Source organism: Bubalus bubalis, chromosome 9, assembly GCF_019923935.1.
Source record: "Bubalus bubalis isolate 160015118507 breed Murrah chromosome 9, NDDB_SH_1, whole genome shotgun sequence".
In the NCBI taxonomy this organism is placed as follows: Eukaryota; Metazoa; Chordata; class Mammalia; order Artiodactyla; family Bovidae; genus Bubalus; species Bubalus bubalis.
In genome coordinates this window covers 82,029,628-82,317,985 of record NC_059165.1, presented here as the reverse complement: position 1 = coordinate 82,317,985, position 288,358 = coordinate 82,029,628, and the positions used below count along the sequence as shown (strand labels likewise).

General features: G+C 40.8%; 1 protein-coding gene and 2 long non-coding RNA genes across 8 annotated transcripts; 1 reads left to right on the top strand and 2 right to left on the bottom strand.

Annotated features, from left to right (window-relative positions):
- Positions 1 to 90,011: 90,011 nt before the first annotated feature.
- Positions 90,012 to 128,617, bottom strand: LOC123335113. Of its 2 annotated transcripts, XR_006553452.1 has the most exons (3): positions 128,483 to 128,587; positions 90,701 to 90,992; positions 90,012 to 90,451 (listed from the first exon to the last, which is right to left on the bottom strand). It is a non-coding gene; the product is annotated as an uncharacterized LOC123335113 (long non-coding RNA). The 2 variants fall into 2 exon arrangements; XR_006553451.1 differs by lacking the exons at positions 90,012 to 90,451; positions 90,701 to 90,992 and adding an exon at positions 124,673 to 124,929 and having other exon boundaries at positions 128,483 to 128,617.
- Positions 126,251 to 235,175, top strand: ZNF608 (zinc finger protein 608). Of its 5 annotated transcripts, none has more exons than XM_025293029.3 (10): positions 126,251 to 126,518; positions 129,895 to 130,996; positions 174,888 to 175,143; positions 224,332 to 224,419; positions 224,926 to 227,368; positions 229,006 to 229,423; positions 229,995 to 230,167; positions 231,523 to 231,676; positions 233,539 to 233,620; positions 234,185 to 235,175. In XM_025293029.3, the coding sequence occupies exons 2-10, from the start codon at positions 130,085 to 130,087 to the stop codon at positions 234,189 to 234,191; spliced, it is 4,533 nt and encodes a 1,510-aa protein (XP_025148814.2). In that variant the 5' UTR covers positions 126,251 to 126,518; positions 129,895 to 130,084; the 3' UTR covers positions 234,192 to 235,175. The 5 variants fall into 5 exon arrangements, with proteins under 5 accessions (XP_025148814.2, XP_006062002.3, XP_006062000.3 ...); XM_006061938.4 differs by lacking the exon at positions 126,251 to 126,518 and adding an exon at positions 128,581 to 128,883; XM_006061940.4 differs by lacking the exon at positions 129,895 to 130,996 and having other exon boundaries at positions 126,253 to 126,518.
- LOC123335112 lies at positions 177,742 to 182,743 on the bottom strand. Its single transcript, XR_006553450.1, has 3 exons — positions 182,611 to 182,743; positions 179,099 to 179,163; positions 177,742 to 177,877 (listed from the first exon to the last, which is right to left on the bottom strand). It is a non-coding gene; the product is annotated as an uncharacterized LOC123335112 (long non-coding RNA).
- Positions 235,176 to 288,358: the final 53,183 nt, after the last annotated feature.

Here is a 288,358-nt window from a genome sequence, read left to right as displayed (position 1 = left end):
ACCAAGCCAGTTGTCTACCAAGAGATTATCAATTAAGTAAAATCTACCATCAACATTCTATGACTAAAACCAAAAATTGCTTAAACCATACTATCCAGACATACCTTGTTTTCTTCTGCTTCACTTTATTGCATTTCGTGGATATATTGCATTTCTTATCAATTAAAGGTTTGTGGAGATCCCACATTGAGCAAGTTTGTCAGTGCCATTTTTCCAACACCATTTGCTCACTTTGTGTCTTTTACCTTTTGGTAATTCTCAATATTTCAAACTTTTTCATTATTATTATGTTTGCTATAATGATCAGTGATCTTTGATGTTACTTTTGTAATTGTTTTAGGGCAAAATGTACCACACCCATGTAAGACAGCTCATGTAATCCATAAATGCTGCATGTGTTCTGATTGTTCCACTGTCCAGCTGTTCCCCTGTCTCTCTCCCTCTCCTTGGGTCTTCCTATTCCCTGAGACACAATAATATTGAAATTGTACAGATTAATAACCCTAAAATGGGCTCTAAGTGCTAAAGTGAGAGGAAGAGTTGTATGTCTCTCCCTTTATTTATTTTATTTATTTTTATTTTTGGCTGTGCTAAGTCTTTGTTGCTGTGAGAAGGCTTTCTCTAGTTGCAGCAAGCAGGGGCTGCTCTCTACTTGCGGTGATTAGACTTCCCATTGCCATGGCTTCTCATGGGGTAGAACACAGGCTCTAGGCATATGGGCTTCAGTAGCTGCAGCTCACGAGAAGGCAATGGCACCCCACTCCAGTGTTCTTGCCTGGCAAATCCCATGGACGGAGGAGCTTGGTAGGCTGCAGTCCATGGGGTCACTAGCAGTCGGACACGACTGAGTGACTTCACTTTCACTTTTCACTTTCACGCATTGGAGAAGGAAATGGCAACCCACTCCAGTGTTCTTGCCTGGAGAATCCCAGGGCCAGGGGGAGCCTGGCGGGCTGTTGTCTATGGGGTCGCACAGAGTCGGACACTGACTGAAGTGACTTAGCAGCAGCAGCTGCAGCTCACAAGCCCTAGAACATAGGCTCAGTAGTTGTGGTGTACAGGCTTAGTTGCTCCATAACATGTGTGATCTTCCCGGACCAGGGATCATACCCATGTCCCCTGCATTGGCAGACAGATTCTTAAATCACTGGACCACCAGGGAAGGCCACGTCTCTCACTTTAGATCAAAAGTTAGAAATAATTAAGCTTAGTGAGGAGGGCAGATCTAAATCTGAGACAAGTTGAAAGCTAGGCCTCTTGTGCCAAATAGTTAGCCAAGTTGTAAATGCAAAGGAAAAAGCCTGGAAGGAAAATAAAAGTGCAACTCCAGTGAATATGCAAATACTAAGAAAGGAAAACACCTTTATTGTTGAGATGAAGAAACTTTTAATGGTCTGGATAGACCATCACCCATGACATTCCCTAAGTCAAACCAGTACAAAACAAAGCCCTAGCTCTCTTCAATTCTGGGAAGGCTGAGAGACATGAAGAAGATGTGGGGAAAATGTGTGAAGCTAGCAGAGATTGGTTCATTAGGTTTAAGGAAAGGAGTTGTCTCCATGATATCAAAGTATGAAGTGAAGCAACAAGGGCTGATATAGAAGCTGTAATAAAGTTATCTGGAATATCTAGCTAAGATGATGAATGAAGGTGGCAGCTGAACAACAGAGTTTCAATGTAGACAAAATAGCCTTATCTGCAAATAAGATGCCATCTAAGACTTCCATAGCTAAAGAGGAGAAGTCAATGCCTGGCTCCAAATGTTCAAAGGACAAGCTGACTCTCTTATAAGGAGGTAATGCAGCTGGTGATTTCAAGTTGAAGCTAGTGTTCCTTTACTATTCTTCCTGGGCCCTTAAGAATTATGCTAAATCACTCCATCTGTGTTTTCTAAATGGAACAACAAAACTTGGATGACAGTACTGTTGACAACATGACTTGCTGAATATTTTTAGTTCATTGTTGAGACCTATGGCTCAGACAACAAATCCTTTCAAAATATTGCTGCTCATTGATAATCACATGGTCACCAAGGGGCTCTGATGGGGGTGTACAATGAGATTCATGTTGTTTTCATGCCTTCTGACACAGTATCCGAAGATCAAGGAGTTGTTTCAACTTTTTAAGTCTCATTCTTTAAGAAACACACTTCAAAAGCCTGTAACTACCACAGATGGTAAATCCTCTGATGAATCTGTCAAAATAAATTGAAAACCTTATGGAAAAGATTTACCATTCTAAATGCCATTAAGAACATTAGTGGTTTATGGGAAGAAATGCAAATATCAAGCTTAACAGGAGTTTGGAAGAGAAATTGATTCCAACCTTCATGGATGATGTTGAGGGGTTAAAGATGTCAGTGGAGGAAGTCACTACAGATGTGGTGGAAATAGCAAGAGAACTAGAATTAAAAGTGGAGCCTAAAGATGTGACTGAAGTGCTTCAATGATGATAAAAACTTTAATAGATGAGCAGTTGTTTCTCATGGATGAGCAAAGAAAGTGATTTCTTGAGATGGAATTTACTGCTGGTGAAGATACTATGAAGATTATTGAAATGACAACAAAGGATTTAGAATAACACATAAACTTAGTTGATAAAGCAGCAGCAGGATTTGAGAGGAAGGAAATGGCAACCCACTCCAGTGTTCTTGCCTGGAGAATCCCAGAGACAGGGGAGCCTGGTGGGCTGCCGTATATGGGGTCGCACAGAGTCGGACATGACCGAAGCGACTTAGCAGCATGGATAAAATGTCATCAAAGACCATGGCATGCTGTAGAGAAATCATCTGTGAAAGGAGGAGTCCTTTGATTTGGCAAACTTCATTGTTGATTTATTTAAGAAATTGCCAGTCCCACCTTTAGCAACTACCACCTAATCAGTCAACAGCCATCAACATCAACTAATTTTTCCTAGTATATTCTGTTCATCAGGGTTCTCCAGAGAAACAAAACCAATAGGAAATATATATGTAATATATACATATATGTAGAGAGAGATTTGTTCTAGGAATTGGCTCATGTCATTATGGAGGATGAGAAAGCCCACAGTTTGCCATGTACAAACTGGAGACCCAGGAGAGCCAGTGGAATAATTCAGTTCAAGTCCAAAACCCTGAAACAAGGAGTGTGCTGTCAGAGAGCAGGTTGAAGATAGATATCTCAGCTAGGGCAGAGAATGAATCCATACTTCCTCTGATTTTTTTTCCCACTATTGTTTTTGTTCTATTCAGGCCCTTAATTGGTTGGATGATGCCCACCCAAATGGGTGAGGGCTGTCTTCCTTCTTCTTCTACTGATTCAAATGCTAATCTCATCCAGACACTCTCATAGACACACCCAGAAATAACCAGTTATCTGGGCATGGCTTAGCCTACTTGGGGCTTCCCTGATGGCTCACCTGGTAAAGAATCCACCTGCAATGCAAGAGACCTGGGTTCAATCCCTGGGTTGGGAAGATTCCCCTAGAGAAGGGAAAGGCTACTCACTCCAGTATTTTGGCCTGGGTTGCAAAGAGTTGGACACTACTGAGTGACTTTCACTTAGCCTAGTTGAGTTGACACACAAAAGTAATCGTTCCTCACATGACTGTTTTATGTCAGCGCTCAGTAGTCACTGAATGCAGCAAACCACTGAGCCCCATGATTCATGTTTGCCGCATGGTCTTCCTCTTGGCTAAGTTCATTCTGAACTTCATGTAAGGTTCTTTGAACTTGGTTCTTTTTCAGTCTTTGTATATGTTTCCTTATCGTTGTAATTTAGCAACCTTGGGTCTTCCTTGTACCCTCTTCCGTAGTCTCCTTTTTTTTTTTTTTAAGATAAAATCCTATATTTGCTAATGTATTTATTTATTAGGAATCTGGAATGCATTTTTAAGTGCCTTAGTATTTTAGGATTATTGTTGTGTTCTTGGTACTCTGGTTACAAAGTTGCATAATGATCTGACCCAACTCTATTTAGTCAAAGAATCCTATTATTTTAGTGCATGATTTTTTAGAAAACAAAATCTTTCAGGAACACATGCTTTGCAAAATAGCAAAAAAGCTTATATATGGCATCTCAAGTCTGTGCTTCTGAGTAACCAGCAGCAAAGATTCAACAACTAATAAATTATATTTCAGCAACTAATGAATTTATATTTCTGGACATCAGAATCATGATTGCAGTATTCATCTGAGTCCAACTCACTCAAATAGAGTTAGTTCCTTTAATATGCCCATGAGATTATTCCTTACAAATATCTTTTAAAGGGCAGCAAAACTTAGAAGTTGGAAAATATTGATTTCATTATATGAAATAAACTAAACGTAGTTGACTCAACTGTTAGTTTACACTAGGTGGTTTTAGTGTTAATTTCAGTGTTTCACTTGTACAATGATGAAATCCCTAACCACCTATGGTTTAGGGGGTAGATAATCTTGTTCGTAGGTTGCCCCATGATCCCTCTGCGTTCAGATCCAGGCCCCACAGTGATTCATGCTAGGCTGTGGACTTTGTTGTACCATGCTGATTGCAGAGAATTTTTCTTATTTTTTATTCACTTTAAAGTTAATTTTTAGAAGTCAAAGTTTTCATTGACAATATTATATTAACAAACTCGTATTATTTCAGTTTATATTTGTAAAGGACTGTAAGTGAGCCACTGATCTGATCTGATCTGATAAAGATGTGGCCTCAAATTTGGACAGGCTTAAATTTCCATCTGTATCATTAAAATAGTGGTACTAAAAGTACAACACACAAGAAGCTCATGGCAGACAAAGGCCCATTTAAGTGTGATGTTTCGTAATCGAAATCATTTAATAATTTAGTGAGATTTTTCAATAATGATTGAATTCAGATTTTCACACAAAAATGGTATAGAGAGGCTCATTTGTGCATGCACAAAATATATTTGACTTGATCATAACTGAGTATTTGGTGCTAGCAGAATAAAATATGACCATTTAAATGGCCTGCGTGACCATATAGGCCTGACAAAACAGTCCTCAGCCAAAACCAATCACTGTCCCAATACTCATGCATTGTGGACTCAGTCAGAGAAATGTGTATTCAGACTTGATGGCCTTTGTGTTTACTGGGACTTTTCTCCTTCCTCTGGGCCCTGCCAAGCTGACCCTAGCCCCCTTTGAAGTCTGTGCTAACCCTAAGATCAGAACAGATGCATTGGAGTGGGTTGGGAAGGAGAGGAGAAGAGAGCTCATTAAGTGCTCACATTTTTAAAACATTCTCAGTGGATGACAATGATTGTTGAAAGAGTTCTAGCTCTCCATTCATAGGTTTAAAAGTTAACATTCTAAGATACCAACTTATTGTTATGGTAACATGAATGCTAGTGTCCGTGAAAAGAACAAAAGGTTTTTTAATAACAAAAGTAATTAATATTGTATCACTGAATTTAAAAAATAGAAGTATTCAAAATATGTTTAATACATCCCTTTCTCCTTTTTGAGATTTTTTTTTTTTTTTTACTTACTATCTTGAGTACATGGTTGTATATTTTTATTCATCCTGTACTTACCACAAAATAGGGTGTTGCACAGGGTTTTTTTTTGTATTTTTTTTTTCATTTAAACAACATTTTTTAATGATTTCTGCATGCCAGATTTAGTGCGCTAGGAAGTTGAAATGTAGCAATGCCTTGGACAGTTTGCACTATGATGGAAGAGACAGAACAAATAGGAAAATAAATGAGCAATCGAGATTGCACTCAGGGCTATGAAAAAAGGAAAGAAGGCAATAGGATGGAAAGAGAAAGAGGGAAATTTACTTTACACAGAGTTGTCATGAAGGCTTCTCTGGGTGGGTACCATCTGGGCAGAGGCTGGAAGAAGCCAGCAAAGCAGAGGTCCAGGCACCAGGAACAGCAAGTGCAAAGGTCCTGAGGAAAGCGTAAATGTAACCTGTTAATTATTAGTTTATGTGTTTCCTTATCATATTACCAGCAGAGGTATCATGTCATCTGGGCAATAGCCATTATGTGTTTTTTGGTTTTAATTACTTATGTATTTATTTATTTGACTGTCCTGGGTCTTAGTTGCAGCATGTGGGATCTAGTTCCCTGACCAGGGATAGAACCTGTGCCCCCTCCATTGGGAGCATGGAGCCTTAGCCACTGGACCACCAGGGAAGTCCTGCCATCATGTGTTTATAATCAAATAAGTGAGTGAGTGTGTGTGTGTGTGTGTGTGTGTGCGCGCGCACGTGCACACGCTCAGTCATGTCTGACTCTTTGTGATCCATAGATTGTAACCTGCCAGGCTCTTCTGTCCATGAATTTTCCAGGCAAGAATACTGGAGTGGATTGACATTTCCTTCTCCAGCGGATCTTCCAAGCCCAGAGGTTGAGCCTTCATCTCCTGCACTGGCAGATTCTTTACCACTGAGCCACCAGGAAAGCCTCAATATCATCATTACTAATAGTTAACATCTTTTGCTCTTAGTATACTCCAGAATCTACACACTTTGCTTATGTTACCTAATTTAATGCTCACAACAGCCTTACAAAGTAAATGAGGGAGCTGAGGTTTAAGGTGGGTGAGTAAGTTGCCCTGTGTTACACAGTTAATGTATTAAACTGCTGATCTAGAATCCAAGCCCAGGCTTCCTGAAGCTAACAACCCTCATAGTTAACCACCTGTTGTGGACTGACGTGTTTCTCCCAAAACTCGTGTGTTGAGGCTCTAACCACCAGTATTTGAGAATCTAACTGTATTGGGAGATAGAGATTTTAAAGAGGTGATTATATGAAAATGAAGGCATTGTGTGGGCCCTAGTCCAATATGACTGTTGTCCTTATACAAAAGAGGAAATTCAGACACAGAAGCCTTCACATACACAGAGGGAAGACCTTGTGTAGATATAGAGAGATGACAACCGTCTACAAGCCAAGGAGAAAAACCTCAGAAGAAACCAATCCTGCTGACGCCTTGATCTTAGACTTCTAGAGAACTTCCACAAATGGTGAGGAAAGAAATCTCCGGTATCCCTAGCAACCTAATATGCCATTCTCTGAGGCTAACAGACAAGAAATGAAGAACATTTTTTTAGCAGCAACATTCAGTTCAGTTTAGTTCAGTTCAATTCTTAAAGTGATGGGAATACCAGACCACCTGACCTGCCTTTTGAGAAACCTGTATGCAGGTCAGGAAGCAACAGTTAGAACAGGACATGGAACAACAGACTTGTTCCAAATAGGAAAAAGAGTACATCAAGGCTGTATATTGTCACCCTGCTTATTTAACTTATCTGCAGAGTACATCATGAGAAACGCTGGACTGGAAGAAGCACACCAGGCCTCCCTGTGCATCACCAACTCCCAGAGTCCACTCAAACTCATGTCCACTGAGTTGGTAATGCCATCCAGCCATCTCATCCTCTCTTGTCCCCTTCTCCTCCCACCGTCAATCTTTCCCAGCATCAGAGTCTTTTCAAACGAGTCAGCTCTTCGCATGAGGTGGCCAAAGTATTGGAGTTTCAGCTTCAGCATCAGTCCTTCCAATGAACACCCAGGACTGATCTCCTTTAGAATAGACTGGTTGGATCTCCTTGCAGTCCAAGGGACTCTCAAGAGTCTTCTCCAACACCACAGTTCAAAAGCATCAATTCTTCGGCACTCAGCTTTCTTTATAGTGCAACTCTCACATCCAAACACAACTGCTGGAAAAACCATAGCCTTGACTAGATGGACCTTTGTTGGCAAAGTAATGTCTCTGCTTTTGAATATGCTATCTAGGTTGGTCATACCTTTCCTTCCAAGGAGTGAGCGTCTTTTAATTTCATGGCTGCAATCACCATCTGCAAAGATTTTGGAGCCCAAAAAACAAAGTCTGTCACTATTTCCACTGTTTCCTCATCTATTTGCCATGAAGTGATGGGACCAGATGCCATGATGTTAGTTTTCTGAATGTTGAGCTGTAAGCCAACTTTTTCACTCTCCTCTTTCACTTTCATCAAGAGGCTCTTTAGTTCTTCACTTTCTGCCATAAGGGTGGTGTCATCTGCATATCTGAGGTTATTGATATTTCTCCCAGCAATCTTGATTCCAGCTTGTGCTTCATCCAATCCAGCGTTTTTCATGATGTACTCTGCATATAAGTTAAATAAGCAGGGTTACAATATACAGCCTTGATGTACTTCTTTTCCTATTTGGAACCAGTCTGCTGTTCCATGTCCAGTTCTAACTGTTGATTCCTGACCTGCATATAGGTTTCTCAAGAGGCAGGTCAGGTGGTCTGGTATTCCCATCTCTTTTAGAATTTTCCACAGTTTGTGGTGATCCACACAGTCAAAGGCTTTGGCACAGTAAATAAAGCAGAAATAGATGTCTTTCTAGAACTCCCTTGCTTTTTCGATAATACAACGGGTGTCGGCAGTTTTATCTCTGGTTCCTCTGCCTTTTCTAAGTCAAGCTTGAACATCTGGAAGTTCATGGTTCACGTACTGTTGAAGCCTGGCTTGGAGAATTTTGAGCATTACTTTACTAGCGTGTGAGATGAGTGCAATTGTGCAGTAGTTTGAGCATTCTTTGGCATTGCCTTTCTTTGGGCTTGGAATGAAAACTGACCTTTTCCAGTCCTGTGGCCACTGCTGAGTTTTCCAAATTTGCTGGCATATTGAGTGCAGCACTTTCACAGCATCATCTTTTAGGATTTGAAAAAGCTCCACTGGAATTTCATCACCTCCACTAGCTTTGTTTGTAGTGATGCTTCCTAAGGCCCACTTGACTTCGCATTCCAGGATATCTGGCTCTAGGTGAATGATAACTCACCATAGGGCTTCCCTGGTGGCTCAGGAGGTAGAGAGTCTGCCTGTAATGCAGGAGACCTGGGTTCGACCCCTAGTTTTGGAAAATCCCCTGGAGAAAGAAATGGCAACCCACTCCAGTATTCTTACCTGGAAAATCCCATGGATGGTCAACCTGGGGGCTATAGTCCATGGGGTCACAAAGAGTTTTACATGACTAAGCGACTCACACACACAGACACACACATACATGTTAGTTTAAAAATGCTGGGTTTGCGTCCCCTGTATTGAAACAGCAACATTACAAAAAGAAAAAAGAACTGACCTGAGCCCAATTCATTTATTTGTGTATTTAGCTCTGCAATATATAAGGATTTCAAAAAGAAGCATCAATAATTCTCTATTATGTCATTATCTGTAGTCAAAATATGATGTTAATGATGTAGGAGGACTGATTTAGACTTTTGTAAGTCAGGTGATTTATTCTGCCTACACAGCTTATTTTTGTGCTATTCATCTCATGAAGATGTAAAAGAGAACAAAAAGTAACTCATGATATAAGAATCACCTCACTGGTACTTCCCTGGCGACCCAGTAGTTAAGACTCTGTGCTTCCTTGCAGAGGGCAAAGGTTCAGTCTCTGGTTGGTGAACTAAGATTCCCACATGTCATGCTGCTAAGCTGCTAAGTCACATATTGACTCCTGCTGCTGCTGCTGCTGCTAAGTCGCTTCAGTCGTGTCCGACTCTGTGCGACCCCATAGACGGCAGCCCACCAGGCTCCCCCATCCCTGGGATTCTTCAGGCAAGAACACTGGAATGGGTTGCCATTTCCTTCTCCAATGCGTGAAAGTGAAAAGTGAAAGTGAAGTCGCTCAGTCGTATCCGACTCTTAGTGACCCCATGGACTGCAGCCCACCAGGCTCCTCCGTCCATGGGATTTTCCAGGCAAGAGTCCTGGAGTGGGGTGCCATTGCCTTCTCTAACATGTCATGAAGCATGGTCAAAAAGTATGCATTCAGAATTATCTTAGTCCTTGAGATTAAAAATCTGAACACGTTGAGGGTCTTTGTATAGTGAGATGATCTTTTTTTTGGACCATGAACATGTCATGAGACATGGTCAAAAAAAAAAGATCATCTCACTATACAAAGACCCTCAACGTGTTCAGATTTTCAATCTCAAGGACTAAGATAATTCTGAATGCATACTTGTGCCAGTTATAGTTTACTGCTTCTCAGTTCCAAATTCAACCTTTTTGCCTGCTCTTTGAAAATGGATCTGGGCCCTTTATCTATGTTCTCTTTGGTGACATGTGTTATATTAAACTTTGTCAGTAGAGAGTACTGGAGAAACACTGCAGGAAGAGAAGGGTTTGCTTCCTTGTTCAGCTATTTTTGTTCCTCACACTCCTGAGCACAGACATCTTCTCCAGCTATATTCTCAGTGTCTAGCAACCGCAGCGCAGGTGGAGCCTCCAGGCCAGCGCCTGCAGCACTGCTCCTTCAGTGCGCACCCCCCGCAGCAACGCTGGCTTTTCCAGCACCGGACTGCTGATACACTCACTGATTCTCCAGAGCACAGTCTTCACAGCCTTCCCCAGCATCTGCCTAGAGGTTCTGCAGCAGGGGACGTGCTGTTAGACCCTTTCCTATGAATGACTTTTCCTAGCCTCCTAGAGGGTGAATTTCCAGAAAATTTCACTAGCAACTTCTCTTCCATCTAGCAAGTGAGCCATGGCCATGCCCACTCCAACAAGTTATAAATCTTGGATCTGGGGGGGCTCTTCCTTGATTTTTCTGTCTCCGCCATAGAGATAGTAACATATTATGTTCTATGTTTTATATTATATTGGAGAAGGCAATGGCACCCCACTCCAGTATTCTTGCCTGGAAAATCCCATGGACAGAGGAGCCTGGTGGGCTGCAGTCCATGGGGTCACTAGGAGTCGGACACGACTGAGCAACTCACTTTCACTTTTCATTTTCATGCATTGGAGAAGGCAATGGCAACCCACTCCAGTGCTCTTGCCTGGAGAATCCCTGGGACGGGGGAGCCTGGTGGGTTGCCGTCTATGGGGTCGCACAGAGTCGGACACGACTGAAGTGACTTAGCAGCAGTTATATATTATTACTATATATTATATATACATATATTACTACATATTATATATAATATATTACTGCATATTATACATATATCACCACTTATTATATACATATAATATATTAATAGTTTTTACATTAAACTTTCCCTGTTCAGATTTTTAAGTGATTTCTCTCTCCTGATTGGACCCTGACTGATACAGTACATAAGGATTTGTTTGATGCTCTGAGTTAGATTGTCATAAGAGCAAGAATCAAATTTATAACATCACTTTTTACTTCAAGGGCAATAAAAATCATCCTCCCTCTCATATGGGTAATCCTGGAGATGATTAGCACAGGCCCAGAGCTCCTTGCCTGGCTTGTTTTGTGTACTCTGCAGCACACAGCTGGTATCCAGGGTGGACCACAGCTCACAGTGTTCATGAAGTTGCTGCTCATTAACACTGAGACGAGATCCCAGTCCTAATGGTTCATTCATACCATTTCTCCACCTCCCCACTTACCCCAGCTCCCCCATCCCTGTCCCTACTCTCAGCCAGGAGAACCTTTTATTTCATGATTAAAACTTGAAAAGACTGTTGTCTCCTGAACTGCATTCATTTCTGTGATTATCTTCACTATACAGAAAGGAATTTTTTCCTCTTCAGTTTTATTTGTGGCCTCCACTCTTTGTTAATTATGAGTCCCTGCATCATATTCTAGGACTGTAAAATTATACATGTACACATATAAATACAGACAGACAGGCTGAGAGATATTGTAGGTTTGGTTCCAGACCACAATGATAAAGAAAATGAAGTAAGTCACACAAAATTTTTGCTTTCCCAATGCTTATGAACATTCTATTTATACTATACTGTATTCTATTAATGTGCAATAGCAAGTGCACCCTACAATTGTAAAAACATGGGAAAAGACAATGTACGTATCTTAATTAAAACGTACTTTATTGCTGAAAAATACTAACCGTTATCTGAACCTTCAGCGAGTTGTAACCTTTTTGCTATAGTAACATCAAAGATCACTGATCACAGGTCACCATTAACAAATAATAATGAGAAGATTTGAAATACTGGAAGAATTACCAATATGTGAGACAGAGACACAAAGTGAGCAAATGCTATTAGAAAAATGGAACCAATAGACTTGCTCCATCCAGGGTTGCCACAAACCTTCAATTTATAGAAAAAAATAAAAGCAGTATGTGCAGTTAAACAAGGTATGTGTGTATATGACTCTTTCAATTGCTTTCTTTTCCTGCTAATTTTATATTGGTCATCCTTTTCTATTTCTTATGTCTGTCCACATTTAACGTTCTTCCTAACTGTAGTTGTTCACAATTGCAAGTTGCTTTAAACACAAATCCATTATCTGAATCTACAGTCTGTTGGTAGTTTACTGTGATACCAGCCCAAGGTTAATCTGAAAATGCTGTGTCTCAATGCCAAAAGCCGCTGGTTACTACTGTATTTATATGAGGATTTTGATGTGGAAAAGCTTAGGTCAGAAAAGGTACATTTAAGTAATGTCGGTCTATACCTCACTTGATCAAGCTCCTGTTTACTGTCAAGAATTGGGTGTGTTTAATACTGAATACATCGATCTCTTCCACCTTTCAGTGTAAATTTATTCCACTGAGTCTAGGAAAAAAATGATATAAATTTTCATTAAGGAAAACACTATATTATGACAGCAGTAAATTAATCATCTACAATCGCTTTTAAAAGGCTTGATTTATTCCCTGCACTTGGGAGGCACTATGTTGTAAAAATACTTCCACTAACAAGTATGAAATATTGCAAAATATATTTTTATACATACTACGTGTGGCTGTATAATATGTTTCATTTTTCTACATATCTGTACACACGTGCATGTCTATAGTGGGCCCTCTGGGTAATTTTTTGGTCACATTTACTTCTTTAATAAAAGAAGGAAAACATATTGGCCAAGCAGCCCAGACACACATCAAATTCATCATAGCTGAAGATAATATTTTTCTGAAGTGATTCATACTCTCACCTTCCTGCAGGAGTTTTCTCCACCCAGTGACATAGTGACAAAGTGAAATGTCACTGAAGCGAAGGCTATTTCGTTTAGCCTTGAGCAAACACAGAAGCTGAACCGTGGATACTCAGAATTCCTTCTCCTTCTCAAAGATGTGGTTTTTATGCATGTGCAACTGGATCTAAGCTGAATCCAGAGAGCTGCTATATGATAAGAGCTTGGTTTGAAAACATGTGCAACAGAATGACTTGAATAACAAAATCCTCAGGCAGAGTGCTTCTGAGCTAACTGCATTTGCACTCTGCAAGGAGATCAATGCTTCCCCTCATTGATTTTCCTCTGTCCAGAGCCAGGATTATGCACATTGTGAAACAGTGTTCCCAGATTCATCCAATCTGATTTCCTAGCCAGCCCTAAAAAGGCATAGTGCTCAACTATAAACTGGAGGCTATAAAAGTATAACCAGATCAAATCTGTCCCTCTACTAAGCCTGCATATGAAACAGAAGCATGCTGATGTATTCCTAGTGTGATGCAAGGGCTGCCTAGGATAGGACGAATTCTGTTTGTGTGCAGCTTCTAAATAAATGGCAGAGATGCTGAAGATGAATCTGCGATGCCTTGCATACCTTTGCATAACTAACTCCCAAGATATTTTCAGATGTGCCTGAGCCGCCTTTCTGGAAGACTTGAAATGCAAAGTAACCATGTAAAGACATTATTCTCTTCCTAAATTCACAGATTGACTTAGTCCGTCTGATTTTGAAATTGCCTTAACATTTATAATTGGAAAAGGTGGATGGTTGGAAGGCTATAGAAATCAAAGGTCTATTAAAAAATTGAGGGTCCTTTTCACAGTCACCAATCTAATGGTTGGTTTATTCCACAGTTAACACAATTCTTATCTTCGTTAACTTCGTGGACTTTTACTGCAACTCAGTTTGGCACTGACAGCTATTTGTAAAATGAAAATATCCCAAAAGAGGTGATTTCAGCTTTCCCCAAATTTTAGCATGCTATTACTAAAAGAGGAAGGGCAAAACTGACTCCCATATTAAATTTTCCTTTCCTCACTTCACTTTGAGGATAGACATGGTGTCACATTACAATTAGAACTTCAAATTTGCTTTTGAAAACATGATGTAAAATAAGCCATTCCCTCCCAAGACTAGATAAATGATTACACAGCTGCTTGCCTTTCAAACAGAATTTGCTCAGGATCTAGGCATGCCTGGGTGCTCATTTCACTATTAAAGGGTGCTGAAATAGTTGACTGTGTTACTGGGGAGCAGGGCACTAGCTCACATAGCCGCCCCAGCCATTGCTTCCTCTAGGAAAACCATGTCTGGGGGCAAAAGGTGGAGGGCAGGACACCAAAGACCTTCTGATAGTCCGATATCCAGGATCAACTTCTACTTCCCAGACTTAACATGTAAATGGACCTGGCAGATCTATCCTCCTAGCTAAGAAATATGAGCATGTTTCCAAATTACCTAATCAGTGGACATTTTCCTAGTAAAAGATTAACCAAGTCAATCAGTTTTCAGTGACTGTAAGTGAAAAGTGAATTCTGTGTTCTGAACCCCCAGATCACCCCACAGATCACCCATCCTCCTTTGAATCACTCACAAAGACCTTTTAAAAAGTTAAATGAATGTTGCTTCCCAATATAAATGTAAAAGAGACCAGCTCAGTCTTCCCCACTAAAAACTGACACACCTTGGTTTGCTTATGTATTTCTAAACTGCCATGTGCAAAATATGCATTTTACTTGCTGCCTTTGGCTGTAAAAGTGTATTGTTACATTTGCTATTTAAAAGTGTCAGAGATTTTCAACTATGATGCAGCATTAATTATATTAATATTTATTCTAAATATTACTGGTTTTTATTAAAGTAACTTATATGTCACATATTGCAATTTTGAAATAGTTGAAACTTAATGTTGGAATTGTTTTCCTTGAGTGCAAAGGAACGCATTTCCTGTGTTCCTACCCAGAGACCTTTCCTGATGGAGTGTTGCCTTTAATGAAGTCTTCTCAGAAAGTCATGTTTTTATAACTGGTGCCGTTGATTCAGTGATAGTAGTCTAAATAAACACTGTGAAGTAATTTGATAATGAATTTAAGTAGGAGGAGATACCACTGTTTAACCTCCAAACTATGCTAATAAGTAGGGTGATAGACTTGCCAGGCTGAATAATGGAACTGTTATTCTAGCAGAGTGGAACTGTCTCCAGGGCCTCCTGGGAGGATTTGCCTACCAAGCTGTGTGTTGTTCCTTAGTGCCCTTTGAGTAGCCCCTAGGATCTAGTTACAGCACATTTATCAAAGGAAATCACAATTTGGAAGAAAACCACATTCTTTAGACTTTCAAATAAGAAACATCCCTCTGTGTTACTTTCCCTTGATATCTTTTACCTAGGTAAAGCAGAAGACTAATCTGGAAAAATAATTGTTAATACAAAACACTACAACCTGGAGAGAATTTCCTGCCTTTGAAATCTACATTTTAAAGAGGCCATTTTAATACTGTCAGAAAAAGAAGTCTATTTTCTTTATAAAGCCTGAACAGGATAATATATTATTATACACAGCATAAAGTTAAGGGTGTTTGAACAGTGGAAATAGAAGCATTTGTAGTTATTCAACCCTGAATACTTAGGACATTTCATTTCTTTTTACAGCAACCATATTCAGTCAATAAAAGATCAAATGCTTTTGGTTACTGGACTGAAAAAAATCAAATCCTCCGAACTTTAAGCACTTGATGTTCCCTGAGTACTTGCTCTCAGCTATAGCTCATTAAATGAGCTGATTCACCACTGAGGCTATAAATTGAAACAAAAGCAAAGAGCTCTTATTTTTAAAATAGATGGCACCAAACTGAAACACACTTAAGTCTGGATTGTTTACACATTTTCCTTGCTTGTAGTGGGTATACTGCAGAATAAGTATATGTCCATCTGGCAATTTTTCAGTAACTATCTAATTAGGACTTCTCTGGGTTGCTGTTTTACAGTTGCTAAGTCATTTTCAACTCTTTCTGACTCCATGGAGTACAGCACACCAGGCTTCTCTGTCTGTCACTATTCTCCTGGAGTTTGCTCAAACTCATGTCCATCAAGTCGGTGATGCCATCCAACTATCTCATCCTCTCTCATCCCCTTCTCCTACCTTCAGTCTTTCCCAGCATCAGAATCTTTTCCAATGAGTCTGTTCTTCCCATCAGGTGGCTGAAGTATTGGAACTTAAGCATGAGTCCTTCCAATGAATGTTCAGGACTGATTTCCTTTGGAACTGACTGGTTTGATCTTGTCCAAGAGACTCTCATGAGTCTTCTCCAGCACCACAGTTCGAAAGCATCAGTGCTTCAGTGTTCAGCCTTCCTTTTGTTCCAACTCTCACATCCACGCATGACTGCTGGAAAACCATAGCTTTGACTATAGGGACCTTTGTCAGCAAAGTGATATCTCTGCTTTTTAATATGCTCTCTAGGTTTGTCATCTAGGTTTGCTTTTCTTCCAAGGAGCAAACATCTTTTAGTTTCATGGCTGCAGTCACCATCTGCAGTGATTTTGGAGCCCAAGAAAATAAAGTCTGTCACTGTTTCCATTCTTTCCCCACCTATTTGCCATAAAGTGATGGGACCAGATGCATTATCTTCATTTTTTTAATGTGAAGTTTTTAACCCAGCTCTTTCACTCTCATCTTTCACTTTCATCAAGAGGCTCTTTAGTTTCTGTTCACTTTCTGCCATTAGGGTGGTATCATCTGCATATTTGAGATTGTTGATATTTCTCCCAGCAATCTTGATTCTAGTTTTTGCTTCATCCAGCCCAGCATTTCCCATGATGTACTCTGCATAGAAGTTAAATAATCAGGGTGACAGTATACAGCCTTGATATACTCCTTTCCTGATTTGGAACCAGTCTATTGTTCCATGTCCAGTTCTAACTGTTGCTTCTTGACCTGCATACAGGTTTCTTAGGAGGCAGGTCAAGTGGTCTGGTATTCCCATCACTTTAAGAATTTTTCACAGTTTCTTGTGATCCACACAGTCAAAGGTTTTAGTTTAGTCAATGAAACAGAAGTAGATGTTTTTCTAGAATTCTCTTGCTTTCTCTATGATCCAACACATGTTGGCAATTTGATCTCTGGTTCTTCTGACTTTTCTAAATCCAGCTTGTACATCTGTAAGTTCTTGATTCACGTGCTGTTAAAGCCTAGTTTGAGGGTTTTGAGCATTATCTTGCTAACATGTGAAATCAGCACAATTGTATGGTAGTTGGAACATTCTTTTGTGTGGTAAAACCATGATTATTGATTGATAACAGGCTGAGATTAAAGAGAGATGATGCAAAGTGTAAAGAAAGCTTTGTCCGTGCATTTACTTTACAGTTTTTAGTGAATTTTATTTCATTTAATACAAAAATATAGCATCAGACACTATTCTAGGCAGTTTATAAATACAGCAAACAAACAGCTCTATGAAATAGGTAGTATCACTTACCCTTAAAAGGGATAAACAGGGCCATAAAACTTATAGAACTAATAAGAAACGGAGTTAGGACTTGAACTCAGGAAATATTAGCCTTAGAATTTATCCTCTTAACTAGTATACTATACCACCTCTTGGGCTTCCTTCTTGGCTCAGTGGTAAGGAATCCACCTGCAGTGCAGGAGACGTGGATTCGATCCTTATGTAGGGAAAATCCCATGGACTGAGGAGCCTGGCAGGCTACAGTTCATAGAGGCACAAAGAGTCGAATACAACTGAAGTGACTTAGCATGAACATACCACTCCTTGCCTCTTTCTTAAGGGATGTCAAGTAAGGAGCTTTTTTTCCTTATGGGATGTTAAATAAGGAGTTCCAAAGAATTTGAACTGGATTGACCAATATCTACTGTAGACAAGACATTCACAATCTTATTAGAAGAGATGTAAATCTAAAATCCCATGCTTTCTGGTACACATGTGTGTTGATTCATTCATTTCTAACTGAAATTTACCTTGAGAGGTAATACTGATAATATGACTGATTCTCTATTTTAACCATTATTTTTCCTTGAGTTTGTATCCTAAACCAAAGTAAAGGTTTGCAACAGTTTTAAAGTGTTAGCCAAGCCAAAATGGTATTTTAATGTAATCTCGATAATACTCTCCAAACAGGGTGATCGGGGCTGGTGCACTGGGATGACCCAGAGGGATGAGATGGGGAGGGATGTGGGAGGGGGGTTCAGGATGGGGAACACATGTACACCTGTGGCAGATTCATGTCAGTGTATGGCAAAACCACTACAATATTGTAAAGTAATTAACCTCCAATTAAAATAAATTTATATTAAAAAACAGAATTGAAAACCTAAAAAAAAAATAATAAAAATATATACAGCTAATGATGTTTAAAAAAAAAAATACTCTCCAAACAATCTCAAAACAATTTTGAGAAAGAGCAATGTTGGAAGACACACTTCTTGATGTCAAAACGTAACTACAAACCTACAGTTAACAAGAGTGGAACTGGCATAAGGATAGGCATATATATACAGCAATGGAACAGACTTGAGATATAGAAAGGTACCCTCATAATTACAGTCAATTGATTTTCAAGAGGGTACCAAGACAATTCACTGAAGAAAGAATGGTCTTTTCAAAAATTGGTGCCAGGATAACTGGATACCCACATGTGAAAGAATGAAGTTGGACCCTACTTCATACTTTATACCACATATAAAAATTAACCCAAAATAGATTATAGATCTAGTATAAAGGCTAAACTATGAAACTCTAGGTTGAAAACAGAGATGTAAACTTCATGACCTTGAATTGGTCAATGATTTTCTTAGATAAGACAACAAAAGCTTAGGTAACAATAGAAAAAATAATCTTGATATCATCAAAATTAAAACTTTTGTGGTTCAAATGACAGCATCAAGAATGTGTAAAGACAGTTCACCAAATGGAAGAAGATATTTGAAAATCATATTTCTGATAAAAGATTTGTATCTAGAATATAAATATAAGAAACTCTTACAACTCACTAAAAAAAGACAACCCAGTTAAGTAAGCGATCTGAATAGACATTCCTCTGAAAAAGACACTTAAGTGGTGGATAAGCTCATGAAAAAAATGCTCAACATGATTACCCATCAAGGATATGCAAATCAAAACCACAGTGATTGACCATTGCACACTTATTAGTATGGTGAGAATTTTTAAAAATATGTTGGCAAGGATGAGAAGAAACCAGAACTCTTCTACAGTTCTGCTGGAAATGTAAAATGCTGCCGCTGCTTTGGAAAACAGTCTAACAGTTTCTCAAATGATTAAGTATAGAGTTGCCATATGATCCAGCAATTTGACTCCTAGATATATACCTATAAGAATTAAAAGCAATGTCTATACAAAAATGTACAGGAATGTTCATAGCAGCACTATTCAAAATAGCAAAAAAAAAAGGGGGGGGGTGGGGGGAAACAACCAAATTTTAATCAGCTGATGAATAAACATAATATGGTATATGCTTACAGTGGAATATTGTTTGGCAGACATACAACAAGAATGATGTACTGATACATGCTGTGACATAGATGAAATTTGAAAACACTATGTGAAGTCAAAGAAGCTAGTCTCCAAGAGCCATATATGATTCCATTTACAAGAAATATGCTCCATAGGCAGATCTATAGAGATAGAGAGTGGAGTGGTTGCCTCAGGCTGGAGGAAACAGGAAGAATGGGGATATTAGCCAGGATCAATGAGATTTCTTTGAGGTGCAATGGTAGGGATCTAAATTTGTGATGAGGGGTGCACAGCTCTATTACTATACTAAAAGTCTTTGAACTGTGCACTTTAAATGAGTGAATAAAATTATATGTGAATTATATCTCAATAAAGCTGGTTTTAATACTAACTTCATGGCAAATGTTGTTCAGTCACTTAGCCATGTCTGACTCTGCGACCCCATGAACTATAGCACACCAGGCTTCCCTGTCCTTCATCATCTCCCAGGGCTTGCTCAAATTCATGTCCATTGAGTCAGTGATGCCATCCAACCATCTCATCCTCTGTCATTCCCTTCTCCTCCTGCCTTTAATCTTTCCCAGCGTCATGGCAAACAGATGGGTAAAAAGTGAAAACAATGACAGATTTCACTTTCTTGAGCTCTAAAATCACTGCAGACAGTGACTGCAGCCATGAAATTAAAAGATTCTTGCTCTTTAGAAGAAAAGCTATAACAAACCTAGATAGCATATTAAAAAGCAGAGACATCACTTTGCCAACAAAGGTCCATATGTTCAAATAACAGTTATGGTATCTCCAGTAGTCGTGTACAGATGTGAGAACTGGACCATAAAAAAGGCTGAGTGCTGAAGAATTGATGCTCTTGAATTTTGGTGCTGGAGAAGACTCTTGAGAGTCCCTTGGACTGCAAGATCAAACCAGTCAATCCTAAAGGAAATCAACCTGAATATTCATTGGAAGTACTGATGCTGAAGCTGATGCTCCAATACACTGGCCACCTGATGTAAAGAGCTGACTCATTGGAAAAGATCCTGATGCTGGGAAAAATTGAAGGCAGGAGGAGAAGGGGGCAACAGAGGATGAGATGGTTAGATGGCATCACCGACTCAATGGACATCAGTTTGAACAAACTCCGGGAGATGGTGAAGGACAGGGAAGCCTGGTGTGCTGCAACCCATGGGGTCGCAGAGAGTCAATTACAATTTAGTGATTGAACAGCAAAGGCTGATTTTTAATGTAGTAAGCTATACAGGTAAAATCCTTGCCTTCTTGATACTTACTTTCTAGCAGGGATAATGATATGTCAGGTGGTGATAAGTGCCAAAAAAGAAAAATATGAAGTTAGAGAATGATAGGGCAAGATCATGGTAAGGTATAATTTCATAAAGGGCAGTCACTAAAGGCCTTTCTAATGAGCTGAATTGGAGGACTATCTATATTGTGTGTAGAACACTGTAAGGACTTTGTGTTTTATTTTAGATGAGATTAGAAATCATTAGAGGGGTCAGACAAAGAACTGACAGGACATGATTTTTGTTTAAAAGGGTCATGCCATCTGTTATATTGACAATAGGTTATAGGTGGGTAAGAGAATAAACAGTGAGACCAATTGAGAAGCTATTTCAATAATTAAGGCAAAAATAATGGCAACCTGGATCCAAATGGTAGTAGTAGAGGTGATAAAAAGAGTTGGGATATATCTTGAGAGAGAAATAGAGAAATTTTGGAGATTGGGCTGACATAATTTTGGATGTGAAAGGAAAGAAAAGGAGTTAAGAATGACTAAAATTTTTTGACCTAAATTATCCAAAATATGTTTACATTTACTGAGATGTTTTATTTGATTGGGATGGGGGTGGGGAGAGTGAAGGAAAAAGTCAAATTGAAATGATAAATTATAGCTAGAACATTATGTCATAATCAAAGTGACTAATCAAATGAAACCAATCTAAGTACACAGCACATGAAAAAATTCTGTACCAAAGAAAACTCAATGACTAAAAGACTTAACAATACCACTATATTAGAGCATTAATTTTTTTAATATTTATAATTCATCTTTTATAAATTACAAAAGTAATCTATTTTAAAAACTTCAAGTTATATGAAAGCTATAAAGCAAAATACTGAATTTCCCTCTCCTCCCCAACAGGGGTAACTATCTTTTAGTGTTTTGTTCTTATTGATCTTTTTATGAGCATGTATTCAAGTGTTGCTGCTGCTAAGTCACTTCAGTCGTCTCCGACTCTGTGCGACCCCATAGACGGCAGCCCACCAGGCTCCCCCGTCCCTGGGATTCTCCAGGCAAGAACATTGGAGTGGGTTGCCATTTCCTTCTCCAATGCAGGAAAGTGAAAAGTGAAAGTGAAGTCGCTCAGTCATGTCTGACTCTTAGCGACCCCATGGACTGCAGCCTACTAGGCTCCTCCATCCATGGGATTTTCCAGGCAAGAGTACCGGAGTGGGGTGCCATTGACTTCTCTGATTCAAGTGTTACATGAGATATAAAGGGATATTTTACAATGCAATAAAAATGTTTGAAGTATTGTTTCACAAATGTAAGAAAAATAGAGTATTTGCAAATATTCAATAGTCACATAACTTATTGGAAAATGTCTATTTAATAGAATCAGGTTATATAACAAAATATATAAGAATATATTCCAGTGTTCAAGACCACGTCATAAATTTAAAATTATAGAGGTAAAGTTAACTTTTTAAAAATTCATATAATTTTAAATTTAATGATAAATTAAGTTCTTCATGGTATTTTATGGTGAGTTATTTGTCTCTCTTTTTTAATAGACTTTATTTTTGGGAGCACTCCTAGGTCCACAGTAAAATTGAGTGGAAAATACAGAGTTCCCATATACTGCCTGTCCACTCACACACACAATCTCTCCCATTACTGACACCTCACACCAGAGTGGTACATTTGTTACAATTGGTTAAACTACATTGACACATCATTAGCATTCAAAGTCCACAATTTGCATTATTTTTCCTTCTTGGTTTTGTATATTCATGAGTTCTGACAAATATATTGACATGTATCCACCATTATAGTATCATATAGGATAGTTTCACTGCCTTAAAAATCCTCTGTGCTCTCCTTATTTATCTATCCCTCTCCCCTAATCCCTGGAAAACAGTTATCTTTTTACTGCCTCCATAATTTTGCCTTTTCCAGAATGTGATATGGTTGTAATCGTGTAGTGTGTAGCCTTCTCAGCTTAACTTCTTTCACTTTAGTAAAATGCTCTCAAGCTTCCTCCATGTCTTTTCATGGCTTGATAGCTTATTTCTTTTGAATGCTGAGTAATATTCTATTGTCTGAATGTACCATAGTTTATCCATTCACCTACTGAGGGATGTTTTGGTTGCTTCTAAGCTTTGGTAGTTTTCAATAAATCTGCTATATAAACATCTGTGTGCCAGTTTCTGTGTGGACATACATTTTTAGTTCCTTTGGGGAAATACCAAGGAGTGCTATAGAGCAGGAAAATTTTTCTCAGTGCTCTTAGGGTCCCTCAGTTCAGTTCAATCGCTCAGTCATGTCTGACTCTTTGTGACCCCACGGACTGCAGCATGCCAGGCCTCCCTGTCCATCACCAACTCCCGGAGTTTACTCAAACTCATGTCCATCAAGTCAGTGATGCCATCCAGCCATCTCATCCTCTGTCGTCCCCTTCTCCTCCTACCCCCAATCCCTCCCAGCATCAGGGTCTTTTCCAATGAGTCAACTCTTCGCATGAGGTGGCCAAAGTATTGGAGTTTCAGCTTCAACATCAGTCCTTCCAATGAACGCCCAGGACTGATCTCCTTTAGGATGGACTGGTTGGATCTCCTTGCAGTCCAAGGGACTCTCAAGAGTCTTCTCCAGCACCACAGTTCAAAAGCATCAATTCTTCAGTGCTCAGCTTTCTTCACAGTCCAACTCTTACATCCATACATGACCACTGAGAAACCATAGCCTTGACTAGACGGATCTTTGTTGGCAGAGTAATGTCTCTGCTTTTGAATATGCTATCTAGGTTGATCATAACTTTCCTTCCAAGAAGTAAGCGTCTTTTGGGCCTAAAATTAAGTGTCATAAGACAGATTAACAGGAGAAAAGCTTACAAATTTCTCCAAGATAAAATTTTATGTGGCACAGGAGCCTTCATAAGGAAATGAAGACCCCCCAAAAATGGTTAAACTTGAGTGTTTGTATGTTAGTTTTGAGGAAGAATGGAAACTTGTAGAAAGATATAATAGGTCAAGTGTAGTAAACTGGGGAAATTTACATGGCCTATTCCTTCAGATTCTCCTCTGTGTCCTTCCATCTTTAGTGATAAGGATGCTCCTTTCTTCCCAATATAGGGAGGACACCTCTCACGAGAGGGTTTTATGACCTGCCTCAGGGGAAAATCAGAAAGTCCTTCCTACACTTGCTTTTTCTCAAATTCCTTCAGCTTGAAATATTGATTATGCCAAGGTGCTATACTTTGAGATAGCATGTACCAAATCACATCAGCATTATTACTGGATTGTGTGGTAAGATTATGTTTAAGTTTGTAAGAAACCGCCAAACTCAGTCATGGACAAAATGATTGTATCCTCCCCAAATTCACACATTGAAACCCTATCTGTACCCTGTTCCCCTCTGTGATGGCATTGTAGGGGGTAGGGGGCAGGGGCGGGGTTGGGGGGCGGGAGGCCTCTGGGAGTAATAAGGACTAGATGTCTATAGATGGAATTCTCAAGAATGGGATTAGTGCTCTCATAAGAACTGTTTATGAGAGAGCTTACTTCCCCTCTCTGTTCTTTGCATTTGAGGATATACTAAGTTGACAGTTTGCAGTCCAGAAGAGGGTTCTCACCAGAACCTAACCAAGCTGGCACCCTGTTATGGGACTTCCAACCTCTAGAACTGTGAGAAATAAATTTCTGTTTATAAACCATCCAGTCTATTACACCTTGTTATACCAGCCCACATTGACTAGGACACTATCTTTCAAAGTAGCTGTGCCGTTTTGTTTTCCTGGTAGCAATAAATGAGAGTTCCTGTTGCTCCCATTCTCATCGGCATTTTGGTATTGTCGGTGTTTTGTATTCTGCTCATTCTAATAGTGTGTAGTGGATCCCATTGTTTTAATTTGTAATTTCCTGATAGCATATGATGTTGCACATCACTTCATATGTTTATTTGCCATCTGTATACTTGCTTTGGTGAGGTATTTGTTCAGGCCTTTGGCCCTTTTTTTAAATTGGATTATTCATTTTCTTATTTCTGAGTTTTAAGTGTTTATTTGGTGTGTTTTGGAGATAACAGTCATTTATTAGATATCTCTTCTGCAGATATTTTCACCCAGTCTCTAGCTTGTCTTCTCATTCTCTTAACCAGTTTATTTTTTAGGTTTAAGGAATTTGGTTCACTTAAGTGACAAATCAATTGGAAAAATTTTTAATTTCTACCATAAGATCCCATTTTCTCCTTTACATATTAACTAGAGTTTGCTATTCCCATTCTCATTCCTTCTCTCTACCTTAAGGCCTTAAATTTTCTAGAGTCATCTTATACTTACTTCTCTAAAAGTCTGGGCAACCAGATTTCCCACGTAAGAACAGATCTCATATATGTTGCCCTTTGAGCCTTGGATGTGTGATATAAACATGGAAGATGCCTGATATAAACATTCTTCAGTGATACCCAACCTATAGTCTCTGTTTAATTTCCTTTTCTTGCTTCCTATTTGCTTCAATAGTTCTCCTATTTCTGCAGAGCCATAAAATAAAAATGTACCTTCATTTCACAATCAAAGGGGACAAAAAAATTGAACATGGTTGTTTTCATGTAGAAAACAGTGCTAGGGCCAGCAGCAAAGCAAATTCATTTGCATGTTTGTGTCATCGTTTTCCAGCATTAGCACCGTACTTATTAATAAATGATGTAAGGAAATGGATGGAACGTCCTGCATAAGGACATCTATTTAGATTTTCAAGTAGCTTGAACAACTGAAGCCTAGGTTTAAAGCACAGTATCAAAGTTCTGTGTTTTTGAGGTTGTTTGTAGATCAGACATTTAGAGTTATTTGCAGGAACTCCTGCTCATTTAGGGTGACAGTGGAAATCACAGAACAGTGAAAACCACTATTGTCCTGGTAAGTGTTGCCTTTGAAAACTTCATCTCCCAGAGACCTGTCTCTCTGAAATAGAAAAAGCCAACCTGGTCATTGTGGTGAAGCTTAAATGTCTCCTATGCTCAGCACAGACATGGAGAATTTGATGAAGTGAAAATGACTAAAACAGACTAACCAGGTTTGTTTTCATGTATTAGGAGTAATTTGTTCATTGGACAGATATCTATACATTCCCTACTCTGTGTAACTCAGTTCATATGGCAAGAAAGACATATTCAGATGAAAATGTAAGACACCAAGAGCTAAATGATACAAGAGGAACAAAAGTTGTTCTGTAGTTTGAAAGGAGCGAGTACTCTCCATTCAGCAGATGTGATCAGACAGGCTTTAAGAAGGAGATGTGACATGAACTACATCTTAATGAACATGAGGAGGACATCAGCAAGTGGAGATAGCAGGGAAGGGTAGTTTGGCTGGAAGAGCATCTTGAGAATAAGCTGTGGATGTAAAAGTCTGTATTATCTGGTTCTGTTTGGGGAGAGAAGATCTGTTCAGTTTGCCTGGAGCTTAATATATAAGAAGGTATAAGGGGAATAGGAAAAGAGATGGAAAAGAGCATCTGGACTACTTAGTATCAGTTATCTTTTGTTGCATAACAAATTACCCAAAATTTAAGAGCTTCAGGCAAAAAATAATCGCTACATCACAGTTTCTATAGGTCAGGAATTCCCATGCAGCTAAGCTGGGTGATTCAGGCTCAGAGTTTCGAATGAGGCTGCAGTTACTGTGTCCATGAGTCTGGGCTGTATTCACCTAAGACTTATCTGGGGCCAGAGGTTCCATTTCTCAGCTCACGTGGCTGTCAGCCTCGCTCCACCTCCATGGGGGCCTCTCCATGGCAGCTGGTTTCCCCAAGAATAATGAGAGGCACAGATCAGAAGCTCTGGTGCCTTTTGTACCTTAATCTTGGAAATGACTATCATCACTTCCACCATATTCTATTGGCCACACAGCCCAACCCTCCTGCCATGTGAGTAGGACTACACAGGGCTGTGGATATCAGAAATTGGGGATCATCCAGGGCCATTTTAGAGCCTACACAACCACTATTACAGTTGTGCGGATGGGGCCCTCCCCATCACAAAGGTGTTTCATTCATATTGTAAACATGACGGAGGAATTTTTGAGCAATGGAGTGTATAAGCAAATAAACAGAACTTTAGGCCTCCCACGATGTATTTAGTGACATCTAAACTCATGCAATAGATAAACGGTAGGATGAGTAAAATGGCAGGGTGAGCAGCTGGAAGGATTCTGCACCTCCAGATGAGATCTCATAAAGCCTCAGCTGGGATGGAGGCAGTGGGAGGGGGAAGAAAGGCTGATGCCTGAGTCAATAGCACAAAGGCTGAATCAGCAGAACATGGTACCTTCTCCAAAATAATTCAAGCAGAGAGCTAACACTGTCTAATGTGCTTGCTCTATTGCATCTGAATATGTAAAAGACACTAAATATTTTAAATGTAAGGGACTGGCAAACAGAGAAACAATCACTTTATAAAGATCTACACAAAAAGAACATGGTTTCAAGGACTAGCTGCTCTGAAGTCATTTCCTTTGTTGATTTCCTAGGAGGTCACCTAGTTTTGAGAATGCAAAGAAGGGAAGGAATAGAATACTATACACTCTTTCCAACTCCATCACTCATCACCAGCACATTTCACTCCTCACCTGCTCAGAAAGCCAATAAGCCAGCAAACCTCTGGGCCAAGGCCCAGAACTGGCATTCACTCTAGCCCTTGGATGTGAGTCAGACCAATTACTGGTTGTGAAGATACTGCAGGTTGTTTGAAAATATTAAGTAGGTCAAATCATCCCATGAAATGTAGGCTGCCAACTTCTTTATTAGTAAGAAGACCATTTATTCAATTATTCATATATTTGACATCTGTTTCTGGAGCTCAAGGCAGTTTGATAGAGATTTTTAGTCTTACCAAAATGAGTCAGAGGCCCTATTCTCTGAGGACCAACTCCCTATAAGGGAAATAGACTTGAAAGGCTAATACAGGGCAGCAGTGTGATGTGCCATACAACACAAATTTCATAATAACAGAGTTTAAACAGCCGGTTGACTTTTTTTTGGATTTCTCACTGGCAGCAAAGTTCAGGAATGGTGAAAAAAGTGCAGTAAGATATGGCTGTGAGCTGAGAACCAGTTTTTCCGGGCCAGCATCCAATTGCTAAGCTGGCCCATGACACTCAATATAGTTTAGGTGTTCTGAAACTGTGCTCCAAGAATTTGAAATATCACACCCTACTCCCACCAACCCCCCACCCCCAACTTTTTTTATCATGTTCAGAAAAATTGGTTAAAATCACAGCAGCTCCTTGGATGAAGAGAGCATTAAGACTGTCTTAACTGGGATCAGTGAAAGTCATCCACTAATCCAGAGGTAGGCAAAAATATCAATGTGTCAAGAGGCAGGCGGAAAGACGGGACATCACAAGGGGACTTTAGAGGTCAGGGGCAGGTCAACGCCATTCCGCAACCTGCCTGAGCAGAGCTTTGATGATCAAGCTAATGAGGATGGGCAGCTTCTTTCTGAATAAACTGAGCTGCCACAGGGCCGCTGAAAAGTAGAGGCCCAGATAGTGGAGAAGGTTGTGAGTAGGAAAATGATTCCCTCCACAGAGCCACAAGAGAGGACTAGGGCTGAGTTCCTTCCATTCTGCTGGAGCATGCTCAGGGCAGATTCTGAAGGTAACTTACAAGATGGAAAAGCTGAGGGTCCTAGTGAACATCCAGTCCTAAATAGTGCTGTGGCATATGGAAGAGGCAGTTTAGAAGAGGCATATAGGAGAGGATAGTGTCGTCGATGAGCAGAAGCAGCACAAAGGCACAAGCAGGACCGCTTGTCCTGACTTGGTCTTCACTGAAGGAAGAAATCACTACAACTAGCCGATGATTTTTTTCCCTCCAGAATAATTTCTCCTGCATGGACGATCCCAAAGCATCTTGAGTTTATCTGTCTCACAACATAACATTGTCACTGCCTGTTTACCCTGCCTGGACTATGTAATCTCTTTGAAATAACTACTGTTTCTCTCTTTTCATTACCCAGCATAGTGCTGAGCATATAGGTATCATCAAATGCTTGCTAAATGAGACAGTGATTAGATGATTTGTTGTTTGGTTTTGTTGGAGTGTAGGATATAGGAGTATTAGTAGCAGAATCGATTGGGAAGACAGGGGAAACCTGTAGTGAATAGTTATCCTTTACCCAGAATCTAACCCCAACTCCTTTTCTTTTGAGGATTCCTCAGTTTCCTTTATGAAATCCACCACTTTTGAATCACAGAAGGAGGCAGATCCACCTACCATTAAAGATGGCCAGTTTGCCAACTCTTCTTTCCCAGCATGCCTTGCAGCTAGGGCATGGGCCTGTGACCTGAGTTCCACCCACCCCGCTGTTTTTTTAATAGGTAGGTTGTAATATACGGAGAAGGCAATGGCACCCCACTCCAGTACTCTTGCCTGGAAAATCCCATGAACGGAGGAGCCTGGTAGGCTGCAGTCCATGGGGTCACTAGGAGTCGGACACGACTGAGCGACTTCACTTTCACTTTTCACTTTCATGCACTGGAGTAGGAAATGGCAACCCACTCCAGTGTTCTTGCCTGGAGAATTCCAGGGGTGCGGGAGCCTGGTGGGCTGCCGTCTATGGGGTCACACAGAGTCAGACACAACTGAAGTGACTTAGCAGCAGCAGCAGGTTGTAATATAAGTAGCAGAAACAGGAAAAAATCTACAGTAGCATTGGTGAGAGCTGCACAATTTTGTGTTTGGGGCAACAGTAGGGTGATGGGTATAGCAGAAGCTAGTGCCCATGGTAGTATCAGTGGTGGGAACCGCTCTTCTAGCTTTTGGTAGCAACAGCAGTGATGTCCTTATCCAAACTGTTCCTCAGCATGATTTTGAGAATATGCTCTTGCAGTATGAACGTCTGAGTCTGGTTCTCTAGCCCTAACAGCGATTCTGTGAGCTGCCCAGTGTCCTTTTTTAGAAATTCCTTTTTTGGTTAAATCAACCAGAGTCCGTTTCTATAACCTACAATGCGGAACCCTGACTGATAGAGAACTAAATCCTGGGGACTGGGTTAGAACTTTCCAATTTTATCTGCAGGCAGCAGGAAACCTTTTATAAGTTTTAAGGGGATTGCGGCAATGACAAAAGTGCTCTAAGAAGATCAAGCTGTCAGCTGTGTATAGCACAAACTGGAGAAAGAAAAGTCTGGAAGAGAGGAGACAAGGTAAGAAGTTTTTGCATCTATACAGGTGAAAAGTACTGCAGCAATGTGGGGCTGAACTAGGAGATTTATAACTGCTCAGATGGTAGGCAAACAGAAGTCTGTTTCTGATTTCCTTCTTGGTTTTTCACAGAGAGTTTAGTAAGGGAAAAAGTATATCTCAATGGAAAATGCATTCTCTAGATCACACCTTCCAGGTTATCTGCTTCTAGTCTTTCATTGTCTTTGAGCTCTTTTACAACTCTCATTTGTACACAGCTGATAGCCCTGCAAAATAATACTTGCCTGCAGATGAATAAATTCTGCCCTGTGGAAGTTCAACTGACTTTCTTCCCTATGTGAACGAGGCCAGTTTTGCCTGATTTGTGTATTCATGTCAACGTTTCTGATCTTAAAAATGTAGCCTTAAAAAAAAAAAATTCTTCCTTGAACTGATTGAAATAGCTCATTTACTTCCTCATTAATGAAGTAAATAAAGTCTTTAACTGTGTTTCTATTTATATCTGTATTAAGACTGAGATTTAATTTTTTCAAGACCAATTTTAACAGCCATCATTTCTTTTTCTGTAAATGGAATCTTGAAACTAAAGCTCCAAAGGTAGATGAATGACAGTTATTTCTATTATCCTAGGTTGGTGCTTAACACTAGAGGTAAATTTCTAGTAGATGATAGAATTTACTTTAAAGGGGCCACTTGCCAAGTACAAAGGTCAATGTTTGGAAAGTTAAGTACAAACAAAATAACAAAGGCCTTGTGCAATCTCTTGCAATTTCTTGGAAAAAAAGCCACATCGTGTCAGGTGGCAGCAAGAGAGTCCCAGTTGTTTCCATTTTATCAGGAGTTACCACACACACACACACACACACACAAAAGAATATCTACTTTATATGAAATGGAAATAGGCAAATAATTCCTTTTCATAAAGCTTGCCTATTCAGACGTAGAATATTTGTTCCCCATGTCTTAAGTGCATAGAAGACACAGTAGAAGTGGATAAAGGGTTAAAACCACTGTAGATACATATCAGTATAAATGGAGGGCTGTTTACAGTGCCAATATTATGGCAGCATGCCAAATCCCTTTCAGTGAACTCCAAGAAAATGACCCCATTCTATGGTTATGTTCGAATTTTGTTGTATGGAATATTGCTCAAAGTAAGTGGGCTGTCAGGTGAAAGTAAGAAATCTTCGAATCTATTCCATTGGAATGGAATTTGATTTGTACTACAATCATAAAATGTAGTCTAGCAGAGCAAGATACCCTTCTATGGGTTCATGAATACTGATCTATTTTTTACATAGATCTATCTCAGAAGCTAACATTCGGAAATGTGCTCATGCAATATGTCACAATATGTTGTTTAACAAAAATATAGAAAAAAAAGTCATATCTGCCACAAATGAAAAGTGTCCCTAGTGCATCAGCTGCAAGCTGTTCACAGGCTTCTGACTTGGCAGTTGGCTGAAGAGAACCACTTACTTAAGCAATTCCTCACGATTAGATTCTGCTTGTTGCTTTTGGCTCCAGTGCAAAGCTGCTTTCAAAAGCAGGTGACAAAATGAGTTCTAGAAAGGCTCAAGTCTATGACCTTATTTCAGGTCATTTGTAACTTTACAGATTGTTGCTAAAAAACATAAGGGCATTCATAGGCTGGTGGAGTTTTCTTAACCCACCTGTACATGGTAGTTCTCAGAAAGACCCTTGGGATACGTAAAGCTAGACTGCCTGGGTACAAATCATGGCTCTATCGTCTCCAAGCTGTTTGACCCTGAGCAAATTACTTAAAGCTTGCCATGTCTTGGTTACTCATCAGAAAATCCTCGAGTCCTTGTGAGTTGTGAATATGTAAAGGGCTCGAAATGAAGTCTGGCATCCAGAAATGCTGTATAACAGTTGGCTGGTGTTATTAAGATTTATTTAGAGGTTGAGAGAGTGTTCCTAAAAACTACAGTGGTTCTAGCTGCCTTCCAACATGTGGAAGAGAAGGAGCATTCCTTGATGTTGCCAACAGCTGGGGAAGACCAAGATGATGGACTACTCATTTCTCTATTCTCATATTTCCTCTCTCCCCTCCACATTTCCCACATTTCTGGGAAAAGCGCCCAATGGGGAGAACAATTTGTTTGCAGGAGCCTCCCACGAGATGTCTAAGAGATGGTGCCTGGTCTGAATCTCATTCTTCAAGGGAAATGCCTTGAGTCTTCCTCAACTCAGTGGGAATGATCAAAATTTCTTTTGATCATTTTTCTGGAAATTTCAGCAAATCTCATCCCAGATTGTAAGCATAATAAATGCGAATACCATCTTCTTTTATCTCTCTTGTGAAATAGTTAAGGAGCCTGAGACTGGTTGGTCCTTACATCTCTAGGCTTGTCTTCAAAAGTCGGTCCTAAAGGAGGTAGAGACGGCCTTCCTGCTCCAGGAACAGGCTGTATTCTGTTAGCATTCCAAGAAGAGGTTAGCATTCCACTGATAACCCCACAAGGGCTCTCTGTAGGGGACTGGGCAATGCTTCGTGGATTCCTTCACCCCAAGCAGGACGGTCTGGGGAGGCTTGGGGAGCATTCACCCAGAGCGTGAATGGGTTATATCACTGTATAACTTGCCACACAGGCTTTGTTTAACATTCAAGTAAAATTACAGGGATGGCGGGGCAGGGGGTCGGTGGAGGATGGGAAGAGAGAAAGAAACTTAAGTAAGCTATGGTGAGGACAGCATAAAGGTCAAAATTGTAATATTAAATAAATCTTACAAGATTTTATAAACCCTAATTTATTGTCTATGTGCAACTGACATTTTAGCTCTTGGTTTAATACCAGACACTTCAAAGTATTCTTGTAGAAGAATGGTTGATAACCCTCTTACACAGTATAATTGGAATTCTGCATGTTAGAACATTTGGTTTCTGAAAGATTTTTGTAAATGTTAATAGCTGTCTTTTAAAATGGTGTAAGTGTGAAATGCTATGAAAAGCAAAGGTTTAAATGTCACTCTGTCTATAATTTTCATATTGTAAAAACTAAATAAGTTTTTAAAAATGGAAGACCTAAAAGCCTGCTACAAGTTTGAAGACATCAATGCATTCATTCTTCCTTTTTGACACGGATATGACACTTAGCCAAAATGAGCCAATTTTAGAATTAAATGTAATCTGTTTTTTCTAAAATTTACTATTGAACATTTATCCTAAACTGAAAAGCAATTATATTTACAAAGTTCCCCACTTTTTTTCCCCCCATGATGCACAAGATTATGGCTAAAGATCTGTCTTTAAAGCATGTACCTGACAAGCTATCCTGGTCTATGTGGTAATTGCCATCTGTGTTTTTGTTCTGGAGTCCAGGCAGTCCGGCCAAGGCTTTAAGGGCAGTACTGCAGCCAGGTCACTTTCCCCAGTGTGACCAAATGATTGCACCATTGCAAAAATTGAAAATCTCCCCCCTTCCTTTTTTCTCTTCTCTTCTTTTTTTTTCTGGTTAGCTTTCTCTTCCTTTTAAATATTTACTTCACAGGAGAAAAAAATGTTCATTTTCCTTCCGTAACTCTACTTGGGAATCTGAATTCTAAATCACCTCCAGTGATGCAGTCTGAGTATGCAGTTCAAGAACGAGCAGCCTATTTAAAAAAAAAAAACTTAATAAGCCTGGTTCGCTCAGAATTGGGTCTGAATGTTACTGCTCAGAGTACATTTTGCCCACATACTGCTTAATGCACGTACAGTTCTAAATAGTCAGATTGGTTATGTGGGTGCCATGAGAAATTTGTTACTCTTTGTAAAGTACCAAAGGTTACAGAGGAAGCAATTAATAAAAATGGAAATGAGATGGCATTTATGAATTTTCCCATACCTCATCACACCCATCACTGCATTTCAATATGTTTTGCTTATTAAAAGAGAAAGGAGCCCAGTTACAGCTCAAACGCCAGAAGTACATACAACTCATCCTCTAACTTCCCTCTGCTCCTATGAGCACATACTCTGTATCTCGGCATTGTTTGCCTTATGCAACAGAAGAAAGTCATTTAGTAGTACTGGTTTAATGTACAATGCCTAGAGAATCCCAGGGACGGGGGAGCCTGGTGGGCTGCCGTCTATGGGGTCGCACAGAGTCGGACACGACTGAAGCAACTTAGCAGCAGCAGCAGCAGCAAGGCTCTTTTCATAGCATCATTTGTAACATTCATTGATTGTCCCACAGCCTTTAACTCTGTGAATAGAAACTAGTTCTAGGCTAAGCCACTTTTAGAGTCAGGAGGTACAGTGTTGGTCAAATTTAAACTTTCCCATTGGGTTAAATTAGAGATGAATATAGTTCAATCCCCTTTCATATTGACTTTGACCTTAATAATATACTTTAATATGATGTCACATAAACCATAAAATGGATGTTCTACTTCCTCCTTCTCCGTAGACAAGAAAAAATAGGCATCCTTCTATATGAAAATGTTTGTTTTTTTTTGAGGTGGAGCAGGCATATCCTGGGAAGGGCCTTAATAGATGATTCGCCCTCTTATTTAATTACGACACACATACAGTGATTCTCAAACTTGAGCCAGCATCAGAATCACCTTCAGGGCTTGTTAAAACACAGATTGCAGGGTCCCACTCCCAGAGTTTCTGATTTAGTAGCTGAGGCTTAGGGCTGAGAATTCACATTTCCAACAAGTGCCCAGATGGTGCCGATGCTGCAGGTTGCAATTCCACACTTTGAGAGTCACTGAAACTGTGTGCTTTTCCTGCACCCAAGTTGGAAGATAACTGGGGTCATAGCTAACAACCCTACAAAGCAAACCTACTAAGTCACTTAGGGACATACTTTATATCCTGCTTTTCCTGGTTTACGAGAAAGATAAATTACGTAAAACCAGACATTCACTAGATGACTTACAAAGGTCATTTCTAATGGCATGGGTCTAAAACTGCTTTAAAAGTTTTCCAGCTATGTTATTGTGGACATTCCCTATTTGGAACCTTGATTATCCATTCATTCCTTTTTGTTTCCTGAAAAACAAAAATGCTAACAACCTCCATTTGTTCACATCTTCTTACATTATTACTGGCTCTGCAGTGCGTCGATCCCATCAGTTTACCTCATTCAACCTTGACTGCAATCAGCGAGGAAACTTTATAATTCCCATCTGACAGATCTGAGGATATGGCTGAGAGAGATAAAAAGAGGACATTTGGAAATACTGCTTTAGATACTCTACAAGTTAACCTTGGAATAAACCAGGCCACCGAGGGCATTGTCACCAGCTGACTGATCTCTTTTTATCCCCTGTGTTCGGCATAAGGCGGTCAGCCACGTTGAGAGGCCTTATGAGAAACAACCCTGTAGCTCATTTGCTGCTTTCCTGTAAGGATGTGTCAAGGACATTATTTACTTCACTACACGCTACAAAGTGTCTTCTTTGTGAGGACCTACTGGAGAAACTTCTCTTGGCTCTCCACTCCAGAACAAGTTGTTCCTCCTTACCCCTGGGTTTGAGCTACAGACCGTGTCAATCATGTATCCAAGCGTGTCCTCTTTTGGCTTTACTTTTTCTTCTTTCAACATCTACATAATAATATTTACTTTCTGAAATGCTCTCATGCTCTCCACAATGAATATGACTAAGACAATTTGAGGAAACTGATAAACTTTGTGTCAGCTTAGTTGAGTTTATTTCCTGCAGGAAGATGCTGCTGTTCCCACTGAAATGGTGAACAAAGACAGGAAGTTGGAATAACTGTGAGGGGAGAAACAAATGCCTTAGGACCCGTACATGTTCAAAGGGCCAAAGAGGGTCTGTGCACATGCGATGTATTGAGAAGGCTTTGTAAACTGTCATTATCGTGCTTTCAGAATGTATGTGCTCTCCGCGTCCTTCTCTCATGCCTCTTCCCCATGAAGGTAATAGTTCTTTATGTCCCTGTCACCCTTCCCTCACAGAAATGGTGGGCAGGGAGTTCCTAGATTATTTTGTCAACAAATAATAGCCTTGAGTAAGTTGGTAGAAAGGAAGGGCACTGCTTGATTATATGCAAGATTATATACCACAGAGTAAGGAAAAAAAAAAAAAATCCAAATATGTTTAGTTTAAACCATTTAAGAAATCTTATCTAGCTTCCTTTTAAAATATGTGAGAATAGCTTCTAGCAGCTTGCCATTCAACTGTGTCTATCTTAGGGCAAAGCCAACAAAGAAAGGGAGACTCTCCCCAAAATTTGCTAAAAAATTGTAAAAGGAAAAATAGCAGTTTAACAGTGGAGAACTTTGGTGGGTGCCACACATATCCAACTTAGCATCAGCAACAGTGAGATTAGCAGCATCATTGAAAAAGTACACAAGGGCACAGGACCGCTTATCATTTGCCTTGTATTTCCTGCCACCACCACCAGCCTGCCACCCCCGCCAAAGATAGATGGATGGATAGACATCCTGAATCTGTGATGGAGCATCAAATCAAACTGAGTGATATTCAACAAAATAAATGAACTATACTCTTCAAAACAACAGCATACAGAGGAAGAAAAGTTAAGGACACATTCCAGAATAGGGTAGAATAAAAGTCATAAAAGCTAAATGAAATGCAAGATCCTACATTGGATTCTGAACCAGAGACAAAATTACTCTAAAGGACATCTTTAGGACCATTGGCAATATTTGAGTAAAGATCTGTAGATTAGATAATAGTACTGTATCAGTGTTTAACTTCCTCTTTTGATCATTGTACCATTGTTATGTGAATGAATATCCCTCTTAGGAAATACACACTGAACTATTTAGGAATAAAGAGACACTGTGTCTGCAAATTACTCTCAAAAGGTTCAGAAAAATCATATAATCATTATATATATATATGTATGTATTATGTGTCATTTTAACCCATATTCATTTTGCCGCAAATATATATATATATCTTTATCTATATAAAGTTAATATCTATCTATCTGAAGATATATATAGAGAGAGAGAATATTAAAGTAAATGAGATAAAAATGTTTTATCAGAGAGAAACTCCTGAATCTGGATGAAGGGTATATTTTGTACTATTACTTGTTCTTTGAACTATTATTGCAGCTTTTCTGTGTATTTGAAATCATTACACAATATAAAGTTTGTTGTTGTTGTTGTTTTTAGGAGAAGAGCCATAACAGTCTCCTAAGCAATAGTGAATGAAGTGTTGTTTGTGATATGGCAAAGCACATAGCTGTAAAGTAAGGTCATTCCCATAACAAACATCATCAACTCTAAGGACACCTAGTGAAAACCACTCTTTTGCATGCATAGACTTGGCTAAGTCCTTTTTAGAATTTTTTGAATCCTTTTTAAATTTTTTGAGTTTAATATTTACACAACAAGCGTTCTCAGGTGATAGCAATGTTATGCATGCCATCTTTAAAACATGCTTAGACCTCAAAAAGCCCTTCCCCCATCCTCTAAAAACATCAGAACATACCAGAGCTTAGGCGTTACCAGCTGGAGTCATATATCTGTTTTCTCTGACAGGGGTAGTGCCATTAAAATCCAATAGGCCCATGTGAATGTGAGACAAACATTAGCTTCAATTTTTATTGTGGAGCTTAATAGAAAAGAACATTTGTTCCTTTTCATTCCTGAATGTTTTCATGGTGACATTTCTCAATCCATGGGTTTAGGAGTGGCTGTGTGTGTGTGTGTGTGTGTTTACTGCTTTCTTTTCCCTCAAAGAGATCATCCAGTGACCTTGAAATCTGTACTGGCATTTTGCTGGCAGGAAGGGGAACTCTCTCTTCTCGTTTGCAAAATGAATAACAATTTGATCATCCTTAAACTTCTAAAAGGTTAATTATGCTCTCTCCATGAGTACTGAATAAAAACCTGTTTTATCTCTGCCCAAATGAAACCCACAGGGCTCACCCTACCTCTAACTCTGCCAGGAGACCAAGTCCTTCTGGCTGTCAATTAACCACTATCAACTCCTAGATCTGCGTGAACTGCAGTAGATTTTCTCATCCAAAAACTATGACAGCCCTCATTTGCTAGAGCTGTGCAGTGACTTTAAAAATGTCTCAGCAGGAAAGTGTTATCTGGCTGCAGGCATGATGGAAAGAAAAGAGAAGCAGGAGCGGTGAGCCAGAGAGAAAGAAAGAAGATAGATAAAAAGGTGTTGGATTACTAAAACTTCATTTCACATAAGAACAAAGCAGCAAAATAAAAATGCGTGCACAAATAAAAATAACCACCATTAAAATGAAAAGCAGATTTTAAGTGTTTGAGCTCTTTTGCTAGCAGAAGCATTAGGTTTTTGCTGATTGGACAATCCTCAAAGGGGGTACACGTTCCTGTTCTCAACTGTAAAAGCGCCTATGGGGTAGTGGACAAGCCTTGTCCAGAAAAGGTTCAGCCTCTCCCCTTCCACCATTTAAAATGTCTAAGCTACTACTGCTTCTTAACCATAAACAGCCTCTTTAGTTACAAGTTAGAACCCATATCTTTAAAAAGAAGTCTAAGAGAGTTACATTTCATGTTTATAAAACCTCATTTTTCAAAGGACAGTAATGGCAGAAAATGTGGGAGAGGGGCAGAAATCCCTACTTTCTGCCTGATACTCATGGCTCCTTGTTTTAATAACTTAAAGTTTGTAACTTGAATAATTTCATGTAAGGCAACCAAACCTTATTAAGTGGGAAACCAAGGAAAAAAAAAAAATAAGAAGAAAGAGAACAAGCAATATACTTTTTCCTAAAGGAAGCTTGTTACAATATACAACAGTTGAGATATTTTAACAGTGATGTAATTACCAAGATGCCATGTAGGGCCTGCTGTTTTCACCAGACTGAAGAGGGTTACTGTATGCACATAAAAAGGTCTCTATGTAGCTTTACACCCACCTTCAGTAGGCAGCAGAGTAAATACTGGTGGGGATGGGGCACCATCTCTCTGATCGCTGTAGCAACTCCTCTGTAAGATCTAGTGGAGACTACTACTTTCCAATGATTTCATGAAAACCGAAATTATTTTCACCAAGAAGCTCTCATGCCAAGTATACAGTGCTTATTGTTCTTCTTCCTGGATTTGTGTGTATATATGTATGTGATAAAATACACATAACACAAACGGGACAGTCTAACCATTTGTATAATCCGGTGGCGCTGAGTACATTTATAATGTCGTGTTGCCTTTACCACCGTCCATCTCCAGCACCACTTCATTACTGTCTAAGGTCTCTCTGTGTGTTTCTTTACCCGTGGACCCTTTCGTCAAGTTGACTAGAGTACATTTCTGTTCTTGCTGTTTAACAAGCCTGACCGAAAATCTCTTCCGTTTCTTTCTCTTCTATATCCACCTCCTTCCAATGTCTCTTTTTGTCCTTCTAAACCCCTTTCCTTCTTGTTTCCTCTTTCCTTCCCCACCATCTATGCCGTAGACATACTGCTACAACCCATCCCAAAGAAGATCCTAGAGAATTGAAGAGAAATAATACAGGAAGTTTTTTTTTTTTTTTAATAGCAGTTTTATGGAGGTATACTTTACATATCATAAAATTTAATATTTCCAAGTGTAAAATTAATGATTATAAGTATTTTTGCAGAGTTGTAAAATCAACACCCCTGTCCAATTTTGGAGTATTTTTATAGCCCCCAAAACACCATTAACAGTCTTCTCCCTTTCCCTTCTCCCTCTAGTCCTAATTCTACCAATCTGCTTTCTGTCTCTCTTGATTTGCCTATTCTGGATTTCATGTAAATACATGTTCAAAATACAACAAATACAATATGTGACTAGCTTTTTTCACTTACCATAATGTTTCCAAGATTCATGCCTATTGTTGTATTACTTCATCCCATTTTAACATTAAGTAGTATCCATTGTATGTATATACCATGTTTGTTTATGCATTCATCAGTTAATGGACATTTGAATTATTTCCAGTTAGGGATAAACACTGTCTACAGGTATTTGTGTAGACATGTTTTCTTGGACACATTATGTTTTCAGTTCTCTTGGGCACATATGAAGGAGTGGAATTGCTAGATCATAGCAATATGATAGCGGTATGATACCGCTGGACTGCAAGGATATCCAACCTATCCATCCTAAAGGGGATCAGCCCTGGGATTTCTTTGGAAGGAATGATGCTGAAACTGAAACTCCAGTACTTTGGTCACCTCATACGAAGAGTTGACTCATTGGAAAAGACTCTGATGCTGGGAGGGATTGGGGGCAGGAGGAGAAGAGGACGACAGAGGATGAGATGGCTGGATGGCATCACTGACTCGATGGACGTGAGTCTGAGTGAACTCCGGGAGTTAATGATGGACAGGGAGGCCTGGTGTCCTGCGCTTCATGGGGTCGCAAAGAGTCAGACACGACTGAGCAACTGAACTGAACTGAACTGATGGTATAATACAGTGCGTGTAATTGCCTCTTGGGATCATTTAATTGCTCCTTTTTCCTTTTGGTGATAGTTTAAGATCTTCAGGTTTTGCTTCTATCATTCTCTATTCTTCCTTTTATTTTTGTTACATGTTACTGCTTTCAGTACGCCTTTCCATTTTTCTCTTCTCCCTGTTTTTACTTTTACTAATTGAGTTCATTTTTTTTTTTTTAATTTACCCTTAAATCCCTTTACTATATTCCTTTTATCATTATTTCCTTCTCTCTCCCTATCACTGATAGTGTTTGAGGAAAACCTGCTTCACCTAGAGGAAAGTGAGATTCATGTGAAACATAATCTCATGAAGGAGTTCTTACAGTAAAAATTTCAGAAACAGTAACAGAAGGGCATATTCAGGGGTGTATAGATATAAGATTATTAAAGCTTGTATTTAAATGACATATTTTTAGTCCTGTGTTTGACAAGTCTGACCGGGAAACTTGATGTTGACCTGCAGTCTCTCCCATCCATCCATCCAAGCAAACTGCAACTATAATGTGGCTCCCAGGTAACTGCTGCAGCCGCTGCTGTCGGGTATTTCATCACCAGCAGCACTAACCCTGCGCCTCGGGCACCATGTGGACAGTGACAGGCAAATCACCCTGATGAGACGAAGAGCCGAAAGTGGGTTGAGGAGGCCTTTGACTTGTCCCAGCCACACCACTTCCCGGCAGGACGTGCCTCTGTCTTCTTCTCACAGTAAACTCAAGTTTGAAGCGGAGAAGCACCAATTTTTGCTCAGGGAGATGATTCAGTATTCTCCAGGTTTTTGACAGCTGACCAATTAAAAACGAGATGACACCGTTAACAAGCTCTAAATAAGCCAAGATGTAGAGCAATAGAAGGCACCAAAGCACCTACTATACAGACATTTGCAATGTGAGCTTGAGAGAAATTCAATGATAATGACGTTGATGAAGAGGATGCTGATGACTTCAGGGATGCTGGGCAAGATTCAAATCATTAACTGGAAGGCAGCAAATTCTGTTTCTTTTAAACATTTCCGGTGAGTCTTCCATTTCCTCCATTTTTTGTCTTCAAAATTCTGAAGTTTCTTCTAATTCCAGTTAACAATTTGACTCCTACCTAGCAAAGCTAAAGGATTCATCATTACCTTCACCAGCATAACCATCACACTCGCACCAAGCATGGCCATATATTAGATGTGACCGGTTTCATAGGTACCTTTATTTATTATTTTTTTTTTTTGACCATGTCACGCATCTTGCAGGATCTTAGTTACTAGGCCAGGGATCAAACTTGGGGATCTGACAGTGAGATCTCCGAGTCCTAACCACTGAAGTGCCAGAGAATCCCCCATGTTTAACTTTAAAAGCATAGTGTCATCCATTTTTAGTCAAACCACAGAGTTTATAGCATTACTGAGATGTTTGTTTACAAGCCCATTGTTGAGCCTTTCAGACTGTGAAAGGAAAAGCCACACAAAGTCATATTCCTGAAATTCATTAAGGTTACTATTTTGTTCAAGCCTCTGGAAATTTTTCAGGACTAAGAATGACAGAGAGGGACCTGAATCTGAAATTGATTGGCATTGCCCTTTACTTACAGTTCTGATAAATATCCAGGATTTGTGCCTGTAGTAGATGTGAGCAGTAATGCTTTTTATTTTTACTTTCCTATTCTTTATTAGCCAATATACCAAACTCCCTTTCAAACAAAGAGGTGGAGCCAGTAACAATCAGAATTGTTTGCTCTATGAGTGCAGCCTTCTCTGCATGATCAGACTTGGGCATGAGAGGTCTGAGACAAGCACAGGGTTGCTGGACTTTCTGACTGAGTTGTTATAGAAAGTGCACCTTCAAAAAGTTTTGGATAGCACAGCATGATGTGAATTGCTACCATACACATCACTGCCTGGGACTAAGCCAATCAACACTAAGACTTGGACTCCCCTTGGGGAAACGGCTGATGGACCAGCGATGGTGGTTAGCAACACACAGAGGCCCAGCAGTGACACCTGATGAGACTGATCAGGAATCAGTTTTAGATGTTCTTAGTTTCATTTTTCAAATTTTTTAGCTAGCCCACATAAAAAAATTCATAAGAGAAACTTGGGACATTTTGAGGCAATGATGGGAAGTAGCAGTATAAGAGACCTTTTATTTTGTTCTTATCAGGGAAGAAATTATAGAAATGAAATCTTCCCTGGTATCGGTGTTAACAGCTAACCATTCTGGTCTCCAGTTCTGATGTACAGGTTTTTCCCCACATCAGGCAGTTCTCAGACACCAGCTGGGTATCCTACAATTCAACACAGTTTGGACGCTGTCTGCCTGGAGATACTTAATAGATCCCACAGGTTAAGGGCTCACTCCTAGAAGCCTGCCCCCTTCCCCCCAATTCAGTGGCCAGTCACAAGTCCAGGTTGTCACCTGTGCTTCTGACCAACTGGTTATAGATCAGAGATTCTAGCCACACCCTCCTTGGGTTTGATTAATTCCCTAGAGCAGCTCACAGAACTCAAAGAAACACTTTACTTACTAGATTATGAATTTTATATAAGAGATAACTCAAAAGGAAGAGATGCATCGTGCAGTGTATGAGAAAACTGTGCAGCATTTTCATCCTCTCTGAGTTAGCCAGCTTCTCCCCCCAATCACCACATGTTCAGCAACATGGAAGCTCCCTGAATTTTTGGCGGGGAGAGGCTTCATTATATAGATATGATTGATTAAGCCACTGGCCATTGGTGATAAAATTAATTCCCAGTCCCTCTCCCCTCCCTGCAGTCCTATGGCGTAGGTGCTTACAGTTTTTTCCCACTAATGTGCACATTCATGAAAACAGGGAGCTAATGGGGCAAACACTATGAGGAAAAGCCATAGGGAACAGCAGAGGCAACAGCATTTGGGAACTCTTGAGACAGAAGAGAGCTGGATGTGCTGAGCAGCTGACAGCAATGTGGCATTAGGATTTGTCTAGAACCACAGAAGCCTCCACCTCAGAAAACTGAAGCAAGGAGTTGAACAAAAGAATGAAGACATCATTAGGAAAAGAGTCCCTACTGTGCAAAAAGCCCAGATATACAGAGGAAGGGTACGCACTCAGAAGCAAGAAATTGACTTTCATTGCTCTGCAAGACACCCAAAGAAACATGTTCTCATTAAGTTCCATGATTATTTTTTACTCTCCATTTTCTTGAGAAGATCAAATGAAAAAACACCTACCTCTACAAAATTCACTGAGAGAGAGTTGTAAGAGAAGTTGTTTTAGCATGAATCAGCAAAGTCTGCATCAACACCTTCACAGTTTTTGCTGTTGTTAGGCACCTGTTAAGCTTAAAATGTCATTCTTTGTGATTAAAAAAAAAAGAACAAAAACATGTCACAAATGAATTATAATCCTTTTACTTAACACATTTTTCTCTGGATGCACTGTTTGTTGAACCAGTATTATTGAGAATATCAGTTAAAACAAGAAATCACCAAAAACTGTACATGTTAATCTCAAATGTTTTAACACTCATTTGCCATTTTTTTCTAATATAAAGCTAAGATCAGGGGCCTGAACATTGGTTTCTTTCTGAAATTTTTCCATAGGAGAAACTTAAAATGTTTATGGAAAAATATGAATGTAAATCACTTCTAGATTCCTCGGATCAGGATTCCCCCCAACAATGTTCATAGCTGTCTCTTCCATACCTGTGCATGCATTCTAAGTCGCTTCAGTCGTGTCTGACTCTGCTACCCTATGGACTAAATAGCCCACCAGGCTCCTCTCTCCACGGGATTCTCCAGGCAAGAATTCTGGAGTGGGTTGCTGTGCCATCCTCCAGGGGATCTTCCCGACCCAGAGATTGAACCCCCATCTCTTGCATCACCCGCATTGGCAGGCGCATCCTTTACTACTAGTTCCACCTGTGAGCTTTGCGGTGAGGGGGTGGTGACTCCTGGAGACTGATGGACAGGGCTGGCCCCCAGAATAGCTGTGAGACCTGGCTCGAGTGGCTGCCAGGCACTAGTGGGTAGAGTCATCACCCAACATATTGTGAGGCCGGGCCGAGGTGCAGGGGTGCACAGGGTTCTCAGCAAGCCTCACCAGCTGGTGCTAACAAGGTAGATGGAGATTTCCAAAATGTTGCCCACCAGTGCTGGTATTAGCAAGGTAGACTGCAATCATGAAAAATGACTTCCTCCAGTGTCTCGGTGTCCAGGAGCATCCCTGCTAGAGAGGTTTCTGCCTCTCTAGCAGATGTTTCAGTATTAGTAAGTAGATCCCCTTCACCTATGGTCCATGCACTTTCAATATGATGTTTTTGTGCTGTTTTTCAGGTCAAATGAGTTTACACATGAGCCCTTTAAGAGTGGGTTTTTGGTTCCCTGTGGGCCTGTAGTTTTCTTGTGTGTGTTTCCCATTGACTTTCAAAGCCAGATATTGGAGGGACTCATCTCTCTTGTACAAGAGCTATGAGTTGGGCTGCCTGATATAGAGCTCAAATCCCTTGCTCCTTAGGGAAATTAACCATATCTTGCTGGTTGTTCCCAACTGCGGACTGCCGTGGCTATCATTTTTTCCCTTGATGTGGCCATATCTCTGATTCTCCTGCCCATGTCATTGCTGTCTTCTTACCCTTTGTTGTGGAGACTCTGTTCATCCAGTTTTCAGATGTTTTTCAGAGAGAATGTTCTGTATGTAGCTGTAGATTACCTGCGTCCATGGGAGCAGGCATATTCAGGATCTTCCTATGCCACCATCTCACCACATGACACCTATTTTAGTAGTTCTTCTTTTCTCAATTGTCTTAGAGAAGTGGGTAGAATAATGAAAAAAGAGGATGAACAAAGCTAAATAGTAAGTGACCGTTGTGACCTACTTCTAAGACATCATTAATTTAATGCCCAGATTCCTTTAACAATGATGGAAAATGTCATCTGCTGCATTTATACGTTCATAATAGATAAATAATGCAGCTTCATTATAAATAATTCCAACAGTGCAGAAAAGTGTAAGAGAGAAAATAAAAGCACTAAAATCTCCTAAACTATTGACAACTACCATTAACATTAATTTATATATGATATTCTGCACGTATAAATAAGATTTTGATCGTGTACTGACTTCTTTCTCTGTAAATAACTCTATACTCAAATTTTCACCTTTGCAAAGGAATATGATGTACGTAAGGTAGGCCATCAGGTGCAATCTTTTGATGGTCTTTCGGGGACTCCTTTCCACAAATCCAACTGAAAATAAATACTATGATACAGATACAATGATGTCCTATTACAAACACTCTGGCATTGAGACGTGTGTGTGAAAGTGTTCATCACTCAGCTATGTCCGACTTTTTGCAACCACACGGACTGTAGCCCACCTGGCTCCTCAGTCTGTGGAACTGTCTAGGCAAGAATACAGGAGTGGATAGCCATTCCTTTCTCCAGGGGATCTTCTCAACCCAGAGATCAAACCCAAGTCTCCTGCTTTGCAGGCAGATTCTTGACCATCCGAGCCACCAGGAAAGCCCAGCCTTAAATACTTTTCAGTTCTATGGAGAGAATAAAAAGATACTATTTTATTTAGGGCATACATGTATATGCACCAAGAGAAAAAATATGAGACAGGACAGGACGTTGAGATGTACCCATTGAGATGTACCCATTGAGATGTACCCTGCCTCATATATTTTCTCTTGGTGCATATACATGTATGTCCTAAACAAAATGGTACTTTTTTACCCCCTCCATAGAATTGATAAGTATTTAACTAAATTGAATTTCACTGATTTATTGCAGTGAACTGCATTGAATTGAATTAAAGAGAGCCATATAGAAATTGCTGAGCAGTTGTTTAAACATGTCTCTACTCTTGTGGCAACATGGTGCCCTCAATCTCATGGATTTAACAACAAAATACAAAGACTGCTAATCTTTTAAGGTAGCAAAATCTCTTAAAGTCCCATTCTAATGAAAAATGTGCTGTTTTATCAAAAATGTCCAAAAGCAAATAAATTATGCAACCATGACTCTCTCAGTGGTTGAATGAATCAGAGAAAAAGAAATTTTTAAAAGCTGTCTTGATAGGTATACATATTGACTCTCAGAATTATCACTCCTTCAAATCTTAATCTTTTCTTAAAATCCTATTCCTTCTAGAAATAGAATCACTGCTAAAAAGTATTTTAATACCAAAATCTACAGTTAGAAGTCAGGAAATGTAGAATTAAACAGTCCAATTGTTTAGCCTATTATGACTTCTCACTGATGGACCACTGTGAATCGCTGGCTAAGGAAGTACTCTAGAATTCTGGCTCTTGGAGAATGAACAAAGAGGATGTCACCACTCCTTCTGAAATAAGAGGGTCACCTATGCCTAAAAATTGCTACTGATAATCCCTAAGGTGTATTCTTTCTCCAGCTAGGAGATATTACACATTTTTACTACTTTTCACTGGCTTGGCTTTTTTTTTCCCTTCTCTAGTTAAAAGCCAGAGCTCTTTAGAACATGTCATGATCGAGCTACTGGAATCGAGCTACTCCCACAAAGGAATCTATACTGGAAGAGCACCCTAATAATCTTCAGAAATAAGCAGGCATCCAATGTGACAGCGGATGAAGATGTGTATTCTATCTGAAAAGCAATTCCACTAAATGGAATGGGGCCTGGGAGGAAAAAAAAAAAAAAAAGATAAATTAGAGCTCTTTGATCTACAGAATCAAGATAAACAAAAGCAGTGGAGAAAACTTAAATCCCTATTGCTCGTAACTGGCCACCATCTGGCTTCCATAAATCCCCTGGAAGTGGAGAAAGCATTTCAGGTGCTAAATGGGACAAGGGTTACAAGCCCATATGTTGAAATCAGTGCATTTACAAATAGCCATACCATTAGTTTCAATTATTTGCAACGGTGGCAACAACAGCTATCGCTTCCCAGTAATCATTCTCCTATTATTTAGTAACAAAATCCTGACTTTATCTGAGTGCCTTTATAAATGCAGATAGAGAACTGTTCTTCAGCCACCCTTTCAGTTAGATGTGACCATGTAATGAAGTTCTGGCCAGTGATACAAAATCAAAATCTTATATAATATTTACAGAAAGTTTCCTTACAAGGGAGGGACTGAGCCTTTTTTTTTCAGTCTTTCCTTGTCTTGCTATACAGAATATAAAAATAAAAACCCTCGTAAGGAAATGGACCAGAAAACTAGAAGGAACTATGCCAGTTCTTGACTCACTACTTCCAGATTTACTTTACTTAAAATCGGACACGACTGAGCGACTGAACTGAACTGAACTGAAAAGAGAATTAAACTTTTGTATTGTTTAAGCCACTGCTGTTTGAGGCCTTACTATTGTTTACTGCTGAAACTAATCCCAGCTAATACAGATTGGAAATATATACAGATTTATAGAATGCCCAAATGTGCTGGCAATGCAGAAGAACTCGTCAAGGTTGTTTACACAGGCTAATGGGAATGACTTCAACCAAACTGCCCTCATAAGCAAAAGGGTAAGTAAGGGGGTGCCCGTGGACATGGGGTGCCATTCCCAAAGGCCAGGAAGACAATCATTCAATTCCCACCCCATCACTAGGCTGAACACAGCCTCATGAAACTTCTCAATTCAGCCAAGATTCAGGCCAATACTGCCAACTTTTAAACAGGACATAAGCTGAGAAAGAGATTAAATGAAGCCTCTATAGTCGTTTTTCTCAACTTTTAATTTGATACCATTTCTAGTAAAAATAAAACCTCACTCTTGAGGTAATGATGCACCCCTAAAGGGTTATTACCACCACCACCACCCCCCCACATACACACACACACACACACACACACACACACACACACACACCATGCCTATGGAGAATAACTAGAACAGAGCTCCCATCGGCTGCCTGGGTGCTGCCAAAGGTACTCACTGGGGGAGGGAGGGTTGTTCTATGTGTATAAAACAGTTCTCAACATTTTTTTTTCCTTCTTTAAGAAATAGAACGGATGATATTCACAGTGTGAAAACACCCATGGGCATGCCTAGAGTGAAAAGAAATTCCCAGCTTGCTCATTGTAACTCCATCATTTTCTGTCCCACTCAAGAAAGTATATATGAATTGGGATAAGAATTATATTATTACAAACCATATAATAATGTGACAACTTTGAATTCCTTTAATATAAAAAGATACTAAGTCATATCAAGTTTTCATAAATAGCTAGTCTCAGTTAAAGATCATTTGGAATAACTCTCATGAAAACAGCTTCAATGTGCTGTGGCACCTCCAAGAAAGTCACTCATTTATAAAACTCATGCTGTAATTGTTCTGAAGACTGTAGACACTCCTCAGTGATTTCTAAGCTGGTAAGAGGCTTCCAATATGGAAAACCATTCACCAGGTAAATAGCTGAGCAAGCTTCCCATGCAAATGAGTTCTGAATAAAAATCTCTTTAATGGTAATAATGAGGATGCTGATCAGAGCCAATTATTTGAAGCTTCATAATTTGTATATTAACTAAACATCCTCATGATTAAGCAAGTTCGCCTAGGGAAATACCATTCACTAAAGGCTCTAGTGTATTTTGTTTTTGAATTTTCTGCTCTAAAATATTCCCATGAATAGGAAGTAAGCTTGTCTGTAAGTAACAGGAAGCTGAAAGGAGAGACCTTAAACAAATTGGCAGCGTGATTATCATTACTGTCGTTATTTTAATATAACCGGAAGTCTGGAAGTAAGCAGTCCTGAGCTGATATTGTGGTCCCAGTCTGCTAATAGGGATCCAGGGTCTTTTCCATTTCTATTCAGCACATCCTCAGGGGGAGCCCTCAAAGTGTGCAAAGATGGCTACTCCACCCCAACTTCATAGCCCGTTTCCAACAAGAATGGGAAGGCCAAGGGCAGCCACCAGCTGAGTTAAGTTCATCTCTAAGGTGTCTGCCTAGAAGCTCTACCCAGCAACTCCCACTTACATATTGGTGGCCCAAACCACCGCATGGCCACCTCTAACTACAAAGTGGGGTTGGATGGAAAGTAGTGAGAGTGATGGTGAGGAGGGTGTGATAAAGTCTGATGAGAACATTTTTCAACAGGACAATTTTCCCCCAAACAAAATCAGAGTTCTATTAGGAAGGAAGGTGAGAAAATTGGACTCCACTAAGTAACCAGCATTGCCAGTTACCATGAAGTGTTCAGAAAGGTAAAGGAAGGTCGTAACTAAAGAACCCCAAAAGCCTCTTTTAAAGAAAAACATGTCTGAGTGTATCTATGCTGCTGCTGCTGCTAAGTCGCTTCAGTCGTGTCCGACTCTGTGCGACCCCATAGACGGCAGTCCACTAGGCTCCTCTGTCCCTGGGATTCTCCAGGCAAGAATACTGGAGTGGGTTGCCATTTCCTTCTCCAATGCACGAAAGTGAAAAGTGAAAGTGAAGTCGCTCAGTTGTGCCCGACTCTTAGCGACCCCATGGACTGCAGCCTACCAGGCTCCTCTGTCCATGGGATTTTCCAGGGGTGGGTTGCCATTGCCTTCTCTGGAGTGTATCTATAGAAGCCATCAAAATCAGACACAGAAGACAACCCATAACATTGGGATACAGACTTACCTTTCTTTGGAACCAAAGCCAAGAGTTGGAATCTATGCCTGTCTGGAAATGCCCACAGACCCAGAGAAAATGACCCTGTAGAAGTCCAGCTGTCTATAGCAACATAACAAATGTGAGGATATTGTGTTTCTTTCAGTAAAAGATGAAGGAAGGCTGAAATGTAACTCTTACTAATTAAACCTTTCTTCGTTTTTCATTTACCCTTAAAGCATCCTTTTTGTTTTTATTTAGACATCTGTTTTCTCCTTTGTACGATTAAAAATATTCTGAAAAGGTGCCATAATCATTTTCTTAAAAATATTTTTTCCTGACCTTCTGTGTCCTGATCAGTTTGCCCTTCTTTACAAGTGAAACAGTGAAGGTTTCCATTTGTCAGTAGTGGAAACTGGCTTGACATCTGACAATCAGTCTCAGTCCTTTCCACTCTACATGTCAGTAACAACTGGAACAATTCTGGAATTAGCACTTCGCTGTCAGTTTTTTTTACTGATGTTTGAAGCACCTCCTCTTCTGGGGATATGATATATTGACTCTGCAGAGCTGACAAAAGTAAAACGTTGGTTTTATGCCAAATTCACCTCCAGATATGTTAAAGTATAGATCTAAGCATCTGAAGAAAGAATAATAGAGCTTAACCTTGTATTAGAAAATTGTGAAAAGCTGAATTTAAAAGTTCACTTAAGAAGACATTTTTTAAAATTATTATTAATCATCAGAAATCTCCATTCCAGGCAAAATACTGAAATGAACAATAGAAATACTTTATCTTCATGTAATATTTCCCCAACCAAAATAAAAACGACAATTAGCTAATATTTACAATGACCCTTGAAATAAGCTTAAACAAAGATTACATCATTTTTCCAGTAAATTGACAAAATAGTTGAACATGTTCACTAAAAGTTACATTTGTGATCATCTCTTCTTATTCTGTGGGTCCCTTGTTAAAGCAATACACACAGTGTATTATTTTCTTACCATGAGGGCATAGATGTAAGAAGTCTCCAGCTTTCTTGTTAGAATTTCTTACCTGCTGATTTGCCAGTGGAAAAACTCAGGATAAACTATGTTATTCCTTGAATCTTTGTTCAACAGTACGTTTACCACCTTTGTTCACAATGTACGCAAACACAATTAAAGTGCAAGCACCAACTCTGTCCTCATATTCTGAAACCTCTATGCTCTCTGTTCACTGAAACAAATGCTCTCCTAATCTTCCCCCCTTAATTAAATAGATTTAATATATCTACAATGTACATGCTGAAGTGGGTCAAGAACATATTCACTTTTTATTTATAGGTCAGTTTGCTATGCTTAAAGTATTATTTTCATGAAAATATTACATTGAAAAGTTTACAAGGCATAATTTTTAAGAGACTGAAACAGTGACACAATTATAAGAGCCTTGTCAATCTTTTCACATAGATCACAGATTACTTTTTCCCATGTAATTTGGGTTTTTTCAATTAATTATTTTTAATTGTGATGAAGTACCCTTAACATAAAATTTATCATCTTAACCATTTTTAAGGGCTTCCTTAGTAGCTCAGTTGGTAAAGAATCTGCCTGAAATGCCGGAGACCCAGGTTCAATCCCTGGGTCAGGAAGATTCCTTAGAGAAGGAAATGGCAACCCACTCCAGCATTCTTGCCTGGAGAATTCCAAGAGCCTGGTAGGCTACAGTCCATGGGATTGCAAAAAGCCGGACATGACTGTGTAACTAACATTCACTTATTTCAGCCATTTTTAAGTATACAGTTCAGTAGTATTAAGTATATCCCCATTGTTTACAGCTATCACCATGATGGTGGCTCAGACAATAAAAAATCTGCCTGTAATTCAGGAGACCCAGGTTTGATCCCCATCTCGGGAAGATCCCCTGGAGAAGGAAATGGCTACCCACTCCATATTCTTGCCTGGAGAAGTCCATGGACAGAGGAGCCCAGTGGGCTACAGATCATGGGGTCACAAAGAGTGGCACAATACTGAGTGGAAAAAAAAATCACCATCATGCATCTTCAGTACTTTTTCATCTCCTCCAACTGAAACTTTATACCCATTTAACATTCCTTTCTCCTGTGCAGAACCTGCAAAAAAACACCATTCTATTAATATTGTCTGTCTCTATGACTTTGACTCCTCTAGTTAAGTTCAGTGGCTCAGTTGTGTCCGACTCTTTGCAACCCCATAGACTGCAGCATGCTAGGCTTCCCTGTCCACCAACTCCCAGAAATTGATCAAACTCATGTCCGTTGAGTCGATGATGACATCCAACCATCTCATCCTGTGTCATCCCCTTCTCCTGCCTTTAATCTTTCCCAGCATCAGGGTCTTTTCCAATGAGTCAATGCTTCCCATCAGGTGGCCAAAGTATCAGAGCTTCAGCTTCAGCATCAGTCCTTCCAATAAATATTCAGGACTGATTTCCTTTAGGATTGACTGGTTTCATCTCCATCTTCTCCAACATCACAGTTCAAAAGCATTAATTCTTCAGCATTCATCTTTATGTTCCAACTCTCAAATCCATACATGACTACTGGAAAAACTATAGCTTTGACTAGGCGCACCTTTGTAGGCAATATAATGTCTCTGCTATTTAATACGCTGTCTAGGTTTGTCATAGCTTTTGACTCCTTCCAATCCCAAAGAAAGGCAATGCCAAAGAATACTCAAACTACCGCACAATTGCACTCATCTCACACGCTAGTAAACTAATGCTTAAAATTCTCCAAGCCAGTCTTCAGCAATACGTGAACCGTGAACTTCCAGATGTTCAAGCTGGTTTTAGAAAAGGCAGAGGAACCAGAGATCAAATTGCCAACATCTGCTGGATCATCGAAAAAGCAAGAGAGTTCCAGAAAAACATCTATTTCTGCTTTATTGACTATGCCAAAGCCTTTGACTGTGTGGATCACAGTAAACTGTGGAAAATTCGGAAAGAGATGGGAATCCCAGACCACCTGACCTGCCTCTTGAGAAACCTGTATGCAGGTCAGGAAGCAACAGTTAGAACTGGACGTGGAACGACAGACTGGTTCCAAATAGTAAAAGGAGTACATCAAGGCTGTATATTGTCACCCTACTTATTTGACTTGTATGCAGAGTACATCATGAGAAACGCTGGGCTGGAGGAAGCACAAGCTAGAATCAAGATTGCCAGGAGAAATATCAATAACCTCAGATATGCAGATGACACCACCCTTAAGGCAGAAAATGAAGAGGAACTAAAAAGCCTCTTGATGAAAGTGAAAGAGGAGAGTGAAATAGTTGGCTTAAAGTTCAACATTCAGAAAACGAAGATCATGGCATCTGGTCCCATCATTTCATGGCAAATAGATGGGGAAACAGTGGAAACAGTGGCTGACTTTATTTTTGGGGGCTCCAAAATCACTGATTGCAGCCATGAAATTAAAAGTCACTTACTCCTTGGAAGGAAAGTTATGACCAACCTGGACAGCATACTAAAAAGCAGAGACATTACTTTACCAACAAAGGTCCATCTAGTCAAGGCTATGGTTTTTCCAGTGTCATGTGAAAGTTGGACTGTGAAGAAAGCTGAGCCCTGAAGAATTGATGGTTTTGAAGTGTGGTGTTTGAGAAGACTCTTGAGAGTCCCTTGGACTGCAAGGAGATCCAACCAGTCCATCCTAAAGGAGATCAGTCCTGGATGTTCACTGGAAGGACTGATGTTGAAGCTGAAACTCTAATACTTTGGCCACCTGATGTGAAGAGCTGACTCATTTGAAAAGACCCTGATGCTGGGAAAGATTGAGAGTGGGAGGAGAAGGGGACAACAGAGGATGAGATAGCTGGATGGCATCACAGAGGCAATGGACATGGGTTTGGGTGAACTCCGGGAGTTGGTGATGGACAGGGAGGCCTGGCGTGCTGTGATTCATGGGGTCACAAAGAGTCGGACACAACTTAGCGACTGAACTGAACTGAACTGAAGGAACTCATATAATTAGAATCATACAGTATGTGTGTTTTTGTGAATAGCTATTTCATTTAATACACATCCTCAAATTTCATCCATGTTATAGGAGGCATTAGGATTTCCTTCCTTTTTAAGGCTGAATAATATTCCATTTCCCATATATACCACATTTTTTAATCTATTATTTGTCTCTGAACACTTGGGCTGTTTCCAACTTGGGTTATTGTGAGTAATGCTGCTGTGAACATGGGCATACAAATCTTTGATTTTGATTCTTTTGTTTCCCATGCATTTTTAAATAGGAAAGGTGAGTATTGGTAGTTATTTCATATGTAGGAGAAAAACACTTCATAAATATTTACAAAAATAATTCAGTCTTGTGGATAGTGAAGTAAGGGTAAATGATAGTGGAAAGAATAGACTCATCTCAGTGAGTAGACTCATCCCAGCTTCATGAGTAAATTATCTTATGAGAGATATTTGAGCTATAGTTTTCTTATCCGTAACCTCTAATTATGTGACTGTCTCCATTTCCATCCTATAATTCCTTGGTTTAATGGCTCTAATCAACTCAAGACTTCTCACCAAAACTTATGTGACAGTTCATGACACTCCAGGGCCTGATCCCAAGTTCAAGGGACTTGTTGTTTTCTAAGTTTTCTTTTTAAGCTCTGAGTTTTCTTTTCTCACTTGTAAGGAAGGGAAAACAAGATATTCATATGAAAGGCAATTGGCATTTTTCAGAAGTAGTAGTTAATAGAAAAATAGAGTGTTCCAGGGCATAATCCTTGTGGGTTATATTCTTTCTGAAAAAAAAAAAAAAAAAAGTCTTCACTTGTAATATCACTGCAAGTGCTGTGAAAATTTGCAGAGTATCATAGTGTTATTTTTCAAAATTGTCCACTGATGAGCTCTTCTTAAAACACAGTTTAGCTAAAAGAATCTCAGTGACTCTGTTATCCAAGTGAAGGTTTTCCAATTACAGTTTACTCAAGCAGAGTTGTGTGCTTGTGTGCCAGGGTGGATGTTTCCTCTATATTGTGCAGTGAACATCTTCAGCTCTTTCCCCCCGTTGGATTCGTGGCTAAGCGTCAAATTACCAGTTTGGATGATTCCTTGGTTCAAATAAGCTACATAATTGCAAACTTTCCACTTCATTTTCTGTTGAATAAACACAGAGCTTGTGTTAAGGCTGTGGTTTTGCAATCTGACCAAGCCCACTCTCTCGTCCTGGCACAGAGGCCACTGACCCCCTGCCTCCCGGGCCTGGCAGAGCATCAGAGCTGATAGAGGAGGCTGGCGGTGGTAAAACAGATTCAGGCAACTGCTTTTCTCAGGCTTGCAAGATGTGGCAAATTGCTGGGTTGTTTGCCTTTCCAATCTGTGATTGGTTAGCACCCTGATGGGAGGGTAGGTGTAGGAGGCATCTGATTGGAACAGAAAGTTAACCTTTATGTTGTGTGCTTTATTTCTGATTTGTAGTTATAATTCTGCCTCTTGCTCCTCTTTCATTCCTGTGAAATTCAAGCATATAGACAGCTTGCCTCCATGCCTAGCCTTTGAGCCACTGCCCAGTGATGTCTTTGAGTGCCTCAGTTTCTCCATCTATAAAATGGGTGTTACAAACCCATTACCCCTAAGGTGAGTTGCCAAGATTGAATGAATTAATATAGTCCAGATGCTAAGATCTGCCCCTGGGACATGGTGAGCTCTGGACATATGTGAATGAGTATTATTATTATCTACCTTGGGCTCTGGTCTTTGACGACCTCCACAGTTTATCTCACTGCTTTGATTTTTCTGTGGAACCCGCATATATGTTCTGATTCTGGGTCTCTTCTGTGGCTCGGGCCCTTGCAGCTTGCCTCATTCTTTGAGGGAACTTATGCTCAGTCTGACCCATTCCAAACCTTTCTTATCACATTCTCCCAGGCCTCTACCCTGTTTCCATGACCAGCTGTCCCACGCAGTTCTAACACTAACAATATTCAAGGTTTGGCCTTGATGAAAAGTTCTCTTTCTTACTGCCTGACCTGCGGGGTGATTGGCAGGGGCACATGTGGTTTGGATGTTATCTACTGGATAACCTCCTAATCTGATGAAAAACAAGAGTGGGAGAGCCCTGCACCAACCCTTACACCCGTCTCCCCTCAGGTCCTCCTGGATAATGAATGTGGGGTTTAAGCTGTGTCTCTTGTCCTGAATCACACAGGATGTCAGTAACAGAGCCAGGAATCGAGGCCAGCTCTCGGCTTTCCCATGGTTATATTCTACCCACTCAACTATAATGCCAAAAAAAGAAAAGATACCACAGACATTTCATCAACCTGTCTCTTCTGTCAAATTGCATTATTCTCAAATTGTGTAAGCCTTATGTAAACAATATCGCTTCACACATGGAGTTCCATAAGTACATTTTCTGCGTGTTTCTCACACAGCAGGTTTTCTATGGATGGGTCTATAAAAAGTGCCAAGATTTCAAACTTAAGAAAACACTTAAAGGGCAGCCGTCCAGCAGCATTAGAGTCATTTCTTGCCCTGAGGCACAGGAGCATAAGTTCTCTGCAGCTGGGCTGTCGTAGGTGGTACTCATTACCCGGCGCTTAGAGCCAGATCAGGTCCTGAGTCACAGGGACCCAACCGCTGATGGATTTGACTGACTTTTGAGGCATATTCTTTTATGCTTTCTGGCTGCATTTTTCTTCTTTTTTGTCACTCTTCTGCTCCCTCGATTGCTCATTCACCACTCAGAATAGCCATTAGCTCTCCCCTCTTCAGCCTCTCCCTGACCCCTGGTCTCTCTTGAATATCCTATAATACTGCAAGTTCACACATGTTTATTTGAGGTTATTATGTCTAGGGAAGGAGAGTCTCTTTTAAAACTCCCTTAAAACACCCAAATTCATTGCATAAAAATGGTCCTCCTATCTGTCTGATTTGTGTTTATAAGGTTGCTGAATTTTTATTGTATTTTGTGTAAAAGATGGAGTTTCCTCCTACCAGTTACTAGCTACAAGTCATTAAATTAGCTTTTACGATAATAAAATGGAAGCATTTAATTGATTGTTAAATAATTTAAAGCGGGCTCAGTAAGGTATACTGCCACAATGTAATATGTTGGTGCCATAAAATGAAGATGCTAAAACTCTGACAAAGAACAGCTTTGGAATTCAGCAGTAGCTATTATAATTTATGTATATTATGCTGATTAAAACATTATGCTTAAAAAAAATAGACTTTCCTGCCTCCAATCCTTTCTCTGTCCAATCTATCTCACCCACAGTTGCCAGCTTAATCTTCAGAAACACCACGTTATAAGCATTTCATTGCTTTCGGAAACCTTCCGTGGCTCCTTGTAATTTAGAGCGTTGGTTCTCTACCTCGAAAGGGGGTACTTGTTAAAGCAGATTGCTGGGCCCCATCCCAGAGTTCCAGATCTGAGGGGACTGGTGTGGAGCCTGAGAGCTTACATATGTGAGCATTCTGGGCTGAAGCTGAAACCACTGGTCTAAAGCCCACGCTTTGACAACCATTGACATTAAAACTCAGATTTTAGTGTGAATTTCTCAGCCTTTTCTTACAATAATGTAGCCTTTCTTTAACTCTTCAAATGGTCATCCATGAGTCCCTTCACAGGAACCTGCTATTTTAATGAAACTTTTCTACTGGTTAGAATAGAACATTGATGTTCCTATCTGTAATGAAATGGTTTCTGCTGCTTATAACGGATGCCCACCCTTGCTATGAAACTGTTCTACCATTTCTGTGACATCTCTGCATCCCATAGGATTTAAGGTTTTCTTTCATCTTTGATTATAGTAAGTGTTGGTTTTTCTCTTCTTTGCCTACAGTACAGATTAACTTGTATTATTACTTATTTGTCCATAAATGTGATCAAATAAAGTAGTTTGTTCTGTGATAAAACCAAAAAGTTTGAAGATCTTAGATGATGATCACATAACAGAATGAAAATTAACAGCTGTTTAATTTTTTTATATTTTTTAAAAAATAAAGATGATAGTGGTCAGTCACAAAGAAGTCCTCTTGGTAAATATAAGCACATCAGTTATGTGGTGATCCCACAAAGCTCTCTACCATATGCTTAACAAAGGTCTTTTACCAGTCCACTAATATGGATATATGATTTTTTTCTCATCACAGGACTGAAAAGTAAAACTTACTTCCACAAGCCTTACATGAATCAATCACATTGTACTTTTTTTTTTTTTCGTATTTATTTATTTTTGTTTGTACTTGGTCTCAGTTGCGGCATGTGAGATCTAGTTCCCTGACCAGGGATCAAACCTAGTCCGCCTACATCGGGAGCACAGAGTCTTAGCCACTGGATCACCAGGGATGTCCCCATATTGTACTTTTGATGTCCTGGTTCTGCTGTGTACGTAAGTCCAGAGGTGGACTTACTGTGAAGAGAATGAAGCTTAAACTTCAAACTCATCACTTGCATGATGGAATGGGCCCCTTCCACAGCTTGTGAGGAGCCCTAAATTTGTGTTATTGAGATCATCTATTTCTGTAAATTTTGAAAAAGTAGAATATTTCTTAGACATTTTTCCTAAAAAAGTCCCCCAGCTTGTATAAGCATCAGACCCTGGGGTTAGCCCTGGAGATGGCTCATGTTTACAAGTTTAAAATGAGTAAGTCAACAAATCAGAAGGAAAATTAAAGCCCTCAGAAATAAATGATTCCTTCCCTTGGTTTTCTACTTTGTTTTCAATCCATAAATAGAACTCTAGAACTCTTTAATCAAATGAAGATACATGTTTTGCTATTTGAAAATTGGCAGCCATCTTACTCATTTTTGAAAATGGAAAATATTAATTTGTATTCTCATTGATTTTGTGTGATCATATTATAAATAACATTACTTGAAATGCAGGCAATTATAATTTTAACAGCAGTTATCTTTGTTAAATCAATGTGGAGCCCAGGGAAGTAAAAATCATATTTTTATTACCAGTGGGAAGAACTAAAAAGCTTAAACCAATCAACAAAGTTGGAGAAGGAAATGGCAACCCACTCCAATATTCTTGCCTGGAGAATCCTATGGACAGGGAAGCCTGGCAGGCTACAGTCCATGGGGTTGCAAAAAGTCAGACAAGACTTAGCTACTACACAACAACAATCAACAAAGCATTCCATGTTTACATAATAAAAGTATGTGAAGGAGTGATGTTTCAGTAACAGAAATAATACATGACTCTGAATGTCCCTGTCTGTCTAGTGGTTAAGACTCCCAGGTCCCAACGCAGGGAATACAGGTTCAATTTTTGGGGAATTAAGATCCCGCGTGCCACATATTACAGCCTAAAAAAATTAAAAATGTAATAATATATGACTCAACTCTTTGCTGCCACAAAGAACATAGGTAGAAAATTTAGAAAGATCTGAAAAGCGTAAACTAGAAAAGTGAATTTTTTTTTAAGTTTATGATCAGAGAAGATGACTTACAGATACTGGACTATGTCTAATACTTACACAAACTTGTTTCAAAGCAAAAAACTGGTACTTAGTGTTTTCTTTCAAAACAATTTGTGAGCACTTTGTCATCGCAAACAACTCTGGCACTTGACCAGTTCTATTCAGACTTGCTTTAAAACAAATGCCATTAAAATCTTACAGTGTCACAATAGAAAATTCTTATTATGATTCATTCTTAATGCAAAATTTGCTTAAATTACTGTATTCATTGAGAGATGACCAAACTTCATTTCATAAAGCGGTCATTTTCATAAACAATATAAATCGTAATTTAGATTTCTCTTTACTTTCATCAGTTTACATTTTTGGTTTTCCTTGTAGAAGTTCCTAATTTTTTTTTCCCCCAAACAATAAATAATTGCTAAAAACAAAGATTTTCATTTTTAACCCTTACTTCTTAAAGAAATGATGGCAATGAAGGGAAATTTACTTTACTTACTATATTGAAAATTAGGCTTACATTTTTAAAGCCAAGAGACACAAAATGTTAAAGTTGATGGTCATAAGAAGTATTTAGTGAGACCTGTTATAATTTAGATTTAATAGGCACTATTAAATAATCACTGTGTGCACAAAGACACAGAGAAGCTGCTTCATAAATGCTGTCTGAAGGAATGGCAGAAGGATGTGTAAATTATCAAGGATGAAACTAAGAAAATTTTGTTGACCATATACCACTGAAAAGGCTTTAACACATTAATAATTGAAAGATAGCTATTCGCAGTGTATTTAAATGAAAAATTTCTGACTCTTAACATGGCAAACAATTTGAATACGCATAACAAATCTTACAGAACAATCCTTATCTACCATACATTCCTAGTCACCTTCCCCAAATTTACTGCCCCTAGAAGCAAAAAGCAAGCGAGTTCCAGAAAAACATCTATTTCTGCTTTATTGACTATGCCAAAGCCTTTGACTGTGTGGATAACAATAAACTGTGGAAAATTCTGAAAGAGATGGGAATACCAGACCACCTGACCTGCCTCTTGAGAAATTTGTATGCAGGTCAGGAAGCAACAGTTAGAACTGGACGTGGAACAACAGACTGGTTCCAAATAGGAAAAGGAGTACGTCAAGGCTGTATATTGTCACCCTGCTTATTTAACTTCTATGCAGAGTACATCATGAGAAACGCTGGGCTGGAAGAAGCACAAGCTGGAATCAAGATTGCCAGGAGAAATATCAATAACCTCAGCTATGCAGATGGCACCACCCTTATGGCAGAAGGTGAAGAGGAACTAAAAAGCCTCTTGATGAAAGTGAAAGTGGAGAGTGAAAAAGTTGGCTTAAAGCTCAACATTCAGAAAATGAAGATCATAGCATCCGGTCCCATTACTTCATGGGAAATAGATGGGGAAACAGTGGAAACAGTGTCAGACTTTATTTCTGGGGGCTCCAAAATCACTGCAGATGGTGATTGCAGCCATGAAATTAAAAGACTCTTACTCCTTGGAAGGAAAGTTATGACCAACCTAGATAGCATATTCAAAAGCAGAGACATTACTTTGCCAACAAAGGTTCATCTAGTCAAGGCTATGGTTTTTCCAGTGGTCATGTATGGATGTGAAAGTTGGACTGTGAAGAAAGCTGAGCGGCGAAGAATTGATGCTTTTGAACTGTGGTGTTGGAGAAGACTCTTGAGAGTCCCTTGGACTGCAAGCAGATCCAACCAGTTTATTCTGAAGGAGATCAGCCCTGGGATTTCTTTGGAAGGAATGATGCTAAAGCTGAAACTCCAGTAATTTGGCCGCCTCATGCGATGAGTTGACTCATTGGAAAAGACTTTGATGCTGGGAGGGATTGGGGGCAGGAGGAGAAAGGGACGACAGAGGATGAGATGGCTGGATGGCATCACTGACTCGATGAACGTAAGTCTGAGTGAACTCCGGGAGTTGGTGATGGACAGGGAGGCCTGGGGTGCTGCGATTCATGGGGTCGCAAAGAGTTGGACACGACTGAGCAACTGAACTGAACTGAACTGAGAAGCCCAAACTTCATCCCTCTTATCCTTTGTCTATCATTCTCCAAAATTTATTGTCCTTTGTTAAAATGATACATAAGTCACTAAAAAAAAAAAAAAAAGTCACTGAGTCTGACCACCTCCTTGGGTTTTTATTTCTTTTTTGTGAAGTCCTCATACAAGTAAAATGTTGGCAAAATTTTTATGCTTTTTCTCCTGTTAACCTGTCATTCTTAGTTTAATTCACAAGACCCATTTAAAGAATCTTAAGAGAGTGGGAGAAAAGTTTTTCCTTTCCTATATTGCTTTGGGGAATGAGTTTGTGTCTTAGAAAAGGGGTTAATGACTTTTAGGTTTGTCTGTTAAGTGCTTTAGACCTGTGCCACTTAGGAGACAAAAAAAAAGTTTGTTTTTGATTCACTGCACCATTGTTTACTATTTACTATAAAATTTCTTCCCACATTGGAATATAGTGAAGATTTCAGCTGAATGTATCCACTTAGCTTTCAAGCAGACTGAGACTAGGTGCAGGTATCCGCAAAAATGGTAGTTTTTGAACAGAACGCATCTCTGAATTTAGAACAGAGGCTGCTGTCTTTCTACTATTTCAGGCTTCCTGCTGGTATAGAGCATCCCTCGGTCTAGAGATATTGATTATAGCCAGAAATAAATCAGAGACTTCTGTGCCTCCTTGTGTTAAGAGAAATCAGGCTCCACACCCTTGGCAGCTCTGCGCCTAACCAGCACGAATCATTTATAAAGAGAAACGAGAAGGTGCTCGTGCAGCATTGCCACAGTCATCGAAAGCATTAAGCCAGAGCAGTGGCTCAGTCCCCAAATTAGCAGCATCTGCATCATCTAGCCACACCAAGACCCTTGGAATCAGAAACTAAGGGGGTTGGGGCCTGGTAATCAGAGTCTTAACAAATCCTCCAGGTAGTTATGATACAAGTAAAATGTTGATATAAAGGAACACTCTTCCCATGTATGCTGAGAGCTTCTTATGTACTATGCACATTTCCAAGACTATTAACTCATTCATTCTTCACCCAATGCTATATGGTGGACGCTGTTTTTATCCCATTCTACAGATATCAAAAGTGAGGCTCAGAGCCCTGTTTTACTCTCTTTAAAAAAACTGAAGCTGGCCCAGTGCCTGTGCTGTGCTGTACTGGCTCCTTTTACATAATAAGGATCAAACACAAGTATGTCTCTATTTTAATGGAACCCATAATCTAGAGCTAAGGGCATACAGAAGTGAGCAGTACGAGGCAAAGAGATAGATGAAGCAAAAATATGGTTCCAGGATGACTCTCTGACTTGGGCAGCAAGTTGGCTCTGACCAGTGGTAGGAGGCCTCATTTTCTCTTCACATGGGCCCACAGGCTGCTTAAGATGCTCATGAGATGAACAATCCTAGAGAAAAAGATGGAAGATAAAATGCACCCCAGAGAAGGGCTGCCAGACTCAGCAAATAAAGATACAGGATACCCAGTTAAATTTCTATTTCAGATAAGCAATAGATAATTGTATAGTGTTAATATGGTACATGCAATATTAGGGAGAAACTTACATAATTTTTTGTTGGTTTCTGAAATTCATAGTTAACTGGACATACAGTATTTCATCTGGCAACCCCTCTTGCATGACTTAGGTTCAGAAATCACACACCGTCACTTGTACAGTTCTTCTTGGCCATGCAGAGCAGATCTGATTCAGAGTGGGAGGAGACTGCAGAAAGATGTATGTTAATGCCAGAAGGTAAACATCATTGGAAGCCATCCCGGAGGGTAGCTAAGACACCAGATCTGCAAACTTGTCACCAAATGTTTTCTCCAAGGATTCATTCCATTTTCTCACATTTTCCCCAAAGGAAGAGTGATCTTTCAGCATCTATTATCAGAATTGTGTAGTATCAAGCACAAAATAAGAATAATAAGAGTAATTTCCCTTGAAGGAAGGTGGTGAACAATATAAGCCTTATTTTGAAGCAGTGAGATCGATGAATGTTTGCATATGTGTCTTACTTCAACATTTATTCAAAATTTCGTCTGTACCCACATATGCAGAAGGCTTTCAAACAACAGTAATGCTTTACTTACATTCCATTTATAGTTGTAAATTCCCACGGTGGGTATTTTAATCAGCCTCTCTGTGGAGTTCTTCATCTCCCTAGAGCAAAACGTTATATTTCTTTCCTTTTCAAGATCTTTATTTCGAACCTTTGTTTTCTGGCCTAATAACATCATTACCTGAGAGGCTTTCACATTTTAACAATATCAAGAATATACTCAATGCTTAACATGTTATTGGCTACTTAGACTTTGGAAAACAATTGAGCAGAGGTGGAAATATGATTTAGCATTTCTTGAGTATCTACTAATGTTTGGGAACTTTTCATACCTTTTAAGCCTCCCTGAAAATCTGCAGTGTAGGTATTATACCTTCCTTTTTCCCAGTGAACTTTATTCTACCAATATGCAAGTTGAACACACCATTTTATTGACGGTTTTCAGAGACCGGAATTTAAATACCTGCTTTACTCTGAGGGGTGCAGACATTAAAGGACAGCAGGCCCTGAGCCAGTTAGCCTGGAGGTGTGAAGGAGGAGCCTGGTTTCCATGCTAAGGTTGGAGAGGATCTGAAAATCAGTATGTCAGATTCTGGAAAATGATGGAGCAGCATCAGCAGGCAGGATACTGTTTGATAATGGGGTAAGCATAGTTTGTATTCTAAGGGTCAAAATCAGACACTGCTTTTCATCTTACCATTCTAAAACCTTCCATTAGAGCTTACAATTATATCTCAACTCCTACAAAAAAAGTTCTTTACCTTTTTATTCTGCATTTTATTATGAATAGTAACAACAGAAAACCTCTTGCTGAGCTTATTACACATGTGAGAAGTCTTCCGAAGTGCCTACATATATGGGCACACTCCTATATGGGGTACCCATATGACTCTAATATTCATACCAGTCTTGAAAATAGGCTTTCTTTTCCCTATATGAGGGAAAACTGAGGCTCAGAGAGAGAAAGTATGTAGACTAAGCTTTTAAAACCATTAAGTGTCACAGTTTAACATCAAATGTTTTGATTTGTCCAGGGCAAAATCACTTCCTGGGGGGCAGAATGTTTCCTGGCATGCAGGACTTTCGATGCTCAAACCAGTAGTTGCGGGAAAGCCCTGAGTTGAGTCATTCTACATAGCTGGGTTTGGGCTCCAGGTCCTTTTGAATCCAAAGCACATGTTCGTTCCATTATGAAGCATTTCTATGTTGAGTTGTGTAACATATATCTGCTTCCATACAGCAGTGTTTAGCACAGTGCTTTGTATATAACAGCACTAAGTAAATATGTATTGAATGAATGAATGAAGGGATGGGCAGATCATTTCTGTGTGGTTGTGTAATGATAATGCCTGTGTTATGGTGGGAGAGGTTGAAGTCATGGGGCTTTTTTTTTCCTGCTCCAATTAACTTTAAATATAAAGCTGCTCAATGTGTTTATAAATGCTCAACAACTCTTAGGGTCAGGAAAGGATGAGTGTATGGGGGAGGGAATGGGTAGGTAGCTGCTAAATTATAATTTTATTGATTCCAGTGGTGGCCAATTTTAAGCTGGCCAGGCAATGTCCCTGAACATGGAGTTGAGAAGATGAAATAGCACATCATTATATTTCCATCCTACAGACATATCGTTCGTAAATAACCTCAAAAAGATAATTAATAGGAGATAATTCAGAAGTGGTGTTTTGATGTATTACCTCTTTTCCATTATAATTCATTGAATTGTAAATTTACATAACAATTTTTAAGAATGACTAACAATCAACTCACCAAAACCCTAAAAACTAAAGAATTAGTACTTAGAAACAATCGGTTCCACTGGTTGGAATGCTCCCAGCCTGCGTGGTGGCCGTGATATCTCCCTATGGAGAAGTTACCAATAAATGAGTTGGCTTAAGCCAACACCATCATCATGCTGGGACTAAAAACAGAGAAAATTCAGAGCAAATATCTCTCTCTGATATATAAAAAGAGCAGGACATATTTTCCAGAGATAAAGTGCCAAAATCATTGAGGTGAGACTTTAGAGGATTTTAGAAATTTGGTGGGCAATTAACATTTATGAAAGTATTTCTAAGGTTGGCTAAATTTCATAGAGGAAAGCGATATTCCCACATAATTTTAGTTGACCTATGAAAACAGACTTCAGCCAATTTCCTGGACTGATATAGCTTAACTGATAGTATTTATGTACATAGGTGCAAGGATTTAGTTATAATATTGCTACATCTACATACTGAAATATAAATAGCTAGAGAAATCCTTAATGTTTGTGATAGTCTTAGTTTTATACAGCTGTTTCTTCAAATGACTTTCACATAGTAATATAAATGCATAACTAGGAATAGAAATAATTAAGAAGGAGGCACTATAAATACTTCTCTAATTGAAAGGAGACTTATCTATTTTTGTCAAAATCTTGACTTCAGGTATAGTAAGATTTTTTCATTGTTTTTAAGACCTGGAGCTTTATTTTGAGGAATAATTAACTGTAAAGTTATATCTCTGCAAGTAAAACAAAATGAACCCCCCCAAAACAAAAACAAAAAATGAACCCCCAAAGCAATTATTCATCACTATCTAAACAGGAGGAACAATGATGGAATAAACATGTTTTTCAAGGTAGATCAACTTTGCTCCTCATTTTTTCAGGCTAGGCTCAGGGTACACATGATTTGTATTTGGTGAAATGTATGATCCAGTTCTCAGATGGCATCTAGAACATTTCCATGACTACCCTTAGGATGAAAGAGGATCTAAACTGACAGGAAGATCCCTGGAAGTACATGAGGACACAGCCCCAGGTGGCCCCAAGCAATATATGACCAGTGCCACCAATACCTGAAAGATATTTAGGACCCTGAGAGGCATCCAGGTTTGTAGAGTGCTTTTGGTTCAAGAAGACCTGGAGCTCCAGGGCCACCAGGGCCTGTGCCCTCCTGGAGCAGCAGGGATGTTCAAGTATTTCATCAGTTAGCAAAAATGAGGCCACACGGGCACATGCCTGATCCTCTACTAGGCACTGGGTTTCTATCCCAAATCAGCCAGATGAGTCCTCCTACTCTTTGCATTTCAGAAAAACAATCAGACCCTGCCTGGATTTCACATTCTTCAAAGGAATCAAACATAAGCTTTTAGCAATATCTTCAAATATGGTTATACAGTCACGGGAATACACTGACAAGATGGCAGCCCTTTTAAAAGTCAAGACTATTAAGACGGTTTTTATATTTTTTAAAAAATCACTGTTTTTAAGCGTTCATTTAGTGAATTTTGACAAATGCATGCAGTCATGTGACTGTTACCATCACATTACTTTAAGCATACGTCATATTACTAGAGCACACCACCTGTGACTAAAAATATTTTTTATCCTGGTGAGTTGCATAAATAGGATATGCATTTAATATTTTGAAGGCAGAAGCACTAAATGTGAACATTAAAAGCATTAAATATAAGTCTCTAAATACCCTTTAAGGTTTTTAAGCCTGTTTTGGCCCTTCTTCATCTTTAAAATTATACCAGGGCCATCAAATAAGTGAGGCCCTCCTAGTCTCTTTCCTCTGCTGAGAGGACTGGGCCTAATTATGTGGTAGCCTTTGTGGACAGCTAAGAAGCTGAAAATGAAGCATGTCCCCGCAACACTTCTTACAGAAAGTTGAATTGGATTTTTCTTGCACTGTCCTTGTTTTATCCCTCTTCTCTTACCATCACCTTCAAGTGTATCAGTGGCAAGTTAACTTTCATAAAGTAGTATTTGAAAGCTAGTGGTGTTATCCAGTCCAAGCCCATATTGCTCACCATATAACAGTCCACTAAATCAAGAGATGAGGTGCTGGGGCAAGGAACAGCGACTTCATTCAGAAAGCCAGCAGACCAAGAAGATGGTAGACCAGTGTCCCAAAGAACCTTCTTACCCAGGTTGCAATTCAGGCTTCTAAATTTATACTAAAAAAGGAAGGGATGTGACTGTTTGTTATAAAGTTCTTGGTGCAGGAATCCTTTGTTCCTGTAGCTGTCTTGGTAGATCTGGTCATAATGTTCCTATAAACCTCCAAGAAGACAATTGCTATTTTGTGTTCTGCAACTTTTTAATCTCGATAAAAATGGAAAAGTGTTATACCTTTGAAGGTGAGAGCCTTGAGAATGGACTATCCCTGTCCATTTCAGGGTGTAGGCAACAGTCTTTTACAAAAAGTACAGAGTCAGCATGACTAAGCACAGATAGCAGCACACAAAGGTTAGCGCTAAGGGCCTAGATCCAATATGGAGTCAGGTTTGTTCTTCTCTGTTAGAATGAGTCCTAATGTTACAATGCATTCTAAATAAATGCAACACTGGGGAGGGCTTAGCAGTTTTTCCTCCCCCTGCCTGCCCAATCCCACTTCCCCCTTCTTGAAACTGTGTAGGTATTATTGAGGGTTTTCATGCCTATTCCAAGTCTACATCGTAGCAATATTCCACCTCAAAGAAACTGGCCCCAACATAGAGGGGGGAAAAAAATCAATCACTTGGGCACATGACCAGGCAGAAATTATGCAAAACATTTGAAAAAGAGTTGTAGGTATGAATATAGTAGAAAGATATGACCTTTCGGTGAATCTTTTCCTGATTCAGTTCCCAGTGACTCACTCTGTGAACAAGTGCTGTGAACTTTCTCTCTCCATGCTTAGATGTGCTAATCTGTAAGATGTAAAGAGGACAAAGCTGTGGGGTTGTTGCGAAAATTCAATGAGAATAACCTGTTTACCAAGCAGGGCCTCTAGCACATAGGTGATGCCCAATGATTTTTGTTCTTCCTTCCATCCTTCTTAAAAATAATGAAACTCACTTGAAATATTCAAGGCCATTTATAGGCTCCAAAATCCATATTTAAAGTAAAGTATACTTAGTAAGAAGATTCTTGGTAATGCTGACCCTTAGCAAAATTATGAGACCATTTTGAAAGTACAGATCCCCTCTGGGTGGATTTTATGTCTCATAGCTTCTTATTTGAAGTAAACAAGAGCCTTTTGTGGTAATCTCTCCCACGTGAGCAATGGGAACAGATTGTCTTCGATATAAGGCAAACGAGAAATTGCTTAAGTAGAGGTAGTGACTGTATGAGTCATAAACCACTTTCTCAGATAACAGCCATTAAGTACGTCTGTGTACATATTTGACAATTTTTATTTCACTGCCTTTTGACAGCCCTTTAGAAGGGTTTAAGAGAACAAGATCTGACTACAGCTTTCAAAAATTCATCGCTGAATATTTGTTAACCTTGCTCCCTGTGATAGCTGAAGAACTAAGATAATGCCCTTCAAATGGAGATAAATTACAATCTTTCAGAAGATTATCACGGTCTTAATCGAGTTTGCTCCAGCAGCTGAACAGCCTGTGACCTTGTTAGTTATACACCAAACATATCTGTTACTTTATGTTTCTATAGGTACTAGGGTAGAACCTTTAATCTAAATGTTTTCTGTATACAAAAGGATGGATTTACTTCAGTTACTCCCTTTGGAGATAAAACAGAAGATTCAGCTTATTTAAAAAGAGTGTGTCAAGCTAGTTCAGATATAGTTCCAGTTTTTTGGTTTTTTTTTTTTACTATTTCACGGACATAATTTCAGAATTACAGGAGAGTTGAGAGAGAATATTACAGAGATTACCTGGATACCTCTTACTCAAATTTCCCAAATGTTACCATTTTCTAGATGTGTAGTGTGATTTAAAGGAAGAGGAAGATAATTCCAAGTTCAGAAACAGGCATTGTCTTATATAATTCTGTGTACTGTGCTCTTATATGCATGAAAAAAGCATAGAGATTTCACAATTGAAATATTCAGGAGGATGTCAGAGAATCTACATCCTTAATTTCTTTGAAGGAAATCAGTTGCCAATTTTTATATATAAGTATTACAAACTGCGGGTTTGTGAACAGAATCCAACATACGGTCTGGTTTATGAAAACTACAATTATTACATCTTGGGAAATTAAAGTACTTTTATCCTGAATATAATGTTACAATAACATGGAAATCAGTGGGCATGGTGTCCCAGGATGTCAGCACATCAGCAGTTATGCCCTAGTGCCAACTTTCAACAGAAGGGACAGAGTTTGAATGGTATTAATTATTAAATGGTAACATTTAATCCTAGATCCTTATTATCTGTGCCAAGAGAAAACATCTGCGGGTGCTTAGAACAGGCAGATTTTGAAGTATCCATACAGATTCTGTTGGGTTTTGATGAAGTCTCCCAGAGAACAAGGTAATTTGGGATGCTCAGCATTTATTCTCCCACTCACATTCTTAACCTCTCTGCAGACAGATGACTGTGGTACTGAGAAGGGCTCTATGTCTTATCACATGTGGCAGAGGAAAAAAGGAGAGGTACTTCTTTTCCGCTTCTGCCCTGTTGGGGCTATTTGAAATGAGTTCGATATCCGTCATTGAATGAGAGAAAGCTCAGTACCACTCTATCAGCCTCTGGAGCAGTGGCCGCAATCTATATGACAACATCCATGCATTCTGTTTCCTGACGCCCTTTGCCTCTCTGTTTCAGTGTTCTTTTGTAAGTGTTCCTGACGTTTTGTTTATCTTTCTTTTAAACATGATGGCAAGATTATGTCTAAAAATGAGAGAAAAAAAAAAAAAACCTCCATTCTTCACTTGTTAAATCTGTTGCAAGGAAAACAATTCAGCACCATTTTCAAAACACTAAGAGCATTTCAAGACGCTCAGAAATCTCCAGCAAGGGCTGGGCACAGTCAGAGACAGGGTACAAAAAGGACAAAATGAATTCTCATACTTCATGCTACTTAGATGAACTCAGACTTTCAATTGATAATCTAGTTTCTTCTTTGTCGAAGTAACGAACAATCTTAAGGAAAAACATATTTTCCCTCTTAGCTTCACAAGTAGACATATCCATGAGGCCCTCATCCTCCTCTTTTGAAATAAGTGTATTAATGTTCATTTTGTTTGATTTCAATGACCTGCCTAGTAGTGGATGCCCCAAATGGAGCACTTAACCATTCTATAATAAAAATGTTGCAGCTTATCAAGAGAAGGAAATGTATGAGGAAGTCAAAGAAAAATCTGTTTACCAAGAGAGTCTAAAGACTGCTTTTGAAGTTTAGATTTAATTCACCCACCACTGTAAATCTGATTTCCAAGTTATTAGATTTCTTGTCTGCACTTTTCATTCACTAGATTACTAGGGTGCCCAAACTCTCCCCTATTTCTGACTTTTCCTTGATCTTTTTACCTCCTAATATTCAAATCATGTCCATCAAGTCGGCATTGCTGACTCAATGGACATGAGTTTGAGCAAGCTCCCAGAGTTGCTGATGGACAGGGAAGCCTGGCGTGCTGCAGTCCATGGGGTCGCAAAGAGTCAGGCACTACTGAGCGACTGAACTGAACTGAACTGATTCAAATCATGCTTCCTCCTCTCCCCTGCCTCAAGAATTGTATCGTATGTAAAAGATATAAAACTTCCAACATGATGTTCAGAATTTTTTACTAATTTATCTTTGGGTCTTCCCTGGTGGCTCAGGGGTAAAGAACCCACCTGCCCATCTTAGGAGACACAGGTTGGATCCCTCAGTTGGGAAGATCCCGTGGAGAAAGAAATGGCAAACCACACCAGTATTCTTGCCTGGGATAATTCCACAGACAGAAGAGCCTGGCAGACTACAGTCCATGGGGTCTCAAAGAGTCAGATACACCTTGGTGACTAAACACGCACCATTTAATCTTTATATCATGTTTATAAACCCATGACCAGACTTAGACCACTTTTTCAGATGTATCTCAACTAAAGAAGCACACCCAAAAAAGTAATTGCTAATCTTTATTGTTATACTTTTCAAGCACTTAAGAACATCCAAGAATGTAGTTTTAATTAATTCATTAAAAAATCTCCTACTCTCACTTAAAAAGCCTGTAAACTCGTAGGCGCTTTTCTTTTTGTTGTCTGAACGTTAAGTTCTCTGTCATCAGAGAACTTGTCACTGTCATCTTTGTTCTGTCTTGTCATTCTTCACACCACGTGTCAGTCCATGTGACATGCTCTCACTTTATCAAGTCTTGTCCAGCAGAGCCCTTAAGATAGGATTCTTCTGTTCTAGCTGGTCACCAAAAATGTTCATGTGGCTTTTGTAATTTCTACACCACCACACCTATTAGGCAGGGGACCTCACACAGAGCCAAATTCAGTGTAATAAACTGTTTCTCCTGCTTTCCTTCCTACCTGCTATTACAAGCCCTTGACCCCCTCACAAAGTCCACCACTTAACTATGTGAACCCCTAAAGGTTGCCTCTAAACTTCTTATAAACAAGACTTGGTATTAAATAAGTATAGTTGGTAACTAGATCTTAAGCCCATAGAGCTGTGTGATTTTCTTTTTTAATATTAATTTCTTTGGCTGTGCCAGATCTTAATTGCAGCATGCAGGATTTTTTTTTTAGTTTGTAGCATGTGAGATTTAATTCCCTGACCAGGGATCAAACCTGGGCCCTCTGCACTGGAAGCATGAAGTCTTAACCACTGGACCACCAGGAAAGTCCCATTGTGTGATCTTAAGCATACTATTTCCTGACCTGCTATAATGGATTAAGTAGTGTCCCTCAAAAATGCATGTCCACCCAGAACCTCAGAATGTGGTATTTGGAAATAAAGTCCTTGCAGAAATAGTTAAGGGAAGAATCAAAATGAGATTCTAGTGGATTAGGGTAGGCCCTAAATGCAATGAAAGAGTCCTTAAAAGGATAGAAAAATACACAGAGAGACACGGGGAAGACAGCCATAGGAAAACAGAGGCAGAGATTAGAGTTACGCTACCACCAGCTGAGAAACACCAGGAACCACCAGGAGCTAGAAGAGGAAAGGAAGGATTCTCCCCCGGAGCCTTTGAAAGGAACATGACCCTGCTGACACCTTGGTTTGACAGTCTGGCCTCTGGAACTGTTAGAGAATGGTACATACTTCGTACAAATGCTGTGTGGATTAAATGGTAAAGAAACTGCTACAAGAGCAAGTTCAGATCTCCACTTAGTCACTCGCTAGTGATGATGGAGAATGTGACTGAAATTGTCTAAACCTCAGTTACCTATAAAAAAAAAAAAAAGAGATAATAATTTCCATCTACCCTCACTGAAGAGGTTTTGTGGTGAACAATTGAAGTTTAAATATGAAAATTCCTGACAGACAAGAAACAATCATGAAATGTGGGAATCTGTTTTTCCTTCCTCCTTTCCCCTCAAATTACAGGAGGTGGTGGGTTGGGAGGAGAGACCAGGCCATTAGGATTCTCTTCAGTTAGTTGCTTCAGTAAGAAGAATGACCATCAGCACACCAGAGAAGAACTCTGGCAGTGTCTTTGGGTTGATTTCTGATCTTCTTAAGCTATTCTCCTCTAAATATAGTTTTTAGAAGTGTTGATATCAACATTACCAAGACACAGCAATCTCTACGCAGATAGAATTTGTACAAATCTTATCAGCATTTCCATCAGTGCAGCGGGTCCAGCTCTTCCTCTTTCCCTGTCTCTTTTTTTTTTTTCTTTCCTTCTTGCAGTATTTCTTCCCGTCCATTCTCTCTCCATTGTATCACGCTGCTCTGACATAATGATTGGGGATAATGCTGGAAAAGGGGCAGTCCCAGTCTGCTCAAGGTGTTCTCATACTCTAAGCCTGATGTTGAAGCTGAAGCTCCAATACTCTGGCCACCTGATGCGAAGAGCTGACTCATTTGAAAAGACCCTGATGTTGGGAAAGATTGAAGGCAGGAGGGGAAGGGCAAGACAGAGGATGAGATGGTTGGATGGCATCACCGACTCAATGGACATGAGTTTGGGTAAACTCCGGGAGTTGGTGATGAACAGGGAGGCCTGGCGTGCTGCGGTTCATGGGGTCACAAAGAGTCAGATATGACTAAGCGACTGAACTGAACTGAACTATAAACGTAGGTACCCGGGTGCTATGGCAGGCTTCACAAAGAGCTGGGACAGATTGCTTCAGAGAACACATGCAGAATAGAAACAGCATAGTAGGTATCTGTAAATGGCTCAGGAAATAGCAGAGATCCACAAGACCAGTTGATGGCTACAGCTGGGGCTCTTATTTCACATATGATGACCACGAGACCACCAAAGTGTCACAGAGGAATCAAGCCAGGGAAATATGTGACAGGAGCACAGCCTCATTATCAGCCATTTATTCAGTGACCTTGAATTTACCACAGTCACCTGGGAGAAGGGCAGCCAGACACAAGGGGCCTGAGGAGGAGCACAGAAAGTATCCAGGGAAGGAAGCCCAGAGAACCCAATGCCAGAAGGCTGCCCAGATGATGCCCATCACCAGCTCAGCAAAGAAATGGTCTGAGGAGATTCCAAAAGTCCAGAAACCTTTCTGGGGGGTAGATAAGGGGCTAAAAATGTTTAAGGTATAGAAATTTTCAGGTAACAGAAAACTCAGGTCAAAATTGCTTAAACTATTGGTTCATATATCAGGAAGTCTGGATAGAGGATAGTCTGGCTTTAGCATTGTTGGATTCTGTGGTTCAGTGTATTGACCTGGATCTATGTTTTCTAGCCTTTCTACTCTGCTGACTAAGTTATCATTTCATCACCAGGGCTCACTCCACAGAATGGTCATAGTAGCCATCAGAAATATGTTCACGGTTAGGGGAAAGAGGAAGAGGCTATTATCCAATGCAAGTCCTTGTGCCTGATGCACAGTAAGGCCAAACAAACTGGAATTTGGAGCAGAGAAAGGTTTATTGCAGGGCCATACAAGGGGATAGTGGCTCAGTAGCTTGTCCCCCCCCAAACCCTGAACTCCCCCAAAGAGTTTCAGCAAAGCATATTGAAAAACAAGATGAGAGAGGGGCATGGTTAGTTCTTGCAAACTTCTTGGTGTTGGAATCCTTTGTTCTTGCAGTTAATCACATAGGTCACAATGTTCCTGTAAACTTCCAACAAAACAAACGTTATTCTCTGCTCTGCAAATTTTTGCCTCTGAATGAATGGATTCTTAAAGGTTGGAGCCTTAAGAACAGGCTGTCCTGTATATTTCAGGCTATAGACATTCTTTTAGGAAAGGTGCAGAGCCAACATGACTGAGCACAGATCGCAGAGCGCAGGTTAAAGTAAAACAAACAGATCCAGCATGGAGTCAGGCTTGCTCCTACCTATTAAAAGGCTTCTTACCTTTCAGAAACCTCTCATCAGTCTGTCTTCACTTTAGATTAACTGGATTTGGGTCACATACTCATTCCTGAAGAGGGAAGGACCAGCCGGGTTTTGCCCTGTGCTCCGTGGGAGTTGGCTTTTGTCGAGGGCTTAGATACTTAAACAAAAACTAAAATTGATCAAGAAGAAAGTCCAGGCTAGGCCACCAACCTATAAATAATTAGAAGGGTGAAATGTACAAATTTCTAAGAGCCAGTCACACAGGGAGTTACTGGCAAAGTCAGATCTGGACTTTAAAAAAAAAAACAACATTTATTTTTGGTTGTGCTGGGTCTTCACTGCTTTGAGAGGGCTTTCTCTAGTTGCAGCAAGTAGGGGCTATTCTTCATTGCAGTGCCTTCTGTTGTCACGAAGCATGGCTCTAGGTGCATGGACTTCAGTAGTCGGAACATGTGGGCTCAGTAATTGTGGCACACGGGCTTAGTTGCCCCACGGTACGTGGAATCTTTCTGGACCAGGGATTGAACCCATGTCCCCTGCATTGGCAGGTAGATTCTTATCCACTGTACCACCAGCGAAGTCCTGGATTTTTTCCTTAAGTCCCAGGCAGAAGGTTTACTTTATTGTTGTTTTGTTTGAACTGTACTATACTGCCTCCTAAACAAATAGTGCAAAACCTCCTCTCCCTGACAAGTGCATGCAAGATTCTGATGTCCTCTGCTCTCAATTGATTTCTAAGACCGTGCATCATATCATGTACCACTGCAGCAGGAGATCCTCAAAGTGTTATCACTCTGTCAAGGTCAGTGTTTCTTACCCTGACTGAGCAACAAGATCATCTGGGCAGTGTATTAAACATATACCTGCCTGAGATACTGATTCAGGACTGGATATCTGTATATTTTTGAATCCCAGATGAAAGAGAATTGGAGCTTGGAACACTGAAGACTGAGTTGGGAGAGAACATTATTTCACTGTGCACTTTTTTGCCTGGTTTGCATTTTTTCGTCACATGTATACTATTCTCTTCCTTTCTCTTCTTTCTCTTTTTCTTTTATATGGCCCCTGATGTTTCTGAGGTGCAGAGTGGGGCTGAGAAATTTTCATTTCAATATGGTCCAGTATCAGGCTTTGGATTGGCTACTGCAGAAGCCAAAACTGTTTAGAAGCTTTTATTCAGAGTCCCAGTGGAGCATTGTCCTGTGGAGTCATTGTCTCAATAATGAAAACCCTAAGGCCCAGAGGGGATCATGCTGGTGCCTGACTCACATTCTCGGACTCATTTCTTTTCTGGTTTCTCCAAAAACCACAAAGTCTCAAATGTGTCCCATTTCTTGAAATGAAGAACTGCAGATGACCAGAGAGTTTTGTTGACACAGAAAAGGAGAATTCAACAGAAAATTGCTCAGTTCCCTTTAGAAGTCAGCTTCATGCTGTTCTCATCAGTCAGTCCACTGACAGATGTGTCTCAATATCAGACAGAGACCACAGTAAAAAGATGCTGTTTATTTTTAAATCGTATTGTAGGTGTTTTTTCCAAAGTCTCTTCTGAGTGATCAGAGGCACTACTACTCTTTGAATTACAACCCAAGAAGTAAGAATCACTAACTGGATGTGCTAAAGACCTTCGCACTAGCAATTTAAAGAGATTAAAATGTTGGTGGAGAAAGATGTGTTTAGAAATCATTGAAATGATAGATTTTTTTTTTCCAGAGAGGGATATCCTTTATTCACTCTTTTGTAGTTAGTTATGGTCTGATGGCAAAAAGTGAAGAGGAACTAAGGAGCCTCTTGATGAGGGTAAGAAAGGAGAGTGGAAAAAGCTTGCTTAAAATTCAACATTGAAAAAGATAAGATTATGGCATCCGGTCCCATCACTTCATGGCAAATTGAAAGGGAAAAAGTGGAAGCAGTAACAGATTTTATTTTCTTGGGCTCCAAAATCACTGCGGACAGTGACTGCAGCCATAAAATTAAAAGTCGATTTCTCCTTGGAAGGGAAGCTATGATAAACCTAGATGGTGTATTAAAAAAGCAGAGACATCACTTTGCCAACAAAGGTCCATATAATCAAAGCTATGGTTTTTCCTGTAGTTATGTACAGATGTGAGAAAAGTGAAGTGAAGTCACTCAGTCGTGTCCGACTCTTTGTGACCCCATGGACTGTAGCCTACTAGGCTCCTCAGTCCATGCAGTTTTCCAGGCAAGAGTACTGGAGTGGGTTGCCATTTCCTTCTCCAAGGGATCTTCCCAACCCAGGAATTGAACCTGGTCTCCCGCATTGCAGGAAGATGCTTTACCGTCTGAGCCACCAGGGAAGCCCAGATGTGAGAATTGGATCATAAAGAAGACTGAGCACCAAAGAATTGATGCTTTCAAACTGTGGTGTTGGAGAACACTCTTGAGAGTCCCTTAGACTGCAAGGGTATCAAACTGGTCAATCCTAAAGGAAACCAACTCTGAATATTCACTGGAAGTACTGATAATGAAGCTGAAGCTCCAATACTTTGGCCAGCTGATGTGAAGAGCTGACTCTTTTCCTCATCAGGAAAAGACCCTGATGCTGGGAAAGACTGAAGGCAAAAGGAGAAGGGGGCCACAGAGGAAGACATGGTTAGATAGCATCGCTGACACAATGGACCTGAATTTAAGCAAACTCTAGGAAATAGTGGAAAACAAAGGAGCCTGAAGTGCTGCAGTCCATGGGGTCACAAAGAGTTAAACACAACTTAGCGAGTGAATGACAGTAAATGGTCTGATGGAAATCAACCGCAGAGGCAGTTCAGTGTAGCCTAATGGTCATTTTCACAAGAATAAACCAGACCACTTGTGGACATAGGAATTACTCTCTTTCACCTTTGCTTCATACAGGATATTTTTTAACCAGCATAAATTGTCTGGCAAATCTTGATTTATACTATATATGGGAAATTGTTCTTCCTAGAAGGCCAAAGTCATAGCTTGTCCTTAACAACTGGCTGAAAACCTTTTCAGTGCACAGGGCCCATCCCTCCCTCCATCTATACTGTACTTTCGTCCACAAAGCTTTCCTCTCCATTTAACACCTGTGAAGCTATTCCTCAGCAGCCCAGCTTTTGAGCAAAGAGCTTGTCTGTTTGCAAGACGCAAATGCCAGGTAATTCTGGGGTAGGAGAGTCCAGAAGATGTCTCACCCACAGGATTTGTGCAGAACAATGGGTGACTCAGTCTGAGGAAATATTGATCTGAACTACTGGCTCCAAATTTCCTGCAATTCCTTTAGAGTGACCTAGACTTAATCTGCACTTGGGGCCTAAGGGTTCATCCAAGATGGACAAAAGATCCAAATTAGTTCCAGGAACTGATAAGAGATTGCACGAAAATGGAGACCATCAGTTTGCTAAGGCCATTTTCCTCATGAAGCACCGTTAGGAAGGAAGCCAAACTTTGTTTCTCAGTGTTTTCTGTTCCCATCCATCCACATGGGCCTTAAATTTCTAAATATGCAAAATATGGTTATTTTTATGAGCTAAACAAGTTCTAAAGAGTACATATGTCTTATTAAGTGAAAATCAATATTTAGTATTCTACACTGGTTTAAAAATTAAAGAATATTTTTTCTTTAGTCCCAAGAAGGGGGTAGAGAATTAACTGTTGAGTTCCTATTGTGATTTAAAAACATATTAGATTTTTATGTTATCTCATTTAATTCTTGTAACTATTCTGCAAATTGATTACATTGTGTTATTTAATATTAAACCCCAGATAGTATCTACTGTATGTCTTCTCTATTGGAGGGAACCTGTTGTAGGTGCTGGGGACTTTGTGATCCCACCAGGAATAGTCTGGTGGCAAGACAACATGAGTGACTCATTGCAATTTAAACAGAAAGATGCCATAACAGATATATACAGAAGGCTGCAGGAACATGCATTTTAAAATTTAAATTTCTTTAAAGTATGCACAATGAAACTGGTAGACCTACACCCAAAAACAAATTCCAAAGTAGCTGCAAAAAACTCTGATAGTTTGGTACAATCCATTTACTAAAAACACAGGTAATTAACTGGGAATATATGCTGCTCTTTTTTTCTTTTAGGGAACAAATGAGAAGGTTTCTGAATCTTAAAATGTTCTAAAGAGACTTCACTTATTTATTCGTACTCCCACATTCTTTTAAAAATAATTTAACATCGTTTACAAAAGTGCATGCAATAGCACAGGGTAAATTAAAATACTCAGTACCAAAAATGACTCTATGTCATTTTTTCCTCTTAATATACATTTCCTGTTTCCCACAAACAACTGTTTCCTTTTTTTCTGGTTTCAATTCTGTTTCAAGTCACTGCGGCTAACCTGGGAGACAGGGTTTCCTTTGGAACTTTCGATGCCTTGCACAGGCCTGAGACTGCTTGACTTGTCTCCACGTGGGGTCTGTGTCACCTCTTCTGTGAGTACAAGTCTCTAAACTACTTAGGCAGGAACTTCTCTCCCAGACAAATGTGTTTATCAGAGAGCAGTTGGATTGCATGTACGGAAGCCTCAACAAAGAGGATGTTCCATCTCAAATTTATGGCCTCTTGGCAACCCAAGTATGCGTATGACTCTCAAGATGCCACAGCGTGTCAGCCACCACAGTCGCTGATGGGAACAGGCTGGGCATCCACTTATTGGTACTTCCTGGTTGAAGTATGACAATCAGTGCCTTTTTTGAATTTGTGCAGCTTTTGGATTATTAATTTCAGGATGGGAAATCATTCATAGTCTTAATTTAAAGAGGAAACCATTCGACTAGAGGCTGCAGCTATAAATCAATACTAAAGATTTTTCTCTGAAATATGATGTTTCTACCTGACTCTGAGATTGGATTTTTGCCCCCCTTTCGTTCTTGAGCTTTTGCATTTGACTTAACATACTGACTCTGTCAGGTTCTTGTGGTGAATTGATAATGAAATTAGGGGAGACAGGGTCCATTGACTTAGAAGACCTGTGCCATTCGTTAAGTCTTCTCTCTGTTTCTGCAACTGGCTTGACACCTGCTTAGTCACCTTGGTTTTAGCCCTTGTCTCTGACACTGACACTTGAGAGAGCAGAGCACAGAATGGAGATGAGGTAGCATGGTAAATAGATGTTATAAAAGAGACAGGGGTGAAAATCAATACTTCCGTTAACATCTAAAAGAGGCTTTTCAAAGAACATTTATATATGTAGCTGATGTTCCTTTAAGGACTACAAATTATGAGACTACCACTGTGGTGTGATTTCATTTTCCTTTTATTCTGACAAGAAATTTCACCAGTAGACTTTAAAACTAAAACAAACAACAAGCAAAAAAGAAACCTCTGCCTAGGAAAAAATTGAAATAAAGGTTACCTTTTTCAAGAAAGTGGATATAATAAAAATTCAAGTTACATCTGTCAAAATTATTACTGATGTGCAACAAAGCAGATATTTTTCATGAAGTTTACTGTAGTAGACATTGATTTGTACATGTATCTCCTTTATAAGGATATTCCTTTTTAATATATATAGGCAATAAATGGTTAATTTTCTGTTTTTAGTTTTGTTGTATTATCCTCTCATCCTCAGATCTAGGTTTAATTCCTGGCTTCTGCATTCCCTGCCTTATGACTTAGAGAAGACAGTCAACTTTTTTGAATGTGTTTCATTTTCCACGTGTATAAATGTACTGGGAGGAATAAGTGAGAAGTGTCTGTAAGTGCCTAGCACAGTGGAGTTTCAGTGGCTGTTACTCCCCCCCTCCCCAACTCTACTCCGTTTTCCATTTCCCCCACGTGAGCTCCCTTACCACTTCTGCTTTACCATCTACACTCCGTACCTGCAGAGGCACACCTCTGAGTAAAGGGTGATCAAGTTCAATGGCTTCAGATGAGGGATTGATCTGGTGACTTCCCCTCCTGTGAAGGAGGCTGCTACCACTCCTGCTCCTCTGTCATTCTTTCCCAGAGCCTGTGCACAGGAGCCAAAGCTTGCTAGGATCACTCACCATCATCAGGCAGGGTGGGATTTGGGGAGTTTCTCTGCTTCTGGGAATAGAGGTCTTCGACTCAGGGGGTCAAGAGATGTAGATTGTCAGCTTGGATTGGAAGGACGCACAGTTCCTCTAAACTTGGTTCTGATCTTCAAGATAGGGCAGATTTAGCATGAAGTGTTGCGAACCTTTAGAGAAAATGAGAGCTTCTCAGAATTCAAATGAGCAAAGCCAGGAATGTTCATCATGTCTGACAGGCATCCAAGACTATGGAAAAGCAAATTTCAAAAAGTTCAAAGAGCATATTTGCTTGGTCTCATGGCCAGAGGGTTTTCTAAAAGGGTGTAGATAGGTCCAGAAGGAGGAGAAAATAAAATTATAACTATAATCTAACTATAATAAAAAAATAAGTCGAATATGGAAGAAAAACTATAGAAATCAATTATGGTGGCACAGAGCTCAGATTTTTAAAAGCCTGTTTGAAAGATCAAAGAACTTGTAGCCAGGAACAAAAGCAATGCAGTATCACAAACCTAGAAGAAAAGTGTCATAAAGAATAAAGTAAAAAATAAGGTCAATTTCACTAGGGGGAAAAAAAGATAACAAAAAAGTACTTTCCGCAATGTGTAAGGAGCAAATGAGAACATGGAACTGTTAGTCACATTTCTAAGAGATTATGATGTAATGTTAACAAGACAAAAAGAAAAGAGAATTACTCAGCTCCTATTTTGCTCTGTCTTCTCTACCAGAAGAATGACCTTCAGACCGAAAATGTAAAGATGCCTGGCAGATGTGCCTGAGGACTGAAAACAAAATATGTTAAATGCCAAGCAGGGAGCCCCTGAATGATTTTCCACAGGAAATGCAGCCACGTGAAGGGTCCCAGAGATGCGGGCAGCCAGAAGCTGGGCCACTGCCGCAACAGCCCCTCCCAGGGATGCTGAGCTGAAGGGAGGCCGTGCAGAGGGTCAGACAAGGGAGGTCTAGTGATGGAATAACCCACTGCGGATGCTCTAGAAAAGATGTGGATAGCTGCTTGGGATTTCACAGATTTTCTGTGAAAACAGAAAACAGAACGAGGAGAGTGGAGAATGTGGGCGGAGAGCAATCACAAGAACCTAGTCCTAGACGCAGAAAGTTGGGGTATGTTTAATACAGGGAGAAGGAAGATTTTCCAGAATCATACACTGAAATAGCTGGATGTGAAGTAGACGTGGAAGAAAGGATTAAGTCCAAAGGGTTTATTCAGTTCAGTTCAGTCACTCAGTCGTGTCCAACTCTTTGCGACCCCATGAATCACAGCACGCCAGGCCTCCCTATCCATCACCAACTCCCAGAGTTCACTCAAACTCACGTCCATCGAGTCAGTGATGCCATCCAGCCATCTTATCCTCTGTCGTCCCCTTCTCCTCCTGCCCCCAATCCCTCCCAGCATCAGAGTCTTTTCCAATGAGTCAACACTTCGCATGAGGTGGCCAAAGTACTGGAGTTTCAGCTTTAGCATCATTCCTTCCAAAGAAATCCCAGGGCCGATCTCCTTTAGAATGGACTGTTTGGATCTCCTTGCAGTCCAAGGGACTCTCAAGAGTCTTCTCCAACACCACACTTCAAAAGCATCAATTCTTTGGCGCTCAGCTTTCTTCACAGTCCAACTCTCACATCCATACATGACCACTGAAAAAACCATAGCCTTGACTAGACGGACCTTTGTTTATTACTCCTCAGAAAACCCAGAATGAGGGCTCTGCATCTGTTGCATAGCTGGAGAGGAATTGAAAAAAAAAAAAAAGTATTGGAGTCATTCATGTATTTCGCCCCATGGAAACCATGTAATTGGGATATACAGCTCAAACCTAACTGAATCAGGGGTTTTTGTGAATTTCTTTGTGCTTTTGTGTGGGATTGAACAGTTAATTGCTTTATTGACTATGCCAAAGCCTTCGACTGTGTGGATCACAATAAACTGTGGAAAATTCTGAAAGAGATGGGAATACCAGACCACCTGACCTGCCTCTTGAGAAATCTATATGCAGGTCAAGAAGCAACAGTTAGAACTGGACATGGAACAACAGACTGGTTCCAAATAGGAAAAGGAGTTCGTCAAGGCTATATATTGTAAGCCTGCTTATTTAACTTATATGCAGAGTACATCATGAGAATGCTGGGCTGAAAGAAGCACAAGCTGGAATCAAGATTGCCGGGAGAAATATCAGTAACTTCAGATATGCAGATGACACCACCCTTATGGCAGAAAGTGAAGAGGAACTAAAAAGCCTCTTGATGAAAGTGAAAGAGGAGAGTGAAAAAGTTGGCTTAAAGCTCAACATTCAGAAAATGAAGATCATGGCATCCGGTCCCATCACTTCATGGGAAATAGATGGGGAAACAGTGGAAACAGTGGCTGACTTTATTTTGGGGGGCTCCAAAATCACTGCAGATGGTGATTGCAGCCATAAAATTAAAAGACACTTACTCCTTGGAAGAAAGTTATGACCAACCTAGATAGCATATTGAAAAGCAGAGACATTACTTTGCTAACAAAGGTCCATCTAGTCAAGGCTATGGTTTTTCCAGTGGTCATGTATGGATGTGAGAGTTGGACTGTGAAGAAAGCTGAGTGCCGAAGAATTGATCTTTTGAAGCGTGGTGTTGGAGAAGACTCTTGAGAGTCCCTTGGACTGCAAGGAGATCCAACCAGTCCATTCTAAAGGAGATCAGCCTTGTGTGTTCTTTGGAAGGAATGATGCTAAAGCTGAAACTCCAGTAGTTTGGCCACCTCATGTGAAGAGTTGACTCATTGGAATAGACTCTGATGCTGGGAGGGATTGGGGGCAGGAGGAGAAGGGGACGACAGAGGATGAGATGGCTGGATGGCATCACTGACTCGATGGACGTAAGTTTGAGTGAACTCCGGGAGTTGGTGATTGACAGGAAGGCCTGGCGTGCTGTGATTCATGGGGTCGCAAAGAGTCAGACATGACTGAGCAACCGAACTGAACTGAACAGTTAATAGTAAAACTATTGAAAATGGACAGTACCACTCCTCCTTGCATTATTAAAGGCAAAGTTATGGATTATTTTTTTAATATTTTAATGTATTTTATAGTTGATTTACAAGTATAGTTGATTTACAATATTATGTCAGTTTGGGGCTATTAATTATTGAATTGGAGAGTGTTAATTCTAAGAAAGAAAGCTTCGTGGTCTCACCAGAGCCTCATAATAAGGCTTCCTAAGGCAGACAAGGGATCAAGGAAAGCTTCCCCAAGGACATGACATATGGGCTGAAAGCTTGCAGACAGTATATCTTAGCCTGAGAAGTATTGCATGCACTGGGAGTGTTAAGACTTCATTTAGATTGGGCTATCTCACTTTAAAGAGGAATATTGCCAAACTGAAGCTCTGTCATATGAGGAACCAGAGGCAGCAAGCCAGGAGCCACCAACTTAGGAGGAAAGCTGTTTTATCAATTCTGTGTGGCCTCAGAGGAAGAATTTACTCCATTTCTGAATTAATCTAGCATCAAGGTCAAGCTTAGAGGCTCCGGACATAAATATCTGGATTTGAGTCCTGGCTCTGCCATGGATAACAGCAACAATAACATATATTGCATAGGACTGTTGAGAGGATTGAATGAATAAACACATGTCAAGGGTCTAAAACAGTGCCTAGAACATAGCAGTCACTCAATACATATCGGCTACTAGTATCACTAAACAGGTAGTGTTGTGAGTTGCTCAGACATGTCCAACTCTTTGCGACCCCATGGACTGCAGCATGCCAGGCTTCCCTGTCCTTCACCATCTCCTGGAGCTTGTTCAAACTCACGTCCATTGAGTCAGTGATGCCATCCAACCATCTCATTCTCTGTCACCACCTTCTCATGCCTTCAATCTTTCCCAGCATCAGGGTCTTTTCTAATGAGTTAGCTCTTCTCATCAGGTGGCCAAAGTACTGGAGCTTCAGCATCAGTGCTTCCAATGAATATTCAGGACTGATTTCCTTTAGGACTGACAGGTTTGATCTCTTTGCAGTCCAAGGGACTCTCAAGAGTCTTCTCTAGAACCACAGTTCAAAAGCATCAACTCTTAAGTGTTCAACCTTCTTCATGGTCCAACTCTCACATCCATAGATGACTACTGGAAAAACTATAGCTTTGACTGAATGGACCTTTGTTGGCAAAGTAATGTCTCTGCTTTTTAATATACTGTCTAGATTTGTCATTTTCTTCCAAGGAGCAAGCATCTTTTAATTTCATGGCCACAGTTGCCATCTCCAGTGATTTTGGAGCCCAAGAAATTAAAGTCTGTCACTTTATTTTATATTATATAGTTCTTATTTATATTAGATAATGACATGTAGGTATATATCATTATATAATAGAATGGTGTAGCAATCCAAGTTGTTGAGCAAAGTCAACTGCATTATTTGGGGGAAAAAAATAACCTAAAGTGTTTAGCCAGAGATTAGATGATCATCCGGAAGAAACCAGGAAGAGCTGATACCAGCCGTGAGTAGGCAGATACATTGTACGACATCTGGTCTTTCTGACTTTCAGATTCCACAATTTCATGTGTAGAAACTGGATATCCCAAGAGTTCTTCATTTCAAGTAATAGATGCGTTCCTGGTAGCAAGTGATCAAATGTCCTGTGGCACTTTCCTTGTCGGGAGAAAATATCTCTCTTTAGGTTCATAAGACTATAGATCCTCAATTAGGACATAGCTGTGTGTTTCAATCTGTGTTGAGTCAAATCTCATGGAAAACTCTGTTTTCAGTTTAATAAGATGGAAACAAAGACCACAGCATTTTTAATAGGCGTTCATTCTAAAATGTAAAATGAGGGAATTTTTAACCGCCACAACCATCTTTTAAACGCTTCCTGTTAGTAAAGTGACTGTATTTTAATCGACTCAGCAAAGAGCAATAAAGTTAAAAAGTACAGATTTTTTTTTTCCTTTCAAGGCCTTTCTTCAAAATCCTTGATCTCCGTGAGACCACTAGTAATCTGTGAATTATCTAGGTTCTCAAAATGTAGAAAAGAAAGAAAAAATTTAGAGGAAAACATTGGCCCATTTTCCTGAGAATTCAGCCAGGCTGATTTGCTCAATGGCTGAGGAGTAGCAGCAACTACACTAAATACCAGAATGGTCAGTGCAATTAATGCAATTAAAGTAATTAGTCCTGGCAGCTGTAAGGTCAAATAGAGGTGGCTTCGTAACAGCAATCTGCCACTGCAAAATTACTGACATTTCCAACTAAATTATATTCTCTAAATTGTTGCCTTAATGCTAAATAAATAAAGTTATGCTAATGTAGAGACTGATTACAGATTGAAATTAGCACAATTGCTTGTTATACAGTCTGCTAGGGTTAACATTTTTTAAAAACATAATTAATGGCCTTTGCTTACTGTCTCTGGTTATAGATCCTGCAGCTCATTTGCATTCTTTTGCAATATGCTGACAGTACTAAATGTCTAAGAAGAAAGATCTCATCTGGAGGCAGAAAATGTGTTTTGCACATCATGAAGCGAAAACTTGTTATGGTTTTAGGCCAGCACTAATAACAAAGATGACCAGAAAGAGAATGGATCAGAATGAAGCAAGAATCCGTTTTGCTTTTCAGTCTTGTGATCCGAGCCTTTTCTGGAGTCAATGTGAAATGTAATTGCTCTTTTGACCTCTATCTTCTCTCTCCCCAGGTCTGAGGAAGAGCTACACTGGTTGATTATTGCAGGAATGAAAGGCACTCTGACCTTGTCGACCAAGCGCCTTGCGGCTTTCAATGTTGCCCATTATACTGAAGGCAGGCAACTCCTGGAGAGAGGCGGAATCGACAGGAGAGCTGCTCCCTGGGCAACCTGCCAGAAAAGGCTTCAGCAGCCGCAGTTCAGACACGGCCAAACAGCTCAAGCAGCAAAGGAAACGGTTGGGGGAGGTGGGGGAGATGATGAAGGAAAGACAGAGTATATAAAAATATTGTCAGCACACAGTTTAAAGAGCTCTCAGGCATCTATGCTATAGGGCACCTTTTGCTAACACCGCCCCTCATCATCTGCCTGAACTGAAAACCAGCCTGGGAAGAAAGAAGCGACCAATGTAAGTGCAGCTATTCATTTCCTAAAATAGGCTGTCCCTCACTCCAAAGGGTTTCTGATAATACTCCTATGTAAATCAGAATGTACAGTGTGTTTCCAGCAAAAAGTGGGTCAGGGTATTTAGTTACAATAATTGTTCTAGAGTATAAATTATTCTCTACCAACCTAGTTGGGTTATTTTTAGAATGCATGGTTCACAGAAGGATTAGGGTACAACAGGCTGGCTCCTTCCAGCTCTCTAGTTAAAGCCTGCGTGTCCTTTGCATCTCTGCTAGTTCTACTCCAATCAGTTCTATTCAACAAAATTTTATCAAGCATTTATTATGTGCTTCAGCACAGTGGGAGGATAAATGACATGCAGAGTGTGCCTATGAATTAAGGCGACTGGTTGACCAATCAAATGCAGAAGTGGTGCCATTTCTTTTGTCACTTCATTTCATTCATTGAGGGAAAGCACAGAGGCCCTGCTGTGAGTGACAGAGACATTGGTGTTAGGTTTTCTAGATTCTGACATTCATTTAAGTCTTACAGTAAGCTTTAGATTCATATTGTCAGCCCCACTTTAGGAAGAGAAGATTTACTATAGTAATAAGGTCTTTGGAGCCTGGAATTAGCCAGACTTGGGTTCAAAATCAATTTTGTTACTACTCAAAATCTGTGCAATGTTGGAGGAAAAAAAAAATCAACCTATTTCTGGGCTTTGGTTGGCCTAATTCCTATCGTGAGGGAGAGACTAGATGGTACTAAGACCCTTTCCAGCTGTGTGGTTCTATAAGAAAGAGTGTTCAGCAAGCACACATCCCAGATTTTCTGGGAGACCCCACCACAAAATATTATGGCTCATTTTGCCTATAAAATTATTTATGCCCATCAATTGCTGAATCGCCATCACCTGATTTTTACATTGAAAGAACCGTCAGAGGTAGGAAAAGAATCATGCAAAAAGACTGAGAAGAGTGGTGTTAAAAGATAAATTTCAAAGAGAGGTAAAATCATGACCCTCATACAGATATAAAAATGAGTACATATTAAAGATTTGGTTCTACTCATTAGTCAAAGACCTATGTTGTAACAGCTTCAAGAGAATCTGAAGAGACACATTTCAAGATCAGGAATATTGAAATGAGAATGCAAATAGAACAAAACTGGTTATTTTCCAGGGGGAGTGGAGAGAAATCAATTGAATCTCTACCAGACCGGGAAGCATTTGCATGTCTGTCAGTTACCTATAACACACAAGTTGTAAAATAGCTCAAGGACGATGAAGGCTAGAATCAGGTAACAGGAAGGGTGTGCTGGGTACAGACAATGCAGTTTCCCATGAAGCACACTTTTTTTCCTACAGTGGAAACAGCTTCATGTGAACTGTGGCATTTCATTGTGATTTCTGGTTCTTTGATGGCTGTCAGGGGAAGGGTCTCAGTCGGGGCTTGGGTGTGAACAAGAGTCACCTGGGAAATTCCAGATCAGAATCACACCTCCAAACTGCATCCAGGGTTCTAACAAATGTTTAAACAATTAGATGGCTTCTTCAGCTGCTTTTTGAGATTGAAGTTATAACTGAAGGAGACCTTGAAATTCAGTTATGTGCAGTATTTATAGATGTGGTATTTCTTCTTGCTCCTTTGAGGAGCCTTTTGGACTTTTCTTGATGTGGTTTAAGGATCATGAAACTGTTAAATGTTTAGTTAAGGGCTAAGGACCAATGTGAGGCAAAGGCAAGGCAAAGTCAAAAGGAGAAAAATAGGCATTAAAGAAATAAAAAGAGAGAAGAAAGCTTTTTCACAGTGGGTTTGGTGCCAGAACACAGATGTCATGAAAACCACCACTAAACCTAAGCCAGAATGGGAAAAGAATAGACTTATAACAACATGATCATCATTGAATACATAGATTTGGGGAAGTCTACTATCTGATCTATAAATGAGTAGGGTTGACAAAAAAACTATCAGAAAATTTGAGGATTCTGATGAGAAGGGAAAGGGCTCCTTGAAGGAAGTCTGGGTCTTCTGTTGCAGGTACAGTCGTGTCCAACTCTGTGCGACCCCAAAGACGGCAGCCCACCAGGCTTGCTGTCCCTGGGATTCTCCAGGCAAGAACACTGGAGTGGGTTGCCATTTCCCTCTCCAATGCATGAAAGTGAAAAGTGAAAGTGAAGTTGCCCAGTCGTGTCTGACTCTAGTGACCCCATGGACTGCAGCCTACCAGGCTCCTCCATCCATGGGATTTTCTAGGCAAAAGTACTGGAGTGGGGTGCCATTGCCTTCTCCAAGTCTGGGTCTTAGATAAGACTAAAATCAGTTTTTTCACCTAAAAACTGAAGATGAGCTTGGTATCATCATTGATAACTTCCTATGGAAATTAAAACCCAAGATGTATTTTGTGACCATCACTGATGCCCCAAGACACAGAGACTTTATCAAAAACATGATTTGGGGCAACCTCTGTCTGACTGTGCTGTCCTGATTGTTGCTGCTGGTGTTGGTGAATTTGTAGCAGGGATCTCCAAGAACAGGCAGACCTGTGAGTCTGCCTTTCTGGCTCCCACACTAGGTATAAAACAACAAATTGTCAATGTTAACAAAATGGATCCCACTGAGCTACTCTATGGCCTGAAGTGAAACAAGGACATTATAAAGGAAGAGTCAGAACCACATTAAGAAAACCTGGCTCAACACCAACACAGTAGCAGTTATGCCAGTTTCCTTTGGGATAGTGACAACATGCTGGAACAAAATGCTAACATGCCTGTGAAGTCACCTGTGAAGATGGCAGTGCCAGTGGAACCACACTGCTTGAGGCTTGGCATTAAGACTTCCCTGGTGGCTCAGATGCAAAAGCGTCTGTTTACAATGCGGGAGACCGGGGTTCGATCCCTGGGTCGGGAAGATCCTCTCCTGGAGAAGGAAATGGCAATCCACTCCAGTACTATTGCCTGGAAAATCTCATGGACAGAGGAGCCTGGTAGGCTACAGTCCATGGGGTCTCAGTCGGACACGACTGAGCGACTTCACTTACTTACTTACTTACCAACTCATCCAAGTGACAAGCCCTTGCCTCTGCCCCTCTAGGACAGCTACAAAATTGGGAATATTGGCATTGTCCCTGTAGGCTGAGTGGAAGTGACTGATGTTCTCAACCCTAGCATGGTAGTCACCTTTGCTCCAATCAACTGAAGTCAGATCTGTTGAAATGCACCACGAAGCTTTGAGTGAAGCTCTTCCTGGGGATGGTGTGTGCTTCAATGTCAAGAATGTGTCTGGCAAAGATATTTGTCGAGGCGATTTGTCTGGTGGGACAGCAGAAGTCATCCACCAGTGGAAGCAGCTGTCTTCATGGCTTGGGGGATTATCCTTGACCATCCAGGCCAAATCAAGGCTAGCTACACACTGGTACTGAATTGTCACACATCTCACATTACTTGCAAGTCTTTTTCCATTTTAATCTATTTTTAAAAACCCAATACTGTATTGTAAGCATATTGAAATAAGAGAGATATAGTTATTTCTAGTTCTGAAAGGAAAATTGGTGAAAATGCCATTCAGGCTTTTAGTTCAGCAACTAAAATGAAATGTGAAAGAGAAAGAAAAACATGAAATGTGGAGAACTTCATGGTGGTTCTAGGATGACTGTGCAAATCACTAACGATTGAGAGCTTGGCACCAAAATCTCAGCCTCTGTACGCTAGAGCCAAATCAAATCTCAGAGACAGAATTTGGGGTGAAGTAGAAAAAAATAGCTTTTATTGCTTTGCCAGGCAAAGGAAACACAGAGAGATCCTGCCCTTGAGATCTTTGTGTCCCAACTTGATGAGGACATGAAGGACTTGATGGGGAGTTTTATAGCATGGTTTAAGGGTGGGGTTGCCTCAGGTGGTTTCAAGGCTGTTCTTCCCTTGATGAGAAACTTCTAATCTGCTCTTTTGAACTCGGGGAAGGTCATGGAGGCTAGAGTCTTACCTGCAAGAAACGGGGGACCCCAAAAAAAGTTTCAGAAAAACTTTTTTTGGGGTCCCCCCAAAAACCTGTCTGTGTCCAGGAGCCCGTATGGCACCCCTCTTCACCATCTGTTTCAAGCTAAAATGGAGGAAAGATGGGTTAGGGTCAGGGCACACTAGACCTTCTGTTTAGTAAAGCTTTATAACCTCCCAAGATACTATCCCAGAGTCACTCTTGAAATAAAATTTGAAGAAACTAGGTAACCCTCACACTCAAAGAAGTTAACTCAAAATGGGAGACAGCATTATCTTGACCAAATCCAAAACTGTGGAATGTCTCAAACCAGGAAGGAGGGCCTGTGGATTTTTGACGTGACAGTGCAGCTGGGCCAGCAAACTCCCGGGTGGCAGGGTGATCAGTGCGCTTGGATGAGGCAGAAAGGGTTAAAGCAACCAGCACCATGGAACAAATGAAAGAATGCTGCTTAAGCCTCTCTGCAGTCAAAGTTGCCCATAAATTGCTTGGTCCTACAGAAGAGTTTCTTTCTTTTCATTGTTTTAACCTAGGGGATGAAGAAAAATAAATCAATGTCAGATTTAAAAAAAAAAAAGTTTCTGGTAGCTCCACACAATATATTAAAAATGAAAATACCCTTTTGCTTGTAGGGAGGAGAGAAAGCCAATGATAAAACTTAGTGAGGCTTCCTTCTAATAGTACACATTGTTTAAAAGGAACTTTAGAGCTATTATTCCTCCTGTGATCTTCCCCCAAAGCTACAAAGTGTACAAAATCTACCCATATTGCATTGCTTTCTAAGCTGTCATGTTTTTAATAGTATCATACACACTGTTCCAAATTTTGAAAAGCCCATTCAGTGTTTTATACAAAAGCAAGTTACCAGAAATGGGCACAGAGCACACTACTAAATATAGCAACACGATTACTGTCATGTAAATTATCTCCTCTACATAGCACTAGAACAATGAGATAAAAGGTTTATCTTGACAAAGTTTGAACAAAGTAGAGGTGGAATTGATTCAGACTCTCCATAACTTCTCCATCCGCAGACAGTGGTGGGGGGAGGGAGAAAGAGCTCCTCTAATTTCAGTATCAGCACGTCCTTCCTGTTCATTTGCATTTGGGGAGTTTTTCCACAGTGTATTCATTTGCTAGTGAGATAATGTGTCTCTGCGTGATCAGATAAGAGACGGATAGAATTACTAATGATGAAAGGCAGCACAAGGGCAAGAAAGCAGAGCAGCCCTTCCTTTTCTCTCCTAATCTGGATGGATCTGAATTTCATCCATCTCATTTTTTTTTTTTTTTTCTCATGATGCTGGTGGGGCCGTTTTCCAAAGCTGGGTTAAGACACTGCAGATTGAGTCCTTTTTTTTTTTTTTTTTTTTTTAAGTGCTATTCAAAGAAGGAATGTGATGTCATTGTGCTGACTGGCTATTCTATTCCACTGTTTGTATGTACTTGTCAGTTAATAAATTGAGGGCAGTTTAAATCAACTGTCACTCAATAAGCATCAGCTGTTTTCCAGGTACTATAGAAATAACAACACAGAGGTCTTGTCCTTTAAAAAAGAATTTTAAATAGAAAGAAAGCTTTAATTCACAGAAATGTTTAATGATGAGAGTAGTGGGATGTTACTAGTAGCAAAGTCATCAGGCGAACAAAGATAGAAATGTAAGTTAAATGAAAGATGTGGAGCTGATGTCTTATCGGGTACTGTCTTTGGGTAAATGTAGGGTTTACCCAATGCGCTCATTGGACAGCAGCTCAGTGGTCAGAAAGCCAGCAGTGGGCATTGGAGGTGGAAAACAGAAGAGTAACTTTTGAGTTTGAGAGTCCCTGGCCTGAAAACCAGACTATTACCCTGGCGCTTGTTTTTCTTTACTGCAAACTTCAAAAAGTCTCTAGAAAAGGAAAATTGTGTCCTTTTAGGAAAAATGTGAGAAAGCAACAGTATGATGATCAGCACTTTAGTGATACAGGTAAAACAGAGACAAGTTCAAACATTTTTACATAATGAAGAGACCTGGGACACTTTTTAGAAGTAGCTTGTAAGTATGAAGTACCTAGTTGGCTGGCCCGACTTGGGGAGGCTTAGCTCCCTTTCATCTATTGCCTGCTGTCCTTTGGGGCAAGTACTTCCCTAGAATAAATGAGGTCTCTGGCGTGAGTAAAAACATGCCAAATTTGAAGTTACTCTGCTCTAGGTCACCCAGAAACAGCACAGCTCTGAGCCGGCTCCTAACCCACTCTTGCTTCCCCATGCCAGCCAACAGAGATTAAGCTCGTTTGTTACTGAAACCCACTGAGCTGACAGTGACACCCTGGGCCTTGTCACCCACCGAAAGCAAAAGGGACTATGAAATAGCCACAGTCTCATAAAGAAAATAACGTTTCTTTAGTGGAACATTGCTGTCCACAAAGGAAATGTAGTTCCTAAATGGGAGAATACTTTCCAGGATTATTTGTCTGGAAGGTGACAATGTTATAGCAATAATCCTAAAAATGAGAATGCAATTATGAAGGAATGTTTTGCAACTCTGCAACCCCATGTTCTAAATGTATTCATTTCCCAAAACTGTCAGAACATATCCCAAATTAGACTAACGGACAAACCAAAGCAACCCTGACCACTGTTTTTCAACCCCAGATCCCCATTGCACTGATGGAATGAGTTAGAGCGATGGCAGAGGAGAAGAAGAAGGGAACGGAGGGAAAATTGGCAAAGGTGGACCGGATATGGACAGGAGGGACAGTGATGGAAAATTATATATCAGAACTAATTCCTAAATTTCTGGATGGAATGACGGTGTTTTTATTGAAATAGAAATTCTGCAGGATGACTGTATTTGGAGGAGAAAGACCATCATGGAGAAGAACCAGAGAAGAGAAACATCCTAAAAACGAGAAACAGGAACAACAGACAGAACCAGGACCCAGAGGAGATAGTTAGGAACCAATTCAGCATAGGAGTCGGAAGGATTAACTTTAGAAAGAAAAGAGAGAGATACTCTTCCTCTAAACTAGGAAACATCTTGCTCTAAGTTGGGAAACTCCTTCCTTTAAACTCAAAAACTAACATATACTGATGGCTTTGCCGGAACCTAGCATGAGGCTTCAGCACTTTCTCATGTGTTCAGAGGCTGTTAAACAGAGCAGGCTAAAATCCTATAACAGCCTTTATTCTCTCGTGTCTACAGGACAAGGTTACTGGCTATGATTTTTTTTTTTAAGTTGTGATCAGATTAAAAAAGATGGATACCTTTGAGGGTGTATATTGAGGAAGATGAAAGGAAAATGACTAAGGAAAAAAAGGAATGCCGGGTAGTATTGAGAGCTGGATGTGCATAGGTCAAGATCTTAATTTTTTTAGACAAACTAAATGCCATGTAACATAATCCAGTGAATATATCAATTAGAATGGGGAAAAAAATGTTTTCTTCATTTTTAAAATGGTTATATTCTTTAAAGCTAGGCTGAAAAAGAACAGAGAAAAACAAAGTCACTAGCATATTTTCGCACCAGTGCTTGAAAGAATGGAGGGTTCTTAAATCTATGCCCTTCCAAGGTCAATAGGTTAAACACAAGTCTGTGTTACATGGGCTCAGAGTCCCTGCAGTGTTCCCAAGGGTTTAATCCTACAAATTGGCAACACTGGGAGACAGAATTCTTGCCTAACTCCATGCACTCTTTTCACAGGTGTTTTATGAATCTCTGAAAGGTATAGTACACAGGAATAAAAGAAATCTAGTCAAATTTCCTGAAAATGTTCCATATTCTATCAAAAATAGCTATAGTAAACTCTCATAACCCCAAGTTGAATAAATTGGCTCCTTGAATTTAACAAACATCTACTCCCCACCCCCACCATGTGAAGCACAGTACTGGGTCCTGGGGGGTGGATACTATGATGATGATGATAATTTACAGGGGAGGGGGGACTGATGATTATAAGGTTTCCTCATGGGGAACTTTCTACACACCAAATACTGTTCTAAGCTCCCTGCATGCATCCATCTCAGTCAGTGCTTAGTTATAACAATCTTGCCATGTGGGTCTAATCCCTGCAGTACAGAAGTGGAAACTAAGGTATGTTGGTCTCTGTGTCTGCCTGAGGCTCAAGGTAGCAAAAGTCAAACCTTGAGGAAAGGCCACTTGTCTTTCCCTTGCTTCTCCCACTCTTACTTTTAAAGTGGTAGCAGTGAAGTTGAACTCAGAAGTTAACAGGGAAATAAAGTGGACTTTTACATCAAGATTAGATATTGAGACAATAGACCAATTCTTTATTATCATATTAAATCCTATCAGATGAAATTATCTTGTCATAAAAATATATCTAGAAGTGTAACAAGCAGTCTTGAAAAAAATTATCTTTTGATGGTTGATTATATTGGTTGATGGGTAACTGCTGAAGTCAGTTGGAAGCAGCCATATACACAAGACAAATCTTTTTTTCTTTTTTTAACTTTAAAATATGACAGAAGTGTGAGTGCGTCTGATGAGAACTTGGAAGCGTGTAAAAAAAAAAAAGTAGGTTTGCAAGCATTCTATTAGGATAATTTGTATTTCGAGCCTCTTTTAATTTAAAAAAGAGGAAATTATGTCTACTGGAAATATCCAGAAACATTGTATACTTATGTCCTATGATAGTTTTAGGAGATTTTCTGTTATCAACATTTTTAAGAATCATTTCCATATTGGAACCATTCCTTCATTAAACCATCCATTGATCATTCCATTTAATTTCTTATAACCCCACCAAAAACATGTCAGTTACCACTTGCACCTCAAGGATATATGCAAATTCATTATACCATCTTTAGAGGAAAGCTTGTAGATTTTTTAAGTGTTTATGATAAGTTTATTAACATTATTTAAATAATGACATAACCAGTGTTGATCTGCTACCACTACATTGGAAACATTTAAACTTTACTATAACTTAGCTCCACATTCCAGTTTTATCTCCAAAATTAATGCTTTTAAGCTCAATTTATGCCTGTCAACAAGTAATGATCAGAGATGTAAGCTGGCTCATAATCCAGAGGTACTAGGTTACAATGTGTTACCATGGAAACTGTGTTTTATTGCATTTTCTCTTCTTGATTTAAGGCATTTGACAATCACAGCAACTGTTTGCCAGTCTTCTCACATCATAAAAAATTCAAAAACCCAAACAACCAATATGGAAAAGAAAAGAAGTTGGCGGGGAGATGTCAGGGATCCTCCACTGTTCTTGGACCTCACTAGAAACAAAAAGGGAATGACAGCCTTATGTTTAACATGGACCTTTTGTGAATAGTTTATCTCTCAGAAAGTCCAGGAGTGTTGGAAAATTCAATCAGTGGTTAGTCATAGAAGGGACCTGTCTGCCTGGGGTTCATTTTGTTTATTGCATCATATATCTTTTATGATCACTGGGACTTTAGACTGAAACAGCATTTTCTTTAACAAGAGCCATGTTTCCGTTAACGCTGTTTATTGTATCTGAAACATTACTCTTTGAATCACAGTACGTTTTCTATTGAGCAAAGGTCTGCAACCGAATCTTGCATGAATGTGTTTATTCAGAATCTAGAGTTTAAAAAAGAGAGAGAGAAAAGAAAGAAAGATACTGGTCCAGTTCATGTAACATTAATCACTTTGCAGTGCTCAGCTGAGGTCATTGCCCCATTCCTAGCAGTATTAAGGCAAGTCAAGATTAATCACGTACGTTAAACCTTGGAAGGAGAGCACATGAAAGGGATCTCAAATTAGACATTTCTTGAAAAAGAAGCAACTGTGGCAAAATGGGCTAACTGCAGCTTGACTTTACAACGCATTTGCTTTTGCTACATGGGGTCAATACCATCTCTGTGAATCGGTAGTCATCCTTCTTCCTATTTCTGGAAGTTTATAGGTCAAATTTAAGTTCCTTCAGAGCATTCCAAATGAAGACTCATTCACTAAACAATTTTTTAGTACATGCTAACCAGCAGGGAGTTCCAACCAGCTCAGAACTGTCCATGCAAAGTCAAACCAGACATGGTCCTCCCTCTTCTGCTCCCTCCAAGAACTACACGACCCACCCAGGGAGATGAGTACCAGATGGGCACAGTGTGAGCAGAGTTTTGTGGGAGTACAGAGGAAGGAATCATTCACTGTGGTGGGAAGTCAGAAGAGACTTTACTGACGTTAACTCTACAAGGGGAGAAAGGTGAGCAAAGAAGTCCAGGCGGGAGACCTGGTGAGCGCTCCCAGACTAATTAGTTATCTGATGGGACTGGAGCAGAAGCCTTGTGTGGAATAGATGAAGGGAGCAGCACAAGAAGAGATCGTACAATAAGTCAGAGCCAGACTGCAAAATCTCCAAATATGTACTTCATTCTGAAAGCAATAAGTCTTTGAAGAATTTTAAGTAGGAAAATGTAAAGAACCAGATTAAGTTAGAAACTGAATACAGTTTGGGGTGAGGGCAAGTTGGATGGCAGGTTCATTAGTAAGAAATTAGAATCACTGTCCTCACAAAGGAGAATTCAGTCATCCATGAAAGTGATAACAGCTTATGTTTGGCCATAGAATGGAAAGAGACATATCTTATGAAACTAGATGTGACAGGAAGAGTCACCTGAGCTCCTGAAGGGAGCCAAGGATGGATGATGGAGAAAAAAGAATCCAAGATGGTGCCAAGGGATCTATCTGGGTTGAATATGCAGATGGTAATGTCATTAGCCAAAGCATCCAAGGTCATGAAAACATTTAAATGGTGATTTTTATTAGGATGCTGTACATACTACATAGCATTGATGAATGATATTGGGACTGGATATGCTGATTTGGGGACCATTGACTTACACCAGGTTAAGTCATAAGGGAAGATGAGAATGTCTAAGGGGAGAAAGTAGGAAAAGAAGGAAAGACAGTCTAAGAAAGAGTTTCTGGAAGAGAAAGTATTTCTCAGTTCTGTAATAGTTCTCACATTGAGAAAAAAAAATGAGAGGCTTGAGGAATTTTTATGTTTTGCTCTATCTAAATAAATAATAAACTTGGCATACAGCATAATGTCTAAGAAAATTTAAAAACAAATATTTGGTTAAAAATATTTTACCCCTGGTTGCATATGTGTGTGTATATATATACATATATATATATATATATTGCAATCTGTATTTAAGATGCTAGTGGGCTCATATTTAGCAAGAAATGTTTCCTAAAAGAGCCTAATATTATTTTGGACCGTTGCAACTTTAAATGTTTATAATATGCATATTTAAACATGTTCTTATATTGTATGTGACAGATTCACATACTTCCCACATCACCATTGTACACTTTCATTAAAGATTTATTTTTTAAAATGTTTTATATTCCCATAAAAAGGAGAAATTAAATCATAAAAATACACACAAAATTAGTATTTATAGTCTAACCACTACTCTCACAAAAAACCATTAGAGTTGGTGGCTGTCTTTACCATGTTGAATAAGGAGAGAAGTTTCAGGTAAGAGCTTAGTTTTTGCTCATGGAGTTTCATATTTCAAGGACTAAATTTTTCTAATAACACGGATACAACAAATGTGAAATACAGACAAGTTGCCTTCTGGTAGAAGAGAGGGTTGAAACTGTATTCATCTATGTTCAGCCTCACCTTTATTAATATTGAAAATTCAAGAATTGGTTATCATCCAGTATCAAGAAATCATTGAAAAAATTATTACTATGCATAGAACTCAGAAACACCATTTGGGAATTTACTGAAATGTTTGGCATGAGGTGATCCTCCAGAAACCTACTGAGGGATAGAAAGTGTCATCCAAAGACTCAGACCTTCTGTGTCCAAGGCAAGGTTCACTGTACACCCAGCACACACATACACAGCTTCCCGTTTGTCTGAATGCCTGCTGTGCTTTGCACATGCTAACCCCTCCGTACACTTGCACTGAACACGTGGTACCCTGGGCTTCTCAGAGAGGATCCAGGCTCCATCAGACATGAGTCCTGATGCCTCCAGACTGTTCTTCAACAACTTATAGGACCAGACCAACTTTTAGGGCCACAGAGAGTTAATCTCTGCCTCTTTTGCCTAATATGGTCCTCCTCCTCCTTCCTCCTCTTCTTGCCATGCCACATGGCTTATGGGATTATAGTTCTCTGACCAGGGATTAAACCCGGGCCAAAACAGTGAGAACATAGAGTCCTACCCACTTTACACCAGGGAATTCCCAAGTCTCCTCTTCTTATTTTAATCCCTATCAAAAATAAATAAATGCACGATTATCTGTGATCATGATTCCAGAGCTCATCATTCTTCCTGCCCCTCTGTGTTACCATTCTAGCTACTGCAGAGGAATCCTGCCCAGCAGTCCAAGAGCAGAAGGGCTGGGACTACTACTCTTCAGCCTAAGTCTTACGTGATTGTCTGGAGGTGTCTTTAAAAGGGTGGAAACAGACTTCTGAAAAAAGGTATTGTATTTTCTAGAAACTGAAAAAAGTGGGTCAAAGGCTTTTTCCAAATCTAGGGCAAACCTATTTTTTGGCTAAGGACTTTATAAGACATTGCTCCATTTAACAAGCAAACCGCCTTGCCACATATCTGGTTCCTCTGAGAGAACTGTTCTCCCTAAGTTTGGATTGTTGCTAAGTGTGTGATCATACATTTTTCACTCACATATAGTTTAACCTTGCCAATAGTTCTCTTGGGACACTTTGGGAGAATTAGTGTACATACTGGCAAGTGAATAGATGGTGCAGTTAGCAGACCTGAGTTGGAACCCCAGCTCCAACACTACTTCCTGTGAGGTGTTGAGCAATCCTCTGAACCTCTCTCTAGCAATCATTTATTTATTGCTGTGTAACAAAGCAGTCCAAAATTTAGTAGGCTAGAAGTAATAGCACTTTGGGGTTTTTTTGGCTTATTATTGGATGAGTCAGAAATTTGGACCAGGTTCCACTGGGGAGTTCTTTTTGGTCTCTCTTGGGGGACACCCATTCAGTAAGTCAGACAGTGGCTCAAATGGGGCTGCCTACTCTCAGATGGTCTCATTTACACATTCGTCTGGGGCACCTCCTTTCCCAGCCCCATTGCCATTCTAGCAGGCTAGCTTACACTTGTCCACGCAGTGGACTCAGGGTTGTAACCACCACCCAGAGAAAGCAAGGTTATGTACAAGCACTTTCAAAACTCTGCTCCTGTTTCTCATGTTCCATTTGCCAAAGAAAGTCTCATGGCCAAGCCCAAATTCAAAGAGTAGAAAAATGAACCCTACCTCCTGTTAGGAAGAAAGGCAAAGTCATTATGCAGAAAAGCATGAGTATGTGCATGGGAGGAATTATTATGGCCACCTTGCAAACAAACCCCATTTTTTTCACTGTGAAATGGAAATAATAATATATGGAATATAACATTATTATGAAAACTAAATTTATTTCCTCCTCTTTGTTAGTTAGATCATTAGGGTATAGAAATGGAAAAGTATGGGATAAAGTAAATTCAAATCCCATTATGGAGGGTTCTAAATGGTTGATTGAGGCCTTGGTTGATATTTATCTCATATAACAATGGAGTCTTTCTGATACATCATGCAAAAATTGAATGACATGTCTGAATTTCTTTAGGGAATGATTACTATTTAATATTATCTGCTTCATTTGTTCATTTTCTTGTTTTATGATCTGATTATGCATTCCATCTGACTCCATGGACTTTACCACACCAGACTTCCCTATCCTTCACTATCTCCCACAGTGTGCTCAAACTCATTTCCATTGAGTCAGTGATAACTTCCAACCATCTCATCCTCTGTTGCCCCCTTCTCTTACTGCCCTCAGTCTTTCATAGCATCAGGGTCTTTTCCCAGTCGGCTCTTCACATCAGGTGGCCAAAGTATTGGAGCTTTAGCTTCGGCATCAGACCTTCCAATGAATATTCAAGGGTGATTTCCTTTGGGATTGACTGGTTTGATCTCCTTGCTGTCCAAGGGACTCTCAAGAGTTTTCTCCAGAACCGCAGTTTGAAAGCCTCAATTCTTCAGCACTTAGCCTTCTTTATGGTCCAAATCTCACATTTATATGTAAATACTGGAAAAACCTTCTTGGCCAGAAAAAAGCTTCTTAGTAGAAAAGCTATGACAAACCTAGATTGTGTTGAAGAGCAGAGACATTACTCTGCCAATAAAGGTCCGTATAGTCAAGGCTATGGTCTTCCCAGTGGTCATGTATGGATGTGAGCCCTGGACTGTAAAGAAAGCAAAATGCCAAAGAATTGATGCCTTCGAACTGTGATGCTGGAGAAGACTCCTGAGAGTTTGTTGGACAACAAAGACATCAAAGCAGTCAATCTTGAGGGAAATCAACCCTGAATACTTACTTGTTGGAAGGACTGATACTGAAGCTGAAACTCCAATGTTTTGGTCATCTGATACAAATAACTGACTCATTGGAAAAGTCCCTAATGCTGGGAAAGATTGAGGGCAGAAGGAGAAGAGGGCATCAGAGGATGAAATGGTTGGATGGCATCACCCATGCAATGGACAAGAACTTGGGCAAACTTTGGGAGATGGTGAGGGATGGGGAAATCTGCCATGCTGCAGTTCATGGGGTCACAAAGAGTTGGACATAACTGGGCAACTGAACCCCAACAACAGGTGTAAAAAACATAGCTTTGACTGTATGGACCTTTGTTGGCAAAGTGATATCTCTGTTCTTTAATATGTTGTCTAGGTTTGTCATAAGTTTCCTTCCAAGGAGCAAGTGTCTTAATTTCATGACTGCAGTCACTGTCCACAATGATTTTGGAGCCCAAGAAAATAAAATCTGCCACTGTTTCCATTTTATCCCCATCTATTTGCTGTAAAGTGATAGGACCAGATACCCTGATCTTAGTTTTTTGACTGTTGGATTTTAAGCTGGCTTTTCACTCTCTTCTTTCACCTTCATCAAGAGGTTCTTTAGTTCCTTTTCACTTTCTGCCATTAGGGTGGTATCGTCTGCATATCTGAGATTGTTGATATTTCTCCCAGCAAATCCCATGGGCGGAGGAGCCTGGTAGGTTGCAGTCCATGGGGTCGCTAAGAGTCAGACACCACTGAGCGACTTCACTTTCACTTTTCACTTTCATGCATTGGAGAAGGAAATGGCAACCCACTCCAGTGTTCTTGCCTGGAGAATCCCAGGGACGGGGGAGCCTGGTGGGCTGCCGTCTATGGGGTCACACAGAGTCGGACACGACTGAAGCGACTTAGCAGTAGCAGCAGCTCCCAGCATGAACAGTATAATGTACTCTGCATAGAAGTTAAACAAGCAGGGTGACAAAATATAGCCTTTTGTTGTTGTTCATTCGCCAAGTCACATCCGACCATTTGTGACCCCATGGACTGCAGCTTGCAAGGCTTTCCTGTCCCTCATGATCTCCTGGAGTTTGCCCAAGTCGATGTCCATTGATTTGGTGATGCCATCCAACCATCTCATCCTCTGACATCCCCTTCTCCTTCTGCCTTCAATTTTCCCCAGCATCAGGGTCTTTCCAGTGAGTTGGCTCTTTGCATCAGGTGGCCAAAGTGTTGGAGCTTCAGCATCAGTCCTTCCAGTGAGTGTTCAGGGTTGATTTATTTTAAGATTGACTTGTTTGATCTCCTTGCTATCCAAGGGGATTCTTAAAAGTCTTCTCCAGCACCACAGTTGAAAGCGTCAACTCTTTGGCATTCTGCCTTCTCTATGGTCCAGCTCTCACATCCCTAAATGAGTACTGGAAAGAGCATATGCCTTGACTATATAGACCTTTGTCAGCAAAGGGATGTCTTTGCTTTTTAGCCTTGATGTACTCCTTTCCTAGTTTTGAACCAGTTCCATGTCCAGTTCTAACTGTTGCTTCTTGACCTACATACAGGTTTCTCCAGAGGCAGGTAAGGGGGTCTGGTATTTCCATCTCTTTAAGAATTTTCCACAGTTAGTTATGATCCACACAATCAAAGGCTTTGGCATAGTCAATGAAGCAGAAATAGATGTTTTTCTGGAACTCTCTTGCTTTTTCAATGATCCAGCGGATGTTAGCAATTTGATCTCTAGTTCCTCTGCCTATTCTAAATCCAGCTTGTATATCTGGAAATTCTTGGTTCACGTTCTGCTGAATCCAGGCTTGAAGGATTTTGAGCATTACCTTGCTAGCATGTGAAATGAGCACAGTTGCATGGTAGTTTGAACATTCTTTGGCATTGCCCTTCTTTGGCATTGGAATGAAAACTGGCCATTGCTCAGTTTTCCAAATTTGCTGGCATATTGAGTGCAGTACTTTCACAGCATCATCCTTTAGGATTTGAAATAGCTCAACTGGAATCCCATCACCTCCACTAGCTTTGTTCATAGAAATGCTTCCTAAGGCCCACTTGACTTCACACTCCAGGATGTCTGGGTCTAGGTGAGGGATCGCACAGTTACTCAGGTCATTAAGATCTTTTCTGTACAGTTCTTCTGTGTATTCTTGCCACCTCTTCTTAATCTCTTCTGCTTATGTTAACTCCTTGCCATTTCTGTCCTTTATTGTGCCCATCTTTACATGAAATGTTTCCTTGGTATCTCTAATTTTCTTGAAGAGATCCTGAGTCTTTCCCATTTTTTTATTTTCCTCTATTTCTTTGCATTGTTCTCTTAAGAAGGCTTTCTTATCTCTCTTTGCTATTCTCTGGAACTCGGCATTCAACTGGGTACATCTTTCCCTTTCTCCTTTTCCTTTCACTTCTTTTTTTTCCCCTCAGTTATCTGTAAGGCCTCCTCAGACAACCATTTTGCCTTCTTGCATTTGTTTTTCTTTAGGATGGTTTTGATCACTACCTCTTGTACAATGTTATGAACTTGCGTCCATGGTTCCTGGGGCACTCTATCAGATCTAATCCCTTGAATCTATTTGACACCTCCATTGTATAATCATAAGGGATTTGATTTAGGTCATATCTGAATGGCATAGTGGTTTTCCCCACTTTCTTTAGTTTAAGCCTGAATTTTGCTATAAGAAGCTGATGATCTGAGCCACAGTCAGTTCCAGGTCTTGTTTTTGCTGACTGTATGGTGCTTCTCCATCTTCAGCTGCAAAGAATATAATCAATCTGATTTGGGTATCAACTATCTGGTGATGTAGAGTCATCTCTTGGTAACAACCACCAATTTGCTGTGTTTATGAAATTATCTATCCTGTATATTTCATATAAATGAAGTCATATATTATGTCACCTTTTGTGTCTAACTCCTTCCACTTAGTATGTTTTCAAGGCTCATTCACACTGTAACATATATCAGTCTTTTGTTCTATATTATACCTGAGTAATACTCCTGTGTGTGAGTGTGTGTCTGTGTATCTGTTTGCCCATTCATCTGCTGAAGGGTATTTGGGTTTGTTCCACCTTTTGGCTATTGCGAATAGCGCTGCAATGAACATTTGTGCACATTTGTTTTCAATAGGTCTCAAATCCCATTTTGGAATTTGGAATGTAGGCAGTAATTTCTAGAGCATAAGCCTCATTTAGTTCTTGCCTGTTTGTGATTTTCTCCATATTTCTTATGCCCCAGGATTTCTGAGAGTCATTGAGAGTAGCTTAATGATCATACCTACTTAATTATCATATAATTATTAATTGAATTGTTTATTCTATGGATTAATACAGCAGGTTCCAAATTTAATAGGACTTGAGACAGAACAGAGAGTAGGCTGGAAGAGATTAAGGAGAAGAGGGGTAGGTGTAGTTAAAATGATGACTTTTTAAAAACATGCACATTATAAGATAATCGATATACTCACCCAGTGATACACTTTACGTTTCCCTCAGAAATGTTAGTAGCTACAAATGCTTTCTGAATTAGGTACTTGGAACCCCGTGGTAGTATGCTCAGTGCCATCTCCAGTGTTAAAAAGTTTTAATTTGCAATTAGATATATATTAAGCCATTAAAATATCATTGCATTTTAATGATTTGAATCTATAAAAATATGTAAATTAGTAATGGCTTATTAAACTTTACAGTTTCGGGTTATACAAAAAAGGTCTGTACGTATAAAATGTTGGAGAGAAAAATGTCTTTTGTGTATTTTATTACATCATCTTTAACAGGGATGACAACAGTGGAAATGCTCATGCAATTCATAATTTAAAAGAATAAATGTATTCATATTATGAATAGAAACTATTTCCATGAAAGCCAAGTTCACACAGTTGTTTGGGTCTGAGCATGTTATCTTGATCCCTGGCACTCTGTTTTGTGCTTTGGAAGGCTCTGCTCAATTCAAAACATAAATTTGGAAAATACATCCTCACGGGAACCCTCTGAGAGCCTGTAGTTAGGGTGGTTACTTAAATATTATTTCCATAGCTACGCTGGCTTCTAGCCACAGCTGAAATGCATATCAACAAGCATAGTGTGAAAATGGGCAGGGAGGGGATAAAAAGAGGAGACAGAGGACACTAATTTTCCTTCTTCGGAGTAGGAGGTATAATGTCTTTATAAAGTAATAATTAAAAGAAAAACAATTACTGAAGCCTTATCTGGACCATGCAGCTGTACTTCCTCCTTTGGCATTAGCAGTGTTTCTAAGGTTATGACAAACCATGAAAATTGCATCTTTAGAGGAGTTTTATTCCTTTTCCTATGATTTGATTGAAACAGACAGCTACATTTTGTGTATATATAATTAGGCAGTAAAATAGGCTTTGAAGGCAGGTTTCCATTTAGTATGTGAGTCACACGCACAACAGCCTTTCATTCACCAGCCAAAGACTGATCTTTTTAATGCTTCAGCTCGCTCAACATGTTTTCTGAATGCTACATCTTGCACTGAGGGGGGAAGAAAAGGGAAAGAAAAAAAAAAACCAGCCTTTCACCCATATTTCTTTCTTTTTTCATCTTCTTTCCGAAGGGAAACAATCTGAAAAGCCAATCTAGGAAGTCTTTGGCAATTTAACCTTAGGACAAACTGATTTTTATCGTCCTTCTTCCAGATTGTCGCCGGGCACCAATGAATGCCGCGCCAGCTCCTGGCGTGTCTAATCCCTCTCATAAAAGGCCATTGTGGCAGTAAAACTGAGACCAATGGCTTTTTCATTCTCCACCTCTCAGCTCTCCAAAGTAATGGCACTGGGTCTCCTCCTCGTGTTTTTCTTTTCAGATGCATACTTTCTCCCTTTAACAAGGTTTTTTTGTTTTTTTTTTTTGTTTTTTTTTTTAAAGGAGAGGGAATGAATGAGGGGGGAAGAAGGAATCCAATCCCATTTTCTTAGTCCCTTCTGTGTAAGTGGTAGAAGTGAAATTTTTTTTTCCCTGAACTTGAATTAGGAAGAGCATTTGAGATACAGCCTATTTTTATTAAAGTGATTTTCCTCTGAGATTTGGAGCACAACGAGAACAACCCTGGGTGTGTTTTTTCTCATAATAGAAATCAGGCTATCAACTGTGCATCCTCTTGCCTTATCTGATTGAAAAGCAGTCCCCTGTTAATCTCCACCCTTTCATCTCACCGTGTGCCTTTTGCTATCTCCTGTGCTGTTCTGGCAAACCCAAAAATGGAGAGAAATAATATCAAGCTACTCGGCCGATTTAGGCAAGTGATAGTTTGTGTTTGTAGAATGCCTTTCATCTGAGGACCTCAAAGAGCTTGACGAACATTATCACATTGACGGGGCCCAGCTCCAACATAAAGGGCAGGGAACAGCCATAGTCATGTAAATCTAAGTTTCTAGAGTGATTAGTACCCTGGTAACCAAGAGAGATAAACTAGGTCCTCATTTTTGATGTGAAATTCGATGTCCATGCAGGAATTTCAATTTTCAATTCAGGCTTCACCACAAGATAAACCACTCAGTATTCAATTTACCTCCTGGGATGTCCCCCTGGGGAGTCTACTCCCCAAGATGAAGGGCTTTACATGACAGGCAGGTGTATATATTTCTTCAATTGGCCTAATCTAATAAAGCTGGACATGATTTATATGTGCAAAATGTTGCCATGTTAAATAATTCAGAATGAAACTGCCTTTTCTAGTTGCGCTACAAATAGATGTCAATCTGCATTTGATGGTGCCTGTATGCCGCAGGGACTCCGGACCGGCTGAAAGGGAATACATTCCTTCTGCTGGTTCTGGGAGAAAACACTGGGGACAGCGCCCCTGACTGAGCTGATGTGATTTGGGCCCAAACCAAATGAAATCTTTCAAAGTGGACTTTTTTTTGCTGGTTCTGTTTTTGTGATTAGAAGGAGCAGCTTCCTTTGAAGATGGTGGTGCCCATCAGGATTTCCATGTGAATCTGATACAGCGACTTTTTAAAAAAATTTATTCTACTGAAGTATAGTTGATTTACAATGTTGTGCTGTTTTCCATTATGGTTTATCACAGGATATTATGCTATATGGTAGGACCTTATTGTTTATCCATCCTATATATAATAGTTTGCATCTGCTAATTCCAAACTCCCAATCCATCCCTCCCCCTTGGCAACCACAAGTTGATACAGAGGCTTCTTATTGTAAGAGATGTATGTGTATATGGTCAAGACCCAGGTTGGAACAATCAGCATCTCTTCTTAACAGTCCCCTCTTTTTGCTGACTTTCTCCTTCCTCTTCACAATTCTCGCTTCGTTCTACTTCACAATCTCTCTTCCTTGCACTACCTGATTCCCCTAAAGTGTGGATTTTTGAAAAATTTTTTCATGAAAACTGTATCTTGAGCCACATTTTTATTGCAGCTTATCTCAAAGTCATAAACTTTGCATTCATCATTTCCGTGTTATCCATTGAGACACGTGGATCTATCTGATTAGAGCTCTACATTTCCCTAGCTTTAGGCTTCTGAACTTCTGATGGTTTGCATTTACATGATAAAGTATTAATAGAGCAAGCACTGTTTCCCAGTTGGAGCCTTTTTGCTTATGACAGTGAAATGGCTACATTATGAAAATGATCTTGCCAGTGTTGAGAGTTTTTTGATAACTTCTGGATGCCAGCTTGTATTATCAACTTAGCCTGACTTTATCAGTGGTTATCATCAAACAAAGGAAAGTGATGTCCCGAGCCTTTATTTGTAAAGTAGGGAGACCACAGCAGTTAGTTATTTCATCAAGTCTTATTGATGATTCCGTCAAATCATCAAATTCCAACTGATTGGCGTCTCAGCTCTGTGCCCTGAAAGAGGCTGCAGCAAATGGTCAAGAGGAAGTGGAAGATGCCCAGGGAGCCCTCCTCCTGTGCATCCTTCGGTCACACAGAACCAGGACATGATTTTTCTGGGGCTGGCCCTATTTTTAGATGGACAGTGCTTAGTTAATATTCCCTTAAAGGCATTTTTGGTGCTTATTTTAAACCCAATTCAGAGGAGTATTCTACATTTAGGAAAGGAGATCGTCACTGATTCTTTAAGGAAGGATTAGGGGCAGTAACCAGAGAAGGCCATGGCACCCCACTCCAGTACTCTTGCCTGGAAAATCCCATGGACGGAGGAGCCTGGTAGGCTGCAGTCCATGGGGTCGCTAAGAGTTGGACACGACTACGCGACTTCACTTTCACTTTTCACTTTCATGCATTGGAGAAGGAAATGGCAACCCACTCCAGTGTTCTTGCCTGGAGAATCCCAGGGATGGAGGAGCCTGGTGGGCTGCCGTCTATGGGGTGGCACAGAGTTGGACACGACTGAAGTGACTTAGCAGCAGCAGTAGCAGTAGGGGCAGTAAAAGAATTAAATTTCCTCCTGCCTCAATCGTGATTCCTCATGTCGTGCCCTTGTATTTCCTTTGTAGCATTTCTTAATATCTGAAATTATCATTTTTTTACCTGTTTACTTATTATTTCTCAATTTCACTAGAATATAAGCTCCACTGACAGCAGGGACTTTGGTATTTACGACACATACACTGGTGCCTTTAAGAGAGCTTGGCTCACAGTGGATGTTCAAGTAATATTTGTTGAATGAATGAACGTTGGTAATATGGTGACTAGAAATAGTTCCTTGTAAAACCAATATTTGATAGATTTCTGACTCTATAATTCTATAAATATTTAGTGTAGAAATAACCTGATGACTTTGATTTTTGTTTGGTGTAAACATCAATCTGCTAGAATTAATTGCAAGCCAGTGTCAACTTTCTACATCTATTGATCCTTTATCATATCTACACTAAAATGAAAAATCACATGCAAATGAGTGACACAGAATTGGTACAAGATGCTAATGTGAAGTTATAATTTTGAAACGAAGCTTGGATATAGGTTTTAGGTGGTTTATTGTATTCACATTCATGGGTAGTTGGTGAATTCATACACTGCAACCCTACCAACCAGTCTATGAAGCAAGGACAGGCGTTGATAAATCCAGTCTTCGTACTCTTCCTGCCTCCTTTGGAAGTCATGGAACATAGCAGTTAAGCATGTAGACTTTAGACTTGTGCAGGACAAGCTCCACCTCTCCCTCTATACCTTTCCTCTTCCCCAAAATGGGAGAATAGTTTCCATCTGAATTTCATGTGGGTGAGTGAGATTTTAAAGAAAGTTATATAAAACACCTAGCACCATGCCTGGCACATAGCACTCTATAAAAGTTAGCTATAAGCACTGAGAATGAGAAGCATTATTATTCTCTTCTTACTATTATTTCCAAGTCCAGTCTGGTTAGCCAGCCTTAACTTCTGAAATATATTCCTTATGTCTACCTTGTCTCCAATTCAAGGTCTCCCTCCATTAGCCTTTACAATTTGTTTGACCTACAATTCTGCTCTTTTGTTGGAATGGATCATTCAACAAATCTGCCTTTATTCATGACTGTTGGTGAGTTTCATTTAGTCTCCTAACCTAGCAACACCAGCATTATCCATTTTACTCATCTCTAGAATCCCAGATTCATAATTCAGCCACCACCGTCAGCCAATCTCTCACTTTGGACTTAAAAAATAGTTTCAAAGATGGCTCTGAGTATAATCTTGCTACCACTTCAAACTGTGGTCTTGGGCAAAACATGGAGGCTGAGTTTTCCTGTTTTCAGCCACAAAATGAAAGCGAATCAGGGTAGAATATTCTATATGATCTTTTCTAGCTAAAATCATTTGGTTCTAATTATGTAATACTTTCTTTACTTTCATACCTGTTAAGGTTAGATTTTTAAAGAATTCCCACTATAATGAAATATTTAGCCTCACTATTATTTTATCAAATATTGAACTAACTGATCTAGAATGCACATTTCTATTATGTCTTTATCTCAATGTCCGCCCCCCTTCCCCAACAGCTATCAGTTTTTAACATACTCTTAGGTTCATATGTATAGAACTGATTTGACTCTTCTGTCAATTCGTATTGGAGATGTAATTTCAGTATATAATATTAGTAGATTTATTCTTCCTGTTTGTATGATCCATAGCAACCAAGATGGAGTATCATTGAACTACAGGCTTATTTGATAGTTTCATTACTCAATATCTAAAATGAAAATGCATTGCATTTACAGGTGACTTTATGTTTTCAAAATACACTCATACACGCTCACTCCCCTGACCCTCACAAACTAATGAGGTAAGTAGAGCAAGCCTTACTGTCCCAGTTTATAACAAGAAAAACTAGGGCACAGCAGAAATTTTAAGTGGCTTGCCCTAGGCACCACAGTTGATTAGTGACATCTAGGACAAGAACTCAGGAGTCTGACTCTGAATTCAAGGTTCTTTCCATGGTGTCTGCCCCTGTTTGCAGCCAGCTTGCTCATACCCCCAAGTGAAAATCACCAGATCCTCTCTGTTGCTGTAAGAGATCCCTCCTATTCTAAGCACATTGTTTCACTTGTGCAGAGTTAGTCAAGCAATTATTACATAAAAGTAAAAAAACATATACACACATATACATACACACATGTGAAAAGCTGATATAAGTACTTCCAACTTTCAGCTCTAGATGTGATATGTTGCTGGAGATAATAAATATCTTGGCTGTGCGTGGCTTTATTGGCCCATTATCTCCTCTGGTATGGATCTTAGTGTGGATGTCATCTATTAAACAGCTAAAAATAATAAGCTATAATATTCTTGTGAAGAATGGGTAGCATTGCTGCTTATGAGAAGCAGAGAAAAATGCTTACCACTTGAACTGCGAAGTGCATCTGTTTACAGCTCTGAATGAACTGTGAGGTTAGCTGCTTACTCTTGCTGACTCCCACTCACCTTCACAGTTTTACTACTGTAACTCCAAGGACATTGGTACTAATTTCTTTCAACTTCAGAAAGCCTCTGTGTTTTAAAATTTTGCCCCTTCTTCACTCTCTCTTCACTTACCTCTTTCTCTAGTGAAGCCACGTATCATAGTAGTTGTCCTTCCATTTCTTTGGATTTGCAAATTGTGTAAAATCAGATTTCATTTGTACATTGCACAATTGACCACATGTCTAGTCACAGCTTACATTTTATAAAAGAAACATAAAAGGAGTAGAGAGTACCATGTGTCCTCCTGAAGTCTCAAAACACAAGGTATATTTAAGAAGGAACTGGAGAAAAAAATATATGACAACCTATGGAGAACTAAATAAGGTAGTGCACAATGCAAAAAAAAATAATGAAATCACAGAAGTAAAAAATTATTTGGACTAGAAGCGATGGTGGATTTAGACTTACTTTTTAACCTTGGAAGCATTGTGTGACTTGGATTACAGAAACCAGTGAAAAGAGTAGCAGATCACAGGTATAGTCAGACCATGTTGCTTTTAGGAAGATAGCATGGAATCACAAAAACAGGAGGGGAGGAGTATTTTGAACTCATACAGATTTGGGTCAAGCTTGGTGTTTTTCTAGCTACAATAAAAGGAGTTATGATCTGTCTTTTCCTTTTTTTAAAAAATTTTTTGGCCGCAGCATGTGGCATGTGGGATCTTAGTTTCCCGGCCAGGGATTGAACGCATATCCCCTGCTTGGAAGCTCAGAGTCTTAACCACTGGACCACAAGGGAAGTCCTTAGAATTACCATCTGAATGTCTATTTTATATCAAGTAGTATGTTATACTCATTATTTCATTTAATCCTGAAAATAACTTTGCCTGAGTTAGGATGCCTGGCTCATAGTAAGAGCACAAATAGATGTGTGTTAAATCACTTAATACTAGAATATGGTCCTTATTTTATTTATAAGGAAACCAAAGCTCAAAATTATATTACTTGCACAAGATCACACAGCTAACAAAGTCATTTTTCTGGGTTGGTTATGTGTTAAATGAAATACTCTGGTTAAATACTCTGGCATTTAGAACAATGCCTGGCACACAGAGAGCCCTTAAATAAATGTTAGGATAAAACAGAAGTAAACTGATATGGGATGAATAAGGAACAATAAGTAGAGAGCAGTATCACAACTATTTTTGAATTTTCAGCAGTTTAAGGCAATGTGTTCAGAGCTGACAGAACTTCAAATGACCCATGTAAAGCAAATATTTGATGAGCTGCTTGCTTTCATGCTCAGCCATGGCCACTGTTACTTAGTTTCTTCTGTCTCATAATTTAAAAATCCTAAGCATAAAAGAGACAACTAAATGACTTTTTCTGGCTTAGCCTCCATTTTCCATATTTAGTAGTGGTTTAAGAATATTTTCTATAGGGATATAAAATGTTACTTGATACTCCTAACTTGTATAATAACTTTTTGAGGTGTTGATATCAAACCATAAGCTTTTTGATAACAATAAATATCCATTTAGTCTGCTCTGGCTTCTATAGCAAAATACCGTAGGCTGGGCAGCTTTTAAACAAGAGAAATTTATATTCCGTACTTCTGGAGACTAGTAGTCCAAGATCAAGTGGTCACCAGTGGTGAGAGTCCACTTCCTCAATGAAAGACTTCCTCGATGATGGCCATCTTCTTAATGTTATCTCACACAGTTGAAGGAGAAAGTTGGCTCTTTGGGGTCTCTTTTATAAGGGCACCAATCCCATTCATGAGGGCTTCCTCCTCCTGACCTAAGCACCTCCCAAAGAGTCCATCTCCAAATACCACCAACTAACCATCAGGACGTCAACATGTAAATTTGGGTTGGAGAGGACATAAATATTCAGTCCATGCGATTCATCAGTTGGAGAACTGACATAATAAATGGTAGTATTTCCATCCTAAAGATACTATGCAGCCATAAAAAGAATGAGATCATTTATATGTACTGACCAGAAAAGTTGTTTATCATTCATTCTTTAAAAAAAAAAACCACCTTTTATTTAGTATTGGGGTATAGCCAGCCAACAGTGTTGTGATTATTTCAGGTGAAGAGTGAAGGGACTCAGCCACATATACATGTATCCACTCTCATCCGAACTCCTCTCCTATCCAAGGTGCCACATAACACTGAGCAGAGTTTCATGTGCTATACAGTCAGTCCTTGTTTTTAGTCATTGTAAAATAAATATAGCAGTGTGTACTTGTCCATCCCAAACTCTCTAACTAACCTTCCCCCCCATTTTCCCCGCTGGCAACCGTAAGTTGCAACCATAACCATTCTCTAAATGTATGAGTCTCTTTCTGTTTTGTAAGTAACTTCATTTTGTATCTTTGTTTCTTTTAGATTCTACACATAAGGGATGTCATACAGTATTTCCCTTTCTCTGTCTAGAGAAATAGCATTAAGACATCTGTGATAATGTGGAATCCATCATTTATTCTTAAGTGAAAAAGTAATTGCAGGAAAGCTGTAATAGTGTAATTACAGATTTAGTAAGAAAAAAACTGTACTTATCAGTAAAAAAGCTTCTGCCTTTTTACTTTATATATATTTATAATTTATTCTTCTTTGCTTTTTGGGTTTTTTTTTTTTTTTTAGGTTTTTAAGATATGCATGATTGCTTTTATTTCTTCAGTTGAAAACTCATCAGAGATTATATCAAGATAATGGCCTAAACATACTATGTAACTCCCCTTACACCTTAAACTTGATTGAAATAGTAGAAAATCAGGCCAGGCAGCTATCACCTCATTCACTCGGGCACATTCTTAGAGCCCTGAGGAGTCATGTAAGGAGTCTGACTACCAGGTAGGAACGGTCCTGTGTAGATATATCGATTGACAGTTACAGCTGAACTCAGCCCTTCACCCAAGGTGCCAGAAATGTGAGGAAGCTATCTTGGCCCCTCTAGAACAGCCCATGCTCCATCCAAGTATCACCAAGTGGCCTCTTCATCACCATACAGAACAGAAAGATTCATCATCAAGGCCTGGCCTTATTACTAACCCTCAAAATCATGAAGTATATAAAATTGGTTTTTATTTTAAGCCACTAAGTTTGGGGGTTGCTTGCTACATAGCTGTAGATAATTAGAACAGTAGCTGAAATTATCTATAGATTCTCATGTCGCTTTAGTTCTGGCCCGGTGTTTGGTCTACCACAATTTAGCATTGTGATTTTTTTTTCTTTTTCCTTTCAAACTTACTATAGATTCTCTTCCTAAATCCAGTCATAGCTTTCTAGATATTAGATACAGTTATTGGTCTGTAGTAAGTGGATGTGAAAATAAACTCTCTTTTGATAAAGGAATGGTTATAAAGATTTTTTAGAAAGCAGATATTTGTGGCTCACGGTGTATCTTTATATCACTCTGCATCTATCAAGGAGAGAAATCAATAATAATTTGAACAAGGAAAGTTTAATATAAATAATTATTAAGTATAACGGGGGACTGTAGTAATGAGGGACTGGCTAGCAAGAAATTCAGAGAACTTTAAAAAATGTAAAAATAAAAGATATATAATATCAGAAATAGTACTATAGAGTATAACCACTATCCCTACTGCTGAGATAAAACACCTGAGGAAGAGTTCTCTGCTCTGTCACACCTAGAACTGAAATCCAGACCTTTTGAAGACAACAGGGCCTTGGCTCATTGGATGAAGTCTTTGGGGGCCATGCCAGCAGAACTTGCAGGAAATCTGTGCCCTAGAGTATTGGAGAAAGCTGGACACAGGGAGGTAACTCGCAAGAGGCAGCCACGGGGCTGCCAAGGGAGGTTGCAGGTAACCATGTTCCGCAGGAGTAGCAGTCATGCTGCAGGAGTCTGGTAAGTGAATATGCCTGAACTGGGATGCAAAACCCTTCCCTTCTAGCGCCTTCTACCAACAAAGTTTAACATTGTGCCCGCTGTCTAGGAAAACTGTTCAAAAGGCTCAGACCCATTTTTACCAAGTGGACAAAAAGGATGAATTCAGAGCTGAATGGCTCTAAAAAGATAACTGTGATAATTATTATGAAATATATTGATACATCAAGATCTTACTTCATCATGTCTTAAACTTACTATCAAGTTCTAGAAAGGATTATCGAGATTTTTTAAAATGTGCATATTTTAAATGGTGATGAAATATCACCATCTAAAATTAGATGAAATATCAAGTTCATTTTTCAATCACAACTTTTATGTGAATACCATTTTGTAGAGTACCAAAGCATTAAATGTTGTTTCCAAAATTATGATTAAAAACTCCATTAGTGATGGTATATAGGCAGAGGTTTCTTTTTAGGCTAATGGGGATATTCTAAAATTAGATGTGATGGATGGTTGCAGTTTTATAAATATACTAAAGTTCATTGACTTCTACACTTAAAATGGGTGGATCTTATAGTATATAAATTATATATCCATAAAATTGTTTTTTAAAAGTCAGGCACTAATTATATGCTAAAGTTTTCAAATGGAAAAATAGACAATGTATATTTAAAGGTCTGAGAAGTGCTAGGTAACCTGTTTTTCCACTTCTAATTCATTTAATAGTTTTAAGATTTATCAGATATCACATGCATATCTGGTGCCTACATGTTTGCCTTTTTATAATATTTTTTCAGAGCTCCACTATTTCATGACTTCCATAAATCTTTTCTGATTCCATTTTCAATTATTTTTTCCAGTAGAACATCTTTGAATGTTTTAGGAAATATTTTTAGAATATTTTGCATAATCATTTTTAGTATACAGTTTGATTCTGTTGGCAGTAAAATAATATTTATCATCCTAAGGACTTTCCTCTTTCTTAGTATTTGTTCTATTGATGCAAATAAATTTTCTGAGATGTCTGCTGAGGTTGCAGATTTGAGACAGTCTTGTCTTGGAGTTTTGTTTATGTTCTGGTGTTACCTGTGGTTTTGACAACCTTGCTACTAGAACTGGACATCCTCGTACTGGTACTAACCTATGCCTCGGCTAAGGGATGCAGGGAGTTCATTAATTAGTTTCTTGTTTCTAGAGTGCAAAGGTTAATGACTCTGTAGAATTAGGTTCATCCCTAAGTGACCAACCAATTTTTTGTAAAAAAATGAATATAAAAGATAGGTCCTTTTCAAGAATGAACCAATAAAGTTCTTTTTTGTATCAAGTCTAGCACAGTGTCTGGAATATAGTTGGTGTTTGATAAATGATATTTAAATAAATGAGTAAAATAATGATGCAAAATAAACCAGTGAGATTTTAATGAGGTCAGTTACATTTTATATTGAGGCAAGTACTTCAAATGTGGATTAATGACAAACCTTCACTTTGGGTTCACAACTAGCTCTAAGTACAGAAGCCTTTTACCGTAGACACGGTGACCCAAAGGTATATAAAGTTGGAATGTAAAGAAGGTCTTAAAGTTCCTTCTTATTTTTATCCTCTAAACAGTTAAGAAAGTGAGACACTAACTTAGAATAATACCCTCATTAAATTTTTTATACTTTGACAAGATCAATCTGTTTTAATATCCCAAATTTCTTTTCCCTTAACTCATAGGTGTCCCAGGAAATTACTGGATATGCTGAGTTATTAAGAGTTCTAGGTGTCTAAATAAAAAAATTCTAATTTGGGGATCTCTATTCATATGAGCGATTTCCCTTCTATTGCCCGCTAAGACTGCTCTGGGTTCCACTGAGGTCCTTATACTCCCACTGCACGAGGGGCACTTTCCTCATTCAAGCAGCTCCCTGAGTCTCTACTACTCCCTCCACTTTGGGTTTTCTGTGCTAGAAATTCTTGTTCATGATGGAATGGTCTTGCTGCAGATGCAGCTGAGCGGTCTCCTTCCCTGTCCCTCCTTTTTCAGCTCAGATCTGTGTTCACCAATTAACCTCTAAAACTTTAACTCCTTTCTGTACCACTTCCTTTCTCTCAAAATGGATGTTGAAGCCTGTTTCATATTAACAATAAAAGTCTCCTCCCAGACTCTCTGCAAACTACTCGGCTCTATTCTCTTTCAACAGCAAGCTTCCAAAAAGTAGGCTTCATTTGATCTCTTGATTTGCTGCCCTCTATTTCAGTCCTGAACCAATTGGTTTTGCTACTATTTTACTTATATTGCTCTTTCTGCAATCACTAAGCCTTTCTCCCAAGTAAAGCCAATGGAGGCTTTTTCAGTCTTACATTTACTTGATTTTCCTGATGTATTTTGAATTGTTGATCAGTCTGTCCTTCTCAGAGGTATCTCTTCCCTGATGGTGTTTTGCTTTTATTTTTAATTCTCTCTGCTCACTCATTCATGACTCAAGCAGTTATATTTCCTGCCCTAAATTTAAATGTTGATGTTCCCCAGGGGGACTATTTTTGACCCTATGTTCTATTTGTTGACATTAACTTTTGATTCGATTAACATATTTTTACTCATAAAGACCTTTTTTTCAACAGGTTTTCATTCATAAAGACCTCTCTTTGTTCTGGTTAGTTTATTTAATTTGGCTGTAGGATATGCTTGTAGGAATTATACTTTCTAAGTTGAGAGTTTCTAAGTTCAGAGTTGGTTTACTACATGTTTATTGTTATCATTTGTCCACTGAGTATACTTGTTGGCTTGAATATTATCTCAATACACCTTGAGCTGCTTATTAACCATTATGATCCCCTGCATTTGGGGGGAATCCTTTCTACTCTTCTCACTTTTAGAAGATTGGTATAGGTTCATTAATTTAACAAACAATTTTTTGAACATTGTGATTCCTAAGAACTCTGCCAGAATGATATAATTCATTTATTACCTTCTGAACCTGACTACCTTCTCTTTATAAATATATATATATATTTATAAAAGTCTGGCATGACCTTCCTCCCAGCTCCATACACACACACACACACACATATTGTATGGTGACTTTTACAGAGTAAGTGGTATACAGGTGTTTGTTAAGTAAAATGAAAGGTTGACAGGACATGAGTTTGGATCTGAGATGACTGTTATTATTATAATTAATGATAATTTTGTCCATCATTTATTAATAGATTCAAAAATACTTTCCTCTTTTGTCACTAGACTTTTAGTAATGTGGAACCACAGATAGAAGCGTTGCTCTCTTTTTATATTCTATTCCTTTTTCTAATTACATATCATTTCTCTCACAGTGATGGTTAAATTTCATTATATTTAATGATTTCTCCATTTCCTGCTGTAACAGTTTTATCAGTGACTCCTTGTGTTATAATCTCATTGTTTCACAAAATTATATCGTATTGGTTAAGAATAGTAGCTGTTACCATGATTTCATCTTCTTCAATGCTCTTTTTAATCTCAATGTCAGTTTTCTTTGTGCAAAGATTAAACATTTTTCTCTTCATTTAGTCTAATTCTGTTCAATGTTTCTTATATAGTGGCTTTCACTGTATGTTATTATTTTGTTTAAAGAATTTAATTCTGTGTCTGAACTGTTGATTTCATTTCTACAACTCTATTTCTTTGAATAAGACAGAAAACATGCACTGAAGAAATCTAAACACCAAATAAGATTTTTCTTTCTCCCAGTGTATAGTATACCTGTAATAAAATATTGAATCTTCATTTCTTAATTTCTATTGAGTATATTTCTATGTGGGATTGATTTTTTTTCCCTTCTTGATTGAAATATAGTTTATATAGAAAGTCATTAAGTATTTACATAGCACATGTTGAAAATATAAATAGAACATTACAGATTTTTAGTGTATATAGCCCAGCACGTGAGTTTGACCTAAAACAAACAAACAAAAACTGGAGTAAACAAATGGTAGGAAGCAAGTATAATCTGTTACTGCTTGTTTGTGTACACAGCATTGTCATTTGAGACAATTTTACCCTATTTAGGTTAATGCCAAAAATGTTCCATAGCCAAGGAATAAATTGTGTTTCTGATAGCTCTTCCTCCTTGCAGATGTAGTAGCTTTTTTCTTTCACTTTTAATATAAAAATTTCCAAATATATATGTGTATATTACATTAATAATAATATTATGATCCCAATGTTTACATTACCAGTCTCAAAAATGACCAGTCATGTCATTTTTAACCTCACTCTGCTACCCATTGTAATTTTTCTTTTTAATGTTTAGAACATTTCAGTTGTGTAATAACAAGAAACTGATTTTCTTTTTTTTAATCCTGAGTTTTAGGTGCCATGACTTCTGCTTGGCACAGTCTTGGAAAAATGACACAATGACTTTTCTTTGATTGAAAAGCGGTTGAATCCATTATTCTTTCAGGAAGAGAAGTTGCCAGTCACCTGCTAATGTTTCTATTATATTCCACAAAATGGGTGGAACTGTTGTCCGGAACCATGTTTTGGTGGCAGTCGAGTGCAGTGGTTAAGCACTCAGATCCAGGTGAGGCCTCCTACATTAAATCTTGTTTCCACCAAGATTTAGCTTCAGTATTTGAAAAAGTTCCTTATCTTTTCTCTGTCTCAGTTTCCTCATTTGATGATTATGTCTCATGAGGCTGCTATGCAGATGAGATGAATCAACACCTATGAAGATTTTAAGAAGAATTTCTGGAACATGGTAGGTCACATGTATATTTCCCATTATTAGTATTCACTATCATGAATTACAAACCTGTTTTAAATTTGAAAAAGTTGTGCATCCTTAAGACATTGTGGGTTTGGAGGGATAATAAGGCAAAATTTTAAACCTTTAAAAAATTATAGATAAGATGCCTTAGTTATGAAGAAAAATACATTGTCTTTTTGCTCCTAAAAATATTTTTTTAATAATTTATTTATGTATTTTATTTGATTTACTTATTTTTGTCTGTGCTGGGTCTCCATTGCTGCTCGGGCTTTTCTCTAGTTGCAGTAAGCAAGGGCTCCTCTCTAGTTGTGGTGCAGGCTTCTCATTGCCGAGCATGGACTCCAAGCACGTGGGCTTCAGTAGCTGCCACACATGGACTCAGTAGTTGTGGAGCAGGGGCTTAGTTGTTCTATGGCATATGAGATCTTCCCAGATAAGGGATTGAACCTGTGTCTCCTGCATTGGCAGACAGATTCTCTACCAATGAGCCACCAGGGAAGCCCCCTAAAAATGGTTTGATATGATTACTTTTCAGTATTAATTTAAAAGGGTTTTAATTTCATGTTTTAAATTTTAAAAACCTTAGAGAAAAAAATTTTAGTTGGGACAGATAATGTTTAAGATAAAGAAATTAAGGCATACATTAGAATGATTCGTTCTTTTAACTTGTGTGGGAATTCCTCTAAAATCCAAGGAAACACCATGAGAACCCAAGTAAACAGAAAACATTAAAATATGGTTAGAAGAAATGTCCCTGGCCATTAAATTCTATTCTTAGCAGATCCCCAGTATGGTCATTATGTTTTAAAAAAACACAAAGTTCTTCCCTGGATAATTTTAAGAATCTTGAAAAAAGACAGAAGGAAAGAAAAGAAAGGCGATTAAAATATTTTTGGAAGAACAGGGTCCACAGAGCAGGCTGGCATGCAGTGCACATTGAGCTGAAGAAACCGTAACATACTGGCCCAGGAATCAGCCAATCAGCAGGCTGAGAACCATATTTCCATAATGATGATTGGCTGGTGGACTGGAGGCTCAGCTGAGCTGAGGATGGGACAGAAATGCTCTGCTGAGAAAATAGCAAAACAACTTTCTGGCTTTCTGTTGTTTATTGCATATTCTCCAAATGATTGTAGTGATTCATCCTTTAGGAAAGCTTGTTTTGAAAACAAAAGAGGCACAGTTGCTCACAACAAAAGTGATACTCGGCAGCCAAGGAGCTGAGTATAATCATACTCTTATTTTTCTTTAAAATAAACCTAAGGCTCCTGATTTTTTTCTAACCAAGTATTAAGACTTCCTAGGTGATTCATATGGGTTCAATTTAAATTAGACAGGGGCTATAATTTCTGATAGGCAATCATCCTTGCTTTATTAATCTGTCAGCTTTGTGAAATACGGACAAATACAATGTAGTTTGTAAAGTGTCAAAAAATCCCTAAGTTCTAGCACCAAAAGGATATGAAACACTCTCACAATTAAGGGAATTTTGCTACTCTTCAAAAAGAAGCTATATTAGGAATTCTTTTTCTTGTAGTCATGTATGTATGAAAGCAAGAGATATTATACCTTTATCAATGCATTTGGTGTTACTCTCGCAAATGTTTACACATATGTAAAAATCCACTGTCATTAAATCATAAAGATTTTTGAAAACAACCAAAGCGGCGGTGGAGTGGGGGCTCAGAAAAAGGGAAGCTAGGAGGAAAGATGGAGTAGAACATGGCTGTATCCTGCTGCCTTTTGGCCCTCTCCTGCCTCGTGGGTTTGTATTTTGTTGTAGTTGTTTTAGATTCAAATAGAGCAGTGACATTTCACCTCCATGTTTTTAAACTTGATTTTACAATCATTTTTTCCACAAACCATCTTTCTGGAAATGAGAATAATTCTATAATGCAGATTAAGCAGAAGCATTTTTCAGTCTCTCCCAGTGACCATTCCTTGGCTAGCTAACAGACCAGCCATTCAGAAGCAATTTTCTTCAGGCTGAAATTATGTGCTGACCGTAGCAGATCACTTCCCATAATAACCCTTCCCCCACCCAACGCTAAATACAATCTGTCTCCTACTCACTGTAATAACGTGCAAATGACTGTAATTTTGCAGACAAGAAACAGCCCAAAGTGAAACGTGTCTAAACAGAGGTCGATTTGAAAAATCAGGGTTATTACCTAAATCTGTAAAATACATATTGTAATAAAACCAGCAACAGCAATCTCCAATAAGTAGTTTAAAAAATGTAGCTTGTGTTTTGATCTTCTTTATGCACCCAGTCTCCACTGGCATAAAAGAAAAATCCTTTTCCAGAAATGGTTTCATTACATGAGATGTAAATTGCCTTCCTTTGCTAACCGATCTGTAGACCTTACTTGGGCACCAGTTCAGATATAGTAGCACACACCACACACCAGAAAGGCCAGCCAAACAGAGGTAAGATTTCAGATACTTAACATTGACCTACATCGCAGTTCTCTGAATGTGAGCAGTATACAAATGTTTTCCTTTAGAAGAATGTGCTGCTTTGCAATATTTTGCTGGGTTCCCCAGGACTCTGCGGCATTAAAGGGACAAGATTTGCTGCTTAATTCTTTTCAGGTTGAGAATTGGGAGAAGGAATGGGGAAATACCTACCCATATAGAAAGAAATTCCTCCTTTAACTTGACATTTCTTTACTGTTAAAATTCATTGTAGTTGTAAATCAGAGCATGGAAATTTTCCTTTATATCATTTCAGTTTGTTTAAACAGAACCATGTTATAAAGATTTTGGAAGGTAGACATTATTCTCCTTCCCTTGGAAGTAGAGTTCCTTTGTTTTATTCTAAAGAGCTTAAATTGAAGGTGAACTAATAGGACATAGAAATGACTTGAAAAGTTAACACAGCTGTGTTATACAGTGTGTGTAAATGTCTATATTCACCAAATGTCTATCAATACGTCCATGAGTCTCTCATGAGGAGTATCCCATGGCAATGTGAAAACCATCCGTGTCTTTCTTCCTTCCATACTCCCATCCCCCATAGGGAAGGATGGGAAATACTTCTATGCCAGACCCTCTCTCTCCACTAGACATTTGCTGCTTGGCACTTTCTCCTGGTCCAGTGGTGTTTCAGGATATTGCAAAAACATTAAATGTTTGATCAAGAACAGTGCTCATCTCTTTTGGGGAACAGTAGTCTAGAGCTGGTTATTGTTGAAAATACAGAAACTTGAATTAGATTTAGGAAGCATGTGTGAAAAGACAGAATTTTCTCTAAAAAAATCTTTCCTAGGCCCCTGATAACTCAGTTGGTAAAGAATCCACCTGCAATGCAGGGGACCCCAGTTTGATTCCTGGGTTGGGAAGATCCGCTGGAGAAGGGATAGGCTACCCACTCCAGTATTCTTGGGCTTCCTTTGTGGCTCAGCTGATAAAGAATCCGCATGAAATGCAGGACACCTGAGTTTGATCCCTGGGTTGGGAAGATGAAGGGAAAGGCTACCCACTCCAGTATTCTGGACTGGAGAATTCCATGGATTGTATGGGCCATGGGGTTGCAAAGGGTCGGATAGACTGAGTGACTTTCACTTTCCCTTTCAGGTAGGAAATTAGGATGTCACCCATATGTATAGTGAAGAATGCCTAGTGTTTGTGTGGGTGTCTCAATGAATCACATACTCCCTAGAAACCAGGTCGACTCCCCACAGCCTTGAGGCAGGTCTGTTCATATATAAGCCCAGACAGATAAGACTCTATCCCCATAATCTTCCTGGGCAGCCAGAGAGTTTCTCATTATGTCTAAATTAAGTTTCTTTTCTCATAATACAAGTCAATTTCCAGGTAGTGTTTTTTCTTTTTTCTTTCAAATAGCTTTGCTTTCTATCTCCCCCCCTTGGTCTGGAGTACCTTCGTAGTGTCAAGGTTAGCATAGATTGAGAAAAGTTAGACTCATATTTAGATTCCCTTCTAAATAAATAAAAATCCAAGGAATTATTTCTGATCCTTAGTGATATAGCATAAATCTGAGGAAATAGGCACCAGAGAAAGATCACTGTGTTTTCTTGTGCTCCTGCCTGAAGCCCCTGGCCTCCTCAGCATTGAGCTCTCTGTTCTTAAAAAGGAGGAAAAGTGTTTTGCCAGGATCTTCTGATCACCTAGGAATGGAAGCAGTAACTTTGCAGGGGCAGAGTTGGTGATGGGGGTTGCTGGAGATGGGATAGGACTCTTTAACTTCTCCTTTTACACTATCCTTCTGCTCTTCCCTTGTGGTCATTTCTCCTGGACTCCTTTCCAGACAGCTCCTCCCCTCTACCAGGCAGGCACTAAAATGTAAAATTACAAAGTGTACATGTTATACAACAGTGTACTGGTATTATTAAGTGTATGGCTATCAGTATACAAACTGGTGTGTTCCCTGTTATCTTGATAAGAGATAAAGATAAAATTTTCTTTTCCAGAATATGGTAGAACTTCCCAATTTGTGTGAGGAGTAGCTCTTATTTTCTAAGCAGTAGTTAATTATCTTAGTTTCATTCATCAATTAGCTGATAGCCCTCTGATGTCTCTTGATTGGCCCCTTTGTCAAACAAAACAAAACAAACACGCACAAAGCCAGCAGAACAACTCTGGTTGATTCAAGCCTCTTGGCAGAACTCGGAGGGCAGGAGGTGGGGGTGGGGTATGAATGGAGTGTGGAAATGTTGGAATGGAAGAAAAATGCTTGAGTTTATCAAAAATGGTTTGGGTTAAATATGTGATTGAATTTGGCATGAGCCTTTATCTTTAACCAAGTGGGGTTTATTAGAGAGGATTTAAGAATTAGGGTTAGGTATTGTTTGAAGTTAGGGTTAGATCAGATCATTTGAGTATTAGGAAGCCTAAACTTTGGTTTTAGTTACACTAATTCTACACGGCAGACCCTATGATTTGCTTTTACCAACCAAGTGTGTTGGAGAAGTGCTTCTACCCTTTTTGAACTTCATCAGGTCTTAATTCTGTGCCTTTTTGAGTCTTGTTGTTTTAAAAGCTAATTATTGATTTTTTCCAAGCTAATACAATATACAGGGTAGCCATGGACTTTAAAAGGCTGAAATGTAGATGATCCTTCAGGGATACAGGAAGTGCCTGAGTGATCTGGTCCTTTGAGGAACCACTCTTCTAAAAGAAGAAGAGTTCAAAATCAGTATGTATGCTCTATTAGCAATGGGACACACACAAATTGTAAACCTGTCCATTCAAAAATATACAACAAATATAAAAGTTAAAATAGGGGGTAAGTGGGTATCAGATTATCTCATTTGCCCTATTTATCAATGTATAGCTTTGCTTTGAAAGTAAATCTTTTTAGGCAGATCTAAGGACTATTATAGATTCATTCCTCTGGTTTATGTACCTCAGCAAGGGATGGAAACTGCTGTTTATTACTATTTGCAGCTTTGAATAAAGTTCATCTTGGGTAGTGAAACAACTAATTGGCATTTAAAAGAATGAACTAAAGATATTGAAAGTTCAAACACGAGTCATAGACATTACCTAAAACATGTGACATATTTTTATTGATCCACAAGGTCATCACTGAATATTTACATCATAAGCAATCTTCTGCTAGCTCTAATTCACTTTATGTGTCCAGTTTGACTCAGTTAAGACACATTCTTAAATTGTAACTGTCATGCAGAAATTACAAACCCAGTAGTGCTGAATCTTTAAAACTAGGAGGATCATGACGCTTTCAATTTGAAAAGTCACCCTTGACTTTAAAATTTCCATATTACAGCTCCTAAAAGTGATAGAAAATAAAAATGAAAAATTAAAACTAAAAGTGCTTTAAAAGCTTAATATATATAAATACATTCGTTTAAGTATATTCACTGTTACAGTACAATACTGAACTTGTTATTTCATATTAACCTCTTTTGTCCTGTGACCTCAGAGTTCCATTAACTTGGTTGTTGGCATTTGTCCTACAATACATTCTAAAATATTTTCGTGTTCTCAGTGAATCGCATTGTGTTGCCTTCTGAGGACTTTGACACCGGCTTTCCCCAAGAGGGGGTTAAATATTTGGAGTAAGGGGAACTCTGACAATCCCTCGGCTTAAAAATGGCACAGGGACTGTTTAAAGGGGTTAATCTTCCTAGTATATTTATCTCCCACAAATCGATTTTTTAAAAAATGAGGCTGGCCCGAGGTGTTAATATGGTTGGCTGGGACCTTATTTATTTTTAATTTTTTTGGAGCTGCCTAGGACCAGGTGGGAAAGCTTTGTTACTATTCCAGGGAAGAACCATTCACGTAGTGGTGGTTAAATGGTTGCTAGCGTTCACACTTCATTGCTTGTGGACCAGAAGCCTGGGAACAAAAGGGTTACTTGTTTCCCCACCACCGCCTTCACCCCCAGATCGATTTTTCTTATTTAATCAGCGAGTAAAATGAGAGACACAGGGAAAGAAAAAAAAAAAAAAATTGGAAGAAGGGCAAAGTGGTGGGGGAGGGTTGAAAGCCAGAAGCTGCAATACAGAAAATCAGTCTTGGGAGTTCGCGCTGCCGAGTCCTCGCAACACGGAAGGGAAGCCAGCAAAATGCTCGCAATCATTTCCACCCAGCCAGCCTCCCTTTTCTCCTCGCTAGGCGCTAGTGGCTCATTTGGCTTCCCTGTGCCACCGAGCGATCACATACATTATTTCCCTCAAGATAACACAATCAAACTTGTATTTACCGACATCCTCTCCTCGCAGCCTGTTTGAGATTTGTTTTAATAAATAAGTGTTTTATGTGAATGATGTAGTAATTGAAACGGGCGTACCATTTTTTTTTTCTTCATCTTACTGCAGGAGGTTCCTCAACCCCAATCTGGTTGGAAAATAAAACGCTTTGTCTCCACAACCACCCCCCACCGCACCCCCACCCGTTCTCTGTGTGTGTTTTATACGTGTGTATATCTCAACCCCCTACAGTAGCCAAGAGAAAGCAGCTAACCAATGAGAGAGCCTAGTTTCATAAAAGCTGCTCTCTGATTGGCCCGATGAGAAAGGGCAATGGGAACAAAGAAAAGTCCCTTTCAGGTATAGAGGCTGAGAGCTCCTTTTGCTCCACTCCCCCTGTGTGTGTGTTGTGTTTCAGTCCTGATTTCAGTGTTGCAGAACAAGCTTGTGTGTGTGCACCAGGGGGATTTTTCTTTTCCTTTTTTTTTCTTTTAATTTTTGCTTTTATAAAAAAAAATACACAGGACAGTCTGTGACATTTGATGGTCCATCTTCTTTAATAATAAATTTGTTGAAGAGATTATAATTTCCAAAATAAAGCGGCTGCAACCAAACACATTCAATGCAGTTAGAAGGAAAAGGTCAACTCGATCCAATACAGACCGTAAGTACGGTTGCGTGGTGTGTCTCTCTATAGCACTTAGCGGGGACTTCATGCAGGGGAATGTGCGAGTTTTATGCATTGAAATGAGGAACTAGTTACAGGGTTTGGCTTTTGCATTGAGAACAACCCAAGAAGGGTGAATTTTTATTCAGTGGAGGGTGAAGCATTTGTAACTTCTTCACACAAATTAAGCTTGACTGGGCACTCGGGGTAACTTAAGAGTAAATTACCTTTGGGGATCTCACCCAAGGAGAATAAAAGTGACACAGTTACAAATCCTGATCTGCAGTGTCCATTCTCTAGCGCACCTCACCTCTCCCTCTCCTGTCCTAGCTGGGCAGGACCCTCTTCAAAACCGAGCCAGGAAAATGGGGGCAAGGGCAGAACAAGCCGATTTCTGTCTCTTGTCACATCCAGTGCCCAATAATTTAATATTAAACAAGGGAATAGTCACCCACTACATGTAATGGTTATAATTACCATTTTCCACCTCCTTAAAAAGCAAGCTGCGAAAACACCATTAAGGGGGAAAAAAATGCCCCACCCAACCCAAACAAACCCACAAATAGTAACAATGGTGTGTTTATTACAGGACCTGGCTTGGAGCTAGTAAAATGTTTTTCTTTGTTTAAGACATGAGTGGGGGGGTTCCCTAAAATCCAAGTAGCGTGGAGGTGCCCTACCAGCTCTACTAGTCTTCTCCATCCCTGGCCCCTTGGCAAAGCCGACAAATTGGAGATAAGTTGAGGAAAGGTTTATAAGGTGTTTCTTTAAAACATCTGCTTTGCTCTTGTGCTCATTACATTTCACTCCTTCCGAACTTCCGAGAGCCTAGATCTGCGAGAAATGTTTCACATTCATAACTTGTAGCTGCTCCCACTGCAAGGGCGGGGGTTGGGGGGGAGGCGGCGGGGAGGGGGGGGCGAGTGTATGTAGGGGGAGGGGAGAGACCTTTAGGTTTTTTTTAAAGACCAGATCAGTATTTTCTTGATACGCTTGTCACCATTTTTGTTCTCACGACAACCAATTGAGCCCTTGATCCTCACGTGATGTGAAAGGCTTGCACTGTAACAAAATCGCTCCTTTCAGATGGTTGGTTGTTGCTAACTCGCCCATCCCCCTCTCCCAGCCCCGACATTTCCAGCAAAGCGACTCTCCACTTCCAATCCATCAACAATTCATTACTGCTTTTAGCTTCCAAACGCCAGCTAATTAAAAATACTAAGCCAAGCTCCGGGGCCATCTGACTAAACACAGGAGGTGGTGGGTGAGGGAGGAGGAGGAGAGAAAAATAAAAAGGAGACGCACGGTTTGCTGCGACTATAAATGGGAAAAACTGTCCTGAAAAAGGTCGCCTTAAAAAAAAATTTTTTTTTTACTCTAATTATCGAATTACCACATGACTGATTGGCTTGAGCGACAGCGGATTTTTTCCCCCCCCTCGGGGACTATACTAGGAACTCGGTTCCTTTTTCTTAAAACAACATAAAACAGGAAAACATCACATCCTTTCAGGTTTCGAAGACTGAACCAATTTTAAACGCCGTTATTTTCCCCACCCCGCCGCCCGCCGCCCCCCGCCCCCCGCCCCGAGCGAATGCTGTTCTAACTGGTTTATCAGCTCACTGAATCATCTGCTCCCCTCCCCCTCCACACCTTTCTTTTTCTCCTCTTGTTCAGCTTCTCATCCCACCCTTTCCTCCTCCTCTTCCTCCTTCCCCTCGGTCCCTTCTCTCTCCCCCACCCCTTCCCCCCCTCCTTTCCTCTTAAGTTAGTTCAAGAAATCAAATCTGTCAGGACGGGCGGAAAAATGCCACTTCCCGACTAACAGGCGGAATCCAGCCCAGATTTTCAGTCCTTTCTTCTTATTCTTTCTTCCCTTTCACTAATTTATCCCGATGTTAGCACATTCTGTCTTGTACTAGCGGACGCCTGTAGGTTTGCTACATGGGATCATTACTTACTGATCACGGTGACTCTGAAGTCTGGAACTGAAGGCGGAATGAGAAGTTGGGAAAACTTTTTTCTCTAAGCGCTCTCTTTTTTAAAACTATTATTCTCGATGCTTGTTAAGAGGGGAAAAAACCCTTTGGTGCTTCTGTTGTGAATGTGAAACATTATCTTCCAGCTGTACAGTGACACATTTTTTTGAGAAAAGGACTGATCCGTTTGCCAAAAGGGGGGGTGGGGTGGGGAGGTGGAATAATGTTATCGAGTGATTATTCTGGCTGAGATGTGTTATTTGGTTCGTTCCTTCTTGATCATTTGGTGTTTAAGTAAAATGAGGCACAGGCTTGTTTGCCGAGTGGAGTGGGAAAGGCATTTTGATTTGCTGGCCTAATTAAAAAATGATAAAGGATTAAAGGTAAGCAATGTCTGTGTGTGTGTGTATGTATATTTATTTTTTTTTCCTTGACAATCAACTGTTAAAAAGGGGCTGATCCCTTTAAAAACCGTTTTAACTGATCTTTGTCAAACACACACTCATTTGCGGTCATTGAGGCCACCTTGGCGCAGATCACTTAAAGTGTATGTCTTAATCAGTTTCCCGTACAGTCAGTAGCACCATATTTAACAGATTGAGCCAGTCTGTGACCTAGGAGTATGGTAGAATTGTTTAGATGTAATTTTTTTTCCTCAAAAGGCAGATATTTAGCCTTTTATTTAGCACTGTCTTTTTTAAAATAGAGAAATGATCTTAAAGATATGTGTGTATAAAATGGTATAAACTATTGGGGAAGAGAGGATAGGAGATGGGGGCATGTGTATGGGGTGTGGGGGGTTATTGGTTGTTTTTTCTGTTCCTTACTGGGAACAAAAAACAGATTGCCCAGACAATTTGTAAAAAGAAGTAATAAAATTAGAAATGAGGAAAATTTAGCAACATCATTCTGAAACTAGCCTCAGAGAACTTCCAGGGTCTGGTCTTTTAAATTCTAAGATCTAGGACATGCTTAAGGGTGTTTAAAACGTGTTCCTTCCTCTTGTCTGAGTGTTCAGCCTGTGTTTCTGGGATTGTTATCATGTGTATTTGCTAGGGGAAAAAAAAGCTAAACTCTTTTTTTTTTTTTTTTCCTTAAACCTTTCTGGACTTCACTCAGATCCTTAAGATATTTTAATGCCTTTTAAAAGTGATTATCTTTGTGTCGTTGATAAAGGGCTTTTCTTTTTTAGCTACTGTAAGATGCTTACTGTCATGGGTATGTTTTTTGGGTTTGGTTATTTTTCTTTAAACCTGATATTGGACTGTGGAGACAATACATGAGCCACCTTCCTCACCATCCTTCCCTGTACCCCTTACTGACTCCCCAATATTAATCGTTTTTTATTCTGGTAACACCCAGACAAGAAATATTCGACTTTTCCCCCTTCACAGGAAAAAGTGGACCTGGACTGAAGGGTGTAAAATCCCTGGACCCATTCCTGGGGCAGGAAAAAGAAGAGGAAGATTAGAAGACTTTTTTTTTTTTTTTTTTTAAGAGAAAGCCCAGCGGAGCTAAACGAATGTCCCCTCATCTCCAAAGGAAAGTTCATCGGATTTTTATTCTAGAGATCTCATCTTCAGGATGTCAGTGAACATTTCTACGGCAGGAAAAGGTGTGGATCCAAATACGGTTGATACTTATGACAGTGGCGATGATTGGGAAATCGGGGTTGGAAATTTAATAATTGATTTGGACGCTGATTTGGAGAAGGACAGACAGAAATTTGAAATGAATAATTCCACCAACACTACTAGCAGCAGCAACTCTAAGGATTGTGGAGGTCTGGCCTCCAGTGGGGCCGGCGCTCCCGCAGCCTTAGCTGATGGCCTAAAATTTGCTTCTGTTCAGCCCTCTGCTCCCCAGGGGAATTCGCACAAAGAGACCAGCAAATCAAAAGTGAAAAGGAGTAAAACTTCTAAGGATGCTAATAAATCTCTGCCTTCTGCTGCCTTGTATGGGATTCCCGAGATCAGCGGCACTGGCAAGAGGCAGGAAGTCCAAGGGCGCCCTGGAGAGGCAACTGGCATGAATTCAGCGCTGGGTCAAAGTGTGAGCGGCGGCGGCGGCGGCGGCGGCAACCCGAACAGCAATAGTACCAGCACCGGCACCTCCGCTGCTACCGCGGGGGCAGCCTCCTGCGGGAAAAGCAAAGAGGAGAAGCCAGGTAAAAGCCAGAGCAGCCGAGGAGCCAAGCGGGATAAGGATGCGGGGAAATCCAGGAAGGACAAGCACGACCTGCTTCAGGGCCACCAGAATGGCAGTGGCAGCCAGGCCCCTTCCGGGGGGCACCTCTATGGCTTTGGGGCCAAGAGCAATGGAGGTGGCGCGAGCCCCTTCCACTGCGGGGGCACTGGGAGTGGCAGCGTCACGGCTGCTGGGGAAGTTAGCAAAAGTGCCCCGGATTCAGGGCTCATGGGAAACTCTATGTTGGTAAAGAAGGAAGAGGAGGAGGAGGAGAGCCACAGGCGAATCAAGAAACTGAAAACTGAGAAGGTAGGATAAAGTCGCCTTCTTAGATCTCCTACTTTTCTCTTTGTGTGCATTTGTGTGGGAGTCGGGGGTTGGGGGGTGTGCCTCTATGTGCCTTGCACTTCTTCGTGCTTTCTGGTTCGTTGTGAGATTTCTCTTCTGTGCATCTTTTCTGTAAACGTTTGGTCTGGGGTAGCTTACTTGGGTGCAGTGTTGAGCTCTTGCTTCTGCTGCTACTGCTGCTTCTGGTGCTAGTGTTTGGGTGCTCAGGTGGGAGGGTCTGAGTGCTCTAAGTACCTTTTGCCTTACCCAAGGGCTCTTGGCCAGTCAGCCAGTTGCGATGTGCTTTTAATAGAAAACCTGCTCCTGGACCCATGTACCTCTTGTCCTGGTTTCTCCCCTAAGGAGAACCGTCTTCTGTTTTAATGTGCATGTCCTAGTATTTTTGGTAATGTGTCCTTAGGTGCAGGGTTCACGTTCCCTCACCATAGAAGTATGTCTAGGATTTTAACTTACACTCCACCCTCCACACATTTATTTTCTCATGATGTTCTCCAAAATAACCCTGTTAAAGGATATCATCCTGTTATTGTTCTTGAATGAAACCTTGGTATCCTAGGGTCACTGGTTTCATAACTGTGTAGCAAGAATGGAATGGTTTTGGTGGCTGCCAGGGCTCTTTCCTTGTTCCCTTGCCCAGTTCTTAGCTAGAGATTTAAAGAGTGTTATCGCTTGGGTTTCTAGCTTGACCAGGGAGCTGAAAGGTTGGTAAGAAAAGTGAAATAGACTTGGTGGATTGGTGTGCTGAAATGTGAAAACAGAGCGGAAAGATACTCTAAGTATGTGTTGCATCTGAGCAGTGGGGAGGGTTGATGCAGGTAATTTGGACCCTTCTACCCATCTTTTGTCATTGTCTGGAAGTCTGGTGAGATACTGCCTTTGAAAAATTTCCCCCACTGTTGTGCTGCTTAGTGCTGGAGGCCTAGGACTTAATGCTCTGGCAATTACTGTGCATTAAGTAATGTCCCAGAGCTGAAGGCACTCAGTCCACTGAACAGGTTGCGAGTGAGCTGGGGGAGAAGTGCTGACTCTATCAAGTTAACTCTTAATACTGTAGATTGTGCCTTGCGGAAGCAGAATGCACATCATGTGGTTTGTGGCATGATTGTTTGGATATATATGCTTATTCAATAATTTAATTTTTGCTATTTCTCATATCAGAAATGTGAAATGTTTTAGGGTGACAATTTCTGTGTCCAATTACTCACCGCTGTCTGTTTAAATGTTTTTGTTTTCCTCTGTTAAAGATTTAAATGGGAGTACAGGAATGAAGTTTTGGTTTTATAATTTTAGAAGTTGATGAAGGTACATTAAGGTGTAGATGATGCCAAAATAAAAAAAAAACCTTCTGCATGCCTGCTTCTTTAATCCATAAGCCCTTGGTCAGACAGCATTTTGAACTGATGAATTTAAATACATTTTTTAAAAAATCCAGGTTTTGTTTCTTATGCTGAAATGTAGAGTTTCCCACAATTTCTGCTAAAGGGCATTCTGAAGTCTTATTAGTACAGTAGTGCATTTACTTTTGTTGCCAATAGTCTTCAAATTGCAGTTCTAATCTGCTCTAACTATCTAGATGAATTGCCCTAATCCAGTGCTCACAATGGCTGTGGTTAAGGAGTCAGAGCCATTTGATTGGATTCACTGCTGCCTGGAATGTGGGAGGTACTGCCCTTTTGCATTCCCCTTAGCCTTTTAATCTTCCAGCCAAATGTTCACATTCAACAATTTTGTTTAGCTGGCAATCGGGACATTTTAGTATCTCAAAGGCTGCTGTCATGGCAACGGAGATTAAGCATGGTGTTGGTTCTCCAGTTTTTTGTGTTCTTTTCACTTTCCAGTCACAGAGCAAACTGGATGAAAAATGAAAGAATTAAATTATTCATATACATGCAACTCATCTTCAGTCAGAGCAGTATACATGTAATAATATGAATGGCCTAAATGAAGAGCAAACAAGTCATGGCAGATCTGGGGTGGAGGAGGGGAGCAAGCATAGTGTATTTCGATTCATACCACTGCCAGCCGCAGCTGCTGGTGTGGGCACAGCGGCCCTTCAGGGGTGGCGCTCAGGGCCTTGAATCCCGTAGTGGTGGCCCAGGGTCTGGAAGCTGGTTCCAGCCTTCCTGTCTACCTCCACCCCACCCCAGGAGGACTCTTCTTAAGAATGTTTCCTCCTTGGCACACGGGAATGGCACTGCCTTGTACAGATGCCTCCCAGGGAAGTAACTCCAGTGCCACTAACTCTTGGTTGTTTAAAACTCGACTTCAGTTTAGAAAATAATTTCTAATGATGGGAGGAGACCTCTTGAGGGAAAGATTTAGTAGGACACGCTTTACCTGACCAGATAATTCGGACACTGAGGCATCCTTTGAGAAAGGCTTTTTGACGTTTTTGTACAATGTTTTAATTTCAAAGCCTTGTTTGATTATCTGGGTTGTGAAGAGTAAGTGTCTCAAAAGTGAAGATGATTAATTTTCAGCAGTCGGATGTGGCTCATGAAGGGGCCAAATGTGAAAACCAGAGGGGGGTGCAGTGTGGTGTATGTGCTTTTTTTTTTCCTCCCTGGTTGGATGGTTCACAGGAGATTCATAAGACTTGCTGTCACTGGTTAATTTTCACAGCATGCTTAAATGTCTATTTTTGGTCTGTTTATTCTGTTTCTTCACTACAGAAAGTCATGTAAAACATGATAAATTGGACCTTATGAAACCTAATTAAATCAATGAGCATTCTACTCCTTTATGTGGAAACCACAAGTATGTTGTAAAAGTCGCCACTCCCTTAATACGTGAACAAAATCAAAACATGCCATAATTCTAAGATGTTTGAGCTGTATTTCTATAGCCCATTTTGTGGTTAAGCCACCAGTGACGTGTCTGAATAAGTAGATTTGACAGGTTGGCTTTTGGTTGTTAAAACCTGCTTCTCCACCTGCCCCCTCCTTTTCTTTTGAAGCATAATAGCCTGCATTGAGGCTCTTCTGCATGTGTCCTCCTTAACTGTCTTATAGTTTTGACTTATCAGACACAGGCAATCAGCCGGGCTAAAGTTCAGTATGGGATATGGGTTTATTTGATCACTGACAAGTTAAAAAATACATAGATGAATTCTTAAAAACAGCTGAGACTTCAGATACACATTAGAAGCACAGGGAATCTTATGTTTGGGTCTGGGGTTCTAACTATTCAGTGCACATTTATTTAGCAAAGAGAATGATTTTAGTAATATTGTGCTGCTTTCATTAAGCTGGTCCTTAACAGCCTACATGTGGTATCTACAAATGGACCTGTCTATAAAGGATATCATTCATTTTATTCTCTTGTAGAAGCCTTTTTACACTTCACTAGGGAATTCTCGCACGTTGTCTAAGTGAGCATGAGTAGTTGAAGAACATATTTTGATTAATGAGTTTTGTGAATGATAGGGTTCCCCCCAAATACAGTGCCCCCTACAAATTCTAGTTAGAGAGCACAGTTTATCTACTGTGAAATAAAAGGGCAGAAAGGTCACTTGCTATAATTAAAGAACAAAGTCCATTGTTGTTGGACAGCAAACTGTTTGGAAAGCTACATAAGGGACTTAGCTGTTAAAAAGGTTGGTAACTAAGGGCAGCTCCCAATCAGCATTGATTCAGCTCCTTTCTTTTTATTGGCTTCTTCATAGGGTGACAGGGCTTTTGAGATGGGCTGCCCTTTCCCCAAGGAAGTCTTCTGTGAGAACCCATGAAAGCTTGGAATATTTGCATGGCCAGGCACATCACTGGGTTCTGAGCATAGTATCTGAGATCTGCTGGGTTTGCTGGAGAGATGTAAAAAAAAAAAGAAAACTCAACAACTGATTGTGCTAAAAGAGATAAATAATGTTTACCAACTTTTAATAACTTTGCAAATAGTCTGTAAAAAGAAGGGGAGGGTGGGCTAGAGGGATTGATTGTCAAAATGTCATGAGGTTAAGAATGCTCTTCAAGTAAAATTGCTTGGCTGCAAGATGGTTTTAATTAGAGTGTTATAAAGACTTATTTTTCCTAAGCAGCATTTTATAGTTAGTAAATGAAATGTATGCCGAAAGTGCTAAGCAGAAATCTCCCTAACCACAGAGGTGTTCAATAACCAGATTCAAACAACATGGAAAGAACCATCTGTTCTTCATTTTCAGCATGAAAAACATGGGTTGAATGGCTGAGATTTGCTCCAATTTTGACTGTGCCTGTGTGTGCCTGTTTTTTTTTTTTTTGTTTTTTTTTTTAAATTTAAAAAAAGTTCACCTGGTACTTCATAGAAACTCAGAATTGCAGTAATATGAGCAACACTGTGAAAACATATGTTCCTACATTTATTTTAACCAGTTCCACTTTTATTTAAAAGATTTCCAGAAGCCCAGCCATTGAACACTTTATAATGGTTATTCAGTTCCTGCAGGCAATCACAATGAGGGGTCAGTTCTTCAAAGATCTAACTATTTAGTCAGTATCTGAATTATTCTGTCAATTTTCCCCCTGGAGGCAAGAGGGGCAAAGGCTCTCCCAGGCTAGCTCTGGTCAGCGTTTATCGGTTAATCTAATTGTACATGGTAGTGTCCTGAACCGGTATTTGCTCTCCATAGACCTTACTCTGGTTTAGAGCTATTAGTCTGGGATTGTTGATCATGAGGAAAATATTCTTCTAACGACCGTAACTTTGGAGCCCTTGACTTTTAGACTGCCAAGCTTCTGGGTTCTGGTTTTAGTAAGAGCCCTGGGTAAAACATTATCCGGCCTTTGTTTGAGGTCTTTTATAGAAGCTAATGACTGGGCTTGTGCCTCCCTGAGATAAATGACATTATCTCTGAGTGGGCTGACAGGAAACAGACATGTTAATGGTGAAGCTGCAGGGAGGATGTGCCGGGTTCTGACAAAAAAGTGGAGAAGGAGCCCCTGGTTGCGGTCATTAACACATGCATTCCTGCTCTTCCTAAGAGGCTCTTGATAATTGGAAAGCTATTTTAGCCACGAACACTTAAATCATAAATCTACCACTCCTAGTTGCTTTGCATTCTTCAAAGTAGCAAAGTAATGTGTTTTTTGTTAACAAGTGTGTGATTTGGTTTTTAAGAATGGTGGCAGTTCTAGGTGGTGTGGTAATGACATTTGGGAGGGCTGCACATCCCATGCTTTTATCAGATGGGATCTCTCTTTGTCTTTCACCATGGCTCAGTCATCCCTCTACTTAAATAAAGGAAGAAAGAAGTGGGTCCAAAAACTAAAAAGAAATCATTTTTATTCTTGAAGAGGTCTCGTGGGAGAGGGATAAAAACTAGTTTTTTTTAAGCTGGGGAGATTTTGCTCAGTGATTTGAATGTGATGAAACCTGCCTTTTGAAGTGTATGTTTAAAAAGTCATGGCTATAATTGAGTTTCAATGCAGTTTAAACTCTGCTTCTTGAACAGAGATAATTGCCATGTTGAACACACTCTAGACATGCAGAAGAGGTGGAACGATCATGTTATTCTATTCTTTAATATTAAGCACTGGAAGTTTTTCATAGTAATTACTGTAGCACAACATAGTTTTGATTACCAGCACTCTGAACTTGCCGGTGATCTGAACATCAAGGGTTTTGCTTGAATACTAAACAGTTGATTCCTAAGTTACTTGTATTGCATTCTTGTAGAACACAGAAACCAGAACTAAGGAAATACTGAGAGATCCTTAGCAACAGCAGAGTAGAAATAACCCCTCTTCACTAGTACTATTGTTAATAATAATATCCTCTTAATCCGTACATTTAAAGTTACAGGGAAAGAGAACAGGTGAAATCTCTGTCTCAGGAATGACTTCGGTCATCATTACAGGCTCTTAGAGGGATCAGACTGGTACCCTGTGACTGGTATTTATTTCATAGACATGTGTATAGAAATGTTATAATTTCATACACAGCTGTTGGATTGGGAGTGGATTGGGAGTTTTTAGTTACTGTGGGCTTTATTCTTTTTTAAAAAGTCACAGTTGATTTTTCTGTTCTACTCTGCTACAAAGTAATTGGCCCCTCTATATCCATCCATGTCTCTCTTCCAGATGATGTTTCTTTAGTGGATTCTTGCTCTCTGTTGCAAGTTCTTTTTAATTCAACCTTAAAGGTTTTGCAGTGGGAACAAAGCCTTTGCAACTGAATGAAGGGTTGTTAAATAATTCATAGTAGATTAATCATCATTTGGGCTGTTTGTAATGTTGTTTTGGGGTGTATAAAGGATACTCAAGACAGGGAGATTGGCACCTTGTTCCTAGAATTGAGTTCTGCATACCTGCTAAATTTTGGTTAGACATAACCTTTGAAAAAGTATTGATATAGATTATGGCTTTTGCCTGAAGAACTGAAGAGATTACAAAGCAAATACTTCTTATATTTTGATAGGTTAGGGACCCCTAAACCACGTGGATCTCATCTGGTATTCAGAAAGAACCGCCCCCACCCCCCACCCCATTCCATCCTATGATGCTAAATGAAAATTTAATAATATATATTTTGGTTGTAATAGAGAACTCAAAGGGAAGGGTGCTCAAACAAATGGGTTGGAAGTGATGAATAGACACTGCTGTTGATTTTTCAAAGCTACTCTTTCTTCTTTCTCATCCCTACCTCCCAGCCCTATTTTTTTATTATTCACTGTGACTGTTCTAGCTCAACCACTGGCTTTCTGCAACTCCTGGGAATCCTTATTCTCACTAGCATCTTAAGAAAAATGTGCCTATGGGGACATTTAAGCATATTTCAATAATGCCATAAAAGGCAGCTTTTGCAGTTTAAAAATATATTGATTATATTTTGTGTTATACATAATGATTTTAGAAAGCAGATATTTAGGTCGTGGAATTGGCTTATTATGTTAACCAGAGAACAGATGGCATGGTGCCACAGACGTATAATTTTACTTAAAGGGACTTTTAAGGTTTTGATGTGTTTTCTTTTCCTCTTATTTCCCTGATGGCTTCTTTTTATTGAAGGGTAACTTAAGGAGACCTGGTAGCAATTTTACTGCCTTCCCCTGACAGTTTGAAATAATAGCTTGGTCTTTGGTTGCACTGATCTTCTACCAGTCAACTTGATTCTGGTTTTTGTCATGTGGCAGTGAATTAAAAAAAAAGTGTAGTGTGTTTTAAGAAATGGACTCTTTTATATGCTTCAATTAGCAACAGACCAAATTCCAATTGGTCACACTTTCAGGAACTCCTAGAAGTTACTGTGTGTCCTTTTGCTTAAGGAAAACTCCTGGTTTGGTTTCTCAGGAAAGCACATATGGTCCTCTGGCTGCTTTAGATCCATCCTTTTTGTCTTTTGCATTAGTCACTGCAGGTTCAAAGGTCCTTAAGTCGTTCCCTGGTAGGTTACATGCTTTCCCCTTACAGAAAGGCTATACTTTTTTGGTTGCTATTCCTACTACGTGTTTGAATTCAGTTGGCATAAAAGTACTATTTGTTTCCATGCCTGGATTTTATAGTTTTATCCATTCACTGAAAACATCATCAGGATGAATTGGTAAACATATCTTATTGTTATTTTTTTTAAACAAAGTGTGCCTAGCCAGACCAGATTACTTTTGGATTTCCTGTCAACTCCTCGGCTGATTTATGGATGGCTCATGTTAAAAGCAACAATAATGTTTGAATTGGAAGGACAGAAGCCTCGGGTTTTCATTCTTCATGGAGAACTGTTTATTTGTGTGTGGTTCACCACAGTACATGGATAATGCTATCAAATCTGTGCTTTATTATAATCTTATGACTAGCACAGCCGCACTTCAGTTATGTGTTTCTTCATTTTCCTTCTTTGCAAATTCTTTTGTGATGGAAATGAAATTAGAACCGAATCTTTGCAGCCAAGGGGAAAATAAGGCACCACAAGTAGAAATTGTCTCTTGAGCCAGTTCAGAAGTAAGCAAGCAGCGGTGATTTAAGCAACATTTTTCTCAAAGTGGAGTCCATAGGGAAAAAAGGACTCCGATTTAACTTTTCCATGAAGATCAGAAGACGAGCCACCGCGCACTTTGATAAATGGAGGCTGTTCCAACAACGAGGCTTTATGCCTTTATATTGTTTCACATCTGAAGTAACTGGTTGAAGAGCGGTTCACATTCCCAAACCTTTCAACTGCTTTGAAAGTGGAATGTGAGTTCAGTCATATTGTTGGTTTCTGCTCCCCGAAGGGAACAACATGATTTGAAGACAGAGCAATTGAGCTTTTCCGCATCAAACTCCATTTGGCCAATTGTCTCCATTTACATTCCTTGCCCAAATCCTTCACCAGCCTTTCCCATGATGCCGCAGCAGATGCCAGACACTGAAGTAGAAAGCGAGCAGCTGTTTCCATTACTCCATGGCTGTATTATCCTCCACAATCTGCTTGCTTTTTCGCTCCCCTCCCCCACTGGTAGAAAAACCTTCTCTCCCTCTGACGTTTGCCCTTCTTTCCTGAGTTTATCAGCCTGCAGGTTTTCTATCTTATCAGGACCACGGATTTCTCAGGAAGGCCTGGTTTATTGTTTCTCTGGGGGAGCAGATGGAGGTCCCAGGGCCCTTGGGGGCGTGGCCGGGCCGCGCGCTCCCGACGGTGGGAGTGGTGGGGGCCGTGTCGGGGGCGCGCCGCCGGGCCGCGCCCTCCTTCCCAGCATGGACCCGTTTATAGCCCTGAGCGCTGTAAATCTGTCAGCTCTTCACGACGCCTTCACCTCTGTCTTCATTTGCTTCTAGTTTGACAACGTTCCCCTGGGGCGGAATTCTAATCTGCTTCCAATTAGTTGCAAAATGTGACTGAAATTTCCACATTATGACTGCTGTTTTACTTGCACGCACACATCTAGAAACAAATTAATGCTCTTGAATATTTATTTTTTGAGCCCTTGGATTTACTTGAAGAGGCAAGAGTTTCCAACTGTTGGGAATGACTTCCAGGACTTGCATTTTTTTCCCCCTTGAAGCCTTCTATACACAAGAGTTTGTTTGTGGTTTTTTTTTTAAAGAAGCACAATAACCACGGTGGGGTCCCTCCACCATCTCATAATAAGCTTTTTCCACCTTTTTGAAGATTTCCCAAAATGTACTGTGTGTGTTTAAGTTAACACAAATCAATTTTGTATTTCTAAAATAAACATAAAAAGGATGTTTGCCCAGGTTTTAATGGAGGGTACCTCCTGATGCAATGTTTTAACAGAACACAATTTGCTTCTAAGTATATCATCTCTATAATATTCGGTAAAAACACAAAAGATTTGTTAAACACTTTACAATTCTTTAATACTCAAAAAATAAATGAATTAGGTGATTAATTGGGCTTAACAAATACAAGGGCAGAGTTAAAGACATCACTGTGGGCACTAACAGTTCTCCCCCCAGTTTGTGCCCAGATCCTGAGCACACCTTCTGGAAGCTGTGGGACCTGGTGGGCTGCGATGGGCATAGTTGATGGCTTCTTCTGACTGTAGTTGCCCTTATCCTACATAATCCACTGCAAGGGAGTGTTTCGAACTCTGGGTTTGGGGGTGGTTCTACTCTGAGGGAAGTCACTTACTCCAAACTCTTTCCTCCTTTTTAGTGTTTTTTGTTGTTGTTTTTTTTAAACAAAGATACTGATCCATCCATTATATTACATATAGTATGTAAATATTAGAATTGTTTACATCTTGGTTGCTGAGAAGTTCAAATTTAGCTTTATTACTCGCCTAAAAGACTACTTTTCTCTTGTACTGTGAATTTTAGTAGCAAGGCAGTGGGATCTCAGGTTTAGTATTTGCAGAAGGGTGGTAGTCTTAAAGAGTGTAAACAGCCACATTTACTGGTGTATTTTATAGTAGTGTTCAGTCTTCAGCATCTTGGCAGATTGATATCAACAGTAATGATGGTTTTAAAGAGGTGTGAAGAATTTTATTGATGGTAAAGTGGTTATGTTGATCACATTACTCTGTATTAGTTTCTAAATAACACCTTCACATGTAAATAAATCAATTTTTTTCCACTACATTGTCACATGTAATTATAAAAGCCTTGTATTGATTGATTTATAATGTCCTTTTTTTTAATGTGTTGTTTTCAATCTCTATAACCAGGAGATAGAGCATTTGTTTCACTGTTTAAAAGTAAACTTAAATTATTTATTGTATGTAGAATGTGAATTATTCAAGTTATTTTATTGAAAAACTTTGAGCTGTGCTGGAATTCTACAAAAGAAGTAGGAACGCTCTTTGTTTTGCTTCCTTTCTTTTTACTCTAAGATTGGTAGTAGGAAAAAAGAGCCAGATTAAATCCTTAAAAATTTAAAATGTGGTCCTTTCAGATTGTAGAGACCTCCTGGGTTTAAAAAAAAGAACAAGAGAAAAGAGTGGCCCCATGGTGAAATGCTTACAATGGGCACGATTGTGCTAGCCCCTCAAGTCCTGGGGTTCACTAATTACCCTTTAATGAGGTTGGTCTGCCCCAGCCTTTTCCCTACCTTGGGAGGAAAAGCATACAAGACCATTGGAGTTCAAGTGGATGTTGCTGTATTTGCAACTTAGCGTAACTGCTTTGAAGGCCCCCAGGGCGCTTAATTGGGGCTGGGCATTTTTGTTTTGGGGGAGACTACACACAGCTCCCCATTGTGTGTGTAGAAGCCACTGTGCGTCTTGGAAACATTACATGTTTTTGTTGACGGTGCATAGTTTTATAAACTCCAAATGAGCTTATTGCCTTTTAACCATTGGGATCACTAAATAATGGAAGAACCTAGAAGTCTCTGGGTTGGGTAGCAGCCAAGCAGTTAAAAAAAAAAAAAAAGGAATGAATGGTTTAATTGTAGAGCAAACCATTTGTTTACAGATTAAGTTTTATTCAGTCACCAAATCCTATGGACCAGGAGGTAAAAGAATGAGGCTGTAAGATATAAGAATTGAGTGCCCAGTGTTCTGTTTTGTGATTATGCTTAGCTGTTCTTACCCTTGTTTTTCACAAAAGACTGAACCAGTGAATGGTGAGAACTGCTCAGCCAAGTGTACTTTTTAAGATATAAAGAGAGAGGGGAGGAAGGCCGAGGCAGGTTGTCACTTTTTTGCTGCCTGATCAGGAAACTAAAAACTTCAAGTTCTTTCACCTGGGAGGGGTACACTGGCTGTTGCTGAATTTTCTGTTCAGATGAGAGGGACTGATGATAGTGGTGGCAGAGGAAGGGAGTAAAAAGTGGGAAGAAGGTGGCTGGGGAAGGTGGTGGTTGGTGGAGAGCCTTTGTTAAAATGGCCATCAGCAGTGCATTCTCTTGAATAATGGGGGCTCTACAGAAATCTCCTATTTCATTAGTTAGTGACCATGGTACTGAATGCTTCCCTGGTGGCTCAGACGATAAAGAATCCACCTGAAATGCGGGAGACCTGGTTTCCATCCCTGGGTTGGGAAGATCCCCTGGAGGAGGGCATGGCAACCCACTCCTGTATTCTTGCCTGGAAAATCCTTAGGAACAGAGAAGCCTGGCAACCTACAATCCATGGGGTCCCAAAGAGTCGGATATGACTGAGCACAGAACAGCACATGGTACTGAATAGAGAAACTTTCCAGACAGGGCAGTGAAGTGGTATAGCAGAGGGGTTGCCTGGCAACCAGAATTTCAGGTTGTCTTTTCCGTTCTTTCTGTATTCTTTCATTTTTTTAGGGCTAGATATTTTTGCCTGGGAAATCCTATGGACAGAGGAGCCTGGCAGGCTACAGTCCTTGGGGTTGCAAAAACTTAGCACTGAACAGCAAACAACAACAGATTATATTGAACAGTAAAGACCAGAAATCATGGCATTTATCCCGTTGTAGTTGTATTCCTTCTAATCCAATTGTGGACAGTGGGCTTAAGGAAATCACTGGTAAAGTGCTATTTTCTAGAAGTATCATTTTGAACACTCCCCAGTTCACTGTTTCTTATTTTAACATTAATCTTGGAAGTGAAACCCTTTATCTCAAAGTGTTCTTTTGTGTATAAACTGTCACCCTAATGATAACTCTGGTTACTTACAAGTATTGTTTCTACATGATATCTTTGTATGCTGTCTGGCCATAAAAAAGCTCATTCCTTCTGTAACATTAAAACTACTTGTTACTTGATGCACATTTGATAAATTAGTCTTAAGTATGTTAAATTGGCTTACCATGATCTTGTTTTGTTTTTATCCTTTCTAAGTTATAGTACCTTTATTTTGGTATGATCCTTTTGAAATGGCTTGATTTTTGAGTCTAAATCCATAGCTGATAGCATCATTTTACAAATTTTCTTTTGAGGGTGTTGGTGAGCAGCAGGAGGGTTATAGAAATAGGGAAGCAGGGAGGGTATAAAGATTTAGGTGTAAGTATTTTCATCCTTGTCAAGCTGGTGACTTTTAAATATGCTGTTGTTCATTCCTTATGTTTTTCTATTAACATTTTCTATGTTAGTGAAGAAAGAGACTGGATTTTATTTCTGTGAGCATCCAACATAATTTTTCAGATTTAAAAAAGAATTTATTTTCTTCAAATATAGTTTATTTATAGTGTTAATTTCTGCTGTATAGCCAAGTGGTTCAGTTATGCATACACACACACACACACACACACACACACATACTTCCATAATCTTTTTATTATGGTTTATCTTGGGATGTTGAATATAGTTCCCTGTGCTGTAAAACTTCAAATTTTTAAATCTTATAAAATTAGCGCTGTCATAGTCACGAAGTAGACGAAACTTGTGTAAATTTTTTAAAAAAATCATGCCCCCAAAAGTCATGTTTTACTGAAGAGGTGGTAAATCCCTGCAAATGCCCACCTAAATTTGATTTCTTTAGGTGTCATTTGACTGATATTTGTGCTCAACCTAGGTTTACTTAGGAAACCAAAACAAAAGTGCAAAGATAAAAAAGCATAGCTCATGTTAATATTTATCAGTGCTTATAGGCTTTGCAAGATTGAAATCTCTTCGCTGTTTTAATCCCCCCTGGAAGGAAAGTCTCCCCCACCCTTCCTCTACCCTAGATTGTTAGTGCCTCCACAATGTGGATGTTTCTGAGGATTTTAAAAAGCACTTAATCTAAACGTACCATGTATTTCGGTGAGTTTAGTTTGTGTTCACATGTACATGCAGCGCAGGGAAGTGGTGCTGAGCTTCCTGCCAGCAAGGTCCGCTTGTGTCTGTTTCCTTCTCTTTAACCTGTTCTGCATACTGTTGTAACTGGATGCTTTTTGTTGCCCATATAAAATGCGAAAGGAAACACACTAACCTTTTTAAGATGCTCTGGAAATGATTTTTATAAACCTGCTTACACAAAAGTCTAGTACTTTCTATTATAGCTCACATTAAAGGCTTAATGTCGCCTTTGAAAGGCTAGCATATGAATCCATAAGCCTCCTATAAATTCATGTACCTTATTTCCTTGTGAAAAGAAGCGTTTTCTACTTACCTGGCCTTAGCACAGCTGTAGATATTCTTGTTCAGCTTTAGGTGGGTGAAGTTCTGTACCATCTACCGTCCTTTCCCTGTGACAGGCTGATGACACAAAAATCACTTGCCATTGTTGCATTTCAGCTGAAAACTTAAACACATTAAATTTTCCTTTTTGACACAGATAGTGAAATCTGAAGGGATTGTAGACTTTCATACTTGAAAAAAGTCTAGAAAATGTCCAGTGTTTTCAAATCACATTTTCACTGGTGTTCAACACTTGGATACAGATCTCTGCAAATTGCCTCTGAATTTGGTGAAAAGCTGTCAGCACACACTAGTAGTAGCAGGAAGTTAAATGGTGGAGGAAAAATACACCTATTTATCTTTTGTCTGTAAAATATGTTCTGCAGGGGTTTTGAAGAATTTCATTTTGGCCTGTTTGTAAAAGTCAGGAATCTGAAGAGTAATACTCATTGTACAAGTATTCTGTGCGACGAGCTCTAGTTGTCTCCATGTTATCTGAGCCTGGATGTGCGTGTATAATTGGAGAGATTATTGGAGAGAGTGTTTTGCTGTGGTAGATGTGGTTTAAATCCTAGCACTGAGCATAGCATTTACTTTCTCAGCTTACCCACAAAATCTGTGACTAATTTAGTGAATGTGAAGATTTTAGTCCAGATGGTTAGGTTTAATTGTAAAAACTGGAAGGATTTCAAAGTACCCTTTGGGGGAGTGCGGGAAACAACAACTAAGCAACAAAAGAGAAGGAAGAGTCAGTCACTAAATATAGCATATTTGTATATTACACATTTATAAACATGCACGCACCTACACACACATGTATGTCTGTATATACAGTCAAGGAAAAATCTGAAGAAGTTATTATACCAGTCAGCAAGAACAGTTGGGATCAAGAAGAGAAGTAATTTTTAATGTTTAGTGATTTAGTATGTTATCTTTCAAGTGTTTCCTACCATGTGTGTGTTTGGCCTTTCCTGGGCTCAAGATAGGTTTCTTCTCAAGTGTGTTAAGAAGATATCACTTTCCTGTCATCCTCTGTTGGTTAAAGAGTGTTGCCAATGACCTCATCAGGCATTCGGGAAATAAACAGTCTTGCTCAGACCTTGGCGGGTGCTCCCTCACTGTGGTGTTCTCTGAGGCCTGGGCTAGCCCGTTCTATCAGTGAAGCTGTGAAGCTCAAAGAGGGAGTAAACTTGCAGAAACAGGTGGTTAGGTAATGATTAGTGCTATGGAAGGACCAGCCTCTTTTTCAGCATCCTTTATTCTAAATAGCTCTTGCTCCGACATGAGTACAATCATCTAAGCAGATGCTTTCAAAGCGGCTCAGGATCTTCTTCTGGCTGCTTCCTGTACAGATTAGAGCTTAAAGGACAGAAGGATAGAGAGGTCCCCTTCTTCTGTTGTAGCTGGGACACCACTGAACTGAAGTCTTGGTCCAGTAAATTAGCTTTGAAATTCGTAGGCTAGTAGGGCTTTAGAGTGGACTTGATTTGTATTACCCAGAATTGTAAGAAGAGATAGAGGGAAGAAAAGAAAAGTACCATGGGGCAGGAGAAGGTTAGACCATGGGGCTGGCTATTGATAAGATCTGCTTGGTTCAAGTAGAATGGCTGGGGTTCGCGGAAAAGTGATCTACTAGGCAAGGAAGTCCAAACGTGCCGAAATATACATGCATACATGTGGGTGTGTCTATATAAACAGATTTCACAATATTCAGAAAATGTAGAGAGATGGGTTAAATTTTTACGTGTCACATTTACCACACGTCTGGTGCTTTGATATTTGATTATTGAGCCCTCAGCATTTAACATGGTACGAAGAACAAGCTTGAGCTTCTCTTTTCTGGTAAGGAAGATAAGCAGAAGGCCAGCTATGTGGGCTAGTGATTTTCAGATCATGGAAAACTCTGTAATACAGGCCAAAAGAAGGCACTTGCTGAGGAGACATTAAGCGTAGATCTTTGAGACTTATTATCGGTAGCACGGGAGAGCAAGATAAACAGAAGGCCAGCCACCCTAAAGCAGAGATGGTCTTTGCTTTGATTCCTTTGCCTATGTTCATTTTAAATATATCTTTGTTTTGATATCTCCTCGTCTGCTTAGAGCCTAATTTTCCTCCATTTATCAAGAGCTTTGCCCTACAGCAACCTATGGAATAAGTGATTAAAGTGAGTTTAAGATGGTCACCACTGTAAGTAGACTCTTCAAGGCCCAAGAATGGAGCTCAAGTGTGGGGACTTTCTAGTAGGAGGAGAGGCCGGGGGGCTTTCAAAGCTGACTTTTTTGTGAAGTTGATTTTGGAGGGAACCTCTTCTGTAGGTGTTTCTTAACATTTGAGGCTGACAACAAGGCGTGTAAGTGATGAGTTTGAAGCCGAGTCAGACATTCTAAGGGTATTGTAAGGGACTTTTCTAACTAATGTAAGGAGTGAGCTTCAAGTTGGAACCTGATGAGGTTCGATACTGCCATTAGGTTATGGGGTGAGTCAGACTTGATAGTAGCATAAAGGTCATACTTTTTTGTTTCTCATTTGTGTTAATATATTTTTATATATGTGTTCATTTATATAGGTCGTGTTTTCTTGGCACATTTCTACTCTACCTGATGAATTTGATTTGAAAAATAAAAATAATAGAAGTAATCTGTTACTGAAAAAGATCAATGAAGGCAGCTGCACAGGGTCAAGGCTACTAGAATTCTAAGGACACAGGTCAGAAAGACAGTGGGTAATAAACTCACCAGTTGTACCTGTCCACTCACCACCAGCCAGAGTTCCCAGAGTTTCTGCAAGCAGTGTTAGTTGCTCAGTCGTGTCCGACTCTTTGTGACCCCATGGACTGTAGCCCACCAGGCTCCTCTGTCCTTGGAATTCTCAGGCAAGAATACTGGAGTGGGTTACCATTCCCTTCTCCAGGGAATCTTCCCCGACCCAGGGATCAAACCTGGGTCTCCTGCATTGCAGGCAGATTCTTTACCGTCTGGGCCACCAGAGAAGCCCTGTGCAAACAGGTTCGTCTCTAATTTCCTCTGAAGGCTTGACTTAGGAAAAGAAGATGGTTTTAGGACTGACAAAGCCCACGGTTGTATATTTTTTCTGTTGGAACCCTGGCATATCTTAGGACACAGTGGAGAAGAGATTCACTGAAAAAAAAAATAGAAGATTTGCCTACTTGTTGAAGGACCTCTTCTCTTGACATTTCTTTAAGACTTTGACACGAGGAACTAGGTGTAGGACATGAATGTGAAGTGCAGTGTAGGTATGATTTTGAAGCCTAGTTACAGGGTAGGGAGCTGTGTCAAGTATGAACCTGAGACGGGAGAGAGAGAATTGGGCTAACTGGAGGGATATCAAAGCCTGTTCTTCTGATTGATTGGATATTTGCACTTGTTTTTCTGGATGTGTTTCCTAATCTCTTGGTTGACTGTGCTGCTGCTAAGTCACTTCAGTCGTGTTTGACTCTGTGCGACCCTATAGACGGCGGCCCACCAGGCTCCCCCGTCCCTGGGATTCTCCAGGCAAGAACACTGGAGTGGGTTGCCATTTCCTTCTCCAATGCATGAAAGTGAAAAGTGAAAGTGAAGTCGCTCAGTCATGCCAACTCTTAGCAACTCCATGGGCTGCAGCCCACACAGGCTCCTCCATCCATGGGATTTTCCAGGCAAGAGTACTGGAGTGGGGTGCCATGCCTTCTCCATGGTTGACTGTACATGCTGTTAAATCCACCCAGATAGTACACATGAACTATATTCTGGGCAGACCATGTCATACTGGGTTGGGAGTTAGGCACAGGTCAGATCATGGAGGGCCTTGTAGGACATTGTAAAGAGTTTGGATTTTAGTTTGAATGAGATCAGAAACCTTTATGCAGAGAGTGATATAATTTGGTTTGTTTTTAAAAACTTGCCCTTGACTGCTGTGTGAAGAGATGACTGTAGAGAGAAATAAGGAAATGAGTTAACAAGACTTTTCTCGTTGGCCCCAGCAGGAGAGGGTAGATTTCTTTGTGGCGTTGCTGATAAGTGTTCGCATTGTCTAAAGTAATGAGGAGTGGTGTGAGGATGAGAATTAAGGGTAACAACTAGGATTTTGGGGTGGGTGCAGTCAGGATTTGGGACTTTTGATATACCCCATGGCTGCCAAGGGATGATACTCAAATTGGATGGTGAGTGGTAGAGGCCTTGATTGGAATCAGTGGAAATACAGGGGGGCTTTAGAGTCCTGGGGCCGGAATAGGTCACCTAGAAAGTATAGTTGGAGAATGCGGGGGCTCAGTGCTGAGCCTCGGAACATTGAAGGGGGCCAGCACTGCCGTCCACGGAGGAGGAAGACGACCAAGCCAGTCTCATGTTTCTGAAAAGCAAGTGAAGAAATTTTAGCAAGAAGAGTGTATAGTCGTGATGCAACAAGATACGTTAAATGAGGCCAAAAAGTCAGGTTAAGATGAGACTCAGAATTGACTTCTGTCCCTGGAAGGATGACAGCTGTTGGTGATCAATCTTGAGACAAGTAGTCCTGGGTGAGGGATGGGAATGAGAAGAGTAACAGTCTGGAGTCCTTGGATTTCATGAGAGAAAAACAGAAGCTGATGAGTTTAGCTTTTATATAAGGGGCATCTGAGATCAGGGAATGTGTGTCCGTTTTTGAAGTTGGACACTTGTTTGTATGCTGATGGGACTGATACAGGAGAGGGAGAAAAGCTGATCATTCCGGAGAGAGGGGTTAAGGTGTCCTGGAGGAGGCACGGGGTTGAGGTGGGGAAGCTCTGTTGCATGGGTGCATCTGTGGGCCTCTGGAGTGGGACAGGTCCTCCATAGTAATAGAAGGAAAGTCAGAAAATGAGGACAGATGTCGGAGGGAGGGTGGTTGGTAGGTTTTGTGGCAGAAAAATGAGAGCAAATTTTCATTGTCCTGTGTGCAGGATATTATTGCTCTGTCAAGGGATTCTTTTTGATACAGATACTGTGGATAACCATTCTCTGCCTCCTCCTACAGCTTAGAGAGCTTTGACTGTTTTGTGTTCTGACAGTAGAAATATTAGAAAGGGGAGGGTGTCCCTATAGGTCTCAGTGTATTCTTTCATCCATCCCTTTATCCATTCCTTCATGCAGCACGTAGTTTCTGAACACAGATTACATGCCAAACACAGCCTGAGTCCTGGAGATACGATCGGCTGCAAAGTCTCTGCTCTCATGACGCTTGTATTCTAAGTTTCTTTCGGACAAATAAAGATATTTTGCTTGGTGTTAAGTGCTGTAAGTGAAAATCAAGCACGAGGTGGTAGAGAGCTGTGGGGAAAGGAGAGTTAGTATTTGTTTACATTTGAGTAGGGACCCGGCAGCCAGCGAGGAGGAGCCATTTGACTCCCTGGGGAGACAGCTTAGGAGGCCATAGGGGGATAGCGGGTGTATAAGCCCTGGAGGAGAGGGAGGGTGTGTTTTGTGTGTTCCAGGAGACACTAAGGTTGTTGGAGCTGAGTGAGGGAAAGGGGAGAGGGCAAGGAGGTGAAATTCAAGTGGAAAGGTCAGGCCAGGCTCCAGGGAGCCATGAAGAATTCAAGTAAGATTCAGAGATGGGGAGGGGATTAGAAGTTTGAATAGGGGCGGGCCAGGCTGTGACTTAGGCTAGGGTCTCATTGTCTGGGGACCTATACCCTAAGCTTAACTTCCTTCTCTATTCCTCAAGTAGGTTTTGTTTTGTTTTGTTTTTTAGTTCATTGTAGTTTTTGAGTGTTTAAGGAGATGGAGGGGGTTATCTTGTATGATTTTTATCAAATGATTTCAGGTGCAAGATCATAAAAAGTTTTTTCCCAGAGAGCGAACAAAATGGTACTTTCCTCAAACCATATTGAAAAGAGTAGATATTTAATGGATGTCTCTAGTTGTGTGTGTATACACACACGCACGCATGCATGCACGTACCCTATTGTATTAAGTCGTTTGCTGTTCAATCACCAAGTCACGTCCGACTCTCCTCTACCCCGTGGACTGCAGCACACCATGCTTCCCTGTCCCTCACCATCTCCAAGAGTTTGCCCAAGCTCATATCCACTAAATTGGTGATTAAGTAGTTTATCGTTACTCAAATTAAAGCAGAAATTTAAAATGGTCATAGTATAATTAGAAATTCTAATTTTTTTCCCGTGCATCACATGGGTCTTGTTGTATGCTCCCTGGGTGCTTAACTGTCCTGCTACTCTGGAGACTGATCTAGGACCCTGACAAACTAGTTGTATTTATTAAAATACTTTTAAATTTTGACTCAAAATTTGAAAAGCAGTATATAAATTGTTAAGCTGTATGCAAATGTTATATAATGGAAAGTAAGTTTTACTTCCCCCTACTCCCCAGAGTCAACTACTTGGAACAGTTTTGTATGTCTTTCTTGAAATAGTCTCCGTATGTTCAAGCATGTATATTTATATATCTCATCTCCTTAAAAGATCAGAGCATAGTAAAGAAACAGATCTGTACCTTGCTCTTTTCACATCACTGTACGTGTTAGGTATCATATGTTCCCTTGCTCCCTTTGATTCCATAATTTATTTAACTGATCCTCTGCTAATAGCATTGGTGTTTTCTAATCTTTTTTCAGTTACAAAAGGCTCTGGTGAATCTTACTTTGAATGTGTTTCAGGATTGTCCCCCAACTTGATTTCATCAGATACATTCCCACCAACAATGGAACATGAAATACATATATTTCTACAGTTTAATGCTCTGAATTCTAATTCTTTGGCTCTGATCTATGATAATCAGAGAGAAGGCCTTTTTTAAAATTTGCCCTTTTCATGTATGAAAAGGGCAGATTGTATCTCCTACATGTTAGCAGTTTATAACCTCTAACTTTCAAGTATTTCAGTGTTTATTAGTTAAATACACTTTGTGTTTTACAAATATTTTTTCATGTGCTTATAATTTTTCCCTCATTTCTTCATTTGTCTTCTGATCCTGTTTTTTTTGTTGTTTTTGTTTTTTTTTTTTACTTCCTGTGTAAATGTCTTAAATTGTGTAGTTAGGTTTGTATTTAAATTCATTTCCTTTTGTGGACTCTGGGTTTTGTACTGGTGTAGAAAAATATTTCTCCAAGATTATTAAAAATGTTTTTCTTGTTCCATTTTGATGGCAGTTGGCAGTGTTTATAGTTTCCAACTGAAAGGTGAACATGATTTTCATCTTACTGGCTTTTGGGTTTATATTGGAATATAAATAATATTTGATCCAGTATCCAAAATTCCTGAACCCTTTAACCAAAAGCATTGTTTCTTAATCAGAGCTTTACATCTGGATCACCTGAAGAGTACTTAATTTTATTCCTTTCCCAAAATACCCTGTCCCAGATCCCCTACCCACATAGGGGGACTGCTTTGTGTGCATTTAGGAAAAGCTTCAGATAGCTTATTTGAAGATGTCTTTCTTTATCTCTCTCTCTCAAAGGCAGACGTTAGGAATGGTTATTAAAATTTTCTGTTTTTGCTTACTGTTTTGAGGTTTTTTATAGAAAAATCACCACAATATTGCTTTAAATAAGGCTTCATGAAGTGTTTTACATTATAGGTGGTTAAATACTATACTTGGTCACATGGCAGGTGGAACAGGAAGGACTCATGGTTTGCAGCTCCAGCCCTCGTAATATTTAGAGCCTGGTAAACACCCTTGCTGTGTTTCTTAGAATCCTAGAGCAAAGTCTATGCCTAGTCTATGCCTAAGTCTATGCACAGTCTTGGAGAAGGCAATGGCACCCCACTCCAGTACTCTTGCCTGGAAAATCCCATGGACGGAGGAGCCTCGTAGGCTCCAGTCCATGGGGTCGCTAAGAGTCGGGCACGACTGAGCGACTTCACTTTCACTTTTCACTTTCATGCATTGGAGAAGGAAATGGCAACCCACTCCAGTGTTCTTGCCTGGAGAATCCCAGGGACAGAGGAGCCTAGTGGGCTGCTGTCTATGGGGTCGCATAGAGTCGGACACGACTGAAGCGACGCAGCAGCAGCAGCAGCATGCACAGTCTATGCCTAAGTAGTAAAGATGGCCACGGCTTTCCTTAGTTAACCATTTGGTTTAGCAACGTGTAGGAGGAAACTGCCTCATAGGTTTTGAGGAGTGTCTGAAGCGTGCAGTTTGAGTATTACTGCCATGGGACTGATCTGTGGAGGTCGTCTCTCCTGGTCAGGTGGTCTTCAGAAAATTGCCAATTTGCTATCGTGCCCTCTTAGTCAGCAGAGCATAGCCATTGGGTCCTGCTGATGTTGGCCCCATGCAGCCTTCAGGTAGACTGTTCTCTGGGGCAGGTCCTCGACTCTGATTCCTGCCTGGGTCGCGATCCAGGGGAGAAGCTTAGGAATGGGGATTGAGAGACTGGGTCCCACTCGATGCTTTGACACTAACTTCTTTTATGACCCTGGGCATAGTTTCTTCTGGGACCGCTGTGTCTTTTTTTTTTTTTTTTTCTTTAAATATAAAATTATTTATTTTAATTGGAGGTTAATTACTTTACAGTATTGTATTGGTTTTGCCGTACATCAACATGAATCCGTGGTTTCTTCTTGGACTGTGTTTTCTGAGTGTCCTTTTAGATTCAAAAGAGGTGTAATTCCCCCCACTCCTAGCTGCCGCATTGAGACACGTGTATTTGACTTGCACCCCTTCTGTTTCTCCTGCAGCATGAGACCTTGCAGAGCATGGATGCCACCCAGCAGCTGGCACTGTGCCTGATTCTAGGAAATGCTCATAACTACATGCTGAACTAGCTTCTCTCTTAGTAGAGTTTCAGAGAGAGGAGGGCCTTGAGCCAGCTCCATGGAGAGTCCACATCTTCAGTCTTTCTTCCATGCAGAGATCACAGGCAAAAGTGTTGCTGGGAATTATCTGGATTTTCATGTATCTTGTATTTATGCAGCATTTTTAATTTTCTAAAGCACCATCATCTGTATGTAATCGGCTATATTGCACCTGCTTGCCTGGGTCTGCTAGAGCGTGTCTGTTGAATTTTAAAGAACAAAGATAAAGATGCTCTACCCAGAAGGGTTATGCTGTGTCAGAATAACAGATTGCAATGGCATCCTGTTTGCTGGCAGATTTTTGTCTGATGATTTCTTTGTCACCCACGAAACCCTCAGGACTAAAATAGAAGACTACTCCTAAAAAAAAAAGTAATTATTCAAGTGAGAGAGTGTCTATTATAACTTACAGCTTAGGCATGACCTTGGGAAAATTATTTAAACCAAGTTAATCTAATTTTGGGGGAAAAAGACCAGTTCAGGAGTTTGAAGTGTAATAAGATCTTAGGATTTCAGGCCTGAATTTGACCCCTTTATCTTTGATGAAGTTTGTCTAAGAACTTGGAGCACAGCTCATTCTGACAGCTTTGGTGGATAATCATTGACTATAATCATATGTCATTCATAGTCATAACTTGTTAAATAGAACAGTGGTTTGGTTTTTTTACCTTGAAGTTGCCCATTAAACTCAATGTGTTATTAAAATATGTTGGTTTTTTTTTTAAAAAGACACTTGCAAATATACATTTAATAGATTGAAACTCTCTGTGTTTCTTGTGAAAGACCTTTTCTTCTTTTCTTGCTGTGTTGAGTGGCCAGGGCACAGTTGTGGTTCTTCTAGAGTTTCTGCTAAGTTGCTATTAATTCTAATTTCTGATGAGAGCTTTGACTGGAAAAGTGGTAGAGAAAAGAAGTCTCATAATTACACGCTAAAGGAAAGATGATGATGATGATGATGCCCATAACTGAAACTGAAACATCTTTTATAGTAAGTTTCTAATATAGCATCAACAAAGCCAGGGAACAGTTGTTTTTCTTTTTTTTTCTGATGCCCCCCTATCTGCCCCCACCCTTCCTGGGCCCCAGTAAGTTTCCTAGGTACATTGTTTACTCAGAAGGCTATTTCCTTTTTAATATCAAAAATGCAATAAATAATTATTAGATTTTGTACAGGGCCTAGCAACTGGCTGCCCAAGGAATGTTTCATTCATTAACACTTTCACTTGTGTTTAAGTACTTCTGAAGTACTGTAGGTTTTTGTGATAACCTTCAGAGGTCATCAGAGAACCTGTTAGTGTTACTGTTTTGGTTTTACAGGTGAAGAAACCAAGGTTTAGAACTCATGCTGTGCCTTTACTTGCACAAACGTGTATTGAGGATGCGTTGTAATGAAAAAGAAGCTTGGCTCTTGCCCTGGACTTTACCACTTGGTTCTTGCTGCTTAAGTCTATTCTGGGTCATGATTTTATTGAACATCTATGGACTCTCTCCCCAGGCAAAAGAAAAGAAGGAGAAAGTGCACCTATGTGCAAACATAAACCTTTGCTTCTGTAATTATAGGCTTTCCCAGACTCCATTAAGTCTTTGAACCCAAGGTAAAGAATCTTTGATTTAACAATTGCTTGTCAGCAAGCCTTGAGTTCAGTAACTTACTTGGGGGCCAAACAGCTTGACTGCTGACAAGTGACAGGAACCCCATGCTGCTTTTTTCTCCCTTGATGATTTTTCCTACCACCCTATGCTGAGTTTGAAATGATGAGCAGCAAATGAAATATTAGGAACACTCTCTGTAAATATAGAGTGTTTTATAAATAAAAATGCAAACAGATCGCTCAGTAGCAGGGGAAACCCAGGCCACGTATTCTGTAGCGTGGCTTGCGTTGCAAAACCCCACTAAACCCTTAGTTGCCAGCTATTTGGTTTAACCTGATCACTTGCAAGAAAGTAGCCGTCCTCACTGGTGAGTATGTTAACAACAATATAAGTGAAAAATATGCTGTGCCTGTGGCATATATTTTGGCAAATGCTTTCTATGTGTGGGTTGTGAGAGCTGGCTTAATTCTAACTGTGGAAATATCAGTGGGGTTTGTATCTGTCTTCCTGAGATAGTTGGAAAGAAGGAATTTAAGTACTTAAGAGACCACACATTATTTTATTTTTGTCCTACTTTGGAAAGAGCCATGTTCATTTGAAGAAACTCATTAATGTGCAGAGTAGTTACTAGTCGTTACTCAATTAAATTCTGTTGACTGGTGGAAGTCAAAGAATGATGTGAGGTTTTACAAAATTTCTGATAGTTTGGGTAGAGTCAAAGTCAATGGCTACTTCTCCATGCATATTAATTTAAAAATAATTCACTAATACCATAATGACCCTGTTTGTTTTATACTAGTATTTAAAGAAGGAACATGAAGGCTTGCTTGTCTTTCTTCACCAAATAGCAGTTTTGCAGACCCTTACAAGTTCCCATATGTTAGTGAAAAACATTTCCCAAGAAATTGGCAGCATTGCACTTTGTAGCTGATGCCAGCTACTTCCTTGGGCCAATTCAACAGAGAGGAGAAGGGGGAAAAATGCCTTGTTTTAGTGGCTGAATTACTCTGACAAGCTTTCACATTGCCCCTCCTCTTATTAATATTCTTTTTGATGTGAGCTTGTAAAACAGAGGATTGGCTGTTAATCTCCAAGATCTCAAGGGCTTTTGGCCGTGGCCCATAATTGATGTGTTCACATGGCTGTTGTCTGACTACTAATGATTAGACAGCAGTGTTATCTACCAGCTACATCAGTGTTGCTTATAAATCACACTTGATAAACTGCAGTTTCATTTCTTCAAAGAGTCCCAACGTGTCTCCATACTTTGATAGAACTGCCAGAGGCATCTCACCATTTCTATGACAGCTTAGATTAGGTTTATTTTTCATTTCTGTTTGACAAAATATTAGACTTCCTGACGCACTTGAAAGAGAACGTGTTTGTTCCTCTAACCAGGCACCTGGAGAACGATAGGCAGAGAAGGATTACCTGCTCTCTGTGGGAAGAGGTACTGGTTGGGGGTCCCAGGTTGTGTTTTTGCCTTGGATACTCACGCTTAGGTGCATGGATTGGGGCCATGCCACTTGGAGCACTCTGAAAGAAGGGAAGGGGTGCGGGGGAGGAAGTCTTCAGCATATGGGCCTGTCTCAAATTGTGACATGGCTGGGGTTGGCTCTCTAGAACTACGAGGCTTCACTGTCGCTATGTCTGTTAACCCCATGCCTTGCAGTGTGACTCCGCTCTGCACAAGGGCACAAGAAAGCAAGAAGGTTTACGAGAGAAAGACCTAACATCCACAGGAGTCCCATCTGTTGTCCTTCACTGCCGGTATGGAGACATTCACTGGCCACACACACACTCCCAAAGCCCCCTTTCAGCCCAGAACCCTGGGCTCTGCAGAGAGGAAACCGGGTTGCACGTTGCACACACACGGTGCTTAGATTGGGAACCTCTGCTGAGACTTGGACCCTTATTTCGCTATAAACTCCTGTGTCCTTGAGCTAACTTTGCTCATCTGTGAAACTAAAAAAAAAACAACAAAGAAAGACTAATTTCTCCCGTTGTTTTGCATATCCTTGGGGGACTGAGTTATTCCAGAGCCCCTTAAAGTCTTTTTGCTAAAACATTAGTTAATTAATCTTCACTTAAATTTTGAGAGCAATGATTAGATTTCAAAGGAGTATTTATAATTGTGATTTTAAGAACTGGATTTTTAAAAACCGGTTTTAAAAACCACATTGCTTTTGAGAAACATTTATATCAGTTGTGGTGTGTCAGGAGGTTAAATTTTTTTTTCAAATTATACCATTTGTATTCAGAATAAAATTACATGGCAAAAACTGGGAGTAGAGATTTTGTTAATAAATTGTTAAGAGTTTAAAGAGTTACCAGAATTCTAGAACATAAGGCTGAAGAACACACAGTACCAGGCCTACCCAAAACAGATTCCCCCAGTGCCATCCCATTAGAACAAAACAAAACAGAAGTCACATAAGATATCAGAGTGCTTCAGAGTTATTATTAAAAAGATATTTAGAGTTGTTGGTTAAAGCAACTGCTTGATAGATGTGTTTTTTACATACTATTTGATATTTTATATACATAGAACTTTTGTCTAGTTTCTCACTTGAGTCCTCACTTTTGTCAGCAGTAAAGAATCTGCCTTCCTTGCAGGAGCCACAGGAGACTCGGGTTCAACCCCTGGGTTGGAAAGATCCCCTGGAGAAGGGCATGGCAACCCACTCCAGTATTCTTGCCTGGAGAAGCCCCATGGACAGAGGAGCCTGGCAGGCTACAGTTCATGGGGTCTCAAAGAGTCAGACACGACTGAAGTGACTTAGCACATTGGCACAGCATTGAAGAACAAAGGTACTTAAAGAGAGCCAAGGCTGCTTATCTTAAAATGATTTGTGGTTGAAGGAAATACCCTTTTTCTTTTTTAAAGTTTATCCTGAAGTATACTTGATTTACTATGTTGCGTTTCAGGTATACAGCAAAGTGATCCTGTTATACATTTATCTATTCTTTTTCAGATTCTTTTCATGTATAGGTTATTACAGAGTATTGAATAGAATTTCCTGTGCTCTACAGCAGGTTCTTGTTGAATATCTGTTTTACGGAAAACGCCCTTTTAAAAAAGTTAAACAAAGCAATTTAAGTTGTTTTGTTTATGATTATTAGATTTTCTAATTCTTTTTTCTTGGCGGGGGCGGTGGTGCATTCTGCGTGGCATACAGGCTCTTAGTTCCCTGATCAGGGAGTGAACCTGTGCCCCCTGCAGTGGAAGTGCAGAGTCCTAACCACTGGGCTGCTAGAGAATTCCCTATGATTATTAGATTTTAATGCACTGTGGGAAGAAATTCATGATTAACTTAGAGAAGATAGTCGTTCAGTGATGTAAACGGACACTTCCATTTAGTTTTGATATGTAAAGGAATAGTATTTGAGTTTCTAATGTAGCTGTAAAATGGGAAACAATCTATTAAGAGGTATTGGGTCTGTCTTTGAGCATATAAAATATGTATGCATATGTAAGAGCTGGATGGTAATATTAAAAATCAAAATAATTAGAATATTTTAAAAGATTTTTAAATATCATATTTGAATAACTTTAAAAAAAGTAGTATATGTATGTTATCTGTGAGTTTTATGATGCTTGTTACCATTATGGCAAAAATAAGTATGCATTTTTTAATTTTAAAAAGATACCAGTTCTTCTTGACTGATGATTTAAATCATAATTCAAATCAACTAGATTTAAATTTAGCTTAGTCTAATGCTAACTCTCTTTGCAGGTGTTTAGCAACTGACTGAAATTTACTGTACTATGAAGGGATAGCATAGCATACTAGAAATATACATTTTAATATAAATACGGAAAGCTCCATCGCCCACAGAGTGCTTATAGTTTGATACTTGTGTTACAGTACATGTCCTCCATCATTTGGGGATACATCATACAAGAATTCACTGGCTTCATATCCACTAAAAATGTGCCCTTTTTTTTTTTTTTTTGAAACTGATTCCTTACACTTCTATGTGAACAAGATTTAAAGCAGGTATTACTTGATAGGTATGAGACTGAGTGAATTGTCTCTGAAAATTAGTCTTAGTAATTTCTTGTAGTCATCTGAAATCTATCCTGAAATAAAACCATATGCCTAGTTGCTTCAGTCGTGGGCGACTCTCTGTGACTTATGGACTAGAGCCCGCCAGGCTCCTCTGTCCATGGGATTCTCCAGGCAAGAAGACTGGAATGGGTTGCCATGCCCTCCTCCAGGGGATCTTCCCAACCCAGGAATCCAACCCATATCTCTGGCGTCTCTCGCCTGTGTTGTAGGCAGTTGCTTTACCCACTGAGCCACCTGGGAAGCACACTAGCACAGTAAGACCCCTTAAACTTTATTCCCATTAGCTCATGGTGTCAGGATATGGGGAAGCAAACCTACAGATCTGTCTCCTGACTGCCTTCATGAGGCATGTAACTGGTCTGTTACCGCACACAGGCCTCCTGAATGCGTGGTTTCTCCAGTCCCGCAGAGCCCTGTAAACGGCTGCTGTACGTGACGTGTGCAGTAAGCAAGGGCACCATTATAAAGACAAATGCTAATTGAGTAGTGTCGGAGCAGCGTTTCACATCCTCTGATCAAGCACAGGATATGAAGGAAGTTAAGAACAGAACCAGGGGAGTCATGTCCCAGAGCAGGGCTGGTGGGCACTGCCAGTGGGCTGTGCAGGGGTATCCTGCACACTAGCAGGACGTGGAGAGATGCACTCCGTACCGTGCTTCTAAACGGGAAGAACGGGGTCTGACAGGAAAGAATAAAACACAGAGTAAAATTAAATATTCTGAAAATGCGGATGTTGGATGCTAACATAATGTGACCCTATCTCTCCTGACCCAGTAGCCTGCATTCCCGTTTTGACGCTAGAGAGTAACTGGATTAGTGAGTATACATAGATGACCATGCTTATTTATGTGTGTGCTTTCTTTTGAGATCATTTTCAGTTTATTTTGATTCTTGAAGTCCCTCCGTGAAATAGCTAAAGCAAGCATTCTTAATGCCATTTTGTGAATACTGATCCTGATTTCATTATTAGATTAAGATTCCTCCCAGGACACCAGTTTCTGGAAGAGGAAAAATCATTGTTCCTCCCCAGTAAAATCAAATCATATACCTGATTTTAAGTAACTATAAATGTTTAACTATAGATTTATCTCCAGATGTTTTGAAGTTTTTCATTTTACTTGAAAAACCATCCTTTGGTTTCCAGAAACCATAGGAGCAGGTTTTTAATGTGTTGGTTTAGGCATGTGACACATTGAACAAGTCTTGAAAACATTGCTTTTGAGGTTTTGATGGAAACTCTGTGTGAGGATGACAGGGACCACTCACACTGTGTGCAGGCTTACTACAAGATGGGGATGATAAGGGCTTGGTTTGAGTGACCTCATTCCGTGTGTCCATTATATTAAATACAAGTTGGTAACATTATATACTATGACTCGTGCTTTATAGGTAAGGAAACTGAGGTTTAGCAGAGTTCAGTGAAATTGTAAGATGCTGCTGCTGCTAAGTCGCTTCAGTCGTGTCCGACTCTGTGCGACCCCATAGATGGCAGCCCGCCAGGCTCCGCCATCCCTGGGATTCTCCAGGCAAGAACACTGGAGTGGGTTGCCATTTCCTTCTCCAATGCATGAAAGTGAAAGGTGAAAATGAAGTTGCTGTCGTGTCCGACTCATAGCGACCCCATGGACTGCAGCCTACCAGGCTCCTCCGCCCATGGGATCTTCCAGGCAAGAGTACTGGAGTAGGGTGCCATTGCCTTCTAGTTTGTAAATGATCTGAGAGTTAAACACAGAGACTCATCTGTTATATGCAAGCTCTTACCGAGTTCAGAAATGTTAGTGGGATGCTTGGCATGTCTGTTGTGATATTCTATGAGAAGAAGCTTCTGGAACTGACAGTCTTAGTTGAACCATTCGTTACTAGGCTTCTGCATAGGGAACTCAGATTTCTGGGATTGCTTGATTCATTTCTAGCTCCCAACCAAATGTATTTGAGAATGATAATTTCATCTCATTCATTCATTTAAGAGGAAGTTAAGCTAAAATATCCTAGCTTTTAAGTTTAAAAATGTGACCCAAAACACATTACAGTTATGTGGGATTTTTAACATTCCTCCATTCTTATAGGAATAGAGAGGTATAATTTATCAACAATGTTGTTATTTCAAAAAAACTTGACTTGTGTGTAAGCTCTGTCTAGGTAGGAATCTTAGCTGTCTTGGTTATCCTTATATTAGTGCCAAGCTTTCATAATAGAGAGATACTCAATAAATATTTATTGAGTTTTTAAAGTCATGACTGCTTAAGTTAGAATTGAAGTATACCTCCTGTCTCTTTTGTGGGCTGTGATTCTTGATTTTTGGTGGGAGAGCTAAGCGTAGTAGTGCATTAAATTTTTTTTTTTTTCTTTTTGCCTCATTCATAAATGAATCTGTATGCTTACTTCATCGTATTCCTATACTTTTTCCTGCTTCCTCTTTTCTCTTCCTTCCTGCTCTTTTTCAACACCCCTCACCCCCCATCCCGTCCTCTCTTCCTCTCCCTGGTAACATTGATTAGAGTCCACTGGTGAACCTAAATGAGCTACTTAACGGATCAGCATTTCCCATTAAACTAGAGCAGGGACCAGCAAACTTTTTCTGTAAAGGGTCCATAGTACATATTTTAACTTTGTGGAACCAGATGCAGTATCATGGGTAGTATGTAGGTCCTGATATGACCAGGGAGAGGAAACAGTCTCTACAAATTTTTTTCAGTTGATAAACATTAAAATCTAATGATAGTAATTGAGTGCGCTTGGTTTGTAATACAGGTCTACTAATTAGAAGAATGGAATTCTTTTTTTATGGGGGGTGGTGATAACGTTTCACTTACTGTGGGTTCAGAGTTAGTGGTTGCTATCATTAAACTGATTGTAAAATATCATTTGTAAAAGACGTGCTTAGCTTGTGGGGGTGTACAAGATATTGGCAGTTGGGCCAGATTTGGCCGTCTGGCCTTTGTTTGCTGACCCTTGAACTAGACTGTGGACCAAAGCCATCCCAAGCAGGGTAAACTGCTGATATTCTTCCCTTTGTAGAGTCTCATTCCCTGGAGACTGGAGAGGCAAGGCATTCACATGGGAGGAAGGGGGGAATCGGGATTTACAGTCTGGAAACAGGAACATAGAGAATGAGGGGGACATGATTTTAGGGTACCAGTGTAGGAAGATAGAAGGGAATACAAGCGAGTTTATCTTGATTTAGGGTCCAGCACCAATTCTCAAGGGAATGAGCCTTGGACCCTGTAGGACATCACTCTGGATAGGGTAGCGTCAGGTGGAGGCAGTCTGAAAAAACATATTCAAGATGACTACTGGTTTTGTGATAGTCTCCTCAAGTACAGGCCTCATTACCTTCTTGGCTGTTGGTGACATGGAAGGGCTGCAGGAACTGGCATTTGGCGGGCCTCGGGGGGTGGGGCGGCGGGGCGCGGGAGTATGGGTTCTCACGGATCAAGTCATCTGATGGAAGAAAGGTGGCTGCGGCCATGGTGTCGAGTCAGTATGTCTTCACTTGGATTGAAACAGACGGTTCCAGAGGTTGTAGGGGCCACTGTCTGGGGCTGCCAGTAGCTGTCAGGGTCAAATTCAGGGCTTGTCTTTAAAAAGCCAGCAGTCTTGCTCTTCTGGTGGGTAAAGGGAAGGGAGGGACGGACCCTCAACCAGCTCCCCAGAGGTCTGCATTATATCTTCCCTTGACTGCCCTGTGGTGTCAGCCACCAGACCTCCCAGACCACGGTGGCCTCGGAGCCTCTCTCCCCTGGTTGTGGTCACTCAGCTCTCTCCTGGTTTGCTGCAACCTCAACAGCCGCGCCTCCTGCTCTCTTACTCCACACTGACGTCAGCGAGAAATGTTGCCCCTTCTCTTCGTACTTTTCAGAGGTTCCCTGAGCCATCTTGTCCACTCTGCTGGCTTCACCGCTTTCTCTCTGCCAGTGACCCCTCTCTAGTCTAGATAATTCTCTTGAGCTCTACACCATTCTGTCCATCCGTACGATAGACATCGCCCCACCACACTCCACCCGTCCTCTCCATCCCAGGGAAGGACGCCCTCGTGCGCTCACACGGAAGCCTGGGACTGGGATTTGAGACGCCTCTCTTCCCCAACCCCTGCCACATCTGCCGCCTCTTCAGTGAAGGACTCCGGTGGCTTCAGCTGCCCTCCTTCCCTCCTTCCTTCCTGCGGTTTCAGCCGTCTCATATCTGTTCTCCCACGGCTTCAGTTTTGCCAGAGAAACTATCCATCCTCCCATGCCCCTGCTTTAATATCCTCAGCACGGTCTTCTACCTTTGCAGTCATTCCCCAACATTCTTAGTCTGTCCTGCGCTCTTCATGAGCCCTCTGTTTCTCCAGCCTTAATGTTCTGTCTTGCTCCTGACCGCCTAAGCTCCTCGACTCACTGTACTGTCCAGCGTGGCTCATCTCTGTCCATGTCTCCCACCCTTACCCAGCCTTACTCCTGCAGTCCCTTCAGATCCACCTTGCACTCTCCCTACCACACTCCTTGGTGCTCGCACAATGCCCTGAGCCTGACTGACCACAAAAGCTGACCCCAAGCTGCTCTGTGGCCCCTGCTAGTCTCCCTGCAGCCTCAAGGGCCCTCCAGGGCTCATGGAGAAACACTTGGCAAACGGTAGCACCTGGCAAAAACTTTTTAGATGAGGAAACGACTTCCCCAATGGTGAGGGGGCTTCAGTCAGCAGCCCTTGTAAAGCGGAGGACACAGGGTCAAATACCACCTCCCTTCACACGCAGTTGGCCCCAGTGCCACCTTGGCTTGTTAATTTCAGGACCTCCGCACAAGGAGTTGAAATCATAGTCTCAATCCTGTTTCTCTCCCTTCTGCGTTAGCATTTGTTTCCTTTTATTCTGAGTGGAAAGGCTTAGCATCTTTTTCTTAAAATTTTTTTAAAAATTGTGAAAGTAGTACATGTTCATGCTAAAATTCATGCAAACACAGAGGCTATACAATGAAAACTGACTCCTCCCCATCGCCCTGCATTTTTTTATATGGATTAACTTTCTAGAAGGATGCATACGTAGGAAACTGTTAGAAGAGAGGCTCTCCCTGGAGAATGACCTGTTGGACTTTTAAAGGCTGCTCTGTTCTCAGGAGGGAAAACAGAATCCTGGGCCTGTGGGAAACTCTTTTGTGGGCATGGGGAAGGTTCTGCGAGAAGAGAACTTTGAAAGTTTGAGTTACGGTACGGAGCTTGGTGGAGGGCACAGCAGCCCTCGTGGGATAGCCTGTGGCCTCTCGTTTGGCTCCTGACCTTGCTGTGTGCTGTTGTGCTCAGGCATGTCTGAATCTTTGTGGCTTCCATGGACTGTGGCCCACCAGACTTCTCTGTCCATGGAATTTTCCAGGCAGCAATACTGTAGCAGGTTGCCTCTTCAGGGGATCTTCCCAACCCAGGGATCAAACCCACATCTCCTGCACTGATGGGCAAATTCTTTACCACTGAGCCACCACTCCTGACCTTGAGAGGTAACTTACCTCTTAAGAATTTAGTTTCTTTAGTTTACAGAATCAGATGAGAAAGCCCACTCTTGCCTTTTCATAGAGCCAAGATAAGAATGAATGTTAAAAAAAAAAAAAAAAGTGTCTCCAAGGTATCCTTAAAGATGGGCATGAAGATGGCTCGGGAGCTTCATGATTTCTTTCTGTCTGAAACCGTCCATCTCTGTGATGAGCTATGGAGAGCTTTACTGAGTTGTTTGATTTGATACGAAATTAAAGTTTTAAAGCTTGTGTTAAGAGAGTGATGGCTCCTTTGAATCAGTGTTTGGGAGTTATGAAAGGAAGGATGAGAGATAAGAGGCTGGTGCTGAGTGTCCTAGACCTGAATTTATGTGAGTAGTCTTTAGTTTTTTCGGGGAGGAAGTGGTACCAAAATAGTATGTGGGGCAAGAAGTGACAACTGGCCTACCCTGCTATGGAAAGGGGCTTTGACTCTTTCCATGAAGCATCTTAGTTCTCATAAGGTTTGACTCCTTGCCGTCGAACTTGTTATGACCAGCATGTATTGTGTTTATAGTTTAAATGTCCAAAATATTCCTTGAAAAGACTATGTTTAGGTGGTTGCAGGTGAGATTTTCTACTATAAAGAAGTGCTGTTGGTTAGAGCATTAGGAATAAGGTGATTATCCCCCCGCTACTCCCTACAGGCTTTTCTTTCTTTAATTTCTCCTCCTTTCTCCCTTCATTGCATCATGTCTGTGTCCTGAGATAGTTGAGGATTAGAGACCTCCAACCTTTTATTAATTTCGAGGAGAAATTGGGGTCATGTGAAGACAGGCAATGCTTTAATGGCCAGTTATCTGCGGAGATACTCAGTCACCAGGGGTTTTGACATTGATTTGCTCGCTGATGCAGGTGCACCCACGTGAAGCAAAATCCAGAGTTTTACCTCTGGGCTTCTTTTTTAAAAAATTTCACTCTTCAGGACCAAGGGCCAGATGTAATCCCAAGAAATGGGATTGATGTGGAATTTTACAGGGGTTTCAGTTCAGTTCAGTTGCTCAGTCGTGTCTAACTCTTTGTGACCCGTGGACTGCAGCATGCCAGGCTTCCTTGTCCATCACCAATCCCCGGAGCTTACAAACTTATGTCCATTGAGTCGGTAATGCCATCCAACTCCCCTTCTCCTGCCTTCAGTCTTTCCCAGCATCAGTTCAGTTCAGTTCAGTCACTCAGTCATGTCCGACTCTTTGCGACCCCATGAATTGCAGCACACCAGGCCTCCTTGTCCATCAGCAACTCCCGGATTTTACTCAAACTCATGTCCATCGAGTTGGTGACGCCATCTAGCCATCTCATCCTTTGTCATCCCCTTCTCCTCCTGCCCCCCAATCCCTGCCAGCATCAGGGTCTTTTCCATTGAGTCAACTCTTCGGATGAGGTGGCCAAAGTATTGGAGTTTCAGCTTCAGCCTCAGTCCTTCCAATGAACACCCAGGACTGATGTCCCTTAGAATGGACTGGTTGGATCTCCTTGCAGTCCAAGGGACTCTCAAGAGTCTTCTCCAACACCACACTTCAGAAGCATCAATTCTTCGGCGCTCAGTTTTCTTCACAGTCCAACTCTCACATCCATACATGACTACTGGAAAAACCATAGCCTTGACTAGACGGACCTTTGTTGGCAAAGTAATGTCTCTGCTTTTTAATGTCTATGTTGGTCATAACTTTTCTTCCAAGGAGTAAGTGTCTTTTAATTTCATGGCTGCAGTCACCATCTGCAGTGATTTCTGGAGCCCCAAAAAATAAAGTCAGCCTCTATTTCCACTGTGTCCCCATCTATTTGCCATGAAGTGATGGGACCAGTTGCCATAATCTTTGTTTTCTGAATGTTGAGTTTTAAGCCAACTTTTTCACTCTCCTCTTTCACTTTCATCAAGAGGCTCTTTAGTTCCTCTTCACTTTCTGCCATAAGGGTGGTGTCATCTGCATATCTGAGGTATACACAGGGGTTTAGTTTTGTACCAAATAAAGGGAAAAGGATTAATCCAAGCGGACTTTTTTTTTTTTTTTTAAGTACTTTTACCCCCTCCTCCTTTCTTTGTGGCTTAATTTTGTTTTTTTAAGGTGTCTTTGGAAGTAGGCAGGATGAGAGGAAATCAGAGAAGCCTTATGAGCAAGATAGGAAAACAGTGGTCATTTACTGCTATTTAAAGTGTCCTTAGGTTGCTGAGGAGTGTCACCGACACTTTTAAAACAGATGAAGAATCTATGGCTCAGGTATAAGACAGGAATGGTTCCCCTCCCTCCCCCTACAAAGGACGCAGGTGAGGCTGAGTGTGTAACAACTGCTGTGGTTGGTGGAAAGTACCCAAGGCTGAGTCCCTGTGTTCCCTCTGCCTCCACCAGCTTCATTTTCCCATGGAACCTGGCACAGCTGGGGGAGGCCTTCTAGGGGAGATTTTTGGTTTGGCTTCAAAACAACCAGAAAGCTTTAGACACCAAGTCCAGGGTAGTTTAATTATACTCTGTCTTTCCATACTCAGTACTTTGTCTTTTGCTTTGAAAAACTGTCACGGCTAGAGCATGAAGTTAAAAATCGTCACTGTTGTTTAAAATATAGTTTACACCTGTGGCTGGCCTGTCTGTGCCTCTGACTTGTGACCTGCACATGGAGTTGCTTCTTGAATAATACACTGAACAGTCAGCGACCTTCCCTGGACCACCACCCCCACGCAGCGTCCCCGAGAGCCTGGGCTGGCATTCTGTGACTTCAGCGGGGCTGGAGTCCTGGTTGGGAATGGAAGCATCCGTCTTGACCCCACTGGCCTTGGAACTGGAGCCCTGGTCCATCCCAAGGCTGAGCCCTACCTATTCAGCGGCTAAGCCTTTAAAAGCGTGCGAGCAACTAGAACTTTGGCTTTTTATTTGGTCTCTGTCTTTATACCTAAGAATGAGAAAGTGAAAATGATAGTATGATTCACAGTCATTGTGTATAGCTGTTGCTTTTGGAGTCAGATGATTTAAAACAGCAACAACAGCAAAACAGAACCTGAGCTATGGTTTCTGCGAGGTTCTGTAGTTGAGGTTTCTGAAGGAATTGTGGTATTTGCTTGGGCACACCAAATGCACCATCCTGAACTAGGAGTTGAGAAAATAATCAGATGCATGGCTTCTAACATGCAGAAAAGGGTCAGAAATTACCTGGGGAGGTAGGTTTCTTTCTCCCTTGTGTTCTCTTTTACATTGAGAAGAGTTTCTTTTGCTGTTTGATCAATGTGAGTTCAGACTCTGGCTCAGCCACTGACCCTAAGTGACCTTTTCCGTTTAAGTTCCTTATTCCTCATCTGTTAAGTACTTTCAGTCACAACCTTGTGAAGACTGAATGAGAGAATGCATAGTATCATCCCTCCTGTGTAATAAGTGTTAAACAGTAGTGACTGATACCGTTACTAGTTTTACAAGAAAGTGCACAGACTTGGAAGTCAGAGAGGTTTGGCTTTGAATTTCAGCTCTCTGGGTAAGTAAGTAGCTCATTCGCTGAGATCTTCAGTTTCTGTTTCTATAAAATGGGGATGTTATGAGTGTCAGCGGAGATAGAAAACATCTGGGGCCTGGTGTACAGTAGGCCCTTAGAAGGAGTTTGCCCCTGTTGTTTGGCAGCAAGCTGTAGCACGTGCTTTGCCCTGATCACGGTTTCTAGAAGGAAAAGCCTGCACTACATGTAGGAAAGACAGAATTAGGAATACTGAAATGCAGTTGTTCCAATTTTGTCCGACAAGGATGAAAATTCACCCTTGACGAATCATTTTGGGGAAAAGATCGGTGCTTAAGGAAACCATTTTTTAAGCTTCCCTTGCTTTACTAGTGAAGCAACAATGTCTGGCAGAAAGGGTAGTTAAAATGCAAAGTGATGGACTGCGCCAGTGGTCACCTTTAAAGAGCTGTGATTTCCCTTACATGGAGTGCCGTCTCTGTCTAATGCTTTTTAAATTAAAGAGGTGACTGTGGGCAATCTCATAAAACAGCCAAATACCAGGATATGGAGAAAACGAGAGCATTAAGTAATCGTGCCCCGGTGTGCTCACAGAATGTAAAAATATTGACTCTGAACAAAATAAAACACCATTCCCGCTCTGGTTGTTGGCGACCCGAGAATCCCAGGATTGAGGGGTTAAGAGCAAGATGAGCATGGAGATGTGTAGCAACAGATGGAAGAAACCCAGGCAAGTTCCCCAGTGAAGGTTCAGACCTGCCCCGAGGTGTAGGAAGGAATCTTTCCTTGAGGCTTGCCTGTTTCCTGGTGGTCAACTTCCCATCTGCCTGGCAGTGCTAGCCATCCCCACAGTAGAGCCAACCTGACTGTCCCTTTGTCGGGTCAGCCCTGCCCAGCCGACCTCTCCTAACTTGTTGTCAGTTTCCAGCTGCTGGAAACCATCACCAGGGGCCACAGTCTGTGCCCGAGTGGTGCAAAGCTGCTGCCCACCACGCTCCAGCATTGGAGCCTTCCTTGCTCATCGGCACTCAGGAAGCTCTTGAAATAAGGTGAACAGAGAAAATATTGCCAGGATCTCTCTGCAGACTATTTTTCCCCCTGGTCCTCTGATTACTCACCCTAAGTGCCGCTATCTGTGTAAATAACCTTTTCTTCCCCGCCTCCCTCTCCCCTCTCTGCTCCCCCACTCCCATGCTCTTAGGCTCTCTTGAGTAATAAATAGCCAGGCTACTGCTCAGTGTGCACCAACACCTGGGAATAATCATTGCAAAAATAACAGTGAGAGACTGCCGCGCGTCTGTTCTTGACATTAACTTTCCTCAGTTTGACAGGCTGCCACCACCAGCTGTTAGACTTATGGGTCTTTTTTTTTTTTTTCTTCCACTGGAGATGGCTGCTTTCCTCTTTCAGGCTCTAGTAGATTACATCAGTGTCCCGTCAGGATAACAGAAAAGAGCTTTGACAAAGGAACCATCGCTAAAACTGGCCAGTTCTCCCTCCTGCTCTTTTATTCCAGTTATTGGTATCATTTGATTAATAAATTCCCCACCGATTTTTAAATGGAAGATGATAGGAATACTCTTTTAGGGTATGTCCCTCCCGAAAGGTACTTATAACTATTAATCTTAGGAGCAAATCCTAGCATTTGGCTTCTAAAGGGCTAAACCACCTAGCATTTTCTTTTCAGTTCAGGTCTCAGGTATGTTTGTGATAATAATAATCATATTGACGATGGCAGCAGCATTTGTTTATCGAGGGCTATTCCATACCTTAGGAGAAGGCAATGGCACCCCACTCCAGTACTCTTGGCTGCAAATCCCATGGACGGAGGAGCCTGGTAGGCTGCAGTCCATGGGGTCGCGAAGAGTCGGACACAACTGAGCAACTTGACCTTCACTTTTCACTTTGATGCATTGGAGAAGGAAATGGCAACGCACTCCAGTGTTCTTGCCTGGAGAATCCCAGGGACAGGGGAGCCTGGTGGGCTGCCGTCTCTGGAGTCACACAGAGTCAGACATGACTGAAGCGACTTAGCAGCATTCCATACCTGGTGCCCTGAGGTAACATCGTTTTGCGTGATCTTGGGTAGTAGTCACCTTAGTAGTCAGGTGTTGTTTCCGTTTTACAGATGAAGCTACTGAGTCCCAGAAGGATCAGGCAACTTGCCCAGGGTTCTGTTGCTAAAGATTGACATGGACTTCAGCTACGGAGGCTGATCTCTGCCCCGCACTGTCTTTACATGCTGGTTTTCACACTCAGGTCACCCTGGATAGCCCCTTACATGAAGTGCTGCAGCCACACTTGCAATTTTGCTGGATTTGTGTGACCATTTGATTATCGCTGCAGTCTTGCCCACTCTTTTGCTAGTGGCACCTGGCACACAGCAGGTATGTTAGTAATTATTTATTGGGTGGACATCTGATCAATTTGAGGTGAATAAAAGGAAACTTTGAGGGGAGCATAGCACACACACAAAAAAGAGGTCCAGCAAGAGATGAGTGGAAGGAGATTCTGCAGAAGTGGAGGACTCATCAGGGCCTGCTGTAAAACGGGGCTGGATTAAGCCAGTGGACGACTGCCAGATGCCAGTGTATGAAAGGAGTAGTATTTCTTCAGGCTGAGCTTCTCAGGGTTAAGCCCTTTTTCTTATACTTTTAACATACTTTTTAACCGCACTTAACCATGCATTTGGAGAGGATTATAGATTTATGTTAAACATAGTAGGATATAAAAAGGAGCTTTGTAAGAGTGCATGCAGGGTTAGAGAACTGTAATATCAGACCAGGGAATTTTTTTTTTTTTTTCTTTTCCTAAGCTGTTGTTTACTGAGCTAAGCACTAGGCCAAGCTTTCACTGGGCATGAGTTATCTCATTGAGTCCTCACTGCAATCCCATGCAGATAATCATTATTCTTACTCCCATTTCTTAGATCCGGACACTGAACCTTAGAATAGCCAGGTCATTTGTTCAGAATCCCACACAAGCAAGTACCTCCAGGGTCAGGATTTGAACCAGAACAACCTGAGGTTTGTCACTACCCAAGTCCAAGTGTACAGTGCCTCCTTTCCAGACACTCTTGTAGGAACTGTTGCTGCTCTTAAAGAGCCTGGCTGGGTGAAGAAATTGTGTTTCAGTGTAGGCGTGAATGACCTGAGAAATCAGGGGACAGTGGAAGTTGACCTTTTGTATAAGGCAAAAACAACTTCCAAACCCTGCCTTGTGAGTAGCGTCACATGGCTGTGTATTAGACACCATGAAATACACAAGAACTGATTTCTGTTTTGCAAGAACACGTCACGTCACACTGGGGGTGTTCACTAACACAAAGAAATAACCAAACTCTATAAGTTATTTCCCCCATCCCTCTTTTCCTTCCCAGTGTATGCTGAGCTCCTTTATAAAGGTCCTTCTTAGAGGATGCTGCTCTTCTGTGGTCACCTGGGCTGCCACTACAGATAAATTATTGCCCTTACACAGATACAGGCCCTGGCTTTCTCTAGAATGAGTAAGCTGGGTTAGATGACCTCCTAGCTAGAACATTCTGTGGTTGTCTCAAAAAGCTGGAAATGCAAACTCAGCGGCTTCTGCCTGGGCAGGTCACTGCAGGCTGAGGGAGCTCAGCCTTGTCAGTTGAGGCCACGAACAATGTGGGCCCAGCATAGCGCATGATCCAATTATTATGTTACAAGAGAGAGGAAATTCAGACTTGTCCCTAATTTTTTGCATTGGCAAAAAAAAAAAAGAAAGAAAATGTTTTTAAAACTGGCATACCTGCCAACAAAAGCTCGTCTGAGAGTGGCTGTAATTCCCCACCACCTTTCCAGTTGGTAAGCTCTGGGAGAGGAGGGCCCTCGGTATACCTCATGGATGGTCTTTGTTTTCCACTCCAAATCCTGAAATCCCAAGGGAGAAAAGTTTGCTTTTCTACTCTTATAATGATAATCGAGACCTAAAGGAATGGGGGTTTGAGCTGCATTGAGGAAGCGAGTTCAGTGGAAAAACTTAAGAGAAATTCACTTGTGCAAGTCAAAGAGCTTAACCTATAAAACCATATGACCTGTTGAGTTTTCCTATCAAGTTTAAGAGTTTTAGACTGTTATTACATTGGGGGACTGTTTATGATTATTGTTCATATTTATAGGCAAACTTCTCTGAATCTTAGTTTTCTCATTTTAAAACAGGTGTGCACAGGGCTCCAGGGTTCCTTCTATATATATCATCAGCTGAACTCTTCATTGCTTTTGAATTGTGTTCATGGAAATAAACACAAGTTAACTTGCCAGTAGGCCTAGGATACCATGGCCTCTCCCATCAAGCCATCTAGATTCTTTAGACGCTTCATCTTTGGAATTACATAAATATCCCAAAGAGTATGTGAGTATGTATGTATCTCCATGCAAATAAAGAGAGTTATACCGAAATAGAGATTTAATCTAGAAATTCTGTTGTGATAGGATTCATCATCACTATTAGAAGGCAAGAAAATAAATTTTCCAGTTGAGGAACATGGGCCTCAGTGAGGTTAAATGACTTTCATAAGTCACAGGCTTACTTAGTGGGGAGGTGGGGCCAACATCCTGTGGTCTGCTCCCCCCATCCCTACAGCTTCTTTTGTACATGTTTTCCCACGGCATCCTAAGCTTCACAATTAGAGAGTTGGTACTCTCCAAGACACCTCACCTCTTTTATTTTATTCAGTCTTCTTGTTTATCTAACTGAAGCTGTATTTGTTCTTTTAGAATTAATGTATGCTGTCGATCCGGAGAAGGCAATGGCACCCCATTCCAGTACTCTTGCCTGGAAAATCCCATGGACGGAGAGCCTGGAAGGCTGTAGTCCATGAGGTCGCTAAGAGTCAGACGTGACTGAGCGACTTCACTTTCACTTTTCACCTTCATGCATTGGAGAAGGAAATGGCAACCCACTCCAGTGTTCTTGCCTTGAGAATCCCAGGGACGGGGGAGCCTAGTGGGCTGCCGTCTATGGGGTTGCACAGAGTTGGACACGAGTGAAGCAACTTAGCAGCAGCATGCTGTCGATCAAGGATATGGAGACTATTTTGAGAATGTTCCATTTTGTTTTTTCAGTTTATATGTGTCGCACCAAATTACAGTCAATTTACAACTAACTATACAAATTAAGAGTTTGTTGGGAATCATGCAAAAAAATGTACAGGCGCTGGTTTATAATTTTCTTTGGTCTTTTTTTTTTTTTTTTCCTCTTTTAAATTCTAGAAAGTGACTTCAGTCTCATGCAGTCCTTTAGTTGTAATAAAGACTACAGGACTGCACTGGCTTCCCCCACCTCCCTTAAATTTTCTTCCTCTGAACCCCTTTCTTCATTTGTCAGCTCAGTTTTAAAATAGAAACTATCAGTGTGAACTTTGATCCACATTAAGCTGCATTTACACAAAAGCATAAATCACCAGATCTGGGGCTTGGGGCTGTTAAATGCTTTCCTTTCTCGGGCTCTGTGATCAAGAATGAAGAACAATAAAAAGCATGGAGCAAAAGGAGTTTTATGGCAGCTTGGAGAGCAGGAAATTAACTTTCTTTAGCGTGCAGTTGGATGAAGGGCTGTTCGGTCGCATCTTGGATCACTCAGGCAAGTGAACGTCGCTGTATCATTTTAGTGAAATGCGAACTGTAGCAATGGTTCCTCCAGTCATATGAACAAGAAGCCCACACAGATGACTGCTTCAGCTGCTGGAGGAGGAGCACACTTCCTCATATGACTTCTCTTGAAAAACGCTCTGTGTGTGTGTGTGTGTGTGTGTGTTTTTTTTTTTAAAAGAACAAAGACTATGTACTATTATGTCTGTATCAAATGTTGATTTCTTACAAATGTTAATTGAGAATATATGAACAGACTAAGATGGAATTTTACCAGAAGAGCTTTCTCTCTGTCCTTTTTACACATCTCCTGTGTCCGTCCAACTGATAAGACATATAAACATCATCTCTTGTATGTCAGTGAGGTCTCTGTGCAACCTGAGGACACGAGTGATCTGGAATCCTGTGCAGAGATGTTGTGCGTTTGGCTTTTTCACATGTGACAACCGGTCAGCAGGGCCAGAGCTATTCTGTAGCAGTCATAACAGGTGTTACAGTGGGTGGAAGGAGTGGATCAGTCTGTTGGTGACCTACCTACTTAGTACATACCTAGCTTTGGTTTCATTAATGGCCGGACTCCTGCATTTTTTGTGGTAAAGGACACCTTTGCTGTTGTCCTCAGGATTGGGGTGCAAGGGAGCGGTTGCACCACAGGGTGTCGTTTTGGCTGACATTGCTCTTTTCTGAACATAGAGTTGCTGAGTCCCGATCAAACTCATCAGGGATCTTCACAAGTTGAAGCACTAAAGGACTTGTGCATGGAGGAGCTCGGATTCTGTTGAGCACATGCATTTATGGGTAGTTCTCCATTTCTATGAATGCTGTCAAACTTTGCAGTAGAACACTTAGCTAAAAGTTGATGCCTAATACATGCTCATAATATCCAGTTTCTGTGTTTCTGTGTGTGTAATCAAGTTTATGATTTTATATGTTCGGCAGAGTAAATTAATCTGTTTTAGTAGTGATTGAATTCATTATGGTTTATAAAGTACTTTGAAAACAATTTTAATCTATCTCTTACGCTTAAATAGTCTAGTGATGCCTATATGGATATTTATTGGAGTTTCTCCTTTGAAAAATGTTGTTATGTTGAAAATACACTTTCATGACAAGTGGGAAATAGTCTTCGTTTTGCAAAGCATATTTCCTGCACATCTCTTGAGGAGGCTAAAGATTGTCAATTGGTGAATTTATAAGGACCCCAAAGGCCTGTCTGTAACCCAAGAAGCTAGAGCTCCAATGTTTACTTTGTGTATGGTGGAAAACGAAAATGCTTAATTTCTCCTCTACTTTGTATTTTGGCACCATTAAAACACTCAAAGCATATTATAATTGCAAATAGAATTTGGAATGGTGATGTATTCTGGAAGTGATGTCTACAGATTGCATTGAAAAGAGCTCCAAGCACGCAGCCCCACTGCAGTGAGCCTGTCTGTCTTTCAGGTTGACCCCCTGTTTACAGTACCAGCGCCTCCGCCACCGATTGCCAGCAGTCTCACGCCTCAGCTTCTGCCCTCCTACTTTTCCCCATCTTCATCCAGTATTGCAGCACCGGTTGAACAGCTTTTGGTTCGGACTCGTTCCGTGGGTGTCAATACGTGTGAAGTTGGAGTAGTGACAGAGCCAGAGTGTCTTGGGCCCTGTGAACCCGGAACCAGTGTGAATTTGGAAGGGATCGTGTGGCATGAAACAGAAGAAGGTAAATACAATTTATTTTCATCTATTCCCCCATGTCCTCTTCCCTGTGATGTCTCTGTGTCTACCTGTAATGGGAATTTGCTTTGTGGTATTCAGAGAGGAAAGAAGAGTGGTTTCTATGCACTCTTGATTTTTGTTGAAATAAGAGCTATGTTTCTCTTTTTGTTCATGGCTGCTTTTGCATTCATTCAGGAGCAGTCTGGTGTCTGTCTAAGTGGTTCTCCACCTTAAGTGCTTTAACTTGGAAGGACTCTGAAAAGCAGGCTGAAGGTTACAGTTTCTCCTAGGAGGTACATGAAAATTAGAACGGGCAATAGATCTCAAGCTCATTTTGTTCTTGGTTTGCCAACTGATCTGTCTTGAGGTGGTTGTTTTTGTGTTGTTGAGGCTTATATTTACCTTCTGAATCGAGCCAGTGTTCCTACATTAGTGGCCAGTTGTTGCTCAGAGTTAATGAAGCCAGGGTCCAAGGTGTAAGCTCCATTTGAGTCAGTCAGTTCTTTTCTGTGGCTGGAGACGTAGCACCTTCCTGGTTCCCTAATTCAGCAGGCCGTCTGGCAAGTGCTGTCCATTAGTCATGAGACCCAAGGTGCAAGAGAAATAGATTGGGTGAATCTCTCATTCCTATTGGAAATGCACATCAGATGTATGTCATACGGACAGTGGATCCAGACTCTCATAGTACACGATCATCAAGTGTAGCATGTTCCATATGGCCAGTGTCCTTGACAGAGCACAGGAGATAATTAATACAAACTAAATAAGAAGGAGAGAGCTCCACTGCTGCATTTTGGAGTGCTTCCTGCCATGGGGAAGAAGCATGCCCCAGGGTACACCAGGGGACCAAAGGAAAGTGAAGAACAGAGGGGAAACGTTTTTCCTCTGAGCTAGATTGGTCAAGAGTGAGGAGATGACCCTTATCAGTATCATTGTCTTTTAGGAGAGGAGTTCAGAGCAAGGATAAAGGTAACAAGAAGGACCTGAGATGCAAAATCAATAGATTCCTCTGTATCAAGGGGGAGAACTGGGGGCTGAAACTCAAAGGAGAAGAAGTAAAATGCATGCTGAAGAGGCTGAGTGGATGGGAAAGGACAATATATTGGGGGTGATGGTTGGGAGAAAATAGTTAAGAATGGTGACAAACTAGGGAATGAGAGTAAAAATGACTGAAAATCAGGCGACAGGTGTAAGCCTAACTGCGAGAAGGCAAAAAATAGCTCAGGCTGTTTCAAGATGAAAAAACAAAACTTCTAAGGAAAATCTTTGAATTCTACATACTATCTTGAATTTACTCTTCTTGTAGGATGGATTTCATCATTAGATAGAAAATTTGGTAGAGAGCATCAGTAAGGAAAAATCAAGATTGAATTCTATAGGAAGCAGCTATGAGAGGGAATGAAAGCAGCAGATCCGGAGAGCTCTCTTATTTGCTCAAATAGACCTGACAGTTAACATTTACTCTTGGTTTTAGAAACGTGGGAGGTTTTGCTCCTTCTCCCTCTTTGTACCTTAAACTGGAAAGCCGCTTAAATCAGTACTACACAACCACACCGGGAGGAATCGGTGTCAGGGGAGCTGGAATTAAACCTCTGTCGTGTTGCTTGTCGTTCAGAACCCGCCCAGTGCAGGGGCTCCACGTGGCGTGGGGAGCTGGCTTCTCCTTCATTGCCTCTGGGTTGTGCACGGTTCATCTTCCCTTAGATTTTTTTTCCTAGAGCAGAAGTGATGGCTAAGGGCTTCAGACTGGCATCTCCATGAGAAAACATAGAAAAGACTTCAAGACATTATTAAGATTAATTAGTGGAGGTGCTGATTTTCAGGTATAAAATGATTTAAAAAGAGTAAGGATTAATTTACATCAAGTTGAAAGTCAGATTGTCTTGTACTTGGATAACCGACTCCTTAGGGTGAATGAAGCACTGCCTTCCATTTTCCTAGCTGTGACTTAGCGCCTGTCAGTTTACACTGCGTCATGATTCTATTTATTCCAGTGTGGGATAGGACAGGTTCCTGCAGTGTGACCTTCCTGCATGGTAGATGCTGTAAAATTAAATTAAAAATCCAGAAGGTTTTTGTGGTTCTAAAACAGCTCTAAGTTTAGGGGTTTTTGTTTTTTTTTTTTTCCCTCACTTTGCTTAGGAGTCTGCTGATTTTTTTACTTTGAACCTTGGCCTTCAGTAAAAGATGGGCTCCCTGATGGCTCAGAGGGTAAAGCGGCTGCCTGCAATGCAGGAGAGCTGGGTTTGATCCCTGAGTCGGGAAGATCCCCTGGGGAAGGAAATGGCAACCCACGCCAGTGCCTCCGGTGTTCTTGCCTGGAAGATCCCATGGACGGAGAAGCCTGGTAGGCTACAGTCCATGGGGTCGCAAAGAGTCAAACACGACTGAGTGACTTCACTTTCACTTTAGTAAAAGATGGGATTATTTAGAAAAAAGAAAATCTGTGTTTGAAAACAATAGTATATATGTTGATTGGAAATTCTGATGCTCTGGGCATATGTTTAAAGGGCTTTCATCATCATTATTATTTAGAAGTGATATGAATAAAGCCTCCCCAGTTCCTTGCTGTTCTCTGAAAATCCATCTCCGAGGTCCAGTGTGCCTTCCCTGATCCTCTGTGATCCCTGAATCCCCATGGGTGTCTTCCTTCAGATGGCAGAGTAGTGGAGTCTTCCGCAGCTCCAGCCTCCTCTGAATTGCCTCACATTCCAGGATTTGGAATGTGTGGATGTTTACTGTGATGACAAGAAGGAGATGGAGCTGTTAATAGAGTTATTCTTGCTGAATAAACTAAACTTCTGACCTCCATAGAACTTAACTTGCCTTAGTAGAGGCCTGGGTCATAAGATGTGTGTTTAATGTGTAACTGTTTTCAAGAGCATTCCATTTGCACTTTTTTTGGTGGTTTTTTTTTTTTTTTTTTTTGGTACAGTGTGTTTAAAACTCTTGTACCAATTTAAAAATTAAACCCACTTGACCATTAGTTTTTCCCTTTGGGGAAAAACAAAAAGAGAAGCGGAACAAACACATTTGAAGCCAGTTATTTGACAGAGCTAAAATAGATGGATTTGGGGAGAAGTGAAGGGAAAGTGAGCCTCGTTTTTTCTAGTACTAGGTTTCACTCACTAAGAGCTTCAGGTCGGGCACTTGTAAAACTGTCAGTTGCCTTTGACTAATGCTATAGATTGAGTTGAATAAAATCTCTTCCTTGGTATTTTCATTTTGAAGATATTGTATCACTGGTAGTGCTTTTCACAAACCCAATTTATGTGCATTCACCCATGTGTGAAGTTTGTATGTGCTTGTTCTAAGATCCTAGACATTTTAAAAGGCCCCATTTGCAGTCTTTGGGGGAATATCAAGTGTTCCTGTGATTTCATTGGAAGATGGTAGGAGCAGCAAAGCTGAAATATGACGTCCCCACTAGGTACCTTATGGTTTCTTATGCTTGGAATCCTTCATTTGAGGAGGGTTCTTTTAATCATAGACTTTCCCGCTTGTGTTACTGCCAAAAACTCTACTCAGGAATAAAGTGTTAGGAGAGAAGTTCCCTCTGGAAATAATTAGTGGGTTTCAGATCATGCTTAATAGGAGAGAAAAATTATTACTGCATTTGGATGTATAGTTACTCTACTCTGATCTTTCTTCTTTAAGGTGAATGCATAGGAGCAATGACGTATTGTACAAAATCACTCGCAAATGTTAGAAAGAATTTCCTTAGCATTTCATTCCTGACATTTGGGACACACATGCCAATGTATAGTTATTTGTTTGAAAATTTGCTCTTTTGGTGGGGGGGGGGGCGCACAAAGAAAACATGGTGTGTACAGCATTTTGTATAAGTACATGTGTGTTGAGGTTGGTTTTTTTAGCTTTCGAGACTGTATTTTCTTTTTGATTCTTATAGAATCCTGTTTCTTATTGTTTTTTTTTTTTCCCCCTCCCTGAGAACATACTTGGTTCAGCTGGATCCACTGTTCATTGTTATGACTGTCGTTTACCATGGCTCTGCCATTCTGTCCTGAAGAAAAGGAAGTGAGAGAAAACAAACTGGTTATTTGTCAGTGAAGGCCTTTTAAACATCTGTAGGTTGTAGATCAGTGGTTCTCAATTTTGTGCCTGTGAATCACCTGGAGAGCTTTTAAACCACACTGATGCCCTGGTGTCTCCTTAGTCTGGGCTGGCAATTTGGTGACCTGCCACTGGTATTTGTTTCCACCTCTCTCCAGGGGTTTCTAATGTGTAAACAATTATGAGAACCATTGTCTCAGGGGAAAGAGGGGATGTCCTGGCCCTTTGCACGCTGCTTGACTTTTTCCCTTTAAGGAAGTCACATGTTATCATTGCCTCATTTTCTCAGGTATGAAATGGACAGAAATACCTGCCCCGTGTACCTCACAGGGTGGATAATGTCTATCAGGATGCTGTAGTGTGACCGGTGAGCATAGCTATTTAATGACTGTGCTAATGAGAAAGAGGGCCCAGCTTTGATCCTGAACATGAACCCCACAGAGGTTTTGAGGGGCTTAATGAACAATTAGCTGGTGTATCACTCATCCTAAGTCATTAATACAGTGAGGCAGACCTTAGTTTCTTTCTCCAGTAAGCCAGATACTGTGACTTCATTTCTGTGTGGTCTGCTGAGTTATTTCTGAAATAGTTCAGAAACCCAAAGTATTAAAGAAAGTTGATAAAAGTAGCAAATGAAAGATTGTATTCAGAAAACATTGGGAGTTTTCAGAGGGGATAATAGGAATAAAAATTATGACTTATGAGAAAAGAGACTTCCCTGGTGGCTCAGATGGTAAAGCGTCTGCGGGAGACCCGGGTTCAGTTCCTGGGTTGGGAAGATACCCTGGAGAAGGAAATGGCAACCCACTCCAGTACTCTTGCCTGGAAAATTCCATGGACAGAGGAGCCTGGTGGGCTACAGTCCATGGGGTCTCAAAGAGTCGGACACGGCTGAGCGACTTCACTTTCTCTTCTTTTATGAGAAAACACTCAGTGTGAGAGGAAGAATGCTTGTTTATATCAGGTCCTTCACCTGATGTTTGGTGTGTTTTCTGAAGAAAGAAAAGTGATCTTGGGAATTCATGTTTTAATTAGAGAAGTAAATGATTCTCTTTTAAACCATCAGAGATGTTCTTAAAGTCTTCTGCTTCTTCTGCATTCTCCCAAATCACAAAAAAGATAGTGTTTTTATGTGCAGGGGAGGGGGTCTCAAGCTAATTTTCTTTTTCCTTTGAAATTCTTTTTTTTTTTTTAATTAATTAATTTATTTTTTTACTTTACAATATTGTATTGGTTTTGCCATACATTGACATGAATCCGCCATGGGTGTACATGTGTTCCCCGTCCTAAACACCCCCTCCCATCTCCCTCCCCATCCCATCTAATTTATTAAAAAGCAGGTGACCCCACATAATTGACGATGGAGCTAATGTTTGCTATAGTTATTTGTATTCTGCAGTATTTACTTAGCAACCTTTTTGAAAAGAGAACCTTTCTTTTTAAATTTTGACTCATGAGATTAAGTATTAATCCAAGCTTACTTTGTATTTTTAGTAATTGAACACAGAGTTGGTCTAGTACTTTTAATGATTGAAACGTTACTGTTTCTTGAGATAGTTCCCAGTGATTTTATAAATTCAGTGTTGACTCACAAGCGGAGTAAGATGCCCACTTTCACTTCTGCATTTCATTACCTGCCATATCAGTTAATGACTATAGCTGTGCAGTGAGGGGGAACTTTAAGATGGCTGATGGGCCATGCTCCCTGTCAGCACCGCACCCAGTGGAGATAAAACAGCGCCCAGGGTGTGAGTTTGCTAGGTGAGCATAGTTGTTTAATCATAAATGAGAAAAAAGTTTCACATGTGATCCTCAGCATAAACTTCTCAGAGGGCTGAAAGGCCTACTGGTTGCTTCCACTTACACCCTCACCTTCCCGGGCCATCTCCCTGTAGGGGTTGCCGATTAAAGTGTGGATTGTCTCTTTAAGATACATCATCATTGGTGGTAGAGCAGCTCAAAGGATGCACTTTCCAAAATGTACAAGTGCTGCTCATTTTCACATGCAAAAAGCAACCCAAATAGAAAGTCAGATCCATATGTTTGCTTTATCCTGATGGTGGTGGTTTAGTTGCTAAGTCATGTTTGACTCTTTGCAACACCATGGACTGTAGCCTGCCAGGTTATGACCATGGGATTTCCCAGGCAAGATTCCTGGAGTGGGTTGCCATTTCCTTCTCCAGGGGATTTTCCCAACCCAGGGATCAAACCTGCATCTGCTGCTTGGCATGCAGACTATGGCTGAGCCACTTGGGGAAACCCTTTCTGAACCATATGCCATCTTTATTTTCTCTGATTATTCTGTTTACAGTGGCGAAAAAATTTTTAATAAAGTGAAATTGTTTGATGGGGTATATTATAAACAACTACAAAGCTCATATCACTTTTTTTTTTTAAGATTACTAAAACTAATGTTTTCAGAAAAATACAGAAGGTAAAGATGGAGACGAGGTCTTCACAGTAGGTACTCAGTCAAGACGTGCTGACAGAAGGAGGGAGTAAGGATGGGAGCAGGGAAGCCTTGTCTGGGCCATTTTCCTGGGTTTTTTTGCTTTATGCTCTCTTGGATCTGTTTAATGCTTTCTTGATGATATAATGAGAAAATTTGGATATGAGGAGTGATTGTGTGTTGCTGGAAAACCATAACACAGTCAGTTCACCTCTTGTCAATGTGAAAAGTAAGCGGCTATTAGATAAGATTTAACATAATGTCTTTGGACCAAACATTTTTTCTTTTGTGTTATTTTAATATGTATTTTGGTGGTGACATTAGGTGTTAAGTAATGAAGTGGCAAGTTTCAAACTCACTGTGTATTGAAGGCATTTTGTTTCCCCTTTTGATTGGTTGATATTGTATCTAAATTTAGTCTTGTATGTGAATACAGAATGTAAAATATTTTAAACTGGACTTTTCTTAGGACTGAGGTATATATAGTAAAAGATTTAAGAAGTTGTCTTTCAAGAGTTGTGTGTGTGGTATTATCCAGTATGCTTGTGTGTCTTTTCCCTGTGAAGGAGATGGTAAGAAAATGTGAGTCTTAACATTATAGTGGCTTGGAACTGAAGATACTATTTTCTAATTACAAAATTCACTCAGCCTCATGGGTCGCATAGAATAGCTGTTGGCCCATCTGGGCATATGTATTAAAAGGTTCCATTGACTTTTAAAAAATACATTTAAAACAGTTTCATTGAGATACAATTCACATAATGTACAGTCCATCCATTTAAAGTGTACAACTTAGTGACTTTGTAGTGTATGCATGCAGTGTTGTCCAGCTATCACAATTAATTCTAGAATATTTTCATTACTCTCCAAGAAACCCCATGCCCATTAGCAGTCACTCCCACTTGCCCCAGTCCCTCATTTTACTGACTTTTACTTCTTTGTCCTTACCTGATTTTTTGTTGTCTTTAATGTGTAAATATGTCTGTTTCATGGAGAAGAGGAAGGCTTTTTTGTTGAGCACTTTTTCTGTGCCAGACATCAACCTGGGCATGCTTTCCCAGTGATTGCCTTCAGTGCTCAGGACAAAAGCCAAAGTGACCTCACTCATTATATTTTAAAAGAGGAGACTTAGAAAGGGATTCACCTGGCGAGGGAATTTGAACCCACAGCGGTCGGAGTTTGAGCCCTTGCCTCTTCAAACCTCCTCCTAGGTGTTCTGGATTTCTGTCACTGCCCAAAGTTCCTGTGTATCTTACAACGTTCTCTTTGGAGAGAAGGATTAAATTTGAAAATAATAGCTGGAGTTTTTATTTTTAAGCATGGAGGGATAGGAGATTTCTCTGTAGCTCTAGCATCTCATCTTGGCAGGAGTCATTGAATCAGCCTTAGCTGGGTTGCTGTATACAAACCATCCCTTTCAGCCCCACTATGCCATAAGCTTCCTTCATGCACAAACCCCATCTGTTTTGTTCACTGTTGGATCCCCAGCGCCTGGCACGGAGTAATACACCATACATATTTGTTGAATGTTGAATAAATTCACAGAACAAAGTGATCTGGTCTTGATACCTGTTTAAGTTTGAATAGTGTCATTTCTACTCAGGAATATGTTACTTTTAAATTAAGTTTGGCCTACACAATCTGGAAAATAAAGTTCTAGAAATCTAGTTTGTTATTGACTTTTTAAAGCTGTTATAAAATCTGACAATATTTCAGCTTCCAGCTTTGCTATTATTAGACTAATCTCCACAAAAAAGGAGAAACAAACTTGCGCGCTTCTTCCCTTCAGTCATTTATATCTTCAATATGGTTTTGATTTTTTTATTATTTTAAAAGAAATACGTTTTGAGACATTTGGGGGAGAAAAAATACAGACAAAAAAGTCATCTATGATCTCATTGTTCAGACAACACTTCAGTTTGTTGATTTCTTTCTTAGCTTTTATAATAAACATTTTTATTAAATGTTAAAATGTTAAATGTCAAAATGGAGGTCATCCAGTAGTACACTTTTGAATATTCCTTTCTCTTCTTTTAATCTTAACATTATAAGATAAGCATTTCTGATGTTATTAAAATACTTTCTAAAATGCATTTTTCACTGCTCTAAAATACTATGTGGAATGGACATGAAATATCTAACTTTCTCTCATCGTAACTATTTACACTGCCTTCAACTCCTTAGATAATTGTCATCTTTTTGCATGAAGTTTTTGTATTGTTTTATGGATTTGCAGTTATTGGGCTAGCAGCAGTTTTCAAGGAGAATTGCTGAGTCAAAGCACGCAGGCATTTTTGATACACTAGCAGATAGTAACTGCTTAACCACTTTCCCAACAGGTGTTACTGGTTCACACCTGGAGCCCCTCCTTGGTTACCTGTCCCAACTTTGGGCTCAATGACATTTTGATGACAAAAGGCATGAGATTTTAAGTAAAATGCGTAGCTTGCAGTGCCAATATCCAGGGTCCTGTCCTAGACAGAAGAGGGAATAGGACCTTCTTCATGTAGTAAATATCGAATTGGTCCAGCCTGAGAAGGCAGGTGTGCAAGTGAAGTGGTGTTCCCAAGAGAGCTTGCAGCTGAGGCTCTGCCTGGTGGCGGGCTTTGCTCTGGATGTAGTGAGCTTTAGATTTCACTCCTGCTTATGTCTAGTATGACATTTTACAGCTTTTTTTCCCCCCAGTGAAAGAAGTTAAAGAGACTTTTAGATCTGAGGAATTCAAACACCCAGGGGAGAAAATTAGTCTGTCAAGCATCCATTCTGAACTGGGAGGAATTGAAATCACTCGTGTTTCTGTCTCTGCAAACATTTTTCTTTTGGGTTCTGCTCCTTCAGAATAAAGATCGACAAAGGATAGGGTCTTTATAGAGAAAGCTTTGCATTGCATGGTTTGTTGGTAACATATTATCATTTGTCTTATGTTGTATCCCAGCAGTTTGTGGATTTCTCTGTGGCACACCCTGACTCTGCCCTCTATCTCCAGGCATCTATTTCCTTCCATGGCCTCTTCCCTTGGCCACCTCTGTGTATCAAGGCTGCAGGAGGAAGAACTATTGAGATAGTTTTTAAAAGTAGTATCTACCAAATCATTCCCATATGTACCCAGGCCTTCTTTTCTCAGATAAGTTTGGTTAATATTTCCCGGGCAAAAGCAAAATAAGCTGTAGGGAGAAGGAATAGCATTAGGTTGCAAAAAAAGCCTTTCTCAGCAGAGTTGGGGGAATTAAGCTCATGGGCACAATTGCAGAGTATCCAGCAAAGTCTGATGTAACAGTGGGGAGACCCAAGGCGAGGGTGGATAAAAAGTGATGTGAGGTAGGCAAGACCCTTATTGCTCATTTGATAATTGCTTATAACTGGGTTGTAAATTGAGCAATTACATACTCACCACACCTATATATACATACATATATATGGGTATACATATATATACATATATGTATGTATATATATGTGTATACATATATATATATATTCATTTCCTAATGATGCCTTCTGACTCAAATATATTTTTGAGACACTTACGTAGTATTTGCAGTCCTCAGGTGTAAGAAGTATGGCTCTTTCCTCTACATGACACATGACATGTTTGGCAAGCCTGAACAATTAAACACTTTTGCCCAGGGAACTTTACACTGCTCTGCCAACATGTAATTAGCATCTCATTTATGTGGAAAACTCCTATAATTAGTCCTATTATACTTCTAAAGAACCTGGGGTCCAGTCTAAATAAAGTGACTGTAGGTTCTTTCTGGATTTCCAGAGAGTCTTACCTAAAATGATCAGCCTTGCCTAGTTTTATGTCTGTGTTTGTTGATGTGTGTCTGTATGAATATAACCAATTATTTTAAAAATATGCTAAAAGGAAAATAAACATTTGCTTGTCAGTTTGAGGTTTTGACTGAAATGTGGGAACTCAGTTCGGCTTATAGCGGGAAATGTTTTTAAAGAATTTAATATTCATCAAATATTTTTACAAAAATACCCCCAAATGTCATATTCAACTCCATATTTCTTAACAAGGAAAAAAAAAAAGTCCCAGCACTTGCGGTGAGTCAGAGGCGGTACCACATGTTCTTCTGGCTCAGTGGGCAGCCTGTTCCTGCCAGCCCTTCAGGGGCTCACTTGTACATCTGCACCGTTTGTATGTTGTCATGTCGATGTCTTCTTGATATCCACGTTGACAGGCAACTTTTGAAGAAGTCACAAGCCGACAGCAGAGAACACTGAATGTGTCTTATTTCTCCTGAGTAGCATTAGAGACCGACTTGTTTGAACAGAGCCAAGGAAGACTGCTTTCCACCACTTTCTACAGCTTCAGGAGAAGACCCTGTAGTTCTTTAGAATATGAAAAGACAAACCTGTACAGGGTAAATGCTGTAAGAGCAGATGAACCAGCATTGAGATCAGTGGCATCGACTGGGCTCTCTCTGAATCTGGAACCGGGGTGACTGCAATAAACAAGCATGCAAAAAGTGCTTTGAGTTCAAGTCTTCGAATACTCAAGGGCAGACAGACAGGTTGGGAGCCCATAACCCGGAACTGTGACAGACTTCTTTGCAAAAGCGTTCGTGCCATGTTCTCATTTCTTCGCTGAGACCTCTGGTTGGTAGGGTGACTAAAAGGCATTATATATTCAGTGAGAGTTCTAAAAAATGTTATGTTTTGAGTTGGTAGTGGAACAAATGACCCAATTAGGGGATTAGAGGAACGGAGTTGGTTGGCGGGGGTGGCGATTTTCAAAGAAGCAAAGTGCAGTGAGCCAGTTGAAATTATATAGACTGCACATTTATCTTCAGTGATTCAGAAGGAGACTGTTAACCTCAGACCCTCAGCCAGTTACTGGAGAATCTCTGAAGCGTATACCCTTTAGGACATCTTACTTTATATATCAGTCAGTTCAGTCGCTCAGTCGTGTTCGACTCTGTGACCCCATGGACTGCAGCATGCCAGGCTTCCCTGTTCATCACCAACTCCTGGAGCTTGTTCAAACTCATGTCCATCAAGTCGGTGATGCCATCCAACCATCTCATCCTCTGTCGTTCCCTTTTCCTCCTGCCTTCAATCTTTCCCAGCATCTGGGTCTTTTCCAAGGAGTCAGTTCTTTGTGTCAGGTGGCCAAAGTATTGGAGTTTCATTTTCAGCATCAGTCCTTCCAATGAGTATTAAGGACTGATTTCCTTTAGGATGGACTGGTTTGATCTCCTTGCAGTCCAAGGGACTCCTAGAGTCTTCTCCGACTTTATATATGGCTTTTGAATTAAGTACTTTCTTAAATATCATGCAGCCTACCTTGCATTTTTCTTGTAGTAGCACGTTTCCAAGGATGGAAACAAAGCATTACTTATAGTGAATGTGACCATTAAGTATTTGAAGCTATGATTAGCATCATTATCCTCATATTCTCAAAATGAGGATGATGGAGTCTGTGAAGTTACAACTGTGGTGGAAATCAAGGGTCAAAAGGAGAATAAAGGGCCAGAGTTCCAGTAGCTTCAGTGATGGCGTGGGAGGAATGTAAGGTTGCAGAAGGATGTGGACTGGACCATATGGGTTCCTCCTCCGAGGAGTCATTTAGCTTATTCAAAATCTTGGGGTCTGGGTTCTGGCTCATTGATAAGCCCAGCTTTCTTCACATTTGACTCCCACCCTGACCACTTGTGATCAGGCCTTTTCACCCAAGCGGTAGCCACCTTCATCTTGGGTATATTTACTCACTGTAAACCTTTGGGTATTTGGAAAGTAGAACGAGAAGCCTGGTGTTTAAAAAGGAATATTAGGGAGTTGTCCGGGAGCTGAAATTTGTGTTGTTCATTCCCTCCGCAAATTTTGGCGGCTTCAACTTGTTATGGTTCCGTGTTTGATGTCATTGCCCTGTTTATTTCATTCTGATTATGAATGAAAAGTGACAAGGAATAGCAGAAGTGCCAGGCCTATTGGTAAGCATAATGTGATTAGTTAGAACCCCAAAGAGGGTCAGTTTTCAAAACCTTTTCTGTTGCACGTGAACTTCTTTTTGTGTTTTGGTTACTTGAATAGTGAAAAGTATTTTGAGTGAGAGTACCCGACTGAAAAAATGCATGTTGAGATGCTGTGTGCCTTTTTAATCCCCCAAGATAACTAAACAGAAGGAATATCTTATACTTCGTACAACATACTGTGCTTATTAAGATTTTCTGGAAGGCTTAGTTGCCTAAATCAAGAAACATTTGTAATATTTTTATTAAAAATTTTCCTTTATTCCCTTAGCTGCAATGGTTCTAATACCTATCTATTTAGCAGATTCTTGAAAATGTATTGATGCAGAGCGCTCAAGAGTTTTTGGAGTTGCCCTCCACAGTAATTTTGGGTTAGGTCAGTAGCCAGGGTTAATGTTATCATGGCTATGTATATGTTAATCAGAACACAGCCATGTACTATGACTCTCTCTCTTTGCTTATCCAGTTTTCTCCCTGGGGTAATAATTATCTTATTTTTTGTTTGCTTAATGTTCTATGTGCCCTTCGCTAATGCGTCACAAACTATCATGCCAGAATTATAAACTGCTTCTCAGTCTGTTGACGTACAGCAAGCATTTCTAGACGTTTTATCTTTTGGAGTAGTCTCTCTATAGAGTCTTCTGTGCTCCAATCTGGATCGATAGCTCACACCTTATGCAGAGGTATGAAAGTCAGAGCTTTCTCTTGTACATCCTGCAGATTCATTCCATTTACCTCTTGTGTTAAACAGTCTGTTTCCTGGGTCTTTGTACCCTTTTCTCTTGTTTTTGTCCCTTCATTTTGGAGAATCGCATGTCCCAATAGCTTCCTAAGAGAGGGTTCATGGGAATTAACATTTTTGCAGCTTGATGTTTGGCCATGTTTTTCTTCTCCCTCACCTGATTGATATAGTGGTTCAATGAAGAATTGGTTAAAATAATTTTCTCTCAAGACTGTTAAGATGTGGTTCCATCACTTTGAGTGTTGTCTTTGACATGTTCCATGTCATCCTTATTTGAGTCCTTCTGCGTGACACCTGTTTGTTTTCCCATATTCCAAGCCTTCATCTTCTTCTTGTCCCCAGCATTCTGACATTTCTCTGTGACACCCTTTTATGTGTTGTGCTGGACTTGATCCTGTCATTGGAAACTCAGGCCCTGTAGGGTTGAAAATTTTGTAGATTTATTTCTTTGGAGAGGATGTAAAACCTGTTTCTATGCTCTCTGTTTCTGGAGCTCCTTTATTTACAGTTTGAACCTCCTATGTCAATCTTCTACTTTTCTGATCTTTTCTCTCCTTTTTCAGATCTCTGGCTTAATAGGTTTTTATATGTTTTCTGATTTGGGGAGATTTTATCAACTTTATCTTTCAGTTTTTTCATTGAAGAAGAAATCTATTCTCATATAATTTTCATTTCTAAAAGCTCTTTTTGTTACTGGAATTGTTAAAGTCTCTTATTCTAGTTTCATGAATGCAGTGTCTGTCTGTTCATTTTCCTTAAAGATAGTAATTACCCTTTCTCTCTCTTTTTTTTTTCTCTTTTTCTCTTAGAGTTGTTTCTAATTTAATTTCCATTTTTTGTTTGTGTTTGTTTTGGCCTCTTTCTTTGGTGTTGGAAATTTTTCTCGGGTGCCTGATGTTTCTTGGCTGACAGCATCTGAATGATACACTGAGAAGCTGGTTTGAAGTTTCACGTGCTCGGGGGTACCTTTGTGATGGTGTGGGGAGACCTGGGTATATCGTTTCTCTACGGGACTCCCCAGCTGCCTTTTCTCTTGATTTGATCAGTTTCTCCAAAAAAGCCTTCTCTGAAATTTTGGCTACCAGCTTTTGGGGTGCCCAGTTCAGGGGAAAATGGGTGATGGTTTCACTCTCCATTGTATAAAAAAAAACTCATCTTCCTGTTTTTTTGTTTTTTTGTTGTTTTTTTTTTAAATAGTAACGACAATATCAGCTCCATTATACAGATGAGAAAACTCTTAAAGAGCCTTAAGTTCCTTTATTGAGTTTCTTGGCAGCTGCCATTTATTTTGTGGTCTGAAACAGATAATTTCAGTTGATTTGTATTGTGCCATCATAATGGTCACTTCTATAGAGAGATCACGTCATTTAATTTGTTATTGTCATGGCTTACTTGGCCTATTTTTTCCCCCCAAACTGGGCCTTAATTATGCTTGGTTTTCAGATAGATTCGAAGTTTGAAAAACTAAAACAGTGGCATATAAATGAAACAACAAACCGTCTTTTTTGTTTTGCTGTTTGTTATCTAAACAAAAGAAATTCAGTAGCTTTTGGAATGGACAGATTCTCCCCTAACCCCAGTTCTTTCCGCCTCCCTGTGGGTCCTGGCCAGATCATTATTTTGGGCTTGAACTCTGTTCTTTTTATCTATATTTAGCAACAGGGATTGTTCACCAAGCTGGTTTTTCAGAAATTCCTTTCATGTGTTTGTAGCAAAACTCTTATCCCCCTGGTTTTGCCTAACCCTTTAACATCTGCACCTCTAAGACTCTGAAGTTGAGACAGGCCTCATAAGCGTGTCCTTCTACAAAGAGCAGCTGTGTTGAAGACACCCCATGAACGTCAAGGTCCCATGGCCATGTCCTGTGGTAGAACCACGCCCCAAGGGTCTCTGGAAGCACTCTGCCCACTTGACTGCTGCTGCTGCTGCTAAGTCACTTCAGTCGTGTCTGACTCTGTGTGACCCCATAGGTGGAAGCCCACTGGGCTCCCGCGTCCCTGGGATTCTCCAGGCAAGAACACTGGAGTGGGTTGCCATTTCCTTCTCCAATGCATGAAAGTGAAAAGTGAAAGTGAAGTCTCTCAGCCGTGCCCGACTCTTAGTGACCGCATGGACTGCAGCCTACCAGGCTCCTCCGTCCATGGGATTTTCCAGGCAAGAATACTGGAGTGAGCTGCCATTGCCTTCTCCGCTTCTTAGCCTAGAAAGGAGCTTTTCCCTTTAGTCCACCTATTTTGTATGATGAAGGATACTTATCTTCGTTACTGAGTACAAGGACTATAAAAGTTGATTGTAAATATTACATCAGTATTTTACTGTGAGGAGGGTTTTGGTCTGTCTGGTTTGTGCATGTGTCCCTAGGTCCCAGCACATGGGCAAGCAACCAGTAAATAAGTGTTATCTGAATGAATGCATGGTGAAAAGAAAGGAGGTTACGTCAGTCTATGACTTTATTTTTATTTTTTAAAATTTATTTATAATTTTTATTAGAGTATAGTTGACTTATGATGATGTGTTAGTTTCAAGTGTACAGCAAAGTATATAAGTTACACATGTCTATATATCTACTCTTTTTTTAGATCCTTTTTCCATATAAGCCATTACCGAGTATTGAGAAGAGTTTAGCCCATGACTTTAAAACCACCCCTTGTCCCTTGTCCCCTCTCCCTGTGGCTCAAGCCTATGTTGACTCTCAGAGAAATCTTGTATGGGTTTTTGCACGGTTCTGCTGGTCCAGTCAATAAGGTGACAGGAGGTAAGCTGCAGGACATGTTTTTATATCCTTAAAAGTGTTATCTTCGAGGAGCATAGTTTGTAATACTGGAGTGAAAAGAAGCCTCCTTTCAGAGGGTCAGCTTGATGCAGACAAAGCTGCAAATTTGTTTTCAGCTTCAAGATTTAGTGCCTTGGCCTCCATGGCAGTAGCTCACTGTGGAATTGTTTTCCTGCTCCTTCATCTAAGTCTCCTGCTCGGCCATAGGAAAGGCTGGATGTTTACAGAGCTGGCAGCACCAGATTCTTCTTTTTAGACAGTCATGGAGATTTGTTGCCTGGGACTTTTCTGAGTTAATGGTGTGCTCTTGGGAAAACACACCAATCCGTTTTCATATCTGAGGGCAACCACAGAACCTCCCGTGGGAAGGCCAGCTGGCGTCCGGTCACTTACCTGCTGGGAAGGGAACCATCAGAGCGAAAGTTGTTGCCCGCTCTCCTGGGTAGAGCTGTTGCCAGCCCTGCCTGAGGTAGACAGCGTCCCAGAACACCCGCATCCGGCAAGCACCGGGCAACATCAGCCAAAGGAGTCAGATTCAAACTTGACCAGGTTGCACCCTGGTTTTGTCCCCCAGTTGGAAATACGAGCATTAGAACTGACATGACAGCCCATTGTGGTAGGGGTGGCACTTTTCAAGATGTCCTTTCTGGCCCCTGGTTAAGCCTTCAGCCTGTTTAGGCTTTTACAGGAACACACCACTGGTACTTAGTAGGAGACCATAGAAAAAGAAACTCCAGTGGGTGGTTGTGTTTGTACACTCTTGGTCAGAACTTTCGTTATTATTTGGATTTCTGAAGTTAATTTGATTAATTTTAGTCTTTCACAGTTCACTGAGATTTTGTCCCCAAGTGGAGGCATTTGGGTACTGAGAGTTGACGTTTTTAACATTTCCTGGTAACACTGGGATCAACATTCTAGGAATTGCTTCATTGCCAGCTTTCCTTTTTTGGCAATGGAAAATGCGTGAATAAGGCCTTCTTTGAAGCTCGAAGGCACACAATGAGCTAAGAACTCTCTAATTGAACTTTACAAGCTGAGGGGGACGTGTTGGACTTATGGGCTGCATTTGAACAAACTTCTAGTCACCATAATTTAGTAAGGGTTAGCTGCCAAAAGCCATGTGGGGCTTTATTTGATCCATTTATGAATTAAGAGGCTGCAGTAAATTAATTACCCTATATTGGGGCTAATAAAATCTGCAGGATGAGAAGGCCTTTGGGTTCTTGTGTGGAGGAGAATCAGGACAGAGCTGCTTCCTGGTGTGGGAGCCTTGTCTGGCCCCAGGCCTTCCACGACGCTGGGGAAGGATGGTGTTCATACTCCGTGTCCAGTGAAGAGGCATTGGAGCCAGTTTTGGCTCCGGGACTGCAGGAAGGCTGTGCTTTATTGATCATAATAAGCTGTTCTGTCTTATTAAACTTGCATCATGGAGTCTGGTTTTTAGGAGCCCTATTGAGAATTAGTTGCAGAAGAAGCGATTTGCTTGTATTTTCCGACAGTTAACAGGCCAAGCAGATGGGCGAGCAGACCTGAAATAGTAGGGTTGGCTGCCTGCCACCAGCCTGTGAATTTTGATTTGCATGGATATGTAATAGTTTGATTTTTCCCTTTTTTGGAAGTTCTTGCCTCTGAGCCTCAGGGAAATTAATCCTTGGTTTCCTGTTGAAGGCCCCCTTGGTAGCGCTTGTCGCCGAGTTGGACCACACAGCCTCTGGGCCAGGTTGGGGTAGATCAGGACACCGGCCCTGTGTTGTCAGGGGGGACCAGCCCCAGTGTCCCACGGCTTTTCAGGGAAAACTGCTTCCACTCACTGTTTGCCGTGGGTTTTCTGGTGTTTTCCTTTTCTTCAAGCTATGCTCATCAAGACACTGAATAACTCAAGAAAGGATATTAAATTTAACACTTCCAACAGGGCGTTTATATACAAATGTGAAATAAGCCAGAGCTGCATTTGGGCAAAGATGATCTGAGTCCTTGCTCAATCAGTTTTAAAAACTTGTTTTGTTAAATATATAGGAAATACTGTTTTAAATATATGTGTAAGGTATAAAGAACAGCATGAAAGCATATGTCCTGCCACTGAGATGAAGAAATAGAATGTAGTTTTATTGTTGTTCAGTTGCTGAGACATGTCTGACTCTTTGCAACCCCATGGACTGCAGCACACCAGGCTTCCCTGTCCTTCAGTATCTCCCGGAATTTGCTCGAACTCCTGTCCGTTGAGTCAGTGATGCCATCCAGCCATGTCTTTCTCTGTCGCTCCCCTTCCCCTTCTGCCCTCAGTCTTTCCCAGCATCAGGGTCTCATTGAAGTTTTGAAAACTCCTGGTGGCCCTTCCTTTATCCCACTCAGCTGCTGCTTCTCTGTACAAAACCACTTTTCTGAATATTTTGTTTTTTATGCCTACATCTTCCTTCATCCTCTGAATTTCTAGCTAATACATTGTTCTTCAAGTTTTTGAACTTCATATAAGTGGGATCATGTGCAGTATATTTTTTCAGTGTACTGTTTTCATTCAACCTTAAGATCTAGTTCATTTTCATTGCTGTATCGAGTTGTTTGAATATACCATTATTATTTATCCATTCCTGTGCCCATGGACTTTTGGATTGTGGCCCGTTTTTTGCTATTTCAAATGTTCTCCATGTGAACATTCTTGTACATGTCTCCTAGTATCTAAACCAGTTTTAAAACAAACCAATCTACTTTATACAGTATGCTGTTCTGTGTTTTTTTTAAGGTTTGTTTTGCTAAGAGGGTATGCCACAAAATATTCCAGGTATTATAGATTATAAAATGACCATTTATTACACACTTCAAAGAAAGACCTGTATTTACACAACAGTATGAAAGAACAGTAGCTTTATTTCTATGCTCTTAAAAGTGGTCCAGATAAAAGTCCTTGTTGCTACAAAAGGCCTTTCATTAATGTTTGTTAAAACTGCAGCTTGAAGAGTCAAATGGAATTTTAAGATCAGAAAGACAAATGTTAAGAAAACCAACAAGAAATACCTGCTTCATTTATGGGTGCTATCTTCACCTCCCTCTCCTGGATTCATGGGGCATTTATTGTTAGCACTTGCCACTAGGTGTTCTGGTTAGGAGTCTCTAGTGACCTCACCAAAGTCCTCTGATGGCCTCTCTTCAACTTCGCATAAAATTGAGAACATACTAGGTCCTTTGTAAACATGCACCGCTCTTCAAGTATGTATTCCCAGAGATGCTGTGTTGAATCGAAAGAACTCTGGGTGTCTTCTGTAGCCTCATTTTGCTTCCCAGGGGCCTTACTTCCCTTTGTTCTCTGCCCAAAGCCTTCTTTTCCCAGGTCTTATGCATGGCCAGCTCTCAACGCCCTTCTGGTTTGGGCTCAGATTTTACTCCCCTAGAATAACATTCCTTGACTCCCATCCCTAAACTTAACTTCTCTGCTGTCACTTCTTAAACCCTTGTACTGCATTATTTCTTCAGGGACTTAGTACCTAAAATTGTAGCTGCTTGTTTGGTTATTCTGTGTTTTGTCCCAGAATGTGGTATGTGGATGGAGTCTATCTTGCTCACTGCTGTATTCCAAGCACCTGTAGTGCCCAGCACACGTAAGGGGCATAAAATTGGGTTGAGTGAATGAATTTTCCTTAAATAACAGATCGACTAAGGATATTTGTGAGTAAATCATGGCCATAGTCTCATGCAGTATATTCTAGTAGAGATAAGAGACTTCTAAGCAAGTCAGCAAGCTCCTTAGGACTTATTTTTCTCATCTGTAAAATGGGATTATAGATGTAGCAAGTATAAAAACATTAATAGGTATAAAATTGCTTTTTTTAAAATGGAAAAGATGTGTTATTATTGTATGTATTGCTGACATTATATAAACTGCCATAGTCATATTCGCCCTTAAGGTTGTTGAAGGGAACTTGAATTGGGAACGTTTTTAGAGTTTTCCTGTAGAAAAACGCTCTTTAAAGACAAAAAGAGCAGTAGAGTTGAAAGGCACCATAAAACTTGTTTATCTCAAACACATAACTCCAAATCAGCCTTAGTAATTCTCATCAAGAGTCTGCCTGCTTTTAAATGGCATGGGCACCTAGCTGACATGACCTGACAGTTCCAAAAAACATTTCCCTCTCCCAACAGTTTTATATATTCAGAGTTTTAGAAATGCTACCCTTACTGATAGTTCATAATATTCTCTTGTTTGTTCATTTAGTGTATTATTTATCTGACCAGCTGAGTTGTGCTCCCCTTCAAAAGAGAGACTGTTTTCTTTGGAATTTGTTGTTCTCTTGGACAAACATAGTCATGTGCTTGGCAGAGCAAAGGTGTTTGGATACAAACTTTTATTAAGTCGCTAAAAATTTTTTTTTATTATTAACTTTAGAATCTACTAGACCTGTTTTTCTCAGCCTAGACTCCACATTAAAATCATCTTAGGAATTTTGGGAAAATGCCATGGCTCATGTCTCCTGTCCAGAGATTCTGACTTGGTTGGTTTAAGATGGAGTCTACGTGTTGTTGGTTTTTTTGTTAATTTGTAACTTTCCACAGGTTTTTCTGATCAGTGCTGGGTGCTGAGAAGCAGTAAGCTAGACTAGATCATTAGTTCACAAAAATGGCTGTCCACTGGAGTCACCTGGGGAAATTCGAATATGCTTGTGCTTGAAGCCCACTCCCAGAGGTTCTCATTTAAATTGGGGTGGGCTTTGGAGGGGGTGGTTTAAAAGACTGCTCAGGAGATTCTAATGTGCAGCATTTTGGAACCTTCAGCACTGAACTGTGGGCTGCTTAAACACAGCACGAGACCCAGAAAGATCTATGCAACTTTGCCTGATAATAAGATGTTCCTGGATTGCATAAGAAAATGCAGACCCCCTCCACGCAGAATCTCCAGAGGAATGGTTGGGAACCCCAAGCTCCCCAGGTGGTGTTATGATCAGGCAAGTTTGGAAAACATGACCTATTACCATATTATAGTTCTGAGGATTTGCTTATAATCAATTTGGTTTGCCTCTCAATAAAACCTACTTTGTAGGCACTCAATATCTTATGAAGAATGAAAGCAAAGGTTTGTAAGATTTAGGAAAATGTATATAAGCAGGGAAAAGTGTCAATTTTGTAATTTAATTGAAAAGTTGCTCTCCTTTTATAGATAAATAACCAGAAACTAGATGCTACATAAGTCTGAAATAAAAAACCTATTCAGAGATGAATGTTTGATCATAGGAATATGGCAGATTCCTATGATAGGAATATGTTGATTATAACGAGTAAGGATGTCATGGATAAATAAAGCCAAAGCCAAGGAAAATATCTGGTTGTAGGTAATGACCTTCTCCTCTCCCCTCTTCTCCGCCCTGCCCCACCCTATCTTTTTGAAGTTTGGTGATGTTGTCTGGTTTGTGTTTTGTCTATTTCACTTATATGATTTGGTCTTTTGGAGATAATCTATTGGGCCTTCCTGGTGGCTCAGACAGTAAAGAATCCACCTGCAATTCAGGAGACCTGGGTTCGATCCCTGGGTTGGGAAGATCCCCTGGGGGAGGGCATGATAACCCACTCCGGTACTCTTGCCTGGAGAATCCCATGGACAGAGGAGCCTGGCTGGCTACAGTCCATGAGTCGCAGAGTTGGACGCGGCTGAGTGACTGAGCACAAATATACTATTATATTAAAAACAAATAAACAAGCAAAGGTGAAAAGCCAAGAATCTTCAATAGAATTGCCCAAAATCTGTTACCTGCCTAGCATTGTGTGAGCCACTAGAAATGAAAAGAACATCTCTTGTGGTTGGAGGATAAATATGAATGTTTTGCAGTGTCTGAATAATGTGCAGCCTGTTTTATCTACCAACTGGTTAATCAATTGCACGATAATTAAGAGTGAGAGATGTATATAGTACATCATACTGCCTGGTGTTTCCAGTCATTTGTAAGAGATTTGCAATATATTTGTAGAAAAGGATATCCCTCCCTGTGTGAATTAAGAGACAGAATTTAATAACGACAAGTATTCTCAACTTTGTGCAGAATCCATTTGAAAGATGCACAGGTGGGCTCACTCACATTGATGGTGGGGTGTGAGACGACAGGTAGATACAGATACTACAGTTAGTTCCCCTTTGTTGGGTATTGGGGCTCCAGAAATTTATTAGCGGCTTGTGCCTAGTCTCTCTTGTTAAAAATTTTTCTTCCATTTTAGAAGCCAGTCCATTGTACTTGCCCTTCCTTTTTTTTCTTCTTAAAGTCGCCTTAATTTAGTAGGACTTTACTGCTGTCACTGTGTACTGAGTATGAATGAGCCTCTGATAAATGAGTTGGGTTCTCGCTTTTTTCTGATGAAAGAACTTCTAGGAGATATATTTAGTTTTGGGGGGGTTCCTCTGAACAATGTTAAGATCTGAAATGTTTTGCCATTTAGTATTCAAGATGCTAACATCAAAGGCTGTTCCTTCAAAGAACTTCATGTTGCTATGTAAATGGTAATTACTTTTCTTCTGGTTTAGCTCTGGGCTTGATAAATTCAGCAGACTTGGTATTTTTATTTTATATTGTTGGTACAGAGAGATGTTTGAATCAAAAACATTAAATTCTGATTAGGAAGACAGTTGAGCACCTTGATTGAAGATCTGCTCCAGTGTTAGCTTAGGAAAAATCTTAAACTATGTTCCAGTGAAAATAAGTGAATGATCCTTTTGTTTTTCGTGGTTATTTATTTTGTATGCATTTTTCCTTTTGTACTGGAAACAGTTTCCCATTTTACAAGTCATTCTAGCCTACTGATGTTACTGAGGGCATAGTTTGATTTATTCCTCTGAGATAGATTGTTTTCATATAAGGATGGATACTAGAATCATGTTTGGTTGGTTTTTTTTTTTTTTTTTCCAATTAATTAATTAGGCTGTGTTGGGTCTTAGTTGCAGCCTGAAAGATCTTTAGTTTTGGCATGTGAACTCGTGGTTGCGGCACGTGGGACCTAGTTCCCTGACCAGGGATTGAACCCTGAGTCCCCTGAATTAGGATTGTGGAATCTTAGTCACTGGACCATCAAGGAAATCCTTAGAATTGTGTTTTTTAAAAGTGCTAGTCCTGGAACGCAGATGAACTGAATCACGATATTTAGAGGTCAGAGCACAGTATGGTTATTATAAAAACTTTCCCCCCATAGTTCTGATGGGAACAACTGATACAAGCCAATCAAGTTTATCTAACAAGGTGCTAATTATTAATATTTTATGTTGTGTTTCTCTAGAGTATTAGGGGAAAAGGTATTTTCCTGTTTTTTAAAATAATTTTCCTGGGTAATTTCTGGAATCGTTATTGGATCCTTTCTTTCCTTGTAGAATTGAGCCTTCAGGAGCTCTGTTATTTTTTTTGTGTGCTCCATGATAAAGAAGCCCAACGTGTCTGTTGCTTAATCACAAAAATAAAACCCAATTTTTTTTTCTTCTGAAATACTTTTGGTTAAAGGCAAAGAGATAAATTTGACTCTTGAGCTACCATGTGAGTTGAGGCATTTAGAAGAGAAGGTTGGGAATTGGATCCATTGTAGTAACTACAGGCTAAAGTCATTCTCAGAAACTTAATGTGTAATGGGATTTGTTTCCGTGGTTTCAAATGACCTTTTGGTTATGGCAAGTTGTTTGAAAACCCCAGGTGGTCAGGTGAGTCTTGGCGAATCACCAATTCTAAGAATTAAGTGAGAGACATAGAGGCAGAAAAAAGATTTTTTGGGGTTTCTCACTATGTTGTATGTCTCCATTTCCTGACTATTCAGTTAGAGCTTCCTTTGAATATTTTATTATCTACTTGGTTTATAATCAGGACCACCCACCTGATTTTAGCCTGCTGACTTTTTTCCCCTGCCTTTTTATTCCCTCAAGCTCACAATGCATGTGTATTCATGTTTTTGCTTTCCATTCACGGAGATCTCCAGCTGGGAAAATATAGTGTGTACAATACTCTCTGCCTTCAACTGACATTGCTCATAAATTGCAACAGAAACACTGCTATCAGCAGCTTAATAGCAGGTAGAATACAGCTCTACATATCAAGTCTCAGCAGGATACAGAAACTATGGTTACCAAATTTCCAAAGGAGAAGAGGAGGGGGGAGAAAGTTTTCTATCTGAGAATAACTGAAACAACATTGAAAATGGATTCACTGAAAGCAGCCTTTTGAAAAGGACTTAGAAGGGTTGCCTCAGTGGTTGCTCTGCTGTCATTTTTGCTGAATTGTTATTTTTGAAGACCTCACAAGAGGTTTTTGTGGTGGAGCAGTGTAGAAAGGCAAGCTTGTTTGCTTCTTTTCTCTTTTTTCATCCCACCCACCCCCTCCTTTTTTCCTTTCTTTTCTACTCGATTCTCTTTTCTTCCCTCCCTCCCTCCCTCTCTCTCTCTCATCCTTTTCAAAGAAAAGGACTTTGATACACTTAATGAAAAGGGTACTGCTTAACTCTGATTCTGAGGTTGGGTGAGTAGGTGAGAGTTAGAAGCAGCACTCAGCCAAACCTAGCTCAGGTAAGCCTATATCGCTGGGTTTGACCCCAGGGTTGGGAAGATCCTCAGGAGAAGGGAATGGCAACCCACTCCAGTATTCTTACCTGGAGAATCCCATGGATGGAGGAGACTGGCAGGCTACAGCCCATGGGATTGCAGAATCAGACACGACTGAGCGACCAACACTGTATCTCTGGCAGAAGCATCCTGCCTATAACAAGGCTATTGGCATTGCCTCTAAACTGCACTTTATTTTTGATCTGCACAGTACCTGTCCACTTTTTTGACCTCTGATTAAAGAGCATATAGTATGTAGCATTAGCATATCATGATGTTAATACTAGAGGCTAGGATGTAAAAATGGATACCCTTAATTATAGATTGTTTTTATGAAGAAAAGAAAAAAAAATAGATAGCTGTTCCAGTGTGAGAATTTCCAGTACTTTTAGCACATCGTTTTATCTTAATAAGTGAGCTTATATTAATATTTTGAAAAGCCCCAAATTCCCCTCAGTGAAGAAAGGATTGCTGGTCTCCATCATGCTTTGTGAGTAGCCATAGCAGAATTCTGCCTCTTGCCAGAAGAGATTAGTGTGGATGGTGAAATAATTCTTGCTTTAAACCGAGTTAAGCTGTTGTATTAATACTCCTGTCAAAGGGCTCAGGCAGATAAAAAGTTCTCAGCCTCATTCCAAGCTCCTTGGTGACTTTTCCCAAAGGAATAACATAATACCTCCTGCCTCAGAATGTCAGAAAGTAATTAATCAAAATCATTATGCCCCATTTCTTTCCTCGTAAAACTCAACATGGTTTATGTATATCTTTTTTTGTTTGATGAACGTTTTTCTTGAAAGTCTGTTAGCCTAGTTTCTCTGGTAAGAATCACCTCACATGCTTTGAGTGTAAGTAGTGGTAAGAATCAGTATTTTTAATAAGCACTCAAGGGGATTTGTATTATCCTTGGAGTCTGGGGGAAAAAATATAGAATGTGATTAGCCTGAGTTTGAAACCCATATCTATCATCTTGCTGGGGGGGGCGGTGTGTGTGTGTGTGAGAAGAGATTGACGGATTTCTCTGTCGTCCAATCAGAAACCGGCCCTGTGTTTCCTCCAAAATTGGAACCTTGATTCCTTTTTTATTTTTATTTTTTTTAAACAACAAAACCTGAAGTGTAGTTGATTTACAATATTACATTAGTTTCAGGTATACAGCATAGCGATTCAGTGTTTCTATAGATTATACTCCATTAAAAGTTATTACAAAAAGATAATAGGTATAATTCCCTGTGTTATACGGCATATCTTTGTTGCCTATGTATTTTATATGTAGTAGTTGGTGTCTCTTAATCCCTCCTCTTTGGTAACCACTGGTTTTCGTGAGTATGTTTCTGTTTTGCATATACACTCATTTCAGTTCACTTCACTTCAGTCACTCAGTCGTGTCCGACTCTTTGCGACCCCATGAATCGCAGCACGCCAGGCCTCCCTGTCCATCACCAACTCCCAGAGTTCACTCAGACTCATGTCCATCCAGTCAGTGATGCCATCCAGCCATCTCATCCTCTGTCGTCCCCTTCTCCTCCTGCCCCCAATCCCTCCCAGCATCAGAGTCTTTTCCAAGGAGTCAACTCTTCGCATGAGGTAGCCAAAGTACTGGAGTTTCAGCTTTAGCATCATTCCTTCCAAAGAAATCCCAGGGCTGATCTCCTTCAGAGTGGACTGGTTGGATCTCCTTGCAGTCCAAGGGACTCTCAAGAGTCTTCTCCAACACCACAGTGCAAAAGCATCAATTCTTCGGCGCTCAGCCTTCTTCACAGTCCAACTTTCACATCCATACATGACCACAGGAAAAACCATAGCCTTGACTAGACGAACCTTTGTTGGCAAAGTAATGTCTCTGCTTTTGAATATGCTATCTAGGTTGGTCATAACTTTCCTTCCAAGGAGTAAGCGTCTTTTAATTTCATGGCTGCAGTCACCATCTGCAGTGATTTTGGAGCCCAAAAATATAAAGTCTGTCACTGTTTCCACTGTTTCCCCATCTATTTCCCATGAAGTGATGGGACCGGACGCCGTGATCTTCGTTTTCTGAATGTTGAGCTTTAAGCCAACTTTTTCACTCTCCTCTTTCACTTTCATCAAGAAGCTCTTTAGTTCCTCTTCACTTTCTGCCATAAGGGTGGTGTCTTCTGCATATCTGAGGTTATTGATATTTCTCCAGGCAATCTTGATTCCAGCTTGTGCTTCTTCCAGCCCAGCGTTTCTCATCATGTACTCTGCATATAAGTTAAATAAGCAGGGTGACAATATACAGCCTTGACGAACTCCTTTTCCTATTTGGAACCAGTCAGTTGTTCCATGTCCAGTTCTAACTGTTCACACTCATTTAAGTGATATCATACAATAGTTTGTCTTTGTCTGCCTTATTTCACTAAGCATAATATTCTTTAGGTCCATCCACGTTGCTGCAGATGGCAGAGTTTTGTTCTTTTTTATGGCTGGCTGATCAGGGGCGCTTGAGTTGCTTCTGTATCCTGGGTATTGTGAATAGTGCTGCTCCATGGCGTTTACTGTAGCTAACACTCTGGTTTAGGTATCGTGTGTTGCCCACCCATTCTTGCTAGACATCTTGGCCACATACCATCTCCACAGGCTAGGAAGGTGTAGTGACTGATTGCCAGCCATCCTGAGAACACCTCCTTTTCTAAAGCAAAGACAGCAAATGCTTGGGATGCATTCAGCCTTCATTGGCTACTTTTGAACCCCGTGATAAAATAAAGCAAGTAGAATAAAAGGTTCTTAGTGCAAGTTTAGATAAACTCTACTTTGTAATGTTATTTTTGACATCATTCACTCAGCAGGTAGCACGTGTACATGTGTGTTTAGGCTTCATTAAATGAGAAGGGGAGTCTCTTGTTCCCATGTCACTTACCACAAGACTTTGGTTATCGCTCATGCTCCAGGTTTTTCTTTGCCCAAACTTCAGAGTCCTTTTCTTGATCGTCCCACTCCTCCAAAGCAATTTCTCATCTCTTGGATGAGTGTTAGTCTCACTGGAGCAAAATCCTGCAGCGGCTCTCGGCTGGTGGTCAGACCACTCAGCTGTTTGATGGGCCCTGAAGGGACGCTTTGCTCCCTGGAGAAGCGCTGAGAGCCTGCTGACTGGCATCCTGTTGCTGCTCACCTTGAGTGCTTGTGTGTGGATGCAGAGGATTACTGGAAGGGAAGGATGTTGGAGACTCACTTATGGTTTTGGCTGTGTTCTCCTTTGTCCTGGAAGCTGGGACCAGACATGTAATATCTCTGGAGTCTTAGTTTCCTTCTCCATACAGAGAGCAAGTTTGGAATAAGTGACCTTCAAGATTCTTTTGTGCTTGAAAATTGCATGACTTTTGGATTTGCTTATATTATGAGAATTCATGAGACATCATGAAACTCATTATATAAAATAAATAAGTGGAAGTATCAGTTGCTCAGTCATGTCCAACCCTTGCAACTCTATGAACTATCGCCACCAGGCTTCTCTGTCCATGGGATTCTCCAGGCAAGAATACTGGAGTGGGTTACCATTCCCTTCTTCAGGGGACATTCCCAACCCAGGGATTGAACCTGGGTCTCCTGCACTGCAGGCAGATTCTTTACCATTTGAGCCACCAGGGAAGCCCAAAATAAACTAGAGCAAAAGGTAAACCCCTTGACTCGAGGCTCCGTGTTCATCCTCTGTCCCAGTGTATATGGGGACATTGGGTCATTGTCCCTAACTGAGCCAGACCCCCTGGGTTCCAATTCTCAGTTCCACAGCTTACTACCTGTGTGACCTTGGGCAGTAACTCACTGCCTGCTTTATGCCCCAGTCTGTCCTTTGTAAAGTGGAGATGAATACCCTGTGCCTCTCCCCCTAGTGCCCTCCCCCACAACATACTGTGTTTTATAGGAGGATGGTGGCTCAGACCATCCTGCAATGCAGGAGACCCGGGTTCGATTCCTGGGTCGGGAAGATCCCCTGGAGAAGGAAATGGCAGTCCACTCCAGCACTCTTGCCTGGAAAATCCCATGGATGGAGGAGCCTGCGAGGCTACAGTCCATGGGGTCGCAAAGAATCGGACACGATTGAGCTACTAGCTACTAGCTACTAAATGACTTAAGTATCCATAAGACATTTTCTTTTTTTATTGTAGTATAATTGCTTTACAGTGTTGTGTTAGTTTCTGCTGTACAACAAATTGAATCAGCTTTGAGTATGTATATACTGGCCCTCCCTCTTGAACCCCCCTCCCCCATTCCACCCATCTAGGTTATCACAGAGCACTGAGCTGAGTTCCCTCTGCTATATAGCGGCTTCCCACTGTATTACACTATATTACTATCCCACTATATTACTATTTTACATGTTGTAGAGTATATATGTCAGCACTACCCTTTCAATTTGTCTACCCCGCCTCCCGCTGTGTCCACAAGTTCATTCTCTACATCTGCACCTCTGAAATTTCTGCCCTGCAAATAGGTTCATCTGTACCATTTTTCTAGATTCCATATATATGCATCAATATGCTGTATGTATTTCCTTTTGACTTATTTCACGCTGTATGACAGACTCTAGGTCCACCCATATCTGTACAAATGACTCAGTGTTGTTCCTTTTTATGGCTGGGTACTGTTCTATTGTGGTGTACATACACCACATCTTCTGTATCCATTCATCTGTTGATTGATGTGGGTTGCTTCCATGTCCTGGCTATTATAGATAGTGCTGCAGAGAACATTGGGGTACATGTGTCCTTTTGAATTACGATTTTCTCAGGGTATATGCCCAGTAGTGGGATTGCTGAGTCATATGGTTCTGTAAGACATTTTAAATAGTGCCCAAAACATATTCAGCACAAAATGCACTTGTTAAATGTACAGGCAAACAAAAGCACAATCCCGAGCATTGTAATATTTGTTGTAGGCAAAGACTGTAGTGTTCTTCATGAGCCTGCCAGCATATTCTCTAAAATGTGGGATTCTGCCTAGAAGATAGGAAGACCCTCATTCCTGTGGGTTCTCTTACAGTTACTAAGAGCAACGTTAATGTTATCAGTGTCCTTTCTGACAGTTCTGCCAGGCTAGCAGGTGTCTTGACAGCAAGACCTTCCAGCATGCTTGGGTGACCATGAGCAGAGAGAGATGCCGTGGCCAGGGAGTGCCTGCTCTTGGGATCTGCAGTGAATGAACACTCGTTCCCAGGAGGCCACTTTGAGAGCTTGTCAGATGGCTTTCCTGTGGGCCGTGTGCAGTGTAACCTACGGGAAGAGGCACAGAACCGGTGTCATGGGGACAGTGCTTCATGGGTAAATGTTTATTGCCCCCTTTCCAGCCCCCAAACTCACGTCAGTAAATTTCTTTTTTTAGTTTCTGAGGAGATTGTGAGTGACCCCTAAGTAAAAATGATCTTGGAGGATTGATTATAAATAACATGCATTCTCAGTTGAATTGCTGATTCGTATTAAAGTAAATAAAAGTTTACGTGTCTATCATCCTCTCCCCTCATGACACCCTCTGCATCTGCCTTGACTGTATTTACTCCTGTGTTGATTACTGGCATTTCTAGTATTGCTGTTATGTCCATTTTTTAGAATAGCGGTTTTTATAATTTATAATACAATTCTACTTGTAGAATATTTGCCTGCATACCATGATTTACATATACTTATAAGATTTCTATTAAAAATATGCCTTCACATAAAATCAGGCTACTTTAATTAACTAACTAGAATTCAGAAACGCCACAATCTGATAAGCCCATTAAAACACATGAGCAAACCCAGTTTATATGTTGATCATTTGAGTTGTAGAGACAAGTCAAAGTGAGTTACCAATCTTCTGGGGCGGAGGGAACTGCCTTTACTATATTGTGAAGAATATGCAAGAGGTTGGTATCCATCTGCCTTGTATGAAGAAGCAGGCACATCTCCCAAACTGCCTAAAGACGTAACGTTTTAAAAGAAACTATTTATGTTATTGGGGGAACAGGGATATGTTCACCGGGAAAGAAAACCATCATTCTGTGTTTCAGTTGGCACCGGGCAAGTCCCTATTAGAAGTCATAGGCTCCTTGTTGAGGACAAATGATGCTTGTACCGCTTCCAGTAACGTTAACCAAGGGGCAGATGATGTCATCTGTGCCAACAAGGATCACACCTGGAAAAACATCACTCAAAGCATTACCCGAGTCTTCCACTGGTAATAATCATGAATGTGTGACCCTGGATTTGCATTGCTGAGCAGTAAGTTAAATAATTGTATATTTCCTTGAAATCAGCTTCTAGTGATCACACATGCAGATTGAAAACCACAGCTTTAAGATTTACATTCAGCAAATAAAATTTATGTTCCCTGAAAGGCAAAGAAGGCTGTCATTTCATGCTTCCTAAGCTTCATTGTCTGTTTCCCTTTGGTACACACAAGCCACCCAGAACGCACCAACGTCCGTCCCATTATAGAGACAGAGCTTTCTGCTCTGTCAACTTTGTTTTATAAAAGCTCTGTTTTCTTTATTACTTTATCTATTACATCTGTAACATTTATTTAAGCAATGACAAATCTCTCTTTGGGGCCCAGAGTCTGGGAGAAGAACCAGTGGCAGGCTACTGGGAGGAGATTTGTTGGATCTGACTGTTCATTAAATTGAAGAAGCAAGGGGAGAGGTTTAGCAGATCTGGATCTGCCAGGACTGGGCGGGTTATGGTCCATGTTGAGAGTGTCTGCATCATGTGAGCAACAAATGTACCTCGTCAGTTGCTTTTGTAATAGTTCATTAGAAGTGAATGGCTTTTGAAATCACAGAGGAAAGCTCCCGGTTTAACTTACAAGAATACTTAGTTCACAAAATTTTCTAATAAAAAATAGATAAATAAAGCCAAATTGTTTACATCTATATTATCATCAAGTTATTTTAAAAATGGAAAGAATCAACTGAGATGGGCTGTCTTAATTAGTAATTATCAGAATCAGGCGATGAATACTCAGTGTCATGGTTTTCGACTTTTATATTTTGATTTGTGTATATAGGTATAATGTAGTGGTTGCTCTATGCTTTTATTCATTTTTTGGTTGAGGTGTAGTTGATCTACAATGTTGTGTTAATTTCTGCTGTACAGCAGAATGATTCAGTTATACATATCTATGTATATACATACACTCTCTTTCATATTCTTTTTTGTTATGGTCTATCATAGTATATAGAATATAGTTCCCTGCACTACAGTAGGACCTTGTGGTTTATCCATTCCATATGTGACAGCCTAGATCTGCTAACCTCAGCCTCCCACTCATCCTTCCCCCAACCCCTTCCCCCCAGACAACCTTTCATCTGTTCTCTGTGCACATGACTCTGTTTCTGTTTCATAGGTAGGTTCATTTGTGTCATATTTTAGATTCCACATGTAAGTAATATCATGGTATTTGTCTTTCTGACTTCACTTAGTACGATAATCTCTAGTTGCATCCATGTTGCTACAAATGGCACCATGTCATTCTTTTTTATGGCTGAGAGGTATTCCATTGTATATATGTACCACATCTTCTTTATCTGTTCATCTGTCAATGGACATTAAGATTGTTATCATGTCTTGGCTATTTTGAATAATGCTGTTATGAACATAGGGCTTGCATGTATCTTTTTTAATTAGAGTTTTGTCCAGATATATGCCTAGGAGTGGGACTGCTGGATCATATGGCGACTGTATTTTAGTTTTTCAGGGGACTTCCATAGTGGCTGCACAAACTTACATTCCCACCTACAGTATAGGAGGGTTCTTCTGTGCTTTTATTCATTTTGTTGTTTCACTTGCCTTAAAACAAAAAAACTCACTTAATTGAGTACCTGTTCTTTGCCAGGCACTTTGAAAGAGCTAGTGCTTGGCCTTTCTGAGTGGTTGGCAGGTAAAAATCAGGCATCTGAAATGTGACAGTAAGTTCTGTGATAGAAGTATCCTCAGATGCAGTCAGGCAGCCTCAGGGCTTCCTTGAGTTCAGGCACCTGAACTTGGACTCCAAAGATTAAGGCAAGTCCAGGTTTCCTAGGCAAAAGATAGGAACAAAGCATGAAGTGATCTATTATTGTGTGCCAGGGATATTTCAATGCACTCTGTGGTGTGAGGCAGGGGAGAAGTAAGTGGTGAGTGGGGCGGGGTGGGGGCGGTAACCAAGGCCTGCCTGGACTGTGATATGGATGAATGGGAGGGAGTGGAGATTGGTTAGGAGTCAAAGTAGGAGTGACTTGAGGACCGATGAGCTATGGCTGCTTAAATAGAAGTAGAAGTCTGGGGGTGTGAATTGCAATTCCTTTTAAACATGTCTAAAATCCTAAGAAGTTAGGAGTGTAGTCTCATCCCTTGGTTTTATACTATGGATAGATAATACCATCTAAGCAGTTAAACATAGGTTGAATATAGAAGTGTTTCCAGATTCTGTGTTTCTCCCAGACCAGTGTTTTCTCTGACAAGATACTTACAAGAGAGATGAGTAATTTAACAAATTAAGCATTTAAGCATTGGTGTGCTGATAAATGGGACTTCCCTGTAGCTCAGACGGTAAAGAATATGCCTACAATTCTGGAGACCCGGGTTCTATCCCTGGGTCAGGAAGATCCCCTGGAGAAGGAAATCATAATCCACTCTAGTATTCTTACCTGGAGGATCCCATGGACAGAGGAACCTGGTGGGCCACCGTCCATGGGGTCTCAAAAAGTTGGACACGACTGAGCGACGAATAGGGGGAGGTGCTGATAAATAGTTAACTGCTGGGGTGGGAGTTGGGGGCTGGCAGGAAGAGAACACCCATGTGTATTCTCTGCTGTTTTCTGTGGTATATATTCTTACCACGGTCACTTTCAAGCTTCCAAGACTGGTGTCTCCTGTGGAGCTGGGAAAAGATGCGTGCGCTGGCCTGCAAGCCCACTACTGATCTGTGTTACAGTGCTGTGACCTTGTAGACTCCCGTCCATGCGTGCGTAGTTCCTTCATGAAATCGTGTTGTTCATAAACTTATGTTTATTTAACCTTATACAATGCATTTAGAAGCATGCTATCAAAAGTCAGCCTGCCTGACTTCAAATCTCTGACTGGGGGCAAGTCAGTCAGTTAAACTTTCTTATTCATTTGTTCATCAGTAAAATAGTGATAATAACAGAACCTGGCATGTAGGTGCTGAGAAATAAATGAGATAATATATGTAAAACACTTTTCTTCTTGTGCCCTACACATAGTAAAGCACTCAATCAATGTTCTTATATTTATGTTCTGTCTTTACCCCCCGGGGACAGTAACACAAATGTTAACTGCCTGTTGTGTAAGATAATGCTGATTTTAATAGTTTTGAATCGCCATCTTTGCAGCTTCAGAGGAGACCCCAAATGAAACTATACCAAGATTCAGTGAACAAATCTCAAATTCATTTTAGTGATCGATTTGGCCCCTTTGCAGCTTTAATATTATTGACTCGAAGACAGAGTCTGTTTTTATATATAGCAGCTACTTGAATATTTTAGTTGAATCTTTTCTCTTAATTTCTGGGCATTGAGACATAGAAAGACCTTTTATATAAGAACAGGGTACACATGCAGTTTTGTCTTGAGTACATTACAAAATAAAATGTTTGGCCCTTGTAGCCCGTGATACTTTTGAGTATCATTTGATACTCGAATGCTTTGACCATGCATTCTTGGTTGAATTAGAAAATTCTCTTTTTCTTTAAAATTAAACTTGAATGGCATCAGAAAATGTAATCCGCAGCACCAAGAAACTTTGTTCTCTTAACTAGCACCCCTTGGGAAACCTTATCAAATCTAGTATTACATTCACATACCTTGGAGTCAGTACACTATCAAATGAAAAATGGCCCTCTGTTCACTTATTTGGAAAAACACGCACTAATTTCTGTTACTAATTCATACACTGGGATATACAAAATAAAGTAGCATAATCGGTCTCGTGACTAAATGTTGTCAGACTTCATGACCCAAAACCTGTAATTCAAAAAAAGCTCAGTAAAACACTCAGCTGTTTGGATTTTCTGCTATTTTTTTTCTGTATCCAAGAAGTTTGATTTCTGCAGTGTCAACGTGTAATTTTCTCCCTGGCACAAGTCAGACTCAGGCTGTCAGTCAACAGTTTGAGCAAGTCTGGGGGCACTTTGCTGTGTGGCTGGCCTGGTCTGGGCACCCCTTGCACTTGAGGGACAGTCCTGGGTACCCTGGTGCTTACCTTTTACCAGGCCCCTCTCTTCTGGGAGGGCTATTTTGATCTGCCTGGTTTTTCTTTCAGAGAAAACTGAGAAGGCCTTTGGACCAGTAATTCTGCAACTGCTTTAGAGTGCAACATTCCTCACATAGAACCTGAATGGAATTCTGTACCTTTACCCTCATCCAGTCAGTTGCTAGCTGCTAACAAATCTAACTTACCGTTTTAGCTGGAAAAGGTGTTTATTTTAAGCAAAGGACATCAGAAGGAAATAATATGTTTCCACCTCATTTCTCCATCAAGCATTTTCCTGCCCTGTGTACTAATCCCCACAGATACTTGCTGTGGAAAAAAAAAAAATTAATGTTCCGTATGGCAGCTCCCAAGTGTTAGCATTGTCCCACCAAACATTCTATGTTTGCGTCGGTTATTAGAGATTCAGGATGTGAGGTGGATATAAATCAGATTTTGGTGGAGATGGGGAGGGAGGGAGAGACACAGAGAGAGAGAGAGTGTTTTCACTCAGGAGAATTACAAGGAAACCTGGAAAGATGTTGAAATGTTGAGTCAGGTCTTCTTTCCGTGGAAGGAGGTGTATAAAACACACCCTGATGATGAGCAGCAATTAACAGTGCATTACTTTCTGGAAAAGACTTCAAACTGGCTGCCCTGCAGGTCAGAGTCAATAAAGACTGAGTTACTAACAATAGCCTTTCTCTCTTGCTGAAGCCTTGGACTTAACCCTAACTTCATCAGACCGGAGAAGAGGAGAATAATGCGAACAATGGGAGTCTTGGAGGTTGACTTGGGCTTAATGCTCGGAGGCCGTAAAGGCTGTCAGAGCGTTTGATGGATTGGCTCTCACGCCTTAGTCCCCAGTGCAAAGCAGGAACGTTCCTGCCTCTTCTGAGAGGCTTGATGTGCCACCTGGGGTCAGAACTTATCAGCCTGCGGGGCTAATGTTTCAGATGAGGCCAAAGTGCAGTCAATAATTTATACGGAAATTTGTGCTCGGAGTCACAAGGAAAGCACGTTTTGACACAAATTCTTATTGGTCCTAAAAAGAAGTCCAGGTCAACGTCAAATCTTCCTGCTGACACCACTGCTGTGTGTATGAAGAACACTTAACGGCAAACTTAACTAAAGAATTCAAATCTTCATGGGATATTTCTTTAGCGTTTATCATGTGAGGCTAAATTTCAGAATCTATAAGTGAATTGGGGAAGGAAACACTGGCAATTTGGAATTTATTGAAAAGCAAAAGAAAACCACCTCTAGGATATAATCATAGGACTTTGGAAACCAGCACAGTGTCCATGGGAGTGTTGGTTTACAGACTGTAAAACTGAGGTCTGTGGTTCTGACTGCATGGAGAGAAAATGTTAGGGAATATCAAGGGCTAGAAGGGATACAGGAATTAGGTTACAGTTAGATGCCTTGAATCTTTCATCAGGTTTGCAGAAGATACGTCACCCAAAGTCAGCTGAGATGGCTGCGTGTGACTGTGTACGCATGAGTGTGTGTACAGAGCATCTGCATCCACATAAACACATGTATTTAAACACACGGTACATAGAAGCATACAGCCAAGCAGTGACACCAGCGAGGCTGGTCAATCAATAACCAGCTAAGTTTTGTTCTGCTCCAGCAAAACGATGACTTGCTCCAGTAAGTGCTAACAAAGGCGCTTTTCCCTTGCTCAGCTCTCAGAGAGCACTATTAGTCACGCTTCATTAGGCTTGTTTACAGAAAAGAGCTGGTCTCTAAGCACGTTATTGAAATACTTGTAACTCTGTGGGGCTGTTTTCTTCCCTGAGAGATAAGAACTTTGGAATGTGAGGTGGGGGAGGGTGGGAAGACAGCCTCTGACCATTATCATGAAAACTGGTCTTTTCAGCTGGGGTCGGAAAGATGAGTTTGCATTTAACCTCTCTCTGCATCCCCAAGAGCCTTGCTGCTGGGCCTGGTTTCTGTTGTCAGGTGGTGGGGACCTTGGATTTTTAATTTTGATAATTTAGACAGATGTCAGGGGTTCAGTTCACTGTTCTTGAAAACTTGATGTGAGGTTTCTTTACCCCCATTCCAGAGATGAGGCTTCAGTGATTTAGATTGCATTTCGTAGTGGTGTTATTGTTGGGTGGTGAAATGAGGAAATGTTTGCTTTAAATAACGGATATGGTAGGAAGGATGACTTTATATTGGTTGAAATTGGTGGTAGGTCTAGAAATAACAGAATTGATTTACAATGCTGTGTTAATTTCTGCTACATAGCAAAGTGATTTGTTTATGTATATATGCATTCTTTTTTCAAAAAACCATATTCTTTTCCATTATGATATATCATAGGATATTGAATATCGTTCTCTGTGCCATACAGTAGGGCCTTGTTGTTGATCAAAAATAATACAAGTCTTTAATATTGGAATTTGCAGCCCCTAAGATTCTGAGAGACAGATACAACACATGTACAATAAGCCTGGTCACCAGGAATACAGGATAATTAGTGCAGGTGCCCGTGTCTGACAGTGCTTCTCTGGAAGAGACACGGGAGGCCTTGCTTGATGCTGGCTTTATTTCTGAGGAGATTCTTAGTATGTTCACATCTCCCTCCACCTGGATTACAGGAGAGTCCAGAGGTGAGGAAGCCCGAGTTCATTTGCTGTCTGACTGTTTTGTGTCAGTGCGCATGTTAATTGCTTTCCATAACTTACACGTTCTTTGATACTCATTCCTACTCTGTAGATGGGGAAATGGAGGCCCTGAGAGGTACAGTTCAAGGCAAAGCAGCTTTGAGCCCGGCGAGTCTGTCTCCAGAGCCATCTCTTCAGAAGTTCAGGCTATTCTATTAGATCCCCAGTGACTCTTATCCTTTCTTTCTTTTTCCCTTGTCCAGTCCTTCCTTGCAGTAAAACTGACTGCAATCTGAGCTTGATTAGACTTGATTCCTTCAGTTTCTTTCTTTTTTTTTAAATTACATTCTGAACCGGAGCCATAATTATGTGGCTTTACTTAGCAGAGGGTGTGAATTACCTGCAACGCTGCCTGCATGGCCAGGTCCAGGTGAGAACAGGGAGACTCACTGGTGACAGAATCCGCACTCACCCATTGCCTTTCGTTGTTAGGGTGCGGATTTTGCCTTCTCTGACATCTGCATCCCTTGTTTCCTTGTTATTTGTGCAAAGATGATGCATTTTAGGTAATACACAAAATATACCCCTTTGTGTGCCATATACATTCATCAGAGCCTTCCTATTTGCTTACACACACAGAGCCTTCCCGTTTACTTACACACACAGAGCCTTCCTGTTTACTTACACACACACACACACACACACACACAGAGTTGAGAGAGGCAGTTCCCTGTTTTTCAGCTGCTGTTGTAAATTGCTATTTTAAATTTCAGCAAGTGGAATAATAGCAGAGTGATCATTTCCAGTAAATGCTGTTGGCCTTTGTAAAGAATGGCTTGTTCAGAGGTTTTATGATTTACGGGGACACAGCTGGTGGCCAGCAGAGCTGTAGGAATGTGTGCTCTCCTGGGCCCAGTAGAGCTGCAGATGAAAAGGGCCCAGAGCTGGCACAAAAGCAAATAAGCGCTCTGGCTTTAAATAAAGCATCATAATTTATATGAAGCCTGGCTCTTCAGTCCCAGGGAGATGCATGTATCAGTAGCAGCTTTTTGATGTGAGGTAATTGTCAATTGGTTCCCACCGTCTCCTTGTATCTCAAGGACTGGGGATGGTAAGAAAGTACTTTAAAACGCAGTCCCCAAATCTGCAGTTGTGTTATACAGATTCTGCCGAGCAATCCACTAGCATTTAAATCTGCTCATCACCCACCGAGATTGATCTGCAAGAGGTAGACAGATGATGAAAGGTTTCCGAGAACTGATGCCTCCATAACCCTTTCCTGAGCCAACTACCTCCTTCCCCAAATATGTGAACGTTTTCAGTCTTAGATTTTATTTCCTTTGCATCTTTCTGTTTCATTCATCTCAATGATTACTTTGCCTCCCCTCTTGCTCCTCCTTCTCCTGCTCCTGCCTCAGGGGAGCGTTGGGTAAGAGACAGACGGCAGCCTGCATCAGGAGCCAGGGGACCGGGCTGGTGTCTGTTGAATTCCTGGCTTCCTGCGCTTTTCTTCCCCTTTAGCCCCAGAGACCCCTGTTTTAGGGGCAGTGGTGTTGAGGGGAATGTCCTGCCTTCAGGATAGTCTGTCTTTGGTCTGGTTTTGCTGGTCTATTTCCCTGCTTTTCAAGTTGCAGAAACAGCATTGTGGAGATCCTGGCTGTAGAAGTTGTTAGCTGAAAAGATCCTGTAATTAATATTAAGTACAGGAAACGACTGGGCCTGATGATTTGAAAGGCCTGCATTCTTTCAGTTGCTTATCTTCAGTGGCCCGAGAGGCTGCAAGTGGGAGTGTGTAGAGGCTATTTCCTTCTCCTCCTGGGGGGAGTGTGCTGTCTGCCCAGGGCCCCTCCTGCACTGCTGTCTCCAAAAATAACCCTCTTAAAGGAATGATGTGTTAAGAGGTAATAAAATAACAACCATATCCTTATCATGGCTCGTTGTAGGCCTCCTTCAGTAAATACTTACCAAATACCTTCCTCAAACTTTGAAATGCTTTTATTTAAAGGAAGAAAAGAAATTATTTCCCAACAAGCTAATAATTGAGGCTTGTGAGCCTGGATTGGGGGAGGGGAGGCGATTCTGTTACTGTTGGCATTGAACCCTCCTCTTCCCAGGGAGAAAGAGAGGGAAGCGGGGAGGCCTGGGGAGAGGTGAGACATCATTCTCCTATTCTAATGAGGAAATTGTGCCTCGGAAAAGGAGAGGGTGCAGAGAAACCTGCTGGCACTTGAAGTCATTCATTTAAGTGCATCTTGATTTCACATAAACCAGTGCCTGCCTGCCAAGGAGCAGAAGTTCAAGTTAAGAACTTTGCCCCAGAAACTCAGAGTGGTGCTATTGCTTACCTCCATGTTATCAAACCTCAAGGGATACCTTACTGAAACATTCCATCAAAGACGAGAAATGAAACCTCTTTGTACAAATGTGTACATGTGTGCGTATGTGTGTACATATATTCTGCACGTGTACCTGTTCAGTTAATGCATTTAAATTGCCCTAAATGTCTGTCTCAGAGACTGTTTTTTTCTGTTCCGTCTCTTTTTTCTCCCTTCTGCCTCTCCCGCTCCTTCATCTTTTATCTCTTACCTGTTGTGTTTTGGCTGAGCCTTAATGGATCACAGTCTGAAAAGCGTCTTCTTGGGACATGAAGGGTGATTTTTGATGCAGCTTATGTAAGTGTTTGTGACTTGCTGCCCTTGTTGAAGCAAGCTAAGGGGCCTGTCCTCTCCGCACCCCCACAGTCCCAACTGTGGCATCATCACCTGTCCGGCTGTCTGTCCCCGAGCTGGGACTTGGCACAGAAACTGGTAGCGAAACTGCGTAAGGAGCACAGGCTATATATTGTGGTGTTAATGGCTGCTGTATTTGATCTAAGTGTGTTTGTGTGTGTGGGCGCGTGTGTGTGTATACATATTCAAAACTAGCCTCAAGCCATTAAGCACAATGTTGCTTTAGGATGTGTGTGTCTGCCTAACTTAAAAGCAATTTTTTTGGTAGTTATTACTGATCATATTTAAAATGACACCTATAAACTATGAAAGTTGCTAAAACATAAGCACTGATTATTAAAAGAAGTAAAGCACCTCTTGAGTAAATATTATTTGGGCTCTAATGATCTACTGATCTAAAGTGTTTTGATTTTTTTTTTTTTTTTTTGAATTACATTTTGGGCTCTCAAAATTTTCGTGAGTACTGAAACTTGCGTAATTCTTGGTAGTGAAAATACCATCATCATCCGTAGGCAGTGCAAGCTTCCATGCAAATATGTGGGGTGGTATTTCTGTGTTCCCCAGGGGTGCCTGACACAAGCCTTATTCCTGCTCCCTCTTTGTACCCACAAGACTTATTCACAGGCCATTGTGTTTTCTAGAAGTGGAGAAGGATAATGTTTCTAGGGAAGCGAGAAAAGAAAAGCGGTGAGAGCTTCTTTGCGCTGACCAGTCAACTGGATATCGACCACCTGTCTTCACGGGAAAGAAATAGATGGCAGTGAATAAGCGAGAGTCTAGTTTTCCAAGAAGCTCAATGATTTTCCCAAATCAATACAGCTCATCAGGCCTCAGAACAAAGGCTGCAGGGGAGGCGACAGTGATGGAAGTGGCTCTGTGTTCTTTTGTGTATTAAACCATAAGACCCATGGGGAAACAAGGTTTCTTTAGCCAGTGGTTTTTTGTTGTTGTTGTTCCTTCTTTTTAGAGCTTATTCTATGTATTTTGGGTGGCGAGGGTGGGGAATCCTTTCAGGTTTTTTTTTTTTTTTTTTTTAAGATTTCCATAGATTGTATCCTGATGATCAAATGGACTTTTTAAAAAGATAAGCTAGTCAAGTAAGAAAGATACCGTCTTTAAAAATGTAGATTAGAAACAGCATTTTGCAATTGCTTCTTGGTATTGGTTTAGCATATTTATTTGGATTAAGGTCTTAGACTTTTTTCTTGTTATTTATGGATGGGCTTTAGATGAACCAAAAAGAACTGTCTCAGTGTTCAGATTAACCTGTGGCAAATAAAGAATCATAAGTCTCCTCCCATAAATGAACCTTGTTCTTAATGTCCTGAAAATAACACCAAGCCCTGCGAGGAATGCTGAACTGTCATCGGAGAGGTTATAATTAACATAGATAGAGTGGTGCCAACATTTTCCAGCCCTCGACAGAGAACATTTATCCAAACCAGCAATCTTTAGCCCTTCAGTCCTTTAATCTTTAAGCTCACTGTGCTTTCATAAAGCTGGACGTGAACACCAGAGCAGTGTGTCTCTGGGGTTTATGACGGGGGTGGCAGCACACGAGGGTATAAAGTGTTTCATTGCACTTCCCCTTGTTAGTGCTGCCCTATCTCCCAACTCCATTGCCTCCACTATTTGTTCAGATAAAGCCCAGTGTTCAGGGTGACTAATCGCAGCACTGTGTTCCAGATGGTTTGATTACAGGATGTGGTTAAAGTGACTCTTCAAACATTCAGCCCAGCAGTAGAGCTCTTTTTAAAAAAAAAAAAAAAAAAAATGGAATTTTCTGGCCACGTGACTCTTACTTTCCTGGTCCTGATGCTCTGTGTATCCTTAGCAGAGGTAATAGGAAATTCTCCCTCTTCTCTTTGTTAGGTGCCTCATTGGCAATCCGATTGTGAATTTAAAATCCCCCCCAAAGTCTGCTGTCCTGTGTAAGCTCAGTTGGTAAAGCATCTGCCTGCAGTGTGGGAGACCTGGGTTCAATTCCTGGGGTCGGGAAGTTCCCTTGAAAAAGGAAATGGCAACCCACTCCAGGCAGTATTCTTGCCTGGAGAATCCCATGGACAGAGGAGCCTGGCGGGCTGCAGTCGGACGTGACTTAGTGCTATCTTTGTTTCTTTCCAAGAATGATAAACTCCACTTTGACCTTTGAAGAAGACCTATCTAGAAGGCTGGAAGCTCTGAAGCCGGAAAAATGAATAAGTGTACTAGACAAGACTTGGCTTTTTAAATAGTACCCGTGTTGGATACAATAAAACCAGCACAACAAAATACGAGAGGGAGGGGATTCAGTACAGAGGAGAGGTGATAAATGTTACCTTGTACAGTAGTCACGCTGTCTAAAAAGAGTAATGTGATATCCTGAATATATGAACTTTATTCTGTACTTAGGAAACAGCATATTGTGACATATTTATTGTCACTCATGTTTTCTTCTAGGGGGAGAAAAAAACATATATGCACACACACACACACATATATACATACACACACAGAAGCAAAGAAATGAATAAACTTAAAAAGACGGTGCCATAAACGGGTTCCATTTTGGTGTCATTGCGGTGACGTTTCCATTTCCTGCACAAGCGCACACCCTGGTTGTCCAGATGTGGCCGTCTGAATAAGAGGGCCAAGAAACGATGTCAGAGACCAAATTTGGCATTTGCACTGCTTGGCAAAGACTTCTGTCCCAGGGATGAGGCACTTTAAAGACTCTGCAAGAGTCTTTAAATTGTAATATAAACAGAGTTTGGCTGATCCACTGGGAAACCAGGCATTTGCCCAGTTCTTGAGGAAACATCTTCACAAATACCAGAAACAGTCATTCATAAACCGTATTTATAACATCTTCAGAGCAAAATCTCTCCACAGAGCGTTCCCATCATCTTTAAACTAGTGGGAGACGATGCTTATTGAAAAAGTATGTAATGGTGAAAAGAACACACTGGTTAGTGCTCTTGCCTGGAGAATCCCAGGGATGGGAGAGCCTGGAGGGCTGCCATCTATGGGGTCGCACAGAGTCGGACACAACTGAAGCGACTCAGCAGCAGCAGCATTCAGATCTAGATTTTCTTCAGTCATCGTGTAGTAGTCTCTGGGAGTTACACGAACTCCCTCCAGGTGCTGGGCACTGTGCCCATGGGTACGGTAGGTGCAGGACACTGCTCCTGTTTTCAAGGAATGGAGTCTGGTTGGAAGAGACAGGCCTCATGTGTATATGAGTGGAGTAAGTTGTTAAAGGGACCATGTAGTTTAAGTTAAAACGGTCTCAGCAGTATTCAAACGGTAAGAGTTTATTTGCTGCTCATCTAGCGTGGACTGAATTCAGTGTTCCTATTGGATGGGGGCTCTCTTTGTCATAGGCTCCTAGCTAAAGCAGACTCTCTACCATCCTCTTATGACCTTCAGAATCACCGTGGTCTCTGTCCCAGCCAGCCAGGAAGGTGAAGAAATCAGAGGAATGTGCGTGGGAGATTCTTCTGGGCTAATCCTGGCAGTGGCACCTATCAGTTCATTTGCCTTTTACAGAACTGAGGGACAGGGTCCTATCTAACCCACAGGGAGGCTGAAAAAGCTGCTAGCTGTGGACACAGAGGGAAAGCATGGATTCTGGGGGCCTCCACTGGGGAGAGCATTTGGATGGAATGTAGTGGGGACCCAGGAGGAAGTACCCATTTTTTAATGATGTACAAGGTCTTTGTGTCTGGAGAGAATTCATAGAAGAGTGAACGTTAGACTTTGTCTCTGTGTGTTAAGTCACTTCAGTAGTGTCTGACTCTTTGTGACCCTGTGAACTGTAGCCAGGCTCCTCTGTCCATGGGATTCTCCTAGAGTGGATTGCCATGCCCTTTTCCAGGGGATCTTCTCAACGTACGGATCGAACCTGTGTCTCTTATGTCTCTTGCATTGGCAAGTGGGTTCTTTACCACTAGCCCTACCTGGGAAACCCAGTCTCTGATTCTAATTTATTAGAAGCCTTAACTTGCTTTGGGAATTTGGATGAGTCCATCGTTAAAGTTTTATTTTTTTCCCCCCAGGGCGGTTAAAAATGTGGTATCAAGAATGATTGAAGAAACTCGTTTATGCTGGAGGGGAAAAAAAAGAGGACAACAGGATGTGAAGGGAGTGTTGACATGGTCATTGTCCTTGCGTGGGTGAAAGGCTGTCAAGGGGACTGTCTGTAGGGTATCAGAAGGCACAGCCAGAACCTAGGTGTTCAAAGACAGATTTTAGTTCAGAACCAGGAGCGTCTTTCTAACAAGATGACTAATAAATAATGGAACAGCCCTAGATGCCAGTGAGAGCTTCTCCAACCCCTATCCCCTGCCCTTTTAGAGTTGAAACACGAGGGAAAAGGGACCCACAAATATGAGGCCGTGTTCCACCCATTGACCTTTCACCCTTCAGTACCTTGTGACCTATAGGTTTCTTCTCTTATCAACTTCACTTTCCATATCATTAGCTAAGATTCCCAAAGCAAGTCTTGTTTAGTTATCTCTGCTTCGATTACCTAGAGCAGTCAGATGAGGCCAGAGTTAGGATTACTGGTCTAGGAGCCTGGTTGCCTAAGACTTCTCTCTGAACAGGAACTTTAGGCAGGGCAGTTACTGTGAAAGTCTCATGCTGAGTCTAGTTGAATAAGATGGGTTAAGGGACCTACTTTCTAGTATGGGTAATAAGCTAACTATACTTCCACTTCTGGAATAGCAGGTATGCTTATGTTCTGTTTGCAGACTTTTAGAAGTATAAAGTCTGGATGGAGTTACAGGCAACCTATGGCTGATTCCATAGCACTAAATAGATTCCTGCTGCTGCTGCACCTAAGTCGCTTCAGTCGTGTCCGACTCTGTGCGACCCCATAGACGGCAGCCCACCAGCCTCCCCCATCCCTGGGATTCTCCAGGCAAGAACACTGGAGTGGGTTGCCATTGCCTTCTCCAATGCATAAAAGTGAAAGTGAAGTTACTCAGTGGTGTTCGACTCCTAGCGACTCATGGACTGCAGCCTACCAGGCTCCTCCATCCATGGGATTTTCCAGGCAAGAGTACTGGAGTGGGGTGCCATTGCCTTCTCCGAAATATATTCCTAGTGTCGTATATACCCTGTAGATGTACAGTAAATGCTTAATGGGCCTGACCATCTCTCTGGGATCACTTAACTGCTAAGTGTTGACAAGAGGAGATAATAGAACGCTGTGAATGTGGAATCCTTATGGGACCTCAGGGCTCTTTGGGCTTGTAGAGATAGGGAAGGGGCTCATGTTATAGAATGCAGATCACCTTCTTATTAAAGTGTCTTGTAGTGGTAATGCTTTGTGGGGGCGGCAGCTTAGATTGTGCATTAGGATCTAAGACATACCCTTAGTACAAGGAAGAAAACTCGATGTGGGAAGCACACCCAAACCACCAATTGCTCTTTTCAGCTTTATTTTTTCTTCACTGGTAGTAGTCTTAAGATATTTTTCAAATATAAAGTATTACAGGGCAGGCATTATTAGCATTTTGAGAAAAACCATGCCCAGTCTGTGGGTGTGAAAAGTGAAAGTGTTAGCTGCTCAGTTGTGTCCAACTCTTTGGGACTCCATGGACTGTAGCCCAACCAGGTTCCTCTGTCTATGGGATTCTCCAGGCAAGAATACTGGAGTTGTAGCCATTCCCTTCTCCAGGGGATCTTCCCAACCCAGGGACTGAACCCAGGTCTCCTGCATTGCAGGCAGATTGTTCACATCTGAGCCACCAAGGAAGCCCTGTGTGGGTAGGAAGGGAAGATGATCAATCTGGCGGGATACTTGAGACAATAAAGATGAAAAGGATTTGTACAGTGTCCCCAGCACCTGACAAATTGGCAAGATGTTTGAAAGAATAGATGTTCAGTTAAATTAACTCTTTTGGGATAAATGTACATTTATTTTTAGTTTATGTGAGAAAAATAACCATACCCAGATTTCTAAAATTTGAACTTTTAAAAGGACTCATTTTCATAAAAGTATAGTCTGTTTTGTATCACCACGGGTTAGAAAGTGTTCAAGATGTGGTGACTTCAAAAAGATAAGTCCTTTATATGCTTTTTTCGAGCTCAACACTACCTTTGTACTTGGCCCCTCACAATAGGATGTTGTCTGAACATAGACTTCCTGACAAAGAAACAGTACGCTTTGTAGTTTATATGAGAAGTGTTCCTTAAGCCCTCATTCCCATACAGAGCAGATTGGGCTGCATAAACATGTGCATGCCTGTATTCCGCACATGAATTCTAGGCTGACATAAATATTCCATGACATTGTGAAGTGGATTGTGCATATAAGGGAAAAATAGACCAAACACACGTATTTAATTAGACAAACATATTCAGATCTTCCTGGGATTAGAGCATTTATTTTGAGCATCTTTTAAAATATGGAGGGATTCTAGGAAAATTAGCCTAACTTATTGAGGCCCTTTTAGGTTGAAAATGGACATTTTTTAAAAAGAATTTTATTCCCACCAAGTGCTAATAATGGTGATTGTTACTTGTACTTAGGTAAGTGTGGCGTCTAGAAATAGTTATTAGGCGATGGGAATAGTTTGGCAGTGTGGAAGTTGTTTCGCCTCTGATAGCTTCACCCGATAACCCCACATACTCAGTGATTAACTGCTGCATATTGGGGTCCCGTCCTCTCCGGCTCCCAAGTTTCCCTTTGTCCTGTTCCAAGACCAGGAATTCGATGCTGAGGGTGGTGTGCAGGCTGGTGTGCTTCGTGGAGCATCTCTGCGTGGGTCGTGGTGGGAAACTCAGCGCAGTCACGTGGACAGTAGCCTTTCATCACACGGACCAGCCCACATTGATTTATGGAGCTGGGCAGCCCGCTGTCCCCAAGAGAACCCCGGCTTGGGGAACGTGCCCTGGCCTCGTGGACGGTCCACCGCTGCGGCAGCCGGGGCCGCCGCCTCTTCCCCTGGCGATATTCCTTTATCCCCAGCCTTTGCTCCGGGCGGCCGCCCTTGGCTCAGCCAATCAGACGCTGGCGTTCCCAGCAGGCGCCGGCCAATCCACGGCCAGCATTTGCTGGAAACGCGAAACCCTTAGGGGAAAAGCAATAACAAAAGCCTTTCACTGCAGACAAATGTTAAGTGTCTGTGCAGACTTTTCCTGTTTTTAATTTTATTACTGTAAGAATGGAGGGTTTGTTGTTTCTTTCATGTTTCCTTTCAAGCAATTTTAATTATACATTTGTGCTACATCAGGGACTCAGGAACGCAGTGATTCAGCCTATTGCATCTAAAGCTAAAATGCAGTAACCTTCTGGCAATACAGATATATTCCTGCACTGTAAATATAGCTGACATGCTAAAGAATTTTAAGCAGCTGCAAAGGTCTTTGACACCACACACAGTGCCCCAGAGAACAGATGATGAGAAAGGCAGCTCCGTCTTCCCCTTCGCCTTGTCTCCACCCCCTCCCTTTTCCTGAAGGGTTGTGCTCATAAAGAATCCTTTCCTCCAATTGTTCTGTCTTGTGCACATTTTTACCAAATGCCTAATTACCATTGACTCTCATCTCAATAAGCATTTTTATACTCAATGACTTGAGTGTGGGGTTTTTTTTTTTTCCCCCCCCCCCCCACCCCGTGAAGGAATTAGAATGAAATCAACTATGATTTGAGGAAATGCTTACTTTCCTTCATGTAATTCTCCCCCTCCCCCCACCACCACCATTGATATAGTGAGTAAATTCAGCTGTCACCTAAGTAATAGTAACACAGACCATATGGGAAACAATTTTTAAATCTCTTTTTGGGACTTTTGAAAGAAATCCTTTCTTCCCCACTACTTGAATCCCAACTATCCAAATATTTTACCTGCTATTAAAGACATTCCCAAGGAAATGAGTCTTACCTTGAGAGGTGTCCCTTACCACAAAGGAGTTCAATACAAGTTCTCTGCAGAATTCAAATGGCAGTGAGCAAGTGTGTAAACCAGCTAGAAATAGACTTTGAGTATTGTCTCTTGGTGTTTCCAAGGAAGAAGGAAGACTGGTGGTTTATAAAAACTAAGACACACTTACTTTATTTCTTTACCCTAATAGTTTATATATGTCTCAAAAGCAAAATCTGCCTCCTTTTAATGTGTGCTTTTAAAGAAATGAGGTGTTTTTTTTGTTTTGTTTTGTTTTTGTTTTTAAGGCACTTGTCCTCTGGAGAAATAAAGAGGATGTTATATTTTGTTTCCCTCTGACATTTGGTATACTAAGTAATTCACAGATGCAGTGCTAAATTAAATTGTCTGCAGAGCAGTTGGGAAAAGCAGAATGGCTTGCAGGAAATAAGTGTGTTGGTTTTGAGGGTTTTGTTTTTTTTTTTTTCCTTATCCTCCGTGGCAAATGCTTACTAAAGTTGATTCTAAAGATAACCCCAAGAGCAAACCTATTGTGTACATACATTTTCTTAAGAGGGCTATTTTAGGAGTCCTTAATATGAAACAAGACCAAACAGTGAAATAGATACCATACTAAGGCTAATTCTTGTCTCACAAAGCCAGAGAGGAGAGGATTAGGAAAAATAAATCATAGCTGATTGTCTCCTATCTGAACCCCAAGCTCCCTCTTGCATGCACATCATTTTTTTCCCTAAATAAAAATCACCATTATTTTATATTGTTGAATTGGAAACAAAACCGATTCCTTTCAGTCACTTTCTGTTTTAAGCATTGGTAACTGGCGCTTAGTTTTTGTTGGCTGCTTGCCAAACGAAAGCAATTATGTGTAATAATAGAAAAATTAAGAGGTGAGTGTTGCTGTTTTACAGCAGGACATGGCAAAAACCATTTCCTTCTGTCAGCAGTATCTTGATTACCCTTTCACACACAGCCTTACCCTTTTGTACCACACAAGTATGCTCATGAACACACGCGCGCGCGCGCGCACACACACACACACACACACACACGATTTCCTGTGGGTTTTTGCTTGAGGTCACTGAAACCAGAAAGAGGAAGAATGCAAACCACAGCTTTTGAAAGCAAATGAGAATAGAGCTCTGCTGGTAAAAAGAATAGTAATAATAAATGAACTGGAAATAGGGTAATTTGTGCTAACCTTGGTCCTTCTTCACTCCCCACTCCTGCAGGTGTCCTAGTGGTCAATGTCACGTGGAGGAACAAGACTTACGTAGGGACCTTACTGGACTGCACCAAACACGACTGGGCCCCTCCCAGGTAGGCACGGGGCCTTTGATTTCAGCCTCTGTCTTTCTCTCCTCCTCCCTCTTCTTCCCCTCTCCTTCTCTTTGCAAGGAAACTACAGAGAGAGATTAATAATACTTGAAAGGCAGTTTGTAATTGAAACCAAGCAAAAGAGCAATGAGCAATTCAGGATTGAACACAATAAAATGCAGATGCCACATTGCTTGTTTTTAGGGTGATCGCTACTTCCTGCCCCTCCTCTATCTCCTTTGTTTTCTTTTTGTCAACACGGGAATTTGAACTGCGTTGGAAGCTTAGCTAGCTGAGCTGGTTTTCTGAGGAAGAACATAAGCCATTGGTAGCCTGATCTGTCATAGGTATTGAAATTATCAGTGAAAGAATTGGGTGTCTTTTCCTCATCTGGGCCCAGCCGTCAAGCTGCTGGGGTGTTGACTGCTCTTTACCACATTGCATGCCTCGTGATTTCACCTGGCTCCTTTGGAAATGCCCATTTTGACGGCTGTTACTTGCTTCCCTAGGTTTTGCGAGTCACCAACCAGCGACCTGGAGATGAGAGGGGGCCGAGGCCGAGGGAAAAGGGCGAGGTCTACCGCAGCTGCCCCGGGCTCGGAGGCCAGCTTCACAGAGTCCAGAGGGCTGCAGAACAAGAACAGAGGCGGGGCCAATGGGAAGGGGAGGCGGGGCAGCCTCAACGCCAGCGGGCGGAGGACACCCCCGAATTGTGCTGCTGAGGACATCAAAGCCAGCCCCTCCTCCACCAACAAAAGGAAAAACAAGCCTCCGATGGAGCTAGACCTGAACTCCAGCTCCGAGGACAGTAAGCCCGGGAAGCGTGTCCGCACAAATTCCAGAAGCACTCCCACCACCCCTCAAGGGAAACCAGAGACGACTTTTTTGGACCAGGGCTGTTCTTCTCCCGTATTGATTGATTGTCCCCACCCAAACTGCAACAAAAAGTACAAGCACATCAACGGCCTCAGGTACCACCAGGCTCATGCCCACTTAGACCCAGAGAACAAGCTGGAGTTCGAACCAGATAGTGAGGACAAGATCTCAGACTGCGAGGAGGCCTTGAGCAATGTGGCGCTGGAATGCAGCGAGCCAAGCACAAGTGTATCAACTTACGAGCAGGTGAAGGCGCCAGTGTCCCCTGGCTCAGGGAACCCCCCCGGCACCCCCAAGGGAAAGAGAGAGCTCCTGAGCAACGGCCCAGGTTCTGTTATTGGAGCGAAGGCTGGGAAGAATTCTGGCAAAAAGAAGGGTCTTAACAACGACCTCAATAATCTTCCAGTCATCTCCAACATGACAGCCACCTTAGACAGCTGCTCAGCAGTGGATGGCAGTTTGACTGTGGAAATGCCCAAACTGGAAGCAGAAGGATTAATTGACAAGAAAACCTTGGGAGAGAAAGAAAAGGGCAAAAAAGCCAACAATTGCAAAATGGACAAAAACCTCTCTAAACTTAAAACTGCCCGGCCCATTGCTCCTGCCCCGGCTCCCACACCCCCGCAGCTAATCGCTATTCCCACTGCAGCCTTTCCAAGCACCACTACGGGGACCATACCCGGACTGACCACAGTTGTTCAGGCCACACCAAAGAGTCCTCCGTTAAAACCCATTCAGCCAAAGCCCACAATTATGGGGGAGCCCATCACCGTGAACCCAGCCCTCGTGTCACTCAAGGACAAAAAGAAAAAGGAGAAGCGAAAGCTGAAGGACAAAGAAGGGAAAGAGACGGGGAGCCCGAAAATGGATGCAAAGCTGGGCAAACTCGAGGATGCCAAGGGGACTGGGAAAGATTTATCCGGACATTTTTTAAAGGACCATCTCAGCAAGAATGAAGGGCTGGCAAATGGACTGTCCGAGTCTCAAGAGAGTCGGATGGCTAGTATCAAAGCCGAGGCTGATAAGGTTTACACTTTTACAGACAACGCTCCCAGCCCTTCCATCGGGAGTGCCTCAAGGATGGAGTGCAGCACTTTGGTGAACGGACAGGCGCCCATGGCCCCGCTGCACGTGCTGACCCAGAACGGGGCCGAGAGTTCTGCGGCCAAGACGAGCAGCCCCGCCTACTCAGACATCTCCGATGCTGCTGATGACGGTGGTTCTGACAGCAGGTCAGAGGGCGTGAGGTCGAAGACCAGTTCCCCGTCAGATATACTGTCTAGTAAGGACGGCGCTGTGAAAGGACATTCTTCAACGACAGCACAGTCATCTCAGATGAAGGAGTCCCACTCTCCCTATTACCATGGCTACGATCCTTATTATTCTCCCAGTTACATGCACCCTGGGCAAATGGGCGCCTCTGTAGCTGGGAATGGCGGGAGCACACAGGGAATGAAGATCAAGAAGGAGTCTGAGGAAGAGGCGGATAAGAAAGACAAGGCAGAGCAGCTCGAGGCTAAGAAAGTGGACCATAACCCTGCATCCTTACAGCCTCAGCACCAGTCGGTGATCACCCAGAGACACCCGGCCCTGGCTCAGTCACTGTTTTACGGCCAGTATGCCTACGGGCTCTATATGGACCAGAAGTCTCTGATGGCCACCAGCCCTGCCTATAGACAGCAGTATGAGAAGTACTATGAGGACCAGAGGCTGGCAGAGCAGAAAATGGCCCAAACTGGGAGAGGAGACTGTGAAAGGAAAAACGAGCTCCCTTTGAAAGAGCTGGGCAAGGAGGACAGTAAACAGAAAAACATGCCATCGGCCACAGTCTCAAAAGCTCCCTCTACTCCGGAGCCTAACAAAAACCATTCTAAACTAGGGCCGTCAGTGCCTAATAAAACTGAGGAGACAGGTAAATCGCAGCTTCTCTCCAGTCACCAGCAGCAGCTTCAGGCCGACAGCTTCAAAGCTAAGCAGATGGAAAACCACCAGCTTATTAAGGAGGCTGTAGAAATGAAATCTGTCATGGACTCTATGAAGCAGACAGGTGTAGACCCAACCTCGAGATTTAAACAAGTAAGATTGGGGAGCGTGGCCCCCACAGGGAGAGAGCAGCCTGAGGCTTGTACATGGCTGGTCTTGATCTGGTTAGAGTTCTTCACAGGAAATCAACCAAGGGTTCCTTAGGCTGGATTTCTCTTCTCTTGAAAAGTGTTTTAAGTGATTCTCTCAGGATTTCTTGTGTACCTCTGAAATGTACATTGCTCACTATTTCCTTGTCATGTTGTGTAGTAAAAAGAATCTTGGCTATGTGCTTTGCAGATTCATGTTCCCTGCCACTGACTGACTCTGATGAAGTCCCTTATTGTCTTACTGAGTCCAGAGTGAGGGAATTCTACCCTGTGGTGGCTGAGGTCCCTTCTAACTCCAAGATTCTGAGTCTGAGAACTCAAATAATTTGTTCTTTTACATTTCCAAATTTATTTTGGCATCTTCTGGGGATATTAAGACAGGGTCCTTAAATTCACATTTCCTACTTATCTTTTTGATGAAACTTGGAGTGCCTTGAGGCGTCTAGACTTCTGTTTTATGCGCTACATGAAGGGCCTCAAAGCAGGGTTCAGTGCCTCTGGCTTGTGAGGAGTGAGAAGCTAGGGGGATGGGCCTCGGGCAGTCATCCCAGAGCCCCGCGGTCGGCCAGCCTGAGGTGAAATGTGCCGACACCTGAAAATCGGTCACCGTGAAACCACACATGTGCTAGCATTTTCTGTCACAATTCAGACGTCCTGACTCAACTGTAGTCCCAGAAGTATTAATTCTGGTATTTCCCAGCACCCCAGCCCTCACTTAGAGGGGGCATATAGAGGTCCCCGGTGAACCAGAGCAACAGAATCCTTTCTTCATGCTTATTTCTGCCCCTAAGCACCCAGTGGGTTTGTAGCGTGAATGGGATGGGTTGCAGGGGAGCCACAAAGGTCATTTTAAAGACCCTCAGTTTCTCCGCTTCTGGAGTCGAATCAGGCTGTTGACACCACAGGGCTGCATCAGAACTGTGCAATTGGGGCGGGGGGTGCACGTTATGGATGCCTTTGTTTACTATAGTAAAGCCATAATGTATGGTGTTCATTTTTAATTTTGTTTGGATTAATGAACCAATCTGGTTTATATTCAGCCTTGGCTACAGTAGATGAAGAGAGTGTATTAGGAAACCAAGAGTTTCCCCCTCTAAATGATGTTAATTGATATAATTGCTTAAGCTATATTAAAACTTAAACAGTAGGTAAAACTTATTATTATCAGCTTGAGTTTTTTATATTCTTTTTACCTATGTAAGATAGTAAGGGAAAAACGAGAGTTAGATCGAGTATGTCTGAGGGTGTTATTTAATGTTAAGAATTAACATTAACATCCCAGCTCTGAATTCCAGCCAAGCGAAGTTTTGAAGCCCAGCTCCACAAACTGGGCAGCATTGTGACCCTGATATTAGTTGAGCTTTAAGAGCTTTGCTTTTGTCTTCTGTGAAAGAGATTATTAATCATGCCAGCCTTAGACATCATTCCTTCGTAAGAGGAGGCAGTAAAGCTCATAGTGTAAGCATATAAATAAATGTTACCTTAGTATTAGAAGTAATAGTAATAGTGCTCTCATGGTGATGAATGAGTTTTTCTTAAAAATGTTAATTTAATTTTAATAAGTCTTTTTTCCAAAACCAGGATCCAGATACAAGGACATGGCATCATTATGTATACCAACCCAAATACCTGGATCCACAAAAGTCAGAAGAACTTGATAGAGAAAAGAAATTAAAAGAGGATAGTCCCAGAAAAACCCCCAACAAAGAGAGTGGTATGCCCAGCCTTCCTGTATCGTTAACAAGCATCAAAGAGGAGCCCAAAGAGGCCAAACGTCCTGATTCTCAGTCCTTGGATGAGGGCAAACTGAAAAACGATGATCGGAAGACTCCCGTGAACTGGAAGGACTCTCGGGGAACCAGAGTGGCTGTCTCCTCGCCCATGAGTCAGCATCAGTCCTACATACAGTACTTGCATGCTTATCCTTACCCGCAGATGTATGACCCCAGCCACCCTGCATACCGGGCTGTTTCTCCCGTCCTAATGCACAGTTACCCTGGTACGTGTCATGTGTTCTCACTGTATTGGAGGGAAGAGGCTGTGTTCAAGTACTAGCTGTTTTAAAACTCTGGATAAATTAGAGGCTTCAAGAGTGACATTGTTTGGCTTGTTTTTAATGCTATTTAAAGACGTCCCTAAGGTGAAATGGAATTAATGGCAGATTTGTTTTTAGATGAAATGTCATACTAGCTGTAGTTTCCATAGGATCTGATGGTCTGCTGTGGCTATGAGACTGACAGATATTTTATTGCCTAGGAATACATTCTGAACACTTACTGTCATAATCATTACAGTTATTGTTCTTTTGTCTTAATTGCACACGTAAGCAGATGAAATGGCTGTAAGCTCGTTCTCTTTTAGAACCTCTGATCATCAGGATGGGTTAACTGGGAGAAGAGAATCGGAGAACCTCGATACAGTTTAAAGACGATATAGCCCATTCTTAATGGAATATTCCCTATTTTAAGATCTCCGACTCTTATCCCAAATTCATGTAACCCAAATGGTTTGTTGTTTTTGTTTAAAGATGTCGTTCGTAACTTGATGTGGCATTTGTTGTGTGTCTGCAGGGGCCTATCTCTCTCCAGGATTTCATTATCCTGTTTATGGGAAGATGTCAGGGAGAGAAGAGGCAGAGAAAGTCAATACCAGCCCTGGCATCAACACGAAAACAGCCACTGAATCGAAAGCACTGGATTTGCTCCAGCAGCATGCCAACCAATACCGCAGCAAGTCTCCTGCTGTAAGCTTCCTTTTGTTGTCACTTAAAAGCACTGTGTTTTAGGGGGAAAGGGGACAAGCGAGAGAACGGTCTTGAAATATAAATGGCTTTGGAACCCAGCTGTGATTTAAGAATGCTGTTTTGTTTTGTGTTGTTTCCTAATAAGGAAAGAATGGCAGGTTTAAAATAAGATGCTTTCACACACGAGGGGAAAAAATGTTAAAGCATGTATGGTAGTAGCAGCCTCTTCTGTTGGAAAATCTGTTACCTTGCTTACCCAGGAGGATGCTAGTCAGCCAGACATTGAAATTCATAGGAACCAACCTTCGGTGCGGAATACTTCTGATGCACTCCTGTGCTGCTGAGCCGCTTGGCTAAAGACTGTTGACTGCATCCATTCTGCTTCGGCATTGACTCCTCCACACATCCCTATAACTCTGCTAAGGTGATTCAGACATATGTCTTTGTGAAAGATGGCTCTGCTTCCCCACCTCCTGCAAAGAAAGTCCCAGAGACTATTGGGAAGAGAGAAAATACAAAGGATGTGGTAGTTCGGGTCTAGAAAAAAGAAGGTTGAAAAGATTAAATATAGGCTTTGTGATGTGTATCTGCGTGTGTCCTGAAACTCAAAAAAAGCTTAAAAGAAAATGATTTATGCATCTTTTAACTGTGAGCACTCCTAGTATAAAGTTTTTTTTCCAAGTAAGAAAAAGAGCTTTAGTGAAAGGCTGATTAAGTTCAAATGAGTAAAAAATGTCTCAGAAACACAGGATCCTCAGTCAAATTATGATTTTAGAGGACTGGAACTTCTCTGAGTGTTCAAAGATGGAAAGATTTTGGAATTCTTCCAGAGGCACAGGGCAACGGTTTCATGTGCTTGATATTGATGTAATATATAATATTAGGATCTATGTTCTCAATGGAGCCCAATATAAAGATAGGTTTAAAATTGTGAGATACATTCTCCTCACAAAATGTAGTTGAAATAGAAGAGTCATCAGAAAACTTGACCTTAAAGAAGTCTCTGCAACACCTTCTTCTCCATCCCTATGTGAAACTTGTTTTTAGGAAGAAATTTGGTCAATTCTAAACCTGCAATTATGAATAGGAATAGAGAGGTCCTCTTATTTCACTCATTTGAGGAAAATGTTGATATTGCTTTGGCTCAGAGCAGGACTATAGTGTTGGCTTAATTCCAGTTGAAATGCTTGTCTTTTGAAATGATTTACCATTAATAAAGAATTTCTAAGAGTCTGTGTATTTACTTGTTTAATATTAGGAGTACCCACTGCTGAAGGGACCAAGGAGGTTTACTATGCCCCTCCAAATTGTTTCTCAAAGGATTAAGGGGGGAATGTCTGTCTTTTCTTTTGCAGCCTGTGGAAAAGGCCTCAGCTGAGCGGGAGCGGGAAGCCGAGAGGGAGCGGGACCGCCACTCCCCCTTTGGCCAGCGGCACCTGCATACTCACCACCACACCCACGTGGGCATGGGGTACCCACTCATCCCTGGGCAGTACGACCCTTTCCAAGGTCAGTAGCTCCATTCTCCTTGTGCCTTTATTCATCCTGCTTTGAAAAACAGTTTCCAAAACTGCCTTTCTTGTCTTCAAATGAAAAGGTTGAGCTTTGAGTTAATCAGCTCTGGGGTGGGATTTTAACACTTCTTTCCTGGTATATCCTTGGGACACAGCTAAGGGTATTCCCACATCTCTGTGTGTTTTGATGAGACGTAAAGTGGCTACCACTTAATAATTGTCGCTTATTGATGTTCTTGGTGGTGGGCAGTGTCTGGGGCACCGAATGTAACAATCAGAAGATCAGATAGCTGCTTCAGAAAAAGTGTAGAAGACAGGGAGGGATGGTGGGAGGCTTTGGTGAAATGACTTCCCTTGATCTCTTCAGGCCTCCAAGTTGCTCCTTTTCCCAAGGAAGTAAAGGGAGTCATGCGGTCAGGGTCAACACTCTTAATAACCTAATCCTGAGACTCCCAGCCCTTTGCTACTGAAATGTGTGGTAAAGAGGAGAAGCATTTTTAAAAGCCATAGCACTGACATGAGGAACCACAGACAGTTCGTGGTGTTTGAGCAGATTGCCCTAGCTCTGTCAGCCCTTGGCCTGGGCAGGGAGTGGCAATATCTTTACCAGCAGAGCACTTGCTAGGACCTTGCTGCCTTAGCTTTGACTGCAGTAATGGAATACCATAGTCTTTATGGCTTTAAACGACAGAAATGTATTTCCTCATAGTTCTGGAGGCTGATAGTCTGATACCAGGGTGCCAGCATGGTTGATTTCTGGTGAGAGAGCTCTCCTCTTGGCTTGTAGATGGTCACCATCTTGCTTATGTGTTCCTGTGACTTCTTGGGGGACCAGGAGGTGGGGGGAAGAGAGTTACTATCTCTTCTTAAGGGACACTAATCCTTCAAGATCAGGGCCTTACCCCTAGGACCTCATTTAACCTTAATTACTTCCTGTATAGGTCCAAATACAGTCACTTTGGGGGTTAAGGCTTCCACGTAGGAATTTTGGAAGGGCACAGATAGAACTGTGGACAAGTATCTGCTTGCCAGGTTCCTTCCTACTCTGCTGTCTGAATACGAGATAATACGTTTGAAGGTATTTCCAAAAGTAGGAAGTGCTGTCCAAATGTGAAAGGGTCATTTTAATTTATTCATTGCATGTTACTTGGTGTCAAATAGTGGTGTTAAAGAAACCATAGAGAACATAGAAGGAGTCATTTCCTCAGGGTTTACTTTTATTTCCTCTACCTTTTTTCCATGATTGTTTTCTATAGAATTTAAAAGAATTTCCTGTTAGGCAACTTCATGCCATTTGGATCTATTATATTCTCTTACTGCTCCCCTCCTCTTGCAGGGTGAAAGTTAAGACTGTTTCTAAGTTCAATTCAGTGATTCCATGTACCTTATGGGATGCATTGTGTTCAGTCACTGGGGAAAACGTTAAAGTGATAAAAGTTATTATGAAAGTATTGTATTCTAGGCAAATAGCGTGGCGCTCCTATAATTCACTGTGACTTTTGATTCCTGTTGTTACCTGGTACCTATTATTTCTCCTGGGCTTCGTATTCAGAAATGCGTGCAAGCCATTTAGCACCATGCAGAGCCAGAGAGATGGAATGCTGTATTCGCTTTGAATAGCTATTAAGAAAACCACAGAGTATTCAATGAAGAGATGGATTCTGGTTAGACTGAGCAGTTTGTAGTCTGTCCTTGCTACATGAAACATTTCGTGTGTGTGTGTGTGTGTGTGTGTGTGTGTGTGTGTTTACAAAGGCCAGATTGCTACTCCCTGGTCTGCAACCTTTCACCATTGGACCTGCATCTACTGTTAACCTTTCTGAAAGTCACAGGAACCCTGCATTTTTCCCCCATTAGGCCTGACCTCTGCTGCCCTCGTTGCCTCTCAGCAGGTGGCTGCACAGGCATCTGCATCAGGAATGTTTCCTGCACAAAGAAGGTAAATAGCGTCGTATTTTGAATCAGTTTTCTAGATAGAGACATCGTAATGGGTGGGAGGAAACAAGTGTAGGCTTTTTAGACCAAAAACTTAGCTGCTAAGGGTTTGATATTGTTGTAGTGAATGTACTTACTATGTCACCGTATTTCAGATGCAGCTTCTATACCGTGAACCTCATTTTTATAGCTGTAATGTACATTAGTAATTAACTGATCTGTTTCTTCAACAGTTCTTAAGTTGTCTTCAATGCTTGTTAAAACAATTCACTCTAACTCCCTTTGTTTTATTTTGTTTAAAAATGAAGTTGCAACTGAAGGAATTTACCCTCATAGTGCTAAAGCGATGTTTGTTCTTTGATATTTTCATTCACTGCTCAAGTTGTTTTAAAAAGGAAAATAATTTATTTTTCATGTTGTATATCATTACCCTTGTGTTCATTCACTTTCTCTGGGATTGAATTCCTTTAATTGAACAGAATTAAAATAAGTCTGTTGGTCTTAGTTTTCTTATTTTCAGTGTCAAATGTGGCTGGAACATTTGCTAAGGTTTTCTTTTCTTTTGCAGAGAATAACAAGATTGGAAATGTACGTTGTCATGTGACTGGATCACATGGGGAAGCGCTTTATACAGACATCAGTTCCATGGTGTTAATTTGAAATGCCTTAATGGCAGGCAAAAACCAGTCATTTCATTTTTGTAAATTACAGATTTTATCACAGAGTAACAAATGTTGCTGTAATTAAACTTCTGTTTTATATATATATACGTATACATATATGTATATATACATATATATATATATATATTCTTTACTTTTTGTATCAGTAACCAGGCTCGCACACACAGGGTCTGCTGCCAAGTCGCAAACCACTCAGTAAAGGAGATAAAAAATGTATTTGTCAAGTTGGAAAGTGTTAGCCTCAGAAGGCTGCTTACTTTCTTTTTTTTTTTGCTTTTCAATTGTAAATAAATAATGTTATGTATCAGTGTGCCTGAACCTTGCATATCCTTCATATAATTCCCATAAACCCCTCAGAAAGGCTAACTGTGTTGATGACACTTTGGTACAATTTAGATGTCTATATGGTGGCTCCTGTTAAGATGCATCAGTGTAAAATGTTCCTGTAGTCACTGTTTGTACTCGTGTATTGTGGAGAAAATACTTTTGGAAGGCATGGGGTTGCCAGTACCACAAAAACTGTGTTGTATATAATGTAAAGATTAAAGTGGGGAAATAATGAGCATCTGTGAATAATGAGGTGTCATTTTTGATAATCTTGAATGGCAAATAACCCAATAGCCTGCATACCAGAGACATCTGTGATTGTTCTATTACTTGAATAGTCCTGCAGTTTTTTGTTTTTGTTTTTTTAATGTTTACAATTATCCAGTTTTAGAAGAGAGAGACTTTAACGCCATTGCCTGGTTACTTGTTTTATGCTGTAATCTAGTTTATTTTATGTAAAATGTATATTGAATGCTTTCCTTTTTTATACCTGCCTTAAATAATTTGGCAATCAGAATTAAAAAGGTTTTTTTTTTTATATATATATAATGGGTTCTTGTCTGTCTCGTATTATTTCTAGCTGACTGATAATAATTCTCATTTTCTAAGAACAGTTCCTTAGTATCTATGAAGGTCCAGTGTGTTAAGATATAGTACAGAGATATTAACTTTTCTTATATGATACCCAAGTTTAACAGCCAAATAGTGGATTTAATTCAGTGCATATATGTATCTTTATTGGGTATTTACTCTAAACATGAAATGTAGTATCACTACAGATTTCAGGTTTATGTGGTATGGAATGATAATTCCAAAGATGTTAGTCTTGCGGATATGTGAACAGTAGGTAAAATGTATGAAAAGTTAGTCAGCTAGCCATTTGATTGACTTGTCATTAGATTGTTTTACTGGCATACATTATGCTGAATATACAGAATTAACTGCTTCCTCACTTTTTTTCCTTTCTTTGCTTCCCTCCTTCCCTTTCTCTCTCCCTTCTTCTCAGCAAATTCTGTCTGAGCACCTACCTTATCCCAGGCACTGTACAGGTGCTGGGTTACAGCCATGAACAAAATTGCTGTTTGCATTTTCTAGTAGGTCTGGGTAAGCATAATAAAGTATGTAAGTAATATGCAGAGTATGTTAGTTGGTTGATAAATGCCCTGGAGAAAAACAAAGTCTGGAAGTGGGCATGAGGAATTTGTGGGTGTAAATCTCTCTCAAGGAGATGAGGAAGCAGCCATGTGCATCTCTGGGGGAAAGCGCTGCAGTGAGATGCAAAAGCGAAGCCAAAGCCCTAAAAGTGGGGGTGTGCATCATGTGTTTGGACTGGTTGATGCTTCATCCCAGCTGTAAGTTTTAATGATTTTACTGTAATTGCTAATGATGGTTCTATCCCTTGGTTTCCCTAAGCTGACAGATTTTGTCTTGTTGTATTTCGGTTAGTTCTACTGAGGGGCTTTTGCGTCACATATATATAGATATTTGCAATCAAAAATACTTGCTTTATTTTTGGAAGTCACCTGAAAATGGTTTTTGCTATGAATATCATCCAACATTTTTTTATGGTGTTTTATCCCTATGCTTCAGAGGATTTCACCTATTTTTCCTCATTCTTTAAATTTATCAAATTTTTTCAGTTCTTAAACCACATCTTGATGTATCCTTGAAGACCTAATGTAATTTGTCTTATTTTGGTTAAACAAGTGTGATTTCTCTGTTCAGAATATCATTTGAAGTGTGACTTTTGGTTGCCTACATGTTGCCTCAGTTCTAGAACTGACTGAACAATTCGCTGTTGGCACAGAACCAGAACTAAGATCAACTTACATCTTCACCAGCTGCATTATCATGTTCCTGGTGGTGGCTGGGGAATACTGTGGATTCCTGGTGATTTTCCTGCCTTTAGTAATAATAAAAATCATATGGAAGCTCATCTCACCTGAGCTATACAGGAGTAGATATATGCTTATTACATAGGCTTTTAATTATACTTTTAGTTAGGTGCCTAAATAGATAGGATATAAACATGGACATCAGACCAGGCTTAACTCTTCTACTGTGATAAACAGGAGTGCCGAGGAGTCCTGATAAATACAAAGAGGTATATGACCAAAGGCACATTGCAACTTGAATAGACTCTCCCCGCAGGCTCTTACTGGAACATTAGTCATGACTGGTTTCCATTAATCACTGAATGAAGTTTTGTTTCTTCCTCTTTCTGTTACAGTGCTGTCCCTGCCGATGACAACATGAACCGCCAAAGGCCAGAGCTTGTTTATATTATGTGTGCCATTTCTCTGGCTGAGTACATAGTCAGGACTGAATGGTAAATTAAAGATTCCCAAAAGACAAGCCTACTTGGCTCTATTATATTACTATGATGAATCTGCCATTAATACGGTTCTAATTGTTTTACTTTTATAGACATAAAATCATTCCCCTTAGTGACTAATAATAGGGTTTATTGATTTTACTAAACATTATTCATTCCAGGCCTGCTCATATCAACTTGTCCTGAACATATGCAAAACGCCTGCAGTGCTAATAACACAGTGCAAATTAACTTCATGGAGAAATGAGACTGAAGAGTTGTTTACAGCTGTGGTCCCAGTGAATACAGAATATTAAAAACAAGGTACTAGGCTCCGTATAGAACCATTTGTTCCTAGATTAGGATCTCAGATGGCTTTTTCATGGAAACTTGCCATTGATGTTCAGCCCAGGTCATTAGCACTTACTGAGTAAAAAGGCTGGCCTTATGTATTCACCCTGACTGTGACCCTGATTTAGTGTGGTTTCGGTCCAAGGGTCTGAGAGTAACCAGAATGAATAGCTCTGATTGATACGGGATAAAACAGCAGTTTAAATGATAATTACTGGTCCATTTCATTCCCTCCCTGACTCTGAAAGAGACAAGACAGGCAAAGCCATTTATTACTGTTTTTGTCACTAACCACAGTCATCCATTCCCTGCTCCCTGCAGAAGCTTGAGTCATAAATGTTGTTTGCTTTCAGTTAACTTTAGGAGAGAAAACAGAGTGAAACCCACCATTAGCAGTGCCTCCGTCATAGTTTCTTATTTTTCTTAACGGAATCAGTCTCCAAAGCAGGGGTTCCCAGCCTTGGCACTATGGACATTTTGGACAGTTAGGGGACATATTCTTTGTTAGGGGCGGAACTGTGCACTTTGTAGGGTGTTGAGCTAGGCTCTACCCTCCCGATGTCAGTAGCAACTTGGAACCACCCCACCCCAGGCTGTGACAGCCAGCTGGTCATGTGAAATTCAGGTCTCCTGCCCACCTCCTCTCCCACAGATAGACAACTGTGCCTTCTTGTTTTCTGTTTCTTTAGAAGATATAAAAGCCAGCTGTGATGCCTGGTAATCTCATGAAAGTGTCGTGGGGGTGCTCACTTGACCAACATGGGCCCGATCTTCTAAAAACAGAGTTGGATGATCTAGGTTTTAACCTAATAATTAGTAGATTTTATAGACTAAAAATGAATTCAATCTAAAACCCATGTCTGAGGACTGAATTTGACTCACAGCACCTCAAATTGGGAAATGCACTTTATGTATGTTGTTAAAAATCCTCACACTAGCTCTCTAAAATACATATTATTTTTCCCTGGAATGAAGACATTCCAGTTAGAAAACCTGGAGAAAGGAGTCATTCTTAAAAGGTTGCTCGGATTGAACTCAGATTTCCTTCCTACAAGGAGTACCATTTGATTCATGTACAGAAATACACTTAGGGAACTTTCCAGATGCACTATACATTTCAGTGAAGATTTTTTTTTTTTTAACTTAGACATTTGAAAATAAAATGAAAGGAAACATGACATATCTGGAAATTGAGAGGAAATAAAGCTCTCCAGGGCCATCGTGAACACAAGACACAGACGATGCCTGCGAGTGTGGTCCAGTTCACAGTCCAGGTTTATGGTCAGGTGTATGGTGGCCTGCCCCACCTGTGGTCATTCTCATGGAACAGTGAGTAGCAGGTACATATGGGGCCAGACCCCTTACCTGGGTGCATAGCAGAAATGACTAATCATTCCAACACCCCAGCTTCACATGGGTGAGATCCCACGGAGTTCTCAGCCCAGCTCTCCAGGCAGCTGCTAAAAATGGATCAAAGTTAACACACAAAATAAAGTAAGTTTGGCATCCCTCTGAGAAACTGAGATCTTGAGTGACAGAATCGTGACCTTGTATCTTTCAAGGGTGTCAGAAACCCCTCATTTTCAAGCCAGGAAACTTAACATGGAGCTGTGCTTCCCATTATTAGAAAATTTAGAAGTTATTTTATTTACCTTCAGTATTTTAAAGCAACCATTATTCCTTTAGTCAGAAAAGTTGAGAAACCAGAGTCATTATTTATTGACTCATCTTTCTTTTGATTTGTGGAGTTTTTTTTTTAACTTTGTGTCATCACAGCTTTGCTTCCTCTCCTGCCTCCCTCTTATAAGGATCCCTGATTAAATTGGGTCCACCCAGATAATCCAGGATAATCTCCTCATTTCAAGGTCAGTGGATTAGCAACCTTAATTCCATTTTCAGTCTTAGTTTTCCCTTTGCCATGCAACTCAACATAGTCACAGGTTGTAAGGATTAGGAAGTGGACTTCTCTGGGAGGTCATTGTTCTCCCTGCCATCCACCCAACACATTTCCTTTATGCCTGGGTAGAAATTGTAACACAGTGAATAATAACAGCTAGCATTTACATAGGATTTAGTGTGCCTTAGACGCTGTTCCTAAACACATCACATAAAACAATTCACTTAATGCTCATGACAACCAATTACTATCCCCATTTAGAGTTGAGGAAACTTAGGCACAGACATAAAACTTGTGATAGAAATCACTGTGTAAGTGATGGTCTGGCTTTATGACCACTATATGCTGCTTCAGAAAAGGGATCCTAAAGTCCCTAGGTAATTAACAAAAGCTGTGAAAAGTCGCTCAGTCGTGTCCGATTCTTTAGCCCCCTTGAACTATAGAGTCTATGGAATTCTCCAGGCCAGAATTCTGGAGTGGGTAGTGTTTCCCTTCTACAGGGGATCTTCCCAACCCAGGGGTCAAACCCAGATCTCCCACACTGCAGGCAGATTCTTTACCAACTGAGCCACAAAGGAAGCCCAAGAATACTGGAGTGGGTAGCCTGTCCCTTCTCCAGCGGACCTTTCTGACCCAGGAATTGAACTGGGGTCTTCTGCATTACAGGTGGATTCTTTACCAACTGAGCTATCAGGGAAGCCCTTAACAAAAGCTAGCCTATGTATTACTTTCAGAGGGGCCAGTGAGAGAAGCATAGCCTTTGTCTCTAGTTTGCTATGAGACAAATGCTTGTGGAGTCTTCTGGAGCCAGGGAGGCAACCCAGACCCAGATCCTGGAAGCCTGGAGGGGCCTCAGCATACAGATGGCAGAAATTGTCAAAAATCTTACCTTTTTTCTGGCTGTCATGATGGCCCTTGCCACCGTGAATCCTCTACCACCTACATCTGATAACTAGAAGCTCAGAATGAAAGAGTTGGGCTTGGCAGCAATGGGTGCTTGGCTGACTGGTTGCCGGGGAAAGTGGATGATTTTTTGATTCTGGAAGAGACCATCATAGAGTCTCACAAAGGATCTCCAATTCAGACCTTTAATCAGCTCCAAATGATGTGCTTACTGTCCCAGAGGGCTTCTGAAAAGATTAGAAAACGAAGACCTTAAAATCACAACTTTAAACTCACTTCCCATAACCAGATCCTTTTCTAGTACATTTTATTAGGGAGTGGGGATATGTGAAACATTTACATTTGCAGAATGTAAACATTTTAACTATAATTTCTATAATCCTTTATTGGAATTACTTTATTTTAATGTGGAAGCCTTAAAAAAATTGCTTAGAATTTTTCTTGGCTTCAGCAGGCCTTTGTTCCAAATGATATATGCTGGGGGCTGGTCATGCTGTTTGATTGAAAAATTCTTCCTAATAAGGGTGGCAGGGTCAGGGGCCCAAGGGCACCCTGGGCACCATGCAGTCATTAAAGGGCTACAGGTTGGACACAGAAGGTGGTCCCATCTCCCCATCACTCTCCAGAGAAGGTAGTCCAACTACCCACCCCCTGCTTCTAGATCAGATCTCAAATTTTGCAGGATCTATTTCTAGACTGATCATTAGCCAGTGGAAGAGAGGTACAGTCCCTAGCCTAGCAGGGGTGACCTCTTAGCACAGTCATGGAGAGGAGGGCATCTCTAGTAGGATGGTGGTGAAGTTGGGTATTTTCAGCTTCGTGTGATAGAAACCGTGGCTCAGACAGCCTTTAAACCACAAGGAAAAGTGTTTTTTTCCATAACATGAAGCAGAGAGCAGGGTGAGCTCCAAGCAGAGCCCTCCATACTGCTGGTTCTGCTTCTCTGCATCACTCTGCTTTGTCCTGTTTTGTCCCTCCTCTGATGGCCATGAGAGTTCGAGGAGCCCCATCCAGAGGCAACAATGTCCAGGGGACAGGACTCAGTCTGTCTGTCTCTTAGGAGGGAAGAAACTTTTCTTGGATGCCTCTGACAGACATCCCCTCATGTCTCCTTGGCCAGAACTGGGTCACATTCTCCTAAATCATCATGGACAAGAACATGAGATTGTCAAGACCTTCTGAGGCTAAGAAGGGTGAGAACGGGCCCTGGGATCATGCATGGGCACGGTGGGGTGACATGGTTTAGAACTGGAGTTCCGTGAAGGGGAAAGAAGAAGGAGGTAAATGTGAGAATGAACGTTTCCTGAGGCCCGGTGGCACTTGATAAATTCTCCTGGCATCCTCTCCGGCTCGTCCAAGGTGTAGGTCTGCATACAGGATGGTGTGGGTGGGCAGGATGAGGCAGGCGGTTGTTTGTACTTAAGCAAAACTCAGAGGTCCCCTTGGGAGTAACTGAATCTCCCCTAGAGAGTCTGGTGGCTGGACAGAATTGAGGAACTCAGGCTATGGGCTACACTAAACATCCCAAACAAGAAAAAGGACTTAGAAACCTGCCCAGTAGGGCTTTACTGGTGGCAAAAATAGATGCCTGTCTTCACTGCCTCCCCTAAAACACACACACACACACACAAACACACACACACACGGAGTTATGTTGTCCTTTTTTCTTGCCCAAGTTCCTTGGAATTTATAGCTTATAAGGATTGACAGGAACCTACCTTGTCCCCAGGCAAGCCGACTGCACTCCAGAGAGAAATGAGGAGCTCAGGACCATTCTTACTGGAACAGAGACACAGTGGGGTGGGGAGAGGGATGGTAAGGGGACTGGCGGGTTAGAAAGGGCATGCCTCAGGCACTGGTGTTCCAAGGGAAAGCTCAAGAGCCCCCTGACACAGGGTGACTCTTAACCCTTCCAAGAAAAAGGAAGGTTCTTTGGGAAAGAGAAATCAGTCCGGAGCTTGGCGTCTTTACTGAAGAATTTCGGTTGAGAAGGAGACTTGTCTGCTTCTGAAGAGAGTCCTGTGCCTTCTGGAAGGGCAGGGGTAGGTGGTAACTCCTAGGCGGCCCAGTGGTCCCAAGTGGTCCCGTACTGCACGAGGCGTGGTCCGCTTTGCCTCCACCCACCTCTCCTATTGCAGAGAGTAGAACGCTTGGTGAGGAAGAAGACAAAGGAATAGACCCAGTGTTCTGACCTGCCACCAACCCTCCCTGGGCCCCAGCGTGCACGAGCTAACCTGCTTACCCTTGGAGGATGGACACCTTGACTTGATGGGGGATGGGCTAGAGCTGCACTCGCAGATCTAGTGACCAAATTCCTTCCAGAGAAGGAATTTTGAAAGTGGGTGAACAGGATAGGAGGCAGAATTTGTTTGGGAAACATCTTCTGCGTTCCTCCTAAGGGCCTGGTGTTTCCCAAGCAGTTGAAAGCTCAGACGCTGGGATCACAGCCCCTCAGCAGCGTGGCACGGCCCTTCCTTCTATGCATCAGCCAGGAGTCTACGGAGCCGGGCACAGAGGGCCCTACGGACCTTTGGCCAACTGCGAAGATCTGGTGCACAGATGAGCGTTTGCTTGGGGACTCTGTCTACAGCTCGTAAACTTCCCAGTGTGTTGTGCTCAGCTTCAGAAGTCCCCAGGTACCTGTGTGTCTGCCGCCCACCCCAAAACCCCCAGCGTACCCTCGGTGATGAGATACAGGGACAAATAAAGGATGGCAGCAGCTGGGGGACCAGACTGTCTCCTGGTCCGTGCTGCCCCCAGGCTGGGGTGAGAAGTCCCCAGCCAGGAGCCTCAGGAGGCCCTCAGACCACACAACCAGATATGCCCAGAGGTGGGGAGTTGGGGTGACTCATATCTGCCCCTCACCTGGAGTCTTGGTTGTCCAGTCATTGAGTGGCAGGGTCAGAGGCAGAAGGTGCCCGGCAGCCCAGGAGAGCCCCGCTACCTGTAATGGTAACTATCTCGAGGGGCCTCACGCAACTTCTAAAATCCCCGTGTGATCGTCTCGGGGCCCAGCAGTGTTCCTGTGACACTCTGGTGGGTGAGGCGGGCTCAAGTCATGTAGGCGACCAAGCAGCGTCCCCAGGGCCAGCTGAAGGGACTTCCCTCTCGTCGTCTAGTGATGGAAGCCAATGGCGCTGAATATAAATGCGACGTTCTCCCAGAAGGCCACGTATCTCTGTCCCACTCCTTGTGAGGGCTCCGAGGGCTCACCTGTGCACCCTGCCTGCTAATGCCACCTGGCCTCAGCCGAGGATTTGTAAGCTGCAAGTAGCACAAACCTGTTCAAGCTAACTTAAGCGAAATAGGCAAATGTAATGTAGAGCAGAGAGGTCTTATGGGGGGAAGGGGGGAAGGGATATACAGTGTCATGGGGGCTGGCGCTGGGGCGTGGACCATCTTCAGGCACCTGGGCAACTTCTCCCTTTCTCTCCCCTCGCCCACTGTCCCTTCCCCTCCCCACACCCCACCCAGCCCTGCCTGCCTGGTGTCTCTGTCTCTCATCACGACTCTCGCTGTGCTCTTTCTTTCCCTCTGTCTCATTCTTTCTTCTGCTGCCCACTGGCTATCTGCGATTCTTCAAACACATGGCTTGCCTTGCTGGCAGTCCTGACTGGCATCTCCATTCGAGGTCCAGGTTCCCAGGAGAAAGGATCCACGTGGTCCGATTTGGGTAGGGTCAGGAAGGCACTGCAGTTAGGATAACTTGCCCTGCTGCTAATGGGACGGGAATGGCAACAGATGGCTAAGCTGGCTCCTGGGTTTGGCTTCTCTGGGCCAGCCCTACACCTGTGCCATCTTCGCCCTGTGGCCAAGGAACATTTGTGGCCAAGAACCATTCAAACCAGCTTAGTTACGAAGAGGGTTTATTGAAAGCTGACAACTCTCATAATGCCCAAGGATAGGAAGGGAATTGGCAGGTCATAGTGATGATGTCTAGAAAACCCCTAAATCTCTCTCCGGTGTCACATAATCTCTTCCCACTGCTTCTCTGGACGCAGCTGTCCTGTTCTCCTGCCTCTGTTGACAGACTGACTGTCTCCACCTCCTTGCAGCTTCCCTGCTCCTGTTACTGAATGTGACTTGGGACTAGCGGGGACCTCAGTGGCCCACTTTCCACCATCATTTAATGAAGTCAGCCTTCCAGTTCCCACTGCAGATTCCTATGCCAGGTGCAATGGATTTCTGTTCCTTTCACAGCCAGATGTGGCTGGCCAGACTTGGGAGAGGCAGGGCAGAGTCATACTGAACCCAGGACCGTCCTTCCCAGCTTTCCTGTGGATAAAGTACACTCTCAAGGAAGGAGATGAGGTGGTGGCATCTCTATTCTATCCTGACATGACATCCACTCACCCATGTGCCTGTTTTAGCCTAAAAACTGTTCTGGATGCTGGAGATAGAACAGTAGGAAAAAAAGAGCAAACCCTAACCTCGTGGAGTTTACATTCTAGTGGGAGGACACGACCATGTACAAATACACAAACGAGTATATCCCACATGTTGGGTGCTGCTGCTGCTGCTGCTAAGTCACATCAGTCGTGTCCGACTCTGTGCGACCCCAGAGACAGCAGCCCACCAGGCACCCCCGTCCCTGGGATTCTCCAGGCAAGAACACTGGAGTGGGTTGCCATTTCCTTCTCCAATGCATGAAAGTGAAAAGTGAAAGTGAAGTTGCTCAGTCGTGTCCGACTCTAGTTAATGATAAATAGGGCAGCGAGAACAGGGAGTACCTAGGAAGAAGATATTTCTAATTTTGTGGTATGAGAAAAATAGATATTTTTGTTTTTGCCTGGGGTTCCTGGCACAGAACTCCTAAAACCCTTGGAATTTCCTGTGCTAGGAGTGTGTTTTGTTATTCATAAAGAGCCCATTTTGACTACACCTGAATTTACATTAATGAAGTGACTCTTGGCAGGCCCTGAGTTAGCTTTGGCATTGGGGCTGCTCAGCAGAGGACCCAACTACATGATTAGAGGTTTGGAACCTTTAGAGGGAAGAAGGACCAGAGATTGCGTTCAATCACAATGGCCAATGATTTGATAGGACTTGGTAAGTCATGAATATGTAATAAACTTACATATGTTTATTCCCATATGGCTCAGGCAGTAAAGAATCTGCCTGCAAAGCAGGAGACCTGGGTTCAGTCCCGGGGTTGGGAAGATCCCCTGAAGAAGGGAATAGCAACCCACTCCAGTATTCTTGCCTGGAGAATCCCATGGACAGAGGAGCTTGGTGGGATACAGCCCATGGGGTCACAAGGAGTCAGACACAACTGAGCGACTAACACTTTCATGTAATTAACTTAAATAGAAACTCTTCAACACAGGGTCCAGAGAGCTACCTGGTTAGTTAACACATCTCTGTCTGAGGAGGTGGTGTGCCTGGAGAAAGATGGGAGCTCTGGACCATCTGTCTCCTCCCATATCTTTTTCTGTGCATCTCTCCCATTTGACTGTTCCTTCTATCCTTTATGATAAAACTGTAATCATAAGTATAATGCTTTCCCAAGTTCTGTGAGTCATTCCAGGAAATCATTGAACCTGCTTGTTGGGGAAAAGTTTCATGGGAACTCCCAAATTCATAGTTGACTGGGCAGAAATGCAGGTAGCTTAGGGACCCCATGTACAGCTGGCATCTGATGTGGGGGCAGTTTTGTGGGACTGAACCCTTAACCTGTTGTGTTTGCCCTAACTCCAGGTAGTGTCACAATTAAATTGTAGGACCCAGTTGGTGTTGGTGAACTGTTGCCAGAAAATGATGTGATTTTATATAGGAGTTTCAGGGAAGAGACACATAAAGGAAATGAGGGACCTAGTCATGTTGTCTGTAGAATAGTGTTTCAGGCAGTGGGAAGGGCACATGCAATGGTCCTGGGGTCCGAATGTGCTTGGGGTATTTAAGGGAAAGGAAGGAGAACAGTGTGGCTAGCACTCAAATGAGGAGCACAGTGGTCAACCACATTGTATGGATACAACTTTGCAATGGCAGCCCCCTAGTACACAGTCAGGCAAGCTATCCCCTAGCTTTCTGTTGAAAGCTAGCAGATTTAAGATACACGAATCACACAGTTTATGAGAGCAATTTAAACCAAAGCATATAGTAAGTAGAAGAAAATGGAGTGGATTGGTACACAGACTGGGGTACAGGCAGAGGAAGGGCCACATCTCCTGAATCCCATGTTACACAGTGTTCCTTTGTCCTGTTTCTGTACAACATCCATCTCCCCCACTGTGCTCTTATGAGGACCACAGGTGAGGGTGAGGAAGAGGATGCCTGCAGTTGGCACAGCTTGCTCTGTTGGAGATCCTGGCTGAGATCTGTAGCGTTAGCCTGAGGAGCACTTAAGGGCTTTATCTGCATGTCCAGGACAGAGGGCACAGGCACAACCACCAAGTGGCTAAAGTCGGACCTCCCAGATACTGAGTGCTTTGTGTCCTCATGTGTATTTAGGATACCGTGAATATTCAGTGCTTCCTGGGCCTTAGGTATATTTAGTGTATCATGAATATTTATTATTTACTTGGTTCTTACATTCCTTTCTATCTAGGTTCACACATATATGCTCCACTTGCTTTATCTAACATATCTCCCAGGTATGTTAGATAATAATTTAATTATCTATGCTTAATGCACCTAACGATTTGCATCCACCTCATTTGTTTTCTTGTCTTCTACCACAGAGCTGAATGTTCTCAGTAAAGCAAATGCTCATCCCATGAAGTCCAAGAGGTGGCTGTGTGTGTGTTTGGGTGGGGAGGAGGTTTACTCTAACAGTCTTGTAAGCTATTGTAGGCGCTTGGTTTTTGCTCTGGACTAGGAGGAGCTGCCTGTTTACATGTGCTTACAACTGCATCATAGGCATGGAAGATTTTAAGAAGGAAAGGAGATAGGAAACATTATAGAAGCAGGGGCCATCAGATTCTTTGTGTATGTGTATAGTATGAAAATGCTGAGAACCGGGTTATTGGGTGAGGTGGATCATAGATACTAATTTCACTTGTTCATCTACCAGCTATTTCCATCTCGTCCTGGTTACAAGGGGGACAAGAACATGCAGGGTGAGACAGCCACCCCAGGATGCAAAGGGAGGTGCTGGGCACAGTATGGACAAGAATCCTCTTAGAGAACAGATACAGTCAAGCTCTAGTTGGTGGCTGAATGGGAAAAGTTTGCAAGGTAGGAGGAGATAAAGTAGTACCTTTAGGGTTGTTTAGAGGCTGCGTTTGACTCATCATTCGGTCTTTGCCATAAGTTTGACTTAACTCCCAAAGATGTCCTACTCAATCATTCTTCATGTATTTCCTTCTGCCTGTTTGAATGAATTTTGGGTGGGATGATGTAATGCACTTTAATTGCACCATTTCTGTGATCTGGATTATAGCTGGGGCAGAATACTCATATATTTACCACTTGGATGAAAATATTGTAGTGTTTCTTAGTAAAGCAAAAAGAGTATAGCAGTTTCAACTGGTATATAATCCTAAAATGGCTATTTTAGCTCTACTGAAAAAGTCATTTAAAAATGTTTTTGTGGAGTATTATGTAAGGAGTCTCTTGCTGAAAAGAATTTGGAGGTTATTTCTTTCTCATGTTTCTGTAATACAGAATGTACAATTGGATGTTGTTTATTTGTAAATTGCAGTTTCTTAAAGAAACATATTATAAAACATGAAATTAGTATACTATTAATATTTTTTAAAGTAACATTAATACATGAAAACATACGAGTAATTTCATCTTTATTTGTAGTCAAACATTGTTTGACCAGCAAATGTTCTATGTTACTGCCTTAAATATACCTCAAAATAGTAGGTTGGCTGTATGGAAAAATAGCCAGAAATCCAGTATAACTTTTTATAACAAAATAAATTCCAGAAGGATCAAACATTTAGTGAAAGCATTATGGTACTAAAAGAAAACATGGATTATTTATTTATATTTTTGGAGTGGGAGTGATGCTTCTATATTTAACATCAAATTCAGAAGCCATAAAGGGAAAGATTGATAATTTGGTTACATTTAAAATTTTAAGTTCCATGTGGGGAATAACATCAGAAATAAAGTCAAATAACAAAAAAGGGACTGGGGAAATATTTGCAATATATACCTCAGGCAAAGGGCCAATTTTTTTAAGATCCTATAGCAATTGTCTTGATTTAATTTAATTTTATTTTTTAATTCAGTTTTTATTTTATATTGGAGTATAATTGGTTTACAATATTATGTTATTTTCAGGTATGCAGTAAAGTAATAAAGTTGCACATCTATATATATCCATTCTTTTCGGATTCTTTCCCATATAAGTTATTACAGAATATTGAGTTCCCTGTACTGTATAGTAAGTCCTTGTCGATTATCTGTTTTATATATAAGACAGCCAGGGTATTTTTAAAAGCATTCAGCCAACAACCTCATAGAAAAGATGGACAAAAGATATAAGCAACCAGTTGACAGAAAAGGAACAAAATGACTAATAGAAATATTGAAAGATGATCATATAGCACATTATAGGAATGACAGATGATTTTTTACAATTAATACAGCAAAGGTTAAATGTTGGTGAGTGTGTGGGTCAGAGTTCCTTCACTGGTAGTGAGAAATATTGGGGGCCAGTTTGGCACTGTTTGTCAAAATTGAAAATGCACATAATAACTTCCTCTGGGGGAATTTAGCCTATAGCCATTCTCACTCAGTTGCACAAAGACACTATGTGAATGCGTTCACTGTATCGTTTTAAACAACCGAAAACTATTTAAACATCCATCACTGTGGCCTAGTAATGGTAGAACCGCAACATGGTTCCTTGAAAAGAATGAAGTCTGTATGTATCCACCTGCTATGATGGCCACAGCACATTTGATAATTCATTTGCTGGATGTTATATATAGGATTGTAGGAGTACAAGCTCTTTCGTGAATAAGCGAGTAGATGTTCCTATACGTGTGTGTTGTGTATTTGTGCTTATGTATGTGTGCATATTTGAGCAGTGTGTTTGTATTTGGACAGAATATCTGGAAAGCAGGCCTCTCACATTGTTAACAGTGCTCACTTGTGATGAACGGGAAGTGGGGGGAAGTGGCCTAGAGGAGGAAGGGACTATATTTTTAATTAATATAATTGTGAACCATGACTTTTTTAAAATGACGGACATGAATCACTTTAAAAATAAGCTGTCATTTCTCTCACCAAGAATTTGTGCCTTGGTATGTATTTCTACTTCTCTTGCCTTCACTATCTCTACTTGATTCATCTCTAGTTAATTTAATATATAGAACATTAAGGGAGAATGTTTATTAGCTAGTTATAGAGTTTTCACAGTGATGTTAACTGCTTTCAGATTTATTATACAACGTTTGTCCTTAGTTATTTGGGTCTAATATTTTATTTTAGCATAACATCATGTGCATCTTCTTATATATTTAATGAGGAAAATGCTCAAATGGAGTAGGAAACAAATGTCTTTATTAATGATAGGCCAAGTACCCTCCCATGGTGCTTCATATTTCTGAGTTAAAAATAGAACATATCAATTGTGATATAAAGCTCTTCCAATAGAGGTTTTATTTCATTTTGCAATCATAGTTTCATCATTTTAGGAAACTCAGTTGTGATGGTCATGTGGGAGTAAACCATGGGTTCATCTGCATTATGGCTGCCACTGTGGAAAAGTAGCTCAGGACCCTCAGAGACAGAGGACGTACGGTGATTTACATATTTAGCAAGAAATGAATTTCATGAGAAGTTAAGTTTAGTGAATGCCCAGAGTAATACAAAGGCTTTTTTTTTTCCCCTGCTTAGCATCTAGAGACAGGCAGTAACTGATGGATCCAGAAACTACAAGCAGATTTAGAATAGTTCTTTTTTTTTCTTTAATTATATCCCATAAGCAGTTTCTTTTTATTTATTTTTGGCTGTGCTGGGTCTTCATTGCTGTGTGCTGGCTTTCCCTAGTTGCGGTGAGCTGGGGCTCCTCTTCCATGCAGTGGGCAGGCTTCTCATTGCGGCGGCTTCTCTTGTTGCAGAACACGGGCTCTAGGGTGCATGGGCTTCAGTAGTCATGGCACACGGGCTCAGTAGCTGCAGCTTGTGGGCCCTAAAGCATGGGCTTTGTTGCTCCGCAGCATGTGGAATCTTTCCACACCAGGGATCGAACCCGTGTCCCCTGCATCAGCAGGCAGATTCTTATCCATTATCCATTGTACTACCAGCAAAGTCCTAGAATAGCTCTTAGAGTAAACAATCTTGTCATATTTCCATCTCATATACTAGTACATATTTCTATGTCAATCGAGGTAAACTTGCATTTTTCAAATTTTGCATTTGCTTGGAAACTCTTTTTTTTCTTTGCTCAAAGTGCCTTCCCCCCCACCCCATGTGAAGTTAACTAATTTTTTTAACTGTGAGAATTATTTTAGTTTAAATATTCAAATTCACGTTTCTGAGGTGAACTTTGTGAATTATTTTGTTTTGAGCAGTCACTTTAATGCTTAGACAACTTCTCTCTCTAATCATAATGATGAAAAAAGTTGCCTGATTATGTGTAATGTTTCCTCCTTGGTAGTCACATATAGTCCTACATGATAAAAGAAGATGAAAGAACATTTTTATTTTTGGCAGTCCATGTCTTCATGCTGAGTCCTTAAATTAGACTCCCTGCACAGCCTTAGCTTGGAACACTCATTTTCTTGTGCCAAATTAAGAAGGGCTGCCGTCACTCTTGTGGCCACTGAGTGTGTCATCTGAATGAAAGCTTGGTCCTTGACAATCTATCATCTGGACAAAATAGTCATTTGGCACAGTTTGGATTTTCAGAGTTTATCCACAACAAAGATAACGAATAGCTGCATAAGGGGAATTCTGCACAAACAGAATTGCTTGGAAAGAAAAAACAACAACAGACTTGGAAGGGAAAAGAAAGCCTTAAATGGTACTTATCTATAAAATGCATCTACTTCTGGAAGTGCCGGTTAACCTCAGAAAGATGTTCTCATTTCCATGCGATCAGCTAAGCTCTAGGGGTGCATGAACCCTCCTGAAGTAGCAGGCAACATTTTGCGTAACGTGATCCCGTTAGACCTTTCTCAGAAGGAAAAGATCTTTAGTTTTAATTAAATCCCAAAGATATAAATGAATGAAGCTTAAGATGCATTCGTAGAAACACTCATAGTTCACGACCACTTTGTTTCTTGAGTATTGCGTCATTTGTTGTTTCTGCGTGGCATCCATTTCCCCTGCTTTGGGCCCTTTACCTCAGTTTCCCTTCGGGGGGACCTCACTCTGCAGTAGAGCCCGGGGCTCAGGTGGGGCTAATCAGCATATTCTGCCCTCTTGGCCGTAGTGTGTGTGTGTTAGTCGCTCAGTCGGCTCCGACTCTTTGTGACCCTGTGGACTGTAGCCCGCCATGCCATCGTGATTGGTTCAGGAGTGAGCAGGTGACTCAACAATGGGCCAGTGAAATTTAGGTCTGAGAATATGCCAGAACTACTGGGTAAGAAGCCCTTTCTTTTCGGTAGTTGCTGAATAGATAGAATATGAATCTGACTCTGACAGGGTCTTCCGTGTGGTGAGGGCTCTCCTGGAAGTGCAGCCAACAGGAAATAAAGTTGAGCCTTGGGATGGAGGTAAACAATCATGATGCCTTTTTGAGACCCTGAATCTAGCAGTATCTAAAGCAGCCTTCTTCTGTACTTCTTCATTTATCTGAAACAATAAACACCCCGCCCCCACTCTTTGCTTGTTTACATAAATCTGTTTAAGTTGGGATTTTGTCACCTGGGTGACAGAGTCCTGGCTGACATCTCTGCTTTATGGGTATGCATGGTTTTTGAGTGTGTGTGGGAATGGACTTTGTACAATTTTGTGTGCATGCATGTGTGTTTGCTCAGTCATGTCCAACTCTTTTCGACCCCCATGGACTGTAGCCCACCAGGCTCCTCTGTCCCTGGGATTTCCAAGGCAAGAATTCTGGAGTAGGTTGCCATTTCCTCCTCCAGGGGATCTTCCTGACCCAATCTCCTGCATTGGCAGGCAGATTCTTTACCACTGAGCCACCTGGGAAGCCCACAATTTGGCATGTATAGCAATAAACTGAGTGTCATTTAAGAAATGGGAGGAACTGTTTTGCATGTTTAAGTCTGGGTGACAAAATATTTTTAAGGGCTAAAAAAATATTTGTTTTTTCTAGCAGGTATTATAGTTTCTACTTTGTTATTGGCCTACCAAGTTTTGCTCTGGAAAAAAAGAAGGAAAAAAATGCCTTCCTGCCCAAAATGACTCTCATGTGCATTGCGTTTTTTCTGATATTTGCACAGGGCAGTGGAGATGCCCTTTTGGTACCCTGGGACCTGGAGAGGAGAGTAGAGGAAACAAGATAACCTGGAGGGCACCCAGCTGTGGCCTGGATTTTTCTTATTTCTTCCATTTGGCAATGAGTAAGAAAAAGTGCTGGTTCTTTTTAACTTAGTGAAGTGAGGAGAGAGAACAAAGAGGCAATTTGAAAAATCTGCTCATAGTTTGAACAAAGTGGGTTCTCTTATCTAAGGTTCAGAAGCAACAAAGATTAAAAAAATTCTTTCATATGCTCAAGTACTTTTTCAGGGTTTGAAAAAATCAATATCGTATTCACATTAATGTTTGCTTGTATAAAATATTGACTGTAGATCCATGCCTTTTAGTCCTTATGTAAAAATGCCCATCTTCATCGTCAGAGGGGTTCTAATTGTTTTCCCTCCCCTCTCACGGAAACAGTAAGGAGAGGACAGCTAAAAGCAGAACTATATAGTTATTTTATAACTGGCACTAACAAATTTCGCCAATTACAGAGTCCATTCTGTAAGCAATGAATGTGAGGCTCCCAATTAATCTAGTGCACCTCCAGGCAAGGTCTAAATCAGCTGGATACAGCGAAAGCAATTTGCACACAGCTAAAAGCAAATTGGAAAATAAGTGTTCCACGCTGCTGCCTATCTTTCCAAGCCAAAGACACAATCAGTATTCTGGCAGCAGCCTTCTGTCATGTTATTCGCAGCTATCAATTTTAATTATAACAATTATTGATTAGTTAGGAAAGTGAATAATCTGAAGCTCAAATAAATGACTCTGTTGCTCATGGTCTCCTCCCTACCCCTCACGAGGAGATGTTGTGCCGAGTCCTCTCCCTAAAGATCCCACCTGGATGTCTGGTTACTTCCCTCATTATTTCTCTCTCTGCTCCCCACCACGCATACAGCCTGAGTTTTGCAATTTGGCTTAAAGACTGCTCTGACCTGAAATAATGCTAGGTCAGCATCTTATTTCTAACCAGAGAATTTAGAGACAGTTACAGAAAAAATAGCTCAATTTTGAAGATTTTGAATTCATTAAACTATTTTTTGTTCAGTTGGGTGAAGAAGTGAGAAAAGAAATTCCATAAGAAGGAAAATAGAAGCACAAGAAAAAAAAATGATCACGGTATTGTTAGACTGAGCAAATAAGACCATATGGTTTAGTGGGGGAACAAAAAGTGGAATTTGGGATTAAAAGACATGAAAGAACCTTTCTTTTAAGATTATCACCACACCTGTTAACTTTGTGATCTTGTGAAAATCAAGTAGCATCGCAAAGCCATTGTCTCCTAATCTGTAAGACAGGGATGAGAATGGCTCAATGAGAATAGTACTTTCTTAATTAGGTAGTTTAATTTTTTAGGTGGAAAGGGTTAGGAATGGGGCGGCAACTAAGTGATTCAGTCTTTCTGGAAGGCTCTTCGAGATGGTTATAAATGTTACGTTGAGCTCTCTCCTGCAAGCCTGTCATATTTGTTGAATTAACCAGGTTCTCCTCTACTCAGTTTTCTCGTCAGATTCTACATGAAGGAAGCCCCAAAGAGGTGAGCAGATATAGAGATGAGAGATATGAACATTAAATAAATTTCATATCTCAGTTTATGAAGTAGGTGCATGCTGGTAAATTTGGCTATAAAGTGAATTCTGCAAAGCAAATTCCATTTCCCTGTTGATGTCTGTTATAAAATCAAATGTATGTCCATGGAAAAGAATTTCCTAAGATACTAAGTCAAAAAATATCCCAGGACAGCAGTAGTTACTTTGAAGTGGGTTCAGAATTTTGAAGTGTTGGGCATGATTTTCCCAACTCTGGGATTCATCTGGAACCTATCTTTGCAGAAAAGGTTGGTGAATAACTGAAAGAAATGAACAGCTTTAGGAACTAAGCTCCCCTCCTTCTCTGGTGTAGATGTTTATATAGTCCATGGACCCAGCTTATAATAATATGTGTTGCTAATAGATGGTGTGGTTTAGCAGGCAAAGCAGTACACTTCCTTAACTTTTGGAGGAGGTAATGACAGGTCAAAAGTGTTATCACTTTCTTAATCTAAAAGCTCAGCATATTGAGCCTATTTATAGAAGGCTGGGTAGAGCCGGACACCACCAGTGTGCTACACATAGGTGGTCCAGTCTGATTGCCATAACCACAGCCTGGGGCACTGATGGTCTGTGAGGTTCCAGAGTAGGACGTGATCCAAGAACTAAAGGAAGGGCAGAGCCTTGTTATTCTTAGCAGTTTCTACAAAGGAACCCTTAAAACCTCACATAACTCATAATTAGCCTCTTTTTGCAGGAAGACTCATACAATTGGAGAAGCATGCTTGTGGGACTCAAACTTCATGGAGAAAAATAGCCAAATAGTTTCATGAAGTTCAGTTTTGTTTTGTTTTGTTTTGTTTTCTATAGATTTCTTATAAATAGTTTCAAATTATGTAGGAGTAAACATCTACTTTTATTTCTCTTACTCTAAGGAAAGAGTAACAGTCAGCCTACTTAGTTCGCTCTGAATCAGAGAATATGATTTTTTTTTAATATATGATCATATAATTGCTAGCAAGTCTATCACCATATTTCATGGGAATCTATTTTACTTTCATAAACATTTAAACCCCAGAGTGAAGGTATCATTTCACGCCAGTCAGAATGGCTTGGATCCAAAAGTCTATAAGCAATAAATGCTGGAGAGGGTGTGGAGAAAAGGGAACCCTCTTACACTGTTGGTGGGAATGCAAACTAGTACAGCCACTATGGAGAACAGTGTGGAGATTCCTTAAAAAACTGGGAATAGAACTGCCTTATGATCCAGCAATCCCACTGCTGGGCATACACACTGAGGAAACCAGAATTGAACGAGACACGTGTACCCCAATGTTCATCGCAGCACTGTTTATAATAGCCAGGACATGGAAGCAACCTAGATGTTCTTCATCAGATGAATGGATAAGAAAGCTGTGGTACATATACACAATGGAGTATTACTCAGCCACTAAAAAGAATGCATTTGAGTCAGTTCTAATGAGGTGGATGAAACTGGAGCCTATTATACAGAGTGAAGTAAGCCAGAAAGAAAAACACCAATACAGTATACTAATGCATATATATGGAATTTAGAAAGATGGTAACAATAACCCTGTGTATGAGACAGCAAAAGAGACACTGGTGTATAGAACAGTCTTTTGGACTCTGTGGGAGAGGGAGAGGGTGGGATGATTTGGGAGAATGGCATTGAAACATGTATAATAGTCATATATGAAACGATTCGCCAGTCCAGGTTCGATGCACGATACTAGATGCTTGGGGCTGGTGCACTGGGATGACCCAGAGGGATGGTATGGGGAGGGAGGAGGGAGGAGGGTTCAGGATGGGGAACACATGTATATCTGTGGCGGATTCATTTTGATATATGGCAAAACCAATACAATATTGTAAAGTTAAAAAATAAAATAAAATTAAAAAAAAACAAAAACACCAGAGTGAAAAAAGATCTGCAGTGGTGTCATGAATAGGAATTCTAACTATTGTAGAGTTAATATTTTTTTAAGGATCCTATTTGAATATGTAAGGTTAATCCTATTGGTCATATTTTAGAGTATCAAATTCTTTTTTTTAAAAAAACCCATTGTATTTTTGCTTTTAAATCTGCTTTAACATATATTATAAAACAAACTACTGTATTTCAATATTTGGTATTTTAAATGTTTTAAGAATTTATCACATTTTAATCAGATGAAATTCTTTCTATGAATAGAATGGGCATAAAAATTTCCTTATTTGATAAAAGATTATTTACTAAGGGCTAGAATGTCCTTGTATTATATAGCTCATGACTTTCACTACTGAAAGTGAATGACTTGGTGGAATCAATCAAGAAGTGTCGATATTTAACTCAGAATATGAGATAGGCAGGGCTACTATGTAGCTCAATCAGTAAAGAGTCTGCCTGCAATGCAGGGCACCTGAGTTTGATCCCTGGGTTGGGGAGATCCCCTGGAGAAGGAAATGGCTACCCACTCCAGTATTCTTGCTTGGAGAATCCCATGGACAGAGGAGCCTGGCAGGCTATAATCCATGGGGTCACAAGAGTCAGACATGACTTAGCGAGTAAACCACCACCACCACCATGAGATAGGCTATAGGCATAGTAGAAGGAACATGAGATTTGGTATCAGAAACACTGCTTAGACCCTGAATCTGTTGCATTTGATTTTATGTTCCTGGGCAAGTTATTTAACCTCAATGAGTATCAATTCTCTCATATATAAGGTGGGAATAACAAAAAAATAAGTATGTGTATTAAAGAGAATTACATAAGGTGATGAATTGCAAAGTGCCTGATAGTTATACACTAAACATTATTTTTCTTTCCCATCCCCTTTCTTATCGCAAAATAACATCAAGAGGTATATGATGTAGCCAAGGTTCCTCAACTGCTAAATGAAATATATTTACAAACTTTCTGACTTCTCTGTACTCATAATCCATCAAGAAATAAATTTGAAAACTGAGCTGGAATAATTTCATTATTTAAAAAATGGAAATCTTTGTTGAAAGAGAGTACCTAATCAAACACCCTTGAAATTCTAAGCTTCAGACAACATACTTTGAGCAGTGTTTTTTTTTTTGTTTTTTTTTTTTTGAGCAGTGTTTTATAGACTCATAGAATCTTGATATTAGAAGAATTTTTAAAGCATCAGCTGGTCTGATTGTCCACCTAGTATTCTAATCCCCTTTATCTTATGACTTGATTCTGTCTGAACTTACACAGAGAACAGAACGCTAGCAGGGATCAGGGGTAGGGTGTCACCAGATTTGGAGTTTCACCTGTGGAGCACCATGGTGGGTTACAACCCAGGTGACCTTAAGTATGTTTCTTCTGAATGGGCCTGAGCTACAAGTCTTTGGGGGTCCCTTGGTAAGTTAAGGAAGCTTTGCTCCACTTGTCCCGTGGAGTTATTCTCCTATGCCTGCTCCAGGAGACCAGGCTGGCTACCCAGGCTCCTCCATCTAGAGATGTTTCTTCCCAGGCCTGCACTCCCCACTGGCCTATCTAAGGCTAGACCATTTGCCTTTCTGTCCTTCATTGTTCTAGACAGGCGGACAGATTTGATACAATCCCTTTATAAAGAGTTAGTGGGTATCTCCTCTCAGGATTATTTTCAACCTAAAGGTGACTTGTAAAACTGCAATGGCCCTGTCAGCAGAATGAAATGGGAGGATCTGGGCCTTGGGCAACCACATGATGGATGTATCATGGGACAGCGAGCCATTGGGAGACCCCCCTTCAAATCATACAAGGCATTTTACCTGCCACCACACTAAGATTCGTGTGGACAAGTGTTCATGTTCAACAGAAATGGAGACAATCTCTCCATTCATATGATTACTCAAGGCAGTTTTAATGTTTTGGCCTAAGATTGAAATAACCCAGTAAAGACCGATTCCTATCACGTTAAATTATAAATGCCTCAGCTGTTCAAGGTTTCTAGAAAGAAAAAGCCAGTCCAACTGCTTCATGTTTCAATCTGGCACCTTTTTAAGAGGCTGTGAACAGGTAAGAAAGGCCTGTGGAGAACCCTTCTGATGGGGGGCTGGGAATTGTCATCCCTGTCATCACAAGGCTTTGCTTTTGAGAAGTAAGCACTCAAATAATGTGATGGGGCTTCACTTAGAAATACCAACCATCGCTATAGAAAAATCTGTGTGCTGAAGGATTCAGGCTGGTGCTGTGAGCATAATAGAGGGAGGCTAACTAGTGGATTCCCAAAAAGACTATGCCTTACTTATGCCAAGACCCTGACATGGGCCTTGAGGCCATCTGTTGTACCCAGTCATGACTCGAAAGCAGAAGAGAAGCTCAGATTGGTAATTCAGTCTTTTCTTGGTTCTGCCAGATTGTGGACTTCCCAGGTGGCGCTAAGTGGTTAAGAACTCACCTGCCAGTGCAGGAGACTTAAGAGATGGGGGTTTGATCCCTGGGTCTGAAAGATTCCTTGCAGAAGGGAATGGCAACCCACTCCAGTATTCTTGCCTGGAGAATGTCCTGGACAGAGGAGCCTGGTGGGCTGACTGAAGTGACTTAGCATGGCACAGCATGATTGTGTAATGTTTCTCCAGGTTGAAAAAAAAAATTAGCCAAAAATGTTTTGTAGTATTAATTTCTTTCCGTGGTGAATCCTCATTTTCATTTTTCATTTTCCTCTTCTCTTCACCCTCTCTCTTACCTCACTCCTACCTTCAAGAAAGAAGGTCATTTTCCTTTTTGCCAAATTTGCCCTTTATTGCTCTCTTGCTCTTCTCTCTCCTGCCTCCTTGGGGACCTTCCCCTCATGTTTGTATTGCCAGCTTTATTGTCTTTAATGCGACCATCCTTTTTCCCATAAACACCATCAGCTAAAAGAATCTCAGCCACTCAACCATCTTATGCCCTAAGACATAATGCTTCTCCCCCCTCTTCTGTTCAGACTTCTTGAGCTTCCTACTGCCTTGCCCTTTCTTCCTCACCAGATACTCAGTCCTTCACATTTTGAAACCTGGTGTAAAAATCCCAGTTGCAGCCCTCACCTTTCCACTGAGAGTGCTTCCTCAAGAGCGGAGCCTGGTGACTGACAGGTTAAATGGCATTTCTCTGAAGCATCTGCCCTTGACAGTCTCGTACATCCCCAACTTTCTCCTCCCTTGGAGTCTAAGCCCTGTCCCCTTACAACTCTTATCCTTGTTTTTTGAATTCCTCTATCTCCTGTGTGGCCCTTCTCCTCCTTTTGCCTGAAAACTTAGATTTATTCCCCGCTCAGGTCACTCTTCTCTTTTGTCTTTCAGGTTTATTCCATCCTCAGGACTTTAACTGCTACTGTCGACATTACCGCTTCCAAACCGTACTTTTATTAATGACCCCTTGCCTATATTTCTAACTACCTTCTAATGACCTTCACAAAATGACCTGGATGTCTTTGTCTGTCCTAACTTTAAGAAATAAGAAACCTAAATCCCTTTCCTCCCACTATACCAGCTTCTTTTTCAGATTCCCCCGTGTCTTTTTCAAGTGCTACCTACCACCCACACTGAAACTTTGGAGTCTTGTTAACTGCTTCTAAATGTTTAGGAATTTGTTACTTCTACTCTGCAGTTTCTCTTCTATACACCTCTCACTTTCGCCATCACTCTTGTTCAAATTCTCATTCCTTCTTGTTTTACTTAAATAAATGATGACATTAAAAAAAAAAAACGAGAAAGTACAGATCTCTTTCTTTGGGCACTTTTAGCAGTGTATTTTAAATAGTAAGTAAATGACATAATCATAATAACAAAGGCAATTTGTGTCCACTGGTTGATGACCAAATGCTCTTGATAACTATACAACTGATTGGAGCAGAAGTGCTCAGATATTTTGTCTAGAGAAGAGCCTATTAGTGATGAGCTGTGTTGGCCATCTGTGTGCAGTGTCAAGAATCAGGGCTGGGAAAGATCAACTAGTCTGGGAATTTGGCTGTTTAGGGATCATGGCAACCCACTCTAGTATTCTTGCCTGGGAGATCCCATGGATAGAGGAGCCTGGTGGGTTTATAGTCCATAGGATCATAAAGAGCGACTAACACTACACACAGAGAAGGCAATGGCACCCCACTCCAGTACTGTTGCCCGGAAAATCCCATGGATGGAGGAGCCTGGTAGGCTGCAGTCCATGGGGTGGCTAAGAGTCAGACACGACAGCGACTTCACTTTCCATTTTCATGCATTGGAGAAGGAAATGGTAACCCACTCCAGTGTTCTTGCCTGGAGAATCCCAGGGACGGGGGAGCCTGGTAGGCTGCAGTCCATGGGGTCGCACAGAGTCAGACATGACTGAAGCGACTTAGCAGCAACACTACACGCACTAACAGAACATCTACTGTATCGTCAGATTACCTGGAGTGAGATATCTTTGTTCTGAAATCCTAAAGAACACCACTAACAATCTGTAAAGATACCTGACTTCATGAGAACCTTCCTTTGAGAGGGGGAGAGTCTTGTTGGAATAACACCCTATCACCCTATGAATAACTTCTGCCGTTGACAGAGATGGCTACAAGTCTGCCAACCAGCTAAGGGTCTTTTGAAGTTTTTTTTTTTTTTTAAGCGACTTTAAAAAACTTTACACGTTTAAATAACTCCCCCCCCCAAAAAAAAACCAAAATGAAGACTTTTATACACATCTGATTTTAATATGGAATTTCTATAGCAACATATTACTCATTGTTTAATGTTCAGTAACTTAGAGGCCTATTTGCCCATATAAAAACTGAATAATGTTCAGATCTGGATTATAGGAGCCTCGTTCGTTTATAAAATATCAGGTTCTTGAGCCTTTCCATCTACCATGAGCTAATGCCTACCCTGGGAATTGATGACATATTCCCTAACTGGAATCACTTCTGGAGAGCAAAATAATTTATGAGAAAAAATAAATCATAAAAGAAATCGAGTGTACTAATCCATGGATTAAAGTATAATTTAGCAAACTTTCTGACTTAGACTTCATCTGTGAAACAATTTGACTTGAGTGTCAACCACTGTGAGTATTGGCACTGCCAAAACCCAGGATCAAAAACCAAAACCCCAAAACCAAAAACCAGGAAAACCCTTGCACATTTAAAGATGTATCCATAAGCCCCAAAGCCAGCCGAGCACCATCTTGAGACTCCTCAAAAAGTGCTCCGCTTCCCAAATCAAGCCACACGTTTCCAGAGGTTTATTGACTAGGAGATAATGTGAGGTTCAGACTTCATTAACATGCAGAGTGGACCCTAGGAATTCCTCAGACTAGGCCCCGAAAAGCCAGCTTGGCCCTTTCCCTTGGACCTGTATCGCTGCTGTTACTGGAGCTTCGGAAACATTTGACAAAGCAGCCTTGAACTCGGGTGCACGGATGACTTGTTTTTCCGAAAGGGAAGAAGGCCGGCATTCCTATGCAAGCAGAGGAAGTTGACATGGTCTCATTCATGGGCCTTTCTCCTATTTGTGTCGGAGAATCCGCCTCTGCAGAAAAGCAAGCCTTTCTTCTGGCCACACATGGTTGTCTGCTTAATTTTCTTCATTCTTAACCTTTCCATTCTCCTTGGAACAGAGTGTGAAATACTGCCAAGACTCTGCATTCTTCCTGTATATCTTCCTCACAATAGTCAGGAGGAACAGGGTTAAAGATGTTTGTATATCCCCAAAATAACTCCAGCACCCAGGGCCAGATCAGAACAGCCACCCACCAATGGGAATAGGTTCCACGTAAAAATAGGTGCAGAGAAAAATGTTAGTTTCAGTCTTATACAACATACATGGTAGCAAGCTAGTTAAATGTCTAATTTAAATTAATGATAAAAAGATCTTGTAAATAATGAAAGTCCCCAAAAGCAAAACTTTTATTTAACAGTACTAATTGCCTTTGAGTCAGCCTTTCCCTTTAAAACTGTTTTAATCCAAGCAGCCCCTTAATTATTGAATAATATTTAAATCTTTGTGAAGTAAGAATTTAATTTGCCTCGTTTTATATGGTGGTGCTCTTTTTTTTTCGTTCTTTCAGTTGCTGTACATTTTGTAGAATTATGAATAATTCTGTAAATAAGATTATTCTGAGACATGTAGAGATAAAATATTGACTATCTGTAGCCAACAATTAAATACACATTCTGTGATGCCACACGAGATGTTTAAGCAGGTCTTTATCGTGGTCTCAGTTGTGATTAGAAAACATTTTGTTTTTGCTGATTTACTTAATGAATGAAACAGCTCTATTTCTAAATATATGGTACTAAATTAGGAGTATTCTGTTATTAAACTTCCTAGTTCTCATTCCCCAGGGATGAAGAAGAATATGTTCTATTCTCAAATGCTATATAAGCATTTGAGAATAGAACGTAGAGGGCATTGTCTGATGATCTGTGTATTAGAGCTGCTGCTCAGTGAAATGTCACACGCACCCTCTTTCTCCCCTTTCTTGCTCTTCTTCTTATTGCTCTATCATGCTGGAACCCAGGAGGACAAAATCCTCATGAAACTCATTTTTCACCCTATGCTATGTGGCTTTGGCAGCCTCCCGGGAATGTGCAGAGCACTCTGAGCACCCCCTGGGCTCTGTCAGGAAAGAAGCTATTTAGGGCCACTTGCTACTTGTTTAACACCTGATCTTAAAGGCACTGCTAGCTTTCTCTTATGGCTCTGTTTTTAACCTCTTTTTCCCCCTTTACTCTTTGTTAATTGTAACAACATCACAGCACCTTGAAAGACAAAATAGAGGGGAAAGAAACATCTTTCATAAAATTATCCCAACACAACTTGGTATCCTAGCTTTTTAAAATCTATTGTCATCCAATCTCTTTTATGACTTTTTTTTTTACATGATGTATATGTTGGGTCTAATTGTTTTACACTTGGCACAGAAACATTGTTGGATGTTCCTACAGTCTTCATCATTATCATGTAAGGATTCTTCCTATTTTTTAAAAAAATTGTTTCAGTTTATTTTCTTTCATCTATGTATATAACACTATAATAATCCTATCAATTCATAACGCTTTCTGTTTATTTTTAAAAATGTTCTTAGACTAGAAACCCAGAGTGAGTGTACTGGGGTCAGTGAATATGAATTCTATAGCTCTTAATACACACGCCAAATTGATCTCCAAAGGACCTGTGCCGGTTTATTTTTATTTATTTTTATTTTTTATTGAAGGATAGTTGATTTACCATGTTGTGTTAAGTTCTGATGTATAGCAGAGTGACTCGTCTATATGGTTATGTGCATTCTCTTTCACATTCCTTTCCATTACAGTTCATCACAGGACTTTGAATAGCTCACTCTGCTATACAGTAAGGCCTTGTTGCTTGTTTTTCCCTGTGTAATAATTTGCATCTACTAACCCCAAACTCCCAGTCCATCCCTCCCCCAGGCTGGGACAATTGATACTGAAGGAGTTATGGATGAAAATTTCAGTTTTTGGTGCAGTCTACTCACATTCTTTATGTCTGCTCTGTGCTGTAGCCTCAGGAAAAAACTAGACAAATAGGACTAGCTGGTTCTGTGCTCTGTGAAGAAAAAATATTGGTTGCAGGAATCAGCTTCTAGTGATTATTAGGAGAGAAAATTGACATCTTTCACTGATAAGGCAAATTGGAGACCATATTATGTGTTGATGTTATACTATTTAAATTCTCGGTCTTTATTGTGTTTCTGTTGCTTATTCCTATTTTCTAAGTATGTGTTATTTTATTCGTAAAGATATTTTGATAAAGTCATATTTTTATAGAAAAGGTATTGAAGTGTGGAAGCATGTGTCAGACACCGACTTGGCTGATTATATCATTCCCTGATCAAAACCTCTCTAGACTTTATTACTTAACAAAATAAATTCCAAATTCTTTTATCATGACATTTCAAGGCCTTCATTCCCTGGCCCCAAACCTTCTTCCATCCTTATCTTTTATTACAAGTTCTCTACATGCCAGTCAGTGATACTGATTTGATCCCCAAATATTCTTCACTGTCCTTGCTCACACTCTGTCCAGCTCCCTCCTCCCCACCCCCTGCTTCATCATCCCACTGAAACTCTACTGGAATTTCAAGATGTTTAGAGTCAAACCCTCCTATAATCTTCCCTGATTCCTGGGCAGACTTCTCCTCCCAAATGCTTGAAATTTCTTCCAACCCTGGATCACAGTCAAACTTTTGCTGGTGTTGCTTTTCAAAATTTATTTCAGTCCATGGTTTACTTTACCTATTGAGCTATAGTTTTAGAGTTTCCCATCACTTTTATTGAGGTATAAGTGAACTGTGGTGTTGGAGAAGACTCTTGAGAGTCCCTTGGACTGCAAGGAGATCCAACCAGTCCACTCTGAAGGAGATCAGCCCTGGGATTTCTTTGGAAGTACTGATGCTAAAGCTGAAACTCCAATACTTTGGCCACCTCATGTGAAGAGTTGACTCATTGGAAAAGACTCTGATGCTGGGAGGGATTGGGGGCAGGAGGAGAAGGGGACGACAGAGGATGAGATGGCTGGATGGCATCACTGACTCGATGGACGTGAGTCTGAGTGAACTCCGGGAGTTGGTGATGGACAGGGAGGCCTGGCGTGCTGCAATTCATGGGGTCGCAAAGAGTCGGACACGACTGAGCAACTGAACTGAACTGAATTGAAACATTAAAATTATATATAAGGTATACAACCTGATGATTTGATAGTCATATACATGGTGAAATGATTACCATGTTGAAGCTAATTCATACATCCATCACCTCATATAGTTACCTGGATTGTGGTAAAAATTTTACTTCTTACTCTTTTTTTTTTTTTTTAATTTATTGGTACAGTTGATTCCCGATGTTAAGTTAGTTTCAGGTGTACAGCAAAGTGACTCAGTTATACATATATGCACTCTTTTCTAGATGCTTTTCCCATATAGGCCACTAGACAGTATTGAGTGGAGTACTTCTTACTCTTAAAGCATTAATCATATTGTCTGTCATAGTGTTTGTGAACTTGTCAAATCCCATTCACCTGTAATATTTTTGAGAGAGGAAACTTTGTATTCATTTGTGAATTATTCATAATATTTAGCAATGTGTCTTTATACAGTAGGCATCTGTATCCCATGGAGTATTAATAAATATTTGTTTAATGGAATTGTTACATTGAGCTCAAGAGAGTCTCATTAGTGTTACCCAGTATTTAATAGGAACCATCAGAATGCAGATATAAGTCTCAAGAGGTACTGATGTTCTTACAGATAACTGATGTGAATAATTCTGACCCTCAAGTATTATGAGATCCATAAGGTCCCCTGAATCATCAAAAATAAAATTATGCTGTTTGACCTTTTCTGGTTGAAAATGGAATATAACCTTTTATATATTATATAACTAAAATATAAAATATTTGTATTTTATATATTATATAAACTTTTAAATATATATATAATATATTTTACATATTATATAACCAATATATATTCAGGTTACTTTAATTAGGGTATTTATTGTAAGGATTCATAAGGAAATCAAGAATGATTAGAAATCATCTCACTTACCACACAGTCAGGATCCTAGAGAACAAGGATTTTCAGCTCTGTGGCTTAGTTTCCTTGTCTCCTCAACAAAGCCCTTGTTGCTCCCACCCGACTCCTGAATTTTTCCACTGAGGTCAGTTAATGATCAGTCAGCTTGTGCTGCTCTTTGCTGCTCCTGATGTCATCGAGAATGACTTGGTCACATTGGTGGTATAGTAGTGAGCATAGATGCCTTCCAAGAATGACTGTCATTCAAGTGGAAGATTTGATTGATCAGCTAATCCCAACCTACTAGGGCCCTCCAGCCTTCTGTGGATTGGACTCCAGTCTCAAGCAGGAGCCCGCATGCCAGAGCCCACTGGCATCCTACCTGCGTCCAGGGACTGTGACCCAGCCAGCTGTGTTGGGATGACTGTAAGAACGATATAGATTCTGACTCCTTTTTCCCTAAGGAATTATACGTGTGATTGACAGAGCATTCTCTCTCTTAAATGGGTGTAGTATTTCAATGTTACATTATTTTCTCATTTTGTAAAGTTGGTAATCCATATGTTATATGTCAACTCTACTTGCTTGAATTTTATGTCAGGACATTTTCTAATTATGATAGGTGTTAGTGGATGTCTTACTTATTTGTTGCTGGCTTTGTGAAGCACTTACCATCGCAAATATATCTCATCTTCACAAGTGCCCTGTGAGTAAGCTCTTTGTATCCTCATTTCACAGATGAAGAAACTAAGGCCCAGAAAGGTGTATTAACTTGTCTAAAGTCACATGATTTGAGTTGCTGAACCAGAATGTGAACTCAAATCAGCCTGATCTCAAAACTTTTACGTGCATCATGACCAAGCATGGACAATGCAGAGTTTGGATTATTTAACCACCATTTTTCTCTTCAAAAAAATGTAAAAGACATGTCTGGGTTTTATGTAAGTTTTAACTTCTTCATGTTTCAGAGAGCGTTTGGATCTTTTGCAAGTGAAATCAAGAGTAGGGAGGCTGAAGAAGCACAAACTGAACTTCAGCATTGTCAATATTCCTGCTCATTCCACCGTGAGTTTCTCCCCCTACCCTTCCATGTCTATTCTCAAATATTAGGAAATGACCCAGAACACCTCATCAATGAAACAGAACGTGCACCGTGCTGCGACAGAACTTTATACTAAAGGGCTTTTGAGAGGGAGTTAACAGTGGTGAAGCAACCTTGCTCCTGTTTAAATAGCTTTCCAAGCTCAGCTTGCTGCTCAAGCATCGCTGCTGCTTTCATAAATAGGACAAAACAATTGAAGCAAGCAACTGAAATTTGCTAAACTTAAATCATTTTGCAGGAGGTAAAAAAAAAAACAGGACCCAATTTCTTTTTGTTTTCTTCTTTCATTAGAAGCTGAACTGGGCTCCCCATTGCATTTCTAATTCAATGATCATTTAAAACTGACTCCAGTTTCTCCTATAATGCTGTATTCCTTTTATCAGGAATTCCAGGTTCCCTTCTCCTGTTTCCTGGGATTTGCAAAACAGCAAAATCAGCCAGTTTACATTTAAGATGTTTTGATTCTTTTCTCAGACTCTTGCCAGTGTACTTAACGCAGAATGATTAAAAGCTGTGTGTTCTGTTAGAACTGTTATAGTGTTTAAACAAGGAAGTCTGTGTTTGTTTAAGAGAATGGGGAAATGGTTATCTTGACAGATTAGACTGAAAAAACAGGACAGCCACAGTCTAGCACAGATGCCCACATTTGCCACTTGGCTGGCTTTTTGAGGTATTCTAAACAAAAGTGGCTTGTGTGCTGGTGCTGGAGCTCTGCTTGGCACCTGACTGAGGAATGTGAGGCAGAGCCACTGCCAGGCCCTGGGTGTCTTTGTGGGCACGTGTTCCCAGGTTTGAAATTTTTCAGAGTCTGTTTAACTGTGTCATAATTAAACTAATGGAACACAGGAGGAATTTCTCTTGCTGGCTTCCACACCCCGTTCCAGGGTGATTTCATCTCACATCACACGTGGTTCCTGTGGCTTCACTGAGCAGAAGCCCCGGGGATGACCATCTTCATCCATCTTTTACAAGCTTGATCTTTAACTGGAGGAAACATTAGGGGCAGCTGTGGTTAAGTGGCAAAGCATGGGAAGAAAATTCAGGACCCCTGAGTCCAGCCCGAGCTCTCCCACTTGCTAGCTGTTTGGTCTTGGTCGGGTCCTCATTTTCCCTCCTAGGGTCGTGCAGCTGTGGTGGATGAGACGGATGAACGCAGCCCACGCTTAGCGAGCCTGCCCTGTGTGCCTGGCCCTGCTGCAGGCTCTACGCGTGGTGCCTCGTGCTCTCCTCCAAAGAGCTTGCTGAGGTGGGTACAGTAGCTGTGCTGTGTCCCACAGCTTCTCAGAAAAACTGAGAACTCTACTCAAAGTCAGGTTAGGTGGTATGGAGCACACCGGCTCGGATGTTTGAACGCAGGTCCGATTAGTAAACTCATCTGCATTTCGGTTTTCTCAGGCACCCTGAACTTCAAGGTAACTTCTAGCTGTGAAATCAACAATTGCGAGATCCGAACACATCAATAAGGCTATGTGTGCAAATGTATTAAAAAAGACCGAGATTTAGTTTTGGTTGGTTATAATCATGGGTATGCACATATATCTGTGTCTGTTACCTGGTTGCATAGTTTGCCGTAAATACTAATGTAAAATTCTTTTATCATAAATTTTATGAAAATCTAGCACTCTCTTATTAAGTAGCATTTACTGAATCAGATCTTGGCAGTGTGAAACTCTGTCATGTGTGATTTTGAATTTTTACTGAGGAGGAATTTCAAAATACGGTGCATGACTTAGGACTTTGGGGTGTATTTGTTACGTTATATAAGCAACTGCCAGTTTAACTCGGTTGTATTTGTTGCTGTTAGTAAGTACTTTATTTTTATAATGTGGGTGATATTTGAGTGCAATCTAGAATTTATTGTAATGCAGCTTTATTAATAACAAAGAAGTTTTCCATTGCTGTATTTTGAATAAATAAGATTTTGATTGATTTCTAACATATTCACATGTGGTATGTTAATATATTTTCCAAAAGTCATGAGTACATGGTTTTTATTGAAAATGTAAAATGCACAATGTCAAAGCAGCCGGTGGCAGTCCATCTCTGCTTTGGCTGTGTTGTCGATGTCAGGGGTGTTACCTGGCAGGACGTGGGGAGAGGGGAGACCAGACTGTGGGTTCTACTGGCCTTAGTCTTAGAAACCTTCTAGAGTTTGCCACTAATGTAATGTCTAAGAGGTTGTTTTGAAGAATTGTCTGTACCAATTTTGATACATCCGAACATAGGTATTAGGTAATCAAAAATGTATTAATTAATCATCTTCCTGTGTGATTAAGTGATTTATGGTATTATGTCTTAGCTCCTATAATCTTTTAAAAAAATATTTATTATCTATTTGGCTGTGCCAGGTCTTAGTTGCGGCCCAGGAGGCTCTTTTGGTTGAGGGCAGACTGGGGTCTAGTTCCTTGACCAAGGATCACATCCGGGCCCCCTACCAGTAGACCTCCAGTGAAGTCCCAGCTCTGATAATCTTGACCCAACAATAGTTCTGCTGAATGACTTCATTCCTAGTCTTCTTGCCATAATCCTCCTCATTTACTTCTTGACCTAATCCTAGTTTCTTGTGGATGTCATTAGTAACATTTGGAATGATAATTCACTTTATATCTATTATGTTTTTTCTCCTACCAATTCTGTTTTAAAAGAAATCTCTTGGAATTCTGTCCTCAACCATCAGTCTCTGCTGTTTCCTTATCAAATGGTAGTAGGACTTACCCAATGCACTATTTGGTTTATCACAAAAATAAGAGCCCACTTCTCCCCAAATAGGAATCTATTGTTTTATCTTATCCCTTAGCATCTAAAAATTGAAAGATCAGGGTCACTTGCTTACTTGCTTGCTGATAGAGTGCTTGGCAGTTAATAGTAACAGACAAAAAGAGAATTTCACTATAATTATTTCTTAGGTACATTCCTGGCAGGGCATCATATAATCTCCTTGGTTTGACTTCTCCTGGAATCCCAAAGATCAGAAATTTAGATTGGTTTCTGCTAACATTTGAGAGCAAATTGTGGCTGTCGTCTGTTTTCTGCATGGCTCAAAGATAAATGGAAATAATGAGCTTGCATTTGTTGGATCATGTTTAACAAAAGTGAGGTCCAAGTTTTAGAATGTTGTTGGGTCTAGAATGAGTCATATGACCTGCCCCTTCCATTGAGTATCTTTTCTTGGAAGAAAGTAGGGTAATGATCCGTGGCATGGGTGTGGGAGGCTTGCCTTGGTGGTGGAGGTGATTCATGGAGTACTGTGTGTGTGTGAAACTCAAGGGTTTGTTTTTTTTCTTCAGGCTCAGTGTCCCCACCATCTCCTCTCTGGTCCCCATCTCCCCCGAGGACTAGGGCTAACTTGCCCACCTTTGAGCCATTGATTGTGTTCAAACTCCAGGCCAAAGGCAGTCACCAGGGTTTAGAGAGAGAGAATTTTAGCAAGAATGGCTTTTGGAGTACAGTTTCCCACACTTGAGTCGTTTGTGAATCCACCTTTCCAAAATTTGCTAAGTCTTAGGAAAGAAAAAAAAAAAAAGGAGCCCACTTACCTTTTTATGTAACTAAATCTGTTAGAAACAGGATATCACATGCCAAAAATAGAAGACTCAGCACAAAAACTGTGAAGATGAAACAACGGTTTTTAGATTCTCAAGGCTAAAAAGGATCTGAGCTTAAAGCCTGGTCTCTTTTTCTTAAAAAGGAGATGTTAGTTTTAAGGAGGAGAGAAGGGTGTTCTTGTGCTAAAATAATTTTTTTCCCCTTAATTTCTTTGGAAGAGCTGAGAAAGAATTGAAAATAGAATAACTATAACTGTCTGAGTTGTTCAGTCACTTGGTTGTGTCTGACTCTCTGCAACTCCTTGGACTGCAGCATGGGTTCTGTGCTCAACCTCTTTGAGTTACTATTACCTAATGTTGTGTGTGTGAACACTTTCATCGTACATACCTTCGCTGGGATGAGCCTTACACATGGAGAAACACTGTTTTTAGTTACTTTCTGGAGCAGCTAGTACCTTGCCAGGTAGGGGTGACATTGTTTGGCTACCAAGAGGTAGTGTAAGAACATTTTTTTAGGGTCACAGGGGGTGAACCTAAAATGTTCCATATTCTGATTATGGTGGTAGCAACATGGCTTTATGCATGTGTCAAAATGTATAGAATTGTACACTAAGTTCAGTTCAGCTCAGTTGTGTCCGACTCTTTGCGACTCCTTGAATCACAGCACGCCAGGCCTCCCAGTCGATCACCAACTCCCGGAGTTTACCCAGACTCATGTCCATCGAGTCAGTGATGCCATCCAGCCATCTCACACTAAAAAGAATGTCAATTTGCGTACTAAAAGATGTGTGACTTTTTAAATTTTTACAAGGAATTAGAAAAAATATTCCAGTAATAGAAAATATAATTGACTCCCTTAAATCAGATCATTGATGACCCCTCAGCAAGCAGAGCTCTGTACTGTTTCTCCAGGTTCAATGGGGCAGTAAGAACAAGGTGGAAAATTGAATGGGTTTGCAAATAAACAGACTTGTAAGGAAATAGTTTTGCATTGTGTCATCATTGTGAAAGTGAAGCTGCTCAGTCGTGTCCGACTCTTTGCAACCCCATGGACTGTAGCCTACCAAGTTCCTCAGTCCATGGAATTTTCCAGGCAAGAGTACTGGAGTGGGGTGCCATTGCCTTCTCCAGGGGATCTTCCCAACCCAGGGACTGAACTCGAGTCTCCTGCATTGCAGGCAGACACTTTAGCATCTGAGCCACCAGGAAAGCCTCATCATTGAATACGATTATTTAATAAGCATTTTCCCAAGTTGTTAAAATTGCTTTGTATGCATCAACTCAAAATACTGCTGGAGTTGTTCTACACAGGGTTGTCCCTGCTAAGTTTTAAAGAATTTGAAGCAGGAAGAGGTCTAAGTGTCATCTGGTCTCAGAAGTGTCAAAATCAGGATCCAGTCAGTCAAAAACTTCTTTTGGAGAACTCATTTTGAATATAACATTGAATCAAACAGTGTATCTGTCATAAAAATATATATATTAAGATTCAAACTTAAAGATGCCAAGGAGCTTGCTTGTTAGGGAGTAAAACACATAGGAAAATGATAGAGGTATTCCTGTTTTCTGCTTGATACGTTTCTTATAGTCTCTATAAAGTTATGTTATACTAAGTATAAAAATAGCCCTTGTGTAGTTGCTAAGTCCTGACCTCCTCTTTTGCTACCCCATGGATTGTAGCCTGCCAGGCTCCTCTTGTCTATGGAATTTTTCAGGCCAAAAGTACTGGAGTGGATTGCTGTTTCCTTCTCCAGGTGATCATCCTTACCTAGGAGGAGAACCTGCATCTCCTGCATTGACAGGCATATTCTTTACCACTGATCCACCAGGGAAGCCTGTTCCCAAAAATAGCCTTACTGAAAGAATAAATCTTTGAGGTATCAAAATCTATAAGTCTTCTTTGAAATGTGCAAACTTGGCTCAGGTAATCTCTTCCTTATTGGTATAAAGCAGACGTGTTACATGTTACTGTTTTATATAGTTCTGGAGTACTTCCTTGATTTTTCTCATCAAGTATCTTTGTGCAATTGCTGAGCACATTGAAACATACTTCAAAATCAACATAAGTAAAAGAAAGTGAAGCCACTCAGTTGTGTCCGACTCTTTGCGACCCCATGGATTGTAGCCTACCAGGCTTCTCCGTCCATGGGATTTTCCAGGCAAGAATATTTGAGTGGGTTGCCATTTCCTTCTCCAGGGGGTCTTCCCAATCCAGAGATCAAACCTAAGTCTCCCGCAATGTAGGCAGATGCTTTTACCATCTGAGCCACCAGAAAATCAACATAACTAGATATCAAAAGCAGCAGCTATTAAGCCCAGAGCTGCTAGTTGATATTTAGGGATATCAAGTCACATTTCCTACACTCTAAAAATACAGTAGACTCTTTGGTTTACTGTATTAATATGGGTGAATCAGTAATCATATCAGAAATCAGAACTAAAATGTTCCCTGGCTGCTACTCCTAGGCAGCCACAGAACTAATGTCACCAGGCTTAATTAAATTTATTCCTTCTAGGAATGCTATTTCTAGGTTAAGGCTGAGGACAGTGTAAGACTGTATGTGTGTGGCAATGTTTAGGGGGCAGGTAGGGAGTTGGAGAGTAGCTCAATTTCTTTTTATGAGGCCCTTAGACAGGCAAATATTAAATGTTCTCATACTCCATTTTCTGATGACCAAATACAGTAATCATCCGGGAGGCTCTTTAAAAGAAAAATAAGGAGAATCTCAGTAATCTCCTCTTGTCAGACTTTGCACACCAAAAATGTATCAGGGGAAGCTGAAAGGCCAACTCATGAAAATAAAATTGAATGACTTGAGGTGATTCAGGGAGAAGGCAACGTAGTCATTGTTTGTAAATGAAGGTTAATGATATCTTTGCACTAGTAGCAATTTTGTAGCCTGCCTATTTTGATGAATTATAGCTAGGCTGTGTCATAATTTCTGACCTATATATGAAAGAGTCAAACTGAAGTCATTAGCCGCATTTTATTGTCACAAGAGATTTTTTTTTTTTTGCCTGATTAGAGCCCTCCCCCTCACCCTGCTAACAAATCACTAGACTTTAAAAGAAATATTCAGAGTTACGGTTCCCCCAGAGACTAGGATAACACTGACCAGCCACACACTGATGAAAAGAGAAAGATAGTGGTGTCAGGCATCTACACTTGACAACAGGAGCTGAAGGCAAAGGCTTTAGAAATTTTTGTAATTTGGCTTTATTTACTTAAAAAATTGAGAGACATTTTTGCATCTTGCCTCTGAAGACTGTACAGTATCCCTGCTGACAGTACATTTACCCAGAGATTGACTTTATGCTAACAAATATGGTGTTCAGGTTGTCAGCAAAACTAAAATGAATGAGCTTAGCACAATGCAAATGGATCTTGAACACATCATCAATCAATTAAACTCTTCCTGGCCCTGTTAGGTTAATATCAAAGTGTGCAATACAACATCTTCCGTTTTATTTAACATTTTTGTGTGTGTGCAGTCCCATAAAACAGTTTCCCTGTATCTCCTCCTAGACGAGAGTGCCTATAACAGTGGAAGGCGAAACCTGATGACATGGGACCTGCAGGTGTTCCCATAGTTTTAGTTTTGGTCTCTGGATAAAAGCGGAGTATCTCCAAAACAGCCCAGTTCAAGGATAAAAACCTAAAACGCAGTGAGAAATAGAAGGGTGGGAAAATGCCAGAGAAATGGAGTAAACCGCCCAGAAACCTCAAGCTCAACTCTGGCAATTCAGTCAGATTTGATCTCAGTAGAAGGCTGAGCAGTGACAGATGTGGTGGGGTTAGCGCCAAGAGCGTTTCTGAAAGCTGGAAGGTCATTCTGAAACAATAATTCCAACATGGGTTCTAATTTATCTGAATGGATTTTCTTCACCTCAAATGCATTAAATTCAAATTTCATTCAAGATGGAAGTCAATCTAATTATCATTACAGAAATAGCCTTTTTTTTTTTTTTGCCATGTACAATTTTATTTGGCACAGAAGAGCCTGGGCTTACGTGCCCCACTGGGATAAAAACTTGTGCTCAGTGGGGAGCAAGAAAGCATAACAGGAGAATGGTGATTACAAACTCCGCTTTCTGGTGAGATTACTATAGCTTGTTACTCTGTAGCAGTGGAAAGGGACATTCAAATTTTAGCACATTTTTTATTTAAAAGATCCCAAAGGTAAATATATCCTTTATAGCAGTTATTCTTGATCTCAGAGCCACTTACCTCTAGCGATACAGTAGAGGGAATAGAAGTCATTGCAAAGGGGTCCAGAATCCATGTGACCCTAAATAGTATTGTTGTTCAGTCGCCCAGTCATGTCCAGCTCTTTGCTACCCCATGGACTGCAGCCTGCCAGGCCTCCCAGTCCCTCACCATCTCCTTGTCTTGTGTGCTAAGTTGCTTCAGTCATGTCCGACTCTGTGGGACCCCATGGACTGTAGTCACCAGGCTCTTCTGTCCATGGGATTTCCCAGGCAAGAATACTGGAGTGGGTTGCCATTTCCTTCTCCAGGGGATCTTCCTGACCGAGGGATTGATCCTGTGTCTCTTAGGTCTCCTGCATTGGCAGGTGGGTTCTTTACCACTGGCGCCACCTGGGAAGCCCCCCTTACCTTAAGAGGTGATAACTATTGGGTAGCTTGTGTTCCAAAACCCTCTTCTTGTCAATCTGGCCAAAACAAGACTTTCCCTGAGCTCACTTGCTTGCCTGGCCCCTTCCCTTTCCTTATGTTGCTCCACCCTTTTTTTAAAGTCTCTCCTGAGAACAGGATTTTAACATCACTCTCAAAGGAATCTGCATCTCAGGCTCTGTTTTTGGAAAATCCAACTTATAACACTAGGTAGGTGGCTCTCAAACTTGGGCATGCGTGAAAATCACTTGCAGGGCTGGTTTAAACCCTGGGCCCCAGTCTCAAAATTTCTGGTTTAATGAATCTGGGGTGGAGACAGAATTTGCATTTCTAACAAATTGCCAGGAGATGCTGATGTGTCTGGTCTGGGTACCTCACCTGGAGAATTATTACTTAAGGAACTGCTACATTGGTACAGTTTCAAGCACTGGGCAGGCCTCTTCCATACCCTTTTCCTATGACAAGAATGTTCTGCCAAGTAGCTCTGCCATGGGCTGATGAGCCTGAAGTTTGTACTTAACTCCTCTTGCTTAGGAGGTTGGAGACCTCAGTAAAAATGCAGCTATCCTGAAAGGAACACATTCTGTTTGAACCCCTTCGTGTTAGCTCTTTTGTAGTGTAGGTTACTCTGCCAGTTATTTAGCAGAGCTCTTCGGAAAATGGCAAGAAGGATGGGAAAGTTTTAATGAGGTCAAATATTAAGAAGATTCAATCACAGTGTTTCCAACTTATTTTAGTCACAGAATCCTTTCTTCAAACAAAATTTCAGAAGAAGCCCACTATATAGAACCAAATGGAAAGGATCCGAAGAAACCATCAGGACTGAGTTTGAAAAAACACTGGTCTATTCCACGGCTGTGTTGGCTCAAAGAGGTCTTCAGCTGTTTTCCAGTTTGACCCAAGGCTGGTTCCATATGGAACATTTATTTTGAGGAAACAGACCAACCATATGATTTCACTGGGAATCCAGAGCCCCCATACTGCATTTCAAGATCTGCAGACTACTGCTGAGAAAACATGCGTTAATGAAAGAAAACAGGGTTTGGCTCCGTTGTTTACACAAACGATGCTTAGAAAAATCCATGTTAGAGGAATGCCCATGTCATGGGCCATGTACAAATTTTTGGATGTTTTCCCTTCTGTGTGTTTCCATAGTCTTGCTTTTTATTCCAGTAAAAAAGCTATGGCATATGAAAATGCTTAAGTAACTACACATTGCCGCCTGTGATGGCTTTATTTTGATGGATGATGTGGGATTGCGCAGCTCATTGCAAAGTAATGCTTTTAACTTAAATCAAATCAGTTTTAAGTGAATATGTTTTACACATTTATGCCCCAGGGTTAGAAAAGTTTTTTTCCCTAGAAAACAGCTCTTCTTGAGACACTCCCACAGGCCTTAGGTGGTGGGGGGCTGGGACTGCCTCCCTGGCTCAGACAAGGAGAGGGTTTACTTGTACGGACTTCAAACTGCTGCAAGTTTTAGGGCCCACAGGCTGCTGTCTTAATGAAGCAGTTAATGATGTGTGAATTACAGATCCTGACAACCCCTCTAATAAAAACAACAGGACTACATCCGCAGTATTCTGTGGCCGCTAAGTAATGACAGACCGTCTGCTTAACGTAATGCAGCGTCTTTAAGTAAAGAGCCATTCTTGCATAGCGGCAGAGGAAGTTCCTAGTCAACACAGAAAGGAATGAGAGTCATGAACGTGGATGCACAGGACACTTCATTTTTACCCAGCTGGGGTGTAGAGTGGGAGAACTCAAAGAGTTTTTAGAGATGTTGCCGGATCCTGAACGGGTGGTTGTTTACACCCTTTGCTTGGACTGCTTTGCATTCCTGGGAGATGCCCGCTGTAGGGAAGGAGGATTGTGTGATGGATGTTTTAATGGGTGAAAAGTCCCCCCACTCCCAGATTCTTTCTCCCCCCACTGGAGGCACAGGAATGCTAGCTTCCAGTGGGTTTTCAAAGAGCCAATTGTCTGTTCTGAATGCTGACTGCTGTTTGGAGGGAGAGGGGGTAATACGCCGGCCTGGCCTGCATTCACCCAGGAGAGCGATGCTGAGCCCAGCTGTGGAGCGAGGCACTCTCTCGTTGCTGACCTGGACGGTCAGAATGCATGAAAGCGAGGCTTGTGAAGGGCTGAAAAATAAACCTCATCAAAGCCCTTTTCTCCATGTAATTTGTTGCCCACTTTTAAGGAACAGTGAATTCACTTTCAGTCTCTGAATAGACACTGGATTTGGATTCATAGGCCAAGGTCCAATCTCTTTATCATCAGCCCTCAGGATGAGAAGATCCAGACCTGACTTGTTTGGGCAAGGGTAATTTTCCTTTAACCAGTTCACGGAACTGTTTGTCTAACCCTCACCATCCGAGGTGACAGACAGCAAAGCAAAGAAAACAGCGCACATTCACCAGCAACACTAATCACATAGCTAATGGTGAAATCCAGGCAAAGGAAAAGGGCATTGACGTGCAAACGAGGCCCCGGGCACTCTGCTGTGTGCCTTCCCTGCTGGAAAAGGCTGACTGGGTGAGGTCTAAGTGGGCCAGGGCTACCTTCTCCTGGGAAAACCACCTTCAGAGAAGGGCCAGAATTAGCTGAGGGAAGCTGGGTTTGGCTGGAGAGGAGCCTAGGGGGCATGCTCAGTTGTCCAGTCGTGTCTGACTCTTTGCGACCCCATGGACTGTAGCCCGCCAGGCTTCTCTGTCCATGGGATTCTCCATGCAGGGATACTGGAGTGGATTGCCATGCCCTTCTCCCACCCAGGGATTGAACTCCTTCTCCTGTATTACAGGTGGATTCTTTTACTGCTGAGCCACTGGGGAAGCCTAGGGAGGATCAGGGAAGTTGGCAGAGTTATAGGGTAGCTAGTGGGGGATGCAGAACCTCAGAGCTTCAGCCAGGATGGGTTGGTCATCCTAATTGAGAAAGATCTGCTTCCCTTAACTTTCTCAGCTAGAAAGCAAACAGAACCATGGTCATCGTGGAAATATTGAAATCCACTGGATGAAAAATTAATCAGTTGACCTAAAAAGAATTGGAAAATTTCATTCAAGCCAAATTTGAGGGATTATAAATGGGGAAGTGCATCTAAAAAAGCTCTGAGAACTGTTCCAGCCGTCAGTAGTCAAGACAGTTTATACAGGTTTTTTTTTCCAATTGATTTATTTTTAATTGAAGGATAATTGCTTTACAGTATTGTGTTGGTTTCTACCAAACATCAACATGAATGTTTACCCATGTCCCCTCCCACTTGAACCTCCCTTCCCATCCGACCCTTCTAGATTGTTACCGAGCCCTGGTTTGAGTTCCCTGAGTCATACAGCAAATCCCCATTGACTATCTACTTACATATTGTAATGTATGTTTCCATGTTACTCTCTCCATACACCCCACCCTCTCCTCCTCCTCCCACCCACCAGCGGAGTCCATAAGTCTGTTCTTAATGTCTATGTCTCTGTTACTGCCCCGCAAATAGGTTCATCAGTATCATCTTTCTAGATTCCATATATATATGCTTTAGTATATGAAATGTGTTTCTCTCTTTCTGACTTCACTATGTGTAATAGACTCAAGGTTTACCCATCTCATTAGAACTGACTCAAATGTGTTCCTTATTATGGCTGAGTATATTTTCCATTGTGTGCATGTACCACAGTTTCTTTATTCAACTGCTGATGAACATCTAGGTTGCTTCCATGTCCTCAGTTCAGTTCAGTCACTCAGCCGTGTCTGACTCTTTGCAACCCCATGAATCGCAGCACGCCAGGCCTCCCTGTCCATCACCAACTCCTGGAGTTCACTCAGACTCACATCCATCAAGTCAGTGATGCCATCCAGCCATCTCATCCTCTGTCGTCCCCTTCTCTTCCTGCCCTCAATCCCTCCCAGCATCAGTCTTTTCCAATGAGCCAACTCTTTGCATGAGGTGGCCAAAGTACTGGAGTTTCAGCTTTAGCATCATTCCTTCCAAAGGAATCCCAGGGCTGATCTCCTTCAGAATGGACTGGTTGGATCTCCTTGCAGTCCAAGGGACTCTCAAGAGTCTTCTCCAACACCACAGTTCAAAAGCATCAATTCTTCAGTGCTCAGTCTTCTTCACAGTCCAGCTCTCACATCCATACATGACCACAGGAAAAACCATAGCCTTGACTAGATGGACCTTTGTTGTCAAAGTAATGTCTCTGCTTTTGAATATGCTGTCTAGCTTGGTCATAACTTTCCTTCCAAGAAGTGTCTTAATTTCATGGCTGCACAGTGAACATTGGGATACATGTGTCCTTTTCAATTCTGGCTTCCTCAGGGTATGTGCCTAATAGTGGGATTGCTGGGTCATAATGCCAAAGAATGCTCAAACTACCGCACAACTGCACTCATCTCACACGCTAGTAAAGCAATGCTCAAAATTCTCCAAGCCAGGCTTCAGCAATATGTGAACCGTGAACTTCCAGATGTTCAAGCTGGTTTTAGAAAAGTCAGAGGAACCAGAGATCAAATTGCCAACATCCGCTAGATCATGGAAAAAGCAAGAGAGTTCCAGAAAAACATCTATTTCTGCTTTATTGACTATGCCAAAGCCTTTGACTGTGTGGATCACAATCAACTGTGGAAAATTCTTCAAGAGATGGGAATACCAGACCACCTGATCTGCCTCTTGAGAAATTTGTATTCAGGTCAGGAAGCAACAGTTAGAACTGGACATGGAACAACAGACTGGTTCCAAATAGGAAAAGGAGTACGTCAAGGCTGTATATTGTCAGCCTGCTTATTTAACTTATATGCAGAGTACATCAGGAGAAACGCTGGACTGGAAGAAACACAAGCTGGAATCAAGATTGCCGGGAGAAATATCAATAACCTCAGATATGCAGATGACACCACCCTTATGGCAAAAAGTGAGGAGGAACTCAAAAGCCTCTTGATGAAGGTGAAAGTGGAGAGTGAAAAAGTTGGCTTAAAGCTCAACATTCAGAAAACGAAGATCATGGCATCCAGTCCTATCACTTCATGGGTAATAGATGGGGAAACAGTGGAAACAGTGTCAGACTTTATTTTTTTGGGCTCCGAAATCACTGCAGATGGTGACTGCAGCCATGAAATTAAAAGACGCTTACTCCTTGGAAGGAAAGTTATGACCAACCTAGATAGCATATTCAAAAGCAGAGACATTACTTTGCCGACAAAGGTTCATCTAGTCAAGGCTATGGTTTTTCCTGTGGTTGTGTATGGATGTGAGAGTTGGACTGTGAAGAAGGTTGAGCACCGAAGAATTGATGCTTTTGAACTGTGGTGTTGGAGAAGACTCTTGAGAGTCCCTTGGACTGCAAGGAGATCCAACCAGTCCATTCTGAAGGAGATCAGCCCTGGGATTTCTTTGGAAGGAATGATGCTAAAGCTGAAACTCCAGTACTTTGGCCACCTCATGTGAAGAGTTGACTCATTGGAAAAGACTCTGATGCTGGGAGGGATTGGGGGCAGGAGGAGAAGGGGACAACAGAGGATGAGATGGATGGATGGCATCACTGACTCGATGGACATGAGTCTGAGTGAACTCCAGGAGTTGGTGATGGACAGGGAGGCCCGGTGTGCTGCGATTCATGGGGTCGCAAAGAGTTGGACACAACTGAACTGAACTGAATGGTGTTTTTATTCCTAGTTTTTTAAGCAATCTCCATACTGTTTTCCATAGTGACTGTATCAATTTACATTCCCACCAAAGTGTAAGAGGATTCTCTTTTCTCCATACCCTCTCCATTATTTATAGTTTGTAGATTTTTTGATGATGGCCATTCTGACTGGTATGAAGTGATATCTCATAGTTTTGACTTGCATTTCTCCAATAATGAGCAATGGTAGCATATTTTCTTATGTTTATTAGCCATCTGCATGTCTTCTTTGGAGAAATGTCATTTAGGTCTTTTTCCCACTTTTTGATTGGGTTGTTTTTCTGGTATTGAGTTGTATGAGCAGCTTGTATATTTAATTAATCCTTTGTCAGTTGTTTCATTTGCTATTATTTTTTTCCCATTCTGAGGGTTGTCTTTTCACCTTGTTTATAGTTCCCTTTGCTGAAAATTGCATTGAGTTTTATACCATCCAACACAATTTCAAAGTCTTTGTTTTCCCCCATCCCAGAAAATACAGTATTAGAAAATGTTTTCATATTGACCAAACTGATAGCTAAATAAAATTTCATTGTTTTAATTTGAGCAACAATTTCTTTAATCTTCTTGTGAGTATTTGAGTATCTATATTTCTTTATTGGGCAATAAAGTGTGCCTTCGTTATTATAGTAAAGTGTGTAATAAGTGTGCCTCTGCGACAGGCATGGGGGTAAATGTCAGGAATACAAAGGTGAACAGTGCAAGACACCTGTCTTCAAGTACCTCACAAGTACCTCGCAGTCTATCAGGTACATAAACAAAAACTGCAATGAACTCTTAGAGGTACCATGGGAGACACTCATAGAGAATATTGTGGAAGTCCAAAGAGCCATGTGGACAATTCTTCCAGCATGCGTCAAGGCTGTAGGTCAAGGGTGTGGAGGAGCTGATCTTGAATGTGGCCTAGTAGAATAAAAGGAATTTTGGAGGTAGGCAGACTGGGATCCTGGCTATTTACTGTGCTATCTTGGGTGATTTCTTTGACCTCCCTGAGTTTCAGTTTCATTACCTGTACAATGGGTATTTTGCTGCTGCTGTCCTTTCTGCCCCCTCCCTTTCCTCCCCATTACCCTCCCCTTCCCTTCTCCCTTCCTCCTCACCCACCCTCTCCTCCTCCCCACCCCTTCCTCTTCCTCCTCCTCTTCAAGGAAGGGCTACCCTGCAGGGGAAGGAGGAGGAGGTGGGGGCAGCATGGGGTTGTGGGTGAGCATAGCCCTTGATCATCTTGTCATAGTTTTATTTCTGGGTGAGGTGGCGATGGGAAGGGTCCATGATGCTGTCTGTAGGTGAAGTGTCAGGGGCAGGGTGGACTCTGTATGGATGTTGTTGTCCAAGAGTTCTGCATTTTTCCTATGGTTTGCCCACGAAAATCAGATACTTCTGGTCAGCAGGAATGCCCTCCTTATTTTGGATTTTGGTTTTGACATTCTTGATGGCCTCACTTGGCTCAGTCTAAAGGGTGATGGTCTCACCTATCAGGGTATTCACACAGACCTGCATCTCTGTGTCCTTGCTGAAAGAAAAAGAGGAATTATATGAAATCTAGAAAGATGGTACTGAAGAATTTACCTGCAGGACAGCAATAGAGAAACAGACTTAGGGATGCGGGGGGAGGGGAGGAAAGAGAGGGTGAGATGTATGGAGAGAGTAACATGGAAATTTACAATGCTATATGTAAAATACATAGCCAATGGGAATTTGCTGTATGACTCAGGGAACTCAAACCAGGGCTCTGTAACAACCTAGCGGGTGGATGGGCAGGGAGATGGGAGGGAGGTTCAAAAGGGAGGGGACATATGTATACCAATTATAGCTGATTCATGCTCTTTGACAAAAAACAACAAAATTCCGTAAAGCAATTATCCTTCAATTAAATAATTTTTTAAAAAAGGCAAATTATGCTTCCTTCTTAAATCATATTTTGAGGAGGATTACACGAGGGGATGCTGAGGTGCAAGTAACTGTTCCATATAAATTACATTGTTAAGGAAAAAATCTTCCTGTTCAATAATTGGTTTCCCTCATATCTGACTTAGAGTAGTTCTAAACTCACCCAACTTTGAGTTTTCAAATGTGAAAATAATGGAGGCTTCAGAGCCTGACCTTGCTCATTTGTAATAATATCTTCAAATGACATAATACTTTTATTGTTAAGTGGTATCACTGAGGAACTTTTACACTGTCAAGGACAATAATTTCTGGAAAACAAGTTTATAAAATGACCGGAAGGATACTTTCATGCCCATATGTTGGAAGATGCAATAGGACTGAATCACAAATTATGATTTGGAGAGGTGTGTGATTGAAGATAGGTCTGTGCTTCGGCAGCTATGAAATGCTACAGCATCTTCAGTGGCCCTAGTGGCCTGGTAGTCTTCACCAGAGAGACCAAGTTGACTTCTCAGTACCAAGTTAAATGTTCAGATACCCTGAAAACAGACTAAGAATATTCCAAATACCACTACTCTTTGTTCCCATTTAATTTACACATACTTACTGCCCTCTCTGATGAATAGTCACCCCTTGGGGGGACTCCTGGGAGACATCAGGCTGCAAGAATTTTGCTTTTATGACTCTGGAAGGCAATGGGTTTAATTTTCACTTGCATAAAAGTTTGTTTATTCTGTTTGCCATGAGAGAGACCATCTGAACAACTCCCAGTTTCGGTTTGGGTCCTTGGGGAATGTCTACTTGGTCATTTGTTGATATATGTGTTTACAAATGGACTCTTCTCCCACATGGGCTGCTGGAATGATCGCAGCTAACAGCCCGTGTCCAGGAGAGTTAGTTCACATTATACTTTGGGAGGTCAGCTCTGAGGTTGCACATGGGAGACCAGGGCTACACTCACCACTAGTGTGCCTAAATAAATTGTATATTCCAGGCACTGGGTGGTTTGCCCCAAATATAGCCAAGTTCTTTTTCATTATGTTTAAGAACAGTTTTAGAAACTGCAGGGAATGTAGGAGCTTTTCTTAGAAGTCAGTTATTCGAAGCTGAGTTCAAAGTAGGCTAAAAGTGGCAGAGTAACTTCCTCATAAAGACCAAGACCCAAAGTAATGTCAAGGTTAGAGCATTATACAACTCAACAACTAAAAAACAGACAACCCAATCCATAAATGGGCAGAACATCTAAAGAGACATTTCTCCAAAGGAGACACACAGATGACCAGTGAGCACATGAAAAGATGCTCAACATCACTAGCTGAGAAACGCTAGTCAAAACTACAATGAGGTACCACCTCACACCAGTCAGAATGACCATCATGAAAAAGTCTACAAATAGCAAATGCTGGAGAGGGTGTGGAGAAAAGGGAACCTTCCCACACTGTTGGGAATGTAAGTTGGCACAGCCACTATGGAATACCATATGGCAGTTCCTTAAAAAACTAAAAATAGAGTTGCCATATGATCCAGCAGTCCCATTTCTGAAGATACATCTGGACAAATCTCTAATTAACAAAGATACATGCAACCTCTTAGTAAGCTCTAAAGGTACTCCATACCACTTTCAGCCTACCTTGAACTATAGGTTGGAAGAATGACTCTTTTTGAGGTCATTTTAATCAAATTTGGCCTTGGACTATGGAATGAAGCAGGGCAAAGACTAATAGAGTTTTGCCAAGAAACTGCACTGGTCATAGCAAACACCCTCTTCCAACAACACAAGAGAAGACTCTACACATGGACATCACCAGATGGTCAACACCGAAATCAGATTGATTATATTCTTTGCAGCTAAAGATGGAGAAGTGCTATACAGTCATCAAAAACAAGACCAGGAGCTGACTGTGGCCCAGATCATGAACTCCTTATTACCAAATTCAGACTTAAATTGAAGAAAGTATGGAAAACCACTAGACCATTCAGGTATGACCTAAATCAAATCCCTTATGATTATACAGTGGAAGTGAGAAATAGATTTAAGGGCCTAGATCTGATAGATAGAGTGCCTGATGAATTATGGAATGAGGTTTGTGACATTGTACAGGAGACAGGGATCAGACCATCCCCATGGAAAAGAAATGCAAAAAAGCAAAATGGCTGTCTGGGGAGGCCTTACAAAGAGCTGTGAAAAGAAGAGAAGTGAAAAGCAAAGGAGAAAAGGAAAGATATAAGCATCTGAATGCAGAGTTCCAAAGAATAGCAAGAAGAGATAAGAAAGCCTTCTTCAGCGATAAGTGCAAAGAAACAGAGGAAAACAACAGAAAGGGAAAGACTAGAGATCTCTTCAAGAAAATTAGAGATACCAAGGGAACATTTCATGCAAAGATGGGCTTGATAAAGGACAGAAATGGTATGGACCTAACAGAAGCAGTTGATATCAAGAAGAGGTGGCAAGAATACACAGAAGAACTGTACAAAAAAGATCTTCATGACCCAGATGATCACAATGGTGTGATCACTGACCTAGAGCCAGACACCCTGGAATGTGAAGTCAAGTGGGCCTTAGAAAGCATCACTATGAACAAAGCTAGTGGAGGTGATGAAATTCCAGTTGAGCTATTTCAAATCCTAAAAGATGATGCTGTGAAAGTGTTGCACTCAATATGCCAGCAAATTTGGAAAACTCAGCAGTGGCCAGGACTGGAAAAGGTCAGTTTTCATTCCGATCCCAAAGAAACACAATGCCAAAGAATGCTCAAATTACTGCACAATTGCACTCATCTCACACGTTAGTAAAGTAATGCTCAAAATTCTCCAAGCCAGGCTTCAGCAATATGTGAACCATGACCTTCCAGATGTTCAAGCTGGTTTTAGAAAAGGCAAAGGAACCAGAGATCAAATTGCCAACATCCGCTGGATCATGGAATGCTCAAAATTCTCCAAGCCAGGCTTCAGCAATATGTGAACCGTGAACTTCCTGATGTTCAAGCTGGTTTTAGAAAAGGCAGAGGAACCAGAGATCAAATTGCCAACATCCGCTGGATCATGGAAAAAGCAAGAGAGTTCCAGAAAAACATCTATTTCTGCTTTATTGACTATGCCAAAGCCTTTGACTGTGTGGATCACAATAAACTGTGGGAAATTCTGAAAGAGATGGGAATCCCAGACCACCTGACCTGCCTCTTGCGAAACCTATATGCAGGTCAGGAAGCAACAGTTAGAACTGGACATGGAACAACAGACTGGTTCCAAATAGGAAAAGGAGTACGTCAAGGCTGTATATTGTCACCCTGCTTATTTAACTTATATGCAGAGTACATCAGGAGAAACACTGGACTGGAAGAAACACAAGCTGGAATCAAGATTGCCGGGAGAAATATCAATAACCTCAGATATGCAGATGACACCACCCTTATGGCAGAAAGGGAAGAGGAACTAAAAAGCCTCTTGATGAAGGTGAAAGTGGAGAGTGAAAAAGTTGGCTTAAAGCTCAACATTCAGAAAACGAAGATCATGGCATCTGGTCCCATCACTTCATGGGAAATAGATGGGGAAACAGTGGAAACGGTGTCAGACTTTATTTTTTTGGGTTCCAAAATCACTGCAGATGGTGACTGCAGCCATGAAATTAAAAGACGCTTACTCCTTGGAAGGAAAGTTATGACCAACCTAGATAGCATATTCAAAAGCAGAGACATTACTTTGCCAACAAAGGTCCGTCTAGTCAAGGCTATGGTTTTTCCTGTGGTCATATATCGATGTGAGAGTTGGACTGTGAAGAAGGCTGAACGCTGAAGAATTAATGCTTTTGAACTGTGGTGTTGGAGAAGACTCTTGAGAGTCCCTTGGACTGCAAGGAGATCCAACCAGTCCATTCTGAAGGAGGTCAGCCCTGGGATTTCTTTGGAAGGAATGATGCTAAAGCTGAAACTCCAGTACTTTGGCCACTTCATGGGAAGAGTTGACTCATTGGAAAAGACTCTGATGCTGGGAGGGATTGGGGGCAGGAGGAGAAGGGGACGACAGAGGATGAGATGGCTGGATGGCATCACTGACTCGATGGACATGAGTCTGAGTGAACTCTGGGAGTTGGTGATGGACAGGGAGGCCTGGCATGCTGCGATTCATGGGATCACAAAGAGTTGGACTCGACTGAGTGACTGAACTGAGAGCCTACATACCATAACCTGCACAAATCTTGAGCATAGATTGATGAATTGTTACTTATCTCCCATGTGATTTGCAATAAAAATTGAAGGCAAACTTGTCAAACACAGTTCTTGCATGTATTCTGAAAGTATTAATAAAAGAGCTACTTTTTAGATTTTCTGATTCTAACTGTGGTGTTGGAGAAGACTCTTGAGAGTCCCTTGGACTGCAAGGAGATCCAACCAGTCCATCCTAAAGGAGATCAGTCCTGGGTTTTCATCAGAAGGACTGATGTTGAATCTGAGACTCCAATACTTTGGCCACCTGATGCGAAGAGCTATCTCATTTGAAAAGACCCTGATGCTGGGAAAGATTGAGGGTAGGACGAGAATTGGAAGACAGAGGATGAGATCATTGGATGGCATCACCGACTCAGTGGACATGAGTTTGGGTAACCTCCAGGAGTTGGTGATGGACAGGGAGGCCTGGCATACTGCAGTTCATAGGGTCGCAAAGAGTTGGACACAACTGAGCGACTGAACTGAACTCTGGATAAAATAACCAAAACTAAACTTTTCTCTCTGTTTTGCGCTCTCTGTCTTTACATTTAGTGCTCTTATTTTGCAGGTGTTTTGAGCACCTGGTTGGGCAGATTACAGAGAATCCAGCCCTGCCTAACAACACAAGAGGGAATATTGTCTTCTGTTAGTGGTGCCTGATACTCTGGGACCCAGGGGAGCTCACAGGAGAGAATCGGGCTGAAACATCTCTGAAAATTTCTTCTGTGTGTTGGACATGTTCTTCAGTAGCGCTTACTGGAAACTACAGAAATTGTGGCTCCGAGCTCAAAACAATCAATAAATCAAAGGTAACAGCTGAGGAAGTCTCAGAGCATTCCTTAGGAAACTTGGCTTCTTCAGTTCCTCTGCTATCACTTGAAACAGAGCTCTTTGTCTTTGGGGTTGATGAGTAGGTATAAAGGCAATTCCAGAGCCAACTGTCAGATAAAGCAAATACAACTCATACCCTATCACGAGAAGGTCGTGTACCACAGAGAACAGCTTTAAGGTGAGCTTTGAGTAAAGTCAGATGAAGAAAAGCTTGTATCCAGAAAAAAAGATTGAGAAGAAAAAACTCCACCTTACCTGAGGATAGAGGGATCAAAAGGAGTCCACGTCTGGTGAACACCAGCAAATTGCCCTGTTTCCATAATGACTTCTTCTGTGATTGAATACAATGGCAACTTTAAGGGCAACTGCAATAACAGTTTCTCATGAAAAATTAACAAAGAATTTATGGAAATGTAGGAAAGTCCCAATGCAATTAGCTTAGATTTCTCTGGAGTCTGAGAAAAGCCTGGATAATTGCATGCAGAAACTGCATAAAGGAGCTATTTTCATTATCGCTGGATACAGAGGGTCCATTTTCATCACAATGGGATATAATGATGTTAAAGCTAACAGGGAGATATGTTTAAAAAGGTTACAACACAGTTTACCAAATGGTTTGATTTATGTAAACTTTGCAGAAATACACTTAAGATTACCATTAAGGGAACTGGAGAGGTTACCCTTGAAATTTCCAAAGGCTCCTATAGGATGAGAAAATATATGACCATTTCTGAAAGCTAATTGTACGTTACCACAAGGATACACAAGGATGAATTTAATTTGTCTCAGGATTGAGGGCTGAATTGTCCTACAAGCTGGCACATGAATATCCATTCTGACTTGCCTCTGTTGTAAATTGGCTATTATGGATGTTTATAGGTGCACTTAGGGCTGGGTTTCTCTCCCTGGATGTCTTTGAAACTCCAAGGTCCTGGCACCTTATGGCAGCAGAAGCAACATTTGGAAAACCCACAGAGCCCTGACTAGGCCTGCAGAGAGATTACATGTCCTTATTTAAATGTCATGATTTTCAGTTAAAATGAAATGAA

What these genes read in the sequence shown, in the direction of transcription:
- ZNF608 (XM_025293029.3), top strand. Translation starts at nt 130,085, where the DNA reads ATGTCAGTGAACATTTCTACGGCAGGAAAAGGTGTGGATCCAAATACG. An exon ending in AGAAACTGAAAACTGAGAAG is followed by an intron (nt 130,997 to 174,887) that starts GTAGGATAAAGT and finishes TCTGTCTTTCAG; the next exon opens with GTTGACCCCCTGTTTACAGT. An exon ending in CACGACTGGGCCCCTCCCAG is followed by an intron (nt 224,420 to 224,925) that starts GTAGGCACGGGG and finishes TTGCTTCCCTAG; the next exon opens with GTTTTGCGAGTCACCAACCA.